Source organism: Chiroxiphia lanceolata, chromosome Z (genome assembly GCF_009829145.1).
Source record: "Chiroxiphia lanceolata isolate bChiLan1 chromosome Z, bChiLan1.pri, whole genome shotgun sequence".
Taxonomy (NCBI): Eukaryota; Metazoa; Chordata; class Aves; order Passeriformes; family Pipridae; genus Chiroxiphia; species Chiroxiphia lanceolata.
This window is the reverse complement of record NC_045671.1, coordinates 50,196,532-50,484,889: the sequence shown is the minus strand read 5'-3', so window position 1 is coordinate 50,484,889 and position 288,358 is coordinate 50,196,532. Positions and strand designations below refer to the sequence as shown.

The 288,358-nt window shown below is 38.2% G+C and overlaps 2 protein-coding genes and 1 long non-coding RNA gene across 28 annotated transcripts in view; 1 reads left to right on the top strand and 2 right to left on the bottom strand.

The window, feature by feature from the left end:
• Positions 1-63,888: 63,888 nt before the first annotated feature.
• LOC116780737 lies at positions 63,889-73,176 on the bottom strand. The gene is made up of 3 exons (XR_004354602.1): positions 73,118-73,176; positions 67,376-67,512; positions 63,889-63,953 (listed from the first exon to the last, which is right to left on the bottom strand). It is a non-coding gene; the product is annotated as an uncharacterized LOC116780737 (long non-coding RNA).
• A 37,296-nt stretch (positions 73,177-110,472) lies between these two features.
• On the top strand, positions 110,473-250,100 carry MEF2C (myocyte enhancer factor 2C). Of its 23 annotated transcripts, none has more exons than XM_032676806.1 (13): positions 110,473-110,652; positions 120,752-120,850; positions 168,857-169,051; positions 181,872-182,075; positions 213,166-213,225; positions 213,371-213,508; positions 219,840-220,026; positions 221,213-221,260; positions 235,085-235,257; positions 236,476-236,499; positions 237,429-237,558; positions 238,396-238,531; positions 245,343-245,664. In XM_032676806.1, exons 3-13 carry the CDS (start codon positions 168,998-169,000, stop codon positions 245,662-245,664), a joined length of 1,476 nt encoding a protein of 491 aa, XP_032532697.1. In that variant the 5' UTR covers positions 110,473-110,652; positions 120,752-120,850; positions 168,857-168,997. The 23 variants fall into 23 exon arrangements, with proteins under 23 accessions (XP_032532697.1, XP_032532707.1, XP_032532713.1 ...); XM_032676811.1 differs by having other exon boundaries at positions 110,475-110,652; positions 168,854-169,051; positions 219,840-220,017; positions 245,343-250,100; XM_032676820.1 differs by having other exon boundaries at positions 110,475-110,652; positions 168,854-169,051; positions 245,439-250,100.
• Positions 250,101-284,415: 34,315 nt separating this feature from the next.
• Positions 284,416-288,358, bottom strand: part of LOC116780911 (proline-rich proteoglycan 2-like) — a 5,263-nt gene continuing 1,320 nt past the window's right edge. The window contains exons 2-3 of one of the 4 annotated variants that reach the window (XR_004354705.1): positions 285,991-288,358; positions 284,416-284,890 (exon numbers count right to left, since the gene is read on the bottom strand). The exon at positions 285,991-288,358 is cut by the window's right edge and continues 109 nt beyond it. Coding sequence is in view for 2 of the 4 variants with exons in the window: in XM_032676302.1 (XP_032532193.1) it covers positions 284,804-284,890 (87 nt within the window). In the remaining 2 variants the exon portion in view is untranslated. Of the gene's footprint in view, positions 284,891-285,799 lie in introns of those variants that run through there. The other 3 variants (XM_032676302.1, XM_032676303.1, XM_032676304.1) reach the window with 3 other exon arrangements.

Genomic DNA, 288,358 nt, shown 5'->3' with positions numbered 1-288,358 from the left:
CAAAGCTGAACACCAACTCCAAGCTCTTGAAATCCATCTTTGCTGCTGACACCACGTTATCAGTTTCTCCATACAGTTCTTTGTGTGGCTTTTTTTCATGCAAGGTATATAATTTTTCTAATGCTCCTAACTTTTCAGGGTGACATGGAACTGTTGGGAATAAAAAGCAGGTTCATAAAAGACAATAGAGTGATGAAAACACTAGCTTTGATTTCTCTGTCAGTAAGGTAAGGACTGGGAGCTCAAATAAGTTGTAGGAGAAAGATGTACTTTTGATGCAGTTTAATCAAAACCTACAAAATATCTACATTGTCAAGTGTTATATTTTTAGTGAATTCATTTTTGAGTAAAAAAAAGATTCCAAATCATTTTTTCATAGCCTGTAGAAACAATGCTCAGCCTGCTCCATGTTTGAATACAAAACTGTTTAAGAAATTAGGGATTGAATTCTGTGCTTAAAACAAAGGAATCAGGCATTATAGATCACATAAGTGTTAAATTGCAGATCTCTTGGTTACGGTTCAGAAGCAGCACATCAGTTTCAGAACTGTGAAGTTTAAAATATGTCATCTGAACATTTGGGGGGCTTAGTAAATCTACTAAAACAAACAAAAGATATTGTCCATGGTGTTATTCCAACTGCATGCATTTTACAGGAAATTTGAAAACATAACTCCGTTGGATGACTCCTTTCTTGACCTTGTACATCTTGAGATGAATGTTATTAGCTATAGGGTGAAGAAGAGTGGGTCTGGAGACCTATAACCCCACAGAACAATATGAACTCAAGCTGAGCACTGACAGACATGTACTTTGAATTTATACTTGCCTATCTGACTGATACTAGCCCACAGATATCTTTATGGTCTATAATTCTAAAGTCAGGAGTGGACTATTAAGATTATATTATTTTTACTGTGACACATTAGAGAGATCACTATGCAGTAAGTCCCGAATAAATCCCAAATAATTATTTGAAATCCTTCCCTATTTCACATGTATTCATCAGCTATTTACAGTAAACTTCTGGCTGTAGCATTTTGATTTCCATGCAGAATGATTTTTAGAGCCAAGAAATATCTTATTTCTGTTCCCACAGAACTTGTCACTGTGGAATCTGTGGAAATAGATAAATTATTTAACTCTTGTAAATGTTCTGAAACCCGAACATGGTCTGAAACCCCAGGTGTCCCCACACTAGATGTCAATGTAATTCATTCTAATAAGATTGCATCCCAAACTAGTCACAGAACCATTTGAGATTATCTTTGCTAAAGTGGAGATCTAGCATCCCAACCTCTTCAGAAGGGGATCACTTCAAGAGGGACTTTAATTCTCACACACATGAGATTAAGGCCAGACAACATAGTGAAAGAATGTCATTTGCTATCATAGATTGAAGCCTTCTTGACACAAGATGTCTTCTTCCATGCAATGATAAGGCCTGGGAACTTCTTGCTTGAGTTGGATTTGACAGCATGCAGACCTGAGATCCAGGTTATGTTTTCAGCACTTACAAGGCTCTGCTCTCTTCATACTGCGAAGTATGAATCCCAGCATTTTCCAACTATTGGCTTCAACCTTTTATAGGGAAAGTATGGATAGTGGGCTATCATTGAAAGATTTCTGTGCCATACTAAGTGGATTCCAGATTTAAAATACTCAAAAGATAAAACCAGCAACAAAATACATGTGTGTAATTCACTCAGGAAAGGATCTCATCCTTCCTCCTCTGTTTCGATGTTATAAGAAGCGAAATATTTTAGCGTTGTATTATCAACCACATCAGCAGGTTGTACAGATATGTTAACTGTCTCCTAGGTGTCTCTCCATGGTGTAGTAGGTGGTAAAATGGAGGTCAGCTTCAAAGCTTGCCTGAGGTGCTGGGTAAATCTTCAGATGGCAAATTTAAAGAGAGAGCCATGTTGCCATGGCTACACTGCTGTTAATTCAAGCAGATAGGCTTGGCAATGTTGTCGTGACTGGTGGTGGTGTCTTTTTCTTTTTGTGGATGTACTTTTTTATGCCTATCCATGCCAAAGGGCATCAGAGCATCTCCAGGTGGAAGAGGACTCGGGCTGGAGCGGGGTAGCTGCTGGTGAGGAAGTAAACAGCAGCAGCCTATGCAAAAACCCAAATGCACACTCAGTGCCTGCACCCTTATACCAGCATGGCAATGCTATAAACTGTACTGGTCATTGACTTCTGAAGGACTGAGCTTCAATAAAACCAGCTTTTCATCCTTTTTTTTTTGAGGGTCTGTTCTGTTAAAAAGCTTCAGCTATGTGCGCTCAGAGATAGAAACAAGTTCATTTCCTTGCATTCACTGCTAACAGTTTTCTCTCTCCTTATTCCTGTAGAGGCAAAAATGCCATTCCTACCTAGCACAGAGCAAACTGGGAGTCCAACTGCCTTTAGGAAACAGGAAGATAAAAGAATTATCTAAAGTGGTAACTGTTACATGTATCTGGTTACAATAACACTCTTAATATGTTTTTGTCAGACCAACACTTCAAAAGCCATTAATGGAACTCCAAAAATGAGCAAGAAATGCAACCCACACAAAAATAGAGGTAGCATATAAAAATAAGTTCTCTTCTTTCAAATATTCAGGAATTTTGCCTGAACAATAGGTATCAGCAAAGAAGCCAGGAGAAAAGAAAAATTGCACTCTGAGTTCAAATTAAAGTGGCAAGTGACCAAACGAAAGCAAATGCTTATTTTGTATTGCTTAACACTAAACAGTCTACTGAGGCTGCTGGACCAAAATGGATGTGAGATCAAGGGGGTCTCAGTGCTGTCAGCTGGAGGACCACGACTGCGAGAATGATCAACTCCCAGTCAACCCTGCAACTGTGCAGAATCTGCTGCTCCAGCTGGTTCAAAACAAATCTATGGGACCTGATGGGATTTGTCCCAGAATCCTCAAAGAGCTGGCTGATGTCAGCACAAAACCTCTTTCAGTGACTTTTGTGTAGTCTGGGAAATCCGGACAGGTCTCAGCTGAATGAAAGCTGGTGAACATTGTCTTGATTTTCAAGGACAAGAAGGAGGACCCCAGAAACTACAGGCCTGTCAGTCTCACCTCAGTGCCTGGTGAAGTTATAGAGAAGATTATTCTGGGAAGTATTGAAAAATACCTGAAAGACAACTGTGATGGATGAAAAGACCGAATGGGAGAGATATGTTGCCTGGAGAAGCATTAATGGGATCTAAATGGACTTTTTACTTATTGGACAAACCACACAGCAGACTGACAGTTTTACCCCAGTTTATTGTTGTGTACTTATGAATTCTTATGCACCCCAGTTTATTGCTAAACTTTATGAATTCTGTTGTACCTCCATATTGTCCCCATTTCTCCCTCAGATTTTCCCTTCGAAAGTTTGTCTCTTTGTTCTCCCCTGTTTTCCAGCTCCTCTGCCACTGATTGGTTGTAAGTTAACGCAGTGCAGGGAGAGCTACCATTGACCACTTCCCTCAGAGACCCGGGAGTTCCACCCATCTTTCCCTTGTCCCCCTATCACATTTCTCCCTGAGCTGTCAATCTCTTGCGCCTCCCCGGTTTGGAATCTGCCCCTCAAACCTCGTTTATTTAAACCCTTGTACCCCCTGAATAAGGGGGCATTGCTGCACATCCTTCAACTGTGCCAAGAACCCTTTTTGCAGTGCCCGATCCCATTCCACCTACCCCCGTGGACCGTGGCAGACAACCCTGTCATTGTTCAGAGTCAGCACAGTTTCAGGAGAGGAAGGTCCTGCTCATCTAAACTGATTTCCTTCTATGACAAGGTAACCCACCCAGCTGATCAAGGGAAGCCAGTTGATGTAATCTTTTTGGATTTCAGTAAAGCTTTTGATACTGTCTCTCACAGGATCCTTCTGGACAAAATATCCAGCCCATAGCTGAATAAACACATCATGTGGTGGGTGAGCAATTGGCTCATGGGTCGAGCACAGATGCTAACAGTGAATAGGGTAATATCAGGCTGGTGACATGTCACTAGTGGGGTTCTACAGAGATCCATCTTGGGCCCTGTGCTCTTCAACATCATAAATGACTTGGACACAGGAATGGAAGGGATACTACACAGGTTTGCAGATGACACAAAACTGGGAGGAGCTGTTGACTCCCTCAAAGGCAAGGAGGCCCTGCAGAGAGACCTCGACAAATCAGAGAAATGGGCAGTCATCAACTAGATGAAGTTTAACAACTGCTGGATTCTGCACCTCAGATGGGACAACCCTGGGTGTATGTATAGATTGGGGAACAGAGGGCTGGAAAGCAATGCCACAGAAAGGGACTTAGGGGTCCTGGTCAATAGCCAGTTGAATATGAGTCAGCAGTGCCCTGGCAGTCAGGACAGACAACCGTGTCCTGGGGGGCATCAGGCAAAGCTTCGGCAGCCTGTCGAGGGAAGGGATTGTCTCATTCTGCTCTGCACTGGGATGGCCTCACCTTGAATATTGTGGCAGTTTTCGGCAATATAAGAAAGGTATTAAGCTATTAGAGAATGTCCAAAGGAGGGCAATGAAGATGGTGAAGGGTCTAGAAGGGAAGCTGTATGAGGAGTGGCTGAGATCACTTGGTCTGTTCAGCCTGAGGAAGAAGAGAATGAGGGGAGATATTGCAGTCTACAACTTCCTCATGAAGGCAAGAGGAGGGGCAGGCAATGATCTCTTCTCTGTGGTGACCAGTGACAGGAGCTGAGAGAATGGCCTGAGGTTGTGTCAAGGGAGGTGTGTTAAGGTTTTCGCTCAGGGGGTGGTCAGTCATTTGAACAGACTCCCCAGACAGCACCAAGCTTGACGGAGTTCAAGAAGTCTTTGGACAATCTCTCAGGCACATGGTGTGCCTGTTGGGAACGGTCCTGTGCAGGGTTAAGAGTTGGACTCAAAGATCATTGTGGGTCCCTTCCAGCTCAGCATATTCTGTAATTCTGTGATTTTGTGATCAGTATTATAGACCACACAATTTTCAGTTTGTTATACACAAAAGAAGTGATATAACAGGTGATGACGGGAAAGAAGGTTTGGTCCTCCAAGAATAAATGTTCATGGTCAACAAGTGGATTGTCATTCAGTTCAGAAAATTTTGGCTGAAAGTATTTTGCTGTAAAAACACAAATCCCTATGAAACAGATTGAGTGTGGAATGTGGCAAAGTCATTCATTATAAGGGAGTTGGTTGCAAAGCATTTCTCCTCTGAGCCCTTTTTGCTGCTCACATCTTTCCTCAGTGGGTTCAGAGGGTCTCACAATGTACCTTTTTTCTCCCAAGATTCAAGACGAAGGTTAAGGGCTGCCAACTATTCAGAGTTCATTATCTTACAGGGATCTTACAATCTGTAATTTGTTTGCTTAGTTAGAGCCTAGAAAGCATAGCATAGTGTGAAGATCACACCTAGGATTTTCATTTCAGCTTTTGTTTACTGTCAGGTGCCCTGTTCTATCTTCATTGAGGGTAACTGAGTCTTTCTCTTCAGTATCATTGGCTTTTGGATTAGGCTGTAGTATATCCTACTTAAGAAGTCACAAGCTTACATCATCTCTAAGGCTGCTTAGGCACTGCTGAATGGATCAGTAATGGCCAAGGGCAGAATAATTAAAGCAATATCTCAGTGGACTTAAGGAATTAGAACAAAATGGAGATTTATGGGAAAAAATCATTGTAAGAATGAGAATAACTTTCCTGCAATTGATCTGATATGCAGATGAGTGCACCTTTACTCAAATTCACCTCTGTCTTCTGTTACTTAACCAAGGACTTGACCCTAAACCCATTAAAAAGAGTGCAACAGAAGGGTAGGTATACCCATAATAATTTACAACGTTCTAATTCCACAGTCTGATTTTGTCATTTTACCATCTTCATCAAATACTTATTTGGTGAACAACACATGCCCATAACTGTGCATCTTTGATGCACTGTTCAATATCAGCTATTCTTGTCCCACGTGTATTACAACATCATGCTTAAGGAGTATACTATTTCATCTGGGATTCCACCACCATTTCAATTTTACAAATAAGGTGAGAACCTAAAAACAGTGAAAAAGTTCTGTGAATTTATAAGCACAGCATCCACACTGGTACAGAATTGTAAGTCTTGATTACCTGAAGCTCAAAGCCTTTGCAATTCAGCAAGCAGTGCTATAGAAGATTTTGGAGATGTGCTGCACAGTAACTCAGAATGAAACTTAATTAATTATGAAGAAAAGGGATGCCTCAGAAATATTCACATATCTAGACCAAGTGATCAACCTGACATGAGAAGTATGGTGCCTTCTCAGTAACCAGCAGTCAGGTGTACCAAAGAAAGCTGAAAGCACAAATGAAATGTGCACAGTTTAAATGTACACACATGAAATATAAACGTGTACATATGTTTGTATTGCACACCCTATGTGGGTAGTTTAAATACTAGTATCTTAACTCCAAACCATTGATGGGAATTGAAGGGAATTGAAGGATAATTCACAGAATCATAGAATCACAGAATGGTTAAGATTGAAAGGGATCACAGTGGGTCATCTTGTTCAACCTCTCTGCTCAAAGTGTCATCCTAGAGCAATTGCACAGGATTCTGTCCAGATGGTTCATGAATATCTTCAACAAGGGAGACTCCACAATCTCTCTGGGAAATATGTTTCAGTGTGCGATCACCCACACGGTAAAGTTTTTTCATATTAAAGCGGAACCTCCCGTGAATGTGTTCCTGCCAATTACCTCTTGTCTTCTTACTTGACACCACTGGGAAGAGACTATTTCCACCAAGAAAAGCCTGGCTCCATCCTCCTGACACCCTCCCTTCAGAAACGACAGACATTAATGAGTCCCCTCTCAGTTTTCTCTTCTTGAGGTTGAGCAGATTCAGTTTATTCAGCCCTTCTTCATAAGAGAGATGCTCCCTTAATCATCTTTGTCCCAGTCTGCTGGACCCACTCCAGAAGCCTCATGTCTCTCTTGTTCTGTGGAGCCCAGAACTGGGCACAGTACTCCAGATTCCCCTCACCAGGGCTGACTAGAGGGACAGAATCACCTCCCTTGACCTGCTGGCAATGCTGTTCCAGATGCACCCTAGGATTCCATTGGTGCCTTGGCCACAAGGATACATAGCTGGCTCATGGACAGCTTGTTGTCCATCAAGGCCCCCAAGCTCCTTCTCTGCAGAGCTGCTTCCCAGCAGGTCAGCCCTCAGCCTGTAGTGGTGCATAGGGTTATCTTTCCTCAGGTGCAGTACCCTGCATTTGTCTTTGTTAAATTTCATATGATTCTTTTCTGACCATGTCTCCAGACTGTTGAAGTCCTTTTGAAAGTTTGCACAGCTCTCTGCGGTATTGGCCACTCCTTCCAGCTTTGTGCCATCAGTGAACTTGATGAGAACATCTGCCCCTTCACCCAAATTATTAATGAGTAAGTTAAACAATACTGGGCCCAGTATTGAATCTTGAACTACATTACTAGTGACAGGCCTCCAACTAGACCCTGTGTTACTGACTGTGACCCTCTGGGATCTGCCATGTGGATAGAGAAGGCCTCCAGAATGAGGCACTCCACAGATTGAGGTGAGGATGACTGCCAGCAGTCCCCTGGGTCCTCCTTCCTTCACTTTTTGTATGCTGGGGTGACATTTGTTTTCTTCGGGTCCTCAGGCACCTCTCCTGCTTGCCAAGACCTTTCAAAGATGATTGAGAGTGACCTTACTATGCTGTCCCTCAGATCTGTCAACCCTCATTGATGCATCCCAGCAGGGCCCACGGACTTGGGGATGTCAAGTTTGCTTACATGTTCTTTAACCCAATCCTCCTTGACCAAAGCAAAGTCTTCCTTACAACATTCTTTTGTCATGGTCTGCTAGGTAAGAAATCCCTGAGGGCTATTCTTGTCAATGAAGACTGATGCAAAGAAGGTATTCAATAACTCTGCCTTCTCTGCACCTTATTTTGCCTTCTCTGCATCATTTTACCAGGGCCCCCCTCCATTTAGTAGCAGGGTCATATTAGCCTTAGTATTCCCTAATTCCCCCACATAAAGACTGTGATGTGGGTAGTCACTGAATGACATATAATGATGCGGTGTTATTCCAAACTCAGAAGCCGGTGTGGTTTACTGGAGATGTAAGTCAATACAACTTCCAAAGTACAGCAGAAAAATGCAATCACCCACAAACACATGGTTTTCTTCCAGGGCTACAGTATTCCGACTGCCAGGTCAACCACCTAAACCTGTCTAGATTGGTCTGGAGGAAGCACAATACTTTGTCATACATTGCATCTGAACTAGACTTTTGCACTCTTTAATCTGTTTAGTCTCTCTAATCTAGTCTCCTTAAGCTGGAAGTTTCTGAAGAAAAGAGTTTTCATTTCAAAAGCTGGAATGAAAAATATATTTTATGTTGCCAGTCATGTCAGCCATTACTGATTGATTTGTGCAGTAAAGAAAACTTAAAGTTGTTAACTGCTGTTTTCTGCTTGTGTATATTTTTATGGTGTGAGGTAGCGGCAAGAAGAAATGAGGATGGTTCTGCTGAAGGCCGAGAAGAGTGAGGACTGTTAAGCAGTAGCATGTGTGAGCAGAAATGAATAACTGAGAAAAGAAGATCTAGCAAGATGTAATTAGCTTTGAACTACAACTTCCTCTCCATTTTCAGTATGTGCCTTTTACTGGGAAAAAGCCAAGTAAAAACGGGTGGTAGCATTTGCACAGCAGTGTAGAATGAAGCTGAGCAACATTTCTAGGTTTCATTCCAAGATATTTGGACAAACATGAAAAGCATTTTGAAAGTACTCATGGGCATAGATTTTTTTTTCCCATGTTAAAGTTTTGCACATTCTTAAGAAATTTTATTCTGTTCTAAAAGACAGGCTACCTATTTCTTAAAAAAAAAAAAAATCTGGAAAACTCTAACGTAATAATTTTTCTGTTTTAATTTTTAAAATTCCCATGGCTTCAAATGAGTGATGCGGGTGATCATTCTGATTGTATTCTCAAACAGTCTGAAGAACAGAGTATTCGGTTGTTATTCTAGGATAGTAGCTTTTCCTTCCTTGGCTTCTCCATGTTGAAATCTCCATATTTATTCTATCTTCTATTTACACTTCTATTATCTCCCATTGTTCCTCCTTATTAGGGAGTTTTATTTCTGCCCATTGTGCAAAATGATCCAATAAAAGAAAATTTTGAATAATAAAATTTTTTCCCATAGGAAATTATTTTCAACCTCTCAGGCCCAGGTGATTCATTTTATTTGGATGCATTAATCACAGTATCCTGTTCAGTCACTGGTGAAAATGAAATCTTACACAGAATCCAGCTGATACCACAACATTTTTCCAGGTGTGTTCTCTCTATGTCCTCACCAACATTCCTTTTTACCAGATGCCAGTGGAACTCCCTTTAAAGAGAAGCTTTCAGGAATGGAAAAGAGTTGTCTTCTATTCACTCAATAATGACATTTGCAGCTGGGAAAAGAGAAGACAAAAGCCCTTCTCAAATCTTTTAGAAACTCCTAGTTAACAGGTCTACCCAAACATAAGGGAAGCACATATTGATGTTATGAGTTGAAATAAATGTTCCAGATTCTCTTCACCCATGAAGATTTACAAATCTGGTTAAACCAGTTGCATGAGTCATTACGCTCTTAAGAGCAAGTGGTAGCAAAGAAAAACTTCTGTTCAATTTCCTTTTGACAGCAAATCTATTGCTGTGATGCACCACAATGTTCACACAGGCTCTGATGATTCGTTTTACCATTACAAACTGTTTAAAACACTCACACTCATAAAATATTAAACAACTTTACTTTCTCCTGCAGGAAAAGAGACATAACTTTCCTAATTCATTTATTTACAGAGGTCTGACTCAACTGCCACATTCATTGCATTACTTAATCGATTCCCACACATAAAAAAAATTATTTCCCACCAAATGTGTCTACATTAATTTCACAGTTTAGTATAAAGTACTTTAAATCTATTGTATATAAAAGGACACATGGCACATGTATTCTGATACTAAATGTTTTTCCAAAGTATTTTAAATTCTTTCCAGGAAATTATCTATATGTAAGGATTTTGAACTTTTTCAAAGAAGTCAGGCTCTTTAGCAAAGAATTTTATATAATCCTGTTAAATCAAGTTTTTAAAAATTATACAATCTAACTACAAGTACAGTTTACCTCTTAGAATTCTAACTCAACAAACTATAGTCTGGCAGTAAGTGAGCTCTCTTATTGCAAGGGTTAACTGTAAGAGTTAACACTTACCATGGCACATGATGTTATGAGCCAACTCTACAAATTCGATGCAGTTAGGAAAGTCTCCATAAAATCTGAAGTGGAAAAGCATATTCCCTCTCTACATACAGGAATCCACACACCTAATTCACATTTCCCTTCTACTTTATATTTTATGCTTGCGCATTGGCTCCAAGGACACTTACTGTGAAGGCTCACTGGCATCTGGATGTATCGCTCCAGAAGGCAACAGAACTAAAGTCTTATTCCCATTGACTTCTGTGAACTAGCCAAAATCAGAATTGGGCTGAGTTTCAGACTAGAAAGCTCCTCAGGTGGTCGTCAGGTTCTGTTCTTCCTCTTTGGCTTGCAGCAGTGTGAAGGTTTATGGAGGATTTGAGCACTGTTTTTAATGAAAATCCTGTACCTGGAATTTACAGCTCTCTGTACAGCATGTATGGTGATTTCAGCTTTATATTTCCATTTACCATACTGTGAAAGTAAAGCTCTTTTCCACCTCCTTCTCAACTATGATTTCTTTACATGCTATGAGATCTTCTCCTATTATACAAGAGAAAGAGTCTTTCTTAGTCTAGTTGGTATTATTTAGAATGCTAAATTAATCACTTTAATGCCATGCTGCTAGAAATTCCAGGAAATTCTCTCTCTCTTTTTTTTTTAATCTTTCCTCCTTTCAGAATAAAAAGGATATCAAGGTATGCATCAAAGATCTCAATATTTGTCACATTGGACTAAATCAAAGTCCCAGCAGGGAACTTGAAGGAAAACAAAAAATTAAGTCTAAAATTTATGGGGATTTCTGTATGTATAATTAGAAATAGGTGTTAAAGGTTTTAGCTGGTTTATTATCTACGCATTCACCTAAATTGGCAATTACCAGTAACAAAGAAGTGTGACCAATTCATGTATGTCTGTGAGACAGTAAATCCCAACAGCACCTTTAGAGGCATCCACCAGCTCCATATCACTGCTAAGTGTCCACTATCAGCTGCCTGTTTGTATTTTATACCAAGGGACAGACTCCAAGGAAAATGGGCCTCACTGTTCTTGAGAATTGAACTACATTTGTTGTCCTTCTGTAGAAAATATTTCGCTTATTTAGAGTTCAGCCCAAATAACAGATAATATTAAAGAGTGTGACAAACATATGGGCTCTTTTTCACTGAAAAATTTCCAGCAGTTCTAGAATGTTAAAAAAATTAAATTTGGAGGCTTCTTTTCTCTTTTAGCATTCCTGAATGACCAGCACAGAGGACTTATGCAAGTTATTAGGACTTTACACAAAATAAGTATTATTTTTAAAAGAAATTGAAATTGAATGTAATCCTTTTAGTTTTGCCACTTTTCAAGAACAAATATACATTAACTCTGCAATTAGCTGCCATTTCTTCTCTGTAATATCAAAAGGACTCACAGATCTTCGGTTGCCATTGAAATGTCTCTGTAAACTGTGCACCCTTTCTCACAAAAAATAATTACGAAAGTACCAACAGCCATTTGACCACAAACAATAAATAATTTATGAACAGGATGTTTGAAATTATGAAAATATTATAAATACTTTTTGTTGCCTATATATCTGAGTAAGTATGATTCAGAAGAAAGTGTTCTATGGATTAATAGATTCAACATTTAACAGGTTAGCATTTTTACAGTGTTCTTTTCTTTGCTGGTTCCTACTATCTTTAGTATCATAGCCCAGAAAACAACTCCTGACAATACAATCTCTAAGTGAATATCCTGGCATCCCTATTCATTAGCCTCTTTGATGCTTAAAATACTCTGCCTTCCTTTCAGAGCTTTTTATAAAGGGAGAGAGAAGAGTCAGAATCAAACTAACTACAAGTCTTTTGTCCCACCTATCTCCTACATTTATGTAGAGATGGATAGATAGATTAGATAGATAGATAGATAGATAGATAGATAGATAGATAGATAGATAGATAGATAGATAGATAGATATTCTTGATTTGTATACTGTTTTGTGGTAAAACTAGTTCTGGTTCTGCTGCGAATGTAACACTAGCCTGCGGCAGTCTGGCTGCTCTTACCTACACTGCTGAAGAACTGTAAGGATATTGATTAATATATTTTAAAACCAGGAGAGGCCATTATGGTCAACTGATCTGACCTTTGGCATGATGCAGGTTGTGGAGTGATCCTCAGTAATTCCTGCAACAAGCCCACTGATACAGAAGTAATAGGCTGTGGTTGCAATAATGACACTTTTCGGCCACCGCACTCTCACCCATGGTCATGCAGAACAAAAGTTCATGCAAATTATGTCTGCACAGAAGAATATTGGAGCTAAGTGCTTAAGTAAGTTTAGCAAATTTGTCTGTGCAGTGTGGCCTATTGCAAAGGCCAGAGAGCAATTTTTTATGCCTTTTCAGCACTGTGGATAATTATTATTTGATCTTCTGGCCTTCAGTCATATTGACACAGTGAAGTTTCAAATTCTAGTTGTCAAATATAGGAAATATGCAAGAAAAAAAAGTACATTAACAGTGCAATTTGCTAAGATATCTGACAGAGCCCACAAGCATTCCCTTTTTTCCTTTCCGGATTTTTAATTTGCCTGAGCAAAATAACTTTCCAGTTCCAAGCAAATGCTTAGAAATATATACAAAGACTACATACATTCATCGTCCTGTGCAATGCATTTGCTGCCAAACCCCAAATCACAGGGAACATAAGTAGTTTCATCTTCTTATAGCAACAAAGAGTGAAACTGCAAGAACCACTAAGGCTTTATAAACTAAGCCTGTGCTTTGCTCCATGTGACCACAGGTCTGCTGGTTGTCTTTGGACAGTTCTGTAAGAAATTCATGCCTCCTTTTGGTTTGCTTCATGTTTCCAGCCCAGCTGGATCTGCAATTCGGTGTGAAAATCCATACAGATGAAAAATGGGCTGGTGTTGAGGAAATCATTCACACAGAACCCAGGACACTCCAGCTTGTCAGATCAGCCCACGAAGCTGGGTGACAGGAGTGTAGTATCTCTGCTCTACATCAATTTTCCTGTTTTGCTCCTCATCCAGTAATAGGAAGGTGCCATGATAAAAAAAATATTCCAGCAAACAAATAAAAATGATCCATGGAAATATAAAATTCTCTTGCAATATGAGTTCCATTTTTTTCAGAACCTGTTGTTGACTTGTGTAGGAATGACAGAGCTTACTGTACACAGAGGTTTGGTCTCTAACTTAGCAAAGGTAATCACTCTGTATCATGAAAAACACTAAGGAACAGAAGCGATCCCAATGAGTATAAATAGTTTTCAGCACACATTGGGCAACTGTTTGGAGAACAAAAATAGTCTGTGTGTGAGGCTGTGGGGGTTGGTGAGGGTAGTACAAGTACCAATTCAAAGCCAGAGACTGGCTGACCTACATAGGCTTCCTGACCTTTTTCCATCCTGAACCCCCCTCCATTCCTCTCTGGACTGGAAATCATCTGTCTTTAATTAGAGGTGGTTGCTGCTTTCTCTGGCTTCCTCCTTCTACACGTTAGTTGTGTTTGGTGTCAAGCAGCAGCACTGGGGGAGTGCTTGTGCTCACCCCCTCTTCAACATTTGATTCAGCCAATCAGTGGAAAAAATGACAATACTGTCTGGCATAGAATACAGGTGTTAAAATACCTTTATTAAAATAGAGGAAATAACACCTATTAGGAAGTGACCCTGAATTCACGCTTTTTAATATAGGTGGGAGAAGGCATTTTCCTTTCAACATACTGTAAATTCACGGTGTTTAAAAATAGGAGTGGACACAATCTATTTTTTTTGCATACAATTTTGTTGTAGACTCATGAAGCACTGACCTAAGAGTTAGCAGATTCCTTTTTTTTTTTTTTTAGTGTGTTTTTTTTTTTTCATAAATTTAGCCAAATCGTAAAAACAAACTTAAAAAGAACTCTGTTGGTCACTTTCCAGTGACAGTGTGTGAGGTTTTTCCTGTAGACCTATAAAGAAGAAGAAGAAGAAGAAAAATCGTCAAACAAATCTGAGCTCAATGACTTTCTGCCGAGTGTCTTCTGAGGAAGGACATTTTTTTCTCTCAAGTAGGAGTGAAGGTACTCAGGAGGAGAGAGTAAAACCTCACTTGTTCTCTTCTGAAACGTGTCCTTGCTGTTGGCTCTGGCATGCAGAGCTGTGGGTGCAATCTTGCAAATCAAGCACCCACAACCATACAAAACTGCTTCAAAAACATAGTCAGTGCCCACTCCTTCATCTCCAAACGAAAAGCACACTGGGTGATTCAAGTTGTGTGTTTCTGCTTTGGAGTTAAACAAGAGACCATTATTTCAAAATTATCCCAAAATATGTTCCCAAAATATGCAGAGATGAAAGAGTATTTCACATACAAGAGGAAACATTAAAATGTACATCCATTTAACTTCACATTGTTAAGCACTCGGGCTCTGATTCAGGAAAGCATTTTAGCACGTACCTAACTACTAATGCCTAAATTGGAAGACTTGGAACATCCAAGAGAAGGAGGTAAAACTTGCAAACATCAGTTACTGTCTGTATATGTGTGTGCGTATACTACTTACCTAGAAAGTAAAAAGTAGAAATCAATGGTACATAAAAGACCAGGAGGTGAAGAAAACACCAAGTTAGGTATAATTTTTGCAACATATTTTTATCCAGAAAAGAAAGAGATACTAAACGGAAAGAAAGTTCTGCTCTGCATTCAACCTTTATGGAAAGAGGAATAGTTGTCCAGAAAAAGGCAACAGAGCTTAGGAGGAGACTGGAGCACAAGTCTTACGAAAAGCAACTGAGCGAACTCGGTGTGTTTAGCCTGGAGAAAAGGAGGTTCAAGTGAGACTTGGCTGTACTCTACAACTGTCTGAAAAGATGATGTGGCAAGATGAAGTTCAGCCTCTTCTCCCAGACAACTGAATATAGGACAAGAGGAAACAGCTTGAAGTTGAACCACAGGAGGTTTTCTTCACTGAAATAGTGGTTAAGCATTGTAACAGGCTGCCCAGGGAAGTGGTAGAGTCACCATCCCTGGAAATGTTCAAAAAACAAGTAGACATGGGACTTCATGATACAGTTTAGTGGGCGTTGTGGTATTCAGTCAAAGGTTGGACTTGATGATCATGGGGATCTTTTCCAACCTTGATGATTCTGTGATTCTCTTTATGATATGATTCAGGGCTATGACACCCATCACTAGAAAACATTGGCGAATTCAGTAGTGTTCATGGATCAGAAAAATTGATGGCTTTGGTGGTAAATTTCTTACTGGAATAGGGGTCACAAAGAGCTTTGTGATTGCTTTCCCTGTTGATCACAGAGTGGCTGTGATCACTCCCCTCACTCCCCTTCTGAGAGACACATAAATCTATGAGGTAAGGAAAATAATTAGGTGACTAGGAGATAGGGATAGGGAATAGTTCAGAGTTGCCTTGCAAACTGAGATATGGGAAAAATGTGTTGAGAGACCTGTTGCATGACTGGGTGAGACAGGTGAAAGAGCAATGAAAGGGGAGTAATATGGGAGAAACAAGAAGGTAAGGGCTACCATGGGCTGCTGAGGATCTATATCCAAGGTACCTTTGCATGGATTAGCACAATTAAGGACTGTTTGGCCCTGAGAATCAGGAAGACATAAAGAGGACTCAAGAAAACAGTGTTCCAACAAAAGGACTCTGAACTTTTTAGGATGTGCACATTAAAGGGTTTATACTTGACTGTATTTTCAACCTCCTGTTTCTCTCAATGGAAAACATTAATGATCTTTTTTTTTTTTTTTTTCCCCCTTCCTATTATGTAATTGCTACATTCAGGACTCTTTTTGACACAAGATACTTCAAAGAAGATTTTTTTTAATTTGGTTTCTGTTTTGAAAGAAACCCAATCAGCTCTGAAACGTTAGAGAGGAGCTAGGAGCAACGGCAGACATACAGGGAGGGCTAAAAATGCAGTGGTAGTGACTGGATGTGTTAATAGCTCCTGGTGTCTCTAATGTCTATGAGTCTGAGAGTTTATTTTTTGTGAGCTGGGGATAGATTTCTTTTGAGGGAGGCTGATGTTTAAAAATACCCTTTCCTCTACCAACATCTGAGTGAACCTTTCTTGACAATCCCTTCTATTCTGGCAGGAATAATGCGCTTTGTTTGATTTTTAGTTTATTTATGGGAATGTAAATACAGAAAAGATGATTCATTGTCAAAATTCCAATATCTAGTGGTGTGCCCATATTTGTAATTCAGTATTGCTCAGTTTTGTTTCTTTTACTGGTTTCCTTCAACTGGCATCTCCCTAAAAATTGCAGTAGATTCACTTCTTCAAAATGCAGTACATGGTAGGATTTCCAGCCTTTCCACAACTAACCTAGGTGTACAATTACAAAAGTAAGTCTTCAATATAAAATACTGTCTAATGACCACAATACTTCATTTAGTCAAAAGGACCAAAAATTTATTTATGTTTTTAAACATCAGTGTATAATATTATTACCTTCATGTCCTAAGCACAGAAAAATTAAAAAGGGTAAAAATTAAGTTAGAGTACAATATGCAGTCTGCAAAGGAAAAAATAACTTTTGGGAATATTAATTTCTCTAGGTTTCAATGAGATAAAATAGTCTCTGAAAAACTGACTATCAAGTTTTAACTGTGAGCACCAGAAAAATACCACAAATAAAATATTTGCATAGCTTATAAAACAGTCAAATTGAATATTAAAAGCATCTGTTTTCAATTAATGTATTATAATTAAAAGTACTTGAAATGAATCAGAATTTCAGATTCCCCAAACATAAGACATGTCATAAACAAGTCAATTAATTGGTTCAATATACAAAGTAATGGATGGACTGCTGCATTGCCAGGAAATCATCTTCTCCCTGGGCTCTGAGCCTCTCGTAAACCACATCAGTAAGGTAGAAATGGTTTAGCTTACCCTCCAAGATTGCATTAAGTTAGATTACTACTATAGCATGATATGAGGATTATTCTGTCTTTCTCTGTGTGTATTTGTGTGAGAGTTTGTATGGGTTCTGAAGCTTTACATATTTGAGTCCAGAAGAGAAGCCAATATAGGAAACAAAGATCTACCACACAGAGAGTATTTAGCATCACCATGGGATATAATCTGTCATGTGGGACAATAGAAAAACAAAAAAAACAAAAAAAAACCCAAAACCAAAACAAACAAAAAACCCCAGCAAACAACCCCCCCAATAAACACACCAAAAAACCCAAAACAAAAACCCAAAACAAAAACCCAAAACAAAACAAAACCAAAACAAAACAAAACCCAAAAAAACCCAACCAACCAAACAAACAAAAAAACCCACAAAAAATAACATTACAATACCATAAAAGAAACAGATGTATGCCTTGGTTTGTGCCCTGAACTTCTGTGGTTCTACAAAGAAGCTCTAAAAATCCGTGAAAACCATAATTTCATTTTTTTTCCGGTAGCTCTGAGACTAAAATCTGAAGGTTGCAAAAGAAGCAGAACTGGTAAATGATAATGGGAATGCAAAGAGTTTTGTCACTGTAGTACTTGCTACCTGTGGGTCTTTTCTGGGTACCCAATGTCTGACATACACTCCTGCCAGGAAACTTTTATGGAAGGAAGATGGCAAACTTCTTCCTCACCAATGAAAAGTATCTACACTAATATTCAATGTGGTTTTGTTTGTATGTGGTCCAAAGAGAATCATGGATTTTGTGAAAAATCTTTCACAATATAAGGAGACATCAGTTATGGAAGTCTTTTTAAGGATTTTAGAATACTCTTTGGAGGGACAAACATATACATAGTTTCAAGCATGCATCATTTTCTCGTGTGCAAGTTCAATGGGTAAGTGCTCAGACTGTGAGTCACCTAGATGTTTTTGAGCCCACATTCTTCCACCTTTAGCTTTTGCCCTTAATCATCTTTAAGACCTCTTTGCGCTGATACTTGCAAGTTTATGTGAAGGACACAAAGAAATATGATGCACATGAGCAACACACATCCCATTTATGTTAACTTAAACCTATGTCGTCAGGTCAGCCAGAACACTAGCCTCACCTGAGTCCTGGGGACCTTTCCATTCCAGCAGAAATATTCATCTTCTAGTTTATAACCACAATAAATAATATCTCTCACAAAACTGTTGCAAAATCTCAGTTCATTTTGGGGGGATCTGGCCTCAGTTTGTTCATCACAGCAATCTGAGCATCTGCACAGTGAGAACACAGCATTGCTGCTCATAAACAAACTGTGAAATGTAATGGGAAAAGGGGTTAGCATTTGCAAGTGCCATAATCCTAGACCTAATCCTGGTAGCAGCCATTTTAACGAAGCACTGGAAAAGGAACCATTTTGCAGAAAACTGTTTTCTGTTGTGACAGAGAGAGAGAGAGAGGGAAATTTTGTTCTTGCTTTGAATAGGAGTTAAAGAACAAAAGTATATTAAAAGGATTCAGGCAGCTCATAAAGCAAATATAGCAACTCTTTTCCTCTCAGTAAATTTTGAAAAGAGTTATCAGATACTAGTGTGCAAAGAGAGAACCTGATTCTAAAATCTGTTTAAATTGTTAAACTTATGATAAATGCAAAGGGATTCTGATTTGCACTGAACTAATTCCAGCAGTATAACAGTTTTTATACTACACTTCTAAACGGTTGTTACCAGCCGTGAGATTATAATGAGTCTGTAGTGATTATAGAGCCTGATCCAACTCCTCATTGAACTTAGTGGCAATCTTCTTGTTGACTTCAAAGGCAGTTGGACCAAGCCCTAAGTTAGGACTTCAAAATGTCAAGTCCTCTGAAAATTCCATTGTATAAGCCAATGATAAATGCAAATGCAGATAATGCACCAAAGAAATATTAAAGTTGAAGACTTAAACCCCCCAAAAGCAAGAGAACTGTAACTTAATCCTATCATAGCAAATTATCCCAGACCTCCTGGTGGCACTTGAAGGTTATATTACAGTCACTTACTTTTTCTTTATTGAAATTTAAAATGTATTTCTCCCCCCCCCCCCAATTTTCCCTGATATTAAACAACATATTAATTGGCTGCTAAGCAGAGTTTTTTATATAGCTGACCTTTGGAGCATATCAACATGTAATGATAGCAACGCTCTCCAGCTCAAGCAAGATCTGCCTGAAATTCTAATGACAATTTTTGAGCTCTCTCTCCCTGAGCTTCTTTGATGGCACTGGCTTGACTGACAAAGGAAACAAAGCCTTTTTCATGACACAGTATCTGTGCAGGTGCAATGGAGAAAAAGATCATTCTTTAAACTCAAGTCTTATTTGATGAGCAAGTATTTACTCCAGCAATTACTTTGAGGAATAGATGTCTACTGCAAATGTGCTGAGACAGTTACGGGCTGGTTCAGTCAACAGCTGTCCTGCAGCAAAACTGGTACTTTGTGATAAGTACATGGGACTACACTTTGTGAAGAAAGAGTACAGCCACTCACTTGATACCTGCCCTTCCAGGCATGCAAGCACATCCTACCACCTACAGCCACCTACACATTCCGCATAAGCTTCCTGCACCTTAATTCTCCATCCATAAAATGTGAGAACAGCATGGTACTTCTGAGAAGAAGGCTTGTGAGATTAATGGCTTCGAATCTTATAAGCAACTTGATACTGTGCTTAACAGAGCCACATTACTAAGATAGATTTGAGGCTTCTCCCTGAAGGTTCTGAAGAAGAGAGCACAGCATACCAGTTTGTCTTAATGTACTAGAGGAAGAGAAAGGGTCTTGTCCTAATGTTCGTTCTTAGTTAAAAATCTGTTCTTGTGGTATATACCAGCACATTATGTGCCATTGATAAATAGTTTCTCTTGGCAGTAAACCAAAATGTTCGAATTTTTCAGGTCTCTCCATATGATATAAGTATTTCAACAGACTAGAAAGACATGCTGTTCAGAGGGCACGCATGACAGGACATATTAGCAATTCATCTACAAATTATTTGATTTCATCTGAACCCTGTTCTGATTAACTAGGGAGAAAAACATTTTATTAGATAGAACATTGCTCAAGACTGAGCAAAGAATTGTATTAGATAAAATTCTCTCATGCTTTTTCTTTTTTTAAATATTAGCAACTACATTGATATATGTTCTCCCAACTCTTTTTGTACCTAACAGTGTGCTAAAGAGTGTTACAAGTAAATCAAAGGCTAACCTTCTAACAATAACAACTTACATCTGTCTTCTTATCTACTGCTTTCTGAAATCTAGATCAATTGACATCATCTTTTTCTAAACATGAAAGGAATTCTGTCCTCCTTTTCTGTTTGATATTCTTCAGCTATTATTATTATTTGTTTGTATTACAGTAGACATCAAGCCCCAGACATAATCAAGACCCACCATAATATGCACCAAACGTAGCACAACATCAAATACTCCTTTTTTCTAGACATTTATATAATAGTAACCAGCAGAAGTGCTATAAAATAATCCTTATTTTAAAAGTGGGATAGTAAAGTGTAGGTCTTTAATGATATTTAGGTATCTAATTCTCTTTGCACAAGGACGCTGTACTAATGCTGGAGTCCACAGGCTTTCCTTTGTGTGCCACAGGCTGTGAATATGTGGCACAAAGACAACCCAGAGCAGTTGCTGGGTATCACTTGGAAGTACTTCAGATATAATGATTAATATGTATACTACAGCCTGGTAATTTCTGCTTTAATGCTATCCTTTGCTCCATATTGAACAATGACTTACTCAGTGAAAAGCTTTTTTCGCCTGTTCTATCTGAAGAGCAGCTGGATTTCAGCAGTTTTCAAATACCTTCAAGAAGGCAGGCTGCAATGTGTGAGTATCTCAAAAAAAGTCTCTAGCTAGACTCGACATGAACCTAGATCATCAGGCCTGGTGGCAGGCACATCTTAAATATTTTCCTGATATACCTCCTCTGTTCGACCAACTCAAGATAATTCTTTACAAAAGATTAAATTCTGTCTATCATGGATGACAAAGATTTGTCACTCAAGCATTCAGAAACCCGCATGTCTCCTTCTTCTTGCTGGTATGTTATTTTATTGCTGCTTTTTCTTAGGAATCCCAGTTGCTGTTGGGCATTTGTGCCTTTCAGCTGTTACAGAGCTGGGGTGGAAGAGCCAAGGTTTAGGGGCATGGGGTGCAAGAATGGGGGTGTAAGGTTATGGAGTAACAATGTCAGCCATGTGACAGCTACAAAGCACACAAAGTACCTTTCTGCTCAGAAAAGCCACAGTGACATGGGAACAGATGTCGCTGGTACATATCGTGCTGAACTGGGTGGTCAACTGCTATTGCTAAAGGGCAAGTGCTGTGTTGGAGTTGCTAGTTAATGCTTGTGTATACACATTTTTTACTTCCTATAGGACCGTCTTTGATTGATTGCTGCTCATTTCACAGAACCTGAATGTGATTTGGATGGACAGAAACAAGTTTCACAAATCATATATGAAGCTCACATGATAAATTATCCCCCAGTTCTGTCTGACAGAAGCTTCAAATCTAATGAGACCTTTCTGAGATTTCATTGGCAGCTACTTAAACTCAGAAGGCAAGGTAAAAGAAGTGGTGAAAGCAGGCTAATGTGGAAACTTGATAGAGACATTTTAGACATGTAGTGGTGTATCGCTCTCTGTCCCTAACATTTCCCACAGTGGAGATGAAAGGAGCTTGTTGTGAATGTCTGTCAAACAGAAGAAGCTGATATGGTGTACATCATAACTCTACTTTGCAAAGCAGGGCCATGCAGAAGGTATGTGACAAAACAGATGTAAGTTTTTGAAGAGGATTGAGCAGATGGAAGCAAAATGTATCCAGAGTCCATTCCTACCAGCTAGACCTCGGAAATGTGAATCAGGGAACAAGTGTGCCTCTACACCAACTCAGGACCCTGTTGTGTCACGGTGCAAGAGTTGAACAGCAGCATAGAGCATCCTAGTTACCATATAGCTCCTTGAACCCATCTGAAAACATTTCGTGCTGGCTGCTGGGTCACCTACGTGTGCAGGCTTTGCTGGATGCTACTGCAGGTTTTAGAACGACCTGTGAGCAGAGCATTCAACCTGCAGGCTTACTAAAATGAATGACTGGGTATCTTCTGTTTTGCTTTGAGTCACAAAACACACTATTTAATTCACCAACAAAATATGTTTTGGTCAAATTTTTATGTTGTCAATATAATATGCAGAGTATGAGCAAGCTGATCCTTTGCTGTGGAACCACTTGATAGTGTTGTTAATGCATTTGGAATTTTCCCTTTACCATCAACAGGAATGTTCACCTAAAAACTTGGTTCATAAGACAAAAAAATAGAACAAACAGCTACATTCAAAATTAAGATTAACTACCAATGTCCTGTAGATTAGTCTATGGTCTTGGAGGTTGGTCTTCAGTTTCTACAATCTTCCTCGAGGCCACAAGACAGACACCATTGTTTATATAATTTTACCTCTTTTAGTGAAATGACAATAAAGTCCTCCTCATCTCTAGCCTTGGTTGTTTCAATTGTGAACTCTTTGGACTCAAGCCTCTTATTACCTGCAGTAAGACTTTCATGTCCATTGATGTCTCTTTGAACTATATTCTAGCTCTTACTAGATATCCTTGTTCAACATGAATTTTAGCTCATACATAAACTCCTGTCATTCTTTCAGTGCTTCCCAAAAACATGGAACACCACTTTTAACGATTTTTAGAATTATGAATTTCGTACTATTATTCAATTTTCTGAAAGTCATAAAGAAACAAAACCTAGTTTGATGTATCAGCACAAATTGTCCTCAATCTGTGTTTCCTTTAACCATGTGGTTTTGAGCAGAGTTAAGTAAACGTGATCATTTAACTTTCAGAGTATTACTTTTTTTCATCACTTTAGCGCATCTCTCTGAAGGAAACAATAAGAGATGGGCTACATCAAGTTAAATTGTGGAAACTTAATGCTAAAAAGCCTGTTTATGATAAAAATCAAGTTGAAAAAAACCTGCTTCTTTTTCTAAGAGAGGTTGCCTGCCTGCAGATACTTTCAGATATTTGAATTGCAGTTTTTTCAATCCCTGTCCCACTTTCAAAGAACTTTAAAAAATTGTCAAAGCAAGCAAATATGTGTTTGCCATGGAATTTGATGTTGTGTCTCCAGTATGCTGTAAAGGAAAATTATCTGTTATCTGTTCGAACCTTTCTCTTGCCATGTCAGTTTAATGAGAAAAACTGCATCATGAAGACGAAAAAAACAGGGGGTTAAAAGCAACAGAAGTGATTGATTAACCCTGTGTTGTTATCTAGCAAGTGTCAATAACAGAATGCTACTGAGCTCCTGCATTGTTTCCATCTAAGTTTCCAGTCTCACACCTGTCAAATCTCAAGATAACTATCCATCACAGAGTCAAAGTGGCAAACAACTGTGTGGTCCCTTGATAAGGAATAGTGACACAATTTGTCTTCTTCTCCTCCCACAGATTGCAACTAATGGGCTAACAGCAGGTTACAATAGCACAAGATGGATTTGAATGACTATCAGTGTTAGAAAGTGAGCACAGCTGCAGCATAGCCTAAAGAAACACTTCAGTTCAGATGAAAATCTGAAGCAACGTACAAAATTTAAACCTAATCTATCTGCTTTAAAAGGATTTAATGGCAGTCTTAAAAGTTAATTATTGCACATATTGGAAGTTTATTTGTTAAATGCTTTACCCTGTTAACAGCAAACTATTGCAGGAGCCAAGGTACAACTTCTGCACAGAAAATAATATTACAGTGGAAGAAAACACAGTAGGATAGAAAGTACTAAAGACTACAAAATGCCTGCCTTAGAACACATGAAATTTTCCAAATGGATTCCATGGCACAATATTTAGAAAAGTTGAGTTTGTAACATGAAAATATGAAATCAAATGTACAAATAATGAAGCAAGGGACTTGGAACACATTCAGCTCTGGTTCAACAAAATTTTATCATAGCTCAGTTTATGGAAGGTTAGAACATATATTTTCACAAAAATGGCTTATTGAAATTTGTTCTGGCCCTACTTTTGGTCAAACACCCTTTGCTAAAATCTGTGTTCATAATGGGGGGTGGTGTTTCAATCAGAGAGGCCAAGGAACAACATTAAAATGGGTTGAGACATAAAGTAGATATCAGTGATCCAAAAAGAAAAACAGCTGTTTTGATACAGAATTACAGATACAGTACATTCGGTGTCATGGTTATTCCAAAGAGAAATACTAGTACAATAACATAAATACAGTCTGAGAAATACTGTCCCAAGTCAGTCAAATGACTTTAACTTGTTGCCATAGTGAGACTATGATAAAAATCCTAAAGCCCAGTTTATCTTCACATATAATCTTTTTTCTTCAGACTCAGTCCAGGAGCTGAAGAAGGAGCTGGAACAATTGTCCTGGTTCTCAGGTCCCAAGCTGAAACAAGGTGTCTTATCTCCATTAGCACCAGCACATCCATGACTTCACCCAAGAAAGCATATGCCCCTCAGCACATCTGTAAGGGAGCAGGAAGGGGGTTAATTTTGAGGAAGGGAGCATGATCCCTGCTAGTATGGGAACTTCATGCTGCTGCTGGGTCTGCTTCTGATCCTGTTCTTCGTTTCCAGAGTCCTGTTCACCTCTCTTTTTGGCCTGACTTCAATTTAACATCTTCCATTTCAGGCAAGGACTGTGTTGAATAGAAGCCAGCGACATCTGGATTGCATGATACTGACATTCATGTAGGAAGGTAGGAGGCGTTAAAAAAAAATCCCCAAGATGGCTTAACACCTGAAAATTATTGTCCTTCATTTGTTAGTCACTCCCTTGCTCTGATATCTTTTGTTCTCAAAATACCAAAAACTGCAAAGGAAAAGGGTTTCCTCAGAGAAAACAATGTAGTACAGTTCCCAGAAGCATCCTTTTTCATGAATATTGCCAGGGTGCAGAGCTATGAGACAAGCAGATGATTTCAGCAGCAGGTTCAGCTTGTAACCTGTTGTGAGAAAAAATACATAGGCCTGCCTGTTTAAACAGTAAGTAGTGCAGTAAGCCAGCACTTTTGCGGTGCCTTACTAAGAGAAAGAACTGGATGACCTTGAAGAGCAAAGATAAAGAAATGCAATGAAATTTAATAGCACAAAGTGCAACAGCATGAACTTGTGGGCTAATGGCAGGAATTTCTGCTATCAGCTGGAGTTCATCAGTTGGAAATAATGCAGCGGGAGAAAGAATTTTTTATACTAATTATACATTGTATGGTTATGAGTTAGCAATACTGTGGCCATAAAAAATGCTAGGTGAGTTATTTCCGTGAAAATTCAGAATTATTCTCTCCATTGTGCTAAGCACCCTTGAAAATATGTTTTGAATATCACGCACAGCTATGACCAGCCAGGTGAAAGGTTCATCAGGGACGGGCACATGGACAGGGGCAGCCTGTTAAGGCAGACAGGGAAACCAGAAGCCTGGCTCATGAGTGAGAATGAAAAGGGTCTGTCTTCTTTTAGTTTGCAAAACCTGTGAAGGGATATGACTATAGTCTATAAATACATTAGTAGTAATGAACAACTGCTAGAGAAGAACGTTGTTGGCACAAGAACAAATGTATATAAGCTGCAACGAGTAAGTATGTGCTTGTAATCAGAGGAGTATTCTCAACCATTACAAGATTCTGAAAAGTCTTTCAGTAGCAGTAGACAAGCCTGAAAACTCAACTGCTTTCCAGGCAGACATTTTTACTCATCTCCTAAAATGACTGCATGTCCTAAACGCATAACCGTACAGGAAGTACTTTTCCGAGAATAAATCCAGTAACACAGTGAATGGGGGATTGAACCCTCAGCCCTCTGTCACAAATCTTAGGTTCACACCTTTGCCAAGGCATATACTTGACAAAAATCAGGTTTCATCCAGCTATGTTTCAATGGGCAGGCAAGGTTGAAGCTGCCCTCCAGGAAGCTTACAAGTTTCAAGAAGCTTATGGGAAAATTGCAAAAAGCTTACAAGATCTGCTAGGGGAAGTAAAACAACATTTTGGTTTCCTTCTTCAAGCAAATCCCTTCCAATTTACCAGCCATATTCCCTCTCTTCTATGTGTATTGAAATTCCCAACTAGTAGTCTAGAACTACAGCTAAGGTCTAAAATCAGTTCAATTTTAACTGAGTCAAAAAAACTACTGGGAGATGATAATTTGTTTTCTTTTCCCGAGTCCTGCTTACTACACTACTGCCTTAAATCATTTAAAGGTGTTTTATTTAAAATTTCCATGGTTCTTCCATTCAAAAGCGACAGTCTGATTCAAACCCTTGACTTCTTTTCTACACTTACTCAAGGTAGGACAAAAATGTGACCCTGACAAAATGTGGGAGGAAAAAGTTTAGTTTAGTTTAATTAATTTAATCAAAGTCTACAACACTGAATAAAATAAACAATCACTTCCCATGTGACCTTTGAACACTATGTAGAATAAAATTCTACCTTGTCTGGGTGAAGTGATAATATGAGCAGATTTTGTAAAAGCAACTGACCCTTGTTGGGACAAATGAAATAAACAGCAGCTATGCTCTAGCTCTCAAAATCATTATTAAAGCATTGTGTAAGATGTGAAGATATCTTTCTGATAAATGGTAGAACCATGTGATTAAAAAATGCATCACATAATTTTGAGGCTTATCATGACAATTTGACCATGTGACTTTATTGAAGTTATGTCTACCATTTCTGATCACAGAGCAATTTCAGAGAGACAGTAACTTTTGATCATATGCAGGAGTCATAAGCAGCTTCTTCCCCTTTTTGAATATATATTTTTTCTTCCCCAAAGCTGGCAATAATTATTAACCCACACTGAAAAAATACTTGTTTCAAAATCCTACTTGCTTGAACTTCATGTAGCTAAAAAAAGATATTTTACATCATTGGGGAAGGGAAACATGGTGGCTCTATAGATTTCAGTCTTAACTTAGAACTTTTGAGAGATCCAGAGCACAAGACCTTAAAATTATATTTTCTGTTCTATTTGAACTATTTTATTGAAGTTTCTTAAGACAGCAAAGGCATCAAGATGCTGTTTCCAAGGCAGAAATCCCTCTCAGAGAGGAGTATTCCTGCTTTCTTCTGTGTCCCAGTATCTCAGCTGAGACAGGAGGAAGGACATAAAACATACAAGGTCCGTGCAGAATACATAGTATGGATATTTAAAGATAACTTGAACAAATCAATTATATCTTTTCTACATGTGACTAATGTGGCTATCTATCAAACCTTCTTTCTGACAAACCTTCTTATTGCACCCACTATCACTTTCCTTCTCTTCCTTTGAGATGTTTATGGCCATAGCAATAACAAGGTGAAAAGCACAGTACAGTAACTACAGACACAGTTACATTTTGCACTTCATTTTATCAACTGTTTCATAGACAGGATTAGAAAATTTATATTACAGTCTTAAGATCCCCTATTATGTTCCATTTTTCTGTACGGAAACTTAAAAAACAACAAAAAAGGGATTTTTAAGTGTTTTCACCAGGAAGCTATTACAGTGTTAACATTGTCTGTATTGTAGAAACAGAAACTCCAGGAAAGTATCTTCTCTTTCTGTCTCTTTCTCCCTTTAAATTTTATTTATAGCCTTGCAAAATACTTGCATTCACATAATCTGTACTTGCCAACTTGACAGAAGATTAATGACATCGTGGTGCTCTTGAGAACAGAAATGTGTCTACCACCCTGGTGAATAATCTCTCCTTTTACATGTTAGAAATGAGTTGGGAACTGGGCTGGAGAGAAAGGACAGTGTGCCATGAAGAATTGGCATGCGAGCAGCTGTCCCCCCACTGCTAATTATGACATGCCAGTCCTGTGACGTTAATCAGCGCTTCCACTCTTATGCCTCACTGATTTTTTCGGACAGAGCCTGACTCCCCATCAGCAGCTCAGAGGATGCTAAAGAAATACCTCTATATCATGCAAGGAGGGCTGCACCAGCACAAAAAGGCACTAAAGGGACAAAGACTACGAAAATTTGTTTGATGCATGCAGCACAACCATGGTGCAAAATCTGAGAGTGAGTTCCAGTGTAAATTTTTTGCTCTGTCATCTTGTCTAATCGCTTCACACATCTTCACCACAATAATACACCTGAAAAGTGCATTTTAAATTGACTTCTCTTTCGTAGCCTTTCTAAGAGCATAGTTTGGTGGGGGTTCTAGGTTTTTCTTGTCTAGGATGGAAGGGGAATATTCTTGTCCCTTCTTCATGTTCTTTTCTCTTTGTTAATACTCCCTACTTTTTGCTCGTGGATGGTTTAACTAAAAAACTAAAAACCCCACAACTTTTTTCTTCATCCTTTTCTTTGTTGTGAACCTGGTTCCAGTTTTTACTTGTCTCTCTCTCTCACTTCCTTTGACCTTTTCCTCTCTTATTCTTTTTTCTTTGTCCACATTGGCAATAGTCTTAGCTTGTGCTCTTTTATGAACCTTCTGCATCTTCTCATTTAAACTTTCTAGACCTGATTTGCAGCTGCTGTGTTCTTCCTACAGCCGTTTACACATGTGCAACACAGGTGTAAAATACTACCATTTTCATTTATGCTGCTTGTAAATGTCAGCAAAGGAGAAAGCAGAACCTGTCCTTCCCAGAGTGAATCAGCAGACTTTCAGGAGTGTCAGATACATATGAGCAAAGTCTGTGTGAGTCACCAATTACGCCTAATCCAAGCCTGATTTCTCAAAAACCCTCTTATGCTATTGCTTAACCCTCCGGCCCTTCATTGTTCCCAACGGCTCCTTTAATCCAGATTTTTCTTTAAACGAGAGGATGTTTCACTTTGATTTGGGGGACTTTTTTTTTCTCTCTTTTTTCTTTTTTTTTTTTTTTTTTTATGGCTTCCAGACCCTTGGACAACTGAGCTAAAAATACACACATGGAGTCAGGTATCCACGTGCCCTGTTTACCCTCTCAAGCAGAAAACAGCCCAAGAGCAACTGGAGATAGAAAGAGAAACCTTAGTATATTTTCATTTAATGAGCAAAGCTACACAATGTTTTGCTTATTTTAAAGCTTTCCTGAATTCATTGAAACAACTGATGATCTCACAGGATCATGGTTTTTAGTGACATTCTGACCACTTTGGTGTCAGATATACCTTACAAAATAATAAAAAGTCTCCCCTCTTTTTTAAGGCTAAGTTCAAAATCACCTAAAAAAAAACAAATAAAAGGGAGAAGAAAGAGTTAAACTGTTAAGTGACAGCAGTCCAGCATCAGATTGTTTTGAGCACTAGCACCAGCCTTGTTCTTCAGTTGCCTGCTCCTGCTTTAGGTGTGTCACAAGGCACAGCGGAAAAGCAAGCTCTTTCAGAGGGTTCAAGTACATGGCATCCTTCCCTCTGCTCTGGGTCTGGGGACAAAACAGCTCTAAATGTCTCAGTAAATAAACCCAACAGCTCACAAGAGAAGCCTACCTACCATGTTATTAGCCCTTTTTGCCACTGTTTCATCATCAAGCTGCAGCATCCCTTTAGATATTAAGCTGTTGCACGTTTCACCACAGGCTGCTATGCTAAGCTGCTCATTCCTATGTGTGTCCCTGTGATAAATTTTATCAGTGCTCAGCTGGAGAGTTTTCTGCCAGGCAGCTGCACAGTGGCTTTTTATCTGCTGTGACAACCCCCAGCAAAAACATAACTTTCTTTTTTTTTTTTTAACCTTATTGATGTTGTGGCATTTCTGTCTAGATGTGGAGTCTGCAGCTTGTGCTTCCAGAGGAAGCTCACGTGGAAACAGAGAGCCTAACCACAAAGTAAAATATGTCAAGGATAAAAACAACAACAAAATCATAATTAAAAACTATTAGCAGCTGTCTGCTTCTAAACAGCAAAGATGTGATATCTGCTTTCTCACTTGGCTCTCCACTTGCACTTGTATACAGAGCTGTCTGAAGTGGCAACAGGATCATTTTCTCTACATTTTAAATCACTCATTTTAACTAAAAACTGCTATCAGAAACACCTTCATTTATTAGAACTGCTTACCACATTCTGTAGCAACTCAAAACTGAAAGACATTTTTGCCTGTAACCAGTGATGTCTTAATATCAATCTTCTTATCCTTTTTTTTTTAATCTTTATTTGGATTTGATTTTTAATACTCCTTTAGATGGTTTCCCATCAGTGGTACTTGCCAGAATACGTATTTAGTGTTTCTTCAGTGTTCTGTAATCACTCTGTTTTAGAATTTATAAAAAATACCTTTCTGCAAAGCTCATCTGTCAATAGCAGTATTTTAAGGAGGGTGAACAATGACATATAGTAGGTTTCTAGTGCCCATAGCAGAAAATTTTAAGCATCACCTGCAGAATTAATTTCACTTTTTTTAAACTACTTTTTGTTTTTTCTAAATGGAAATAATTCAGTTACAAGTGATTTTTTTCAAGTTTCCTTTCTTCAAATTTATCATCCAAGAACGTATGTGACAAGTCAAATTTTGCCAGTTATTCATCTGTCCTGTGGACTTTAAGGTAATGTCTATATAATAAACTAATTACAAAGGAAACAGCTGTTTAAATAATACCAATTTATTTCTAAGTTAGCGTCATCCAGATGAAGAAGTTTTTAATGTTATTTTGATATTCTATCAAATATATAAGGTCTTATGTCACTGAATGGAGAAAAGATTACTATCCATGTTCTGAAATTCTGTAATTTTATAGATTTGGTTTTTGTTATGATTTTTTCAATTGAATTTTTAAATTTGATTCCTCCAACTGCCAACTTTGTACACCTAAGAGCTGCTATGGTTCTGAGGCAGTATGCCAAAATATATATTCTTCACATGTGTGTATACATGAATATATTTAACTCAATAAATAATCCTCTAAAACACCTCAGTATTTAGCCTATCCTGGATATGTATTTACCCAGTCTACCTCCCATGTTTACATAAGTGATTATAAAATTCTCTTGGGAAAACAAGGTAGGTCTTATAACCTTCCGTTGAAGTTTTTATAGGTTAACTTTTTGAAGAAAAAGATTATTTGGGCTTCTTATGATATTAATTTCCTTTTTTCTTTTTTTCATATATAGAATTTTCCTCCTTGTCCTTCAAGGGAAACCAGATAAATAAATGAAAAAAATATTCCCAGTGTCTGAATGGTTTTGGACCAACATTCAGGAAGAGATTTAAACTTTCAAAGAGTGACCCTACTGACTACAAAGGGAATTACCACCTGCTCAGAGGAAGGCTCGTACTTAAATTCCTTGCTGAAGTAGAAAAGGCAGTGATATCTATTGCTAGTGGGCAGCAAATAACCTATAAGCATTATGCTAATAACAATGGGAAAAATTAAAAATTAGGAATCTTGCCAGAAAATACAAAAAGAATGTCTCTACTTAAAATTTCAGTCCACTTGTTTAGGGATAGATGCTTTAGACATGGAGTCTTAGCTGATTCAGTTGATTTTTGATTCACAGTCATCTTCACTTTCCTATCTAGTGAAAGTAAGGCCATACCGCACGGTGAAGAACAAAACCTAAACAAAACAAAATGTCTCTAAACTAGAACCAGATTGAACAAATAAAACATGGAGACTTGCTGTTCAAAATATGTTTCAGCAGGAATTGTAGGGAAATGGAACTTATATAGTAATGAACTCATGGTACAAAAGCAGGCTTACCACAATTCAATCTCCAAACAATAGCATTTTTTGTGGGCTTGATCCTCAGAACTGCTGGGCACTACAAACAATTTCCATTGACTTCTAGGGGAGAAGAAAACAGTCAGTACTTCACAGGACTGAGCCACATGTTCAGAATGAGCACACAAGAGGCAGCCAGGAGACCCAGCCAGAAATGCTGGCTGTGTCTTGTTACCCACAGCAAGATCTTGGATGTCAGACCTTGAGTGCTGAGCCAATTGTGAGCTTGGAGAATTTACAGTCTTTATGGAAATCAGCCTGGAAATCTTTCCTGAGTTCACCTTCAATTGCTACTATCTTATATTATGCAAGTGCTTTAAGATACTTTGAATAATTATGGACAAATAAGGGATATGAAACCTTTGCTTTCTCCATTCATCAATAAATGCTCAACATGCCTCAGATGGAAAACAACAGGGGGCTATCTTCATCTTTCAACAGCCTGGTTTGTTAGTACACTTTGGCAATGGATTTTTTAATAAGCTTGAGCCTTATCAACCTTTGCAAGTTGTACTAGAAAAGGATTTCATGTCCCTAAACACTGACTTTAGGGGAAAAAACAAAATTTTGAAAGATATTATTTGTAGAGGCATTTCATGAATTCGGGAGCCTACAGTAATCAATAGGTCTCTGCAGCTACCCAGATCATATCAGTATTATCTTAGTATTGTAAATGAGCTCTTTTGAGTACCAATGGCAGTCTTCCCCCCCCCAAAAAAAAAAAGTGAAAAGGTGGATTAGAATAATCTACCCTGACACAATGATCCTAATGGGTCCCTTCCAACTTGAGTTGTTATATGATTCTGTGCCCTATATCAATGTGATGATGATGCTAATCCATAATCTTGGTGTTGTTAAAGAAAGGTAGCAAGATTTTTGTCTTTTAGTCAACAATAAAATATGTAAAACATAAAAACACATAGAGTTCCACGCAGAATCTACTACCTGAAAGCAGAAAAGTCCGATAGAAATATTGCTAAGATTATTATATTCAATTCAGAAAACAGTAGGATAATGTGAATGGTAAGAAAACTTGTGCTGTAGTAATAAACAACAAGCATATATGAGTCCTACTTGCAGAATTGTTTTGAGACTTAACCCATTGATGTTGGCAAAGAATTTGTGTGATCCTTGAGTATCAGAGATAAAGGAATGTAAAATATTGTAGTTAAATGTCAGATATGGCTGAAAGGCAGAACAAAAAAAAACACAGAAAACTTGCCTTATATTTACCCCTCAAGGAGCATTCATCTACTTGTGGGATATTTATATTATTCTTATTAATATACATGTGGAAGCTTTTTCCTAGAGTGGTTATTTGCAAACCCTCTACAGCTTATGATTTCTAATGCTCAGAAAAGCATCAGAGAGCAAAATTGCAATACATTGATTCATGGCTTTTGATAAAATTTTTCTAGCTATGCAGCACAAGGTCTTCAAGTACATACAGTATCTCAGGTGCATCCTCTTAAAAAATAACAGTGTATTATAAACAAACGCAGCTGTGTTTGGAGCCCCTTTTGAGCTGCATATGAAGTCTATAAAGCAACCATCTCTCACTTCTTGAAGATTACAATGCTAATTAAAAACTGCCTGTTTGATTCCTGGTTGCATTAATAAATGAGGAAGGCTTTATTCCACTGAAATGGTTTTCTGAGATGGTATATATGCCTTTTGCACAATAGGATCCATATAGAAGACTCTGAAGTTATTGTCTGTCTTTCCAATACTTCTTTGTTGTTACTTCCAAGGCTTTCTTTCCAGTTCAGGACCTTGTAACTTCTAAAACTTTTCAGCAGCATTTTAAAGATAAACAGATTGATTCCAGATTGTCTGCCAGTCATGCTGTATCCTGTGTTAAAACGGATGATATATGGATGAGAAGAGATGCAGGTAGGACCTAAATCACATATGGTCAACATATCTTGTATTCAAAGGAAATAATTAAAAATTCAGTAAAACACTCTGCCTTTTGAATCTATTGGTTTCAACTGCACACACTTCCTCATTGAAAATATAACAATTATTTTTACCTGTATTTCTCTCATTGCAAACAAAGGATAATAGAATTCCTTCTAAGTGGCTGAATTTGGGAACTGATGATCAGTGGCATGATAGTGGCAAGTATTTATTAGATGTCTCATTACTCGCTCCTAACCAGACAGATCCGATCTTCACAAAGTTACCTGCAGTCATCAGCAGTGTCTGGATGGGATGTGAGATGTCACAGTTTTGCTAAAATATACAATCCTGTGATCTCATGGCTGAAAACAGCAATCATATATCTTCTTCTCCATTAGGACCTGCCACTATCCATTCAGTTTGCAATGTACCCAGCTCCATCATGTAAACCTTTCCAATACCTTTCATAAACTCTTGTAAGTTTTTATATGATTGCTGGTATACTAGTCATAAGGTCCTAGCAATTTTTTAACAGTATTTTATTTAAAGCAGCAGTATTTGAAAGAATGAGTTTTGAATACCTCCTCTGATTTTGATCGCTCTGACTAAAACACCAAGTGGTAGTGGTAACATGTTTGTTCTTCTTTCACCAATACACGGAAATGAGGAAGTGTAGGGATTAGAAACCCTAACTTTCGCACAAAAAGCAAATATGGAGTGACTATCTACCTCAATTAAACTACTAAGACATCTTCTACCTCATGATTTGGACCACAATCATACTTTCTGAACTAAAAGTCATCCACTGTGGCCAACTGATCTCATCTTTGAGAGTCTAAACTGTGACCACTCATGTGTAAACCACCCTCAGGCTGATGGTGAAGGTAACAAATATTATGACTATAATGTCTGCAATAATTGATATTTGCAGGAGATAAATAAAGACTTCTATTCTAAGCTAAAGTTCACAAAGTTCACTCTAGAAAATGGGTATAACATTTCACTGCTTCATAACGTGGAAAAAGTTCATTCATATTTTGCACATATGTTTGCACATTTGTTTTGTTAAAACAAATGATGATATCATTCACCTATAGCAAGATGAAACTCAGCTGTATGACAAATAGCTGCTTTTGTCTTAAATCATCCCTAGCCTCTCTGAACACATTCCTCTTGTTTGAAGGCCATTCTCTCCTCAGATACATAGCTGCAGCATTTCAATTCATGAATTTAACCTCCCCAGTGCAGTAGAGGAGGATGAATTTCATTCTTCTTGCCTTAACACCCATGACAGGAGTTTATGGTGTTTCAAACAGAAGATATACACTATCACATTCACAGAACTTACCAAGACAACGGGTGGGCACTCAGACCTCACTGAGTCTTTCCAGGCCTTACAGATCACATCTCAGTCCAGGAAAATTTAAACAATCCCAGCATAACTAGATAGATACATATACCCAAACACGCTAGTCATGGAACATATTAGGAGGGACAGTTCTTCAACTACCAGAGAGCAGATCGGCTTCTCCAAAGTGGTGAAGGAAGGGGTATTTTCAGTGTATCTTGGGATGGCTGGTTGCAACTCATAGAAGAGCTTTATCTATTCACTTTAAGATTGAAGAGATGAGGAATAGAGCTCTGGAAAACGGAGGTAATACTTACGCATAGACACATAGATGAAGGAGAGCTAATAGTTAATAAGTGAAACTTTACAATGATAATATGTTTCTTGCACTTATGTTAAGCATGCTAAGAATCTTAGTGATAATTTCCTTCTTTTAATTTTTGCAGAGAGCTAGTATACCTTACTGTACAGAAATTCTTGACTATAAGAGTTTTATCAGCAAGGGTTTTGAGTGTCACAGCTCAAAACAGCCACTGTCTCTCTAAGAAGGATGGAGGCACTTAGGAAAACCACAAGGACAATGTTTTTCAACCTAACTCTTGCCTTTTCATTAAACTTATGCCTGTCTATGGTAAAGGTAGTCAGACAGACAATCTATTCTTGGCTCATAGAGATTCAGGATTCATTTAGGATTTCAGACCCCTGCTATGTTCACTACATTTGATTGCTACTGGCTAACGAGATGTATTTTGCCAGTCAATTTGATTTCAACCTGAAGAACACTGGTTTGGCTTGCTTTGTTTCTTTGTTGGTTTGGTTTGGTTTGGTTTGGTTTTCCTCCTTGTGTTTTAAATGGAGATAAAGTTAATATGGTCACATTTGTTTAACTGCTTCTGTTTGCCAAGACAAGATATCTCAGCGCACCAAATCCTCAGTACTTTCATATCAGAATCCATGCCACTGACACTATGAGAGTAACACTAAAAAATTATTTTTTTTAACCAACCATGGTTTTTATAGGTCTTACAACAATATATTTTTATAAATATATTTGAATAAAAATAAATAGTTGTTGAAGACTCTTGGTATTTGGACTATCAGAGACTTCCCATAGTATTAGTAAAAGCAGGCCAAAGTTTAGGCTTCACTCTGAATATTATTTCCAGGATTCCCACTACTTCTGTGCACTGTGTATCATTGAAATATTTTCTTCCACTTTCCAAGGATGAAAAAACTGAACACAGAGTTCCCAAAAAACAGCTTTTTGAACTCTGAACTGTATGACCCAAGAAAAAGATCTGAAACACTGAGCCAAGGCAACATTTATTTTTCCTTCTTTTGTAATTGTCAATCATTCTGTTCACCAGAAATTTCCAAATATAGAATTATTTTGTCTGGTACCGACCACCTTTTGGCCAGCAAGACAAATTCCTCTCCTCATTAGCAACACTAATGAGGAATGCAATCTTGGCACATGATTTCAAGTCCCTACTTCATTCTTAGTCTCTTTTATATTACTGTCCGTACACACTCTAGTATTCAACTAAGTCATTGTCAGAGCAACTAGAACGCTTTTAGATCGGGTGAAAGATGTCCCATATTGGTGACAGTCTGAAAACATACTTTGTGGTGCAGTACGTCTGCCTGATGTTTGTTCTCTGCAAGTACATGTATGAAGCAGAGCCAAATTTTTCTACAATTACTAGTCATCTGTAGGGCTCCAGTTTTCAGATACCCAACTTCAGGAAAGTAAAGGTAAGCAATTCCTTGCCTAAGAAAGAAAGTATCTTGATCTCAGCTCTCAGAAAAATAAGGCCCTGTAATGTCATTTTAGTTTCTTGCAACTACAGAGCCCTTGGTTGTATCTGGTGTGGAATTTTGGGGACTTTTCTACAGAGAGAAAAAGTGGCAAAGAGAGAAACATCTCTCTCCTTTTAAGAAACAAAAGTTTGAGCATGGATGCTTTCCCTTTCCCACTGCTCTGTTTCCCTGTTTCTCTAACATTCTTTCACAAGCTGCATGTCCCCCATCCAACATGGGATGCCAAAATACCTTTCCTTTCCACACAGGCTATGAAGAGAGGTATGGTTCTTCAACAGAACCTTTAACATAATTCATCTTCACCTTACTCGACACTTACCCTCTGCTGAGGCTTCGAGTGTCTCTTATTCCCCACAAACATACACAGAAGCACCAGTGAAAGGAGGGTATGTAGGATCAGATTTGGGATTTTTTTCTTTTTTTTTTTTCTTTTTCAGGTATCTAAATTAAAAAAAATACTTTGACAATTAGACATATGTTTAAAATCAAAAGAAACTGTAATGATTGGGCTGATCCATTTTAGTTTGTTATTTAACAACCCCTGTAGCTGTCCTTTAACAATGACAACTGTAGTATAATGGAGAAAGAAGAATGACAAATGTTTTGTGGAAGCATAAAAATATGAAAGCAAATATTGTATTAAGCAAACTGCTCACTTCACAAAGATACAAAATATTGTAACAGTTTGAGAGGAGCGAACCCTCAGGTTTCTTTCTACTATGTGATCCCTTCTGTCAGTAAGTCTAGTCTCAGAGACGTGGTATTTCCTCCATCTCTTTTTCCTGCCAGGGTTAAGCTCTAATAAAATGATTCTAGTGTACCTCAATAGCTGGAGGACCATGAATGTAAAAATTATCAACTCCCAGTCTACCCTGAACTTGTGTGGGATCTGCTGCTCCAGCTGGATCCCAGCAAGTCTATGGGACCTGATAGGATTCATCCAGGAATCCTCAAAGAGCTGGCTGATGTCATCACAAAACCTCTCTTGAAGATTTTTGAGCAGTCTTTGGAATCCAAAGAGGTCTCAAGGCAGCTGGTGAACATTTTCCTGATTTTCAAGAAGGACAAGAAGGAGGGCCTCAGAAACTACAGTCCTATCAGTCTCACTTCAACGCCTGGTGAAATTATAGAGAAGATTATTCTGGGAAGTATTGAAAAACACCTGAAAGACAACCCCGTCATTGGTCGCGGCCAGCACAGCTTCAGGAGAGGAAAGTCCTGCTCATCTAACCTGATTTCCTTCTATGACAAGGTAACCCACCTGATTCATCAAGAGAAGCCAGTAGATGTAATCTTTTTGGATTTCAGTAAAGCTTTTGATACTGTCTCTCACAGGATCCTTCTGGACAAAATGTCCAGCACACAGCTGGATAAACACATCATGTGGTGGGTGAGCCATTGGCTCAGGGGTTGAGCACAGAGGGTAATGGTGAATGGGGTAACATCAGATTAGTGACATGTCACCAGTGGGTTCCACAGGGTCCCATCTTGGGCCCTATGCTCTTCAACATCTTCATAAATAACTTGGACACAGGAATGGAAGGGATACTACACAAGTTTGCAGATGACACAAAATTGGGAGGAGCTGTTGACTCCCTCAAAGGCAAGGAGGCCCTGCAGAGACCCCAGAAAAATAGAGGGCTGGGTAATCACCTACCATATAAAGCTCAACAAGGGGAAGTGCCAGATGTTGCACTTGGGGTGGGGCAACTGTGGGTGTATGTACAGACCGGGGATGAGATGCTGGAAAGCAGTGCCATGGAAAGGAACTTGGGGGTCCTGCCCGACAAGACACTAAGCTCTTAGAGAGAGTCCAAGGCAGGGCAAGGAAGATGGTGAAGGGCCCTGAGGGGAAGCCATATGGAGAGTGGCTGAGGTCACTTTCAGCATTTCATCCTGGAGTAGAGGAAACTGAGGGGAGATCTCATTGCAGTTACAACTTCCTCATGAGAGGAAGAGGAGGGGCAGGCACTGATCTCTTCCTGTGGTGACCAGTGTCAGGATCCAAGAGAATGGCCTGAAATTGTGTCAGGGGAGTTTAAGGTTGGATATTAGAAAAAAGTTCTTAACCCAGAGGGTGGTCGGGTGCTGGAACAGGCTTCCCAGAGAAGTGTTCACAGCACTGAGCCTGACAAAGTTCAAGAGATGTTTCGACAATACTCACAGGCACATGTTGTGACTCTTGAGGATGGTCCCAGGAGGGACTTGATGATCCTTGTGGGTCCCTTCCAACTTGGCATATTCTGTGATTCTGTAAAGAGAGAAGATTCAGTGGTTGGTCTTGCCATGTTCTAAAAGGTTCTCTGAGGTCAAAAAAAGAAAAAAGAGCAGGTTTCCTTTTTGTCAAATCAGTCAAATTCTGACTCAGCATCCGCTTACTATCCAAGTTGCTGCTTCTGTGCTCTAAGGTTAGGAAGGATTTTTAGCTCAGAAGTTTATAAAAACAAAGCATTTTTAATGAAGTGACATAAAAACTGATGTGATAAGAAGGAAGGAAATTTAGAGAGGGACTTGTGTATCCCAGGTGTGCCAGGCTGTCAACCACAGTGGATAACAAATATCATTTACACTCTTTACTACAAGAGGTAATGTGCTTTTCCTGAAATCACAGACTGTTTAACAAACAAAAGACTGAATGTTCTTTGAAAGTTACATGTTACTGGTTATTCTTTGTCACTGGAAATAATCCTGGATGGTAGATGGCTTGACACTTTTTGGCTGCTGCTGCCACAGATGACAGCTAATGGATCATGCTGGTGGGAAGGCTATTTCTCATAAATGTCAGATTTCTTGACAATAATTCTTTCAGCTAGAAAAAAAACCCCTCTTCTCTGACCAGCACTTTAAATACTACTGGAAAGTAAAATCCAGAGCAAAGACTTTGGACCAACTTTGATTTATTAACTATCATGGAAGTTGTCAAGTACTATAGATTTTAGTATAGGAGAATATCAGAAAATATTCTGATACTAAATACATTGTTAAAAAATAACAAAGAATATCTTGACTGAGAAAATTACAAGTGTGTGCCTTGAAAGCTATCCACTGAGTTCAAAACTTTATCTTCTTTCTAGAAATGTGGTTACTGGACTTTGATAACAGAAGTCACAATGGGTCTTTCAACAGATAAGGTACTTTTGCATTAACAATTTATTGAGTCAGGATCTTTCTATCACAAACAAGTGTCTATTTGCTGTACCTGTTGGAATCCAAAAGAATAATGCAGGTGATGCCTTTCAAACTGAAATGTACTTATTAACACCCTCTCACAAAGCCAGTGAGTGTTGTTAGTGAGAAATGACAGCATGTGGCTCAACTGCACATACTCCACTGCTGTCAAATTGCTCAGTATAAATTACATCAGGTAAAATGGGCACCCAGCTAAGTGAATTCTTTGCTGATTGGAGTTTCACTGTCTGTTATTCTGGGAGTTTTTTTGCAACATGATCCAAACCTTATTAAAAGCAGCAGAAATGCACCCCTTGATTTCCATTCAACTTCAGGAGCCAACGAAAATGTAGGGCACCAAGCACATATACAGGTTCTGATCCAAATAATAGTATAGCAAATTATACTAATTAATCTTTTCAATCACCTATCTAATATGGCAAGAGACAGGTGATTGATTACTATTTGCTTTTAAGATAAATGTCCAGTGCAAATGGTCAGTATTTTTTTAATTAATCCTTTTCTGAGAAAAGAAAATAAAATTAGTTATACATTTTAACAACCGCAATTAGTCAAAATTCTGGGGACTTACGGAGTATTCCAGCTTGGAATAGGATAACTGTGATTCTTGGCAAACAGTTCACACTCTGGATTCCTCCTAGATTAATAGAAGTGAAACAAGAGACATGAACTTTGTTCAAAAGCATAAGCTCCACCTTAGTGCAGAAATTAGCCCAAAAGCTTCCACTGCACTTGGAATAGTACAATACCACCATGACCAGGTCACATAATATCTTTTCAGTTGTTTTTATTGTTTCTGTAGTCTCTATGCTAAGGATCAACCAAAGCAGACAATTTCCCCCGCTGGGGTCAGAGAAATAACATTTAACATCACAAATCTGTCAAATAAATCTGCCAAATTTGAAACTAAAAAATGTATATTAACTCTGGCAAATGTCTTTATGGTGGTTTCTTGGGTTTGTGGGGCCATTCTGGATCTTAGAAGAGTCTTCATTCATTGTCTTTCTCTCTCTCTGAAATCATATGCTTTGTTTTCATAGAAAAAAAAAGGAAAAGAAACCCCACCCCTGAAAACCCCGACATTTTTGCGTAATGTAATTCTTGTTTTGTATCAAGCCCCTGTTCCTCATCACTCAGAATAAGATCTTTCAGAACTACAAAATAAATTACATTCTAGCCTTAAAGAAGTTTTGATAAGACCGAAGACTGCATTGGCTACCACATTGTTAAAAAAAACCCACAACAAAACAAACAAACAAATAAACAAAACCAAAAAGGAGAGTAAAAAAAGCTTTAAAGGACAACAAAAGAACAATTTGTAAGCACTGTTTTGAAATGTGTACATAGTGCTGTCAGCCTGTGAGGGTTTCTTTTTTTCATTTTGAAAATTTACATTTTCCAACTGTAGTTCTAGAACATTTCACTGCATGCTGCTATCAATCATCCTTAGCCTAGAAATGTACTGTACATTAGTAATGCTTAATTGGCATATTTAAAGTAAATAGCTACTTAGTTTTGCTGTAAAATCTTTGGGAACAATTTTATGATACCACATGGCATTGTTTATTTCAAAAGCAAATAGTCAAGTCTTGAATGTTAACTCCGATAGGAGACAATTAGGAGTATTGAAATACTTGACTTACCAGGCTGCAGCTAAATACAGTTCATCAGAATACTGCCTGACAATGAAATAAATGTCTCTTATTTTATGCCTGAAAATTAAGAAGAAAAGGTTAGATGTAAAAGAAAAGTGATGATTGAACTTTGTCAAGAACAGTGAAAAAGAGGAAACAAATGTATAAAAATGAGACATTAAAAAAAAATAGTGAGAAGCTGTAAGAACAGCAAGCTGGAGAGCAGGAGGAGGATAACAATGGCATGAGGCCAGATCCTGCTCCCTGTTACACCCATCACCATCGTAGGCTGAGACTGCATAGGTGTAACTGAGAGCAGAGCGTGCTTCCTGATCTGCTGCCAGTTTATACCAACTCCCAAGGATCTATTTCCACATCAGGTATAAACACCATCCTCTACACATGCAAAATTTTTGCATTTTCTTCTATGTAACTGTAAAGAGGGAAGCTTATTGTAAACAAGCAATATGGAACAAATATTTAGGAGCATATAGCCAGTCCACTATCTTTTCCTAGACAAATCTTGGCCTGACTCTCCCGTATGATGTCCTGTAACCATGCCACAGACTTTCTCTCTGCCTAACAAATTTCCCTGCCACTCTCCTCTGTGCTTCCAGATAAAGGAGGATCCGTGAGGCACACGTCGAGCTGTGCACTGGCAGTCAGACCGCTGCATGACTGGCAAAACACGGATGGCACTCTCCCTACTAAACTGGTATGTGATGTTTCGTTTGCATTTGCCAGCTGGCTAATAGTAGCCAAATGTTTGTTGCAAAGAGCGAGTGAGAGAGAAAAATAGCCATATCCTTTGGCACACAGAATAATAATAATCCTCCTCCGGAACAGGCTGGCACTGCTCGAACCAGAGCCATCTTTCCGACTCTGAGACACTATTAGATTCTCCACCCTTCTCTTCTAAATTCTGCAGCAGATTGTTTGGGCTGGAGAGAGATGGAGACAAGAGGTCCCATCTGGTACCAGTTCCTTATTTCTTTGTAACTCTATAATAGCTCCAGGTCTTTTCACAGTTCATTCAGGAGATGAGGGGACGAGTTGGATGAGGGGAGGCAGTGGACCCAGATATTCTACAGGTTAGTCATGTTTTTATTTTTCCTTTGTGTTTCTGCTCTTCTCTTTCCCTCCAGATTGACAGGAATTAACAGGCATCTGCTCTCTTGCATTCACAGCTCTATAGTGCAGACCTGTCAGTAGTTACCATACTTGCTGAGATGATTTTATGGGCAAGACATTATACATGGCTAGGCAGAGCTAGTGTGAAAAACAGCTTTCTACATTGCTTTTTTCCACACACGTCTCACCTGTGAGTATGGGGCTTTTTTGTTTTCTTCATAAGAGCTAGAACAAAACTTTTAATTCTTCTATATTTTTAAGTGTGTCTTTTCCAACAACTTATCTTCACAGAGGATTAACTGCATGTCTCCAAAACCTTAATTTCAGACACAGGTTCTGTCAAATGACAATCAGTTTCTACAGGTTTGTTGGATGAGAGTAATTTTTGTTCTATAGATTTCTGTTTCAATACCATGTAGGCAGAGATGATAGAGTAGACATGCAAGATGCCCATGTAAATACTCAGCAACTTCTTCATCCCTCTCTGTTCAAGCACTGACATTCATCAGTCTTGGGTGAATCCAGAGTCTTAGTAACACTGAATCCTGTCACTACAATTTGACAAGAAATGTCAACAGAGAAAAAAACCCTTCCTGAGGAATGCTCTGATTCAGACAGCAAGATATGGGCTTACAGGTTCTGCTGGAAAGGCAAGAGGCAAGCACCACTATCTAGATTTCTGTCTCACCTTTCACAGATGAACCCACAGACACTGCTAGATGCAGATCAATTTCTAAGCTCATTGCTCTTCTTTTTTCATTATTTCCACCATTTAAATTAGCTGAGAGAGTCTTGCTGTTCAAAGGAAGATGCCAGACACAGAGAGGGAATTAGCAAAACTGAATGGAGATTACTTATTGGCTAGAGATCTTGAATTTGGAAAGTGGTCCCCTCTCCAGATCAGAGAGGAGGAAGGGAGAATGGCTGGACTGCTCCTCAATCTCCTTCTTGATTTTTGTTTCTGTATAAAGTTTCTTTTTGGGGAAAGGTGGGGGGAGGCAGGGAGGCATGGGGGGGAACTTTCAAAACCTATTTAATGCAACAGTATTTAATTACAGTAAGGAAAAGCTTCAGTCTGATTTCTTTGGCAGCTAATATTGTGCACTAATTATTCATAGAGGTCCTGAGATATCACTTTGATACATTTAAATTAAAAGATGAAAGGCTGACAACATATTTTATGAACAGGAAATCTAAAACTTTATCCTCCTCTCACAACTGTATCCTTGAAAAGTAGAGGTTCAATTATTTATCAGCTCTATAACAAATATTTTGGAAAAGCAATCCACTGCTGCAGGAAGGAAGAAAATAGAAGCAAAATAAACACAAAATAAATTACAATTCAAGGAACTAATTTGAAAGATGCTGAGTGCATTCTGAGTAAAACTGAATGTCCTAAGGATTTATTGGATTGGGCAGGATTTGAAGTTGTTTACCACACTGAAAGATCAGAGTCCAAAAACACACTAAACCAATTTTTTTTTAACCTGAGATGGTAAGAGTTTTGCATTGAACACATGATAGTTTCCATTTAACCAAGTGTTCAGCTCCATGTACAACAGCCTGAAATGGACTGTTCAGTGGTGACTCAAAATTCTGATTTTTAGGCCTGTACTTTACCATATTCTTAGTTATAAAAGACAAAGAGAAAAAAAGGAGTCCTTTATTGTGGTCTTAATTTACAGCATGCAAATGATTACACTTTATCAAAGCCTTGGAGGGAGGTGAGAGAAGTAGTAAATCAATTGATTAGATTTAGGACATGTGTATATCTTGATTCACAGCTAGATTTTCCCTCTTTAATGACTAGCATTGACTTGCATATGGGTTTAGTGCTGATATTTAATTCTGAACTTAAATGTCAATTAAACGATCACCAGCAATCAACTGGTGATATTTTGGTTATTAAATTGAAATATGTTGTGCGTAATAAGAAAGTAGGGACATAAATACCATATGTATGGTAAGAGAAAGTGTAGGTAAGAGAAAGGAATGAATCTATATTTGTCCCCCAAGCCAGTTGCTCTCTGATTTGTAGGCACTTCTCAAATATACCTAATATTCCATCAAACATATCCAATCTAATATAGCTGAGAATATTTTGCAAGTGAGAAGGCCGGCTACTGATTATTGAGTCTGCTGTAATACTGTAACTCAATGAGACAAAACATTACTGGGAAGTAATAAAAGCTGTAGGGCACCTGGCTTGTGTAGGGAATGGAGGAGAAGCATGCCTTCTGCTGCTATCTGATTTAAACTGACCACTTAAAAGCAATGTTTTGAATGTGGTTTTTTTGGAGGAAGTGTCAAAGAGCTCTGGGGAGGGTAGGGAAAGTGGAAAACAATTATAAATATATCTAATGTTCAAAGAGAGTTACGTGTTTTAACTGTATGATAAATATAAATAATTTCAAATAATTTAATTATATCTGAAGAACAATTTTCTATAAATATCTACAGGACCAGATAAAACTACACTAAGATATCTCACTCCAAATAAAACGTTATAACAGGTTTGTTGGAGAAAATACTTGTTTTGATCAACCCAAACTCAATATCCCTCCTTATGTCCCCTAAAATTGGTGAAGAGTGGAAATTATTCTTTCTTTTACAAAATGCATTTTTTTTCTGGAAAGCAGTATGTTAGTGACATAAAATACTGATATCAAAACAAATAGTTAAATTTTAGTGTTTTGATATAAGTGTTGAAAATTTTAAAAACCTATCAAAAAAAGCATTTGTTCTGCCCTAGAAATTTGTTACCATGGAGCTGATCTTTTTAATAATATTTAATATCTACAGTCCTCTTTTTTTATTTATTTTCACTTCTTACTCTGGACAGTACAAGTTCAATGCCTTGAAATTTCCGCTGATGTGAAATGTGCCAGAGTAGGCTAAATTTCAGAAAAGGACACTCACAGGAGGGCATAAGGCAGAAGTACAGCTGTCTAAATTGCTCCTAATTGCTCAGCAGATAGAGCAGAGCTATATTTCAGTGCACACAAACATATTTTACCTCTAGCACATCTGATCTCTTCTTGCCTCTAGCCTCTGTCAGGGAGATTTGCTAACTATATCCCCTGCGAAAAGTCATATGAGTTTGACTTGACTCCAGCTCTGACAACTGGGATTCCCTGCAGTCACAACTCCTGTCACTCAAGTCCATTGCTCTGTCTGCCCTAAAGAAAAGATTCACATCTTGCAGGAGAAGCATGAAAATTGCTGACTGATTAAGTCTGAACCTTAAATGGTACCCAGAGAGCCAGTTAGCAATGTAAAGTGAGTGGTAATGCATATATCAAAGGCAGGTGCCTTAACCTTGTTATTTCAGATGGACAACTGAAGGTGCAAAGGGAACAGAGGTTTCCAACAATGGAGAGCCAGCACCTTCAAACCTTAATTACTTTTTCTAGTAATCTTATTTAAGTGCTTGTTTAGAAGAGCTAAAAATACAATTGTGCTGGTGAAACACCATGGAGACGTGGGACTAGGCTAGTACTTAAGGTGGTCACTCATTGTGTAGTGATGCACTGACACTTGAAAGTTAATGAAAATTTAAAGTTGGTGTTGCACTTTGGGTGGAATCTATTTCACCATGGTCTATGAAGTAGTTTTCAGAAAGGTAATCTCAGCCTTTCTATGAATGTCTATCTCTTTCTCTGAAATACTCTCATTTTGCTCCAGTGCGGTGATCACCAGGAGTTCCCTAAGTAATAGTTAGTTTATAGGCTTAATATTTTCCTAATTTTTTTTGTATGACATGTCTTTTAATCCTTTGCAAGTCATAAGGTAACTGGATGCATCTTTTCTAGACCCAACAAGCTTATAGTGCGCTGTTGGATTTGTTTAAACTATATAGTAGGAGTGTGTTCATAATTTTGCTGCAGCTATAACCAGGCACTTCTATTAACTGCCTGTTTCAAATCCTGATTTGTATAACTCATAGGTTTTCAGATCTTTCCAGATTTCAGTTGTGTAACATCAGTCCTTATGTGACTCCACATAGGGTCTGGTACAGCTGTTAATATCATTAGGGTTTCAAATATATTTCCAAATTAAAGCAAGAAAAAGACTTAAAGAGAAAAAAACTCTTGGCCTAATTAAGAAGAGTGAACTAGATTTAACGATGAACAATTTATTGGCAGTTAATAGAGCTCATACATGGTAGCCAGGAGCTAGATAATTTATCATTAAAAAGAATCTCCATTACATATAAAATCCCTTCTCTCTTGATACAGTTAGCAACTACACTTCACAATTACCATTTTTATAACCCTGATTCACTGGCAAATGAAGCTGTATTTCAGAGAGTAGCAGCAAAACTTGTAGGTGCTGTGAATATTTAAATATGCAGGATTCAAATTCTTCATCAAGCAGTTTATGTACTTCAATCAATGCGCCTTTGCAATCGTGACCTTGATTCTCAAAGTTTTATATTTCAGCCACCAGTAACTTCATTATCCATCTGGAAAACTCCTTAAAATGCTTCTGGTTAATGCAGTCAATAAAGTACATGATAAGAAAGTGTTCTGTGAACACCCAAGTATGCCCCAGATGTTTCAGCATCCTGCACTTGCACAAGAGGCAAACTGCTGTTCCCATGATCAAAGTGATCACGTCCAGCAAATCAGTGGGAATGATGCTTGTGTCATTCAGGATAGGTTATGACAAGAATTAATTTGGCTTCTTGTTTTGCCTTTGGGGTTCAGAAGTGGAGGAATTTGTGCTCCACAAGTGTGTTAAGATGTGTGTGCAGATGTGTCAATGTCTGCACCTGCGATGCTGCCTGTTGGCAGCCATGCAAAGCCAGACCAGAGGATTTCCTTTTGCCAAGCAGAAGTTCAGAATGTAGAAGTTTTTCCAGCATTGTTTCTTCAGGGACTGTCTCTCTCCAGGTAAGGGAGAAGGCAATTTCACTCTGCAATAAGCTAACCTATGTACAGCAGTGTTGAAACTAGCAACTTTGTCCTATTTGGACTTTTGGAGGCAATGCTGAGGTCAGCAGCATAACCCATCAGCTTGATGAGTAGAGGCATTCTCCTCCACTTACAGGCAACATAAGAGGATGGTCTACCTTGAAGAAAGCTGCACCTGCTGACAAACACTTCACCTCCTTGTGGGCAGTGCTCCAGCACTCCTTGAAGAAGATTTGAGGCATCATAGAGTTCACTCAGATGGAAGGCACTGGTGATCAGGACATGAAAGACGTTTTCTGGCTGCTTCTCTGATTCTTTTTCCCCTCCTGTTTTCTTCCAAGCAGATCTTCGAGATCTGTAAGTCTGAATGTGCAATGCCACTGCTCAGCCCTATTACCTGGTCAGTGGTGAGAGGGATATGAAACCTAGCAACATGAAATGTAGGATCAGACCTAGGATCACTGAGCGGCTTGAGCCATTTTTAAAGACAGGGGTCCAAAACTGCAAGAAAGTGTTTATAAGACAATTTAAAAACTCTCCTTACAATTGACTTCTTGCTTGCCTAGAGAAGACCACAGTCCAGCAAATTCAGCAAAGGTAACCTGGTGCCATTGTGGACAATGAGAACCTTTGCAGAAGACCACATCAAGAAGACCAAAAGAAGGTGGGAAGAAAGTCCCATGCATTGAGTAACAGCCAGATAAAGGCAGTCTTTTCATACCATCTAATGGAAAGAGTGAAACACACTTGCCAAAGCCTGGTTTTTGATCTCAGATATGAATAGAAGGTCATGAATGCAATGGGTTCCTTCCTTGTGGAGATCTCCACATTTAGGGCATCTACACTGACACCTTTTTTCACAGAATGTAAGATGAAGACAAGAAGAGCAGAAGCTCCTTGTACCACCTGAGTGCATAGGGCAGCTCACCAACTAGCACATACTTCGTAATTTGTATGAACACAGGTTAGCATCTCCACAAAGAAACTGTTCAACTGACACAGTGTCCTTGATGGGGCATATCTTTGACTACAATCCTGTGACAACTCTCTGAGTAAGGTAGGAGATGTATCATCACTCCTGTCACATCTGCAGTACAGAAATATAGAATTCTGGGAGAAGAGTTTACATATTCAGGCTCCTAAGCATCTGAAATATCACCTTCTATCAGGTGTTTGGTATTTATAAAGAGGTTGGCAACATTAAATTGTATGTTAAACATATTTTCCATCATATTATTTAGTTAAGGTGAAAAATTGTTCTTCAAATAAAAAAATAAATTTTCCTTCTGTTAAGTCTTATCTTGAAAAAATTAGTATCTGTCAACAGGCTGAAAGATTGTTTTCAAACGGTAACAATTCTAACCTCCTCTGTTATATAATACTGGCAGAATACATATTTTAGAGGTCTAACATAATCAGAGATAATTAATCTCATCAAGGTAATAATGAACAGCTGCATCAATCTGCAGAGAGATGACTGGTATAACAAATGAGGTGAACATGGGTCAGCCACAAAAACACTCACTGGCACCAGCAGCCCATGAAAATTCAGATCTTGAAAGACTATTCGAATCTAGATTTCCAAACAGAATGCATTTTCCTCTTTCCTCTAAATTTAAAGATCAGACTCTTTTAATATATAATTTTACAATAATTTATGAAAATGGAGAGCAATGTAGAATGCAATCAATCATTCATACTTCTGAATGGGAACCCGAAAATAGCAATGCTGTTCTGCAACTCTGTCAAGAACTGCTGCTGACATCATGTTCGCCCTGCCATCTTGGTGAACTTTTTGCTTCATCAGCACCTAAAACAAAGTTTTACTTCACAAAAGCTTTACATTTAATTGTGGGTTTCAGCCATTTGCAGGAAAGGAGGAAGAAAACATGCTTTGTAAACATATCACAAGTCTGTGTTCATTTTTTCCTTTGAGCCAGCTCAACATTTCCTTCCATGGCAATGGAACGAAGGAAAAAATGTTATAATATTTATAATAAAGTAACTGAAAAAAATGTAAAAAAAAAAAAATCAGGATTCTCTGTCAAAAATGAGAGATTAGAGTTTCAAAAAAGTCATATCAGCATCTTCCCAGCCTAGAGATATTGTCCAGTAATGGAAAAATCCAGCATGTTTTGTTCTGACATTTTTAAATTGGAATATGTTTCACTGTGAACTCAAAACAGAGTTCACAATGCAAAACACAAAATCAGTGCACGTTAAACTATTTAACAGTAAAACAAACTATTCATGAGGGTAGCCCAAAAAATTTTCACTAAAAAACAAGGGAAAACCTTCATTTTAATTTTACTCCTTTCCTGAGTTTTCCCTTGCTCTGTACAAGTCAGAAGTTAATTATTTACTCAGTTTCATAGTTAATGGAGCAGCACAGATGCTTTATTCCTTAAAAGTTTCACAGCACAAGGAGAAGGATGTCATAGTGAAACCCTATGTGAGCACAACCTACAGGAAGTATAGTGAAAGTTCTGTCCCTGTCAGCTGTGAGACAGGAATATCACCTGGCCAGTATCAAGTAAATAAGACAATCCAAGGCATTTCCCGATCCGTAATGCCAAGGAGGGATGTAATTTGCAGTCAGCCTGAACTAGGGTGGTTTTTAAGTGCTATTAATGAGAATTTAGTTAAGCAAGAGATACCATCTATCCAGTATGACTTCATGGACCAAGTCCCAAAACAAAGCGATATTTTTAAACAGCAGTGCTCTCTCCTTTAACGTATCCTATGGCTCTGAAGCTAATAAAGAATTTCCAGTGGCAGGCAGATGTTCTGAATCCTGCATGTGAGGAAAGAAATCAGACCCTGAGCAGTTCAGGAAAAAGCAGTCTGCCTGAAAAATAGTGCGCTCACATATTGAGAAAAGCTTTAATCCTTTCACAGTTTGCTTGGACTCACGCCATTTCATTTCACTTAAGAAAATCTACCATTGGATAGATGGTACTCAGAAAAATAGAAGTTTGTTTTGTTTTGTTTTCCTGCATATTACTATTGATCCTTTTCATTCACAATTTCCAAAACCTTTTAGTTGAGTAAATTGCTTTCAACAGTCTAAATTTTCCTGATGTTTCCCCTACTCTACAGAGAATTGGCAGATCAATTCTTCATAAGATCAGTGTCTTGCCAGAACAGATTTCCAACTCTATATATTAGGTTAGTGAATACCAAAAGAAAAACATTCACAAAAGTGCTTGTTGATGCCCTCTGTTCTGGAGGTTGATGGAATGAAGATGAGTTACAAACTTGCAGTCAAAGTCTGTCAAAGAAAGCAAATGTGTCTGCTTTTGATGACTGGTTTGATGATGCAATTACAAAGCAAATCTCATTATTTTCAGATAATTCTTATAGAAATTAAGGCTTGTATTCTTGGGAAAGGTGAAAATAACGGTATTCTTATAAAAAAAAATTATTAGCTAGAACTTTAAATACCAAGCCTAGGTACATAAATTAAGCTAGCAGAAAATTTTCCGTTAAATATATTAACTTCCTTATAAAATTGTTCTGTTTTCAGAGCTTCAGTATTCTTAAGTTACCCAAACATATGTGAAGTCTAGAAGAGAGCAAAGAAGTAAGAAACTGTATTTATAGCATATATATAGGATCACTGGCAAATCACAGAAAGAAAAAGAAAATATATTTTTCCAGATTTTTATAGGAAATTGTCTATCTCCCACTTATTTCTGAAGGAGCAAAATAACCCTCTGACCAACTGTAACTGCTATAATATCTTCCCAGTAAGGACTCCCCATAAAATAGGGAAGACATGTAGTGATTTGGAGGCAAGAGTATATATTCAGTCTATTTTAAAACAAGTAGCCCACAATAGAAAACTGATTCTGGGGTCACTGTGAGTTGTCAGTCATGGTTTCTTCTCCAGCACTATCATTAGATGTGAGACAAACTTGTGACTTGCTGACCTTGAAGAAAATACAATTTGCAACACTCCACAATCAAAGAGAAAACCAGACTATAAAATGGCAAAAGCTGAAATGGATTAACAGTGCATGGGGTTTGACTATTTGCCCCCAAAAGAGAGCTATACTGGAAGTAGGGAGATACTGAAGCCGTCATATCTGACCAAGCATCTGGTCTGCTTCCTCCATTCTCTTTGTGAGAGTCTGGAAATCTAACATGCTGAGACAGTAAAACTCCTCATTCTATCAGCTTCTGTATAGGAAAGCTGAAACCTTTCAGCATGAAGGAGAGTAATGAGCAGATCAAAGAGAGATCTGTTAGGAACAGAATGGAAATACAAGACATATATCACACACATGAAGTCTCACTGTGTAAACTTTCACTGTCATGGGCGGGCCTGCTACCTAGCATGGGTTCCAGGGATAGCTTTTGATGCTAATCATTTCTATTGCTGAATTCACCCAACTTTGGTGAGTAGATCTGCAAGGAGCTGTGTATTCCCTGTTAACTGTAAGTTAATGCTTTCAGCTAGTGCCTTATGGTCAGTGCCTTGCACTATAAACAGCCACGATGAAACAGCTATCTGTGCCTCTGCGGTGTCATAATAAAGGGAAAAGTGAGCAACTATGGTTTTCACACAGGAATTGGGGCATTTACCAAGGATGATGCATCCTCCCACTCAGTTTTGTTCTCTAACTTTTTAGCAGCAACTTGTGGTCAGTAGAATGAAAGACTGCATGTAAAAGAATCATTATGTCATAGTCTGCAGCCAAAAAGAAATAAGTCAGCAAAATGAGCCCAGGCCTGCACTCCAGTCTGTGCAGAAAATGAATGTGAATAATGTGAATATTGTGAAGAACATCTGTCAAAACTTAGCCCGCTTTTGAAAGAGGAGCTGAAAATAAGTGGCACCTGGAAATTTCAACAGATTATTTCTTGTGCAGGCCACCAGCAATCATTTTCCTTATGGAAGCCATCCTATTCTGTCACAGTATTTAAATGTCAGAAGCAGGCATTGAGTCACTGACAATAATGATGTTAGTGTTTTCTCTATGGACAGAATGAGGAGACTGTGATTCCTGATTCAGCAGTCATCCGCAGGGTCCATAGGCAACACTGGTTAACAATCATGATGAGAAACCTGTTCTTGTCACCAGCAGAAATATCTCAGGTGCTGGGGATGCGCAGCTCCAGACTGTCATTCTCTAAGTATATAAAAACACAGGGAAAAAAACATAAGTAATTATATTTTCTTTATTTATTGCCTGCTTGTCTACCTTTTACTCTAACTGAAGAAAACTGATGCCCAAGGAATGTCCTTTCATGAGTGACTAGCAGTTAGATTTGTATGTTCCTTCTTGGGAGCATCACTTAGCTGCATTCCAACTTCATTCAGCTCTCCCTTCCAGTATGCTACAGTAGCTGCAAAAAACAGCTTTTCATGCTTTCCAAGGGCTGACCTTGGATTACAGACACTTTTGCTTTTTTTCTATAGATCTTGGGGTTCTTTTCACTCATGTTTATTCAAATGGCAATTAACAATGATACAATATCTTGTTTTGGATGCTGTGGATGCTCAAGATGTTCAGGTCACGACTGATTGAGATTATGCAAGTATAGCTCAGTAAACCACCCAATGGAGACCAAACACAGCCCTGAATCTCCAGCACAGCCTGGTAACCTTGCAGCTGCATCCTGCTTCTCAGTGTTAATATTATTAATAACATTTTGCATAAGAAAAAAATGGGAAAAAAAATGCAGCTAATTCCCAAACTAGCCAATCTCTCAGTTTGCTGTCTGATCCTCTAATGACTGGTTCTTTTACTCTTTCTGGAGTTATCAACAAAAACATGTGAAATAATCCTAACTCATACCCTACCATCCACATCTGCTTCCACTAGAATGAAACCTCTCTAAGAATCAATGAGGCACACACAGAGGATCTAATTAAATCCCTATGTCATTTCCTTTGAAACTGTCACACTGCAGCTCTTATCATGTATTCATTCACCCCCAGTGGTGGTGTGGTAATTTTAGCAGGGTTGTACTTAAGCAATAAGGCAGGGCAGCATGACAGTCCTGCTGAGATCACACCATACACTGAATTGTTAGACTGAGCACTGAAGACCAAGGACACCAGACAGTCAAGTTCCTGTGAGTGTATAAGAAATACTAGCATGTCTGAAGGATATTGTAAATTAGTCTTGTGTGTTATGGCAAGAAGCCAAAATCATGGAGAATAATGAAATCGAATAACATGGGGTTAATATATTTTATACCAACATAAGAACTTCAGATAAGAAAGGCCACTCCAGCTTCTTACCTCCTCTCCACCAGTCATGAGAAATTCATGTCTGCAGACAGATTGCAGAACAGAATGTGTGGCCAAGGCTTCCCCAAGTACTCCTACAGCTGCTGGTGATTAAAAAATAATGTCCTTGTAATTAGTGGCCTAGATCTTAAAACCCTTACAATGCATGGATACAATAAAAAAAACAATTATTTGAGACATTTAATTTTACTGTTCATCTAGAAAATGCACAGAGAACCACATACCACTTCCACATTTGATCTTTTGAGGAACATCTCTGTGCTGACTGTGCTTCATGAGCTTACCACTACTGTATACTCATATTACTGTAAGCACAATGTGTTTTTAATGAATTTAATGAATTTAATGAATTTAATGAATTTAATGTTACAGAGCCAGAAGTATCCACTTTTTTTTTGTCCTTCCTTTTCAGGAGGATTGTTTATAATCTCCTTGTACAATATATACACTGAGAATGTGTCTTTTATTGTCTTCCTCCTGTGAGCAGATGTGGACATAACCATTCTCTGTTACATCAGAACAAATCTGTGGCTACTCTTTTATCTCTTTTCATGAATCCAGGTGCCTCTTGAGGACAACCTGCTTCTCTTCATTGCCTTGCTTTAGATTACTTGTTTTACAGTTTTTACCAAGAACCTTTGCAGGGATCTATATACAACCATGAACAGTTTTCTTATAACATCACAAGGTCATGAATTGAAATTCGTTAAATACCATTCATAAACTGCTCTCACCTGCTTTGAATGTTCTTAGGGCACAATATAAAGTAACGAGTAAATTATCTAACCCTGTGCAAACCTGTAAAGCAAATACCATATACTAAGGACTCCAGAACTTATGTCTGAGTATTTTACTGTGAGAGCCAGAAACCAGGAAATCAGTTTCAGAGTTGCAACCTACACCGTAGAATACTTAGGATTAAAAAGCCTGAAAATTTCTATTTTTGAATGCTTGATCAAGTCACTTTATAATTTTTGCCTCAGTTTCCTGCTTTGTAATACGAAGTTATTATTTTTTCCAAATTTGAAAAAATGTTATGTGGATTTTTTAATTTTATGTATGGTGCTTTGAAAGCCTAATTTAAGACTATATAGATATCGTACAGATATGGTTAAATAAAAATTAAATAAATGAGAAGACATTATTAGACAGTTTTGGAGATTCTGACAGAATAAAGAAAAAGGAGAAAAAAATTTCTCAGTATTGCAATTGAAAAAATATTTTATTTGTATATGCAGGGGCTTTCTAGAAATATTAGACTAGAACTGTTTGAAGTTCTGAGTATCATTCTGCTTCCAGCAAAGTTGGTGACTGATTCCGATGTGAACATATTGCTGAGGATTTTTTGAGTAGTCACCTTTAAAAAATAGAAACTAATTGAAATACAAGGAGAAAATACTAACTATACAATTGTGCAACCATCCCACATTAGGATCGGTTATTACAGATTGTGGCATAGTGTGGAATCCCACTGCAAAGAGACATTTGCCAAAAGACTTACTGCTCATTGGTCATATCTGAGGCGTTTACAACCATATCGATGAATAACTATACAGTCCAATTGACTGTGACTGCTTTGCAACAGTCTGACTGTATCTGGCTAAATTTGGCTAAGAGAGTCTCAGTAATGTCTTAAAAAGAAATAAGCCTGCTACAATGTAAGCTGGTTAATGATTAAAAATAATTGGCCATGCAATTACTCTCTGTTTGCATTAAATACATGCAAAATACATGCAGATCCCAAGATAACACCTGAATTATGTAGATAGAGACAAAACAACATGAAACTTGTTAAGGGGTCTGTTCTTTTAATAAGAACACTGCGAAGTATTGAAATATTTTTGGTGTGTTATTTGACTTCTAGCACTAAAAACACCATTTCTTGGCTGAATTCCAAATATATATAAGCTAGAAAACAGCTAACATTGTGTGTGACTAGACTTGATTTCAACACAGGATAAAAGTATTCAAGTACTTATTTTTAGGTTTGCCATATTAATAAAGTAATAACTTTTTTCAGCATGGACAGCAAATACCTGTGCCATCAAAAAGGACTCCTGTACCAGTATCTAGGCTTCTTAGGGAATATAAAATTACACTTTTAATAAAAAAAATTTGGTAATTATTAATTAATCTATTTAACACAGGTTTGAAAGGCCAAATATTGACCGAGCTATGAACTTCCCAGGACAGAGTTTAATCTTCAGAAGAATTATAAGGATTCCCAGTATTCATCCTGTTAAAAATAAATTAAAGAAATATGTACAAAAAGAAAATAAGATCTCCCAAAAATTACTGTGATAATTTTGTTCTGTTTAAGAAGTTGTCCACTACTGTCAGACACAGTAATTTTTACAAAGTAAGGTCAAACCAACACCTGTTTCAGAGGTGCTACGAGGTGCAAAGAGGAGGAAACGTTGGGTGAGTTAAAAATTCCAAGTTTAAATCCAAGTGCTGGAGAAGTTTATTTTCCTTCTTTACACTCTTACAGTGGTATCATAAGGGACTATGAACAGTGTGACAGCATCTGCTCAGGATGTGGAAGCTATAAAGGGCTCCAGACTCTAAAATATCCAACTCCTCAGACAACTGGACAACATCATGTGTGGTTAACCCTCACTGAGGGGCTGTGATGCATGAACAGGACTGTGGGGGAAGCAGGGATAAAGTTAGGAAAGGTTGGAAAATTTCCCCAACTCTGTAGGGTTCAATGTGGATGAGCCACAGGGCATGCTAAGTTCCTAGAGGTGTTGCTAAAAGCCAAAAGTGCTCAGCACCTCCCAGGGAAGCTTAACACCACAGATTCCATCTTTCCAAGTCAGTTACGGGTTGTTTCACTGTGCCTTGATTTAAGTATAAATATATATGAGCTCTGACTCCTAATCATGTAAATGAGTCAATGTCCTGGGGAATACAGGCTTCCTTCTTTCCACTTACATGTCTTTTTTTTCTTTTCTCTCTCTCCTTTTTTTTTTTTTTTTTTTTTCTGCTGCACATCTATTGTCTGACTTTAAATGCATATGACCGCAATAGGGGCAAAGCATGGCTACTCAAACAATAGATATATCTTCTCTCCCAGGCTAACAAATATTTTCCTCATCTATTTTATAACACACCTCTCTGTTTTATCCAATCACTTTGAAATAATTCCTTTCAAACAAAATCAATTTCTGATCTCTGATGTTGCCTACTAGCTGACTTCAGGTCTAAGAGGCCTTGGGATGCTAACATCCTACAGACCCTTTTCTGTTTGCACTTCAGATAGTAGCAGCTCTTTAAAAATACCTACATACCTTGCTCCTAAAAAAATAGTACATGTATGTGGCTGTGATCTGTACAGCATTTATTTTACTTTCAAGTTTCTGCAGTCACAAAGAGTTCTTCTAACATTAATTTCATTACTGGGGGGAAAAATACTCAAACAAATAAACAAACAACATATACATGTTTTTTCAGCAGGAAAAACATATGATCTTCCATTTACAAGAATTATCTCGGAAGTGAAGATCCCAGTATACCAGTTTCATCTATCCATGCCAGGTACCATTCAGATATAAAGTCTGAGTACTACAGCTCCACGTCCTCATGAGCTAAGAATTGTGGACACATCCTATTTTTTCCTTTGCTTCAGAAACTCTCTTGAAGAACAATGATGCTGGTTCTCAGTTGTTTGGAGGAAACATTGCACACATGGCATCCGAGTCTCCCGGGGATCTGATGCACATTTGTTTTAATGTTGCTAGCATGCTCCCCATAATTTTAGATGCTCCACATTGAAAGGAAAAACTTGGTCTGCATCTTTCAGGGAACACATAAATCTTGCGTCTCCACAGAATATCATCAGTTGAGAAGATTAATTTGCAGAGAGGAGGTAACAGCAGAAGGGTTAGGATGGTGGAGAAGCAAACACACCCTGATGAAGACAGACTCCAGCAGGTCTCCTTTACTCGTGATGTTCCTGGGAGACACAAACCCGCAGCCTACACATTTGCAAAGGCTGAAGGACAAAGCATCCATTCTCCCTTTTTTCATCCTCTAGCAATATTGAAACTTTAACTCTGAAATTGTTGAAACGTTTATCCACTGGGGGGGCAAGAAATAAAAAAAAATAGTACAAAAAAAGGGAAAACCATCACAGTCTCCAGCTCGCTGCCAGACAGCTTTGGCTGGAGACCTGGAGCTTCACTGAGAGCCAGCACAGAGCAGAGCAGCCTCTGCTGCATACGGCAACAGCTAGGCTGTAGCATCCACCTCTCACTGTAGTAACACTTCATTAAAAAACATAGAAAATGCTCAAAATATTTCCAAGCCTCAGAGCCTGTATCTGGTAAACTGATTAGAAAATTAAATGATCTGTTTTCTTTAGGTTTGCTGGATTAAATATCTATCATAAAGTGTGCAAGAAACACTTGAGTGACATTCACATCCCAAATTCGACACATGAAGTATAATTAAGTGTGATAGTCATGAGCGGAGATAACACTGCATGTTACAGGCTGCATTTGAAGAGATACAAAACAAAAAGAAAAATGTGGCTTGTGTCTTCAGTTTTTAAAGATTTGCACAACATCAGATTACACATCAGACAGTGATGGGAACTGGGTGAGGGCACAAAATACCAAACGCAGCTTCACTCCATGGAGTAAAAGATGACTCCTAATGAGTTGCTACTTGATTCACCACCAGCTGAGACTAGAGAATTAAATATCAATACGCTGATATTTCATCCTGACTCAAATCCTAACCTGATGTTGTTGGAAAAGTCCTCAATGCTATTCATTGAACTTTCTGTGGACAAGGCCCCAGTTTTTCCTAAAACAGCTGTTTCTTAGAGGCATTTAAAACATTACCTTTCAACTGCCTAAATGAACTCATTCATTTAATATTAAAAAAAACCTTGAAAAATAGTTTAGAAGAATTTTTGGAAATATTTTTAATTGCTATTTTAGATAAATGAGGTACAAAACCAAAGTGCATCCTCAACTCATTTTCAAGAGCTAAAGAAAACAACTGTGATTGGAACAGATCTCCTAAAATGACTAAATCAAAAGTGACTTTAATATGTCATTCAACTTGCCAAACAGACTGTAGCTGATCTTTCCAATTTAAATTAGAAAGTCTTTTCTTGGTTATTGCTGAGATCTGCACATAAAAGATGTGCCATTTTCTGAGGGAATAAAGATGCACATACCTAGAGGTCAAAACAATTGCAGACTTGAAAACTAAAATCTCCTTTTCCTAATGACAGAGTTACAAAATTATCTCCTGATGTTTGTCAATGTCAATCTTTAGGATTAAGAGTAATGCAATCCCTGTGCAAACTGAGTCGGGTGGCTTGCATTAAGCAGTGTAAGATAAGTTACTGCTGAGTGCAGTCTTCTTGCTTACACACCAGATCTGGAAAGTCACTGCAATTTCTGTATCTCCAAAGACAGTTGTTTAATTGTCTCCATTTTGATCAGTGATATAAAGTTGACTTAAAGTTACACTAGTTATGTGAGTTTTATAGATTAAAACAGAAGGCCTAAAAGCTTTTTTTTTTTTTTTTTTGCCACCAAGTTTCATACAAGATTTGAGGAGGAAAACAGCAACAAGAAATTTTGCAGCAGATTCTCTGGCCCCCATTTTGGCTTAGCCATGCAGCTTGTCTGTCCATCTACTCTCAAATTGAATACAGGCAACAGAATCTGATCATGTCCCAGTAGAGAGGGTGGGGATGAAGGGAAATCAGTGCAGATCTCCTCACACAGTTGTGATGATTTTTAGGGCAAAGGCGCCTCCTGAACATGGAACTGAATCTCCCCACCGGGCAGCCTGTTTCCCCTGAGAGTCCGATGAGTATCTTGGGGTGCATACCTGATGATTTCCACTCAAGGGGTTTTAATTAGGAAATGACCTGAAAATGCTGGATAATTTGGGGGTATGTATATTTTTGAACCTCACTTTTCAACATAGATATAGCCTATAAAGTATTTGCTACAATAGCAGCTCTTTGCACAGTACCAAAAATATCTTACATTTAAGTACCATAAGCAGACTCGGACTGAGGCACAGTGGTACTGATTCCAGTCTCTCACAAAGAAGTCAAATGCTATCGAGATGTCACAAGGTTAAATGAGAGCAGGATGGATCCAATACCCTACATTTTATTTGTGATAGAACTGTGTTGCATACAAATTGGCACAAGTATGAGGAAATACGAACATCTCAGCATCCTTCAGTGCCAAGTACAGACATGATGCAACATAGTCATTTTCTCAATTCAGTGTAACATACAATATGCCACTCTCCATCATGCTACAAGCAACTGAAATGTGCTCCAGGCCAGCGGAAAGTATCCCTAAAAATAGCTATGCTGTTTCTGGGTAAAAGGAGAAATATTCGACATTTCCTTGAAAATGTTCCCACCTGGATTTACTGGAACAGCAACATGGTCATTTGGTGACAGGGAGCTCACTGGTAAGGAGCTTTCTCCTTGATATTATCCTGCTTTCCAAAAAGCACTGCAAACATGGCTTGTAGCAGTTCTTTAAAATACTGTACATGAAAGCTGCACTTTAAACTGTATAAGTGCTCTATTGTAAAGCACTGTATTAGTAGCTTTCTGTTGCTCAAGCAACCGCAGATTGTAATGTATTATAATAGTGTGCTATTCTCATAGAGATCATTTTACAAATACAACACAAAAGATTGTCACATGAGAATCTTCTAAATCATGTCAAGGAAAATAAACACCCACTGCAGAGGGACTTGCTTATTTTGCTGAGACATTTTATAGCATATTAGCATAAAAATACTACTTCTGTCTTTCAGGTTCACCCGCAGCAATGTTTAAGAGCATTAGATGTGTTACAAATACAAATTATTTTGGCAGCATGATTATTTGTTAATGCATATTTGCAAACTTTCTATGCCCCTATTCAGCCCTGACATACAACCTGTGTAAATTACAGCATTTTACGTAATTGAAAGGAGAGGGAGAGATGGTCCCATTGGTTCTCCCACTTCGCACACATGACACAGGAACACAGGCTCCAATCACTAATTGCACAGCGTATCCTGCCAGGTTTTGGCTCCTCAGAAGCTGATGGATGTCCTGAAAAGGAGCTGCCTCATTTTCCTGATGTATCTGTGTAGAACCAAAGCAACGATCATATCAACCCTCCCTGGGAACCCTGTTATCTAATACAAGATAGACTTGTCCCACACATTCTTCCTTCCTTCCTTTTCTTTTGCAAATATCCTTGTCCTCGTTCCCTTCAGGGCTGTTCTCCTCATTACGTGGTCAACCACCTGCAACACAGAGTAAGAGATATGCCCAGAGCTTCACCAGAAACCAGCAGCAGGAGAGAAACTACAACCCAGACTGTCCGAATTTTAAACCGTCGCCTTTATCTACTGAGCCAGTCTTGCCCTCATCCTCCATGGTGCCACTAATGCCTGAGTCCTTTCCTTCGATACAGAGACATCCTGTCACAAAAGTTCCTGTTGGCTTTTTGATAGGTCCTGGAATGGAGCAAGGTCTCCTTGCAAAGACCCTTTTAATGAACGGGACCCACAGGTACAGTCTGGGTGGATGAGAGGAACTACAAAGAGCTGCAAAGCTCCTCAGTTTTCAGAGTCTCTTTCAGGTTCAGCTAGCTTCACTACAGAATGTAAAAACCTTGCACAAGATTAACGTTAAAAATTTCCATTTGTATGGTATTTTTAGATTGTATTTCATTTTCCAGTCTGCAGTTGGCTTGAACCAGAGCCACAATGCTTGTGACACTCCAAACACAAAAAAGTATTACAAAATGTGACAATTCCTAAAATGTGTTTCTTGTTGTATAACAAATTCCCAGTGTTGCAGATTAAACTAGAGGGAACAGGAGCCATAACATAGGGATTATATAGAATTTCATTTTGTACTGTGGCAAAAGTTAATGCCTGCCTTGTTCTAGTTGGTAAAGAGAAAAGATATTCTGCAACAGCATAACACATAGCTTAGATGATTGGAAAATTCAGGCATATGTAAATCAAAGATTTTCCTGCACAGTTTATTGAAAGCTAATTACAGAAAAGTGTGAAATACTCCTGCCCCTCATCTGTTCTGCAGAATTTAGGGCAGAACTACTGGTACAAGTCCTTGTAGTTCTATCAACCTCTTTCTACTCAGTGTTGCTCTAGATAGCTCATCCTAAGGAACCTACCTGCACACTTTAAACACACAAAATTGAATATATTAGTTATTAGCACCTTTTTTTTGTTCTAGTTCCTTAAAACCACACATAGTCCAAGTTCCTATGTGCCTTATAGTCAAAGTTCTGTCAACAAGAAATTTTATCAAGAGCTGGAAATCACACTTTTTTTATTATAAACCTAGTCATTTCTCTTTAGGAGACAGAAGCATAAGTAGGTAGGAAAGCTAAAAGTGAAGATACATTTAGTTTGGGCTTTTGGGATTTTTTTTTACTAGAATACACTTTTAATCACATCCTGAAGTCGGGCAATAGCTGAAAAGCTAAAAGAGGGGTTGAACCCAAACCTTGCCATGAAGACGATGGAGCTTTTCCTTGCCTCTTTACAGATGAATGGATTCATTTGCCCATCTGACTTACAGCAGCTGCCCTTTGGTTGCCTGTTTAAGACAGTCTTCAATGTCTAAATTGTCTTTGAAGTATAAATTGATTTAATCAAACAACTGATGCTAAAGTTTGTATTAAGTAAACATGGGCACACTGTTGTCTGACTTAAAGAACTTTGAGACTGGGGCTGTTCTTTTTTTGTCTAGCTTGTATGTGCTTTCAAAACAGACATAATATAGCCCGTTGATCATGAAAAGTACCTGGATCCTCTGTCTTACACCAGCAATATGAAATTAAGAACAACAGACTGGTTTTCAACTGCAGGAAGCAAACCTAGAAAAGGCTTGCTATATCTTATATACTTATATACTTATATTACTTATACACTATAAGTATCCAATGTTTTGGATAGTTATAGTGGCAGTTGAATGGACAGGAACTGAACTAGCAGAAGCTCACCTGAGTGAATTCACATTGAAAATAAATTGTTACGAACATTTTATTTTTATTAATTTTTTTTCTTCTCAAGTCTAGGAAAGTTCAGGCTGATGTGAAATGAGGTGGAAGTCCAATTCCCATTTCCCTGTGTGTGTACAATCAACAACAAAGGTTTGATTTACTTTTTTTTAATAAATATTTCATTAGGTGGTATACGCGTGCATTTTCTTTAGGAGACTGACTTTGCCCTCCCTCTTTAAAGGCAATCCCTGTGGAGGAAATTCCTTGGGTAGAAATATCTGGCTTCTTAGTTAATGCCAGAGGACAGCATGAGCAACTTTGGGGTTGGTCTGACCTGTGGTTAGGCTGTTGATGGACTGTCTGGGATAAAGCTGGCCACCCATCTAGTTTTGGATCCAAGTGCTAGTTTTGTGGGTGCCTTACTGCCTTTGCATTCTTGAAGGTTTGTTTGATTTCCACTGCCCTCCTATCGTGCTGATCTCTGAAGTTAAAAGGGAACTCCACCTCTCACATGCAGCATGCAGTGATAGGAAAGCAAATTAAGTAATGGAAAGGAAGGGAAAGGGGTTTAACCTTTGAAGTTCCAGTACAAACTGGCCTACCAGAAAAAAAAAAGTTATACAGAGAAACCTCACTTAGGACAGAGAAAACACAAGACCTCCAAGGTAGGCACTCGCTGCAATACTTGGCCTTCTAAGAAGCTGCATTTAAGTGTTTGTTTTTGAAAAAGTCACTTATGTATTTCTTCCACATGGAGTGTGGTGGTGTGTATTCCTGCAGGCAGGATGGGTCTTTACAACCTCTGGAGAATAAAGAAGCTTTAGTTGTTTTATTCTGTGGGACCATCTAAAAGCTGTATTCTTTAAGTAGAGACAATCACTTATTTAATATATAATTTTAATAATAAAAACTACATGCAGTTAATTACATTATCATGATATTGATAGAGGGTAAGAACTAGCTGCTCTTTGATGGAAATATTTAGGCATATATTTACTGTTTCGTAAACTGTAACTTTTCCTCTAGCAAGTCCATCCACTACACTGTTTTCTAACAATACCAAAAAAGCACAAAGACCAGACATGAAAGTTGTATATTCTATAATAAAGAAATTTACTCCAGCTGTTAGAAGTTAGTAAGCTACGTCACAATGGTCTGAACATATTTAAAAGGTGGATGTGCAGGTTAGGTATCTGCCAGCAGCGGTAAGAGCCAGTCTGTGGTTGCTGTATTATGTCATCTAAGTTTCCTTAACTCTAATTTCATTCACTCTCCCAAATGCTGAGAAATATTCATCTTTTTTCAATAATTTCTGGATGCTGGGGTTTCTGGATGTCTGACATCCCATTTGGAGCAGAGCTGTAGCAATAGCTGTAGTGCAGAGGCACACAATTTATGCTGTACCAGTGGAGGGAATGCATCCTCCCAGGAGTAGATTTATTGCATAGAGACATGATAGAATTAAATTGGTTCTACAAAGTTGTAGGATGACACAGACAAAACTATTCCTTTGGCCATGTGTGAGTACTTTGTTTAGAAGTGACAGAGTTTAATAGGAAAGTTTCCAAAATGTTCTTCCAAAATAAGTGTAACAATGTACAAAATTTTTAACAGAATTTGTTATGCACGTGTTCCTTGGTCAAGATACAGGCTACCTTGGTTATTGCATAAGAAGAGGATATTTATTCAAGAAAGACAAGTTCTACTGTGTATTAGTAGGTTTTCCATTGAAGAGCAGTTGAACAGTTCCTACATCTAAATAATTTCCTGTATATTACAAGATTTTTGTGCTTGTTATACATTTTAAAGCGTTGAAAACAGAACATATTACTTTGCTTAAAGGAAAGCATGAACATCGAACTTACTGACATCATCTTGTGATTTATACAGCATCCCCAGCTTTTAGCTGATTTGCAAAGTTCAACCAAGAGCGACAAAAGAATTACTCTTTCTCAGACAACCAGTGTACTAAGCAAACTGACAGCCTGGTGATACAGGTGCTGAGTTTACCAAAGCAAAACAAGACAAAGCATATTCAAATCTGTGTTAAATACTCTTCCTCATGTCTTGCCCTAAAGGCCTTCAAACATCAGTATCAATGAGCTCCGGTGTAGGAACTTGGTACCGTTTATGGCTGATAATGTTCCTATAGAAGTCTGTACCACAGAATACACTGCTGACGTTGCCCTTACGATGTCAATAAATAACATAATCAAAACAGTCTTTACTACAGGTTTGATGATTAGCTTGTAAGAGCCCTAATTTCTCTATTCATACATTTGCTAAAGGAGTTTGGAGGACTCTTTAAGAAATACAATACCATTAATTAGTTATTACTGCTTACATGAAACTGCTGAAAAAAAAGCCAAAATTCAGAACCTTGCTTTTAATCAGATGTGTTAGGCAGTCATCAAGATCTAACTGAAATCAATAGATTTCAAGAGCTGCAAAAGGTAAGAAGTTGTTAGGCTGGATAATGAATCTCAGTGGATGGACTGTCTCCCAAACAGAATCACTTCACATCTCATACACATCAGTACTTTTTTCTCTGTAAGATCTCAAGTCTGACAGTCTCTCTGAGGTCTTAGAGTTTGCTTTTGCTCTTTAAAGCAAACAACATTGTGTACTAACACCATCACTAGTATCAATGGTGACTGCTAGTTCAAATATTTGTGGAACCCATCCTGTTTACCACATTTATTTGTGTCCTGGACAAATTGCTGGAGAACTCTCCCATGAAGTTTGCAGATTTCACCAAATGAGAGTAACCACTGTGCCCAGGGGCACATCCAGGAAATGGAGATGGCTCCTCCATGATAGTACATGGAAAGAGGACAAGACATAATAGGAAATGTTCAGACTGGGTATGGGTAGAGACTTGCTACATGAGGACACATGAGGACATCGGGCACTGGAGTGGGTAGCCCAGAGATGCTAACTGGTATCCAGCCTCAGAGGTTTTAAAGATGGGGTTGAAAAAATCCCTAAACATGACCCTTTGGTCCTCAAGCTGGCACTGCTTTGAGAAGGAAGTGGGACAGGAGACCCATTTGTTCAATTTGTTTTGATGTTGCATCTCCTATATCTCTATCAAATATAATTTGGTTTTATTCTACTGCAAAGCATGCTAAGATCTTTGGGATGTGGAGAATAACAGGGCTGACTGACTTTGACAGTTGTTGAGCCTGTTGTTACCCTCAGTCTTGGTTACGTGCTTGGTGCCTCTGGTGTACACACAGCACATTGCTGGATACTGAGCAAGTCCTGACAAAACACATTTTCAGCAGTTTTCCAGTTTTTTTGAACATTGAACACAGAACTATTGCTATGTCCATGAGAAAATATCACAGAAATAGAGTCCATTTTACACAGGGGCCCCACCATTGGAGACTGTCTTATTTCAAAAACATATTCAAATCAGCCTGAAACTCTTACTCTGCTGAGAAAATAAGAGTAGTAAGCTGCCACAGTATCTAGAAATTGCTCAGAGAGGCATCTGTCTGTGATTACAGATCTCCCTCATGTCATGGGTCACATCACCAGGAAAGTGGGAAGGTTCAGAATGACAGACTGAGAGTAATCTGTCACTGTCAACTCCATGGGATCAAAGGAAAAACAAACCATATCTGTTTTGGCAAACGGTGAAGGAAAGAGGAAAAGCACAGGCTATTAGGTTAATGTAGACAGACAGGACTGACCTCTGCTATCTAGATTAGTTTATTTTGCTGCAGTATTTTGCATATTGAAATCACATTTGTCAGGGATCTTCCAAGCGCTTTGCAGAAGATCTAATTTAGAGCTGTGGCACCTCTATGAGATAAGATTGCAGTTGTCCCACAGTGGGATCACTCTTGGAGACATGCTAAGTGTCTCAGGTGAGTACCTGAAAAGTAACTGAGGTGTTTTGGCTTCACTAACCAGCAGATGTAAGGGTGACAATGGCATGGATATCACAGGGGCATGGTGACAGTACTGATGAGACCCCATCTCAGGGCCATGAGTGCACAGGTCAGAGCAGAGAAGAAAGTTCAATATTGGTGAAGAAGTTTGGAGGATGACAATCTCTATCCAAGGGTGGAAAGGAGCTTTGGTTAAGGTGAGAAACTCCTGACACCAGTTTTCAAGCAGCTGACAGACTTTCACAGTGCTGTTTTTGTTACTCTTTAAATATTGAATGAAAAACTGGAATGAGTATTGCTTCAGCAATACCATGCATGCGATCACCATTGCCCAGCATTAGTCAAGAGCAGCAAATTCAGTTTCCAGAATACAATCAGTTCTTGTCCTCCACTTCTGGGAGTTCATAATTCAGTCTTACTGTCATTTCTTTCATCTTCTATGTTCTTTCATGAAAAGTAAACCTGCACAGAAAGAAACCAGAGTCATTAACTGTTGGAAACTTTAATGTGCTACAAAACCTGAATTAGAAGTGATAATGAAATTTCCACTACTGAAAGCAGACTTTGCTAACGGATGTATGTAGTGAGAAAGAGGGTCATATAACCAATAAAAATAAGAACCATGTTCATTTTTAATATGCCTCATTCATCTTTGCTTGAATTGGCAGAAGACCAAATTAGAGTTTAAGTTAAGATGCTCCTTTTAATTTGCAGTAATTAAAATAAATATATGTTTAACCATTTCCACTGGACTCTATTAAATCCAGTATATTTGACAAAATATCTTTTAGAATGATATCTGCTAAACTGAATAACATTTGTAATGCCCTTTGAAGAACATAAAATTAATTAGTCCTAAAAATCCAGGTTCTAATCTGCAAAATCAGCCCACCACTAAATTACTTGCACTTCCATGGATAGACACTGCTGTTACTGAGATTTTATTTTGTTTTCCCCTACGAGCTAAGTTACAATGAGCAGGAACAACTTAAATTGGGAAGGCTGATGAGATTAATGTCCTTGACAATCTGTACCATCCCCACTCCACAATCAGTTGGGCTGGGAATCAAGCAGCTCCAAGATTTACAAAGCAGCCCCAGTTCACAGGCCAGCAGCACAGGTTCTTGCAGTATGAACTCTTGCAGGTTTCTTTTAAATCTTACAGGTCCTGTTATTGAAAACTAGTTTGCGGATCCTACTTAGTGGACTCAACACTGCTTCCATTCAATCAACAAAAGATCAATAGACAAATTCAGAGGAAACAGTAGTGAGCTCAGAAGGACTCACTATACAAATATGTAGGTATTTTCACAGAAGTCTTCAACATAACACTAAGAAGTTGTGTCCTAACTTAGCTGCTAGCAAAACACAGTAAATTCTCTGTTTTGGTCCAAAATTTCTTTCCCTGTGACAAAAAACTCTAACTGAAAATATTTGTTTCATTTTGCCGAAGAAAATACAATGAGAGATATTGTACCCATTTCCATTTTCATTAAAAATTCATTAAGCGTTCTCTAAATCAGTAGGAAGATGAAAAGGTATTTTTGATTTTGACATGGATTCCAAAATGTCTAGTGAAATCAAATGTTCATATATGTTATGGAAACTCAAAAATAAATGGCAATAATTGTAATATTAATAAAAGATTTTTGGAAAAAAAAAAAACTAAGAGGGGAAAAAACCAACAACAACAGGGAAAAAACCAATCAACCACCCAACCAACCAACTAAACAAACGAACAAACCTGAAAAAACTAAAAAGAGACAACTTCACTTGAAGGAGTACATCTTTCCAAAAAACAGCATTAGCAGCAAGGAATAACAAAGTTAAAATGGAAATTAGGAAAGAGAGATAGAGAAAAGGCAGACCAAGTGGCAGAGGTGCATTGCACAGCGTCTTGTCCTAAGGAAATGAGTTTGCCAGGATGTGCAGAAAAGAGGGCACCTAATAGTAAAGTGGGTGAATTATCTTGAAAAGGAAAAGGAACTAACAACTGAGACAAAAGCTAGCAGCTAAACATAAATAGTGCTATGAAATAAAAGAAAATGAGACATACACACACAACTCTAAGAGAAGTGAGAAAGCCAAACCACAGAGCTCTGCCAAGGGATCAAACCCTGGAAGATTCATCTCGCCAAGAACAGTAAGGAGTCTTTTTATTTTTGCTTTCTTATTCTTGCCAGAAGACATAAACTATATCTATTTATGGGGGGGGGGGGGGGGGAGGGAGAAGTTGCATTGCAATATTCCAATTTCTCTTGGGGGAAAAAGGATGCTATAACAAAAAATGCCTGAACAGTTTTTTCACAGTATATCCAAGGATGCTTGAAGTGTTTGGCAAAGCTAAAAGTATACAAAGTCTCTCTATCAAGCTGATCTACAGAAAAGGTGGAATCATCATGGGCCAGATTCAAATATGCTTGTGAAGTCTGAACACCTGTGACAGACTCAGACCCATTGCAATCAATGAAACTATTCCCAATAATGAATTTGAATCAGGAAGTTGTAGTCAGATTCCAAGAAGGACCATGAGGTTGATGATATAGCTCTTCCTTTTTAATAACAGTCTTAAGTTAACTTTGCAAATATCGACATTTTACAGACCCTTACGAAAAAGGTAAAGCAATAGGAATGGATACACTTTTGGGGACAGATTTGGTTGCTAGTTGCTCATCAGGATCTAAACAAGCACCTGTTTGCTGACATGCTAGTTCTAAAAAAATGTTGGAGATGTGAACGGTTAAAATTAAAAAAAAAAAATAAAAAAAAAAAATAAACAAACCCAAACCAACAAAATCCCCCAAAACCAAAAAACAACAAAACAAAAACTGAAAAAAAAGAAAAGCTGTCCACCAACATCTGTGCAGTGCTCCAGTACAAACACTCACTGTACTTTATCTGAGCTCTGAGTGCACACAGGGGTTGGTGAGTTCAGCTGACAGTTGTGCAGAATTGAGGCCGAGTGACACAAAGAGTATGGCTCCTCTCTCAGCTCCAGTCCTGTGAGATTTTATCTGACAACGTTTTCCCTTGCCTATACCTTCCTTCATACCCTTAAAGCACAAGAGTAAGGAAGAGGCATTGCACCAACTAAATCTCATACAGTCTAAGCAAAATGCCGGCATGGGAGCTGCTCATCACGACCTGGTTTCAAAACAGTCTCTTACCTTACTGCCCTATTCATTCACTTTTTAAGTATTGACTGATTTGTGCCTGGCCACAAGACCTTTGAAAGTGGAATAAGACTTTTGCTTATGCCTTATTTTAATTACCCATATTTGTGAAGTCACCTAATTTACATTTTTCAAAAATTAACTCCGTTGATATTACTGAACCCTTCATTTGAGGCAGCTGTAAATTTTCCAGGAGCAAGTGCATTTCTTCCTCATTGCACTTTTTCCTCATTGTAGCCCTCCCTTTTGTAACCTACCCTCTTCTCCTATGACTAAAACCATGACTATGTGGTTGTGAACTTCAGCTTCACACCATGCTATAAAACATTGCCACAGTGCACGGGGTATTTTCTAAATAGAACTGTGCTCTAACCCAGCTACCTATTAAACTGCCTCGTTACTGTATTACTGATCTGATCTTGAAAAAAGTGATGCCGAAGTATGTGGAAATACAGGTTAATGATGCACTGCCTTTATGTAGAGTCTCCAGAAGCAGTAAAACCAAATCCAACTATTCTTAAATTCCTTTTGCAAGCAAATTGCCACTAAGAAATAGCAGCATTTTAATGAAATACTTTCCTAATATACTTTAAAAATATGAAAGGCCTAAGAAGATTGACAGAACACTGACAGCTGAGGGGAGGAGGGCATTCCTGACTAAAAGTTGGCACTTAACCTTTGCATACTGTTCCTTGTATAGTGTAAGGGCTAGTCATAGGATAAGGACAGGATCAACTGGAAGTAAGTTCTGACCAGGTACAGTACAAGGTACCACATCTCATGCTATTGTACATATGTTTCTGCAGCTATTGTACATATGTACTTCCTGTGAATGTACGCACGAAGCACAGATTTCCAAACCTGGAAAAGCAAAAGTCTAACACACCACTGGATTTCCCCAAGTATCAGACACAAATATCCAGATGAAAACACTTGCTACTTTTAGTATTTTTATCATTCTTTTTCCAAAGCTTGAAGTCAAACATGACATTATAAATGTATGGGCACTTAGACAAAGGGTGGCTCTGAAATTAATCTGCATCTCATATATATATACATACGCACACACACACACACACATACACATATATATATAATGTCAGTCCAAATGTACAGGATGAAGGAGGGATATATACTCAGATCTAGAAGATGGAAGTAGAGAACAGTCTGTTACTTTCTCAGACCAGTGAAACCTGCTCCCAAGGGAAATTTAAATTTGTGCAAAGTGAAGATCTGCCAACATGTGTTGGCATATCAGGAATCAAGGTCTGGGAACTGCCTGCACTGCTGTAGCTTGGGGAAGGAGGAGGGAACAGAGGCTTAGGAGGTATGCAGTTGTTGTGCACACAGGACAGATATCTGAGAGCTGCAAGCTTGATCTTTTTCCATGACCTAAGCAATGGTTAAAGATTTCCATTCCTCCTAGATTTAAGTCTCACCCTAAGGCTAGCCTTCATTGTTTCAATGGCTTTGAATACACACCAGAACTCCTGAAATCTCTGTAATTTTAAGAGAGATGTATATGAGGTTATACATGCAAGGTGGGAATGGGCGAGTGCCTTAATTTATCAGACCAGTCCTGATTTCCGTTGGAATAGTGTGTCTCCCCTTTTAACTCAGTTAATAAATGCATTAACCAGTAACTAATATATTAAGTAGCATTAAACTATGATAATAGCACCTTTTTTTCTTCGCAACGGCAATTTGTAGACTTGGAGAGGGAACAGTGCAGTATTATGTTACACAGCACATGTTTCTGTGGAATTCTTAAGGGAAAACAGAGCCACATCACCTGCCAGGAGGTCTGCTGGGGGCCAGCAGACACATGCAGTACCCAAGTCCCTCTAACTGGATTAAGCAAGGACTGCAAGACTTTTGAGTAATGTACCTTTGCAGCCCATACAACATGCACATTTTCTCATGTACAAAAACAATGGTAATCAGTGAAGAGGTACATGGCGACACTTACTGTTCTGTTGCAGTAGATTTACTGTGGCAACTTGTGATATACTCAGGGTTTACAATAGTCTGAAGTTTTGCAATACCCTTCTTTAATATCCTCTTCAGTGAGAGTGTCTCGTTCCAGCACAGCTTTTCAGAAGCAGGATAGAATCACTATGACAGTTACGTTCCATGTGTATGGTCTGAGATGAAGGCAAGCTTTGCATTAAAACTTCCTTGAACTGCATTAGTCTCAGAAAGGATAGAGTTTCAAGAATGGGAAACTCTCCTAAAGGACAAGCAAAGAACAGGAGACGTTCTGAAAGGAGAACAGAGGCAGCACTGCAGGAGCACATCGGCTTGTTTAAAGAATGCAAGCTGACCCTTTTATTTTTCCTCTAAATTAAGCTATAGTCAATTTTCAGATAAAATTAAGTTTAAGGTGCTTGCTTTGCAGAGACCTACTGTCACTTAATAGCACCAGTCACTCTGTCAAAGAACTAAAGGCAAAAGGGTAGCTCATGTGGTACAAACAAGACAGGATGGTATACTCCAACCCTGATCAGAGTGTATATTTGTAAAATTCTTGCCCAAGACAGTTAAAGTCAGGCATCCAGGGACAGTAGTTTTTGAATCACAAGAAGGTTTGTAGGTTGTGTTTGTCTTGTCAAGATGATATCTGCTAATGACAGTTACCTCTGATATTCCTCTCTGGGGTTCACTGTATTGATACCAGCATAATGTAAAAATAGTTTGAGAGACAAATCTGCCTCCTTTTCTTTCAGTATGTGTGAAAAGGAAAATCATAAAAGGGTTTTTCTTTCCTGACTTACTTGACTGTTTCTGTGCACCCATCACATAAACTACACTCAGGCTCACATATCTCTGGCTGTGCCAGAACCAGGAAGAAATTTCTGAACAACAAGAACACAGCATGTTTCTTTCGTACTTACTCCAAGAGCCCTCCAAACTGGTTTGACACGGCCTGACAGAGGAACCCCATCACACATCATGACAAAACGATGAGGAAACACGTCTATCCTCTTCACAGCAGTCCTCAGAAATGCCCAAAGACTCATTTCTCCCAGCATGATGAAATGCAGATGAAACATCAGTGAAAATGGACTGTGCATCAGCGTTAAACTATTCACACCTCATTGGAGAGCTAAATGAGGACAGTAAGCTAATCATTGTGACATGGTATAACTCAGTTCATGGTGGAACCCAAAAAAAAAAAAAGAAATACAGGATCTGAAGCTTCATCCACAGCCCATGGCAGGCGTAATTTTTGTCTTCTTGACATATGGGATTTTTTGTGTGTGTGTGATATTAAGTACTGTCATAGCTCAACACCTTTATTTAGAAGGGATTTGGTAGATTTTATCTCCTAGACATTTAGACCAACCTTGTTCTGTGCAGAGGTATGTACTGCTCAGCCATACTGCCTCACCCCATAACCCTACAATCTCCTACTTCTTCCAACAGGGCATGGTGACCTTATACAACCACATGTGTTGGTGTATCTTTCTGTGTGCCAAGCCCACAAAGATCAGCAAGAAGTAGCAAATGCCGAGCACTTTCCACTGCTTCTGGAGGTGAGATCTGGCTCACAACTGACTTCAGAGTAGACAACCCACCCAAAATTCTGCCTGCAGAGGAGAACATAACCAATCCACAATGGTGCAATGACTCATGAAACAATGTCATGCCTTTGGGCCACAATGGCTAGCAGTGGCCAGCTTCAGAAGAATTCCCCCAAACCCAAATATGAAGAGCCAGTGCCTAGTTAGAGCTGCTTCAGCCCCAGGAGAAACATGCTGCCCTCACTCAATCCTGTCCTGCTTGTACTTTTGCATGGGGTCATCTGCTCCAAAAGCTTTTTGTGATGGACCATGAACTACTATCGACTTGTTTTCACGTCATGATAGAGCTGCACTCAGTTTTCTATTCTATAGTCTGTGTGTATCAATACAACCAAGGCTGTGTTTTCTTTTCAAGGCTTTTAAAATTTTGGGATGAGTTGCCAAAGTGGCAAATTTCTTTGGCGCTAATGCTTCTAGCCAAGAAAATGATTGGATATTTTCCTTTTTTTCCATCTTGTATGGTCACCATTCCCTTGGACTCAAATGACTCAAACATTTTCACTGTCTGCTGAACAATGATGATTTTGTGGTAAAAGTGCTGACATAGTCCTGCCCCTGGTAAGTTTTGCTGCCCAGAAATTACTAATTACCTGTGTACAATTCTGGAAAATTGTACAAGGTACTTAGTTGTATGTGCTGTAGATGTGTTTCAAAATAACATTACTTAACCCTCTCTCTGAGCTCACATGAGGTATTACAACACCTTTATTTGTGTCAAGGTCTAAAAATGGAATTAACAGCAAAAAACCATGACTTTGGGCTATTCCACATCTTGCTATTATTACTTTTTTCTCATTTTCATAAATTTGCTTGACAGTATTTACTTCACTGTATTACTTTAAAGTTATGAATCCTCACTCACTCCTTAGTAAAACAACTTGAATGGTTTGAGATGTCCAGATGAGAGGGACAGCAAAAGGAGATCCTGAAATGTCATATTTAAAAATTGGAAAGTATTAATGTTGCATCATTTAGAGGTCATTTTAATCTTGAACTGCTGGCATAACTGTTGTTAAACATTGTGAATTTTGCTTAATTATGGCAGTATCTCACCAGATATAGCTTAAATCTTCAAGTGCAGTACAGAAATGGTAGATATTAATAGCCCTTTCTTTTTAGGAGACTTTAAGGAGACTAAGCTACAGCAAGGTTTAAAATTCAGGTTGTCACTGCTTCAACCAGTATCAAATATTTAAGGCTATCAAAAATAGCATTGAAATAAAATTGTATGTGGTATCTATAACTACCCTTTAAGGTCTTTTACTAGCTTCTAACTTTTACATACACCCATTTTAAAATCCTTTTAGCAATTTTAAAGATTTTCTCATCTTTCAGAATAACTGTCCACCCCTTGAGAAGGACAGGGCAACATACCTTTTCTAAGTATGTTCCCTTTTTCTTCCTTTTTGCCTTCCAAAAGCATCTTTATGCTTATCCTTCCTAGCTCTTCTGTACTCCTTGCACACCCCAAATACATTCTTATTTCTTTATGCCAGAATTAGGTAAGCTTCAGAAAAGATGCTACCTGCTTTGGCAGACTGTAGAGTGTTTTGGCAGGTGACACTTAGGCTTGCAAAGTTAACCTGAAAACAATTTTTGGGCAAAGGGGAGTGGGTTTGTGCTCTGTGATGCCTCAGAGACAGCCCTCAGAGCTCCCCAGCTATCCCACCAAGCCATGGCCCAGAGCCAGAGAGGGCACATGGATTTCACAAACAGGGACACAAAGGGCTCAGTTGTTCTCCCTCCGAAGCCAATTGCCCTTTCAGAAACAATTGCACTGGGATTTCAGCAAGCTGCCCCACACAGCTGGGGACGCACACCCTCCATGCATCCCAAGTCAGCAGTGCCCCATTCCAGCAGGGCTTCTCATGGCTCAGTTTCCACATCTTCAACCTCATTATCAAACAGCATTCATCAAGACCATACCTTGTTCTCCCTTCAGGCAAAACAGTGTAAAAAGTGTACCATAGAAAAATTTGGAGAGAGTGAGATAAGTGACAACCATCCTTTCCCTGTTTCTGCAGAGCTGGCATCAGAAGTGCTGACACTACCACTGATGTTGTGTCCTGGATCAGGGATGTGCAAGGAGGCTGAGATGTATTGCTTGAGCATCCCCTAGACAACTTTGAAGCCTTTTCTGGTCATCCTTCTGGACTAAGTGTACATGGAAGGATGGAAGAACGCATCTTAAAGTCACAAAAGATGGAGAGTCAACATTTTAATTTTATAAAACATTGACTCTCCATCTTTCATTTTTATAAAACATGTAAATATTTTTTTCTTCCAGCACAACTGCACTCAGGTGTAACAGCGCCCAGTACCAGAAATGTTATTCAGTGTGAGCTGTTTCCTAAAGGAAAAGTGCACATGGGAGTTCAGATTATTTCATCTACCACAGATGCTGCTTGTACTGTAAAAGGACAGCTGCAGCTGACAACAAGGTGGTGTGGAGTGTGGCACCTCTGTTGGCCCCTCTCCAGGAGCACCTAGGTGGTCTGTGACACATGATAGGTTTCTTAATTGTTGATAGCATATAATTAGGACAATGTAAGCCTTGTTTAAAGATTAAAGTCAGTTTAATCAAAATGCTTGGGTGGACTTTGGTGATGTTGGAACAGGAGTCTACAGAGTGAGGTGGAATCAGTCATGTAAAATGGAGTCCTTCCTCAGTAGATCACAGGGCTTGGAGGGCAGCTGGATTTGTTCTTAATATGCTGCCTTCATCATCATAACCTTTGGGCTTATCTTGGGGAGGCAATAAACGACATTCAGATTCAGCCCTCAACACACATTCAATGTGCTCTAGACAGATATGCTCAAACCATAAATGATTGACAAAGATGTCATCAATATTTCAATATCATCAATTACCTTGACCTTCTCACAGTCTACTTTGCAAATAGTAGCTTAAATACCTGCATAACTCAGAGTGAATTATTTCAGCCCCAGTTTTACAAAACCTTTCAAGGTGTTAACATTTGCAACACAAAAATATTTGTTTACAGCACAACAAAAGAGAAAAGAGGTGTAAAAGATTACACAAGGAATAAAGATCTCCTTATTTATTCATCATATACTTTCTAGGTCTTTTCGCTCTTTAAATTTCTTCTAATATTATCAGAATTGTCTTCTAGTCTTTCTGATCCCAGAGGAAATGTCTTCAGTGAAGCTCTCGGTGGGTAACTGTAACAAAGAATCAGCTTGCAGAGTTGTTACTATGGTGCTCTTAAATGTAGAGCTTCTAAAAAATTAACTGATAAGAAAATTCCAATGCACTATATTTAGAAGCACTTCATTTTCTAGCTTTTGACATAAAATTATTTAGCAACTGAAAATCTACATAGAAATTGTTTATTCTTTATTACAGCATGATATCTTTTAAAACCTGTTTTTATTAGCTTTTAAATAGGCACCAAATCTAGAAAAAACTACTGCTCATTATATTCTCAAAAAATAAAATTTGAAGCAAGAATTATACTGTTAATTTCTCTGGGTTTTGGTTTGGTTTTGGTGGTTTTGTTTGTTGGGTTTTTTTGTCATTCTGAGAACCAAATCCCTTAGACTCTACTAGAGAATATTTATGTACAAAGAGCTCTACGTGAATGTTTACCTTTACTTTATACTCTAAAAAGGCATTTTAACAGCAGTACTACTTTCTAACTCTCTTGGAGAAAGCTCAGGTCTATTTTTAGATTTCAGTGTCCTAAAATGTGTACTGTATCACACAGGGTAATGCAAGCAAAAACGGAAAATTCTGCTTCCTATTATTTTTGAGCACAAGCCAACTCTGACCCATTTCTGTAGGACAGTTCAGCTAAAAGTTCTCTACAGTCACCACTGAAATGATTATGAGGAATACGAGTTTGTTACAGGCACAACTGTTATTTCATATATACAGTTTAATACCACCTGAAGAAGACTGAGTGGAAAATAACAGAAAATAACACCGAAACACATATACACCTTTGCAGAAATCCCTGTACTGTTATTGCAAATCAGTTTATACTAAAAAAGTTGTTTGAACGATTCCTATTAAAAAAAAAAAAGGGTAAAAAAAAGGAAAAAGTCACCCCTTTCCACACTGTTTATAACAAATTGTCTGTCAGCATACAGTTAATTTCCTGCAAACCCTGCTCAGTGGTGCTCTCCCCACTTCATGGCCGGAAGGGTTGAGCAATTTGTTGCCGTAATGGCTTTCTTGTTCCACTTTTAAATGACGTAAAATGCTTGACAATGACACTTTTTTAGTGCTGACCACTTGCACTTGTCTGCAGCTGTAACTCTACTCACAGATCGGGCAATAAGATTCCACTCTAGTGATGTTTCATAAATACACAGCTTCACAGGTAGGGCAAGGAAATTGATAGGAATGTAGCTACTGTTGATAATTATGTTGATAAAGGTAATCTGAAAGCAAAAAGCTACTATCCAAATGACGCTTTGTGTCTTTGCACCTTTGCAATACATCTGGCAATAATTTTACCTTTAATGGTTTCACAGAAAGAGGAGATTTCATCATAAATAAAAAAACGTTTTGCACTTTTACAAAGGCTTTGTATTCTCAAAGTCATATGGAAACAAAAATTAACTGCATGGCTTTGTAGCATCCAAGTGAGGCAAGCACTACCAAGAGAAGAATGTCCCGTAAATAACTCCTGAAAGGTATCTAATCTGTGGTTAGAATGATATTACTTCATTCCTCTATAGAGACCTAGAAAACAAGTAATGAAAAGTCCTATATAGATGATTATCAATTGATTATATTACCACCATGAGTATTATAATTTTATTATGAGCTATGAATTATTTCATGCTGTTTTCCCTTCACTAACTTTTCAATAAGAGAACTGTACTGTCATTTTTAACTAAGTGATTATATTCTGCATGAGCAAAATTAACCTATTCTCCCCACTGTCTGCCCAGAAAAAGATGCAGTTGTTTGGGTGCGCACCAGGCAGATCGTGGGAGCCCTGTTCCAGCCCCCTGCATGCTCCTAGCCTGGATAAAACAGGATTGTATTACAGAGCATTTTGCGTGGTTCAGAAGCACTGACATCACTTCAGTGGTGTGGCTACCCTGCTCTATGGCCTCTGCTATTAAGATCATACTGCATTTTCCAAGATCACTCTTCATTCCTACTCACCAGCCCAAAATATTGGGCTCTTTGAAAGGACAGCTTTAACTAGCTGTGGTTTTCCATGTCTTGTTTCTTCTGCTTTACATAAAGGGAAGACATCAAGGATGGTTACTTGAATGTGGAGAATGAATCATGAAGTTTTAAGGTGAAAACTCATTTATATATGTATATACATATATGTATATGCATACATATGTTGGCATGTACGCATTGATTTTCTATTGCTTTATCTTATTTAAAAGATTATTTATTTATTTAAATATTTCTTTCTTTAACTTTTCCTCAAGTTTTTAACATTTCTCGCACCAAAACCAATACAATCTATGCAGAATTGCTTGTAGTAAATATCAAGAGCATAAGCTTATAAAAGGCTCAAGGCCTAGAAGCTACAATACAGGATGGAGAGTCAAGAGTGCTTAAATCCAAGGTTGATTTCTTAACTGAATCCCTGAGTAAAGAGTGATTATGTCATTTCACCTGTTTCCCTATTATTTCACAGGGCTGTTTTGAAAATTGAATTTTGCAATCTCAAAAGACAGGGAGGGGTATGAGTTTGCCAAGCAATTTTCTGGCTGTTGTTGCAACTATCAAGAAGCCTGAAAAACCAAATCCTTAACAAAGAGTTTTCCTTCATTATTTTTACTCATTGTTTAATTATTGCAGGGAGTGCTGAGGTGTGGCTTACCAAAGTTTTCAGTTTCTGATTTTTCAAGGGGAGAAAGACAAAAAATTACACAGGTTTGTATAAAAACACAAAACAAAACTTTTAAGGTAAGTTTTGTCTTCATTAAATGTAACTTTTGTTCCTGTACACATGACACCATTCATTCTGCTAGCCATGGAAAATGGCACTGAGAACAAATGCTCAATCCATAATATTCATTTTTATGAAGATTTTTTTATTTATTGACAAAATAACACTTCCTCCTGCCCTACAACAGGTCTGAAACCTCCTACTGGAAAGTGGAAGATACTTTTCTCCTACTGGTTTCGGAAAAGATTTTTTTTAAAAGCCATTTTTGGACCTGAGCTTACCCATGGACCACAGAATATCCCATCAGATCTTCCTCTGACATAGAAGTACAGTGACCCAAGACTCTAGGTCTACCTTCCCTGGGCAGCCTGGTGCTTTCACGTTGAGCCTGAAGACTGCAATTGATCTCGATGGTTTTTGATCAAGCTCAGTTGTATAAACACAGATGTGTACACTCTGCCTCACAGGACCGACTTCTTCGTCAGCAGCATGCACAGTTCCCATCACACCCAGGGAAAGAATAGACTCCTGGGTGTGTAAGTTCATTGTCTGCTTCCTCCTCTTTGAAATATTACATTTTTAGAAGCTTGGTTTTAAACACGCACTATAAATCTGACAGCAAGTGTTACTGAAGTCCCAACTCTAAATAAATAGTTTAAAATAAAAATTGTATAACTACTCATCTGTGCCAACAAAACAGTTTGAAAGGGAGCACAGTAAACACAAAGTAAATTAGATGGGATCTACTTTCGTGGGGTGGATGGCTACTTAAACCAGTTATTATAGAGAAGATTTTGTTGTGTGGTGCGACAGCACGTACCCATGTGGCTAACCAAGAGCTGGTTGAAAAAACAATCCCCACCCATACCTAGGAGCAGTGCCATGACCAGACCACAATTCCTGCGAGGCATAAATTTAATTTGCTGAAAATGAAGTACAGGCTCTGTCGCAGCTCATTAGACAGCAACAGACATATTGCAACAGAAGAAAGTGGAATTTGGTGGAAGGTCCAAATTCTACATATGCTGTGAATAAACCAGACTATTGTTTTTTGATAAAGGGGTATTGTTTTGAGTGTGCTGGGTAACTAAGTAAAGCCAGCAGAATTTTTTGGCCAAATATAGTCTCTTTCTCACTGCTAAAAATCCTAGCTTTTAAATTAGGAGCTGAAGTAATTGAAAAAAAGTTTACATTCCTGCAGCCAGCTGCAGCAAAGCCAAGCAAATGTTTGGTTTAATATTCATCTCTTTCATGAAACCTTCTTAAACATCTAAGACAGAAAATAGCATTTCTATTATATAGCAATTTAATGCTTAAAGCACTGGGTTTCTTCCCTTTTTTTTCCCTTCTCTTATTTTTTTTTTAACTTGTTCAAAATACCTGATAGAGTCACTGCTGTGGTATTAGGCTATGTGAAGCATATCATAACTTAAAGAAATCATGCTTTCAGTTTCTGGCACCAGCTCCAGTTGTAGGTCACAGTAACTAATAGAATGTTTTTTGTTGTTTTGGGGTTTGGGGTTTTTTTTGTCATATCCCAAGCCACTGTAAAAGAGGAAAAGAAGGTGTTGTTTTTCACAGTAGTTAGCTGCAGTGGTGATAAGGGTCTAGAAAAGTAGCAGAGCTTAGGAGATATGACTGTTAAAAACAGTGCAAATTGCTACATTACTTTAGGGTAATGCTCTGAGAATGACATGCTGTAAAAATATTAAAAAGGATAGAGCAACTATGGAAGTCTGAATTGTCTTCCACATCCTTCGATATCTTTGGTGCTCAATGCTTTTAGCCACTCCAGCAGGCCAGCATGGTTTTTTTGGATCTTGAATCTGGATCTGAATGAGCCAGACCCATTCATGTCCCAACAGTAATACCAGGACTGAAATGGAGGGGTGCAGCCCATGTCTTGTGTCTTCAGGGACATTGGGAGTGTTTGGCCCCAGGAGGTTTAGCCCCCCAGAGGTGCCACAGCTGGTGTCCCCTGACTGTCCCTTCTTCCCATCGACCGGTTAAGGGTATCATCCAGGAAAACAATCTTCCTAGTAAGTTAGTTTTGGATACATTTCTATCCAAACAAACAAAAATCAATTTCTCTATTCACTATTTCATCTACCTTCTCTACTTCTTATTTCACATCTCTATCCTCTTAATACTTATTTTTTCTGCCAGTGTTTCCTCCAAAAACAAGCTGTGATGGGAGATTGAGGATCAACCCAATGAGAATCATCAGTGCAAGCACAAAGACGAAACCAAGACCATGTTGGGGTCCAACAGTTGGGGTACCGAGCCCAGCTCCCCTAAACTGCCAGAAGTATGGTTGCCACATGGAAGGAGAGATTAGCTGAAAGTAGCCAACTTTTCTCCTTTTCAGACTTTTTGGATGCTGTACTAAGACAATATTCACACTACCATGTTGGTACTTCCTAATATAATGGGGTACGGACTGTGCCCTAATTAGTGTCTTACTTTGCCTCTTTGTTAACCATACTAGAATGATTTGATTTTCAGGTGATAGGTACCTCTGAGCATGGAGCAATGGAGTAGTAAGGGAACAGAGAAAGTGGATGTACATGACCTGGCCTGCTGTTGTGATCCAGTTTAGTAGGGCACACTGGGATTGCTTCAGAGGAGTCACATGGCAGCAGGCAGACTTTGTTTTCTAAAAATTAACAGGCAGGCACAATCAGAGCTGAATTGTCTTTTTGTCATCTTTTTTTGGTGTGGCCATACCTCTAAAGGGTGGTCTGATTGAGCTAAGCCCCTCAGATCCCCTCTCATCTCCTCTTGCCTGTTGCAAGACGGGATAATTTGTCTTCTCATGCCTATAGATTAATTTGCCTGTGATTGAGGTGTCCAAGCATGATGGTCCCTTACAGTGCACATTATCATGTCAATAACACAAAAAGTCTTGTGATTTTTAAAGTGACGTATTTGCGAGGAAGTGATTTAACTAGATGTGCACTGTGAGCAGGGAAACCTACCTCAACAGGCAAATCTATTACCAGAAAAATGTAAAGTTGGGATATTGTTTTATTTACATTAATTTCCAAAAATGTACATTTGATTTAGCTTCATTTCTTTTCCTCCCATTTACTTCTGTTTTCAAGACACAGGAAGTACAAAAACATGTCTGAAAATACCATTTATAAAAACACCTTTTACCCCAGGCCTGGCATGTGTGTTGTGAAGCCTCTCTTACCTCACATACTTGATTACCAGATTTAGAGTTTTGAACATCTCAGCTTCTGAAGATGACCCTCAACATATTATAGTTTCGGTGGTTTAATGAAATTACTTTCAGATATACGGACAAATATCTGCTTAAAACACTTCAAAAATATAGTTTTTAATAGATATCACATAAGAGTTACCACACACACTGAATAGTTGAATTTTATTCTGCTGTAGGTAATACTCTTTTTTTCCTGGATACTGTAGAAGGCAGGATCATTTCAACATTCAATATTTCCCTCTCTTCGATGCCCGAATGATACAACAGTTGCTAATCATGATTTTGACTGAAAACCACACTGAGGATAAAAAAGTTTTCTTCCAGTCATGTGCAACACTAATCAAAGAAAACAAAATATTCAATGTATTGAATTATATTAACTCAGTTAATATATATAATAATATAATAATGTTTATCCTACTTAGCATTGGCAGTACTTGCAATCTTATCACCAGTCACTGGATATTTACTGGTTTCCATAAAATCCTCACTCTTTTCCTCAGACAATTAAATCCAGTATTTGTAAGTCTCAGTCCCTTACAGCTATTGAAAAAAATCATGAGTCCTAACAAGTGAAAAACCAGAAGACAAATGAAAAAAATTATGAATGGATTGAACAAAACACTGACATTTCTGGTTTTTACTAGCAAATGACGAGGTTTCTCTCTCTTTCTCTTTTTAGTTTGGTCATTGGGTTTTTTTTTATTCTGAAACCAACTTCATAGTTGAGGATCTAGTTTACTATTTCTGAAAAACTGGGGATTGCAATGCTGCTGATTTAATAATATTTCACTGGGTTCCAGCCTCCTTCTATTATTTTTTTTTCATTTTTCCCCTTTCATCCTTTTTTCCCTCTCTGCCTGCCCCATTTCCAGGACCAGCACTGGAGCTTCCCTGCTATTCCTGGAATGTCTGACCAAAGACCCAACAAAAGGCACCAATGTCTTAAAAGCTCAAGTCTCCTCAGATTACAAGTAACACTGAGGTAAGACAAATGCTGCTTGTGCCACTCACGGCCCCATGCCAAACTTTCATCGACAGAAGCTGATCTCTGACAGGCAATGGAAAACTTGGAGAATGCGGGGGGGGGGGGAAGGAAAAGGAATAAAAGCACAAAACCAACCAACCAAAAAAAACCACACCTCAAAATCCCCAATCCAGCGTTAAAAAGAGCAAACAAATTGATAGTGACATGGATCACTCACACTGACTTAATAGATTGCCCTAGTTCTTCAGCATGGATGACTTTATAGCCACTACTATCCCAGCACAACTATAGCTGATCATGTTGCTCTGCACTTTAAGAAAACTAGGACTTCAGAAGGAAGTGTGGTGGAAATTTCCAGAACACAGATGGTCTGTTTGGATAAAGACAGGCTTTTTATACTTAATTGCTAGGCCTGGGAGTCTTGGCTGCCCTGCCCACTGTCTCTGTCTGGTACACTCAGATGGGTTCATGTTGGTGGGATCCCCTGTGTATAGGGCTGTTCCCTTCCCCTAACATCACTTGCTTCTTTCTTTTTGCTGTACAGCTGTTGAAAGGAAAAAATGTATTTCCATCAGCTTTGTTGCTAAGACTTCTGATTTTCTTAGTTCTGGATGAGGAACCATTTTGCTGTTTTTTGAGGTAGTCAGAACAAAAGAGAATCAGCAAAATCAACACATCTCCCACCAGCTTAGAAATTAGTTCTATTAAATATTTAAGTGCTTTTCAAGTGTTGTCTGAAGAAATAATTTCTGTGGCATAAACAGGGCTTGTCTTAAAGGTTTTGCAGAGAGAAAGGACTTTCACCCATCAGCAATTAAATAAAACAGTAAGCAGTCTTCTGAAGGCCGTGGGATATTTGCATGTAAAAAATGTTTCTAAACCGTATTAAAATTAATCATGTATTTTCAAACATGTTTGAGGTTTTTCATGAAGGCAGTTGCAAAGTTCCAACCTGTAACAGCTCTGGGTTATCCAAAAATAGACCATCAGGTTCTATTTTTAGCAACAGTGGTATAAATACAAAGAAACCTCAGTAACTTCAGAGTAGCTGCCTTCTATTTACATTTGAATTAAAGATGTCAAATCAGTCTCTATTTTATTGCTGCACGCTACTAAATGCAAATCTCTGATTCTGCAAACAAAATCTCTACTAATTCACATGACTGGAAATGTCCACACTGATTCCGTGCAGCACGCACAGGAGTGAGAGTTAATATTCTCTACCAACAGTCCGGGCTCACTGGGGAGGTCCCAGATGATTGGAAGTTGGCAAATGTCACGCCAATCCACAAAAAGGGCTGGAAGGAGGACCCAGGAAACTACAGACCTGTCAGCCTGACCTCAGTGCCTGGCAAGGTTATGGAGCAGATCATCCTCAGTGCAATCCCACAGCACCTACAGGATGGGCAAGGGGTCACACCCAGCCAGTACAGGTTTAGAAGGGGTAGGTCCTGTCTGACCAACCTGATCTCCTTTTATGATCAGGTGACTCACCTGGTGGATAAAGGGAAGGCTGTGGATGTGGTCTACCTGGACTTCAGCAAGGCCTTTGAGACAGTCTCCCACAGCATTCTCCTGAAAAAGTTGGCAGCTCACGGCTTGAACAGGGGCACTCTGTGCTGAGTTAGGAAGTGGCTGAAGGGCCGGGCCCAGAGAGTGGTGGTGAACGGGGCTGCATCCAGTTGGTGGCCAGTCACTAGTGATGTCCCCCAGGGATCAGTGTTGGGCCCAGTTATGTTTAATATCTTTATTGATGATCTGGGTGAGGGGATTGAGTCCATCATTAGCAAATTTGCAGATGACACTAAGCTGGGGGGGAGTGTCGGTCAGCTGGAAGGTAGGAGGGCTCTGCAGAGGGACCTGGACAGGTTGGAGAGTTGGGCTGATTCCAACGGGATGAGGTTCAACAAGGCCGAGTGCCGGGTCCTGCACTTTGGCCACAACAACCCCCTGCAGCGCTACAGGCTGGGCACAGAGTGGCTGGAGAGCAGCCAGGCAGAGAGGGACCTGGGAGTTTGGATTGACAGGAAGTTGAACATGAGCCAGCACTGTGCCCAGGTGGCCAAGAAGGCCAATGGTATCCTGGCCTGGATCAGGAACAGCGTGGCCAGCAGGTCCAAGGAAGTGATTCTTCCCCTGTACTCAGCCCTGGGGAGGCCACACCTGGAGTCCTGCGTCCAGTTCTGGGCCCCTCAGTTCAGGAAGGATATTGAGGTCCTGGAGCAGGTCCAGAGGAGGGCATCTAGGCTGGTGAAGGGACTGGAGCACAAGTCCTATGAAGAGAGGCTGAGGGAGCTGGGGCTGTTCAGCCTGGAGAAGAGGAGACTCAGGGGAGACCTCATCACTCTACAACTCCCTGAAAGGAAGTTGTAGCCAGGTGGGGTTGGTCTCTTTTCCCAGGCAACCATCAGCAAGACAAGAGGGCATGGTCTCAAGTTGTGCCAGGGGAGGTTTAGGTTAGATATCAGAAAGAATTTCTTTACAGAGAGGGTGGTCAGACATTGGAATGGGCTGCCCAGGGAAGTAGTGGATTCTCCATCCCTGGAGATTTTTAAAAAGAGACTGGATGTGGCACTTAGTGCCATGGTCTAGTAACTGCAGCAGTAGTGAATAAAGGGTTGGACTTGATGATCTCTGAGGTCCCTTCCAACCCAGCTGATTCTATGATTCTATGATTCAGGCAAAAAGAGGCTGTGTTTTTTACTACCAGTCTGTTTTCATATCATTTTGTGGACTGGGATAGCTGAAACAGCAATCACTCTGAATCCTTTTTAAGCCACCATTTTTTTGTTACCTCACTTACCTCAGAATATTTTCTTCTGCAAATTAGAAACTGACTTATTCCTTATGTAGTTTTCAAGTATTTAAAAGATTTGTTCACAATACCAAGCTGCAGTAAAATCCAGCATAATGTAAATCACTCTCTGATACTACTTTTCCTTTCTCTTTCTGGACAGAGTTATAAATGCAATTAAAAAAATAGTATTTTGAATGGCATCAGTGGAGAAACTGGTGTCAGGGATGGAGCTTAAAAGTCATATCATCTGATTAATAGCTAAACAACGTATTTCCTAAGTTGGAGTTTGGCTACACTGGTCTGAATGTTTGAACATTTTTTATTTTAATACGGAAAACATTTTAAACTGCTGAAAATGGGGATAAGGTAACATTATCCTCTTGGCACATTTAATAATATGTACTAATGCAGCCCATATTTCCAATGCAATCCCTCTTCCCTGTCTAGCGTTAATGCTTCAAATTGATGCATTTTTCTGAGCAGCAAACCCAAGCAGTAATGTGGTCATGGGAAACTGGAACAAATGACCACTTGCTCTGGAAAGCGGCACACTGTGAGTTTGAAGTCCTTTGTGTTTACACAGTGGCTTGACTCTCAGCAACAGGTCATAGCCGCAGAAACAAGAGCTGCCTGAAATATCATGTAGGGCCTGTAAACCCAGGAATGTGCTGCATGCTGCCAGCAGTCACTACAGGATCTCAAGCAGAGAGATTTCTGTCTTTCCTAGACCTGGGAGGACTGAAAACATTTCTGACCAGACCTGCTGGTCTATGATGGTTTTGGCAGAAGTCAGCTCATTAAGCTGACAAGGAAGCTTGAAGTCTTTCAACTGCTAAATACTGTAGTAACTCCAAGACAAAGATGTTGCTTACAACAATTATCCCACTATCACTGTTTCCAATGTAAAAGTTATTTAAAAATTAATCCATTTTGTTTTGATATATGTTTTTTTGGAAAGCAAAAAAACCCACCTAAACCTTGACTAAGTTGGTGCGTAAATAACACAAGATACCAGTCTGTGTTTTCTCTCCAAATGAAAAGATAAAAGTTCACAAGATTTTATTCAATGAGGTATAATATGTGTAATTATGCAGAGTGTTGTCTTACACCATGGGAATCAGTATTTTGAGAGAGGTGTTACATTGAGTCTTCCAATCAAAATTCTCCTTTCCTAGACTTTCTGTGTACTTTTCTTTCCTTTTCAGAGTGCAAAAAGATGACAGGCAATTCAATACCATTATAAAAAGTGATTCCTTTTAAATATATGGACCCCCAAGACAGTATCTCTGCAGAGCTAGTTTACCTATAGATTCAGCTAACCATCTCAAGCATTCCTATGTGTGTTCCCCAAAATTCCTGCCAAAAACCTTGTTGATGGCCTCAAAACCAGGTCTTGGCTGATTTGGAAAACATACGTCCTAGTTCTTTGGTCCCTCCTAGGTCTGTTAGTGGACCCATTTTATTTTAGATAGACGTTTCTACCTTCTCCACTCATACATAAATCTTACTTGTTATGGTTAGCTATCAATTGGCATTTCCAAAAACACCCATCTCCACCCACCCACAAAGTAGTCCAGGATAGCAGGGTACCTATTACACAAGCCAAACCAGTCAATCTGTTCAAGGGTGTGAAATTCTGAGCTGGCACTGACTAGTAGCAAAGAATTATTCAGAAGCACCACAGCATACACAGTTTAAAATACATTTAAATTCTCAGTTCTTAGACTGCCTGTAAACTTTCTGAGTTGCAGAGGCTACACTTGGATGTAATTAAATACGAGGCTGCTGTCTATAATTATAAGACTCTTTTAAAGGTTTTCATTTAAAGGCATAAATGTGGTAGCCTTGAAACAACCAGCAATAGTGTGTGTGGTTTGATTTCTAATTTCTATACTTACACAAGCAAAGATCAGAAGAAAGAAGGAATCTTGCCACTCCTTCTGTGCCAAATGAAGAATGTCCAATCTCATTTCTACAATAAAATCAAAAAGGCACATTAAATTGCTTTTCATACTTGGGATTTCAAGAGCAAACTAAATGCTAAGGGCCAACCCTGAACATGCTTATCTTCCTCACTAGTGTAATGGAAGGAAGCAGTCTTCTGATCCACTGAAACTTTTCGTGATGTGTGTGTGAAGAACTGAGCCATTAGAGTTTAATTACAAAATGTGTCTGATCCTTTCAGAAAAAAAAAAAGGCCATAACAAAGTACTTTCAAATGGTTGATGCCATCCTAATTTTCTATCAGAAAGCTTATTATCATAAATGTAAATAAATAGTATTGCCATGCAACAAATGTAGGTTTTGCTGTTGCAACGGGATCCCTTAGATCCCTATAGACTGCTACCTACTACAGTTCAAGATATACTTTTTAGATTTAACAGACAGCTAAATTGTACTCTCATTAACAAAGTGCATTAGGCTACACACTAATAACACTTTCTTTTGGACCAGCAAATCTTCCATTAAAATTGAAGGATGTTTGTGCTGCAGAGTCATAAATTATGCACTTTGTACAGGATTCTTTCAAATCACAGCCTAGAGAAAAGCATGGATATACTTCCATTGGCTTTAATGACTTTTACATCAGGATCTAAGGCACTGTGTGTATTACATCTTCTTAACGGGGATTCACAGGGGAAGAAAAAACCAGGTTTATTATAAATGAAGATGTTCTGAAAGGGTTTTTTACCTATATTGGAAATTAGTGAGTGGAAACTAGGTTCATCATAATGTGTAATTCTTTATCTTACCCCAATCAACAGTGCTAACCTGATTCTCCACACCTTTGTCAAAGTCGCCTGAAGATTTGAAATCTTAAGTGAGCGTACAAGGTGTTGAATTGCCAACAAAGAAATCTGTATCATGAAATTTTTTAACAAACAAAAAAATCATTATCAAACCTTTCAGACAATTGAAATAAAGAATCATTTCCATTTCAATTATTAGTACTTCTGTTCATTATAAGGCAAATCTTAGAAGACAGGTAAGCTAAATTTCCCTACCAAACCTGGGTAGACTGGGATCCACTACTCCATGTCAAGCTCTGTGTACAGGTAACAATAATGGAACATAACAGTGGCATTCTGGACAATGCACATCATCAGTGCACACTCTCATCCCCAGTGCAAAATGAATACAATAGTTTAAAAGTGAAAAAAAAGGCTTGGAGCTTAGAAAACTTGTTTTCCAGCTTGCCACACTTGGGGGAAAAGAGAAAAGGAGTAAAAAATATTTAATAATACCCTTTCTGAGGTCTCAGGCAGGTGATTAAATTCTAAGTTTCCATCATAATCCTTCCATTACTTATTACCAAATCATCTATTGACACATAAAAGCACTCTGTGTTCTTGCTGTTACTTCAGACATCTGTAGAGCATCTTGCTGCTAAAGAACAATTTACATAGACCAGGAAAGTGCAATATAATTTTGCACAAAAGGCAAAATACATTCTTTGTGTTATTGATCCCCACCAGTTTTGTTGCCCGCACAGAGGGCCAGTATCAGATGTAGCAATGAGAGATTGCTACAGCAAAGGTCAAGAGACTCAGTACTGCATTTTCCTTGATCTTCCATTTGTTGGAATTCAGGATAAATTACTTGTCTCTGGTCCTAAAATGGTCCAAATTCTGCCTTAGATGTATTTTCCTGAAACCATGCAGTGGAGTCAAGACGGTGTCATTGAAATTATCCTCTACACCATAACTATTAGCACCATTCCTGGGACTGAGGTGTTTTCTTTCCTAACAAAACATCAGCAGTGTGTAAATGGATTGATTATCTGAAAAACACACCAAGGCAGTGGGGTGATGGTTGTGATTTTGAGGGTCACAGCAGTCTTTTCACCACCATCTGTGCCCAGTCATAGGAGAGTTGCAGCTCCTGCGCTATCACTGCTCAGGGATCAGGTGTACTAAAGAGGGTCAGCTGGGCAGCAGAGTAGCCATCTCTTCTCCCTTCAAATCAGCCAGAAAAGTTGAAGTATGTGCACTCTTCTTTCCCAAAGTCATATGTTGTCACCCGTCTGATGGACAGGGGTATCCTGATATTGGGCCTGGGGTTGTCACACTTACACCAGCATTACAAGGTATTACTTCAGTAGCACCCTGTGCTCTGCAGCTGTGTCCCAAACATCCTGGTAGGCACCCCTTGTGCCCCAAACATGTACTTTCCCTCAGTTACGTTTTTACCACCTTCCAGAAGAAATGTTGCCAATTTAAACACATCTTCAGCTCTAGTGTTCTCTCTGATCACAGCCAAGGGGTATCAGCTTCTTCAGAGTATCATCAAGATATTTAGAAGACCTGGCACCAACAAAGCCTATCCATTATACTAGGCTGTAATAGGTCTGGAATGGCTTTATAAATCAGTGTACAAAAATCATTATACTTGAGGAAGAAACCTTCCAAAGACATTCTTGTGAATAAGTTCCTATTTTAAGTACAGTTAGATTTCTGAGGCAGTAGAGATCCAACTAATTATGCAACTATCTAAACGAAGAGAGATAAAATGAATATACCACACACACACACATACATAAAAAACCCTCGTGTTTTCTATGCAAAACTTTTTTTTTGTCTTTTTGCTTGATCACATTTGCAGTTCTTGAGGTGGAGGGCAGATTTTAAAGACTGAGATGCTGCTTCCCACAGTACATAATTTTTAGATATGGATCACAACAGTGTTATTTCAAGATTTAAATGAAACAAGCAAGATAAAGAAAATCTTGAAACTTTGCCTAAAACCAGGTGCATTCAAGCTTCTAAAGAATTTGGGAAAATGAACCTCTTGCACATGTAAAAACATAAAGGAAATATTTAGCAGGTTTTTTGCTATTTTCACTACCAGCACATAAACACAAATTCCTACTGTTGTTCTTCAGAGGGCATTCTCTTATGGACTACCAATCTGCTCCTTCATCCTGAAAGTCTGCTGCATTTCTCTGATCACTTTGGGAAAAATGAAGAGTTCAGGGATCTAAAAATCCAAACAGCTGTAAATCAATATCTCGCATACCTGCATGTGTGAAGAAAACCCTAAAATGTCGCTCAAATTATGGCATGCATCTTCAATATTTATGATTAGGCCTTAAAGTATGAGCAGCACTGATTGAAAATGAACTTAAACAACAAGCTTAGACTCAAAACTTTTCCTGCTAAGAATCCCACCCACTGGGCTCGAAATGTCAGCAGTGGCTTAGCATCCTTTCCACTGTTCCTATGGCTTCAGCCAGGGAAAATGAACGGTAGAGGTGGAATATCTAAACAAGCCTTGTGCAGGCATCTCTAGGGACTTTCCTCCTTTGCTCTGCAGTGCAGGTTCAGTATGGGTTCATCCAACATATGTTAAGAGATTTATCATAAAGCTTGGGAAACCTAGCTTATTCAGTGTACAGAAAGCAGAAAAAAAATTGGCTCTTTCCCTTATCATTTGTGGTTAGAAATTCTTGAATGTTTTGTCTTTCACTTCAGGTATGGCAATAAAATAAATATTTCTTTTTTTTCTTTGCATGCTGTTTTTCCATAATAGAGATGTTATGTCTTCTAGCATCTTGGCCTTGAGTATTGAGAAAATTAAAGCCCATGATAATAATGCAACTGAAAAGAAAAAATGCAGACTGACTGTGGTAGAGCAGAGATCTGGAGGGGAGCTATGATTACAGGATCAGGGCCTTATTTATCCCATTGTACACTTGTATCTACAGTTGCTGTGTGTCAGTCTCGAGCCCTCATCTTCCTGGTGATATCTAGGCACAGTTTTTTTGGGTGAGAAAAAAAATGGTTGCGAGCCAAAGCTCATTCATTTTGCTGGAAAGCCAACGGTGACCCATGTGGACTTCATGTCATGTTCCTTGAAGGTAGGGCTTTTTTTCTTTTTAGGAAAAGTAGACAAAAAAAATTGTCTAAAACTTCAGCTCCTTAAAACGTTTAATTGACAATTGAAGGGAAACATTACGTTTAAAGGTTATGTTAATTACATTTACTTAGACTTCTGTTCCATAAGCAAAATTTTGTTAACTTTTCAAATTGTGCAGTGTTACTTTGACTTATTTTTTTAGATGCCTGAAAGGATAATAAAGGATCTGAAAGGCAGTAATTATGGACTTACAGTTTGAACCTTCAGTGCACTTATTTTTAGTACATAAGGTACTAAAAGAAGGAGGAAAAAAAGTAAACCTAGGTCAGGAATGAAAAAGTTTTGGGAACTTGTTTTGGGAAAGGCAGTAAGATCTTTTAATTTAGTTTATTGCTCATCTTCTACTTTTTTCAAGGTGCATTATTGATTTTTTACATGCATAATCATGCAATATCATTTACAGTCTGAACAACAAAGACTGGCATTACTGCTAGAGTTAGTGGGATTTCATAGTCTCTTCAGAACTCGTGAATGCTCAAACTGTAACAATGAAAGCACATGTATTAAAGACAGCAAGCTAATATAAAATGAAATAATTACTTTACAATTCATTTTCAGAGCCATCTGGCTTTCTTCTTGCAGCTTGTCCCACCAGGCTGAAGATTATCTGGATATTCTTTTGCTAGCCACTTGAGAAATATTTGGGATTCAGGAGACAATTCAGGAGACAGACAACATGCAGTGTTCTTGGAAACTATGTGTCAGCCTCAATGGCTCCAAATGGAAAAAAAGTCTGCAGAGAAATCTGACCAACACCAAGCAACTGTTCTGAAGAATGTGGCTTTAAGTTTTCAAAGTGGAGTCAGCCTGCTAATGCCTGCAGCTGTAGTGGGGGAGCTCACAAAAGCAGAGAGCAGACAGGGTACAGGGAGAAGCATTCCCCTTTCATCAATTCTGCATAAAAGATTTCCCTTCGTAATATGTCCAGATTGAAAAGTTCTTCACTCTAATTGACCTTAAATAATAACCACTGATAGAGAGATTTATTAGCTGATAATTACAGCCCTTCATTTACGAGATTTAGGTGTTCGACCATAGAGCCTGAGAATGAAATATGAGCCAAACTGCTGTTCTCTGATTCCAGAGTATTGGGGTATAACTATTTCTCCAGATAGTGGGAGGAAAGTGTATCGTCACCTTGCATTTCAAAGGGGGACATAAAAATGACCACATCTTTCTGCAACGTAGCTTTTAGTGCTGCACTTCCTTTTACCCTAATGACGCAAAATGCAAAACTAATACTGGTTTCTATTAAGAGAAAAGCCCTGCTTCTTACACTTGTTATAACTTTTATTTTAAGCATGGTAATTATAGGAGGCACAGGTGGTGCTGCCCATAGCTAAGTCTGCCCATGATTTCCCATAATAAGACTCTTTTTTATAAAGATGTTTACATTATAGCATAAACTCTTGAAATACAGGGAAATACGAGAATTAAGATGAGGACTACATCTTTAAATTATCTCCTTCCCTCCTTCATTGCATGTATTATGTCATGCTCTTCAAATACCTTATCATAAACTTCTATGTCGATCAGATTCTAGCCTCATTCAGTATAGAGAGTAGACCATTTTGTGGGCTTGAATTGGGCTTTTTTATTGAAGAAAGCTTTTGTCCAAGGCAGTTATTTTTGAAATTGGCTGGAGAACAGCAAATGTGTCACTGGGTTACAAGAAGAGAAAAGACAGTTTTGTAATTAAACACTATCAAATACTACACTATCAAATGCTGCCCTTCAGTATTGCAATCCATCCCTGTACAAGCCTGTAAATAAAAAAAAATGTAGATAACTTCAGTTCACAGATTTTCCCAAATCACCTCACAGGCGTAGACTCATCTACAATATTCCATGATGTCCAGAGCATCACATGGAGTACCTGGGGAAACATGGAGCTGGTCACACTGAGACAATCTGAAATCCACATCTTCCTCTCTCTCAGGGTTTTGTCAGAAACCCAGGTTTTTCAAAAGAGTTTTTGGTAGATACAGAGTGGAAATCTGAGTATGTTTAGACTAATAAAAAGTCTCCATTAATTTATATGAGAAAATCCCCATGGGTTTGTTTTAAGATTACGTTGTTGAAATTGGCTTCTTCCCACTATTTCCACACCCAGACATGGCAACAAATCGCTGAGTCCCATGGCTTTGACATCTTACATAAAGAATTCAAGGTCAATAGGATGGAAGATATGACTGTGTTAAATCAGGCCCATTTTCTTTGACAAAGTTGTGTGTAAAGAACTGAGTTTTTCAATCTTTGCATCTAACTGATAGTGAGAAAAAAATACGGAAAAGGTGACTGATGTTCTAAGTAGACCACATGCATCGATTTTCATATATAAATATGAAATATTCTCAGAAAAGAATACAATATAGATTATTTCTCCAAATTAAATTCAACAGAATGTGGACATAAATTGCAGTGGCAAGTGACACTAGAGGAATAGTGATAATTCACTACTGTAATGCTTTACAGAAGTATATCATGCTTTAGACTGCTGTCTAGACAAATTTTTTCTTACAAAGATACTTCAGTAAACTCCTTGGAAGTGCATCATCTAACCAAGTTACGTGAATTTGAGTTACAAATACGAGCTGTTCTTATCTAGAACTTAAGGTCAGTAGCAGATGTTGTACATTCCCACAGATGCATGCCCAAAGACAAGGACTTTATTTTTTTTAATGGCAGAAATCTGCTAGCTATTCTTGCCTTATCTGCAACAGCTGAGCAATCTTTCAGTGCCATGAGGAGATTGAAAACTTGGCTCATATCTAGCATGGACAAGCTTGCCTTAATCACATTGCTCTTTTACATGTACACAAGGACATCAACATTGACAGTGCTACAGTAAAGCAGTCATTTGCTGAAAACAACTGTCAACATTGTCAAGTTTTTTGGAACCTTTTATAATGTGATTTCTGTGACAAAGCTTGTATAATTCTGTTTATCAGCTGCAGTAACAAATTTCCATAAAGGGGATACATGGAGAAACACCCTGGAGATGGATTTTCCATTACTAACTCCTACCTGATACTCTAAAGCAAATGCATTGAAGACATTAGAAGATGAATGAACTCCAATAGCCAGGTCTTCCAGTCCCATTTAAACCAATGTTGAGATTTTTCGCAAAAAGTTGCAAAAACTAAAGTAAGAAGATTTTGGTTTTGGTTTAAAAGTCAGGCTTTTTCTAAGTACTTCATGCAATTTTATTTCCATACTAATCTTCCCAGTGAACTTGCAAAAGTATGCTTGAAAAGATAATAATTGAACTATTTATGGTGCTAATTGATACCTGGGTTTTTAAAAATCCCCACATGTAAGACTCAGAATAGGCACAAATGGGTAAATACTACAGTGTGCATAGTAAAATGTTGCAAAGGGTGGGAAAGAAATGTTATTTGGGTTTAGATTAATTTAGTTTTGGGACTGGTGTCTAACCTGGGCCTGTACCAGTTATTGGCAGTTCTTGGCTTTTCCAGCACCTCTCAAGATCAGTCTCTCAGCACCTGCCACTGTTTCAGTTACTGGATTATTGACACAAATCTGCAATTGGGTCTTGTTATCCCTGGCACCACAATGCTTTCAGCTTACTATATTCTGCTTCCACACTTTTCTGTAAGTAAGTATTATTTAAATAAATCATAAAATTAATAGTATTAAACAGACAGAGTTTTATTAATTACAACATGAAAGCATATAAAGTTCTCTCCAACCAAATTTCATCCCACAGGTTTAGTGTTATATCTGATTATGCAAAATCCTAATTTCTAATTCTGCAGTTTGCCTTGCAGAAGTAGTTTTTTTCTCCCCTTCAACGTACCATTCTTCCTAATGATCCATAAAATAGCATGTAAAGAAGATCAGAGTATGTTTGCCCAAGATCCTCCCTCACATCTCAGATAGGTTATGAGGACAGCTCTGAGTTTGTTCCTTTAGTTCTCTTCAGATTCAGCATTAATGCCGTGGAAGGCACTGGGCCCTGAACTGTCCCTGTTGAATGCCAATGAGGGCTCTAAACGATGCCATTAACAACAAACTTTCTCTATATCATCTTAATCACAATTTCTAAACGTGTCTTCTATATATGTAATAGCTGCCAATGATCTGAGCTGTTCCATTTCATTTTTCTAACAGATATTTGCAATGTCTGGGAGATAACTCAGTACAAACTGTGCAATTACCGTTATTTATCTTGAATTAAAGTGGAGGGGGGGAGGAGAGGAGGGATTCTGGCACAGTATGCATTAGACCCAGAGAATTTCATAACTCCCAAGAGAATCTAGTGCACACTGTCAAAGTAATAGTGACTCACAGTTAATTTGGTTGGTGGCCAGAGGCTACAAATAATTTGCTTGCCCACAGCCCAGGTTATTCAGCTGTATAAAAAGTATGAAAGCCTTATTATGGCTTCTGCAAAGATTCAAAATCATGGTTATGGTTCTGCCATACAAGGGAATCATTAAGTGATACAGAATTGTATATGTGTTGCTCTGAGCTTATGATGTAATGTGTTTCTAACTGTTCCTAAAGTTTAGAAAAACTAAAATAGTTAATCTTCATGATGACAAAGGAAGCAGAAAAATAAAGTGACACACTTGAATGAACTGTGAGGAACTAAAATGCACAACATGTGATAATGCCATGACTCTGTGTACTGTGGATTTCTGGGCTGAAAAGATATGGCTTGATGGGTAATTTGTCATGCTGTGCAACAGAACACAACAGTAAAGAGACTTCAGACAGAAGAAAATTACACAAATAGTAGGGTGGAAAGGTATAATTGAAGAGGTAAAAATCTGAAAGAAAGACATTTAAAATTACTCTACTGACCTACTAAATGCACTTGGGCGTGGAATCCCGGCCGCACAAGAAGAGGCATTAAACGGTTGCAGGCTGTGACAGTACTACAGGATAATGTCAATCTTATGGAGTTATTATAAGATTAAAAAAAAAAAAAAGGCAAAACAAAAAACCAAAACAGTTTTAGATTAAGTAAAACAGACCTTTGTTTTACGCTTTCATGCACAGCCTAAACAATTAGTGAACTTACAACTAAGGAAAAGTTACCTGCAGCCAAGCTTGCAGGTGGTAACCAGACCCATAGAAAAAATAGCTCACAGTCTTCTCATGAACTGCTCAAGGATTCATTCTCCACCATCAGGATGTGTGTCTGTAGACAGCTCTAGTGACCTAAGTGAGTATTTGCTGCTACTTCTGATGATTTGTCCACTTCCCTCTGAAGAGAGAAATTATACCCAGAGATACCAGTGCTCAGGCCAGAGAAGCCAGTACAGGCAAGAGCCACCAGAATTGTGTCTTTTTCCATTCAACATGTCCATTGTTATTCAACTCTTGGTTCTTTAGCAAAAGCTGTTGAAAATCAGACAATCATAGTAGGCCACCCTCTGGGTGAAAATCCTTTCCCTGTTATCCAAATTAAACCACCTCTGACTCATCTTCATGCAATTTGCTCAAGTCCCATCACTGATCTCAAGAGTGATCAGTGATCCTCCACTTACCCTCTTGAGGATGTTGCAGGCTGCAGCAAGGTCTCTCCTCAGTCTCCTCTTCTTCAGGCTGAACAAACCAAGTGACCTCAGTCACTCCTCATAAAGTTTCCCCCTCCAGACTCTTCAGCATCCTTGTAACCCTCTTTTGGACACTGCCTAATAATGTACTGTGCCCAAAACTGGACACAGGACTGGAGTTGAGGCTGCATCAGTGCAGAGCAGAGTGGGACCATCACCTCCCTTGACCAGCTGGCAATGCTGTGCCTAATGAACCCCATTAAGAAGTGTTTGTGTCTCTCTCTAGGACATAGAATCATTTGCTATAGAGACAAAATGAGATGCTTTCCCATAGGGTATCTACAAGTAACCTTCTTTCATCCTTCTTTTCTTTTTCCCATACTCTCCCACCACATCAGCGAAAGTACACTAAAGGAAGCAGAAGGAGACCTTGCTTTTCCTTTTTACTTATTACATACTACTTACTCATCTTGGAAAGATGTTGTGATCTGAGCCCTTCAGAACCATTAAGGTGAAGAAGACTACCAAATATTGAGATAACATCTATCACTGACTGCTCCATATCTCCATGAATTTGAAATGTTTGTATTACTAGCCAACTTCTTAGATTCACTGAATCAGTTCTGTATTACACAAATACCACCAGCATGCTAATAGCTTTGTTTTCACTTCAGGAGACTTTTGAATTCTACTTCATAACTTCATGCTCCTTCATTCAAGACAAATCACAGAGTGATTTTTCTTCCCTCAGGGCTACCTGAAACACCAAAAAATCATCCTGAAATGAGCTTCCCAAGGTTCCCTCCTTGTGGGTACAGCACACTGGACAACAAGGAAAACTTTGCTAAATTAACAGTTTCACAGGTTCCTGAAGCACCCACTCCATGTGAAGCCTCAACTACAAAAAGCAACAGTAGATGCCAAATGAGGCACTATCCCATTGCAGAGATACACTAAAACATTTTGCTACTGTGCAAGCATTTGGACCGTAAAAATAAATTATCTAAGTTGTGAACCTGCAGGTAGCCTGCTCTCAAGTTAAATAAACAATTGAGCAATCCAGAGACTCCAATAGAAATGGTTGTTCCACAACCTACACTATTCAAAAGGCTACTTGCAGTACATTTAAGTATTAATGAAGAGAATACTTCAGTAAAATTAGCTTCTATGTTTGTTTTTGAGACACCATTTGAGACACCATTTGGTAATAGTCAGGGTCTTGTGTGATTCTGTGGCAATTAAATTTGCCAGAGAATCCACCCACTGCTGCAGACGTACATTGCAGGATGCAGACTGTCATTTTTAAAATTAAATAGGACCTTTTTTCCCCTTAGTAGCAAAGAAAATCTTCTAGATGTTAACTGGAAAAAAAATTAATGTAGAGATACATGCCCAAGTTTGCAGGCATCATAACACAATGGCTCTAATAGGCATGAATTGCCCTTTGGTTTGAATTGTTAATTAAACCAGAATACTTCACAGCCATTATTTAAATGGTCAGTGAAGCTAAGTATTTCACAGCTGCTTGTTATCCTAATCTGTACTTCCCAGACCATCTTCATATTCTTGCCAAATTTTATAAATTTTGCCATATCTGCTCCTCAAACCTTCTGTTTATTGTGTTGACAGTTCTTGGTAAAAATATTGCAGTCTGAAGCTTGCTTAAAAATGAAAAATTAAGTCTGGCATAAAATTAATAGAATGGAATATAAGATTAAATTATATACAAGGCTGAATTCATGGTATCATTTTTTGGGAAAGACTTTATTTTTTTTTAACTTACTTGCAGCAGTGCCTGAAATCTCAATCTTTTGCAACAGAAAGCTGTAACAGAATTTAGGTCAAGTGAGCCGCAGCATAAGATAGGGTCGTAAAAAAAAAAAACATCATAGCATGCCAGCCAAAAGTAACAGTTCCGATCCAAGTCCTCATGTAAAATAGTTACGTTATGTTCATATATCTTATCCATTTCAAAGCCTGTGCACTTTATTGACATTTCCCAGGCTCTGGTGTATGAATATAAAAGTAACATAAGATCCAGGACCTCAGCTGGTGTAAATTAGTGTCTGTTCAGTGGGAGTGATGCCCATTGCATTGGCTTCGGGTTGGTGCATAGAAAATGACTGGAAAAATATATATCTGGAATTGTGTAAAATGCTTCCTATTAGCAATGTTATGTTCAAGCATTCCCGAAGAGATAAGAAGCCTTATCTTTGTCCTCACAAAACCAAAAAAACTAAAAAACACCTTTGCTCTGAGGATAACCTATCCTTGGAAGTGTTCAAGGTCAGGCTGGGCAGGGCTTGGAGCAACACGGTCTAGTGGAAGTTGTCCCTGCCCATGGTAGGGTGTTGGAATGAGATGATCTTTAAGATCCCATTCAAACCAAACCATTCTACAGTTCTCTGATTGACTGATTCCTCGAGTTTACTTCTCAGTAAGATATAAAACCCACAGTTCATCAATGAGGGGCATTTCCCTATGTTCTGTTATTAGGACAGAAATTATTACTCATCAAACTTGAAAAAGAAGTTATGAATGAGAGAGAGATTTGATTCTTGACAGGGTACAATCCTTCCCTTAGCAAGGTGAAGTTCCCACCCCATTCCCCTAGCACAACTATGTAAAAAGGTATGCTTCTGGCCTGATTTATGTAGCCACAGCTATAGGAAGAAGTCATAAAATGAAACCTTGGACAACTCTCACAAGGAAATCTTCATCTTAAAATTGTTTTTAGCATTTAAGGCTGAATACTTCATTCACTGTGAAGTAGGCTTTCATTCTGGATTTAATACTGGAAAACAAATTCCTATAATTGACGTAAGTGGTAAGAACACATCAGAAGTCATAGAACAGCTCTGGCTTTGCTCTTCTTTCAAGTGGGGTCAGAAGCAAGATAACTTTTACCTAAATAAATCCATAATGTTACTTAAAAGAAAACAACAACAACAAAACCAAACAAAAACCCCCAAACAAAACAAAACAAACGAACAAACAAAAAAACACAAAGCAAAACAGAACCAAAACCAAACAATCAACAACAAAAAAACCTATTTGCAATTATGAACTGCTTTTATACAGAGTTGGTAAAAACTCATTCAAGGCAACATAGAGAAAATATGGGATTTGAGCTCATTTCACACTGTTTTGACTATACTTATGGGCTGAACAGTGGTGTCTTACCCTTACCAGAATGGTGGCATTTTCAAGACTATTAATTTTCATTTGAAAAGGGAAAAGAGCTATTGCTAACTAGAGTCACAAGTTGATCTCATGGATTTAGACTGCAAGTAAGTCTTAAGTTGTCAGAATCATCCAGTAAAATAATTGCATCAAACCTGCAAATTCTGCCCCAAAAACCATCATTTGTAAAGTGTATTCTGTAAGCCTGAGGTTTTAGTCTCAGCTTTATTTTCCCAGCAGCATTCCAACTCCCTTTCTCAAGCAGCTACATCCATAGCCATTGCCTGGAATGATTACAGGAGGAAACTAAGCTGAAGTTATTTCTGTCCTCAAAAGGATGTCCTATGACACTTCATAACCTGTGATTTCTGTTATAGAGAATGGAGCCCTGAAGCTTTCATAATGATGCTTATACGTCTCCAGGTTTGTATTTGCAGAACAGGTGGGTCAAATCCATCACTCTGTCATCCCTAACTCATTTGTGAGAAAAGCAAGTGTGCCCAAGCCATACCCAGCAGATCTAATTTTTACTAGGGAGTTTTCCTCTCCTCTTCCTGTCATCATTACTCTGTACTAGGAGTCATATCAAGTGATTGGCCTGTCTGAGATACAGAAATTGTGACTTTTGTGCTGAGGGGTAAGGTGATCAGGAGCAGAAGGTCCATTTCAGGCATATCAAATGTCTACTCATGTCTCTGTAGGTCAGAAGGCTCCCAGCCAAGCAGCATTTTACACAGGTCATGAAAAACGGGTTTTTCTGACAATGGAATTACACCACTCTCCACATATGGGAAGATCAGCTGCAGGTATAGAAGTTTCCCATGTGAAGAGTCACTTTTTTATGCCCTGTTCTGGGAGGTGGCACCCTCCTTCTACCATTGATGACATCAGAAACACAGCCCTTTGCAGTTTTTCTTCTTTTTTGTTATTCATTTGTTGTTTTATCTATGGTAGGACAAAACCAGTTTCCCCCAAAATTAACACTGTCACCTGGACTCATGTACTGGGAGATGATGAATTGGCTGGTGCAGGCTGTCCTCTACACATGCCCCAGTTCTTCACTCTGCTGACATCTTCATCTTGTTGAAGAAAACTCCCCTGCAGCCCAATGGAGCTGTGCAGTAATATCATCAGCACACATCATATTTTCTCCTAGTTTGTTGATAAGGGTTACAGCCAAGCTTGAAACAAGATGAACTGAGAACACCTCATCAAATATGTGTCCTTCCTCTCTCAAAAAAAAACCTCAGCAAAACACCCTGGAGTCTGCATGTATGGCCTATACTGCATTTCTATGAGCACACATGCAAGATGAGGATGTTTTCCACTTCCATTTGTAGTCTCAACCTGAACTCATCCAAAGCACATCATTCTATAGGACCACCATGAGGAAAGGTGAGTTAGGCAGATGCATTTAGTGAATCCTATGTCTGCAAGCATTAATATGGGAAAGAGAAAGGAAGAAGCTGTCAAGGCTCTGATTGCCCTGACAGGCTGTTATACCCTGATAAGCCTCTCCTTCACCCATGCTCCCAGACCCAGGAACTCCCTTTAAGTTCAGTACAGGTCTTAATTAGTTGTTTCAAGAGCAGTAGTCTCTGGATAGACACCAGACTCCACAGTGGGTAGCTGTGTCCTGTTCAAACTGCCCCCTGCTTTATCACCAGTCCCACCTTTGCCCGGCTGCCTGGATGGGCTAATGAGCCATGCTGTAACCTTGTCTCAAGCCCTGTCCCTGGTCCACCTCCTGCTGGTCCTGACTGTGTTCTCAGGGTGATCTCCGGACCTGTCTGATTACTTCACCTTGTGCAGACTGTCTGGACTAATTACAGTCTTCATCTGGACCATATGAAATGTCCTTAAAATCTAGTTAGAGCAGCTCATCAAAAAGCTGGAAGAGTTAATGGCCAAGCAATATTCACCCAAAATGAAGTCATCAACTTACGAAGTTGATCACAGTAAGCACTGTAAATTTCCGATTTATACATCTTATCTGATGTATTTCCACTGTTGTAAATTTATACACTATTATAATCACTCCAGTTTCATGGCAGCTGATGTGCTATACATGTTTGAGAGTGGTATCAATTAACTACGTTATCTATAATGCCATGTCTGCAATTACTACTACTTCACAACTTATCATTAATGCATTTGACAGGGTTTTTCCAAAGTAACATTTATTTAACACTTATTTAGAGGTTAATCAAAATTCCTAAGACTGCCATTTATTATAATCTGATTTTGGATAATTGTTCAAATCAGTGGCTCTTAGAGGCAGCAGTTTTGTTTCATTTTCAATGAATATGGTACATCAATGCCAAAAACAACAGAGGATTAGAATTGCATTTTTTGTACTACAAGTGGCTACAGTAAAACTCAATTCTTCAGAATATTTGAATCTACTAGAAATTTTTCTGCCTACTACTTTGGAACACCGGATAATGCTTGCTGCCAAACTAAGAGTGGGAGGGTGGGACAAAGAGAGGAAGTCAAGGTGAGTTTAGCTCCCTGTATCATTTCAAGGAACAGGAAAAAGGAGTAAAGGGAGAAAGAACAACCTGTGTATTCATTCTTTTATACTAGAAATTGTGACCAAGCAGACAGGGAGCAGCCAGCAGCCAGCACATGTGCCCATACACAATGCAAAACTTACACAGTTTAGTGTGCATCCTAGTAATGCTCGGATTGTGTGATAATATTAAGTCCAGTGCTTAAAATACCACAAATATCAGAATTAGTTGCCATGCAGCTCTAAGCAAGTTGGCTCTATGTATACAGGCATGACAACAGCTTTTAATCACTTCCCCTCCTTGGTGCCAGATTTCCGACTGAAGTCTCATACAAGCATACACAACCTGGTATTCTCCTGGCAAACTTCTCCTTGGCACACATACTATTTGAGCAGGCAGCAGGTATGTTCCCAAGACTATCCCTGAATTTCTTCCATTATTCTAAAATCTGTAGGTGTTACTGATTACCAGTGAAACAACTTCACATGTTTTTTTAACATACATTATCTAGAATATCACTCTCCTGTTCATTTCAATTTACTGCTGATTCATTATAGAAAATCCAGCATAAGGTACATACCCCAAAATGGGGTAAAATTAATTAAATATTAAATTGTAATGGTTGAAATTTGACAACACACAAACAATGAAAAATCTTAATGAGAAATGTTAGGCAACCGTGTCTATGTCTGTGGTACGAAAACTACCTAAAATAACAGACTTCAAATTAACTATTCATATAGTATGAAAACCCTAAACAAGAAGGACACCCATTTACTGGTTTATTAGTAAGCATCTAGTAGTCACAAGGTCAAATGCAAAATAAATCATTTATTTATTGAACAGAACATATTTTTAAAACTGAAGCTTGCATGAATTTGGGAGACAACAGCAAAATATGAAAAATGGTTTGTAGGAAGACTAGTTGAATAATTCTTACATGAAACTGGGAATGCTTAATGAAACCCCTTATTCCACTGATCCTTTCCAATGTTTATTATAAATACTCCTTTTCAAATAATTAATTTGACAATACACCATATTGCTGATTTGCACTAAAATGTTTTACCTCTAAAAGCTTGTGACATTTTGAGGTTTTCAGTTTGCTTTTACTGTCTATGAATCACTATCATATTTATGTCTCAATTCTTGGGCAACTATACTGGTAATGACTACGTGAAACAGTTATACAAAACAGCATATCAATCTGTAACATCATACTTCAGCACAGAAGGTCACTATTAATTCATTACTTTAAAGTAATTTATAATCAGTGTAACTGTTCTGCAGTAAACATTCGTGGGGAAGCTCTCTTCTCTTTCCTCTGTTGACAGAATCCTACAGTACATTAAATTAATGGCATATATGTACGTGAGTTCCCCCAGACTGCAGCTGCTCACACTGCTTTCAATCCAGTGATATAGATGCAGTCACATCTATCTCAGAACTGTTGTGGGGTTTTTTTATTTTAACTATGAGAGAGTCTAATAAGGAAGGTTTGATGTGAGTTAGGTATTTGTAGTTCCTGGAACAAGCCTTCTTATGGCGTCAGCCTGTCACCTAACACCTGCATGTGAACCAAGTGTGGCTGAGGCAGCACTGTAACCTGCACAGAGGCTTCTCTGCATGAGACGCCAAGTTTGGGCCCTATAATGCGATCTCATCTCTTATTGTCTCTGTATGCTTTGCATATTAAATCACACAAGCACACTGGCTACCCAGTGTTCCTGCACGTGTCAGAAAGTACTTCCTCTGCCTACAGTAGTAACTTCTCCCCATAGTTTCTTTTAAATCTTTTAAAGAAAATATACAAGTAGGGGCATTCAAGGTCCTTGTGTAGGTACACGTACAGGTCTCTCAGGTACAGCATTTCAGCGGAACCAGTAACTCACTGCAAGGTCAGATTCTTCTCTCTCACTCACCCATCCACACTTCCCCTTCAGTGCTTTTAATTTTCCTTTCTGAAAAGTTGCTTTCATTTTAGGACATAAAAAGCGGAAAAAGTGGAGAAGCATGTTTCAAAGTTTTCTTTTTTCCCCCACCTCATAGACATGTTTTTTTTCAAGAAAGGTTGGGCCAGATGATCCTTGATATCCCTTCCAACTTGGAATTCTATGATTCTGTGATTTTCCTTTCCCCTGACTTTAGCTGCATTTATGTCAAATATGACTGTTTCTGCTACACAGCATGCATCTGCCTCTGCCCACAAACAGCCTCTGCCACAAACAGAATTATTAAACACCACCTCTTCCCTCTGTCTCTTTCACTACCTCCTCTCTCACTCTGTATTTACTCCATTCTTCTTCTAAGGTTAAGGACCTCCATAATTCCAAAATTTTATTGTGTAACTTTTTTCCTAAAATTCATCCACTTTGAATTTTTGCTCCCCACCACTGCTAACAGCCATTTAAATGGACAGACACCTCACCTTATCTACCTTAACCCTGCCCAACATCCTTTTCACAAAATGGTTCAGAGTGCTGCAGCTAAACTCACCCTTCCCTACAACACCTCTACTGTCTGTATGCCTTTCAATTTACTTTTTCTTGAGGAAAAAAAATCTCAGGTCCTCTTCTCTCTTAGGAAAACTTACATAACATTGCCCTCCCTCTCATTTGCCAAATTTATATGTACATCCTTTCCGGTTTTGGACTCTGCACAGTCATACAGGGGGGCCACATGCAACTTCACGCATGTATATTTAGTGCTGTATTGCATCTATTTGATTAAATTTATGAAAGGGGAGTTTCACACTCCATCACTTCACTGTTGTGACTGTGTACTTCCCTCCCAGCAAATCTCTGCTCCTACCACTGGAAGCAGATTCTGTGTTTTCAGCATTTTCGGCATTTCATGTTTTCCACCCATTTTCAAGCCCATATTTTAGTCACTTTTGTTGTGTATGAGTTCTTCAAATGTAGTTGCTTTTTAGTCAGTCAGATTTCTTTATCCGTCCTTTTCAACTGATATGTTTCAAGAATGGAAGGGTCAGCATTTAAGGCCTGTTTTTGCTCTGATGACTCCAAAATAATAGGAGGTGCTCCTTGGAGAATACTGTGTCTACATTTTAGTTTGCGGATGATCCTTAAAAGCCTTCACACAACTTAGCTCATGCTTCTTTTCACAGCAATGCTACCTACTCCTTTGCCATATTCTTAATTTTTTCCTTTTTTTTTTACCACTTATTTGTATTTGATGCATAAATTCAAAAAAGCATTCAGTGAGCTTTCATTTTTCCAAAATACATCTAAGTTGATGATGCTAGAAACTGATCTGTGGAAAACTAAAATAGTAATAATAAGCTAGGCATATGATGATCTAGAGTTGTATAATATGTCCATTATCATACGATCTGTGCAATTTTGTCATAGCTTTTTAGCACCTGAAAAACTGAATATAGGCCAAATGTTGTATCTCTATTTTACGTGATGGAGAAAGGAGACAGATTTTATCTGCAATATGCTCAGGCTGACTTTCTAGCATTTTGGAAGTGATTCTTTAACAAATGCTAGGAAAAAAAGACATCTTGGATTAAAAAGCTAAAAATCATAAAGCTGAGAACATATTACTTAGATTTATGTGCCCAAGTGATACCACTTCCAATTTTCCTCATCCCTTTCCTTCCCCAAGGTCTGTGGCTAGGAAGAATTGGATTTTTGCCAGTTACACAGAGGCAACAGGGCATGCTCCTACCCATTTCGGCATACCAGGGTCAAAGCCAGCCTTCACTGTATTTTGCAGTGCACCTGAGCAATCCTGCCATTCAAGTATGTAACTGAAATTTTATTTGTTCAGGATGATGAACAAGGTCAGAGCTTCCTTGTCTACATCAGGCTGAGAGGGCTGAGCTGCAACCAGGCTCTCTTTCTACTACCCCATTTAGTACCCCAGCAACCTTGTAGCAAGGTCAGGCACACGATGAAAGGAAAAGAAAAAATTGTCATGTGTACTGCTTCCTTCTCTGAAGGCTGAAAGTTTCACCTCTCCGATATGCTTAGTTGGCTCAGAGTAAAAGTTCTTGAGAGCAAACATGTGGCAATCTGCAGAGCAAAATGGGCCAGTTCACAGGCAGATTACACACTGAGGATTTCACAGGAGGTCCGGCAGCTTCAACCGGTCCACACCACAAACATACTTCCTAAATGAAACCTTTACACATTTGTAAACACATATACATAAATAAAAGTATAAACCTGGTACAGAGAATCTGGCATGTGAAAAGGTAACAACTTTTATCATACAGCAAAGTTGTACAGAGTTTCTATACAAAGACTGTTCCAGCCAAATCAGTGGAGAGATCACTTCTGCCATCTGCACTCAGCAGGGACTGCGCTGTGGAGACCATGTGGCAAATAAAAACAGTAACAGAGGTAAATTAAAATAATATGAAGACATATCAACTTAGCCAATCAAGACTCTAAACCAGTTGGATTTCAGTGAGAACTACTGGATCTTTCCAGACAGAAATATGTTTTTCTGATAGCAGTTGTAATTAGCAAGGTATTTTAGTGTTACAGTCTGGCTCAGGTGAAGAAAATGTTTTCTATAAACAAAGTTAAGAGAGGATTTTTAGAAAACATATACAGGATATTAAATAATGGATAGCAAAAACTCATTTTCATACATTTTAAATCAAGATACATTGAAAGCGTGCATCAGTTGTATCAATTAATGGGTGGAATTCCAAGAGAGTTTTGAATTTGAGCCAAGGTAACATTGAAATAACTACATTTGTTCTGCAAAGGACCTTGTTCAGAATGACAGTTTTTAAAACAAAGGTAGATCTTTTTCTGAGTTTCTTTCTCTGCATGGGAATATGGAGACATAAAATCTCCTGTTTCTCTTAGCTCTATGCTTTGATATTTTACCTAAGTCTTGGGGCACACATCTTAATAGGAAAATTATTATTTTGCTTTCCACTTATTTCTGTGCGAAAGCACCTCCTTTATTTTCAGTCTTTTGGTTCAGTTTCAAGAACATTGTTAAGCTCTTAACTTCTGTGACCCACTAAACAGTGACATAGGTGGGTGTGGCTGTTGCCAAGAAAAAATATTCTATTTTCTTATTAATTTTTCCTATTTCTTTTTTCAGAAATACAGAAAACCAGACTAGTTTAATGCAATTAGAACAGCAACTAAGTCTAATGGTAATGTGAACTACGATCATTGTTTTTCAAACAGTAATGGACAATGAAAAGCTTCAGAATTTTCATTCATTAGGACTTTCAGAACATGAATTTTAATATCAGAATAAGAGCCGATAGGGGCTTAAAATGAAACACTTGGTTTTATCAAATATGATGAAAGTGCAAGATCTCTATTTTGACAGATATGAACCCCAAGAACCAAGCTTCCACAAAGGAAATAATAAAAACACTTACTTATTCGGTACTCAGCTCTTAAATCCTGAATAAGAGAAGTACATATTGAGAGAGAGGTACTTAAAACGTTTCCATGGATACAGGATGATGCCAATAAGGTCCATGTTTCTATCTGAAAAGGTGCCCCTGCAGAGACATACAGCTTGATGAGTGGTTGTTTATACAAGTAAGTAAATAGGAACCTTATTTATCTTACAAAGAGCTCCTGACCCACAGTTTTTCTCATCATTTTTTCAGAAGGAACATTTTGATCCTTTTAAACAGCATATTCTAGCAAAGTACACACTTTGGAAATTTTTTTCCTTAAAGTCGTTTGAGTTTATGGTATAGTTTTCAAGTAGAAAATGGAGTATCTAGGTATGCTGCTACCAATCCCAGTAAACCTATGTTGGTGACTCTTTTTTTAACTCTGTGAGATGACACACTGATGCAAATTACATCTTTCTATTTCAATTACCAGAAGCTACTTCCAGGAAGGGGGGGAAAAAAAAAAAAGGCAAGGGGCACATATAAATTATAAATACCCTCACCTTAATCCAGTAAGGACAAGAACACCAAGTTTTGATTGCTTCTCTCAGAAGAGTCTCCATTTACTTTAGCTCCCATTTTAAAAGTAGATGGTTCCTAGATTACCACTGCATAAGTGCTATGAACATGTAATTTTGACATCCAGCCTCTCAACACTGCATGCTTTCTAATTTTAGGAATACCTTCTATTTGAGATGTTTCAGTCTTCTAATATTTCTTTGGATAAAAAAGCACAATGAGTGAGTGAAAAGAAAGGCAATAAAATTCAATGCTTAACACAATTTAATAACATGAACTGAAATTTGTGTGTGTGCTGTGTTCCCATTTAAAAAAAGTTTCCTTCCAGCCACAATTAATAGAACAAAACCTCATCTTCTTCAGAGATTATTCCTGGAATACTGTAATTTTAACATCTATGTAAAGGAGGAAAGTTTTTTGCCATGTACAAGGCCATCTGGCCTTCGTTCTTCTTGAAGTGATTTCTGGATAAGATAACCAAGTTGATATTTTCCATTTGAACTCGCAGTGTACTTTTGAAGAGGGATGGCAATGCTGTGTTCATTTGCCAGCACTGACAAAGGTCTGCTTGTCAGTGATACCTTTTACAGCTAAATTTACTCGGGAGTGACAGAAGCAGGTGCACCTTGGCCTGCCAGACACTTGTGCACCCGCATCATGCAGCCTACAGGTCAACTTCCAAAGGACAAAAAGCCTTGGTCTGCAGAGCAGAGGGTGAGTGAGGCAAACACAACCCAAACTGGGGGGCTTCTCTTCAAAGCCAGCTGGTCTGGCTTTATTCTACAGGAATTTTTTTACCTGCCAGTTTCATCAACGAAGCCCTCAGCAGGTGCTGACGGGTACAACTTCCTGGAGAAGCAGAAGAAGGGCACTGGTGAGTTTTAATCAAGAAAACAATTAAAAAATAATTATTATGTCGTTGGAGTGTTCTGCTTGTCACAGCCCTGAGTGATTCAGCTCTGGGCTTGTGGTTACACTCACAAAGAGTTCTTCTTGAGAAAGCAGATAAATTTTGTAGCCTGCTTTGTCTTTTATTTGATACGGTGTTTGATTTTAGCTTCTGTTGCCAAGAAAAGTTTCTTGAAACTGACTGGATATTTATAGTCAGTTTCTTTCAAACATTTTCTATGATTCTGAATGGAAAGAACATAGAGAATTACATGTAGAAACAGCAGAAGCCAGACAGTGCTGGCTAGGGGTGTACTCTGTGCCCCCCATATGCCTCCTTTAAAATAAATTAGTTATCCTGGTAACTTCCAAATAAATCAAAAGGATATGTTGTCTGTAGACTGCTCATGGTCTTTGGAGCTTCAGCAGACAATTCTGGGCCTTAGAAACTCCTTTTGAACATCAACTAAATTAACAATGTTTAGAGCTTTTTACAAGACTCGATAATCAAAAGATTATCACACAAAACTGTTGCCTTACACTAAAGTGAAAATGTAAATTATGAAACAGAGGCTACATAAGAGCACTGCTTGACACAGTCCTCTTTAAAGATATTATGAATTTACATATTTCCTTATTTTAAAAGCCCAAATTATGCCTTAAAATATACAAATTATGTGTGTATTCTTTAATTTGCATAAGAACTTAGAAACTAGACAATGGGAAAAAAAGAGATTTTTTTTTTCTAGAACAAAAAGATTTCAATTAATGTGGAAATGCGAGAAAGTGTGACCACATGTTAAAGTAAATATTTGGAGGATAGAAGAGCATTTTTATTATGAGTTCTATTTCAGGAACTCATTCTTTTAACTTTGTTTCACAGTATTCATTACGAATTGTTGTGTTAAATTGAAAACATTTATTTAAAAGAGTAAACAGACAGAAAACTCGACCATACGAATCTTTTTCAGTAAACAGATTCCATATTCACAATTCACTGCACACCATAGAAGACACTAATGGGGGAGAAAAAGGAATCATGTGTCAATATACAGTTAGATTGTTTCTGAAGTTGCTATTGTCTACACGTGAAAATAAATTCTTTATCAGCAATAGATAGATTGAATAGTAATACCTAAATAATAATGTCCTTTTAAAGTTCCCTGATCTTTGATTTTGTTTCTGCTAGGCTGCTTGATGTGGGGAACTCCTACCTCGGTAGAGGTAGATCAGACATAATCCGAAAATAATCAATTTTCTTCATTTGGAGAGACAGAAAACTGCAGAAGATATTATTTTTGTTTCTGAAATGTGCAACATGAAAATAATCACAATTTTGTTTGCTGCAAAGATATCCTACCATAGGTGAGAATAAAAGGCCAGCAGAATAAAACATTACTAGTCAAAACGCAAAGTAAACCTCTAAATATGAAATATACTTTTTCAGATGGAGTATGAAATGTAGAACCCCCAAAACTAGAACTGCCTTTAAACTGAGCAATGCCTGTAAAACTCTGCTGTTACACACATAACGTTTGTAACGTATGGAAATGAAATCCCCTAAACAGCCATTAAAACCAAGCACTGTTAAATCCAAAGTCAGTAAACAGGAATGGCAGTTCCTGGAGTTAACTAGACATTGCACATGCCACCCTAATCATGAAAAACATTGTTTTAGAGCCTTTAGTTCTGTACAGTGTAGGTTCATCAGCATTTTACTGTATTGATTGTAAAGGCTCGGAATCAGTAATTAATGTAACAACCTTCTGGATAATTGCTTAAAATTCCAGTTAAGTTAGTCTGTATTTCACTGCATTTAGGGAAAAGAGTATTTTGTAAAATGAAAGTTCAGTATAAGACGTTTTGCTTTTCTAGTAAAAGATTGTTTAATGTTTCAAAATCTGGAGATTACTTACTCACTAGATAATTTATACCATTAAATTTAAGTGCGTGACCTTTATAGGTCTTTCTGGTTTTTATTTTTGTCATCAACAGACTTCACCATATTAAGTGAAATTCTACAATATTTCTATTAATGAAATAGTGACAGATTAAAAAATAGGAAAACATTATTTAATTCACTGAAACTTTATAATTATTTCAGCTAGAAATAGAATTAGCCCTAAAATGGCTGGTACACTCCTTTATTTTTGTACCAACTATTCCCCATTAACCATAATCTCTGTTTTCTGTTTTGTAAACTATGGCAATTTATTCTACAACTATCTTTTTATCTTTTTTTATTTTGAAGAGCTACAGTGTAGCTCAGCTTTCAACCACATGTTTGTCTTTTCCAATTAATCCAAGCTTTAGTGTCAGGAAGACATCTATATTAGTTATGCCATAGTGCATGTAAATAAAAAATGAGATTTAAGCACAGAGTTTTGGCAAAAATCACAATTTAGCGGCTCTGGGTTGTGTTCTTCAAAAGTTAATTCACAGCTTTTCGTATGGTGTTATATGGTATTTTGAAAGCATCTCATGCCTTCTCCTTTCACTTATGCTGGTGAAAACTAGACGTTTTCCACCAAAGGCAATGAAGTTGCATATAAAAGTTAGATAAGAAGACGAGATGCATGATAAAAATCTAGGGCGGAAAGTAAGATGAATTGCCTTAATCATTGCTTCATACAAGAGCACTTAAAACATACAAATTTTCCATTTTATATTTCTATTATAAAGTGTATAAGCAAATATATATATTATATATCTACATATATTAAGTGTGTGTATGTCCATATACACACACACACACACACATACACAAACATATATTAAAGAATACATATATACACTTTAAATTTGTAATTATTTTCCCCTTGGTACAGTAAGCAATATTCTTATTATACAAAATATATAGCTTTCTTCATGGGCTTTCATTAAGTAATGTTTTTGTTCAGTCATTCATTGGTTATTAGTTTGAGATAGCCTCCCTGGAAATCAAAGGATGAGGCCACGTTAGGAAGCAATGGAGAATTCTTCACCTTGCCAGTGTGCAGCCACGTATGGAACCATTGCCTTTCTTGGGGGTTTCAATGCCCCTGAGCTGTTCTGGTGGCTACAAAGAATGGCTCTGAAGCCACGCCCCACGCCTGCACCCCACTGTGGCCCATTCCCAAGTGAAGACACCCCCAGCATTCACACACCACTCCCCATGACTGCTCACAGCTCCTCCTTCCTATCCCATTTTAAAAATGCTGTTGCACTGTACATTCACCACAAACAAGGAAGGTCTCAAAATATACCCCTTGTCACAGTGTATAGGTATACAAACTGTTAATAGAATTATCTTCTCCAATTAAAGTACGGACAGTTTATTGCATTGTCAGATATGGAGTTTGTTCCTTTGAAAGAAAACTAGCATTATAAAGCAAGTTCTGAAAGTACCATTTAAGAAATTTTCAATAAAGACAAAAGCAACAGTGCATTCTATGCACAGCTCTAAATGCACTGGATTCTAAATCAAGTTCAAAAAATACAGCTTAAAAAGAATAAACAACTAGACTTAAGCTCAGGTATATGAGCTTGCTGGAAACATGTAAAATAACTGCATAGATAATAATAATAAAAATAAATAAAATAATACCCAGAGTGAATGAAAAAAGCAATTATACACAGCACTGCAAATATATATATATAGCCTTATAAATAAATATATATAGCATTACTAGTTCTACTTGTATACTTGAAAGTTGTGCTTATAGCATATAAAGCACACGAAGTTCAATCTAATATTAATGTAGCTAATGCACTGTACCCTGAAACATACAATCATCTGTCAGAGCAAAAAACTGAAAGCTGAATAGAATGATATACAGCTGCTAAGGACAAATCCTCCAAAACAAACCTTTCTGTATCTGTGTTGATGGGTTTTGTCTTCTGTTTTGTTTGGGGTTTGTTAAACAAAAAAGCTCTCCCCCAGTAATTTTCATCTCTCTCTCTACTTTCTTTTTATTGCTATAAGAATGACAATACAGAAGTATACAAAACGGATGCTTCCTATAGTTTTTGCTACAGATATTTGGAGCACTTGTTTGTTTTCTTTGCTTTCTAAAGTGGAAGCAGGATACTCTCTATATAATATAACTACACTGCAAATAGCCCTTTTCCTAGTATCCATCCATCTCCTGAAACTGAAATTATTGTAGAAAGAATGCTTGGTAATGATAAGTTATTATTGTATTTAATAATTTTAAAGGAAGAGTATACTAATGTTGAGAAAAATAGAAGGGACTGTGAAATAATATACTTGTATATCAAGAAATAGTTCCTACCCTTGGAAAGATATGGCTGTCCATTTCATTATGAGTCCTTGCACTAAATCAGTTCATTAGCCATTTAATACTCCACCACAATCTCACCACAGTGAGATTTTGGGTTATATTCTTCCTCAGAAATACAAGGGAACTAGCTCCCAATTAGGACAAAGAAGCACTTGGTTCCTTTGATCCTGGGAGAAAACATTCTCTAAATAGCTTTAAAACTGCTGGGTTTAATTTGCAAAAAGGATGTGGGAACTCCTCATTGAATCTCACTTTAATCCAAAAATTCTTAACCTGTCTACCCCCACTAGCAACAGCCGTCTTAAATTATTTCTTCCCACGTGCCTTTTGCCTCATCTTCCCCAACATGAATATCTACACCCCAAAAAGACACTTCTGCCTCACTTAAGAGCAAGAAAATTTCATAACCCCCTTCCAAATATGTACCCATACCCCATATCCTGCTCCTATAGCTAAGCTACAATCAAGAGAACAATCAAGTCACATTCAGAAATAATGAGGTTTTACAGCACAGACCTTCCAAATACTACAGATCTAAAAGGTAAAGACAAATGCTAGTTCCACCATATTTATTTGTCAGTCAGAGTTTAAAACCAAAGAAGGTAACAATATATTAGGTAAGTTAAATACATACTCAAATGGACTTAATTGAGTTGTTTAACAAAAAAAATCCTGATGTTGCCTTTGCATGGTTTTTAGTTGCCTGACAAAAATAATAATCCCCCAGTTGCAGGAACTTCAATTTAGCAATCAGGTTTCTTCTCCTTTAACCATGACAGGGTAGCTATCTGTAAAGTCATTGCTGAAACAGGATCTTGACAGTCTTATTGGTGCAGGCTTGCAGAACATAACAGACCCAAAATGGGAACTTAAACCTGTTTGCATCATACAGAAGCTGTAGAAAGATGCTCAAATTGGATCATATGACAGTAACAGCAATTTCAGACAAAATACACACAAAACAAAGTACATATCCTTAATGATCTGAGGCTTTAACCTCAGTAATGTCAACTTTTTAAAGAGTTTTCATGGGAAGAGTTATAACCAATGACATCACAGCTGGAGGCTCATGGAAGTTTTAAATAGATAAATATAGGTGGCACAATTACATCTAAAAGCTGACTCAACTATTATGCAATTACATTTTATGGTCGCAGAGGTTACAAGGTCTTCTTCACTTATCAAGAAGAGCTGCCAACCTTCAAAAGGTCTCCCTAAAATATCTAATAAAATTTTTATATTAATTATTGTTTTTATAAGAGAAATATTAGTATTACAGCAGCACTTAGAAGACATATGGGTCAACACTTGTGTTTGAAGCTGTTCAAATGCAAAACAAGAAAGATGAATTTAGTACTGAAGAGTTTGCAAACTCCTAAAACCAGGGCATTTTCCTAAAATGTCCAGAGAATAACCTATTAATTCTTGATATCTGCATGCAAGCATATCTGTACAAAATAGTTTGCCAGCAATACCTTCATCCTCTCATTCTACGTACTAATCTATTGCTATTGTCTTCTATATTCAAATATCATAAAACATATGCAAATATCATAAAATATACTCTGTTAGACCTAGTCAGATCATTGACCATTAAAATTTATACATCATTTGTTCCAACTTGGGCTCCAGAAAGTGGTATGAAATCTGAAATAGAGGCAAATTATCAGAGAAACAGCAAAAAACTGTGCAGTCATCCAAAATATAGGTCAAATTCTAGTCTGGAAAAGTAATGAGGACTTGTTTTTAGGGGAAAAAACAATTGGGAATATTGTAAGAGCTGACTTTTATGTTCTACATTGGAATATGTATCTATAGCCAGAATAGGAAACCATAGTGGCTTTTAGCAACAGGACACAAAGTTGACCAACCTTTTTTTCCCCCTTAGAATATGTTTGGTTTTGAATTTTGTTTGAATTGTGGCTAAGGGTCTATCCAAAACAAACCTCTACTTTGCTTGGCCCTCAGAATTACCATGAATTTCATTGTCTACACAGATGCAGATGCTGATCTAATTTGTAGCAGCTGCAGAATACTTAATTAAGCCTTTTCTGGCCATGTACGGCTGTCTGCTTCTGTATTGCATCATCATGCAGAGCAAGATAGAAAAAAGCTTGAGTGTCACACAATTAGCAAGGGAGTGCAATCATATTTTTTGTTTTGGGTTGTGGATTTTTTAGCAAAATATCTGAAAATATCACAATATCTTAGTTAGGCAATTCCATTTCTGGAAAATAGAAGGAATGCACAACCGAAAAAAATCCATTCCCTGCTCCCAACCAACTTTTCACAAAATGAAAGGGAATCACAAGGAGATCCTCTATATTCAATGGAGGGCAATCATATGGACAAATAAATGTGGTAGCAGGAATAAGAAGGGTGGACCTTACTTAAACACTCATTCTGAAACAATTTCTGGGAGCCTTTCCTCTTGGACACAAGTAAGAGGAACTGCCCTAGGAGGAACTTCTTTAGAAATACCCAGCTGATGGTGAAAAGGTTTGAAACATCTAAAGCTGCATAAATTACCAATTAAATACAAACTTGTCTTAGTTTGTATCAACTCTAAAGGCTGTGAGAGATAGCTCTTCTGTATTGGCAATCAAGTTGAATAATAAAGATATTGTATTTCTTGGGTGAAGGCTGTTTAAAAATCGAGGTAGACTTCAATCACAGTTGTATAAAATCATACAGTAAATTACACTTCCACAAAATGCCTTGCTTTAAAAAAAAAAAATTCTGATGCTTCTGAAGCATACAAAGATGCAGAATTATCAGACTGATGAACAGCAGTTCAAGAAACTGACAACATTTCCAAAATTATTCTTCAAATACATTCCTGTATTTAAACCCTATTAAGATGGGGAATTGATTCCAAATTTCCACTCTAAACTTACATTTGATCTATTTTTATATTTTTGCATAGGAAAAAAAAAAACATTTAGCTTGAAATTTTACCTCATTAACTTTATGTCAGAAGAGATAGGGAAAGGGGTATAGAATAGAAACTAATTACTGAGTTTGTCTGAGACTGAACATTTGCTTGCCAATTTCTGACTAGCACTGAAAAACTTCAAAACCCCCGATGCATTTCTTTCATGCAAGTCTAGACTCACATTTTTGGAGTCCCTAAATCTCAACAGGGGAGAGGTTAGTAGGTTAAATTCTTCCTTTAGTTACACTCAAGTAAGATCATTGACTACAAGTGTTACACCCCTAAAATACATACATGTATATATAAACTATATACATTTGGTGGAATGTTGTCATAGGAAGATAAGGACATTTGAATGACTTATAGAGAGCAGTGGCTAGTACAGGAACTGGAGTTACAGCATACTCAGATTAATTCTGAGGCAGAAATAGGATCTTGGTGGCCATTGACATAGGGCTGAGCTTCCATTTCAGTGTGTCATCTCAACCTGTCAGAGTATACTGGATTTCAACAGACTGCAGGGAACTTTGGACATGCCGCATGGGCTTCACAGCATCCATGTTCCCCACCAAGCACAAGATTCAACATTTCTATAGCTGTTAATTTCCTTCAGATGCAATTTCAGTCATATTTAAAAAAAATATTACATACCATAAGTATTACCTATTTCTAAAATGCATATATGGCAAACAAATAGAGTATCACTAGGCCCAAATCTGATTCTAGTATTAGTCTGTGTTGTCATTCACAAAGTAATAAATACTACTCTTACACTCTTTAGGACAATTTTAGTAATATGTAATCTTTAAAAGAAAACATTTGACTATGTTCTTTAAAAGAAGGAAGTTGACTATGAAGAAGTTACATCCTATCTCTAGTTTGAAAATAGTTTGAAAAGAAATAATAAAAAAAAAGGCATTACACTTAAAAGAATTCTCGCATAAAAATAATCCTTGGGCAGCTGTTTATGAGATATTTAAAGGACAATATCAATTTGCAAACTACAGTTTCAGAAACTGCCTTTGGTAACAATGAAGCACTCCAGATTACTAGAACTGGATCAATTTAGCAAAACAAACAAACCCCCTTTTCATTGTTGACTTAGTGCATTTGGCAGTCTTTTTCCCTCTATAATGAGTCTCTTCCCTGCAAAGGCCCTTGAAAATATCAGCAAGGGAGCATTAAAAATCTTAGGGTTTTTTTTTTTTCTTTCTTTTTTTTTTTTTTAAGGTAGTGGAGGGGAAATTGAAAAAACAACTTTCAAAAAGCTTGGAAAGTAACAGATAATGCCCCAGATTAGTTGACCTCCAAGCCTTCCATCAAGGCCTAAAATAAAATTATGATGCCTTTCCAGATGTTGCTACACCCCTCACCCCACAGCTGCGACGCTGGCCTGCTGGACACCCATCAGTCCGTGTCGGAGCACTTCCACGTGCTACTGCAGCCTCACCAGCCTGGCCCTATACGTGGTCGCACTCCAACCCTCTCTGCAGCCTCTGCGCCCCGGCTCCCACCGCGCTCCCACCCGCCCTGCTCCAGAGGAGCCTCTGTTCCCGGTCTGAGCTGGCACGACTGGCAGCCCGAGCCTCGCTGTCACTGCAGAGTGGTGCTCCTGCTTCCCAAACCAGTGACACCCATTCGCTCCAAAGGTCGGAGCGGTGAGCAAAGGCTGTGAACAGGCTCGGCTGTGAACAGGCTCCGGAGGGGGTCGATGGGGGCAGCTCTGCGCGCGGACGCCGGGCAGGTTTCTGCTTCCAGCCTCCCCTAGAGCCAGCCTTTGTCAGGACTTTGCTATTCCCGTCCAGTCCCAAACAGCCACGGCCCCTCTGGCTGCCCCTCTCCAGCCGCAGTGGGACAACCCCCGCGCTCCCTCCCTCCCCAGCACCACCCGCCTTGGCGTCAGCCCGGCCGGACTCCCACCGCCCCCCGCGCCGCCTCAACGCTTTCCTAACGGAGCGGGGAGGAGGAGGAGAAGGAAGAGGAGGGGGCGGTGGCTGCCGCGGCAGTTGGCACCCCAAGGGATCTCGGGGACACCCCGGCAGCTCCGGAGCGATCCCAGGGCCTCCCGGGCGCTCCCTGCCCCTCACGGCTGCCCGGGGCCGCCAGGCGCCCGGGCTGCGGTGCCTGAGGACATGGGGCCGGACACCGGAGTCATACCTGCTCCTGCAGTGCCTCCCGTGCCACCCCAGCACCTAGAAAGAATGAGTCACCTAGAAAGAATGAGTCAATAAATAAATTAGGAGAAGCCCCGGGGCAACAATGTGTCTGCAGGTGCGAGGAGTCGGGGCAGAGGCTCCTCCAGACCCAGTCGTTCCAGTGGGGACCCCCTTTCCACAGCCATAGGTGCAGAGAAAAACGAGCATCTTGGGGTAAAAAAGGTTCTCCCAATGATACCCAGTGTCGCCTTCCTTGAGGCAGACCCGAGGAGTTGCATGCCTGAGTGTTCGCACCATATACACCTGCCGTTAAAAGGAAGAAATTAATATACCAAGCTTTAACTTTACATTTTGGCCTGGACTTTTAAACAGGCATTTATTAAACATGATAGCTGTGTTTTCCAAAATGCATGTAAAATCATAAATACCAACTGGAGGGTGGAGTCTGCAATCAATAGTTTTGTAATTTTATTGATAGTGTAGCATCCCTAAGGTAGGATGGAGTTTCTAACAGCTTCTGAAAACATCAAGTTGGAGTTTATAACAGCTTCTGAAAATGCCAAGTTACTTACAAGTAACTTAGGCCTAAGTGCACATCAGTAAAGACTCGTATTTTTTATAGAAATTGCTTCATAAATCTCCTTAAGTATATTTAAGTATTATAGGTTTGCATTTTAATAATATACTACTTTTTGCTTTTAAACATCCAAGGTGCCAAACAAGAAGTGTAAACTCTGAAGTAACTACTATGGGAAAGATTAAGTAAAGCATTGGAGGCGGATGATTTTGACAATAAAGAGGGTGTATGTGGTGAGTGTTTAATATTTATTGCATTTATATTACAAAGTACTATTTATTATTTTGAGATTTATGTTAAAAGCAAAACCTGGAGAGCAAAACTCCACTGTGTTATGTACTTAGAGGTACTCCTGTGACAAAGGCTTTCTGTAATCATTGCTTGATGTGTATAACACCATTTTAGTAATCACATGCCAATTCATTTAAAGTTAATATGTCAGTTGTGCCTACCTTGCAGATATTTTTTTACAATTAAATGATTTTGCAAAGAATCATGTGCATGTTGTTTCTTTGCAGTGGTTTTCAAAGCATTTAAATTGTGCTCCTGGAATATATATCCTATTATCTTTGAAATTATCTGAGTTTATATCTTTCTGTTCATTATGAAAGCATATGGATTGAGGGAATATTCTGAATGAATGAAGAATAAATGCAGTACTGTTGAATAATCTTGTGGGGTAGATTAATCTATAGCCTCTATTTCTCTCAAGGTGGGTTGCTGTGGCAACCACCCCAGCTCACTTTAAAATAATTTTGTAAAGCTCACTTCAAGCGCTGCACCCAGCATGGGCCAAGTTTAAAAGCAGCCAGACATGGGAAGAAGAGTTATACTGTGTTGCTCTAACAAATAGGGAGGTGGTGGAAGAGAGCAAGGCATGGAATGGAGTGGGGTTGAGCAGAACTTTAAACAGAAAATAGAAACCAAGCCACCCCAGGGTTAAGATGCAAAGGAGGTGGATCATTTCGTAGTAACCTCAATGCTTTTTGGTTTAAACGCCATTAAAGGATGTAAGCTGGCAATTTCATGTCTCCTTAGGGAAGGATATGTTCTGCATCCTCAAAAGAACAAAAATGGACTTTGATAATCACCTTCAAAGGAAATGTTACCTTGAGATAATCACACTTTTAAGGGAAAGAGATGCTTGGATACCCTCTTTGATAAAGCTTTGGAGATCTTATTCTATAACTATTACACTTTGATTGATGTCTCATCATTTAAAACACTGCGTGCCTCAGGTGGTGGATTAAGAAAAAAATAATTTTGTCAGCAGTCCTACACATGAACTGTGGACAGCAGAAAAGGGCAGATTTAAGTCTCATGCCAGAAATCTGAAAATGGTGCATTTTTGGAGCATCAGTAGACGTGCATACACCAGAACAAAGGTTTTTCACCGCTTGAAATTATCCCAGATTTTTAAATGAAATGCAACAAATGAGAGGAAAAAAAAATCCTTAACACTTCAAATGATACTGCATAAATTCATGCCTTACCTAACCCTGAGATGAGTGAGAAAGCCTGATCCCTCCCATTTGTTTGTCCATCTAGCGTCTGAACCCCATTTTAAAAATCGAGGTGTCTTTTACATAGGCTTGATAAATTGTTGTCGTGACAAAAACTTGGCATGGCTTTAAGGTGCTCCAGTATGTGAAGGTCACAGCTATATAAAGATTAGGCCACAAGTGCCCACACGGAGGTGTAGTTGATGTTCTAAGCTGCTCTATACTTTGATTTTCTGAAATACTTGCTTACTCTAATAATTACTTTCAGAATATGACAGTGCTTGTCTTCTGTGCTGCCAATCGAAGGGCTGTGTTACCAACTAACCAGAAACCAGAAAACTTACACATCCTGCACAAAGTAAAACAGATGACAGTCATTTTCAATTAGAACAAAAAGTGTGAAGTCTTAAAAGAGTTTTCTATTTTTGCCACTAAGAATATACAAACGCTACTGGATAGTTGGATGCCACGCTGGGAGACCAAAATTGTCTGCAGAAGAGGCATAGCAAAGGTACAACCCATGTAACTGTTCTGTGTTTCTTTCCTGCTGTGCTTCCCTGCAGACCAGAGGCTGAGAAAGTATTTCTTCCCCAGTGTTTTTTGGGCTCTGCTGCTGCCACTGCAGAGCGTATGTGCCTCTCACGACCGTGTACAATGTGCTTGGCTCGTGTCTGGCTGCCTGTAGGTTCTGGGCACATCAGTATCACTATCTTTGTTGGTGTGGGTGCATCTGTAGCGTGTCGCTGCCTGTCCATGGAGAGTCGTGCACTCTCACCCAGATGAAGCAGGGCATGATGAGATCTGCAGTATTCTCTAGGGATCTGCGTTTAGAGCAATTGCAGGGTGCTTGTTAGAGCTGCCTGAGCTTTGTTTTGCTCTGACCATGCTTTGAGCATCCATGTTTTAATAAGTACAGTTGTACTGAAAAGGTATTTATTCACTGTCCAATATTTTAGAAGTAGGTCAGTGGCCCAATGAGATGTTTATAGGGGAAAAGACTGCAAGACCTGTATTAAAATAAACCAAATATATATTTATCACTGTGTTTGAATTCAGTCATTTGGTTTTATCATGTGTGCTGTTCCTATTTGCAGTACCTTAATCTATCATAAAAATAATGGTCTGTGCCTTTACAAACTCCCCTGCTGCTCTCAAAGGATTGTAAAAGTTGGCTATCTGCATGGAAATTAAAACAAGTATCTGCAAGGTCCAGTTTTACTCACAAATTACCCCATGTGCTTAATCTGGATTCAAGCTCCTATACAGTGCAGTCCTTTCAGTTCCGTTTTAGAAGTAAATGAACCTATTTTTTTTTAAAAAAAAAAAAAAAGAAAAAAAAAAAAAAAAAAAGCCCTTTGCTCTCACACAGCGTGCTGCCAGTGCTTCATTTCTGCGGATAAGTCTGACACGAGACCGTCTCCAGCAGCCGGCCGTGGCCAGGACCCGCGCAAGAAAGCGAGCGGGCCGGGATCCGGTCGGTGCTCCCCGTCGAGAAAGGGCCGCTGCGCCGGCACTGCCCCGGGACCGCTCCCCACGCGTCGGGACGCCGAGCGGCATGAGTTGGGGAAGTTGGGCTGCTCAGCGAGCGAAGGGCTCGGGAGGGGGAGCCCGGCCAAGGTGCGAGGGGCTGGGCGGCAGGTCTGTGAAGAAGGAGGGCAGGGCCGAGGGGCTGCAGACCCGCTGCTCTCCGGGGGCGGCGCAGGGGCCGGCGACCTCCAGGCCGCCAGGCGGCCGCGCGCCGGCTGTGCCCCCTCCCGGCGCCCGGCCCGCCCGTCGGGGGCGAAGCCGCTCCGGAGGTGCCGTCGCCGGCACACCGGGGTGGCGACTCGCAGGGACGGCTCGAAGCCCCTCTGCCCCACAGGCCCGGCGGGCGGGCGGGCGGGCTCGGCCACCGCCGCGGCCCCCGGGCGGCCCGGCCGCGGAAGTGCTGCTCCGGGCGGTGCGCGGTCTGGCCCCGCGGTTGCCCTGCCCCCTGCCCTGCCCTGCCCTGCCCGCACTCCGCTTTCTGCGCTACCGTCGCCAGGAGGGGGAAAACGCGCCCTGGGTCGCCGCCTTTTCTTCGCTCGGTATAATAAAGGATTGTCATTAGGTTTGCGTGTGGCATATGCCATTACCCCCACCGTAGAACTAAAATTAGCAAAATGTCAGGAATGGAAAGATTGATTCACCCAAGATGTAATTATCATTTAAAAAGTGCTTGATTGAGGTGCTGATGCTCGGTGATTTATTCTGCATTCCATATACATAATTAAAGTAGTGTAGTGGAGCAATTTATCAATCTAGTTTAGACTAGAGGGGCAAGGAGCTGCTGCCGCTGCTGCTGCTCTATGTTTGTTTTATTAAAACGCTTTAGGGATCTGATCCCGCCCCCTTTTTACAAGAGTGAAACTGATTATTTCTCCAGCTCGGGAGGAGAGTGTCATTCGTTTGGGATTGTGGGAGAGGGAGAGAAATAGAGACACAGAGAAGAAGAAAAGGGAGGAAGAGAGAGCGAAGCAGAAAAGGACACTTCATCAGGCGTGTAGTTTGAATCCCTTTCTCGCCTCCCCCTTCCCGTCCGCGATGTTACAAAGGCTGTGAGCTGTTCGCCTTTTCCCATTCGCCTGCTGTCACTTCCTTCCTGGACGATCTCAGGACGAGTCCGGTTACTTTTAATCCGACCAGCAGCTCAGCCACTTTCTCCTCCTCCACGCTGCACACACGCGCACACGCGCACACACACACACAGATACACCAGGCATCTTTCTGGCTGCTTATTGGATTGACTTTGAAGGTTGTGTGTGTGATTCAAGGCGGCTGCATGTTGAACCAGGTGGTGAATATTTAAGGCTGGAAGAAGTAAAGGGATTTTTTCTTTTTCCTATAAAAGGAAAATATCTGAAGGACTAGTCTGATCATCCAAACAGCTAAATGTTTATAATGTAAGTACGTGTGAAATTCAACATTGGAATAAAATATAGTGGGCATGGTACAAAAGTCCTAGGTACATTTCTTATTGCGTTTGAAAAATGTATCAGTCATTTTATGTGGACTGGGATTGAGGTTGCTTGCAGACGTTTTAAATGTATAATTGTGCAGTTGCTTAACAGTAACTTGTTAGACAAATAACATAGTTAAATCACTATCTAGTAAATTATTGCTGACTTGTCTGTATCAGTGTCATAAGTGTTTAAACTTTGATGAAGTTAGTTTTCATTATTTGTGTGCTTGATATTGAAGTGCTGGAATCTTATTTGATTTAAATAGTTCACTAAAAGCCTATTTGATTTAAATAGTTCACTAAAAGCTATGACCTTGTAGTGCATGCACTCTGATTTATCAAACTAAGGATCCAGTTTGAGTGAAATGCTCTTAAACTTCGTTTTATCACAGGCTCTTCTGTTCTTGAGTTTAGGTAGTGCGTGCTTGCAAGTGTTTAACTTTACGCATCTTTCATCTGAATACTTATATTTGTGATGGAAAGACCCCTTGCACTGATGTGGGAATTTAAGTCATGGACTGCAAACCTCTTTTGGAATAGTATGCTTTGGTCTTTACACAGTACTTTGAGTAATCTTTACATTTGTTGACACAAAGGAGTAGAGCTAATCAGCCTTACAGAACTGGCTGGTGTAGTTGCAGTACAGTTACATACAGGCTAAGATAAAGTTTAATGTAAATGATAGACTTATAAGACTATTGGTGCATTATGTAACTGTAATACTTCGTGTTTACCATAAAACTTAGTGTGACCTTCTGTCAGCCTGAAAAACAAAACAAACTAATAATTCCCTTTCTCAAAAAAAAAAAAAAAAGAAAGAGCAAAGCAGCACATTGCAAAACAAAACTTAATGAATCATTGTGGATACCTAGACATTGTGTTTTACAGAAAAGTTCGATTTTCTTTATTGTATATAATGGTTATTATTACCAAATACCTGCATTCTCATATTAAATAAATACTGTAATACACAATTTAAGACTAAAGATATGAGAATTAAACAGAAAAAGGCACTTCACCAGTATTTTACTGGTGATCAGAAAAGAATTGCTTTGACACAAAATTTTCCTAGCACATATGTGGTGATCAGCTTAATGGCAAATGTCCTAGCTTCATATCTGTACTTTAAAATAACTACAAGATGAATGATAAATTATATTAGATGCAACTGTGACTAGATTTCATTCATTCGCACTTTCCTGGCTATTGTAGTTGAAGAATAAAGATGTTTATATGGAGTATAATAACTAAACCCTAGAGGCTTGGCAGGGCATGGAAATATTACCACCTGTGAACAAGTACTAGCCTCTGTATTTGAGGCTGTGTACATACATACTGATTTCCAGTTTAAATGATCCGACAAATGGGTACTTTGGGGAATTGTTATTTTGTAAACTACTTTGTTACCTGATTTCAGGTACCTTACATGAATTCAAAGAACCTGGAAAACTTTCTTACTTTATCAGTTTTCTTAAAATACCCATTATATTATTCTTTCTATACTAATGAGTACATAATTCATACTGTGTCTAACACTGAAGTCTCTGCTCATGCTTGAGTTCCTTTGGAAGTGATAGAAAAATTCCCTGAAGAACTTAAGACAGTGGCCCTTAATTCAGGGTGTTTATGTTCCTTGTCATACATGTATGACACACAAGTTTTTTATTTTAAAAACTTGTTCATATATATTTTTACCAATATGCCCTACATAGCTAGTATGAAAAGATAGTTCTGGGACCTGAACATGGAAACCTTCTTTCATGCAAGCAGTTCCTACAAAACTAGTCCCGCTGTCAACACTTTTCTTGTGTGAAAATGAGCAAGTCACAGGGATAATCATTTACAGGATCAGGCCCCAAGGAGACCTAAACCTCTTGCCTGTCCCAAAGCTCTCACAGGACAGAGATGTAAAGAATGTCACTTTCAATGTCCTTTAAAAGAATGCAAGGATCAGATACTGTCTGTATCCTCTTAAGATTAATCGACCAAGAAAAAGGAAACTTAAGTTTAAGAGCTTTATAGAAATTGGTACTAAATGATGAATAGTCTTTGAGAGAAGTCTTTTAAAGTAGTATATTTCTGAGTTGCTAGTTTTGGAGCATCAGAAGAAAATTCCTACAAATACTTTCTTACTGTGATTTTTTTTTTAATATGGGATCAGCAAATTTTTCTTACTTTTTTTAAACAATTCGTCTACCTGCCACATGTATATTCAAAACCAGAGCAACCTACCACTCTTACATGGTTCTGTTTTTAAAACACCTAAAATATTATAGACAAAGAGGAATGAAGCTTTCTGAAGCTTTTCCCAAATGTTTGCCTAAGAAAGGTTTCGATAACTCACTATTCAGTAGATAAATGTAATTACATAGAAACTTAGGAACTGAGCAGGAGTTTTTAATAGAATACTTTTGCCAACTTATTTTCTTTTAATTTTACTTCTCTGTAACAGGTTAATTTATTGTTCACCGGAATAGTTTAGTTCATCTTCAGAGGCAGCTAAAGATATTTCTACATCTCATTGAGCAAGAAGTCATTAATTGCTATTAGTTACTTGAAAGAAAAAGCATTTGATACATAGGCTTCATTTTTACCTGTTTGACATCACTGCCCTACATTGCATGATAATTTATCAAAAAATCAAGTGCTGATACTTTTTTGAAAACACTAATGATGAAGATGAACCTACATAAGGTGCTATATATTTTCAAGGATTTTATAGTCCTTGCTCCAGCATTTTGAATAATAACCAGAACATTTACATTTGTGATGTATTTTAAGTTTTAAAATTTTGCTTTATGATATCAGCAGAGAGATTTTGCTATGTTCTCATTTAGGCTCTATAGTAACTTAGATATAAAATACAGAAAAATTATATATGTAAATCTGAACAGCTAGAAAACTTCAAGTTTAAGAGTAGGGTTAGAATTCTGGTATTTGAAAAGGTTGAAAATACAATTTTGCAACCTATTGCAGAAACAAAATGGGCTTAGAAGCTCAGAGTCAGCAAAACAAGTGATGGTGCAAGTAAAAAATTGAAAAATTGAATTTCTTAATTTTCTATTTTTAAAAGTAATTGTTTGGGTCCTCTGACCAACTTTAAGGTCATTTTGTCAGAACTGATGGTCAATGCTGCATGTGGACAGGTGATTAAAAGCGAGTGTCTTTAGTCCTCCACTTTACTGTCACTGTCTCATTGACTGCAGTGCAGGAGAGCTTGTCTATTCACTGGGATCTGTCATCTTTAGGAAATCAGACCAGCTTATAGAGGCGATTCACAAAACCAACAGTGACAACAAAGTCTTATGTGCCTTACAAAAGAAGGATTAGGCAGTTCACATGTCATTGTGATTGGGCAGAGATAAAAGCTGATTGCTGCAACATGGCAAGGCACACTTCAATTTTAATTGATTATTTTATGACTATAACTATAACTCTGTTGCTTAGTCATTGTTAAATGCAACTCGAAGCAAGGAAAACTCAGTTTTGACATTACTGATTTTGCATGACTATTTTGTGAAAGGTAGAGCCACTTGTGGCATTGTTACACAAATTTTATAAATGCTGTTTAATACACCGCTTTTGGGAAATATAATTAAAATGTAGTAGATTAGTACTCTGGGATTTTTTTAAAAAATATTTTTGTCTAGATGATATCCTGTAAACAGCAATTAAAAGTTCTTAAAAGTGCTTAGGACTTAAAAATGCCTAGGGACTAAAAAGTGCCTAGAACTATACTAAATTCACTACACTTACCCTATTAAGAGCTTACAAGAAGATTTATCAAAAGTTATGATATTGAAGAATAAATAAGTCATTTTATTCTGTTATTTTTAAAAATGTAACCTGTTGTAAAACTATTCTTTGTGTTGCATATGTGAACATAGTAGTCTGGTTTGAAAACAGTTAAGAAATTAAGTGTTGTCCCTATTTTATTATGTCATTTATCAGTGAGAATAGAGTTTTGCCTATTTGCCTAATTTAGTTATAATGTACAGCCTTTAACATTTGGAAGTATGAAACTTGCAAGCTGATAACTCCTATGATAATTTCTTACCAGTTTTCAAAGGAACTCCTTTTTTTACCCAACTGATGCCTCCTAGTGTTTCACATAATAAAACACTAATGAGTCAACCATAAATGTAAACATTGTTTTTGTCATTGTCTTCATCTTCTGTGATACATAAAATTAATATTTATGTATTTAATTTTGTATGTGTTATTGTAATCAGGAAACTCACATAAATTCAGGTGTTTCATCTTAGTGGATACTGAAGGTGCATTTTTATTTTCTTTCATTCTCGCTTTGCCTAGCTGTATATTGAAAAGTTTAAGTTATATAAAGTAAATTTTCTTTTTCTAGTTTTGTTTCCTATGTGCATTAAACCAGCTTCTCAACAATGTATTATTAGGCTTAAATGTGAATTTTAAAAATTTTTGTAGGGTAATGCTTTAAAAGTAAGCCTTCAAAATAGGCAATAAATGCAGTTATAGAACTGTTTGAAATATCCTGAAGTACCTCATGGCCAAATAAAATGAAGAAGACTGATCTGAGGCGCACTCACTCACTACAGTCCTCAAAGAATAGTTTCAAATACTTTCAAATAACCAATTCCTGGTTATTTTACTGCTTTATAACAAGAAAACTGTATTAAGACAGTCTTCAAATTCACAAAATGTGCACCTTACTCTTTTAATGGTCTATTTGCATGATCAGTACTTCTGAAAAGGCGATCATGTGCATAAAATATTGAAACGGAACTTGAAGTGGTAAAGACTGAAATACAGTGTCCTTTTCTTACAAGTGCATTCTGGACATATAACTCATTAATATCTCAAAAAACACTCAGCTGTATCATAAAACAGTGGAATTATATATATTTTTTTTTTTAATTGAAGTATGTAATTTTCAAAAAGTTATCTAGCATCAGTGTGACAAAATAAAACATATGGTCCTCAGCTGTATATTGAATCTGTCAGGTTCAGTCTTACAATATAAAGAAGCTGCCAAAACTGAGCACGCTCTTGCACAATTTAATGTCACACCGTTTTATGTGAAGTATGAGATCAATTTGATGATGACACTGATAATAAAGTCTATTATTCTAAGGCTTTCAAGAAAAACAGTGGAATTCCTAGGTACTTGTTCAACTCAGGAGGTTTTAAAGAGAAATAGAGTGCATTTGCAATTAAAATATCAAAGTCTAACAGCTAATACAGGTAATAAAAATTTGTATCTTCTTCTCAATGAATGTGTGGTAAATTTAAGGACCTGCTTACAGATAAAATTCTCACTGAATACAGAGAGTTAAATGTATGTATGCAGATCTTGGTCATAGGAATTGGTTTTAGAATACTTCAAAAATGCAGATTTTAGAACTGTGTTTTGCCACCAGCCCTGTTAATATCACATTTTTCTCCCAGTTGCTTTAAAGTGCAAAGAGACTTTTTCGGTATCTGTCATTTATTTAATCCACTAAACATCACATAGAAGCGTAGCCTTTACACTTCCTCACATATTGAAAGTATTTCAAAGTATGCAAATGGCACCTGTTATTCAGCCAGGAAAGCTAACGTACTAGTAATAGAATTTTCTCATGTAGTTACGTGGCTTCTTCCCTTGCAAAGAGAAAACAAGTGTGGAAAAAAAATGGAGGGAAGCGTAGAGAAAAAGAATCTTTAGGAATTTCAAGTTGTTACTCTGAAATACAGCCAATCAGAACTCCATCTGGCATTTTCACCCCTTCTTTCTTTTTTTTTTCCTTGAACAACTAAATACATTTAGATTGCAGAAATATGTCCTAGCAAATTCTACAGGTGCCTTATCTCACTTACTTGGAAGCAATTCTGCATAAATTATCTGAGAATTATTTTAATACTGTATGGAATATACACTAGCACAATATGGATTCAGTAATCATACCAGTGAGGTCTGTAGCCTAGGCCCCATTTGTAATCCCCTGAACAGGTGATTTAGCAATATCCTGCTCCAGCGCGGTGGATGCACTTATCTCTGCCTTCTGCCACCTTCCATGACATTGGAAGGCTACAAGAGTTCGAGTGAAGAGAGCTCCAGAGATTCTGACCAGTACAGCCGATCCACAAAAGTCAATCAGTATCTGCTGCCTTCATTTAAGTTAACCATAAGGCAGCTCACAGATTAGGACGGAATTGAACAGATGGCATAAAACTCCTCTGCCTTCTTTTCCCAGGTTATAAAGCCGATATGAAACTTAGAATTAAATCTAACAGGTCTTCTCTGATTCCTATTTCTTCATCTGTATAATTGACCAAGTGAAGTTTATAATGAAAATTATTAACCAAATACCAGCATAGGAATTCCCCCCTAATGTTTCCATCTTTTACCTCTCTTACTATAATCACAAGATGTACAGCTAAGTAAACTGAATTAGAAACATTATTTATGTTTGCTTTTATAGATACAGGATGCATGCCACTTCTGGAACCCATGGTCAGTTAAATTTCACTATTTACTTTTAAGTGGTCAATCAATAGCTGTTAGCAAAGTATGTACAAAGGACAAGGAGGAAGGATTGTGAAATTGTTTGTAAAAGACATCTACACAAGTAAACATAGTGCAGAACATTGTCCATGTGTAACATTACTTCTAGTAATATAAAAAATATGTAACATAGTAGCATGTGGTATTTATGTGATTTCTAACAAATTCTTCCCCTTACTGATATTTTGTTATGACATTATATTCGGAACAATAGTGCATTATTTTAGTCCATATAACTTAGTTATTGTTGGATCATTAAAGAAATTATGATGTTCCAGAACATATTCACCTGTATAAGAAGCTAGACTGCAGCACTTTTCATTTAAAAATTCAATATGGACTTCTCAGTGAAGATTGTTTTAAATCTTTTCATTGCAGCTGGGTGGAAAAGCTGTCCCTAAAGATGGGGGAGAGGGCATTGTAAAGAAGCAATAGGACTGTGAGGTTCTGTGACCATTCTCTAATGCTGGCCCATACATCCCCTTCAGCCTGGCATTTTAGCCTCAGACTTGTGCTGCCAAGAACTCCCCTCTGATTGCCATATCCCACGGGAATGCCTCAGCAACTACTAGAAAAAATTTAGTACAGTCTGAGGATATTCTGTGAAACCAGCAGGAGACAGTATGTTCTCTAGACTTATCCTCAGGCCTGCTTTATCTCTGTCCATCTGTGTCCTGAGTGTGTTTCTGAGTATGAGAAGTGGAAGAAACAGCAAAACAGGGAGGCTTTGAGGAAGATTAGGAAGAATGTTGCTATGATATATTTGGTAAGATAGTATACAAATGGAGGAGAGTGGACAATACATAGTAGTTGAACTTAAAACCTTAATCTTGCGGAGTTTTTTCATCAGAAATTCCTGTTGAAGTGTATAGAATTTGTCTTGTTGTGAATAATCTTTAATCGTTGCAGATGTAAGGCAGTGTTCTTAATAACAATGATTGTTGAAATATGTTCGATAGCAATAAGGAGCAGATATTTGAAGCAATATTTGAAGAGAACCTGTTTTGCCCACAGAATCCTGGAGAAATAGTTAGTTCTTCTTTTAGCTTGCTTATGTGTATAAGGTGAAGACAAGGAATTGATATAGCAGAAGTATAAGAAAAAAATCCATGTTATTACCCTGGTGCAATATATGAAATAAGTGTGAATCTGTATACTTACTAAAATTCTACATGGCACATTTTTTATTTCAGAATACTGAGCTGGAGGATTGCATCCATAGAGTGGCATACAAAATGTACAGGTTTTGTACACATAGACAAATTTTAGAGATGAGAAATATGACCATAAATGTTGGTAAGAGCCTCTGGACTGGGATGGTCACTTAAAACTAAAGCAAAATTTCATTCATGTTTTTGGGTACACACATTTAAAAATGTGGAAATAATTTAAAGTTACATTTAAAATGTGTATTAATTAGAAAGTACTTTTCCAGTTTATTCTTAAAAGGAAACTTGATTAAATGATTGACAAGCTACCTAGTTAAAGCAGAACTGCCCATAATAATACCTATATGCTTGGTAGGTATAAATCTGCATGTCTTCACTGGGATGACCACAGGATCTGGTGTTTCTGTTTTATTGTTGATGTTACACTAAAAAAGATGATGCATGGGATAGAAACAGAAGAATGCTCTTTTATATATCCTATAATATTGGCATACAAGTTGAAAATTGGACAAATATTTTTGTAGATTTTCAAAAACTTGTCACTGACAAAGGAAAATAAGAATCTATTTTCAGTAGAGGTTACAGTGCTTAAATCCTCATCCAGAACATTGCATTTAGTTCACTTATGATTCCAGTATATAGTGTCACAGGCTCAGTATTACATTCTGTGGTGATCTGCAGAATAGCCATCCAGAAAGCGTCCTTACTGGGTGCTATCTTTTCTGGAATTGCATGTTTTTAAAGATTTTATCAGAGGTATGATACAGTGGTCATAGGCATAATGCAAATCTTTATGACAACTACAAGGCAAGCAGTAGATGAAGTGCTATTTTTGTGTGGCATTTTTAATGCTATTAGGATTTTTTTCCACCTGCTTCTTATCGTGTAGTAAAATACGTAATTTAGAGCACAAGGATTTTTCAATGGATGCCGAATGTGTTTTTTTATTTAACTTTTGTTTTGTCACTAAATAACAATATGAAGTAATATCTGATGTAGGAAGTAGAGACATGACAAAAAAGAAAGATATTGTGGTCTGTTCTGAAGTGCAGAACTTGTCATGCATGTGGACAAGTGGTGATTTTCTATTACAAGTTGCTAAAAGTCACTACTGTAAAACAGTAGCACTCTATTCTACCACATTTTTATGTACACAATTACAGGCAAACCCGTCATGAGACCATCACCACTTGGACTACTCCAACAGGGCATGTAATGTAACTCCTACGGATTTCTGATACAAAGTAATTTTGAGAATAGTCAGGAAGAAAGTGTTTGTTTGCTCCTTTTGCTCTACTGTTTTCCAGATGTGATCGGAGGGAGGAAGCTGTTCCACTAATGGATCAAAAGATTGCTCTGTGAATTAAACATCATCCTCAAAATCCTAACAGCTTCCATGCTTGATAGACATAAGTTCGAAATACAATGTAGTTATATCAAAAAGGTCTCTTTAAAAATCACAAGGAGTCTAAAGATGTATCGTTTTGTGAGATTCTGCTGCTGATACTTGTGAAAGAAAGAATCATCAGCATTCTATTTTCGTACATTGGTCGAAATCCTATTCTTAAATGCAGAATAGTTAATAAATACCCACTGCTGTGTCTGTTCACCGAGCACATTTTAAATATATCATGATCTAAACTAGATATTTAAAATACAGGTTTTCTACTGAAAAAGTCAACATACAGCACAATCAGTTCCAAAATGTGTTTCAAATTTTGAGCAAGTTTCTTGAATGTAAAAATCTCCAGCACCACATGCAACGCATAAATAACAATTTCTAAGAGGACCAGGGAGCAGAATCCTTCAATATGAATTCCAAAACTTAAAAGTAATGGAGAGATTTAAAAAAAATATATTGTTCATCCTTGATTTTTCAATTCACTAATCATCATCCCCAAAAAGATACTTGAACCTTATTTGAGGCAACAGATGCAAGGTGAAAAAATCTGCAAATGAAGCACAGAAGCTGCACAACAGTCCAGTGCATACAAAGGGACTCAGAACCCCGAAATATAAATTTTAAATGGAACTGCAAGCTTTTTTTTTTTTTATGAGAATCTGTTATTTAACACCTCAGTTCTTCAAGGTTAACATAATTAGAAAGGACTTAGGGCAACATAAAAAATGAAAAATCAGGTTTTACTTTGCTATGTCCTGTTGTCTACTGGAATCCACATCCCCAGATTAAGTTTATAAATTCTTTATAAAAGCTGATTTAATTTGTATAGTAGAAATTCAAGAACTGAGAAACCTGATTGGAAATACTTCCTACCGTTAATTTAGAGCAGTTAATGGAAAATTCTGTCTTTCTCGAAAGGTCCTTTATCAATTGGCTATAGAATATTCTGGGAGAAAGTTACTCAGTTTCCAAATGTGATGCCATCACATTTTTGTATAGATAATGAAATATTCATCAAATGAAGGACTGTAATTGAGTCATGTTTCACTGGAATGCCGTAGTTCCTTAGCTATTAAGTTAGTCTCATTCTCTTTTATCTCTCTTACTAAAAAAATGCAGGTCTTTGTGTGTTTCTCGTCTGTAAGGTAACTTAAAACTAGTTTAAATAACTGCAATTCCATGCCATCTTTCCTATTGCATTGTCAGAAAATTTTGATTTTACTTTATAAAATAAAATGCATAAGAAGAATATTCTTTTTGTTTTAATTATACATTTGTAAGTGTTTTCATCTAAATATGTGAAACTGGATTGTAAATACCTCTGTGACAGCCTTTCACAATTTTTAGTGACCTCATTCTTTCGAGTTTATTTCTTGAACTAAGATATACTATGCCTAGCAAAGCTCTGAAATCTGCTAGAAGGTAGAAAGATGAAGAAGTGTTTAAATATGAGGACAATGAGCATGCTGTAAATGAGTAACTGATTGATTATTGCTTGATTGAGACAGCAAATACAGCTTCAGGGTGCAATAAATCAGTCTACTGAACAGTGTTTAATAAATCTAGATAAGAACAAATAGTTAAAAAATAGCCATTATGTACATGTTTCACTCATCTTCAGGAGAGCTTGGGGGGTCCTTTAGGAAAGACCTTATGGCCTAGCCTGTGTGCCTCTTCAGCCAGTTTCTTGTATAGCTAATGTACCTGCTGAATATATGGGTGTGAATCCTAACCTGATTTCCTGACCACATTATTATGCTTGAATAAATGAAGAAGAATAATAACTGGTTAAAAAGTTGTGCCGATATTCAGTCTTGACTAGTATTTATCCAAGAGCTTGAAGCAGCTTATAAGTTATAAAAATGTGCTGCTGCCTTTTCCTTTTCTTTCACTATAATTTGGAAATTCCGATTTCAGAAATACGAAGATAACTTTTATCCACATATATTAATATATTTATTTTTAATATAGCAGTTTAACAGTATTCCAGATGTAAGTGAATATATGACACTATGTCTTTTGCTCGTGCATTCTAGCATAACTCCACTGACTTGATGACCTACTAAAAACTGCTTTATATACAGAATTCATGCTGTTAATTAACATCCACCTCTTTTTCTCAGTTCCACTCTGACTCTTTCTCCAGACTCATTAGAAACAAAGGTACCATTTGAATAGAATATTTCAAAAGAAGATCTTTTCTTTCTTCTGGACCACCCTGGGAAGATCATGTAAAGATCTACCACTTCTTTGATCAAGAGTATTATCAGCAGACTTAAGCAGTTTTTTGAGTCCGTGTTGGGGGTTAAAATCTGTACATGTGCGGTTGCCATTCACACATCCTGAAATGAGATGGTACATGAAGGTTTGTAATGTGCTGTTCTAGAGCTTTTCTTTAGCAAGAAGAGTATACCTCATCTTCTCTCTTCTGGATGTTAATTGTATTATGTAATGATCTGTATGGGTTCTATAAAGTCAGAAGAATTCCATTTTGCTAATGTGATTCTGAAGTACTGTCAGAATATCGAATAGTCACTCTAACAGAATACATACAGGCTGAGACTGCTGGCTTCATGAGACTTCTAGTTGTTCCAGATTAACTGAGATGCTCAGGCTATTAGGTGCTATATTAATCTTCACTCAGCTGGCAATCACATCTTATTGCTGATGTCTAAGGCGAAACAGCATATGGAACATCAGAGCAAAATTCAGAAGTGCTTATATGTCCTTGTAACTGGAATAGTGTTTTCTTAAAAAAAAAAAAGTTCTTTCATGTTTATTAGGTCTATCTTCTAGTGATTAACCAAAAGGGAAGCAATGTAAGTTACTTTGCAGCTGAAATAAAAGATTTTACAGACTCAGCAGAATTTTTGTATTCTTTCCTGTGCATAAGCATGTAGTTCTGCTGCTATGATGAGTCAATAGCTGAGGAGTGCTTTTTAACACTTAGTGAAGATCAGGTTCTCCTTTTATATGCGAACACACAGCTACCACTATTTGTGGTGGCAATTCTGTTCTGTACTGACAACTGTAACTCACTGATTCTTTTTAGAGCCATCTTAGATTCTCAATCCACCTAATCAAGAGTGAAACTTGAGAGGACACAAGCAGCAATAGCAAAACTGAAATTAGCACCATTTGTGCTAATTTAACTTGTCAGTCACCCTAGTCCTGTAATGCTAGAGTACTAGCAGGTTATTTGCTTAATGTCAGTTTTAGGTATAACGGTATTTTTGTCTGAGAGCATAGCTGAGCACAGGAAGGGTATTCTAGCATCTAGGATGGCAGCCTGGACTTGGGCAGTGTGGATTTAACTTTCTCTTCCAGAACCTATTTTAGATGACAGTGAGGATTTCACTTTGCTGGTGCATCAATTCCCTGTCTGATGAATGAGATGGTATTTCCCTGAGGCAAATTCTGTGGGACCCAGACACTATGGTAATGGTGTCCATATGAGTACCATAGGGAGTAAACAAGATAATGTAGACTATAAATATGTAGTGGCTTTTGTAGAGTTACAGTCTAAAGCAAAGCTACAGACTCTTAGATAACTTCACTTTTGTTAGAGAGCCATTTTAATTAAAGTTGAGAAGTTTCTGCTTCTTTCTGTCCATTTTTCTTCTACTTCTTTAGTACTTGTGCCAAGGTATCCATGTGTGTTTCCTCCACTGTCATCTGGCTCATTCCCAGCAGATGCACACAATCTGTTTTGCTGTCACTGACAGGGCTCAGTTTATGGAAAGAATGTGGCAGAACGTGCTGCTGTAGTCACTTCTACAGGATTCTCTTTTCTAAAAAGTAAATGAGAATAAATTCATTCATTTGTTTGCAGGTTTTTTTACATATTGTTCAATGATAAGGTTTTATCCAGGCTACTTGGGTTAAACAGAGTATTTGTTTAATATCTTAGCTTTCTTTTTAATTTCTAGTTTATAAAATATAAATTTGCCAATAATGTGTATGTAGGAAATCATCACAGAACATTGACAGACCTCAGTTTCAAGTGGTAGCAGTAATCCTTGCCATTCTGGAATATGCGTAATAGTCCCAGCTATTTTATAAAATATTATAGGATTTACTTTAAATTTTATGATACAAATATTCCAAATTATAAATAATCCTGATCATCCAAAGATGTGGACTTTTAAGTATCCTGAATATATCTGAATAATACAAAAGAATTTTTTGTAAGGTCATTATGTGTTCCTTCTCATGCAAAGTACTGGTCAGTAAGAGGCTGAGTAGATACAAATAGAAAAATGAAATTTGACTATTTTGGACTTGGTTGGCAACAGAAGGAAAGCTTTAAACCTTGTGTGTTATCACGTGTTGTGACAGTGTGGTAGCTAGCAGAGATTAGGGCCTATAGTGCATGATGTTGTGCAAGTACACATTAATGGACAGATCTACCTGAGGCATTAACAGTATGAACAAATAGGATAAAGAAAGGAAGGTAGATGGAAAAGAAGTGCAGGTCCTTTTACTATTAAGAGTGTCTTGCACTTCAGTGTTCAGTAGGAAGACTCAGTGTGTTAAACTTTATGGAAGGTGTCTAACCAGCAGAATACTGTTTATGAGGTGATGGAGTGTTCCCATTGTCTTTGACAGAGGAAAATTAATCAATAGCTCAAATTTTGAGTTCTTCACTGCTTTCTACCTCTATGCCAATGAAGGCAGAGATGACAATAGCAATTTACACACGGGGCTACTAAGGTTACAGCCTAAGCTGTTAAAATCTCTTAACATTAAATACATATGGGCATGATACATGTTTATTAAGGAACAGAATTTGTTTTACAAGCTGATGTTGCCTATAATCCTGTTATTTTTCATCCATAATGATCTAACTTTTGTCTTTGAATTGTACTTTATTCAGATGGGTTGACAGATCTGGCTTTTTTTTATTATTATTATTATTCTACAGCTAAAAAAAGTCTTCAACAGTGAAAATCTCCATTGATTCCCCAAATCAAAATTAGTTTAGTGAGCTTAGTGACTTGGCCGTCTTTGAAATAGCTGCATATATATGTTAATATAAATTAAATATATTTAAAGAAATTTGATCTGTGTTTTTAGGACATATTTTTAAACACTATGTCATTTTGGGAAGTGCCTTTGTATACTTACAACTCTGAATTCATATCATTGTATCTTACATAATTGCAGATTTTATGTTATTGATAGGGAATTATGTTAAAAAGGCTATGTGGAAATGTACTACAGGGGTAGAACTGGCGTGTTAGCTAGGCTTGTGGTTTTTCCATAAAATCATTTCCTATGATCATGTACGTATATTTATACATATGTACAAATATATATGTGTGTGTGCTTTACATACAAATATATATGGTTTCCAAATTATGATTGCATGCCGCTGGGTATACCTTACACTGTAAATAAAACTGTCAAAATGTCTTTTCACAATTAGACCTCATAAAAATAATCAGTTCATAAACACGTGGTGTTCTTTATTCACATGTATACTGATACTATATAAAGTGAAAGCCTTTCTCCTGTTGTTCTAGACTTAAAATCCTTCTATATTATGGGTTAGAAATGTAATATTTTTAGTGGGTTTTTTATATGCATTTTTATATATATTTGTGTATGCTGGGATCAGAACAATGTATGTAAGAATACCAATACTTAACTTCTCTTGGTTTTATAGACAGGTTGGATTAGACAATGTCTGTAACCCCTTGTTTCCATTAGTATTTTTTTTTCTTTTACTACAACTTAGATCTCTCCAGGGTTTCTGAAAATAATGTCAACTTTTTAATTAGTCCTAAAATTACTTTAGGATGGGAATCATTAATATGTGTATCTCTAGGAGACAAATACTATCAGTAACACATGCTGTAAAAAGAAGACAAAGAGAAAATGGGGTCCTAAGATGATTTCTTTTACTTCTTCTCTGCCTTAATTGCTAGGCTCAGTTCAACTCCAGAAATATTGTTACCACTTAGCTATTACACTTTTAAGATCAAGATCACAGCACACCTTTTAGTTGTTTGGGCAGCCAGATATGAAAGGGATAATTTAATACATTGTTAAATATCAGAATTTCTGTCCTAATATTTGTCACAAGAATTGATACTTCTCCAAAGTGTCAAGAAAGATGGCAAAGACCAAATGAAATACTGGAATGTAATACTTTCTCATTATGTCACCTGTCAACCTTGATTTTTTTTATGCACTTTCTGTTAAGCATATTAATTATTCTTCCTTTGTAAAAAACAAAAACAAAACAAACCCGAAAACAAACCCAAACAAACCAAAAAAAGAAATTAAAACCCTATAAACTGAACTGCATCTCAGCATAGCACTATATTGCTTTTAGATCCAAATGCTAAACACAAGAATCTCAAAATTTTTTGATAAATTCTAAAGCTGAAGACTTACTATTTAAAACTCTATTCCATAAGTTAAGCAGTTGCAGAGTCTGTTTCAGACATCAGTACTGATCTTAGCTGTATATACATTACAATTAAGATATGAAGTCAAGAGGGTGTTTTGCTTTGGTTTTTTTTTCATTTTACAAAGCTGATAAATTCCATGTTATGAAAAAATAAAAGTAAGGAAAGCTGGTCAAATGATTAGCAGAAGAACAATAGACTGGGAACTGCTTTTTCATAGGCGTTGCAGGGTTTAGTTTACGTGGAGTAGAGCACATACCTTTGTATTCCCCTTATTTTCATCACTCTTGAATAAGGACTAGTATTCTCAGTCTCCCAGTAATGTTTGGGGAATGAATATTTTTACTTAAGTGATAATTTGCAGGTATCTGTGTATCTTCAGATAAACCAATATATAGAACATGTCAGTACATCCTGTATATGTTTGCATTTTATGCTAACACTTTGACAGTAATGTAAAGAACTGGAAAATATCCTTAAGGGTATTATTTTGATGTATGATTATGCACTGGAAAACTAAGATAAAGTCAATACTATAAGATTATGTTTTCTTGGTATTCACAAGGTGGAACAGTCAGGACCTTTTCCCTTGACAATACTTTCTGGTGCCTTGCCAATACTCTGTTTCCAGCGGGAGAACCACCCTCTGTTGGGAGGTTCTTCTTCTGGGATGAAGCACATTTTTTTCCCCTATCAGCCTACATGTGGACTTTTCACGAGCAGAGACAATCTATTTTTTTGACGTGAGCTGGCCCCAAAAATGTATAATTCGTAGAGCAGGGTTCTTCATCAGTAATGACAGCTTGCGTTTGTTGGGCTAGTACTGCCCCTAGTGAAAGCACTGTTTGTATCCGGAATTTTTTTCTTTTTAAAAATACACTTTTTAAAAATCTGTTTGCCCCTGGACAAACACATTAGTTAAGCACAAATTATACTTATCCACAGTCTAAGAGAGAAAGAGGCTGTCTATATAGGGGCAGAGTTGACCGCTGACTCTTAAACAGCAGATTTGGCTGTAATATACAGTCATGCTCCACCTGCATAAGACTCAGAAGTTGTGTGTATTTGTGCAGTGCAGGAGATACCTTGCAAGTGATTAATTTTGAATCTTATGATATTCAAGAAATAAAAATGTCAGTAATTAATTCTTTGGTCAATTCTATAATGTCTTTCTATTTCTGTTATGATTTGTCCGTGGCATAAATACAGACAGTGCTTTAATTTTAAATTTATTATTTTGAAGAAAAATACTGTATTTTTGAGTGTACTGTTTGTATTATTAAGAAAATTTAAGCATGTTAACTGTGTTAATATGGCTGAGGTCAAAGCAGCCCTTAGGTGGTAACACTTCTAAAATATCTTAAAGCGAGATCAATCTACGAAGCTATCTCATACCTTTTTTTTTTTAAATTGGCATTTCTGTTTTTCTAAAAAAATGTTTGTTATCTAAAAAATGTGAAAATAAAAACAGGCAGATAGCTTTGTCATTTCCAAAGTCTTATAATTCCACTTTAGTTTGTTTGAAAACTTATATATGAAAATATGAAATTGAAGCGGCTGAAAACATAGTATACATTATAGCTTTCTAGTTGTGTCAGTTCTTACAGTGTAGAAAATATGCATTTGGTGGGACAAAATGAAACCTTTGTGTTAGAAATTTAGCACTTAGCTAAACATAATCTTTAGTTAGCATTTTATGTTGCAATATAAATTGCAATCCATTGTGTAACTCTACTTTCTTTATGTTTCTGTAACAAGGTGGTAGTAGGACATAGAATTCCAATTCTGAAAAAAAAAATCAAAGAAAGCTTTTATTCAAACAGTCAGTTAAATAATTTGCATCCCAATTAAAGTCAGGCCTATACCAGACCCACTGGGCAACTAAACCACTGAAAGATATTGATGTTTTGTTAAACAAGAAGAGGCAGGGCAGTTCTGGAGCTGAGAAGATAAATAGTTTACTATGAGAAGGTAAAGCAGATGTTTTAGAAACCTTTCATCTTTTGGCAACATGCTCATTTCCACATCTTCAATATTTTCATAATTTTTATGGTGTATATCCATCTAGGGCATGCAAGGCAAAGAGCTTTTCTTCTCTTGTGTATAGAGCACACTTCCTATTAGCAGAAGTCATGTTCAAAAATATTGCGTATTTATATTTTAAAAACAACAAAACCAAACAAACACAAAAACAACAAAGCAGCAAGCTGATTTCCAGTTTGTATCATCAAAAAGATTTGTCAGCTTTCAGTCAGAAGCGCTACACACAGTAGCTTCTCATTAAATCAGGAAACAGTTATGTGTGTAGCTATTTCAGCATTATATTAAGCTAATGTTTTCCTTCCCTAAATACCCACTGTTACATAATAAGACTGAAAAATCTTTTCTCAAGACTGAAAAATAGTCACCTTGTTTAAACAAAATTATCTGAGAGATCTCTTCCTCTCCCACTGGTGACAGTGGGAGATCTTTTTCTGAATGATTAGAGTTTGCCTGGTTTTGATTTCTTTACCTACCTTGCTTAATAAAAAAATATGTAAGCAGATCTGTACAGTTTCTGTTCTGAATTGTTGGAGTATGAGAAGACACTCTGTGAAAGCCATTTCTCCTCCTAAATTGGACCAGTGGTATGGGCAGTTAGTTGCACAATCAAGAAAATTGTGCTAGATCTCCTTAAGGTGCTTCTCCCCTCTTGCTGGAGTTTTACTGACTTCAGAGAAACTATTCCACATCAGAATATTCATCAAACATGTTCTACCTATTTCCTGGCATCCTGAAGTGCAAAATTTTCACTATGAAGTGGAGAGCACATTACGGAAAACATTTGATACTAAAGCCTCAGACCAGAAAGTGTCTTCGTGTTTGCATGAAGCCGTGATAAAGATACATATTATGAAGGTGGAATTTTTTAGCCATCATGTACAAAGGTGCTCTGAATAACATTTTGTGGACACAGTAATCTGGGTGAATTTTCTTGTTGTATTAAGGTAAAGGATCAAGTCTTTAGTAGAAGACCAGAACTCTTTTCTCGTCTGCTTCTGTAGACCTACTGCATAACTCCAAAAATTCAATTTGAAAATTCCTCCTTTTACTGTAAAACTTCACTAGTGACTGTAAATCAGAAGTGAAAAGTGGGAAAAGAAAATTTTATTTTATTATATACATTATTTTATAATCACTGTACTATTTTCAGAAGCCTCTGAAAAAAATAACACTTGTCATTTGAGAGCTGCAGCTGTTAGTCTGTTGAGACATAGAGGGGATGGGGCATATAATGAATTATTCATGAAGGCTACTGCTGTAGTTGACAGAAGTTCATCAGCTAATTCCCCCACTCCATTCTGAACTTTCTTTCAAACTCAGTCAGGCTGCAGGGGTACAAGCTGTTACTTTTAATGATCATACTACTAGAAGTTTTGTAAACTGTACATATCACATAAGCTTTCTCTTTTAAGGAAGTTACTTACTGTTCATTGGGGGCCAATAAGTGCTTAATTTTGAATACTTTTAATTCGTGGATAATGCAAATAGTTTGATATGCTTTCAAGATGTAACTGTTACATAAATGTATTACAAAATATGTGTAATAATGCTTTTTTAGCTTAAATCGGTTGATCAACTAACCGCTCCCTGACATTTTAATTATATACATATTGGATTTTTTCGTTATCTAAGAACAAAAGGAGGGTTTGTGTGCTGTTACTTACAGTACATTTTTCAGTTTATAGGCCAATTCAACATGTGTAAATGCAAGAACGTCTTAGTTTGCACAATCATGGGGAAATCAGTCATATTCCAAATGCTGATTTGCTTGCCTGCATGAGGGAGTTGGACTAGGAGATCTCCAGCGGTCCCTTCCAACTTAAGTATTCTGCGATTATGGGATTAGCCAACTATTTTGTGGTGCAGACTATCAGATTAATGATGAAATATTTTATGTTTCTTCAAAGCAGTGCCGATGTTCAGGGTTAGTTTGGCAGACACTAGAATCATGTCATAAAGTGAGTGCTTGGGGTGGGTGTTGTAGGAATGTTAAATATCAAAGACTTTGTCCCAGTTGGAGCAATAAGGAGCTGTGTGCCTCTCGCTCAAGGGATTCCACAAGTGTAGCTCTACTTTTCACACGAGCAGGATTGCCAGCTACCTCTGCCTGGGCCACAGCAGAAGCACAAATCTTCCCAGTGTGTATTCATTGTCTTTAGGGTATTGTTCTCTCTTTTTACGCATCACTACAGTCTGATTTGGGGGATTTGAATGTGGTAGGAAATCGTAGTAAAAATTCTGATGTCCAGTTCATCCCCCCCTCCTCTGTGGAGATTTCTGCATTGAATGAGATTGAAAAATGTCTATTTAGTTGTGTGCTTGGTGAAGACAGTGCCCTTATTTATCCTGTGATGACCTCATAGCAGCAGCACATGCCCTCTTGATGGAGAGGATTATTGTAATTCCTCCTAGAAAGGCTTCCAGCAGCTCAGCTCTGTCACTTGCAGCCTGTTCAGAATGCAGTGACACACTCCCATCCGTCTTGAGCAAACATGATCATCTGCCTTGTACCTTAACTCATTTACTTTGTCTGCTGTGAAGTAGCTGTTTGATTTTAAAGTTTTCTCTCTTAGTTTTGAAATCCTTAATGGTTTAGATCCTGGCTATTTTCAAAAACTCCTCCACAAATATCATCTTGACAGATATCACCACCCCCATAGCACATTTTAGGAATCTCAGCATCACATCTTAGGTTGGCAAGTTATGTCCTTTGCCGTGATAGGCCTTCAGTGAAGGAACTCCCCCAGGAAATCTGTCTTGAACCATATATCCTTATCTGAAAACATTAAAATTAAATACACATTCTTGGCTACTTATTTTTTCTCCATTATTATTGTTCAGTGTAATTTCTATTAAGACCATTTTATTCTGATTGCTGTCAATAATTCATGTTGGATATGTTTTAAATTTTCTTGTTCCCTTATTTGTAAAGTAACTTAAGCGTGCTAGTGGTGTAGTTACCGATAGGGACTTCTTAATGGTGAAATTTCATGGTTCGTGACAAGGGCATGAGCTTTTCCATATTAACATACAGTTATATATGTCAATATAATTATTTACTGAATAAGACACAAGATATTATTACCTTTATTGTATTTTTTAAAATTGCATTTAAATCTTTATTCCTCTTCCTTACAAGGAATTATCCCTTTCTTCTTCCCATTCTGCTTTGTAAGTCACTAGTCTTCAGCTGTACAAAGCTTTAGATGGAAAGGAATCCTCGTCTGCTTGTCTTTCTGTCTGTCTTGCTACCTCTATTATCATCCCTGTAATTATGATGAGATGTTTATAGCTATGTTTATATGGTGCAAAATTGTCTTCATTGATGATAAAGTAATAAGGCTGTGTTTGAAGAGGCTTAGACTAGACGCCAAATGTTGATGGCTTCAGTGAGATCAGATGGATTCTGCCCTTGAGAGCATTCATAAATTATTTTGTGCAATAGACGAGACTGTTTTCTTCACTTCCATGTCTGAATTTTCGGTCTAATAGTTAATTCCATTTTTCACACCTGAATTAAGTTGTGGAATTGGTTGGGACATTTTTTATCAAATTGCTCTAAATACTGTTCTGTGCACTGATGGTACCCCCTTTCACCTGAATACAGTGCCATATTTAGATGCACCAAACTCTTATCCATCAAAGATTTATGAACAGCATGATGGATTTGCTTCTTTATCTCTCATGTACTCATTGATTTCAGATTCTCATTGACTTGCCTCACTTATTGGGATGCAGTAACACCATCTGTGATTTTATTCATATTAACCATTACTTATGTAATTAATTTTAGGTAGAAGAAGAGTTCTGCAGCCTTCAGTGAACTATCAAGTGTTTCAAATTAGGCATATAAACTCATGCTTGTGGTTTTGGGGCTACAAGCCATAGTACTGCAAAAACTTACGCATTTCTTCAAGTTTACTATTTTTGGATGTTATACCGATGTCAAAATTATTTTTATACAGTAAAATGCTGTTCCATTAAGACTTTACTTGACTGTGTGGTGTGATGGTGTCCTCTTATTTTAAATCTTTTGAATTTTAAACTATTTCATGGATGCAAGTTACTTAAATAATACAATTAAGATTATCAGTATTCAGAATGTTTTCTAGAAGGTATGTATTATTACAAAATGAAAGCTAGTCTTAAGGGGAAAAAAAGGTTGATGGTAGGTTGTTTTCTCTTGTTACATCAAATTTTACAAATTAGTTATTTAAAAAAAAAAAAAAAAAAGGAAGTGGAGGAGGTTGACATGCATACCTGAAGTTAACTTCATTATATTTAGATCTTTCTAAATTTAACTTCAGTGCAAAGTCCTTGTTCTGCAAGGTCAGCAAATTGATGACTTTTTTAACATGCTTTTTTGTCCTGTTATTTTTAGTAGTCTTTTGATGGATTGCAGTCAGTGACAATACCAAGGAACATTTTAGCCAAAATAATTCTTGAAACAATCCAAAAGTCTTACGTATTGTTAAGCCGAGAATTTACAAATCCTCATTACTGAATAGTCTTCAGGGTTACTTACTCTTAATCATTAAGCCTTGAATCACAATCCTAGTAGAATGTGATGTTTTTAATAGCACTGGTTCCTATGAGCAAATTTTATTGTAGCGTCATGGAATACCATGCATTCTTTTGCTATATGGTTTATTCTCCCTAGATACAAAACGGTAAAAGAGATGTGTTAATCTATTTTTATTCAAAGTACAGAAATAGCTCTGTTACAGTTCAGCAATTGAATAACCAGTACAAACATACTACTCGTTCTTAGTCATGCTGTACCTGATGCTCACAGTAAGAATATTGATCAATTACTGGGACAGATTTACAGCACATTTTACAGATCATTGCTAAATATTACATTCTTCTGTTTCAGTCTGTTTTCCCAAAACACTGCTGTAAATCAAAAGCATAAAAATGCTAAGTTAAATAATAGATAATGTGCTTCAGTGCCGGTTGCAACTCTATACTAGAAAAATACTCACAGGGAATTGACTCAAAATTAGCCTTAAAGAATGACAATATTATTTTCCCTCTTATTTGGATACTTGGGTCACTGTTCTTCAGGGATTTATGCCCTAAATATGTCTGAATTTATACAACTGAAAAAGAAGTGTGTCAGAATGCAACATTTATCTCAGACTTGAGGGAAACTCCGTTACCTGTTCCTCAGCATACAATTAGAAACTGGCTGTTAGGCAGTGCAGAAAGTAGAATAAGGCAGCTTTTCTTGCTTGTCTGGCACTTACCAGTTCAGGGCTGATAACCCAGACTGACCCTGACCTTGGCAGCATTGCTCAAGTAATCTTTTGGGGAGGATGAACTGGCCTTTAACAATTTCTCTACTATATTAGACACAAAAAAAGCTTTCCCTTTAACAAAGAAATGCATGTTTTCTTTTTCCTTCTTATCTTGAACAAATGTATTTAAACAAGCTGCTTTAAATTCTGTGTTTCTCCTTTGATCTTAGTCTTTTTCATAGTACCCTTGATGGAGTGCATAAGTGAAGGTTACTTCTGCAGTATTTTCCTATCATTTTTTTTGACATATTCAGATTGTGGTTTTTAGTGGCCTGAAGCTGGAATGTTGCATTAGAATTAACAAGCTGGCAGCAGGGACATATTTTTAGTGTACTGGTATAAGAAGAACTAAAATGATGAACTTTTCTCCTTTGTCAAAGGAAATGCATAACTGCATACAGAGAAGGTAGGGTAAAAGGAATGATGCCATGGGCATTAGTATGAGTTCAAATACTAAGATAGAAGACACCAGATAACTCAGATGACTGAACAAATCAGAGCTCTTCTGTTGCTTAAATTTCTGTGTGTTCTAATGGAAGATTCATCTCTTCTGAATGCTGCATATAATGCTCATTTAAAGTCCAGTTTTCCTTAAAATATATGTGAAAGTTGGAAAGTTATTGCACATTTTTGAAGTGTTTTCCTTTTCTCATTCATTTTATGTAGCTAATGCATTTATCTTTTTTGGATGGCAAAAGGGAAATAAGATACACGTGCATGGATGCAAAAAGACCAGAGACTTTAGGCTGTAATAAGATCAAAGTAACCTGCTTCATAATATCAGATCAAATCACTGATAAGCAGCAAGAGATTAAAAATTCAGTTGTAGAATGTTTTTTCTGAAGGGCTGTGCTACAGCAAATCTTTAACATTTTTTTTAAATTTACTGAAGACAGCAAGGAGAAAATGTTACACTACAGTATTATCAGATTTTCAGTTACAGAGAATACACAGTTACTCCTAAAATGCAAACTAGGAACGTTTTCTTTATTGTCTAGATGGTAGAAGAGAAGAATGATGTAGAACTAAATTACTTATCATTACTTATCATTATTTCATGAATGGGGAAGAATTAAAAGAAGTCACTCCACAGTGCAACAGGTGCACAGCACTGTTGAGATGAGCCACTGTTTCAATGCAATGCTTGTATTTACCCTTCACACTTCTTGGTTTCATAATGTGCATAAAATGTAATCCTACTACGGCAGATAGAACACCACAGCCACAATGCTGGGCCTGTTTTCTGCAGTAAAATGCAAAAAGTCAAGCAGTAGTCAAAACCAATGTGACAGTTTATGTTAGTATTCATTATATAGTTCACAAAGGATTCAAGTTTGTGATGCATATAAAAAATCAATCTCACAGTAGATATTGATTAAAGTATATGTAATTACTTGCTAATGGTCTTAATGTACTGAGTATGTTTCATCATATTTTCACAAGGTGATTTTCTTTCAGTGACACTAGGCTAAAATATACCCTCTTTACACATAATTTTAGGTCTTACTGTATTCCAAAATGATTTTAACCCTATCAAATGGAAAGCTCCATGAATTTCAGCTGAAATATGGCCAAAATTCATGGAGAAAACCCCATAAGTATATTAGCAAATAAATCACTACATTCTCATACAGGTTTGACAGCAACCTGGAATCTAAAATGTCCTTCCAAAATTAATGATGAATTATTTTAACCAAATGAATCCAGTGACCTGTATCCTGGAAAATGGAAGACTAATTTGGTTAATTATAGGCTATGATTTCAAGCTTAAGAACTATTGCCAGTAACAAATATTAAACAATCTACTCCAAGTCAGTGTTATTTGGCAAAAGTGGACAGAGACTCAGTCATGGAAAGACAATTTTAGGTTTATTCAGACAACACTCAAGAATGAAGTGTTATCATTCCTTTAGGTTTAGTCCATTGTTTTCAATGTAATTTACTGGTAACACACTCCTTTCTGTTAGCATAGAGCCTTCAAACACTCTCTAATTCATGTATTTCCTGCACAGGTTTGGAGTCTTTTAACTAAAGGCCCATTATTTTTTCTGTTATTTTTTGTAATGTAGGAGCTTGTAGGAAGATATTGCCCCTGTCCTAAAGAATTTGCAGTACATAAATCTGACCCAGCTTGACCCTGATTAGCTTGTGAAAATCAAGAGCATCACAGCACACTGGTTTGACTGCAATGATTCAGGGAAGTGTCCTTCTTATTAACCAGGGTGACCATACAGGTTAAGAGTATTTGACACCTCTTTAAAAAGACAGTCATCTAATCTCACCCTCTTATATGGCAGCAGAGCATGGCACTGACTTAGGGTTGGGCAAACAGGCAAATATTACTACTCTCCTTTCTGCATATCTGACTTGATGCGGAATATGCTTTGTCTGTGACAGGTGCAGAGCCTGCTTAATTTTGAAGGAACCCTTAGAGTCTGTTCAAGGTAGTACCAGACTCTGTTCTTGCTGCTCTTCTGCTTTTTGTCAGACAAGCCAGGTTGAGCAGAGTGATCTGTGGTCCTAAACCCCTATACTTCAAAGCCTTTTAACACCAGCCTGTCATGGGCATGACACTGTATGTCATGAGCAGCATATTTTTGACCAGTGAAGGGAAATGAGTGATGCACTGGCTTAACCAAAATAGCAAAAGAATGCCTGATGTCATATTTCCATGGTTTTTTATCAGACAAGGTATTGTACTGTAAGACTGACAACTACCAGTCTGCATGCACCTGAGTCCATACCACAATGTCTTGCATATGTCTTGTCAGTGGTTATTTCCATGGAGTCATGCATCAGTGGAGTTTTGAGAAACAACCTCATGTAAATTTGCTGCAGTCTCTATTTATCCCTGCAGAAGGTTTCGGCAGGAGCTACAGACGTTCTAACGCGTAGCTCTCGTCTGAAGAAACTGCTCTGGGAACTGGAACAAATTATGGGGAAATCTAACATCAAAGGATAATAGACAACAACAACAAAAAGTATAAAAATAAAAAATTTGGCCTAAAAAACAGCCCCAAAGACACACTAAACTTATAACCCAGCAAGAGATTTGCTTCCATCAATTAGAGCCAAGAAAAAAATGACAACTGAGCAGCAAGATCTTCTAAGATGGAAAATAAATCTGTTAGTTCTTATCTCAGGCTGCTGGTGTTGAAAAGTAAATCCGTGAGCTGGTATGGGAAAATGTTGGATGATTAAAATTACTGGAAAGTATCCCTTTAAGTTTTCAGTAATTTAGGAATTTTAACAGGGAAAGCTGTCGTTGTTGACATTCCTAATTTATACTTGAACATATTCAATGTGTTCTATTGTTTTTTCATAAAAAATCATATAATGAAGCCTTTGACTCCACAGTGTTCAACTCTAGGTAACAGTAGTCATCATGGCTAGGCTTCGCGAACGAAGATTTGGGAAGGCACCATCCACATTTGCTACAGGCACACTGGTGGCTTATGAGGCCAATACGTGACAGACATATCCGATTGCAAAAGGCACAGCAGAAAGACTCCTTAGATGGTGTATTTTGCAAGACACGGTTCTTTCTGCGTTGCCTTTTCTCCTCGAGAGTGATCCTGCATGAGTTCTCAAAGGAGACAGCTGCGTTATAGATGGGGTGTCTCCAGGCCTCCCGAGTGGAGGCCAGAGTAGACCAGTTATGGTGATCAATATGGCCAAGGCTGAGATGTTGTTTCAGGGAGTCCTTGTATATTTTCTTCGGGGCTCCTCTCTTGCGGCAGCCAGTGGCAAGTTCACCATAGAGCAGGATCTTAGGGAGGCGGTGGTCCTTCATCCTTGAGACGTGCCCTGCCCATCGCAGCTGCGTTCTCAGTAACAGTAGTAACACCTTTGTATTAAACATGGCTCATACAGAGTCTTTATTATCATTATTATTATTATTGTTATTATCATCATCATTATTGTTATTATAATTATAATCATTATTATTTCTATCTGAAAGTTTTGTGCTTCATTTTTGTGATGCTTTGTTCTTGTATAACATTCCTGTAATCTATGAGGATTTAGAGCCTTCTGCATCATGGTAACTGATTTCTCCTCTCCCGAATCAACCAATGGACTTATCAGAGAGTCATCAGCTTATCTATCTTTTATTTAAATGGAATAATGCCATAGAGATGTGTGGGTTAAAACCATTTAGAATCTGCAGCCTTGATACTGGAGTGGTCTTGGGCATTTAATAAAGTATTCTCAATTTTTTCCCAAACTCTCAGCATTTTAGAGTACATAGAAAAATTCCAACTGACTTCCATAGGCACAGAAACAATCAAGAAGTGGGATATTGTTTTAATAAACTCTGTTTCCAAAGCCTAGATTCATATTTTTAAAATAATTTTAACAAAACCTATAAAATTTTGAAGTAGGTTATGACATGCTATCAACATTTTCATTTAGTAGAAGCCATTACTGACTCAGATGGTTTTCATTTTTGCAGCACAACACAGACAGATATCAGGATGAACATATTTAAAGTATTTCATCATGCATAATTTGTTATATCTAAGTAAAAAAACCCATATGCTGGAGGTTTCTTACCTAGAGAAATTGTGATGAGTAAATAGCAGAACAATTTGATAAATTTGTTTGAAAAATATGTTGCTTAACAGCAGTGCGCTGATACTTACTGGTCATTTGAGCATGTTCTAATTGTAAAATTATCTGATTTACCTATGAAGAGGGGAAATTTAGTTTTAAAGAGTAGGAAATCACCCTGACACAATATTTCCATACAATTAAGAACTAGCTTTTAATTATTCTACTGTTACTGTTAGAATTAGTTTTTTAAAGCAGGTTTATTTTCAGGAAAAAATAACAAACTTGAATCTGTCTTGTGCAAAACATGTGCATTTATTCTAAAAAAAGTACGAGAAAAAATATACTGTTCTCATCTGACTCTTGGTTATTGTATTATTTGTTAAGTACTGCTCGTTTTGCACATCAAATATTATTATTCCCTTCTCAAACTGTCTCTAGAGCCAAAAGAGTATTTTATGTTATAGACATGACAATGTAGTAGATATGGAATGTATTTTGTCCAGTCTTTTTATCTATTCATTGCAAAATTGAAATTAATCTCTTTAGCTTGAGGCTGCATAGTTTACTGTCATTAGTTGGGGACAGCCAAAGACGTGAAGTTTCAATAGTAGAGAAGCTGTGGGATTTTCAGCTATTTCTGAGATCTTAATCAAAAATATTACTGATTGCTTGGGAATCAATGAACACACTCCTGAGGGAGAAGAAAAAAAAGCAGCAGCATAACCTTAACGTTATTCACAGTGTTTTGTTAAAAGGGACGGTGATTCGTAATGATTTTTTTTAATCATAATGCGACATAGTGAGGAATATTAAAAAGCATTATCTAGTTTTGCTCCATGTAAATGGGTCAGAAATATCAGCGTTGTTGATCTTTTTGAGGCAGTCTTACGCACATGAGTAGCTTTAAACACTTAGGTTTTCCTTTTGACTTCTTTTTGCTTATTAAGTTTTAGCGTATTCAAAAGTCTGTGCCTATTCAGGGCTTGTGAAACCATAGCTTTGAAGTTGCCAGATACTTCAGTAACAGTATAATGAATACTGTTTTAAGAGAATTAACTTGTGCTGGTGACACTAACTAGAGCCTGTAACATTAATGGAAAAGGCATTTCTGAATCATTGAAGGACTTTAAATGTGAGAAAAGATGCTTAAAAATCATCACATTTCACTTCTGGAGAATACCATCTCCATGATGTTGTTCTTTGTTAGCACTGACTAAAATTTGTCTCTGCTTTTATCCATCAGCATAAGATTATGTATGACTGAATAGGAGTTAAGGCATTTTTTAAAATACATTGATTAATGCCCAGTCAGACTACTGAGTTTCAAAACTTTGTTTTTCTTGGGTCTCTTTCAAACAGAAAAGAGGAAGCACTTCCTTTTACAACACCATGTCAGGACAAGGTACTCACGCTCACATAGACACACACATGCAAACAGAGTACTATTCAAGTCACTTAAGAGTTTACTGACTGCCACATAGGATCCCAAATGATATGAGGAAAAATGCATAATGGTTTGTAAAAAATAGCAGCTTATTTATGCAGTGTTTCAGTAATTAAAATATTGTTATGCAAAATACAGGGAGTAGAGACAGTTGTTCAGAATAGGCATCACAGTTAGTGTTCTGTCTTAATAAAGCAACAGGCTTCACTTTCCATGTATATGTGTAAACTATTTTAAATCAACCTCTTTATCTAGATTAAGGTTGCAGGGAGCATTCAGATTTCATTTTCTCCAGTGTGAATGTGAAATAAAAGGACTGACTGGGGTGCAGTTTCACTCAGGGCCATGCATTTGAATAGCCAGGATCACAGTGCTGGCCCTGGGGCTACAATGCACAGCTTTACAGTGCATTTTTGGTAGCAAAAAGGACATGCTGTTTTTCCAGAGGATTGTTTTGACAGCAAAGTACATCAGTGAAGGCCACCACACTCACAGTGAAGGTCTGTCTTTTAAAACAGCGCTACAAGAAAATAGTGGTTGTGTTTTGACAAGGGTCTTAACTATTTACAGGAAAACAGCCAGAGCTGTAAGTAGTGCTATCTTACCTGGATCTCCCTAAGCTCTAACTCCAAACCTGGAGCAAATACTATAACTAGGGGCTTTTTTCCATTGTAGCTTTTTAAAATACAGTATCCATTGTCCATGTAAACATTCAGACACCCAGGCTGATACTTCTTTTTAAAATGCAGAATTTTGATTTGTGACAGCTGCATTGGATCGTTAATCATATATTATCTTTATGGAAGCCTTTTTCTAACATATGTTAATTGGCTGTTTTCTGTGACAAATTATGAGCTCTTTGATGAGGTTCAATTGCAATCATGTTGGAGTTGAGTATGTAGAGTTTCCAGCCCCCGCCGGCTCCTTAAACCACTACAAACATCTGCACATCACTGCAGTGCTGAGTAATGGCAGGATTTGGGTTGATCTGATCTCTGTACAGAGTTTTTTCCACAGGATATTTTCAGCTCTTTGCACTAAATCTGTTACAGCATTTGCTGTTTTTAGCAAAAGAGCTAAAATTAACATCTTTTATGGGATCATTAGAATACAATGAGAAATAATTAGTGGTGTGGTATACCGAAATCTTTTTTAATATTCAGGCATTTCAATGTCTAATTAGAAATTCTCGTTAAACTGTTGTTGCATGTTAACATTCAAATTTACTGGTGTCATATAGCATTTCCAGAAGTAAAAATGCTGCCTCTTTTTTGAAATCAATATTTTTCTTTAATTCTTAAATGTAACATTTACAAGTCTTTAAAAAAAAAATTGATTTTACTTCTAAAGCAATTGGCATCACTTTAGTTTTTTAAATTTTTACTGAAAAAAGTATCTTTCCCAGCTCAACAGGAAATGTGTCTAATGATGTTATACATAAACTTGCACATTAGTAAAGAAAATTGTGTACTGAAAGTTAGTGTCTTTCTATCTTTTTTGTATTGAAGGAAAATCATGCTTACATTTGATCACTATGTAAATTAGGGAAATGGAGGAAAAAAATCACCACAATGGAAGCAATGTTCCTGGTTTTTTACTTGGTACTTAGTCTTTAGATAATACTTTTGCATGTAATCTTATTTTATATAATGATTCATTAGAAATACTGAGACAGAAATTGTGTGCTGTATTTTACTATTTTTTACTCAAAGCTGTATTTAGAGCGAATGTGCAGAAATATAAAATCTTTTTTAATACTGAGAGAGCAGTCTGGTCATAAAACTGTGTCAAACAGTATCAATTACATTGCAATTAATTTAGCAGAACACCACACAGCTCAGCTTTGACCTAAACCAAATGGCAGCAGATAAATCTGTCCCATTTGTTCTTCAGAGAAAAGATGAGGGTTAAGTTTCCAGACAGGTGTTAGAGTTTAGAATAAGAAGAGCCAGATGTGTATGGAAGCTACTTCAGTCTCATGAGGATGGTTTTAATTCAGCTATTTCCCTGGAGTACCACACAATCAATGAGTTCCAAATCCTGGGGCTACCTGACTTTGTGTGAAATCATGGGAACATTTCTTCACAGAACACCACTGAACATGTGTGGAAAAATTAAAGCACAAATTAAAAGCAATAAAGGTTAACCTCAGAAGTTACACGAACATCACATTTCTTTGAATTTCTGAAATGAAGAGATGATAACCAAGTGGAAATGCTTACAGAAGAGATGTATTACTATAAAGAGGACTGTAAGCAGTGCAAAACTGGGACTGTGGATATTTAATATATTTCTCTAGTCACCACTCGTTGGAGGCAGTATTTTACAAGTAAGCATTTATAGGCCATATGCAACACAGTGAAGAGCATTAAAGTGAGGTGAATGGAGTCAGAGAAGGGTTTCAAAATTATGATTTGGAGTGTGTTGTCCCCATTTCAGAATGTCACTGAAAGTAAATTGATGCATTGTATCTTGAATTAGTCTACACAATGGCATTCAGATCCACTTGCTAAGATGAGCTTAATTGACTTTAAGAAAATAAAGCAAGGTAAAGAGAGATATACATGTGATAGAGAGGGCTTGGCACTTTATTGGATTTTGAGGCCTGTGAGCCTTGTGTCTTAATTGGGGCCAGTTGGGATCATTTAATAATTGCTGTCAGAAGATCAAATTTAATTCTCTTTATAAAAAGATCACAGTGGGATAGAGTTAAACAAATTGTCATCTGAGGTTTCAAATGAACTAAGCTTTAATTAGGTTGATTAGGATGCTGTAAGAGAGAGAGAGAAGCAGGAAACATGAATCTGCTGTGTAGCATGGTGGACCTTATATGACAGTACTGTCAAATATCTTTATTTCAAGAAGATGTAAATTAGCATAAAGGATGATAGAGCTAGAACAGCATGCATATATAAATGCATTAGTATACCAGATAATTATAACTTTCTGAAATTAGTGATTTTTAATACAGATATTAATATATTTATTATCATAATCCTGCCCTTAACATTGATTTTGTACGTTTTTATGTCTGCTACATTATCTGCTTTATTTGTTTACATACTCACTGATTATGCCAGATGAAAAGTATAGGATATTGACTGAAAGCCCTTGGAATTGCTCTATTTTGTAATAAATATTCACTGTTCTTAGTTCTCAGCACATTTGCACGAGCAAATCCACAGGTTTCTTATCCCCATGTTTCCAACAGAGAAACTGAGTAGAAAATGAAGGTGACATTAAATATTTTTGGCAGAAGAGGGAGCAGATCTCAGCCATGTTTGCATCCCAACCTTGAATCCAATTCTTTACACTATGCTGCCTGCTACTTTTGCCACGACTGCCTGTTTCTAAGAATATATTTCATCAGAAACCACCTTACATATCAATAGAGCTCAAAAAGTGCCATTTCTGAGAAAATGTAATGTACATTCAAGGCCACAAAAAGATTTAGCTAATGTATCTTTTTATTGATTATGTTTTTATTTTTTCAGCATGCTTTTAAGTTAATAATAAAATGAGCAATGCTGGCAATGATCTGTTCAGAAAAACAAAAGCTCATTCAAGATAGAATGGAGACTATCAAGATAATTCCACTCTATTTTCCCTCTGCAAATTAAGAACATTTTATATGTCTGTTTTCTTCTGATATTTGTCAAGGATGTTGACTTTTTACATTGGCTACTGACAAATGCATTGTGTCTTATATGTGTAAGAAATAAATAAACAGATGCATGTGCTAATGGAGTGGTTACAGCTGAGGTTCAGTAAGCAGGGTGTGATGCTCATTTGTGGCTTTTGTAGTTACAGACAGTGGTAGGTGTACCTGTGTGATAAACACCACCCCTTTCAGTAGAAATTTTGCTTTTACAGTTCTTGAGGTTAAAGCTGTTAGACTTCAATTCTGTGAAAAATTAGAAGATCAAATCCTCATGTGGAAAGTATGAATTAGTTACCTAGCACAGTTTTCAAAAACTGAATGTGAACTATGATGTGGTTGAACAGTACACTAAATTAGATGAGGCTATTTATGTCTTTGTAACTAATGCAGATACGAAGCTGCAGTGCTTTTAGCTCTTCGTCATATCACAGCATAGCTCCTCAGTGTGTTGTATATTTTAAGTTTTTCCATTTTCTCTCTTTTCCTCTCTTCATGAGAGTATTGTTAACAGAAATATATCTATTGCTTGCCTGTCTGTCCCCCACCAAGGACAACAAAAAAATCTGTAGAATATCCCACTAATCCAGAACAACAGAAAACTTCTTTCTGAACAGACAGCATAAAGCCAGTTGTTTTAGGCAATGTTTTTTCTCCTGTATTTTTTTACTTTTTTTTACACAGCAAATTCTTTTCTTATAAGCAGCCTTATCTGTTTATGCATTTTTTCTGGTTCCAAACCAGTGAGAGTTCAGTTCAGATCTTACAGCATAGAGAGATCCTCCTTATCAAGATACAGCCAGGAGGTAGAAAGTAAATAGCTTCAGCAAATGATTTATGGTGTGCTACCACTAAGAGATATGACCACATACTTTATTTCTTGCTAGTCAGAACCTTCCATTTTTCCAACAGATGCTTCCTCCTGAACATGCAGAATTCCAGACATGAGGCACAAGACAATATATGTGCAAGGTTTATTTCCTATCATGTGGCTTGTAAAAGGTATCAAGACTTTGTAATCATGCTACTTTGCTATACTGCCACTGTACTTTTCTTTTTTTTCCTTTTTTTAGAGCAGATCTGTTCTGAATTAATGTGTTTCTATTTAAATTGTGTGTATTTTATATGTTTAAAAGCAGTGACCTGTCCTAATTTATGAGCTTTGCCGTTAGAAAGGACACATTGCACAGAGGTGGTTCCTCACCCCTCTGCAGTGAAATGCAGGTACTATCTTTTTTTTTTTTTTTTAGCCTTATTATGTACCTGACACACATTTCATCTCCTTTTGTCCTTGGGAGAAAAAATTATCTGAGAGGGATTGGAAGCATTAATGATGTAGATTTTCAGCTGTCATGGTCATTGAGAAGATTGATACATTTCCCTTGCCTTTTTTTTTTTTCCCCTTCTTCTTCTTTCTCCTCATTTTAAGCCTGCATCTGTCTCTGGGCAAGCAGTTGAGTTCAGGGAGTGTCAATGGTTTTTATATCATATTTATCATATTAGAATTTGCACAAAATGAATGAACTGCTAGCAGCTCAGCAGCTCTCCACAATGTTGTGCAGTCTACATTTGAGAGCAACTATATTTAATTCTTGACATTTCTGGGAAGAAATTAAAGCAAAAAGAGTGTGTTTCTAGAACTGAGTATACAAAGAAAAAAAAAAAGAGAAGCAGAACATCTTTGTGTCTAAGAATTCCCCTTTAAGAAAAAAATTACCGGATGAAAGATGTACAGATGTGAGGTTGCATTAGAAAACTAATAAAGGTATTTATTAATAAAGGTATTTACACGTGAAAGTTATGTGTTTAGGTCTATGCTGTAAGAAAACCAACATTCTGTTTCTGTGGTAGTATAGTTGTAGCTGAGATGGTCTAACACCACAGATAAGAGATGATTTCTGGGCAGAGGTAATATTTTTAATTTCCAGCTTCCATAGCTGAAATAAAAGATTTGGGTACATTGAGCTAAAGAATTGTACACCCTGAAGTGATTTATTTTTTCCAAATTGGTTAGTCTATATGAGGTACTAACTCTACTTATAAAGCTTGTCTGACTTCTTTTTCAGTACTAGTGGTGGATCTGTTCTCATGTTTGTATTAGTAAAAAGGAGTAGCTACGTAGAAATCAGTAACATTCTCTACATTTTAAGTGATGTCTGCCTGAGATTCATTCCATCTTTGGTGAGTCAGTGATGGGCTTAGGTGACTGGTTGCATCATACAGTATCTAATAGTGGAATATAAATAAATAAATACCTGAGTCATTATAATCAAATTTTTCAAGCCTGAATAGGTTTTATCCTATTATTTGAGGAATTTCCATGGCTCAGGGACACCTGCATGAATCCTCTCATTTTTAATTACTTCATTTTTCTGATAGGAAGCTGAACGACATTAAAGGAGGGGGTTAAGAGACTTTGTCCCGTTTTGGCTTGAGTAGCTAGCCAAATTCAGGGTTATTGCCATTAGGGCAGGGAAAGTGATAAGTGAGTCAAATATTTCCTTAATACTTTTTGTTTACAAAGATTTATTATATCTCTAAATGTAGCAAGACTTGAGAATTGATTCATTATACATTATCAAGTATTAATGTTTGAGTTCCCTATCCCATCAGCCATTATGCCAAAGCCTGTGTTAGTTTTATTTCCAGGCTCTACTCTTTGTATTTTCTATAACTGAGCTCTCTCTCAATATCTCAACATTTTCAGCTTCTCCTTGTCCTCACAAATCACAAACTCGTAACAAATAATTCTTTCCTATATTTTTTTCAATGTTCAGGGCTATAGGAGCACAGAAGTTACACTTACCAGCAATAATCCTATTCCTTCTGTCTCTTTCATCTTCCATTCATTACTCAAATTAATCTTAAAATGGCAACACCATGAGCCATACTTCCCATCCAGTAAAAATGTTTTACCACCTTAACATATGTATACAGTTTTCCTGTCAGGATATTTCCCATCACTAACCCAAAACAGTTTCACTTTCAATCAAGCTTTACCTTGACAATTTTTGTCACTCACTTTGGTTGTGTTGGAAAGGATTCCTTTTATTAACCCCTTCACAATATTTCTATGGAATCTGTTCTCTGGTGGAGGTATATATTTTCTTTTAATGAGGAATTTATTCACATCTGAGTTTTTGTTAATTTCTGCACCTATGTTCTCAGTTTTAAGGTATTTTCATCCTCAGTTATTTCCCTATTCTACCTCTTTGGATGATCCCTCCTAATTTTCACCTTAGTCTTTGAACCAAATACAGTGCTCACTCATTTATTTGCTCAGTTATTTAAAGACACTTTGAGTTCTTTGTCCTGTTTATTCATGCCACAAAAATCGTGTTTCTAAAAACTTTCTCTTTTCTCTAAAAGCTTCCTGAAATGATTCATTTGCAAATGTATAAGACATCCATTTTCAAAATATGTTTATGAGGTTTCTACAATCCAAGTCTTTTTTCCTCCACACAGGGGTGAAGTGGTGGTGCAGCACAAACCTGCAATAGGAGAACTCAGCTGCATTGCTAAACATAGATAGGCATGTTACAGTGCCCTTTGAGTGATAAAAGGGAGGATCCTGGGTCAGAGTGTGTAAAATTTCTCTGGAGCTTGTTGGATGAAGATGAAGAACACCAGGTCTATGTAGATATCAACAAGTCCACCTGTTCACCCAAAATTTAATTCTCTTCTCCATCCACTCCATCTATTGCTTCCAGACTCATCACTGACCATAGTTCAGACACTGTCTCCAGCTCCTTTGTCTAAGTGCATGTACCGAGCTTCCTTGCTTTCTGCCATCAGCAAATTATAAGCAGAAAGTAATCAAAAGTCTAATTGAAAAGGATCCTTTTGAGAATCAATCCGTACTTTTTTCAATAGAGGATAATCTAAAATTGTCTGTCACTGATACCGCCATTACCAAGTGCTTGTGCCCAGGTTCAGACTATGATTTGATATTTGCAGTACATAGCTTCTTCCAATAATACCTGGAATTATCTCCAGATTCTTAGTAGCCATTTTGGGGATTTAAGTTCCTCACCACAGACTTCCTCACATACATGCACTAGTAACAAATCTGTACATCTAGATCTAACCAGTCAGAGACTGCTTTCAGGTGATGCAATGACTCAATTCTAGAGATCTTAGACTTTTTCTGTAATAAGCCAACACTCTCCAAAGTCCTTTGTATTTGTATGTAACACTGCTCCTAAACTGTAGCGGTAGCATCTTCTCTGGTATGCAAGATGTCTTTAAATACAGGTAGACCCAGATCAGAGTAGCTCTAAGACACCTTTTCAACTCACAAGGTGCTAAATCTTACTCTGTTGACTACTGAATTGCTTACTCATCTCCTCCAGCTCAGTAAATGACAGACTGAATTTGTAAAATGTTTCCTGATATTCATTACACATCTATTAACTATAATGCAATCCAATCAAATTACTATCTCAAACCTGTCAAGTCTCCTAGCTGAATTTGCAGTGGTCCAATTTCCCTACTCCATTTTCAGACAGGTTCCCATTCCTAGGTACTGTCTCCATTTCAGATCACTTAGGGGATTCAGTTTTAAGTTCTTTATTTTTTTCCCTTTTATTATCAGCTTGTCTAATTGAATAAACTGCTGTACTTGAGACAGTCTCTGAAGAACTTCATGGATCTTATTCCATACATATTGGTCAGACTCCCATTATGTCTGTCTAGCTGCTAAGGGTACAGCATGAACCAAATCATAAACCTGCAACCTTTTTCTTCAAACTATTTACTTTCCAATTTTTTCTTCTGGGTGATGGATGGGTAGGCATGGAAATACCACTTGCTGATCATTGTAGTTTAAAACCAACCGACTCTTCACAGATACATATTTTATATTAACATTTCACTTAAAGGTTTTCCTTAAAATATGCATTAGTGTATGCATTCTTTGCTTTACAAATCAAATATTCTTCTTCATCATGGCCATGTTCAAAAATGTTTTAACTTAACCAAGTTGTCCTTTCTTCATCAAGTGTAGCAGGCACATATCTTACTGGGGTGGAGGCAATCAGTTTTCATCTAGATTGCTGTTGGTTTCTTCTTCTTTTGGTGCACTGCTGCAAGGAGTGACTCACTATCTGTGACAAATTCCACAATCACTTGGAAGGCCTTTGGCCTCCTGTCATGATTTTTTATCGTGGTTTTTTATCAGCATGACCAGGTTTGGTATAACATGCATGTAATATTCAGAAAATCCTCCTGTCACTGTGCTGGGTGGATGCCTCTCAACTGGAAGGTAAGATAAAGTTACTCCTTTCTTTTTCATATAGGCATGGATCTGCTAAAATTGAGAGGTGGCTACAGACTGGTATTCAGTGTCTCAATAATTCAGTCCATTAAAAAACAGGGTGTTGTGTGACATAGTGAAGCAGGATTACTGTTAGGAAGTGCCATCTTTTCCACTATTTTGGCAGTGATGCTTAGTTTGCCCAAAAAACTTTTCAGGGGAACTTTGCAAAATAAAAGCAAGTGAAACTTTTCCACCCACGTTGCACAAGTTCTTGCTCTGTGAGATAACTTGGTACTATTTTTGAGTTACAAGTTACAATGACCACAGTTATCCGAAGCATTCTTACAGCTAGTCTTCAGAAGTCCAAACTGAAAAAAAAAAATCATAATGCTAGAATTCTCATGACACTTCCAGGGCATGCAAATAATGGTATTGAGTGAAAGTCAGTAACTTGGCTCCAAGAGGAACTTTCTGCAATTCATGGCTACATAGTCATTGTATTGGGAATATGGTAAAATATAAACATGAAAAGCAAATAAGGTATAACTCCAGAAGTTCAGACTTAAAAATAAATACATTCTTCTATCCTTTACACCTGAACACATTAACTAATAAATGGAGTATCAGTTGAAATAATCTTACAAATCCAGCAGATACTGTCAAAATCAGTAGTAAAATTAGTGAAGTATGAATTCAGATCAAATGAGTCAAGTTTTCTCTAAAACCTTTAACTAACAACTTATAAGGAATGATTTCACAATTAGCAAGTTTATGAACATTTTACTCCTGCCTTGGTGCAGAACTTCATTGCCCTTGAATTATTCTCCATTATAAATTAAACTCATGCCATAAGTCAGGAATGAGGTTAGATAACTGAAAAGATGAATAAGTTTTGGTAGTTAAAGTTTACAAATATTTTCTTCATGTACAGACTTTTTTTGGTTTGACTTACTGTCTCTCTAGTAGTCTGTAGTACTTCATCTGTTGCAGTGTATCCATTATGGCTTAAATATTTGGTTTATATTTCCTGTAGCAAAATGCATGATCTCGAGTTAAATTTAGTAGATTAAAATGAACTCTCTTCCAATCTTTTCATATGGCAGCCTGCCCATAAGATCAAAACACATAAGTGTAGGTTATGTTTAATTTCTAAATCAGAGTGTTGTAGACAGATGTTTGAAAGCTTAAGATGACTCAGATTCATTTGTTGCATGGCTTTCTGCCTGGATAACCATCGTGCCACTGCTGCTTTACTGATATATTGCCATGATGATGACATATATAATTTTATCATAACCTTTCTGTTAATGGTCCAAACTGTGTTTTTTATAATGACTATGCAGCCAAACCACCATGTGAATATGAAGAAGCACTTCTATCTTTAATGTCAGCTGATCTCAGTCAGATAACATGATAGATGATCATTATTTTCACCCTTCATGCTTTTCCTTCAACTATATCAAGCTCAAGGTGACAGACCCCAGATGAGTGATGTCTTGAATTGCTACAGTATGTCTGTCTTTTCTTCACTATGTATTTGTCTTCATCTGTGTATGGAACATAGTCAACCAGAGTTTTTACAGAAAATGTTTGAGTGACCATTTTATTCAAATATGGGTTCCCGACTGTCAATTTTCATGTTTACATTGCAGTTTTTGCAGCTAATTTTTCATCAGAAAAGTAACTGATGTGTTCTTACTTAATTCATTCACATTTTTTATTTAGACAATGATTGAAAACTTGTTCGAGAAAACAGGCTTGCATAAAAAGATTTCAGAGACCTTAAAAGTTACTTTTATAACTCCAAGAAAAGAATGGTAAGAGAAAGGGGACAGCATTTTTTTATTTGTTTCCTTATATCAGGATAATAAAAAAAATGGTTTTTTCTCAGTTTTAACCTAATTAATCCATTCAGAATGCAAGCCGCTTAATGGAACAGGGACATCTTTATGGCAAGTTTGTTTCTTTCGTAAAGCAACCATGAAAATGTTAAACTCTTAGCACATTTTAACTTTGTTTTTCTCTGGCTGCCTTCTTGTTTATAAATTAAATATTTTTCCTGTCTTGTTTTGATACTTCTTATTGCCCCTGGTGTAACTTCTCAAAGGACTCTCTGTCTGGGGTTTGCAGCAGAGCAGATTCAGACAGTTCTGCTTGGAGAAGGAAGTGGAGAGTTTTGGTTCCCATTTTGCACTTCTGGAACAGTTTAGGGAAGGAAGCACCTTTACACCTTTTATTGTTCGTGGTTGCTGACATCATATCCTTCCCTGACCGCTCTGTGCGTGTTTCCTGCCATTCTGTCAAGATTCTTCTGTGTTGCAGAGCAGGAATAGTGGGTGTGCATGTGTGTGCGTATGTGTTGTGCCTATATGTCTGTGTGTGAGTGTTCAAAAGAGAGATGGGAGCAGTCAACTGATCTGCTGCATTTGTCCAATAGCTCTTTGCCCTTCTTAAGACTCAGATCAATCTTCTGTCAGCTACCACTGCCTCTGCCAAATCACACAGTGAACAGAAGCCCGCCAAAAATGAAGTTCCTCTTTTTGTAAGCAGTCTGTTTTATTTATTTTTTTTAATGTTTGTCTTTGCGAAAAGAAAAAATGCAGATGACTATAACACAATAGCATCTAACACTGTGTTTCTATAAAAGCAATTTGTTTGCATGTGACCTTATCATTAAGTTGGAAGGTTTCTTTTATGTGGAGGTACTTCAACAAAGTTCTTTTTAAATTCTCCTGGATAATGGAAGCCTGCAGTGCTATTTCAGTTTTGTAGTACATTCAACTTTTCTAGTCAATGTGCTTTATGAATGTTAGGGAAATAATTTATGAGTTAAGAGGAACTTTAAATACTTGATAGTGCAATTTTTAACCCTGCAAGAACTTTCAAAAAGTGTTGAGAACACTGGTGAAGACCTAAAGCAACCGTGGCAATTTTTTAGTCTCCAGAGGTCTTGACATTCTGTTTGACTTAGAAATTACCAACCTGTGAACATTATAGCCCTTGAATGAGATGTCTTGATTTACTTATCTGTGTCTCATTGATTAGGAATTAATCCAACTGTTTGTTTAATATATGTACTAATGAAATAAATAGAACTACACGCAAAAGCATAGTAAGAATAACACTTGAAGCATTATGTATTGATAGGTATATTTATGTGTATATGTGTGTGTGTGTGTGTGTGTATCTAAAAGAATAAGACAGATATAGAGAATACCACAACATTCCCAGTTTGTCTCTAGTAGTGGTAAGAATAGCAGAAATTATTTTTTTAAAAGGAAATAAATTTGCTAAAACAATTGAAAGCTTATATTTGACATTAGAGAAGAAAAAAGCAAATGGAAGAAAGATTTTTTTCAAGAAAACCCGTGGTGTGTTGAAACAAATTTATGTTTCTTTGCAAATTGTGTGGTTTATACATACGACCTAACACAATTTGTCTTCTCCTTCAAGTTCTCTCAAGTTGCATGATAATTAACAATGAAGTCATCCTTGCTCCCTTTCAGCTTTATTTTCCTACACGTCTTTTTCCACCTAAAATAAAACTAATGTAGTAAAGCAATGAAAAACAAAATTCTGCTCATCAAGTGTTGTGTGAATTACTTTAAGATAATTTTGTGTAGATCATGGAAATTTTAAGTGTCCTGACTTTCAACTGCCTATAAATTTTTTGTTGTTTAAAGACTGGTCTTAAATGTGGAACTGATAAGTGTGTGAGAGAGATTCAACATATTGCTCCTCCACTATGATTTTTCTCCTTCCTGATAAGATTTTTCTCAGCATTAAGAGATTTTTTTTTTCTGAACTCACTAAGCGTGAGCATCTTGATCTGCAGAACAGCTCATCCTCACTAACCAGTCACCACTGCTCTAATCTGTCCACCCTGACCTTCCAACTTGCAGTCAATAGGAGCTTAGGCAGACATAGTGCTGTAAACTGATAGGGCCACTGATTTCAGTTGAATGAAGGGAGAGGAAGTTGTTCCATATGCATTTGCTGTGGATTAGCGTATGGGCTTACTGTCACAGAGAAAGCCTGTTAGACTCCTTTGAGTCCTGCATGTGCATGAGAAACACTATTCTAACTTGGTCTTTTTGTTGGAGGTAAGACTATAGAAAAAACAGGAAATAAGCCTAGTCCAAGGAAATTTAAAACTGTTTCTAAAAATAGACTGACTTTGTTTGTCAACACTGAATATCAGATAAGACTGTCTCCTAGTGTTTGGGAAAAAAAGGTTTTAAAAATACATTTGATCAATTTATTTCATATTTTTGGAATTTTTTAACTTTTTTTGTTGCAAATATGATCAAATACCTTTGTGTCTTTTTAAGTAGTCAGAAGTTACTGTTTTCAGCTACAAAAAGTAGCAGCAAAAAAAAATATTTTTGGCCCACACTTTATTATATTATCAATATGAATTGGCCCATGTTCCATGTTTTGCATTATGTTAATGATATATAAATATGGCTAGAAAATAATATAAAAAAGCATTTATGTGCAGAAAAGTAATAACTACTATACTTGAAAATTTGTTTTGCCCAACAGATTAATTACATCATAGTGGCTAGTTAAAAAACTCAGACTATTTATTTGTTAACTTTTTTTTCTTAGTCATAAAACATGAGCAGCTTAATGTATGTGAAGAAAATCAAGTGACAGCTGAAGATCAGGGGTGAGGTCTAGCTTTTCTACCTCAGTAGCTTTGAATCAGAGATAAAAAATGGAATAAATGGCCACGACATCGGCTTAGTGCTATGTAACATATTGTAAGAATTTATCAGGTTGGCTGACAGACTACAATCTTAGAATAAATATGGAAACACTAGCTCCTGTTTTAAAATTACCCAATTTTTATTTCCAAGGCAATATTTTTAACACACTGTGAAGCTATCATGAAAATGTTAAAAACCATTTAAATTAGTGTTGTTCAGATTTTTTTTTCCTCTTCTGTATTTCAAAGAACTCTCTACTGTTCTGTTCAAAATATGTAAATCTAAAAATATTGTAAACTAAGATTATAGGGGGGAAAAATTATGTCTTTTGCCGCATACTAGACTAACTCATTTCTGTATTTTCTTCTATTTTCATCCAGTCTTTTATTGCTAAAAGCACTTTGGATATGATAGAAATTAATTATGTGATTTATGACATTTTGTGAAATATAGAATGTGTCCTGCATTGTGTATTTTTTGTATATTGCATGTAATTGTCCTTAGCTCAGTGAGAGAGCCAGTATTGTAAAGATCAGTACATTACTAAAACAGTAAAAATATTTTTCAGAACATTCATAAATTATCATCTGTCTCTATTATTCCATTTTTATAAGGAAAGATATGTTTGCTGATTATAACTCCTCCATCAAAACATTTTAGAATTTACACTGAGATGAAGTGAGGGGAAAATGCACTAATGTTTTCTTCAAGGGTCTTGAGTAATACTTTCATTAATCCATATTCTTAAAGAATAAGGTTACAAATTTTGGATTTAAAGTAGCTGACATCTCTTATATATCAAGTAACACTTTAATAAAGGTCCATCATATTTGCATAATGAGGGACATTATCACCTCTGCTGTCAAAACACAAGATTGTTTTCCCTTCAGAAATGAATTAACTGGCCTACTTTGCATACATAGGTACAGAAAGGTTCATTAACTCTCTGATTTAGGTAATTTTTCATATTAGATCTGTGAGTGATATTTGAAATTAGAGGCACCTAATTCTGTTAAAATTTTCACAATGTGTATTTCAACCCTTTTATTCACTTGATATATTGGTGGTGTTTTTTTTTTAAAAAAGAAGCCTTTGAATTAAATTATTATTTCTCCATACATTACTTATTTTATAGATGCAGTAAATTTTTATTATAATTTACGTGTGCATTAAATTATATTGTGGATGCTTGGGCAGCTCCATAGTAACTTTAGTTACATAGTAACTTTCTGGTTATCAATTTCATAATAACATTTGAATTCCTTTCTGTGTTTAGCAGGAACGGATGCAGAGGACTGTGAACTGAGTAGTGCAAGTGCTGAAGAAAGAGGTTTGTTTTGAGGAAACAGGAAAGAGGAAGAAAAGAGAAGGGAAAAATACGTAATTTTAAGGAAGAAGGAGAGAAAAAAAAACGGGGACTATGGGGAGAAAAAAGATTCAGATTACAAGGATTATGGATGAACGTAACAGACAGGTGAGTTGCAAACATACCACATTTGAGCATCATATATTTATAAGGTGACATTATCAAAAGTGATAAAAAGCTGATAATTTTGTGCGCCTATGCATATACCTACATATATGTATATATATACACAATGTATGTAAGGCCATCAAAGAAAAAGTACTTTTATAAATATTTGTTGATAGGTCATTTTATAAATGACCAGAAATCTCACACACAGCGTTTTCAAGTTAGTAACATGCATAGTTAGTAATTTATTACTTCAGGCCTTGGTTCTACAAAGTCTGATATTTATGCTCTACTTTGGACCCCCTCCGCACTTGCTTTGACTTTCAGTCTGGAATATACATTGTTAAGCACATCTGTGAGTTGTTACAGAATGCAGACTTTTTGTACTGTATTTTGTGAACTGTTATGAGTTATTATAATATGACTTGCGTTTAAATACAGAGCTCCCAACTATTTATGTTTCTACACCTTTGCAGTGTTTTTATTTTTACCTCCTTCATATAAAAATGACACTGTGTCATAAAAAAATCTCATCTTTTCCTGTCTGAATTTTAAAAATAATTTAGGTAGCCTCACATATTCTAAAACCCATATAGAATAATATTAACATATTGTAGTTATTAAGCCAAGTGACCATCTCTGATGCTAGGTCCAGCAGGACCGGCTAACTAATTATTAGCTCTGCGTTAGATAAAATGGCTGAGTCACTGTCATGTATTATCAACACTATCTCTGCTAGTTAGATCATGGCCATAAATTAGAGAATCTGCTTTCCTGTTTTCACAAAAATAAAATTCAGCAATTGACATCTTTAAATAAAATCAGTGAAAATGCTGCTGTTTACATTTGAAGTAAATGGATAGATGTTTTGTTGAAACTGGAGATTCACAATTGTGAGAAACTCTCCATATAATTATTTGACACTGTGATTAATGTTCTTCATACACCTGGCTGCAATTTAGGAATAATCTTCAGTAGCTGATTTTAAGAGCTTGATACCCAGTTACTGTTAATATGGTAGTTCTATTCGTATATATATATAAATATATAAAATTCTTTATATATTCAGGTTGTTTTTTAAGAAGCTTAGAGGATTTTGTAAAGCCGTAAAAAACTCAGCCTAGGCATAACAACAAATTGTAGTCTTTAAACATGCTTCCCAAGAATTTTTAAATTTTGTAGTGTTAGTAGTCACTTGTGTTCTTCATAGGGGAAAATCATATGTAAAAGCAAAATGATACATTTTGTGTTTTCCCTAAAGGTTGCCAGTTCCTGTGGGACAAGCCAAAAAGCAGTAATTCTAGCAATATAAAACTATCATCGTGTTTATTTTAATTGGCTGATAGCTTGAAGTTTAAATTGGATTTGAAATATTGAATTGAATTTATCATTAAATGTTAAGTCACTAGTTGTTTGAAACTTGCCCATGCTACCCTGGTTTCTTTTTGAAGGGAACCTGAATTGTTTTGTAAATGATACTACAAAATTTTGCCATTAGTAACATTAGTTCATACAATAGCTTCAATGTCAACTTGCTTACTCAAATAAAGCATTTACAGAGACCTTAGCCCCAGTTTTGCCAAAGAGATATCTTACTAAAGATAATTTACTTTTAAAAAGTCTAGTCTTTCAAGTCATGCACAGTAGAGTTTCAAGAATTCCAGCACCAGCTTTCAGAACTAATGATTATGAATAAAACTGTAACGCTAGAGAAATAACAACTGTAGTGATAGTGCAGAAAGTGTTTATCTTGCTAGCATTTCACAGACATAGAATTATAGAACGATTTGGGTTGGAAGGGACCTTAAAGATCTTCTAGTTACAATCCCTCTGTCATGGACAGGGACAACTTCCACTGGATCAGGTTGCTCAAAGCCCCATCCAGCCTGGCCTTGAACACCTCAGGGATGGGACATCCACAGCTTCTCTGGGCAAGCTGTTCCAGTGCCTCGCCATGCTCACAATAAACATTTTCTTCCTAATATTTGATCTAAACCTACTCTCTTTTAATTTGACTACATTCCCACTTGTCCTGTCACTCCATACTCTTGTAAACAGTCCCTCTCCATCTTTCTTGTAGGCTCCCTTCAGGTACTGAAAGGCTGCACTTACGTCACCCCAAGCCTTCTGTTTTCCAGGTTGAATCAAATTCAATTTCATTAGCAAATTTAATTTGCTAATATCTATGATGTTGATCAGCCACTGTGAGGCTAGAGGTATAGATTTGCATTATGCTCCACATAGTAAGACTGGCTTGATTCCGTTTCTTATTTCTACTAATATATTGTATGACAATTTTAAAAGTGTTTTACTGGTTTTATCCTCTTTGCATTTAGTGCCCTGATTTAGAGCTCAGTGAAGCCAATGAAAAGATTTCCATTGATTCATTTGGACTGTGGGATCAGGCTTTTTAATAGTGACCATATATATATATGATTAAATACAACTGGATTTTCAATAATAGCTGATTGATCTTTTAACTATTTGTATGACATGTACTCTTTCACAAGCCTCACTGGTTCTTAAAATATAATGGATCCCATGAGATATTGCTGCTTCAGCATAGCAGGATCAGTTTATTTGTTTTCTGACTTGTACACTTCCAGTAATTTTAGAAGATTACCTTGTTTATATTGCTATATTGTCTTTTTATTTGATTGTATTAATATATACTGAAAAAGATTAAAAGGTTGCACTGGAAAGAAAAAAAAAGATTAAAATTTTCAATTAATACAACTAAGATACCAGCTCAAGCACAGTTCCTCAAAGCCTATTTGTAGCGCCATTTACAGGTGGAAAATTTTTCTTTCTACTTCGTGAAAACGTGTTTGCAAGAACAGCAGCAAATCAGTTGACTTGAAACTACCTTATTGTTACTTATGTTCAAATGCAGTCTGGTTTCACGACACAAGGTTTGTTAGATGGAAATATGATATACCTGGGTGGTGCATCCTCAGCTGTTCTGAAGCACGTAAATTCTCTACAGGACAGCACACGCAGGGAAAAATACATGGAACACGTATCAAATGAAGAGATATAGCAACAGTTTAATTATTTTCTCTTCTCCCAGTGCAAAGGTGAATCTATTTGGAAAGCAGAATTTCTGAAAAAAGGTTTAAGTTGTTACAAGACCTGGGGAAGGTGGTTTCTGTCCTTGCTTTCCCACTCACTTGCCCAGTGTCCTGACTAGTTATCTACGTCGACCATTGAATGGTATACTTATTCTGTCAGTATATCAGCTGTTTTCCTCCACACTACTGTCTGCTATAGTAGGAGACTCCCCTGCTGTTCAAAGCGCTTGTATGACTGGATTGGGAAGGACAAAAATAGTGCTGACCTCCCTTCAAGAGGATTTTTTCTGAGCAAGTCTAATTGGTTGGATTTGTGTACTTTAGTGACCATACTGGTAATAAATGTAAGTTGAAACTGTCCGGAGTAAGATATCTGGCTGCAAATCTCACAGAAATGTGCAATATGGAGATACAATCTGCAATTTTCCAAAAACTATTTGAAACTTTGACATTTTGGGATAAGTTAAAGGGAAACTACTGCAACCTAGTCATTAGAGGCCCAGTCCTTTTACCCTGGCCTGCATAAAAGCTCTGTCATTTACTTCAGTGATTGCAGAATTCAGGCTTTTAATTAGGAGAAGCCATTAATTAAATGTTGTTTCATGTGGGCTGCAAGTTGGCTGTATTTTTCTAGCCCTCGTAATTACTATGTGGTGACAAAGGTGGCAAGAATGTTTGAGTCTTCTGTGAGTGATCACAAATTTTCTTTGGTTGTGAAAGTTTAAAAAAGCCAATCTGAAACATTCCCTTTCACTCTACTTTTTGCCACAGATAAAAGGAGTATGAATAATTGCCAGAGCTAGAGGAAATGTGTATTTATTTGTGTAGTTTAGTTACCACCATGATATTAAATGGGAATGAAAACTCTCAAGAGAATGCTGTTATAAGCAGCCAATGTGACTAGCAGCTTTCTTTTTATTCTTGTGACACTGGATAATAAAGTCTTCATAAACGTGGAATAAATCCCTAGTACTATTGTTCAGGTTCATGTGATTATATTAGCCTTGTCAACAGCCCATTCAAGCAGGCTATGACTGCTCACATGGTATTAGGTGCACCACCAATAGGATCAATAGCCAAAAACATTAGCATTGATATCTCATGCTAGAAGTTCCTGACTGCTACAAGTTCTTTCTGCAGAAATTCCAATCAAGCAGATTGGAGAATGCTTCTATGAAGACTTCTAGGTTGGTTAAAAAAAAAATAAGTAAAACAAGGAAAAATGTGTGAACTTTATTTCCCTTTGTTTTCTTATTTGAAAGAAATAATATAACTACCTTTATTATGGTCAATACATGAAGGAAAAATTGCATTCATCTGCCTCAGAAAAGTCCTTGAATTTTTTCTGGTTTTAATCAGTTTGTAACATTTTTTTGTTTTAATGAGAGCCTTTTGTGGTCTGCTTTAGACTGAGATTATCTGAAACTCTCTTTGCAGCCATCCAGGCAGGGCTGTCCAGGCCTAAAATAAATAGTTGTAATGACATAAATGATATTGTATTACTGTTAAACAAGGTCACTAACAAAATATCTCATTAAATCCATGGTCTGTGGGCTAAATCCAGAGGTACATTGACCCAGGAATGAGGGTATATTGACTTGATAATATTCTGGTATCAATTCTGGTAAACCCTCTTGCTTTAATCCCCCTTTTTTTGCAGTTAGTATTAAGAAATATGAGATCTCACCATTTTTTGTCCCTCTGATCATCTTACTCATTAGTTCCACGGTTTTTTCCTTTTTGCGAAGGTTCACAGTTAAAACTGAATTGACCTGAGTAATGATTCTGCACACCATTCAAAACACTTCTTTCAATTTTGTAATGAGCAACTGGGACCTTGTTATTAAATACCATAGGAACTGTGCACTTTAATATGAAGGTGCCTAAACAGTGATCCACCCTTTTTAAAGTATCGTGTGTGTGTGTGTGTGTGTGTGTGTGTGTGTGTGTGTGTGTGTGTGTGTAATTCAGTGGGGTATAACAGTAACAAACACTTACTGTGTAACTTTTTCATGTACAGACTTTTTACCAGTCTTTGATTTCAGCAAATCTGTAAAGCTATAAACCAAGACTTACTGAAGTTATCAGCTCAATAGAGAACAAATCAAAGCAGATAGGTAAAGTGAGGTTATGGGGCAGTGGAATAATATCCTAGAGGGAAATGACCAATTGCAGGAAGACCTAGATTTGTTCTACTGACTTAGATACCTAATGCTGCTAGTTTCAAAATTAATTTCAGCCCCATGTATCTATTTATATCTGTGTTTCGGTTCTATGTAAAAGGAAAGGGTAAGAGACTATCGTCTAAATCAGAAGCTCCCCTGTAGAAATAGTGCAGAACCCTGAGTATTACTGCTAACATGAGTGCAAGTTGGATAGAAAAGTTTTTTCCACCAATTTCCGTATATTTTCAGTATTCCCTCATGGGGTGTCTTAATTTTATCCAGTATATGAGATTTTATTTTCTTTCCCCCAGGCAAATGTTATCATATGAAAGCATAACTGCTTGACTATGCAACTAAGCATAATTTTGTTCAATGAACCTTTGTCTTAAACATCACATGCTTTTTATCTTTCACGTATTTTAATTCCTTCCCTTGCTTATATTAAATTACACTGAGATATATGCTTGGAATGTAACATTAAGGTTAGGCCTTGGCCCTGGTTTTTCAGAGGTAAAGTTATGTTTCTGTAAGCAAAGAATTACACCCCAAGTTTTCGTGACTCCTAATTTCTTGTGATCTGTACAATTCTGGTAGCACTTTTCATGTTAAGCCAGAGTACCTGAGAAGTAAAGTTTTAAAAATGCTACTGAACTGAATTGTGAATTTCTAGAATGCATTATATTTAAGGTTTAAATGTGCTTGTATTACAAATGTATGTTCTGAGCATAATTTGGAGTGAATTAGCATAAGGTAAATATTTAGGTCAAATTACTTTTAATTTGAAATGTGAGCAAGAAGGCTAAGTAAAGAGAGTGCAGTGGTGAATGAAAGATCTGCCAACATAGTAGAGCTGAAAAATAGTGTCGACACAGGCACAGCCTTGCTGTCTTGCAAGGAATGGTTTGGAAAGCCCTGGGGAAGAAAGAGCTGGAGGCGGGAAGCAGAACTGAAGCCATTGTGGAGAGGAAGAAGTTACACTCTTCCTGTTATGACAGGAAATGCAGACAAATGTGCTTCCTGACCATTTGCTCAGCAGGGAATGAAATATTCTTTGACCTTTACCTTATGAACATTTTAGCAGCACAGATCTAGTAAACATGTTTTTTACAATAAACATCTATTTGTACCTGCCAGAACTGGTGATAGCATACAAAAAAAAAAAAAAGTCAACTTTTTTGTGTATTGTGTTAGCTACTGTGTTTCTAAGATGATGTTTTTTGACTAAAATATGTACATATCTGTAGATCTGTCTATAATGAACTTAATCTTATCTCTCTGATTCAACAAAAGGAAATGAAGCATCAGAAGTTTGACCCTGTTTTGTTTTAGATCTTAATTTGTAAGTTAAAATGGGAAGCATATTGATACTGGCTAACCTACTAATTTCTGACTTGCTGTATCATCTGTTAATTAAGAAATCTTTCAATTATGCCTGCTCTCTTTTCTTACAAGGGAAAAACTCATAAGAGAGATCCACCATCATGTACTGGATTTGGGCAGACTGAATAGTATTACTATTTTAAGTATTTCATCCGCTATTTATGCACAAAGATTCTAAAAATGTGGTGTAACAAACAAAACCTTCTTTTTTATATTAGTTAATCATGAACATTTTATTTGTTATGGTTGCAATTTTAGGGCATCCTCTTAGAACTCCTCTTTGTCTGGACTATTCAGCAAGTCATAGCTCGATATGCTTGAGGCTTTCCGGGACAATTGTTCTTTTACCAGCATAAATCACTGCTATCTCATCCTGTAAGTTATGCTGGAGGGTTATAAGGACATGGAAGCAATCTGATCAAAGTCCTTCACTGCTCTTTAAAGGGTCTTCCATTTAATATGGCATGGCCAGCTTTTGCATAAAGGAAGGTTTGTCCAGAATGAGTCCTGCACTGGAACTGTTTCCCAGTCCCATTGAGGATTATTGTAAAGATTGTTGCAGTCAGACTTCTTCATGTGACAAACAGAGCTAAGCAAAAATCAAATAAGAGGAAAGGGAAGAAAGAACATGACAAGAGCAATTGCCTCTCCAGTAGTTACTTGGGGCTTCAACAGGATAGGTTTAGGTGCCTTTTAGTGACATTTTAGTGAAAAGCCCCTTGGATTACACATGGCTTTGTTTACAAACGTAACTTATGTTTGAATATAGGTAAATTGAATCATAGAATCATAGAATCAGCTGGGTTGGAAGGGACCTCCGAGATCATCAAGTCCAACCCTTGATCCAACACTGTCGTGGTTACTAGACCATGTTGCTAAGTGCCACATCCAGTCTCATCTTAAAAACCTACAGGGATGGAGAATCCACTACTTCCCTGGGCTGCCCACTCCAGTATCTGATTATCCTCTTTGTGAAGAAATTCTTTCTAATATCTAACCTAAAACTCCCCTGGCACAGCTTAAGACCATGCCCTCTTGTCTTTCTGATAGTTGCCTGGGAAAAGAGACCAACCCCCACCTGGCTACAACCTCCTTTCAGGGAGTTCTAGAGAGTGATGAGGTCTCCCCTGAGCCTCCTCTTCTCTAGGCTGAACAACCCCAGCTCCCTCAGCCTCTCCTCATAGGACTTGTGCTTGAGTCCCTTCACCAGCCTCGTTGCTCTTCTCTGGACCTGCTCCAGGACCTCAATATCCTTCCTGAACTGAGGGGCCCAGAACTGGACACAGGACTCGAGCTCGAGGTGCTCCTGTAGTACCTGGTATTTGTCACATACATTGTATCTACCATGCCTGCTCTAGTCCCTACATCAGAAATTTAGACATTCCAGATGAAATAAGGACAAACAGAATAAAATTTCTTTTTGATGGGATAGTGCCACTGTCAGATATTTCTGTGCATCAGTGGTCCCTGTTTTTCACATATTTAATGGCAGGAAATGTATATGAAAAGGACTATGTGCAAATTCCCTGTTTCTCTCGTTTTTCTATGTCAGCAGCTATATATCTTCATAATCAGAATAGGAAGAAGTAAGAAGAGCACTGATATTTTGACACTGTTTGGACTGAATTACTTGAAAGATCACAGGACTGCTACTTTGGAAACATAAAATGTTAGCACACATGCTGTGACTATTAGTGACAAATATGGAGTGATGTTATGGTTCATTCTCTCATATTATGTGAGATTTCAGAAAAATTACTGGAAGAACCTGAATTAAACCTAAACCTAAACTAAACTATATTAATTCAAAACTAACTCCTATTAAAAAAAAAAAAAAAAAGCAAAGACCACATGGTGACTGTTTCTTCACTGATCCCTTAAGATCTATCAGAAGTATTGTTGTTACAAATTTAGTTAAATAAAGATTATTATCAGTGGCCAGTATAACCCATAAAGATAAATTTAAATTTCAACAGATGAACGATTTGTACTTGCAACCAAGCAACATTACTTTCTAATTTATATAGTTTAAGTAACTTGAACTTACTAGCGATTAAACAAGAAAGTCTCCTCTGCTCCCTTTAAATGGAACGTAGCACAGTGTGTGATACACACACTTGATTTCAGGCTGTTTACAGCTCCACTTGCAGATATTGCAATGACTATGCCATGTGAGAGGCATTTCCATGAAATTGAAGAGCCAGAGTTGAAGGGGAAAAGCATTCTTTTAAAAATCCTCCTTTGTCAGTGCCTTTCCCTTAGCACGTGGGTTTCACCTTTAGTTAGAATTGCATCCAAAATGTATAAAAAGCTCGATTTATAACAAGGAAGTTAAAAGTTGGCTATTTCATTGTCGGTATTTTGTAACCAAGCAGCATCTTGATTAGCTCACAGCATACCAAGTCATCAGAATTAATGCTTCTTCATATACAAAAATGCTGCAGGCTTTAGAAACTTCTTGGTACTGCCATTCCTGTTAGGAGGGCACTTAAATTTAAAATAAATAGTAAATAAATAAATAAATAAATAAATAAATAAATATTAAATAACTATCATAACCATACAGCTAAGACAAGTGCAGTAGACTAGTGGGTTTTCAGCTAATATGAAGGGATGACTTTAGGGTATTTTTGTAGGTTTCAGAAATAATTGTGGTACCTTCTGCACACTATTCCTTTTGCAATACATATGAAACTATGCATAAAAAAGCACCTCACACCAGTATTTAGAAATTGTGTCATTGTTTAAAACCCAGTGCTTTATATACATGGGCTTAAAAAGGTTTTAAAGATCATTGATAAATGATTGATAACAGATAAAAGCCTTTTATCTGTTCCACTTTGTCCCTCCACTCCACTTCCATTTTTTCCAGTTCTCACACTATTATAAAATATCTCAAAAAGAGAAGGACTTCCTAAATTGCCTATTCTTCTCCTATAGAGAAGTGAATTTGTGAACCAGGTAGCAATATGATTCTTGCTACTGAAAAAACTTAAATACTAAAGAAATATTGAAACATAGGTGGTTTTTGGATGCCTTTTTTAAAATATGTTGATGAATTGTCTCATATGTGTATTTTGTTTCAGTGTCACTAGTGTTCTTTATGTCAAATGACAAAGTAACATTGTCAGCTGTTATATGATGCTATCAAGACAGAACTTTGAACACAATATATAATAACAAGACTATATAAACACCTAATTTTTTGGTACTGTAGCTACAGCTTGTATTCATGCCGATATGTGTGTCTTGTTCATTCTTAGCACTAAGTCGGTTCAAGTGTAATCAGAGCTTCTTAAGTGTAGGCTGCACACTGCCTTCCAACTATACAAAACAGAACAGATGTTTTAAATAATTTATGCTAAATTTTACCACTCAGGATAACTTGTGCAATACTAGAATATTGTTAACAATATTTATTAGATACTTTTAGTGTGGGTGAGTATGGTTAACATAGCAAATAATGAACAAATTCATAGCCAAAAAATTTAAGTAATAAACATGCTTTTTACTTATATTGCTCACAAAAATATTTTAGCATATGGTGTATTCATCTTTGTTATGTAGCCACATAGAAGAATGTATCAAAAAAGATAATTTCTTTTTTTTAAAATGGCTTGAAGAGTATTCTTAATCTCTTCTGAAGTTACTGACCTGACCTTTCACTATACATTCAAAAATACAAGTTCACCTCTACCATAAACTGGTGTAAAAGCATAATAAATTTATATGTATACATAGATATATATGTATTATATATATGTAAAGATAAACCACTATGAATGGCACATTTAAAAATTAGTATTCCACATCACCACAGAAACAGTAATAGATACAATTGTTTTAAATTCATTTATCAGCAGTTAGAGAAAGCATTAGCTGATAGATTTAGAAAATATTAGAAAAAATCAAGGAGTTAAAACCAAATCAAATTCAGAGCAATTAAGATTATATAATAGGGAAAGAGAAAAGAAAGATCTAGCTGATTTATTTTTCTCTTTTTTTTTTCCACTTTCCAAAAAAAGGAACTCTAACCAGCATCATTCTGGTGATAAGTGTTATGAAATAAGTATCTGCTGTGCAGCACAGCTGTGTGGTTTTTCTAAATGTTTAGGAGTATCTAACAGTAAACACAAACAGTGGCTTTAAGGATATTTCTGTACTAGGGTGTACTTTGATGGTGAAAAGCTATAACATGCTAAATGCAGAGGTTTCTGCGCAACAGAAACCGTATTGTACAGAGACACTCCACCTAACACGCTGTGGTCAAAAAGTTGATTGAAAGGCATGTTAGATGCAGAAAATATGTTGAATTAGTACATTTTATTTTCTGCAAGTTTACTGATTTCTAAAACAAGTTCATATTTATATGATTCAACAATTGCATTGCAATTTTCTCTAATCAGAAAAAAGTTTAAAGGAGTATTTTAAAGACAGGATCTTTTAAATTTTTTTTTTAACTTTTTTGTAGAATTTGAGTGAAGTTTTATTACCTATCTCATTATTCGTTCCAAATATCAAAAGCCATGATAGAAAAATTTAGAAAGAACTAACTATTAATTATGCATACTTGAGACCAGTGCTGTGGAAAATGTGTTTTTACAATGCTTGAATAATTGTATTTAATGCCAATCCACCTTTTTTTACAGTACATTGACAGAGGCTAAAATGAAATTTACAGCAAGAGGAATAACATTCAGTATACATTTGGGAGAATAAGTGTTCATAGTATTGGCACAGAACCTCGTCTTTCTAAGATGGTCTAGCAAATAGGGATTAGCAATACTTAAAAATCACGTTTTCCATGGCCTGACATGCTGGGATTTTAAGGTAGTCTGGGATTGCAGTTAGCATTAACTTGTGTTAGGAGTGTGACAAGATAAAACAGCAGCCATATGACTCGTGTGCAGATGAATCTTCTTACCTCAGCATTAAAGTGCAACGATGCCACTGCTTATGGGTGTACAGGTAATGGTAGCAACAAGTGCAGAATTAGGCAGACCTATAAACTTGGTTGTGTGCCTGTCCTTGACCTATTAAGTACCTTGACTGTGTGCTAAATATGAGTAATTATAGGCTTAGCAAAACTATATTTTTTTCTTAAAAATCCTTGTCACTGAAAATTATTAGAGAATAAAATATGTGTAAAGAATCACATATATTTAATGGAAATTGCACATATGAAGAAACAGAAGGAGATAAATTCAACCATATAATTAAATTAAACAGCTTTTTGTAGTTTCTTATTTCGAGTCACATGTGTTACTGGAACTTGTAAGCTAATGGAGGAAAAAAGAGGAAAAAAAATTGTTTAATGTGCAGATCTTTCATTGTCAAAGCAGTCCCCATGGAAAATTAGGGGTTTGTACTGAATAATTATATTTTTCATACTACCTGGATTTTGCATGATGTCTGGGCATTCACTGGCATTCTGAGAATTTATAAGACCATCCCTATTTTTTTTCCTGTGTAATATGACCCCTTGTACTAAAAAATGCCAGTTCATATTTCTAAGGATATAGCTTGAAATGAAATAAAATCTGCTGTGTGGTTAGAAAAGACCTTTTTTCAAAAGTCTGACTGGCCGACCAGCTTTTGTTTGTTCTTTGTTCATGTTTTAAAACTCTCATTTCTCACATGAATGTTTGAATTTTTAACACTTTATATTTCTTCAAAACTATTGTGAACATGTTTATATGAACAATGTATCTCTTTTACACTACTTAAATGCTGTATAAAATGATTTCTTTGCTTCAAATCTAGCAGGAGTTGAGGGGTTTGAAATCGAAGTCAATCTCTATCAAAAATAAGAATTGACTGCACATGTTCAAACTATTTACAGGTGCTAATCTGAGATGCAGTTTTTAAATATTGATGGTAAGGATGTATGCAGTCTAAAGGGTATCTGAATTTAGAAGTTAGAGAGAGATACAGTATCAACACTTCATAGCACCACTAAATGAAAATGTCTCATTCTCCTTACCTGTACCTCAAGTTTTGTGCAGTGATAATTACGTATATTTCCTCCCTTATGTGACACACATACACACACATATGTATTCTATTTGTAACTGTAATTATATTTATGCCTTTGTCTTCTGAACATATTCTATTCAAAGACTATTGCAGTCGCAGAAAAAAGGGAGAAGGACTACAGAGTGTAACTTGTGGGTTTTTGATGGACTTTTTTTGCTTTTTTTCCAGGTGACCTTTACAAAGAGGAAATTTGGGTTAATGAAGAAGGCTTATGAGCTGAGTGTTCTGTGTGACTGTGAGATTGCTCTGATCATCTTCAACAGCACCAACAAACTGTTCCAGTATGCCAGCACTGATATGGACAAAGTGTTGCTGAAATATACCGAGTACAACGAGCCACATGAGAGTCGAACGAATTCAGATATTGTTGAGGTAAGACTTCATGTATTGCTCTGAGATAGAGGTGCTCCAAGTGAGTAGATCATACCCTCAGGTGACATAGCAGCAGGAGAGCAGAATAGGACAATGTATTGGTTTGGAGGTTGGAGGTGGTGAAGCCAAGACTAAAAGAAAGCTATGTCTTGTGAGTAATTTTATCCTGCTGAGTCTCACAGAAACTCCTGCAATGGGATCTCTGGCTCCCTATTGTCCAGCTTTCTGTGCTGCTTTGTTCCTGTGTCCCATTAGTCCTCTCCATGCCTTGACCATTACCTACCAGCTGAATCTCCCCTTTGTCTCCTAGTCTCCCCCAGTCACATGCTCTCCAGAAAACATTGCATACCTTGTCTCCACATTCCAAAAGTTATAATATTGCCTGTCCAGGAGGAACTAAAAATACATTATAAAAGATGTGAAAGAAGATTAGGAGCCACTGCTTTAAGGCATTTAACTGCCCTTTTAAGCTTTTTGATTATTTACAAAGGAAGGATATTTAATAAAATGCAAGAAAAATTTACTTACAATCTACACAATAAAAATGTTTCAGCTACAACATACAGAATGCTATTAATATAATGTAATAGTAATGATATCAAAGCACTAGTGTCAGAATGCTAGAAACACTTTTTAAATATTGGTTTTGTAAATATATAGGGCAATTTTTAATTACAATTACAGAAAATTATTAAATAAAAAATAAAATTTTAAAATTTAAGCTTCTAATATTTGCAGAAAAGTCAGTTTGCTTTAAAATCACATTGGGATTCAAGCTATGCAAAATACATGAAGCCTTCAATGATTTTGTTGCTATAGCAAAGCTCTCACAGTGATATCTAAGAAATGGATTATATGACCTATACAACTTCGATTTTCAAAGCACCTGAGTGATTAGCCATCCAATATTATAATATTATAATTTTAAAAAGTATTGGAAAGTTAAAAGTCAGTGAAAATTTATTCCTGAATACCTTGGCACTTAGATTTTAAAGGTTTTAGTTTCAGATTTGGAAAGAATTTATATGTTGTCTCAAATGAGATTTTGATGCTTTTGGATTCTTCACCTGGGTTAGTCATGCATTTGAGACTAGCAATGTAAGGAAGTTAGTTATTTACATATAATGTTTTTTATGGATAAAAAATGAACATTGCTACACGTTACAAAGAGTCAGAGGCACACCACCATAGATGGGCAAAAACTGCACCGAGGAATATATATCACTTTTCTGTCTATCCATATGTCACCATCTAGGAAGATACTCTTTTACTTCCTTCATGATTTCCCCCCAGATTTTCTCCCATATTAGAAGAGGGTGAGGTTCTGACAGCAGAACAAAAATTTATGTGATGTAAGACTAGAAGGAAAGTGCATAATGTCTTCCTCCTCTCCATCATCTCTTTTCCTCTCTTACTTTGAATCTTCTGTATAGACATGAAGCCTTTCCTGTCACTTAGATTTTTTAAGCCCATGTCCAACAGAATTCAAATTCTGTGTCCAAAATAATGTCCCGTCCTCTTCTAGTGGCAAAAAGCCAGAGTATTCTTAGCAGAAAAGTTTCCTGTGATATCTTTACTTCTTCCTGCAGGCTTTCTTGTGGAAATAGGTGAGTAATCCAGTTAGGGATTTATTGCTTGCTTTACAATGAATGAATACTTTTGATCTTGAGGACTATGGTTTTTAAAGATACCTGAGTTAAAATTTAAAATTCCAATAAATGTCTATTTTGTTATAACTTTTAGATTTTTCAGAAAGAGCACTCACTACACCAGCAAAATTCCTTTCTGCATTAAGAGTGGGCCAGTTTGGATAGGCAATTTTGAATGCAGATGTGTAATTTTCTGGCTATACCCAAGGTTTGGTGGGCATCCCTTTTTACAGGGACGAAAGTAAAAGTATGTAATTTAAATTGAACAACCTAACAATAGGCAGAAGAGGCCAAATTAGGTGAATGTTTATAGTTTTTCCATATGTTCTGTCTGTTTTGAATTTGTTTTTCTGTTATATTTTTCAATGTTTTGCCTGAAACATAGAATACTTAAGCTGCATCCATACTGATATGGTTTTAAGATCCAAGGAGTACTTCTACAGGGTGTAGGTTTTGAACAAGACTATCATGCCTTTACTGGGTATTTAACATCGTAGTTACAAGTATAGAAGAGGAATAGACCCCCTGAAAATATACAATCTGATAAATGGTTTGACTCTTCATGTAGTTTAGGTATATTTTTAGGTACAGGATAGAAATCTGCCACACATTTAAATATTTTAATTTATCAGTTAAACTGACTACATTACACATATTTTCCTTGTAAGGAGTCCATCTTCTTTTCACTTTCAGACGGTTAGATTACATATTTACAAGTTCTTAATCTTGTTCTTCCTGAGCAATCAACAGCAGCTGAGAATCAGACAGTATTACTAAATCTGATCATTTACAATTGTTCAATAACTATATTTCAGCAGAAAGGGGCATAACTGTACTCACAGATTTCTGCACAGAGAAAGAAAACTTTCTTATCTAGATTTATTAAAATTTGAAATATATCTGTCAACTGTATAAAAGTCTTCAATTTAAAATCCAGTTTCTGTTCTCAATCAGCATAATATTAACTATTTAGTTACTTTTCAGTTCTGGTAGAACCATGTTATCAGTCATCAGAAGGTGTTATAGTTTCTTGGAAGAATCTGTATTCAAAGAAAATTAAAAGTTCTCTAATATGTAGCTAATTACTTTTGAGTTAAACTACTGCTATTCAAATAGAAAAATTGCATAACTTTTCATTTAGATCTGGCTAAAGCTGTTAATTTTATTAAGCAAATGTTTTCAGTTTAATTACTGGGATTAATTACATTTAGCATTTCTGAAGGAGTGAGTTTTCAGGCCATATCTTGTTATTTAAAATATCGGAAGACAGCAAATGTCATACATCTAACCAACGTTACATGTTTTTCATTACGTTATTTTTCAGGGGAAAATTGGTCCTACCCAACTTATAGATATATGATCTCAATAAATCTGTCTTGATGAAAAATGGAGTGGCTAATATCAAGAGAATTGTAAAGCCCAGTTCCCGTTATTCTTTGAGCTCTTTTCTTCGAATGTTTTAAATAAATAGCTCATACTTTTTTTACACGTGGAACAATTTTATTTGTGTGTAATAAATATAAGTGAGATGATGTTTTCCAATTTCTTCATTCAACATGGTGTTGATTGACAGGCAGTTTGGTATATCTGAGTTTTTCACATCACAAAAATTATCTACCAGCTGAATGTGTTTCAGTTCACAGCCACAACATACAACATACACAGGTAACTAAAAGTCATTGTGTACTCATGAAGAGGAATATATTTTCATTCAACACTCAAGTTTATCCATTTCAAGCAAGAGTGACAATTATTTTGAGTCTTACCAAAATCTGTATGAAGATATGTGTTAGTTTGGGGCGGGGGTATATTCTGAGACTTCTGTATTCTGAGACTTCTGTTTAGAGATAACTAGATTCTTCACACTGAAGCCTTATGTCCTCAACCACCAAACCACTCACACCACAATTTTCCTTCAATTAATTAGTTTCCTTCAATTTATTAGTTACTGGGTACAGTAATTTCTTTTAAAGAATAGCAGAAACTGTGCAGAGTTCCTTCAACACTGGGGAAAAATATTAATTTATTATTTATGCTACCTTCCAAGTGTGTATGTAAATACCAACAATAATATATTCAGCACAGTTGCATAGAACTAGGCAATAACTTTCTTATGGCAATAAGGAGATGGGGAAGAGAAAATGTCAGAGTATTACAGCAGCTGAGTATGTGCATTATGCATTCTTTGTATTTATTAAAAATGAGGCCAGATCCTCTCCTTGTTTCTGTAAAACGTAAGTGATTGTAACACAGCTTGTGTCAGTGATATTTCACTGCCACACTCCTCTGATTAACAAGAATCAAGTACTGTAAGTCCACTGCTTAGGAGCTCATAAAGGACATCGCCCTCAGATTGAAGGGGGCAGATTTCATAGCAAGAATAGTGGGAAATGTTTGCATCTTGACTTCCAATGGAATTAGAGCCCTAACGATGTTACAGAAATATGCTGTAATTCTTCAGCTAAGCCATCAAGCCTTTGCTGGTTTAAGATGAAACTTCCTGCCTGTTTTCTCTCTCACTGTCCCTTTTTCCTTGTCATTTCTTTCATGTCAAAGCATCAGCTACAGTTTCAGCTTTAGCAGACCTCTAGTGAGTTTGCACTAAGTCCTGATTTTGATTCAGTTTCTCAGATACTGAGTTTAATGCCCTGGTCCTTGCTCTGCGTGCTCATAAATCGTTCCTCCACAAATCACTCACCACTTTATCTTTCAGCTCTTTTTAAGCCCCCAATCCATTAATTTCTTTGACCCTGCTGCTATTATTGTCCCTCTTTCTCCAACTGGTTTCTATTCCTCTGCTGATTCAGTGGTCACTGCCTTTAGTTCAAGTTCTCCTACTAGGTCAGCCCTTTCAAATTGATCCCATTAAACCTATCTTCATTTTCAGACAAACATCCATCCACCTTCTCAGTTCCCCTCTGCTATACCACTAGTCACTAGTAGAGAAAAAAGAGGAACACAGACTTCTTTCATCTTTCTCTTTGCTAACTTAGGTTCTATGTCATGAGTGTTGATCACCTGCCAAATCTCTTAATTTTGCAAAATTCGCTGTGTAAAACTCCTACTTTGTGCACATGCACACACATCTGTCTGATCTTTGCAGCTGTCTTTTACCTTACAAAAAGCTCTCCCATGAGCTCAGTGTCTTTTCCTTTTCTGAAATATCTCTCTTGTTATCTGCTTTTGGCTGTATCTTTTTCTGGCGTCTGGTTTCAACTACTTCTTTATTTCTCATTTTTCTTTTTTTTTCTTCCACCCTCCCCCCCAGTTCTTAGAAGGATTTCAGGGTCCTCAGCATAGACTTTTACAAATAGGAAGATGTCAGCTTCTGCAATACAGTGTGATATCTTTCTACTTCAATAATACCTTATCCTCATTTGGTTTTTCATCTGTACATTGTCTTACTCTGCATGGTTTTTTTCACATGAATATATATCAAGCGTATTATCCCCTATCACCCACCTCTCTGCCCACTCTTACAATTTTGCTGTATTCTAGTGTACACTGACAGGTCCTAGCTCAAACTAGTTACAGTCCTACTTCAGATATGGCACAGTAGAACAGGTTGCAAAATAAGGTGATAATACAGTAACATGATTCTCCATATGACATATATCAATACTGTTTCTGTCAAATAATGTTTATATCTCTCTTGCCAAGGACAGACTTTTGAGTTTTTGAGAGTCTTTTGATCTTCAACTCATCCTCAGTTTCATCCTTCTTAATCTTCTCCCAATTGCATGCCAGGACATACTTGAGAGTGTCATCAGGTTGTACCCTCCTTTGTCTCGTCTCTTGCTCTTTCAGTCTGACTGTTAGGGATTGATTTTCCATTACACCCGATGCTCCTCTATCCTCTTTTCCCTCTCCTTTCTCATGGAAATTAGGTAAGTATGGAAAACTTGAATTGAGTGAACTCTTGCTTTTTATTGCATAGTGATAGTGAAGATTTCATCAAGAATTAATCTGAACTACTCTAGGAGATTAGTTATCTTAGGGCCGTTGTGATGCAGCTGCAGGTTTGCCATGGCAAAAAAGAAAAAAAAAAAAAAAAAAAAAAAAAAAAAAAAAAAAAAAAGAGGATGGTTCTAATTTGCAATAATATGTCACATTGTTAAATAATTTACACATTATAGACTCTTTTTTATCGATAATGAACATCTAGCATTGTTCTTTTAACCTGATTTGCATAGGGTCATACATCTTCATTGCTCTAGTAACTGCTGGTGAATTGACCTTTTACCTTTTACAGAGTATTTTCCCTTTTCCAGTGGACTCCTGTATTTGGAAGAACAGTATGTACATAGCAAAAGAATTGTGTGCCATTTGCAGCAGCATTTTCCCCTAAGAGGAAGAAGGGAGGTTCTGAACATGTGAAATTCTCCCTGCAGATTGCTCATCCTTTGTGTTTTACAGCACACAGGGAAATCTTCACAGACCTATATGTTAAAATGGCAGGGAACAAAGTAATACCAAGCCCTATAGGAGAGTGGAATTTAGAATTTTTTTTGTGTGTGTGTTTTGCTTGTTGAAAAAAACATTTTTGCTCTGAAAAAAAAAATGCGTCAAATGAAAGCGTACAACCAGTGATAGATAACAATAAATTCTTCCACAGGCTTGTAGAAAAACTAGCTTGAATGGAAAATCCAGTCACTTTTAGTATGACTAGCCACAACATGTGAGTAAGCATGAAATACTGCTAAATTTCCTTGAGGGACTTGAGAGTTAAAACTTAGTACGGCTTTAGCGCATTAAAAGGTTGGAGTTGATGAGAATGGCGCTTGGGTGTCCATGGGCAGTACTTGTGCCTGAGAGGAATACCATGGTCCTGTTTTGCTCATGGACTTACTGCACTTTATCCCATCAATCCTTACAGATGTGCTGTGCGTCCTAGAGCACATGTAGAATTAGTCATCTGGTGTGGAAATTCTGAATGAGATGAAGAGAAAAGAAAATTTCTTCTGTCAATTATTTCTAAAGGTCACAGAGCTAATGACTAGCTAGGAGGTTAATTAGATTCTGAAAGCCTCTTCATATCAATTAAGACTCTTATATGTATATTTGTAGTAAATAAGCTCATATAACTCTCTGAATGTTCTCTTTTTAGGAAAATTAAGGCAACTGTTGTAGCTTGTTTAATTTCATAAGTGTATTTTCTTCTCTTCTCATCATAACTTAATACTACGTATAAACAAGCTGTGAAATACACATCAAGTCAGGTCTTGAGCTGTTGAAATCAGGGGAATTCTTTCAACTACCGTGGGCTGAAGATCTGGGACAGTATAGAAAGTAAGCCTGTATGTAAGAAAGGTTATTTAGGGTGATCTAAAGACAGTACAGTGTATTGGATACTGCCCTGGACTAGAACTCATGAGACTTGGATTTTATTAATAGCTTTGCCAAGTACTGTTGTGTGACCTTGGATAAGTCACATTTCCTCCTAATGCTTCAGTTTCCCTGTCTGTAAAATGGGGAGAGCACTATTGATTTCCTTTGTAAATTGGTTGAAGATCAGTTGTTCAGAAAACAGGTACTGTTACCAGTACTACAGGAGATGTTTGGAAAGGGTCAGCTGCCCAAAGAATTTCCTTTGGATGATTATTTAGGCTTTTTAAACACCTTCACCTTTTTTAATTTGTAGTAAATGTGAGCCAAACCACTGTTACCAACATCACGTATGACAAAATCATGGGACTGACTTCAAGATCTTCAGCAGTTTTTAAATATTCCTTTGGTCTTTCTTTGTTTGCCATCCTAGTATTGAGCCTTTGGAAAATATGTTCGTAACCTAATATCCTTATGTGAGTTTTTTCTATGTTTTTCCTAACCATGATCACTACAGAAAAAAATCTCAGAGGGGAAAGTATCTCATTTTCAAAAGTACTAAAAATCTGTCCATTTTATCAATCTTAACTTCATTTTTTAAAGCATTTACTTCAGAAATATGTCTCTTTTAAACAGAAACTGATATTCTCACTTAATCTTATTATTCCATCAATTTGGGCTTCATGTAAATAGTAGCTATTACAAGACCATAAGAGAAACTTCAAAGCTGGAAAACTGTGGAAGGCAATTCTATTCTGTCCAAAGTAGTCCCTCAGTGGGACTACTGTTCCAGTCAGTGGTAGTGACCAAATTAGTCCCTCTACTGCACCCAATAGGTAGCAATTTATTCCCTTCCTTCCACTTATCCTCATGAGATTTTTGACTCTTTATCTTCCCAGGCTATTGTTAAAGCTCTCCTTGATAACTCTGCAGCTTCCTGTTACTGTGCATTTAATGAGTGGCAGACTTTTGTTACTTTTCAGGCTAGATGAAGAAAGTCGGAGGGTCAGATGTGGACACTGTTCTTTTATTTTTCTCTAATATATTTCAAATTAATTCAGTATGTGACAAATGCAACTAAGGGAAAGTTGTCATACAGCTTTGTTTTTTCTCAAAAACACAAACAAAAAAAGTGATTTCCATTATGATTTATTTCAACAAAGATTTGGTTAACATAAAACGTAGATTGTAATCCTAATGTATCCCAAATGAAAGTGAAGCTGCTCACCTGAGAGCTTGTTTTTCTGTGTTATGGAAGAAGAGAGTAGGAACAGAAAAAACTAAAATGGGTTAGTTACTCTGAAGCCCATGGTACAGCAAAAGCAATTTTTTTTGATGGATTGTTGTAAAAATGCTGTGGTGACAAAGGTGAAAAATACGTGCAGAATATAAATGTGTTTCAAACTCTGTTCATACTTCCTTTCTTTGTCAGATTGGGATCTTAAAGCTGTATTTGTTAAAACAAAATCTATTTCACAGATCACTGTTTCTTTCTCCAAAACATGATATATCTGGCTAAAAAGCTGGAAAAATCTTACCTGTCTGTGTAACATTCTTATAACTTAATAGTTCCAAAGTTTTATCCCAATCTAGACATTGGAAAACGTTCTTTGTTTTTGTAGTCACTGTTTCACATAGTAACAGCTTGTTGTATTTTGGTGTGTTTGCCAGAGGGTAGGTTTATTTTTAAATCCCTGAACTCTGAATTTTCTTTATTTTTCCAAGATTGGAAACAGCTGAAATGCCTGGAGTTACAGGTTGAAGGGCTTGCTTCACAATATGAGATGGGAAGCCTCATCCCCACCCCCATGTGTTTTTCTTCTTTTAAATTTTTCCTAACAATGTCCCTTAGCTGATATTTGTCTAAAAATAGAAAACATTCTAGCTAAAAATAGCTTGGCGTTCAGTTTTGCCAAGGAAAATGGAGAGGAATAGGCGTGGAATAGAAGGCTGAGTAATCCAGCTCTATTCATTCACAGATCCCTTTGAGAATGCAAGCAATGATAAAGTGCCCTCAAAAAACCACAGGCCTGACTTACTCTCTTCAGACTCCTAGGTGCCAATAAATATTTTAGCCCAAGGATATATTTTTTTTTCACTCATAGATCGTAAACACTTTCTGAAAGACAAGGCTTTGTTTCACAGAAGCTAACTTACTGTCAAAAATAGCTGACTTTCCTAAGGTCTTTTTTTTTTTTTTGACTTTCCACATGTTTTTTAATTTATTTTCAGATAAGCAATGACTGCAGTGTTCTGTCAAGAATTACCATGAAATGTCACAAATCTAGCATGAATGAATAAAAAAATAGATGCTTTTCGTTGATTTCATGTGCCCTCAAAACTTCACATATCAGTAATAAATAAAAATTTATTACTCTGATTCTGAACAGTAAAAGTGAATGAATAGACATTGTGTATTTCACTGAAAAATCAAAATTTAGCTGCAAAGCACTTCTGCCTATATATAAGTGAAATTTTTCATTTATAATTGTTCTGAAACTCAAATTTCACCAAGAGGGAAAGGGAGATTGGAATGGAAGGGGACAGAATCTAATTTACTACAAAGCAGGAAATTTTCATTTGAGAAGCTGTCATATTTGAGAAAGTCAGTCTTGTTTTGTGCTGCAGTTTTTCGTATCACATCATTACGGTATTGCAGTGTGAGCTATCAGTAATACTACATGACAGAAAAGACACCAGGAAGGGCTGGTGTCATGTTATTTAAAACAAGAACCTGTGTTGTTGTTCTGTATGATGTTTTTTACATTTTGGATTTTGAGTTTTTGTCTTTTGTTTTTTTGTTTAAATCTTACTAGTGGTCAAACACAGCAAAAGGGTGTGGAAATGTCAGCACAGTTCACAGGATTATTTGAGCCTGAGTATTGTTTTGTTCTGTTCCTGTAATGCTACTTGTGATAAGACTCTGGAGACAAAGGACGATAATTGATGGAAAGTGACTTAAATCACTCCAAAAAGAATCAAGGTCCTTGTATTTGGGTACATCGACTCTTCTGGTCTCCTTCCTCCTTGTAAAGCATTTTGTCTTCTTGCATGTTGGCCCCCCGCTGCTCATTGTAACAGGGGCAGACCACAAGTGATTCCTTTATGCAGCACACAGGGTGTAATTGTGTCTGTGTGGTGTATTAGTAACTACCAAGGCTGAATTCGAGTATTGTATCTTCACTGCAAGCACGGAAAAATAGGACACACTATCGTGCATTGCCATTTTCAACCTAGATAGTGAGCTACTTATAGCTGTGTTCCAGACACAAAGGCTTTCCTGAGCAAACCCATTTTTCATTTTCATCATTGAAATATCTCTGCTTTCTAAGGTAAATACAAAATGTGGTTATTTACCTTGATTCCTACACAGTAGTAATAATCACAAGTGTAGAAATACCACATCTTCTCTTACCTTACAACTATCTTTAATGCAAAGTCCTGACCCCTTTTTTCCCAAGACTTTTTGTTTTATTGGGCTCCCATAAGCTGTTGACTGTACTTTGTCAAACCAATATTAAAGATTATGCAACACTGAGTTTCTAGCAAACTCAATAAGTGATGCACAGTTTTTCATGTGCTTACACATCAGCAAGGATTTTATTTAGTGTATAAGTATTTCCAGATGTGGGCCCTTAGCCACCACTCATAGTTGCATTAGGTTAAAAGAGCCCTACGGTATCAGAAGCCAAAAAATTCTGCTATGCAAAGTCCATCATTCAGGTTTTATTAGATCGCTGATTAAAGCCTATAGTGGCCAATGGAAGCCTTCTGACTTACTTCACATGTCTGGTTACAGTTCCTGGCACAGACAACAAACAGTTTCTACAGATTCTGTCACCTTTTGCACTAAGCAGCACTAAAATAGGTCTCAATTCTAAAAGGATTTGTCGGAGTCCCGTTTCAGACAGTAAAACTATTCATAAGAAGAAAATTGAATGCTTCTGCAAATCTCTGCAGAATCGTGGCTCTTTCTTTGAAACAGTCCCAGTGTCAGGAAGGGTGGCAGAGTTAGGACCTAAATAGTTCATACTATGAGTAGCATTTATGTGTCTATACTGAGAAGTAAAACGCCCTGCTACAGAGCTGAGAACAAGTGAACCCCTTCCCTGAGTAACAAAGGCACTCTGCAAGGGTAACTTCATCACCAGAGAGGATCGGCATACAAAAGTCAGTGTAATCCTGGCTTTTTGCCTACTTCAGTCACCTGCTAGGGACCTGGCATGTAAAATGTTCTTCTCAGGCCAGAACACCTTACCCTTTTCTTTCACATGAAGCAAAATACCTACATACCTCTCCTTCCCTGAACTGCACAGTTAACACTGTATGTTCTTGAGATGCCTTTCCATAGTTTTCATAGCTGTGGCAAAAGTTCTGTTAAACTTCAAAATATGCTGACTTTTCTACCTTGTTACAGTAAGGAGGTATAAATTAATTATTTACTTGTGTACTATAAAATTTACATCCATCCTTTATGTATTATGTTCTTCATATTGATTAGACTCCATTTGCCCTCAATTCAGGGAGGCATCTACGTGTGTGTTTATATAAAAGACAATTGAATTGAATGTAAGTTACCAAATTTGTACAGCTATAAAACCTCAGACACATATGATTTATTTTCTACATTTTTAATAATTACAGGTCTAGTGGTCAGCTGTGAATTAATGTCCATAGTCCAGAACTGTTAAGCCTGTTAAATCTTAAATAGCCATTGTTTTTTGCATTAGAATACAGCCTTATAACAGAGCTTCAATCAACATTTTCTTTATGCAGAAATTTATTAATCCAAAACTTTATGGGTTTATGTTTTCCTTACTTTATTTTGCCATGAGTGTTTCTTTATATGGTTACCAGTTAATGGAGGAGTAAAATTATTAAAAGTTGCATAATCTGCCTTCTAAACATTTCATTGATTTTTCAGTATGATAGACAGTAGTGTTAAAGGCCAAAATACGTGATACGTTGGATATGCTTGCATTTCAAAAATCTCAAACTCATTTATTTATATCATCCTGTATAATCTATGGACAACTGTATTTGCATTATATAATACAGAGTTCTAAAAATGATCATTCACTTTACTTTGGGTTGTTCAAGTAAGGGTTTATTTCTTTGATCAAATGTTCCAGCACACAGGCTGTTCAAAGAAAGCAAATTATAGAAGAGTTGATAAGAATACTTTAAACAACACAAAGCTGATATAGATTGATTCAAAAGAGATCAAAATCTTGACAAAGAAGCAGTTCCTAATGGACTGTGTGGTGTATATTTAAATTACTACAATATAATCATGGCTATAACATGAAAAACATAAAACATATAAATTTTCTTTTCATTTTTACACTGCAAGGTTTGGTTATTACATACTTCTAGCATATTCAAACATATATCAGTAAGCTGGAAGCTTTACACTTTCTCTCTTGTGCCTTAGCAGCTAAGCTGTACTTTTTTACCCTATGTGAGAAGAAGCTTGCCTCCTTAGATGTAAATTTTCACACTACTCACATAAATGGTTTAACTCATGAATAAAAATTCATAATTATGCTCATTACTTTTCATCCTATGTCTGAAAATGTTTCACAGATGTGACTAAACAAAAACTTTAAAAAGTGACTAAACACAAAATGTTTAAAAAATTATCCAAAAGCCTCATCTGGATGCACATGAACTTTGTGAAGGATATGTTATTTAACCTTGAAGATTACTATGGACCAATTTTATAAATCCAATCTGATCCAAAATTGAGTCTTTTCCAGTCCCACTTCAAGATCCAAAGGATTTCAACACACTTTCCTCAAGCAAAAATGCCAACAAGCCATAGAACTCTGTCCTGTGTCTAGTTCTGTTTCTCTGACCCAATGAACATTGCATTTGCTAATGAACGAAAACAAAATATTAAAGCAGAGTTAACCTCTTTCAAGAGCATGGGAAGCTGGGTAAATCCTATCCCTTCTATGGATATGGAAAAAAATAACTTTGAGTTACATCAAAGAAGAAACAGAACCTGTGTTTCCAGTTAGCATGTTTCTAACCACTATCTGTTATACAGAAAATCTGCAACAGCAACCTTTTATTAAAAGGGAAGAGTGAATCTTCCCAGGGTCTTTGAAAGGTTACCTGTAGGAGGGGGCAGTATGCTTGAGTCAATGCCTGAACACCCAGTAGGGCTTTATGGACGAAGGCGTCTCTGCAGCCCTGGGTGAACAGTGTAACTTCTGATGAGGGATAGGATTTCCGAAAACCCACTTGCTTGGTCTGGGTCACTCACAACTTCATCACATGCTGCAGGTTTGGATCCTGTTCTGTAGCACGAAACTCTTCCTGTGCCTCAGATCCTAACACAGTGTGAATTCCACTCTGAAGATCAGGTGCCTAAATAGTAAGTATTGCCAAATTGAGCTTTCTATGTCCCTAAGCCCTTTACTAGATTTATTCCATAGCCCTTCTTTGTCACAAGACCCTTCCTTACAGCAAGGGAATTGCAGCAGGGTGTGGACTGCTCTTTATGGTTTCAGTGTAAGCTCAAAGCAATGTGGCTAAGCAGGAACACTCCTCATTGACCATTTGCCTACCCTGTCACTTAAAAAAGTGGGTTTTTTCCCAAGAATGCTTGCTATCATTTCACTGTCCTGGAGACATCTTCATTTCTGGCTTTCAGGTTGGGAGAAGGTGGAGGGGTGGTAGTTCTTCCTAACTGGCTTCATTAACAGAACCCTTGAACAGCTAGGACCCCTAGCTGTAGATACCTATATATGTGTAAATATAATTTGACAATTGTGAATTGACCTGTATCAATAGTAAACAGATTTAGTAGGACTAAACTCACCTGATAGTAATGCCCATGAGAGATTCACAACTGTAGCCTGAATAGAAGGGAGGTGATTCTGAGCTTGGAGTTGAGGTGAAACACTGGGTCCCAAGGGTTGTAGAAACTTCTTTTGTCTCTCCCACAGATTAAATTTTTCATTGCTTTCTATTAAGGAGTCTGAGAAATCCCCTACTCCTGTACAGTCTTTTTCATGGGAGAAACGTTCTTAATTCCACCTCCTTTTTCATGAAGGGTGATTGATTGAGTAACAGAGCTGACTAAACCTAAACATTGTACAATTAAGTCTGCTTACTACTGATTTCACAATCAATTCAGTAGCAAGAATAAAAGAAGTACTCGTTCAATTCGTGCTACCGCTATGTTATTCTGTTGTCTTGTGATATAGCTTACCTCGGGGAGAAACAGGAATCTTGCCAACTTTGCAATCAATGTCAGTAAGCTTTGCTGCAGCGTATTTGAAATTTTCACGTTGTGGAGAAACCCTAGGCAAACCTCAAGACTGTGAACCTCTCTATAAACCCTAGGACCAAAATTTTGCACTTCTGAGCTGGAAAAATTCTTGTACTCTGATTACTTATATGCCCATTGACCTCTTCATGAAAAGGATCTTCTAGCATTACTGACTTTCATTGAAATTATAGTTATTTAGGACACTGCTGGTCCCTTTCACTACAGTAAGTGCTGTGTGAAAGGCTGGGCCCACTGAAATCAGTCAGGATCTCTTTGCCAGATCTTTGATTTTAATATATCAATAGTAAGAGGCAAAGTGATGTGTATTTTGAGGTAATCTCATCTTCAATCTTATCACAGTCTTGCTTTCTTTGGCACAGTTAGCTTCTGACTGATTTTAAAATAGAATTTTTGTATTTAGACACAGAATAAATGTTAGAAACCCTGAAATTTTCCTTTATCATCCCAGGTAGTACTCTTTACCTCTCTTCTAGGTTGTTTTCTTGCACTGTAAAAGCTCTACAGAGCTTACGAAAGAGCTCTCACCTCTGTTGCAGCAGGCTGCTGACTGCACACAGCTTAGAAGATAGCCAAGATAATGGAATAAGTAAAAGAGCTTGGTTTTCTTGCAAAAATAATTTCAATAGGAAATGCTGTTGTTCCATATCTCTTCATGATGGTTTCAAGTTTGGTCTGTAGCTGGTCCAAGCCTCCAGCATGGCAAGAACGGGAGTAGTACTTTTCTACCTGTGGATTTCAGCTCCTTGTTAGGTAAGGATCCTGTATTCCTTGTACACAGCCTGAGCATGTTAGAAAAAAAGTCGAAATGTTTCTGACTTCCGATTGTTTTTCTCAAGATAGCCAGAAGTCAATCAGGATTACCTTTTTTTCAGGAACACAGTCCTCAAAACACTGTGTCAGTGTTGCAAAACACCATGAAGAGACTTATCACATAGGAGGTCAGTTCTTTAAAACAAATGCAGTCCTTCAGGCTGCTCTGGATTTGAGATTTTCAGTCAGAAAAGTCCCCCTTCTTATATGTGACATGACTCTGTGAGACTCTGAGAAAACAGCTGTGGTAGCTGGAGGTGTGAGTGCCCCCACGCTATTTATTGCCTTTCCTGTGTTGGAGGTCACCACCTTCACAGCAGAGTCAGAGGAAGAGAATGCATGCCCACCTCTTGGCTGCTCCACCTCTGCAACTCTAGCATGGGTTGAGCAGTGGCAGGTGGCAGGGCAGAGCAGGCAGCCCTGCACAGTGATTTTTGCTGCAGCAGCAAGAGATGCCAAAGCTGGTCAGAGCCCACAGCTAAGCTTTCACCAAGTGAAACAGAACCTGCTATGCCCACGTTCACAGTGTCCTTCATGCCTATCTCTACCAAGTCTTAGAAAAGTTAATTACGTTGAAATCTTATTTATTTGTTCAGATCTCCAGCAGAATTAGGGGACTCAAGTGGAGATATCTTTTGTAGCCCACAGAATTTTCTGCGTGTAAAGACCATATGATTAAAGATTATAAGATCTCAGACAGTAAGACTTTGGCAGGCCAATATACCAATTCATCTTACACACCTGTAATTGTAACCAAAAAAGAAATCCAGTTTTACAATGAAAAACCATAACGTTTAGAATGTTTTAGCTGCTACCAGAAGCAGCTGAAATTTTCAACCAAGACATTTAATTTCTGAATTGAGAATCTTCCCTTCCCTTCCCTTCCCTTCCCTTCCCTTCCCTTCCCTTCCCTTCCCTTCCCTTCCCTTCCCTTCCTTCCTTCCCTTCCCTTCCCTTCCCTTCCCTTCCCTTCCCTTCCCTTCCCTTCCCTTCCCTTCCCTCCTTCCCTTCCCCTTCCCTTCCTTCCCTCCCAAACCTTCCCTTCCCAAACCTTCCCTTCCCAAACCTTCCCTTCCCTTCCCAAACCTTCCCTTCCCTTCCCAAACCTTCCTTCCCTTCCCAAACCTTCCCTTCCCAAACCTTCCCTTCCCAAACCTTCCCTTCCCAAACCTTCCCTTCCCAAACCTTCCCTTCCCTTCCCAAACCTTCCCTTCCCAAACCTTCCCTTCCCTTCCCTTCCCAAACCTTCCCTTCCCTTCCCTTCCCTTCCCTTCCCTTCCCTTCCCTTCCCTTCCCTTCCCTTCCCTTCCCTTCCCTTCCCTTCCCAAACCTTCCCTTCCCTTCCCTTCCCTTCCCTTCCCTTCCCTTCCCTTCCCTTCCCTTCCCTTCCCTTCCCTTCCCTTCCCTTCCCAAACCTTCCCTTCCCTTCCCAAACCTTCCCTTCCCTTCCCTTCCCTTCCCTTCCCTTCCCTTCCCTTCCCTTCCCTTCCCTTCCCAAACCTTCCCTTCCCAAACCTTCCCAAACCTTCCCAAACCTTCCCTTCCCTTCCCTTCCCTTCCCTCCCTTCCCTTCCCTTCCCAAACCTTCCCTTCCCTTCCCTTCCCTTCCCTTCCCTTCCCTTCCCTTCCCTTCCCAAACCTTCCCTTCCCAAACCTTCCCTTCCCAAACCTTCCCTTCCCAAACCTTCCCTTCCCAAACCTTCCCTTCCCTTCCCTTCCCAAACCTTCCCTTCCCAAACCTTCCCTTCCCAAACCTTCCCTTCCCAAACCTTCCCTTCCCTTCCCAAACCTTCCCTTCCCAAACCTTCCCAAACCTTCCCAAACCTTCCCAAACCTTCCCAAACCTTCCCTTCCCTTCCCAAACCTTCCCAAACCTTCCCTTCCCAAACCTTCCCTTCCCTTCCCAAACCTTCCCAAACCTTCCCAACCTTCCCAAACTTTCCCAAACCTTCCCTTCCCAAACCTTCCCAAACCTTCCCAAACCTTCCCAAACCTTCCCTTCCCAAACCTTCCCTTCCCAAACCTTCCCTTCCCAAACCTTCCCTTCCCAAACCTTCCCAAACCTTCCCAAACCTTCCCTTCCCAAACCTTCCCTTCCCAAACCTTCCCTTCCCAAACCTTCCCTTCCCAAACCTTCCCTTCCTTCCCTTCCCTTCCCTTCCCTTCCCAAACCTTCCCTTCCCTTCCCTTCCCTTCCCTTCCCAAACCTTCCCAAACCTTCCCTTCCCTTCCCTTCCCTTCCCTTCCCTTCCCTTCCCTTCCCTTCCCTTCCCTTCCCAAACCTTCCCTTCCCTTCCCTTCCCTTCCCTTCCCTTCCCTTCCCTTCCCTTCCCTTCCCTTCCCTTCCCTTCCTTCCCTTCCCTTCCCAACCTTCCCTTCCCTTCCCTTCCCTTCCCAACCCTTCCCAAACCTTCCCTTCCCTTCCCTTCCCTTCCCAAACCTTCCCTTCCCAAACCTTCCCTTCCCTTCCCTTCCCTTCCCTTCCCTTCCCTTCCCTTCCCTTCCCAAACCTTCCCTTCCCTTCCCAAACCTTCCCAAACCTTCCCAAACCTTCCCAAACCTTCCCAAACCTTCCCTTCCCTTCCCTTCCCAAACCTTCCCAAACCTTCCCTTCCCTTCCCTTCCCTTCCCTTCCCTTCCCTTCCCTTCCCAAACCTTCCCTTCCCAAACCTTCCCTTCCCTTCCCTTCCCAAACCTTCCCTTCCCAAACCTTCCCTTCCCAAACCTTCCCTTCCCAAACCTTCCCAAACCTTCCCAAACCTTCCCTTCCCAAACCTTCCCTTCCCTTCCCAAACCTTCCCTTCCCTTCCCTTCCCTTCCCTTCCCTTCCCTTCCCTTCCCTTCCCTTCCCTTCCCTTCCCTTCCCTTCCCTTCCCTTCCCTTCCCAAACCTTCCCTTCCCTTCCCTTCCCTTCCCTTCCCTTCCCTTCCCTTCCCTTCCCTTCCCTTCCCTTCCCTTCCCAAACCTTCCCTTCCCTTCCCAAACCTTCCCTTCCCAAACCTTCCCTTCCCAAACCTTCCCTTCCCTTCCCAAACCTTCCCTTCCCTTCCCAAACCTTCCCTTCCCAAACCTTCCCTTCCCAAACCTTCCCTTCCCTTCCCAAACCTTCCCTTCCCTTCCCAAACCTTCCCTTCCCTTCCCTTCCCTTCCCTTCCCAAACCTTCCCTTCCCAAACCTTCCCTTCCCAAACCTTCCCTTCCCAAACCTTCCCAAACCTTCCCAAACCTTCCCAAACCTTCCCTTCCCAAACCTTCCCTTCCCTTCCCTTCCCTTCCCAAACCTTCCCAAACCTTCCCAAACCTTCCCAAACCTTCCCAAACCTTCCCTTCCCAAACCTTCCCTTCCCAAACCTTCCCTTCCCAAACCTTCCCAAACCTTCCCTTCCCTTCCCTTCCCTTCCCTTCCCAAACCTTCCCTTCCCTTCCCTTCCCTTCCCTTCCCTTCCCTTCCCTTCCCAAACCTTCCCTTCCCAAACCTTCCCTTCCCAAACCTTCCCTTCCCAAACCTTCCCTTCCCTTCCCAAACCTTCCCTTCCCAAACCTTCCCTTCCCAAACCTTCCCTTCCCAAACCTTCCCTTCCCTTCCCAAACCTTCCCTTCCCAAACCTTCCCTTCCCTTCCCAAACCTTCCCTTCCCAAACCTTCCCTTCCCAAACCTTCCCAAACCTTCCCAAACCTTCCCTTCCCAAACCTTCCCTTCCCAAACCTTCCCTTCCAGAACCTTCCCAAACCTTCCCTTCCCTTCCCAAACCTTCCCTTCCCAAACCTTCCCTTCCCTTCCCAAACCTTCCCAAACCTTCCCTTCCCAAACCTTCCCTTCCCTTCCCAAACCTTCCCAAACCTTCCCTTCCCTTCCCTTCCCAAACCTTCCCTTCCCTTCCCAAAACTTTCCTTCCCAAAACTTCCCAAACCTTCCCAAACCTTCCCAAACCTTCCCTTCCCAAACCTTCCCTTCCCAAACCTTCCCAAACCTTCCCTTCTCAAACCTTCCCTTCCCAAACCTTCCCTTCCCTTCCAGAACCTTCCCTTCCCTTCCAGAACCTTCCCAAACCTTCCCAAACCTTCCCTTCCCAAACCTTCCCAAACCTTCCAGAACCTTCCCAAACCTTCCAGAACCTTCCCTTCCCTTCCCAAACCTTCCCTTCCCAAACCTTCCCTTCCCAAACCTTCCCAAACCTTTCTCAAACCTTCCCTTCCCAAACCTTCCCTTCCCAAATCTTCCCTTCCCAAACCTTCCCAAACCTTCCCTTCCCAAACCTTCCCAAATCTTCCCTTTCCAAACCCAAACCTTCCCTTCCCAAACGTTTCCTTCCCAAACCTTCCCTTCCCAAACCTTCCCAAACCTTCCTTTCCCAAACCTTCCCAAATCTTCCCTTCCCAAATCTTCCCTTCCCAAATCTTCCCTTCCCAAACCTTCCCAAACCTTCCCTTCCCAAACCTTCCCTTCCAGAACCTTCCCTTCCCTTCCCAAACCTTCCCAAACCTTCCCAAGCCTTCCCAAACCTTCCCTTCCCAAACCTTCCCAAATCTTCCCTTCCCAAACCCAAACCTTCCCTTCCCAAACCTTCCTGAACCTTCCCTTCCCAAAACTTCCCAAACCTTCCAGAACCTTCCCAAACCTTCCCAAACCTTTCAGAACCTTCCCAAACCTTTCAGAACCTTCCCTTCCACAACCTTCTCTTCCAGAACCTTCCTGAACCTTCCCTTCCCGAACCTTCCCTTCCTAAACCTTCCCTTCCCAAATCTTCCCTTCCCGTCTCTTTTCCTTTTTTTCTCCTTCTCAGCAGTGATTTTTCTAGTATCTCTGTAAACTGTGTCTTGAGTCTGCCTCTGACACTTCTGTTTTCTCTATAAGAACTAGAAGCTACTCTTTTTCTAAGGTTTTCTTCTTTCCCAAGCACAACACCAAAACTGACCATTATGTTGTTAATTTAACTTATCTTCTGTTCAACAACGCTGCAGAGGTCAGCATGTAAAGCAAGTTTTGCAGGTGTATATGAGGGTCTGTCTGTCTATATCAAATTTAGACTCCTGGCTGAGTACATTGCCACTTGCTTGGGTTTTTACTTCTTATAGCACGCCAATCATACTGGTGGTTACTGTCATTCGGCTTTTTATAGAGGAAGAACTATAGTAAAGTGAATTAACAAAGCCCATGCGGGAAGTTCGTAAGAGAAGTGGAGCTAAACTGCATCTGCTGGAGGTGCAGTAGCAGCTTAACCCTCGAATAATCTTATGTAAAGGGGCTTTTGCCTCCATGATAGCACAGTTTGCAATAATGGAGATTTAGAATTCCCTTGCCTGGAAAGCTTCCTATATTATCAAAAACATTTTCAAAATCTGAGAACTTTTTGCTAAGTTGGTCATTTTTGATTCTTTCCTTTTGTGAGAGGTGCTTACTTCTCTCAAGAAAAGAGCAGAGTGCTAGGAGCAGTATAACATTTTAAATTATTATTCAGGAAAATACTTGTTTGAGGGATCAGGTTTTGGGGATAATCATGCAGTTCTGGAGTTTCATCCAACTACTCCATGCAACTTCTTACTGTACTTTCTCACTCCTTTTTTTTCTAGTGTTCAGCTAATTTATCTGGAAATTTCAGCTTGCAAAGTTTCTGTCTGCGTTTTACCACCCCCGTAGGATTTTCCACAGGAAAACAAAACCCAGTTCTTTGTTTCTAGCAGGTGACACTTTGGTAGGCGTATCCTAGTATAGAGATTTTAGCAGCTCTTTAAGGATAGACACAATTTGCACAAATGTTACAGGTATATGGCAGAACTTATACATACAGGGGAAAAAAGCCATCTTAAATCAAATATGAAACTCTGCATTGTTTGAGTTATCTGTTTTCATAGTTTAATCATGGGCCAGTTTGGATTCTCAAATACTGCTTACTTACTCTAAACTTCATTAAGAGACTTTCTTCTCTTTATGCTTGGTGACAACTTGACTGTATTAGCAGAACAGTCAGCTGATGGGTACTGGTTTGTGCTATTTAAGGCCTCCATACTGCAATGAAAGAGGAGGCTAGAGTTTCAGAGATTTAACGTCTATTGGAATTTACTATTTTTGAAAAATATATTGATTTGGCCATTTTTACCAATGGATAAACAATTATGACACTTTAAAAATAAAAGTAAATGTTCTTCTTCCTTTAAAAGGAACTGCTACTCAGCAACATTTACTCATTGTCATACTGGTACCTTTTTTTTTTTTTTGGTGATACCCTGTCATTTGATCCACTATAAAATAAGTGTTCAAATTGTGGAGGAAAAACAAAGCTGTTCAGAACATTGATACATTCAAGATTTTTATGGGAGACCTCCAAAGAAAACCCAGGTGCTGAAGGAAGTGGTAATCTTGTCTTAGTGGGTGGTATTTTCACTGCTGAGTCAGTACTGCAGAGTTTAGTGCTACTGGAGGTGCCCTGTTTCAGATGAAACAGAAAAGCAAAATGTTGTGGTTATCAGAGATTCCCTGGCCCCATGGTTGAAAGTGAAGGTGTTTGCCTCATGGTCTAGGAAAAATTCCATCCCAAGTAACTTATATCATGTGTTACAATTTTATTTGTCTGAGGTACCTATAATTTCTGCTTCTGAAAACTTCACTGGCTATTGTAGCTACAGATGTTGGTGATATATTCTCCCCAGGATGGTTGCATTTTAATGGTCTGTAAAGCAGATCCTAAACGTATAATTTCACAATTTCTGTGGAATCTTTTAGAGCATAAATAATGCTCAAAATATATGCAAAGAATAATTTGTATCAGCTGTCATTCTTTCTGGTAGTAAGTTTTTGTGGCAGAAGATTCTGTAAATATATGTGTTACTCTGTATGTCAAATTCCTCAAGTTCCGTATTTCACATTTTTTACGTATTTTGAATATGGCATTTAGTATTAAAGGTTCCCATTTATATCATGGAAAGGCACCAGCTGCTTTGAAATAGTTATTTTTTTCTGCAGACATTTATATTAAGCCCTGCATATTTCAAATACTGTATATATCGAGAGATAGTAACACTGATGTAACAAACTTGGTAACACCACTGTACATCTAGAATAACTTGACTGGTATCTATACAGCTGTTCCAAATCCAGCTACAGATTTACACTACTGTAAATGAGATCTGACTTCAGCCTTGTATTTGTGTATATGTCTGACTAAATTAGACACAAATGAAAATGTTGAGGGTGGAGCTCCATCTGGAAGTGCTGGAGCCAGAGGAGGATTATGACAAACGAACATAAAAAGAAAGAGAGAAATAACCTGTTGATGATTACAGTGTTTATTTTTAAGGGCCTCATATTCCCTAAAGAAGTTGAAATGAACTACTGTAAAGTTTATTTTTCCATTCATACACTTTTGTGTCTGACAGCAAAACCTAGTACAAATCAAATATACAATGGCTCATCAATAACTTCTTCTCTTTTAAAGATGCTCAATAAAGCTTAGAGAAAACCTGGCCACTTAAATACTTCATACACTTCAATGGTTTTGAAAAATCAGTCAGAGATGTTATGGACTGATATTATGCTGTGGCCAAGGCGCAAAGGCGAGTCAGGGATGTAATTACTCTGTCATTAGGTCATCTTTGCAACATTTGGCAATCCAGGTCTGGTTGCAGACTGGTTGTGCGCCTGACAGTGAACTAGTGGAAGGAGCCAGAATATAGAAGCTTCATCTTCATGGAGTTGTTCCACAAATACTGAGCCTTGAGAAATAGTGGGGTGCTATTTTCTGTAAATCTGCCTTCCAAGATAGGTGATGGAAAATCAGATATTTGCCACTAGGCTGTGGTGCTAACCTTCATTCTGCAGAAGATGCAGATTCATGGGAGGGCAACATGCAGAAAGAATGGTGGGAAAAGCAGAGCAGTAACCTGAAGGTTTTTGTCTTTACCTACATCTTCTGTGCTTCTGTAACTCAAAGGCAATGCCTGTGATGGGCCTTTGAACTCTCAGTAAGGGGTTAGAACCACTGAGATACTCAAAAGGCACTAAAACATGAATATCCTGAGAACATCTCTGATCTGAGTAAATAATCTGCTAATTTTGTGCATAAAGTACTGACAGTCAGTCTCTGGAACCTTGTCAGATCTTTTTAACACAAGAGAGCAGAATTTGACTGTCTTTTCAAATACACGTTTGAAAAATGGCTGCACAGAAGTTTCGTTTTAATACAGTCTTTGGGTGTAAAGGATGCATTCAACAGCAAATTTTTAATAACAATTGAGAGAAATTGTGTTTGTCCAAGGCTGATTTTTTTTTTCTTTTTAAATCTCACATATCTGTAGAGTGGATTTTATCAGAAGCTGTAATCACAACTAGGTCAGCACTGCGTTTATGTCACTAATCTTAACACCTCTAATTAATCTCATTCACGTGAATTCATTATTTAGGAAATGTCAATCTTGTCTGGAAAAGCACATCCCTTTTTTTTTAACTCTGCTAATCCAAAACACCAGCAACATTAAGCTGGTATTAAGCTGCGCCATAACAAATGGAGTCTGATCATGAGTGTGTGAAAATTTCTGAAAAATCCGTCTAGATCTGAACAAAAAGATGCCGGGAAGTGATCTAGTAGAGGGTGTGTATGCATATATATAGATATATGTATAGATACATATACACATATTTAAGTATATATATCTGGAAAGCACAATTGCTGCGATCCTGTAGGCTGTGACCGCATGAGAGCCGGGAAGTGTGACAGCAGCATGGGTGAAGAGAAACGCACACCAAAAAAAAAGCCCCAAAGGGAGAGGAGCAGAGCGTCCCAATCAGCACTGCAGCCCTGGGGACAGCCATCTATGGCCATGGGGCAGCAGGTGTCAGCGGGAACAGGTGCAGATGGCAGGGATGTGTGGCATTGCTGGGGACCCTCTCCCCACCGGCTGCAGCCACGCCGTGGCAGCCAACACGGCCAGCCACTTGATGCTCCGCTCCCCTTGTGGATTCCCAGGCAGCCGGGTGCTGCTGCCCGTCTACTTTGTCAAGGCCAAGGAAACACAATCCCCTCCATTGAGGGTTGGCATAAGAATCCTATGTCAGCTGCCCCGGGGGATTTTTGGGGTTTTCAGACATTTTGCACCATGACAACGGATGGGAATAAGCCTGAAGGATGAGGAGATGTCCTTAATTAGAACCTCAAAAGTTATTCTGACCTAAATTCTCCTCTTAAAAGCAGTTTAAAAAGTGCAGTGATTTCGTGTCCCATGAAATAATTGTGAACATAGGAAGTTGTAAGTTTAGTTGTATACACTAACAGAAATTTAGTATTAGAAAGTTTTAATGCTGGAGTCCTCATGTGATTTGCTTTTGTTTCATTCAGAGAAAACCCTGAAGGATACATGGTTTAGTTTAGCTACTGTGGGATCTCTGAATCTGACATATACTTCTTCTCTTTATACGTAAAAGGCCAAAATTGCCCCCTGTAATTTAAGTCAATACAAAACAGAAAAGCACTGGCAAGTTGGTAAGACTGAACATTAAAGAAATGGATTGTGCTTGATCGCTTTTAGAAAGTAAACAAACCTCTTCCATCTTCCCATCTCCAGCCTCACCATCTCTCCAAAGTGGTGACCTGGGCACAGCAGCCAGACAGCAGGATGTGCTCTCTCACACAGATGCAGGAGATGCACTGTGGAGAGGCAGAAGGAGATGTGGTGATTCTGACCAGTCTGCTACAGGCTGCAAGGTCAGCACAAAGAGACAGCACCTCCTGAGGACTTCAGGGCTGCACCACGTGCACTGCCTTCCAAAACTCCCCCATCCCCAAGTTATGTAGTACAGCTAAGGGAATAAAGAAGCAAAAATCCCACTATCCCAGTGCCCTTTTGCAAAAGCATGGATTTTGTTTGGTTATATACTGACACTACAAAATAATATAGAGGTCTCCTGGCACACGTCGAGAGCGTGAGTGGAAGAGGATAGGTAGGAACCTGGTGCGCTGATGATCTTGCAGCACACATATACAAACCTTGCCAACGCACCGGTTGATCCTTCGTAAGCAGAGAGAAGCAGGTGTTACTGGCAAAGGGTGTCGGCGCTGTTTGGTTTCACAAGAGGTGTGATTAGAGAAGGTACTTGAAGGAGGAGAGAATAATCACTTGGCATGCAAAAATGAGAGGAAAATCCAAGCAGAGGGTTTGGTGTATTGTTGTGAAGAGCCCACTTATGTGTATTCATCTGAAGAAGGCAGGTGTACAGGACCAGACAATGGAATTTTTTTTTTCTTTGAAACTTCAGTGAAAATAAAGTAGTAACAAAAAGATTAGCATGTGGTTATAGAAGGTTAGCTTTATATAAGCCCTCTAGCTTGTTTCAAAAGGATTACAAACCACAAAAGCATTTTATGATTTATACAAAAGAGGTAAGAAATGTTCCATTTTTCTGTGTTACTAGTATGCAATTTTTTGTGTGTGGAGCTTGTTAGATAGCATAAATGTAATAATGTTTTGTCTGATTCTCCTAAACACACAATTAAAGTATATTGGAACCAACATATTAGTTTATGTTCATTATTAAATGTAAAAATTTAAGAATTCTGCATTAATGGAACATAAAATTTGAGATTTTAGTTACACATAAGTCAGAGTATTCAGATAGGTGGTTCCCATAGCAACCTATCTCTTCCTCTGTGTTTTTCATGTCAGTAGAACCTTTCATTACTTGATTGCACCATACATTGTATTGTGCAATTTCATCATAAAATTTCATCATTATATAACTGAGAGGAGAGTGGAGGTTGTCTTCATGCAACATTTTCTAACTTTAATGTTTCTGATGCACAGAGAGCAAACAGATGCTTAAATAAATCAGACCCATGATCTAAATGTTTTCTGCTCTTTTGGGGGGCCTCCATAAATTTGACTGGGTTCTTTGGAATCACAGAATGACTATAACTAATAAAGCAGTTGAATACAATAGCACATCATTCTTTTGTGATTGGCTATTGTCTGCCTTGCCACATCAATATATGGCTCCAGTGAGAAAAGAAAGAGACAAATCCATTTTTCATTTGTGGCTAAAAGACTTGTTCCATCCAGATATAGGAAAGAAAGCGATAGTGAAAATGGAGGGCACTTGAGTTTTTTGTCTTCTGACAGTGGAATATAATTTACCAGATTGCAATTCTGTGGATTGTCATGGATTCTAGTGGGTCTGTCAGTAAAAGACATTGTGGTGGCTTCTAAGCAACATAACAGATTTGGGAATTTGTAGAAGTAGACCTGTAATTCTGAATTTTTCCATACTGTAAAGTTTGATTACAGTTGAAGACCCAGTGAGATCACACTTTTCATTACACAAATGAAGATAGTGATTAACCTTACAATAGTTAGGTCTTTGTTGCAGAGAATATCAAAATGGAACAGAGTGGGTGGGTCTGAACCTTTTGGGAACCTCATCAACCAACCAGGTCTTTTTAATTTGGCAGCTATACTATGAGCATTTCCAAGCCCTGGAGTGCTGAGAGGAGCAGTTCCACAGCAGATGAACCTATTAAGAAGAAAGATAAGCAAACTAAATGTTAAGATGAAAAGAAAAGAAAATAATTTCTAACCTTCTCCACTCATTCTGCTAAAGAAATGTTAAAAAAAAAAAAAAAAAAAAAGAGGACATACAACTGCAGAAACAGAGACTAGATTAGGAAAATGAAAGACTTTTCCTCCTCAAAAGACTTAAAATTGCCTTGATTTCCATTGCCTTGATAAAATCAGACCTGTCTATTAGTGCCATATTTTCTTTTGTGCTTCTGTAGTGATCATACATTTTGCATGAAATGAATGTAAATAGTTGTTTATACTTCATTTTACTGCAAGCCAGTGCGTCACTAAGTCAGCACTTCTCTTCTGAGATTTACAGAATAGGTTTTAGGCTAAATTGCTGGCACATGAGATTTCAGCCAAAGGTTGTTTTCCTTTAGCCATTTTCTTTTTCAAATGCCTTGGCTGATTTTAGGTTATTGGAGTCCAACATAATTACTTGTTTAATTGTTTGGAAGAAGTAGAGCTTCTGTAGTTGAAAAATGGCTTCTTTTCTTTAAAAATAGCTTAAGTCTGGCTTGGGGTTCTCTAGAATGCAATGCACTATACAATTGTGTAATTTTATCCTCTTAAAAATTCCCTGAATAGTCATTAAATCTTTGGAAACTAGCTAATCTTCAGAAGGATGTGATAGATCTGGCTATTTTCCAGGATTTGCAAGAGGCTATGACAGCTTAACATCAAAAGAAAAATGGTTTCTAAATCACTGAAGGACTGGGTCAAAGACTCCAGAACCAGCCTCTCCTTTCAAGAGGTGACACAGAATAGAGGAGAAGATGAAAAATTGACACAAAGTCTAGAGAGCTTGTGAATAAGGATGGCTCAGTTTGATATTGGTCAGTGCAACTTTTAGTTGCAATGCACCAGCTTCTGTTATGTTGAAGCACAACAGTGAAGGAAACAAAAATGAAAGGAAAAAAGAGAGAGATTTAATGTGGTAGTTAGTGATATGGAGGAGAGTAAAATAACAAACAAGGCAATAACATAGGGAAAATTGTAGCCTGCATGTTGAGAAGCCAGAGAAAATGCTAAGATAGTCAGGATCATTATTTCTGTCCTAAATACCACTCAGTACCTTAGTGCAGAGGGTATGTATGTCAATTCCAGCCTGCTCTCCTCTCCAAAGGAGGACTGTGATGTGAGCGTGTCTTCCTGTCCCTGTGTAGTCTATCAATCTGTTCTTCTGTCTTTTCCCTTACTACTTGATTGTTTTATTAAATGCCAAGCAAATCTAGTGCAAAGCGAGTGATCTCAAAGACTATGCAATTCCAACAAGTTTCATGAAAATGATATATTCTTTTGCAAAAAAAAGCGAACAAGAAATTAATTCCAGAAAGGCACCCAGCTGAAGGCAGCATTGCAGCATGAGTCTTTACAGACAGAAGCAGCAAAGAATCAGTAGAAGGATGGGTAGGGGACAAGAGAAGTCTCTGGAGACACTGACACAGGAGATCTCTGTGTATTGGACTTTACCCCAAAATGCAATTCACAGGGAACCAGGCATTAGTTCCAGCACTCACAAAGCAAGGAGCTGTGCCTCTGACTCCAGCACACATGTGGAAATTTCTGTTGTCTAACCTTACCCCAGCTCAACAAAACATGTTTTTGTTGGGGATTTGTTTGTTTGTGGTTGTGTGGTGTTTTGTTGTTGGTTGTTTGTGGGCTGGGTTTTTGGGGTCTGATTTTTTGTTGTTTTGTTTAGATTTCGGTTTGGTTTGGTTTTGAAGTGTGGTACACAGGGAACAAGTGCACTGCATTTGAGAGCTTGATTTGCCATACCAGGCAAGGTACCAGCCAAACACACTAGACTGAGGGGGTTTGCAGGGGAAAAGGTTGCCTCTACTCTTTAGGGCTAAAGTTATTTTTGGCTTAAATACCAAAATGATTTTACTAAATTTAGTCTTTGGCTTTTCTCGTGAAAATGGGGATTGCCTCTTCTCTACCTGATGTGGCAGCAACCTGTATGAAAATAATATAAAAATAAATATGTATGAAAATAAAACATTTCTATGCTGGGAGGGAATCTGGTCTCTTTGGAGATTGTTGCAAGACATATGTTGGCTTACATTACATTTCCTCTTCTGTACATCTGAAATATGAAATAAATCCCAGAACCTCTACAAACCACTGTTTCACATGACTGCTAAGTAGACATTTGAGAGCTTTAGGCCATTGTGAGTATGCTGAGGACAAGATGCATCTGCTTTCACCCAAACTGCAGCAGACAAGGAGTTGGGAATGATGTCTCTTCGTACTGCTTTTTGTCTGGGTTGTCTAGTAGGATGATGATTGTGCAGCTTCCTTCCCTCACATATGCCCATTCAAGTGCAGCTTTGTTGACCTCTGGGGAAAAAAAAGGAAAAAGAGGTCATTGCCATTGTAAATCGAGGAGCTGAACTGTCATCTCAAAGCCTCAAAAGGAGGCTCAATGGAGTTGAGGATGCCATCCAGTCCAGCTCACATCCACATCAGTCCTCAGAGACTCCATGGGAATCAGCAGGACTCCATCAGTGAATCAGATGAGCTCAGGGAAAGAGTGCTGATCTTGGTTTCATGTCCGGACAGCTTGATCTAATCTTGAAACAGAATATTTTATGTATTCAGAGGACAACTGTTTTGTACTTCTATGAAGAGAAGAATGTTAGTTGACATTAGTTATTCAGATGTAAAGGAGACATTTTACTTTTAATATATCATATTGTGTCTGTTAAATCTATCAAACAGCTGATTGCAAACCCCTCTTTCTAATTGGCTTGTTTTAAGCTAGCAGCAGTAGAAATTTTACATGATTATGTCTGTTCTGCTAGCAGAGCATTTAAAAGACAAAAGAGACATAAGAGAGAGCAGAAAAGAGGTGTAGAGAATCATTCAGGTTGTTTTAGCATCTTAAGGTTTTATTCCAATGGATTTATGATTTTGTTGGTGTGGCAAAAGTAGCTCATGAGATTAAACTTCAAGTTTCTATAGATATGAAGTTTGAAAAGAAAGTTCTGCATTGAGCCAGCCTTGCACAAATAACTAACTCTGTTTCGGAGTTCTGCAGTATGGTATTGGAAGGCTTAGATCTCTTAGTGATCACCATCACTTCGCTTGGTTGATGAAAATGGGAGATTCAGGGGGTTTTAGTACATAACTATTAAATTAAATATATAGTATGGAAACAAGGTATGATGTTATAATAATTGAGGACATTAACAATGTAAACTGGACATTGCCATAAAGAAAATATTTAGGAAATGTACAATTCCCAAAGAACAAAAAGCTCAAATGAGAAGCAATGTTTCTGAGAAAGCAAAAAGAAACCAGACAGAGTATCCCACACTAATAGACAGCACAAGCATAGCCACTTATTAACACATATTATGTGTTATGTGATCTTTTTGTTGAAACTGAGCTTGCTTAGCCAGGTTTCAACTCAGAATGGACTGCAAGCTGACTAATAAAGTTTGTAGACAGCCAAATGGACTTGGAAAAGTTTTTGAGTAAGACATTCTTGAAGCTAAAGTTGAGAAATCTTGAGAATACTGGCTTTATGTACTACTGCTTGTATATGGGAAGTCCACACTTTCTTCTCATATTCTTTTACCTTAATATAGCCTGTGATTGTTCATCGGTGCTCTGTCAAGGTAGATCAGTTAAAACCTATTTGAAGCCAGGCAACCATTCTGAACTCTAAACTACTGATTTCATTCTGGGTTTAAGCTTTTTCATCTCTATTATTTGTCTTGGTGATGATAATCATGGTTGTGAGGGTTGATTTGAGCTGCTAAACATGAAATTCTTCTGGTTTGACTTTTCACTGAACATCTGTTTTAACAGTGCTTTTTCCTGTACATTAAGCTTCAGCTCTGTGCATTTGTAGCACTGTAAATTAGTCAATGAAAAGTAAATACTGTGTCTAGATGCTCTTAATTGGTATTTCACAGCCATATTATCAACTCCGTTTCTCTCTCCTGTTCTGTCAAAAGTGTACACTGAGGAATGGCATTGTTAATGTCATCTCTTTAATTCAATTTAATTCAATACTTCTTCTTCTGTAATGAAATTCCTAAATTTGTTTCCTGTTGGTTTTTTGTTGTTTCTTTCTCCATTTCTTCCTCCTGTATCTTTCTTTAAAGACACCAGTGTATTCCACTGTAAGCAGTAGGCATCCTTTGCTTTTAATGTTCATTAGCTTCAAATTAATAAATATGTTAAGTTTGTTTTCTGTTAAAATAAATTGCATTCTGTGTGTGTAACTTAATCCCTTCCAGCTTCAGAAGAAAGAGGTCTGCATGATCCTCACTTGCCACTCATAATTGGAGACCTACAGCACCAGTGTGGTGGATTACTAGTCACTTTCTTTCCTTAAAGCATAATCTAAAACCTTCCTCTGATGAGCAGTTTGGATTTTTTTAACACTGCTGACTCTTTCTTGCAGCCTGTGTCAAGGATTGAACTTTCCAAATTATGTATTTCAGACGTTGAGAAAGAAAGGACTTAATGGCTGTGACAGTCCAGACCCCGATGCAGACGATTCAGTAGGTCACAGTCCTGAGTCTGAGGACAAGTACAGAAAAATTAATGAAGATATTGATCTAATGATCAGCAGGCAAAGATTATGTGTAAGTACTCTGAGCTTCCTTTCATTTTTTTTACTTTCTGATATTTCTCTGAACCTGGCAGGCATTGAACAAGAAAGAAAACAAAGGTTGTGAAAGCCCTGATCCTGACTCCTCTTACGCTCTCACCCCACGCACTGAAGAAAAATACAAAAAAATTAATGAAGAATTTGATAATATGATCAAGAGCCATAAAATACCTGTAAGTACCAAAGGTTAGATGGCTGTCTGCTGATAACTGCTGCAGTAACAAACCATAACCCTTTCAGTTCTGGCTTCTTAAGGAAAACATTTGGCTTTAATAGCCAAATATATAACTAAACACTGTGGTCAGAAAATTTCACACAACATATTTTTCTTCCAAGTCTCTACCTCTGACACACAGACAAAGCCTACTATGGATGAAACCTACAGAAGGAAGTGAAATATACATATATACATTATATTCACTTGATTTACAGAACTGTTTTACCACACCACTTGCCCAAATTATGCCTAAAAAATAACAATGGAAATCTTTCTTTGTGCACAGGCTAACAAACCCACAGAACACTTTCTGAGGTGATATAGAAAAAGTTATGTAGAACTGAAATTCCTTTATATATAGTAATCAGTGCGTTTTGTGCATGTCACTTCAGTTCTCAAGTGTCTCTGCTAAACTCAGTTGCAGCACTGAAGGGTTACAGCTACTTGCTCGCTGCAGAGAAACAGACTGCATGAGAGCCTAATGGCAGGATTCAGACATGTTTGTGTGTTGGGGTGATTTTACAGCTTTATCAGAGAATTTGCTTTGACCTCATCAGCATTTCTTTAATGCTTTAACATGAGCTAAATTTTGTTTTAACCAAGTCAAAATTTCTAACAATATGCCTTTCCAGATATCTAAGAGAAATAACTCTGCATGTGCTATTTCGTTTGCACAAGGTATACAAAGGATGAATACTTTGTTTGATACTACATTTATAAAGCCAAGAAAAAAAAATATGGATGTTTGGAGGTTATATTTGGTCTATGTTCCAAATGTGTGTGGAAGACAAAGTCAAAAACCAAAGATTTGCCCGGGTCCAAAAAATCATTTGAATTTGCATAGGTAGCTGCTTGTTTCTGAAAGAGAAGAGATGATTTGTATGTGTTCGTTCATTGTTCCCACGTAAAGGCTGCATGGTTTGCTACCAAAAAGGTTATCTGTATACCCAGAATGAGCAAAATGTCTTCTGTAGTGCTAGTCAATTGCACACACAAAATCTGACACCTAGGATGAGGATACCTCTTAAGGATGCTCAGATTCTGTCTCATACAGTGTACGTGTTCTTTCCATTAATTCTCACCAGACAGATTTTCGCTCAAGGTATTAAAATTTGAAGTTCTCACATCATGCCCAATATATTTTGGAAAAAAAAGTAAAAATATAAAGTAATACTTTCCCAGAGACTAGAATGGCACCAAATTAATATTTAGAATGGCTGGTTAAGGATGTCCAATGTGTATATAAAATATCAGGGAGAAAGACATATATATTCCATCTTTTTTTACCTCTATTTTTATTTGCTTCTTTTGCAAAGCTGGTTTTCTCAGAACAAAAAGCTCTAAAGCTGTCGCCATGAATTTGGTTTCTCAGGATGGAACTCAGTTGGAACAAACAATGACTACAGCATTTAGGAAGACTGTTATAAGCTGTAATGCTTAACCCTTTTTCACATCAAAATCTCACCAATTGCCATTCTTCCATTCCTTTCCTCTTTCAAGGATGACTTTTGCCTTTTTCAAATCAAACTGACAGAATGTTCACCAAACTACTTTTCTGCCTTAGAAAAGTGTTTGAGATGATCCTTCAGGACCTCTGTTTATCCCATGCTACCCCTGTTTTTATTCTAGAAAAGCAGCATGTATTATAATTATCTGAAATCTTAAGACATGAAAAGAACCAAAACTTGGAAAAGACCCTGTGGTAGTGAGATCTATCACTTTCTTTACCTCCATAAGCATTTGGGAAAATTGTCTTTTCTATAAAACCAGGAAACTTATAGGAATTAGGAACAACACAGTTAATCTGAATGGAGTACCTCAGTTTTGTCCTCCCAAAATTAATGGAATTTCCCTATGGTTGCTTTAATTAAATTAAACCTTTTGATGTCAAATATAGTCCTACTTCAGCAATTACCATGGTGATTTAGGGGATAATGTAGCTTCCTACTTTCAGGGATGCTACGAGGTATGGTGTATTAATTGTTTTGTGAAATTACTTCAGAGATGTTTCAGAGATACAGAACTGCACAGTTAGCATTTTTTTTCATGTAAGACAGAATATCCCTCCTCTGAATACTTCCCATGTAGAAATCAAGATCTGTGTCTTCCATCAATCTGCTTACCTCAAAAGGAAGAATCAGTAGATACTCTCCCCTAATGCAATAGGGACTCCTTCTTGTGGCATAAGCCAAGATGTAATGGGCAAGATGGTGCTCACAACTAGTACGTAATGGAAATTTGTAAGTCACTGGTTTTATATATAAATATCATATATTACATGGTATACAATAATACTCTTAACTGTGCAGATCAGTATAACCTAGTCAGGGAAGTTATATTCATTCACTTTTGATCCTCAAAGGTAGCCAAGAAAGTTGAGGGAAAAAAAGCAAAATTAAACAAAAAGTCAGCAAGCCAAGTCTCTAAATCACTACTTACAAAATATATAAAACAATACATTGCCTGTGCCTGGTCTTGTAACATAGTAAAGCTGCTGCCAAATGAAAATAACATTGGCTTTTGCTCCTAAGAGCTAAGGCCAATAATGTTTCCTCAGATAATTTTCCGGGGATAAGTATTTGTATTGTTCTAAACCATCTGATAATAATTAGACATTTATTTGTAGTTTTCATAAGAGCGATGAAAGCAGAGGAGACAGAAATAATCCACTAGAAGGGAGCTATAAGTATCTCTGTCTCTAAGTAAATGAAGGCCTGGTTGAACATGGGAGGGATAAAACTAATATTTAACACAGTTTAGTCCATTAATTTCCAAGGGGTTTGAGTGTCCAGCATTTTCCTTTGCACCACAGATTTGGAATGCACATCTTAACACAATGTGGTATCATCTCCAGTGAGCCATCTGCCCTCTTTGGCAGTTGTGTCCAAGGGAGAAAAGACAGAGGGAGGGGAAAAAAAAAAAAAAAAAAAAAAAGACAAAATGTGGCAAACTGCACACACGTTACAGTAAGACTTTGTCTATGTCAGAAAATTAGCAAATGGCAAAGAACATAGTGAGGCAATGGGAGGTACTTATCTCTATGCTGAATGTTTTAGCACCGGCCAAATAACATTCTCTCAGACAATTTCTTAGCTCTGTTTGGTTGTTGGCCCAGGCCAGGAACAATTCCCAATTGTCAGTTTATATGTAGTCATGACTTTTTTGAGGTTGAGAAAGCTTAATGGTATGGACATGGAGTGCTCTGTGACCTCAGATGGCCTCAGTTCCTCTCTAGTTCCTACTAATATAGATATTACACAAGTGCATCAGAAGCTTTAATGTCCATCAGGCCCAGTTGGAATCGATATGCCTCGTGACTTACTACAAGGAATGACTAGGGAATTTGCAGGAGGTTGCAGTTCTTGGTGAAGGATTTATAAAACTGTAATAAATTTGGACAAACAGAACAAGCTGTAGCTAGAGACTTACTGTTTTGTACTGGTGTTTATCCAGTCAAACTTCTCTCTCTAACTTTTGACTATGGAGGAGAAGAAATAAAAACTACTATATTCCAGATATAGTGTGTATTGTGCTGCAAATCAATGAGCAAAATTACTTTTCCCTGGTAAAATTGCCTATGAAGTGCTCTGTAAATAGATGTAAGTAGACCCAGACAGTAGGTAAAAATGAAATCATTACTACAGAAATTAAGAAACTAATTCAACTTGTTTAAAAAAATATTTTTTAAATGACAAAATAAAAGCTAAGCAACTGTTCACATAACTAGAGAGATTTGCAGCCCCAAGAGCACCCAAGGCTGGAGCTCTTTTGTCCTGCACCAATGTAGAAAAAGAAGAATCTAGCTCTTCATGGATTTGGTCTGTACATGGAAGGAAGAGCATAATGTGAAAGCAGATAAGCTTGTTGAGGTCTAGCAAGACCTTCAGTTTTGCATTTGTACCAGTGTTTTAGCTTAGATAACTCAACAGAAGTTTGGATAAGGAAAAGATATTAGAGACAATAATAGTCTCTCCCCAGGCTCAGAGGACAGATTTCACAGATCTTGTGTCATAGGTGAAGAAGATGTTCTGCAAAGTGCTCTCCAGTGGGTGACAATCTGATGTGGACTGACACTCAAGCAGGCGGGATCATGGGCTCAAAGCCACCAGGCAGAGAGAACTCCATCACAACCCTGAATGCTGCAAGAATCAGAAATTCCATGTTGGCTTATTTATATCTCGCGTCAGGCTGGAGGGGGAGCTAAGACTTGAGGAGCTATTCACATCCTCGTGTGAATTCACTGGCTAAAACCTTTTGAAAAGGCAGTAAGCAGTAGCAGTAGCTAACGTTGAATGCCAGGAGCAGTCTCATGCTTCTGACTTACATAGGATTTAGGAACCTCTTGTGTCCTTCTGTGGCCAGTGAAAAGAATGTCTTGCTTCAAAACATACCTTCATCTGATAAAGTGCTTCAGATTATGCTATATGAACCTATTTCCAAGGAGTCTTGACCTCAGTCATGAGGATGTAAATTACGTGTAGGTTCTTGCATCTGTAGATTAGATGTAGAACATGGGGATTCCCGAAACACCTTACTTTCCTGTCCCATCTCTAGTTCAACCAATCAGGTCTGTGGAAAATACAGCCCTTGGAGTGCATTTCAGCTTCTCAGCAGAGGGAAGCAAGTTCCTGCGTGAAGCCCCCAGGCTGGGGAACAGCAGATCCATCTACTCAACCACTGTTGCTATGGCCAGCTCTCACAAAAACCAGGCCATAGGCTACACAGAGGGTATCAGAGCTAAATTAACACCTTTAAATAATTCCCAAGGCATTTGTGTAATGTATCCTTCACATCATACCCTGAACTAAAATCTTGCTCTGTGTTTCAGTGGTTAATCCTCTATATTTAGAGTAAAATTTTTTCTGCTTATAGAAATGGGAGAGGTTAAAAAAAAAAACAAACCACCGCCAACCTTAATAGATAACTGTAATTTGATGGCTAGTGCTGTAATACACAGGGCACAGCCAATAGTTCCAGCCAGAGAAGAGACATGTGGGTGGTACAAGGTCAGGGTGCCTCTGTTGCCTGGCAAGCAAATGGTGTGCCCAGCTCTCCACATACTCCCTCTAGGTCCTTGAAGACTTACAAGTCCTATCAGCTACCAATAACAAAATTAAAACCTCTGATTTTCTCCCTCAGAATACGTTACAAGCCTCCTTCAAAGAATTTTTGGATGTGTTTAAGCTCTTCAAGCTTATAAGATTTATAAATGGCAAATTGATAAAATTTAAAAATGGTAAAAACTAAGTAGTTTGCATTCAGGTATTGAATATTTAAAATGCTGTCAGGTAATTCTGAAAAAGATTTTCTGTTCAAAAATACAAGAAATTAATTATTTTAAAAACAAGTAAATTAAATACAGATTTCTAATATGATTATAATTTTTATAGAAATTCAAGCAAGCACTACCTGAGAAAACCCCAGCCAACAAACTGACAACCAACCAAGGAAACCTGAATTGGGCTTTCTCAGAGCCTAATGAGAATTAGATTCTACATCTCCTCACACCCTCTGTCAGAGTGATACATTATTTGGTTCATTTTTGAAAGGGATTCTTTCAAAGGGAAGTGCATAAGGAGACACTCCTGCCTTTAAGTATGAAAACAGTGTATTGAAAAGGTGTCACTAAACACTACCATCCCACCCAAAAAAAACCCCAAAATAAAATAAAATAATAATAATAAAAAAAAAAAGAACACAAACACTGGTGTGTATCTAAAGTTCTTGTATTTGTTGGCTGTCCTTGAGTAGAACTTTGTTTCTTTTAAGCCCTTCCAAGATAAGATAGAAACTTTAAAAAAAAAGTAATTTGCTGTGTTGGTGTATTTAACATGATTCAGGATCATTCTGGTTGTTAAAGCAACATAAGCTGAAATTAAAGCCTTCCCTTTTGGATTCCACCCCTTCTAATTTTTCTCCATGCAATGAAGTCATCATCATCATATACCTTTGATCTTGCAGTCATCTATGACACTAGATTAAGGTATCATAAGTGAACAATTATGATGTCACAGAATGAAAGAAAAAGAAAATTAAGCTGCATAAACAAGAAAAAGAGAAAAAACTAAAAAAAAAAATCATATTTAAATCATATTTAAAAGCTCTTTTGAAACTCTTCTCTTGAGTCTTGTGGAAGGAGGCAAGCATAAATATTTTAACCACCATCTACAGAATATTTTAACCACCAACTACAGAATATTTGAACTAAATATAGAGTAACTGTACTTGAAGGCTGTTGTGCTTCTGTACTATTCTCGTCTCTGTTTTCCTTTTTTTTGCTTGTACAGGCTGTTCCACCACCAAACTTTGAGATGCCAGTTTCTATCCCAGTGTCCAACCACAACAGTTTGGTGTACAGTAACCCAGTCAGCTCACTGGGAAACCCCAACCTTTTGCCGCTGGCTCATCCTTCTTTGCAAAGAAATAGCATGTCTCCTGGTGTGACACATCGGCCTCCGAGTGCAGGTAACACAGGTAGGATCTGTTCCATCCCATCCCTTCAAGTCCTCTATTATCACCTCCTTGCATGCCTTCGATCACTTTAAACTGTACTCTGAGAAACAAGAAACTCTGTTTTTACCAGTCATAACAGTTTGTCCAAAATTACTGTGTTGAAAAAAATCAAAAGAAGAGCCAAAGGGGTTTCTATTCCCAATTTAGAAAATTTAAAATAAATTTTAAAAAAAATTAAAAAAAAATTAAAAAAGGTTCTAGAAAAAGCTGAATATTTACTGAAATTAAAGAAAGTCAATAAAGGATAAAAGGGCAAACAACTTGCTGTTTCATAAAAAGGCAGTTTATCTACTTTATTTGTACAAGAACTCACTATACCATAAAGCTTAAGAGGGCAGGGAAGAAAATGTAGCCAATGCAAACAAGTTGAAGCAAGTAAATTAGGACATTCTTTATTTAAATAATCAGTCTCCAGGCTAAAAGCAGAATTTATTTTTATTTATTCATTCACAAGTTACTTGATGGGTTAATGTTAGTTGAGCTCTGTACTTGAGTGCCTTGTGTAGCACGGGATTATGCTTTGTTCTGGTGATGATGAGGACTCACCTCTGAATAGGATAAATGGGGATTAGGTTGTTTCAATCTGTCTGGCTGCAGCAATATCAAGATCCTTAAGAATACCACATTCAAAGAACTGTTTGAGGTCTCCAAGTGCAAAGAGAACTTTTAAAAATACTTAGTGTGAATGTCTGTAAAAGGCCAAGGAAATTAAAAACTATGTAAATATATATGTCTTCTGAGTTACCTTCTTGTCTAGCAACTTTTAGCCTCTTCCTCCCAATCCTATGTGAAAGCCTTTACTTTCCTGACTAACATTCAACTGAAGATAGATTTCAAGTGAAGGACTGCTATACATAACTTTCACACATAATTTTTCATATGCTGTGGAAGTATGAAAATTTAAAAAAAAATAAATAATGAAATGTTATGTACTACATATTTTTGTTTATCCTTGAAAGGCAAGTGTCTCAGACAGGTAACATTAAACATTATGATTTTATGACTATGTATCTGATTCAATGCCAGTTGAAGTCAGAGGAAAGAAGTGGTGGATACTGGAGCAGACTGAAGGTAGAGAAAATGTTTTGAATGCTTGTGTGTTATAATTTATTGTGCTCATTTATTGTATTTCATTTCAACCCCCTAGGTAGCCTGATGGGTGGGGACCTCACAACCGGTGCAGGCACCAGTGCAGGTAAAGAGAAAAAAATGTATTTCTTTAAGTGAATAAAGGACTTACTTCAAAGACTGAGTCCTAAAATAGCTCCATATTGGAGCAGATGTATTAGAAATTGATTGGCATCAATTTAATTCTCCCAACTGGTTGGGGGGGAGTTGATACTTGTGGTTCTCTTACCAGTAGAAAGAGGCTTGTTTTCCAGCAGTGTCAAATATCTTGCACCTCAACAAATTCCAAAGACACAAATGTCTGGTTTCCTTCACATCAGCCTTTGCATACAAACTTTTGGGTACATTGCATACCCCTGTTCAAGTAAAACTCCCAGTGGAGTCAGTGTCAGAAACCATGACCCTTTTTGAGTCACAGGGAGTTTTTCCCTTTGACTTTAGTGGAATTGGGGTTTCATTTTATTAATTTAAGCTTGAGTAAAGACTTCAATATTGAGTCTCTCATTAGACTTCAGTGTACTGAGTGCAAATGTGATTTCAAGCCCCTGCTCTAAGACCACTGCTAGTCAGCAAAATCTGTTAGCATTTACTTAAATAATCAGTAATTAACTTTAGTTTTATGTATTTGGTTAAGTGCTTTGATACACAACAGGGAAAGGATTTTCAAAATACCCAGGCAGAGAAAAAGATTAGCCCATTTAGTTCTACTCCCATAGAACTAATGAGAACTGTACTTGCTAAGTTCTGTGTTATCAAATCGATGTTGTCCGAGTAGTCCCCTTTGCTCAGTAAACTCAGTGGTTTGTTAGCAACGTCAGCAATGTTGCATTATGACAAATACGGATTACAAAAGACAATGGCAAGATTACTTTTGCAGTTTTAGAAGTAGAAACATATGTTCAAAGAAAACAACCTGAGTGGTAAAACATTCAATTTTACTGCGTTAACTGCTCTCAAAGAGAACTGTATGGAAAAACAGTTGGAAGATTCATTTTGTGCACTATAAACCAAGGCTGATATATGTGGCAATTCCAACATTGTCTCTTAAAATTATTTATAAAGAAATTTTGGATCAAGTGATTTTTTTTTCTCTCCTTTGGCTCTCCTCAAGCCCCACCCCCCCTTTTATATTCACACATGGATGAATCACAGGTGTTTGTATGATGCATCCATAGTAAAACTGCACAACACTGTATCAGAAAGGCACTTTAAACACATACTAAAGCTTTGAGGGGTCATTTTGTATTAACTTCGGAGTAGGGAAGGCAGACCACAGGAACTTTGCTATTAGAGAGAAAGCAGGATAGAAAACTATATATTTGTTCATTATCTCCTGTTAGCCTGCGAAACACAGCCAAAGGCAGATTCAATCTGGTTGTGGTCGCATTTCATCTTTCTTTTTAAACTCGAGTAGAAACTTAGGAACAGCGGCAGAGGAACTGGGATAACAATTGATCGCCCTATTAAGGGGCTCCCTCTTCTGGCTCATTTAGAAATATCATTGCCTGGTTACTGATCTCCCGTTCCTTTAAATAGACGCTGGAAAGCAATTAGTAAAGGCAATGGTTTTTTTTAAAAGAGGAGCATACAAAAATTAAGTGTCACCTACATGTGCATTTGTCTTAATAATCTTTGTGCTTAATAAAATCTGTACATCAGTATACTGCTATAAAATTTATATTCTTTCTAAATATATTCTTTTTTCCTTGGAAATATATTAAAAACATATATAAGCATAGGGAGCCAGATAGCTTGATTATTTACTCACAAATTAAAAATTTGCAGTTCTGGCACACTGTGTTATGCATTAAGCTCTCAAGCAATGTAACTTTGGAGTAGGCAATTGATTTCAGAGGCATATATACGAGGGACATTGCTAGGAATGCATCATAAATATTTAATTGCATGAATAGTCTTTGTTCTTTATCTGGCAGTAAGTGCCTTAAACACCATTAAAGAAGTATTTTCTAAATCTCTTCAATGCAGAACAGTAGGAAGAATTTGATACAGGGCTGAAGAAAAATGGAAAGGTCTTAGTTGCATTGTTCCGCAACGGCACTGTTTTGGACAGTCCTCTTTCTTTAGGGTGCGGAAGAATAAACATCAAAAGTTCTCTTTGTTCATCATTTTTCACAAGAACAGAGACCTCTGTATTTTCTTCTAATTGGCATCTTAGAAGTTGCTAACATGATCATGTGCCTTAATCTGTTTGGGTTCATATTTCTGGACAAATTAGAACATTATGAATTTGCATTTTTCCGCAATGCTTAAAAATAGCATATATTCAAAATAATATACTTCAAGAAGAGTCTAAACAGTTTCATTTCTGCTGTTATAAAATGAAACTACTTTTTATTACTAATACCTGGCCTCGGTTTCTTCACTCCTTCAATAAATTACAATATAACAAATTGCATTATGATTACAATGTCAGAAGTGGGAAGAGATTATTTAAGCCATCAGTAGTATTTTTAAGTTGAACCAAGGTTATCTCAGGTTTGTTAAAGTAAATTTGTTCTTAACACTGATTAAATAGTTTCTGTCATGTGATAGTAGCAACTTCCAATAAAATCAGAGTGAACTTCACATTTAGTAGCATTGCTAAATTATAAACACAACAATGTCTTTGGCACTATTCTCTCAGTGGCTTTTGATTGAAAGAGAGAACAAGAACTTTTTGGATGCAAACTGGCATACTCTAAACCCATTCTATCTTACCCCATAACTAGTATGAAGACTGATTTATTTACTTGTTGGCATCATAGACTATGTGAAGTTCTTTTAATTTCTAGAGAGTGTATTCTTTAACAAAACCACTTAACAGTACCTTTACCATAAATAAATAATGTTGATGAAGTTTTAGTACTGTAAATTATCTGAACTCAATTTTTATTCAGTGACTCATTATTTATGTTGAAAGTTTGATAAAAGATTAAAACTTATAAAATATTTCAAAAGTTTTAAAATAGAACAGTATTGGGGGATGTCTTTCTTTGCATCTGTACTTCTAACTTTTGATTTTCAGATTAAATTCTGTTTTTAAATTGAATTCTGGTTTTCATATTTATATCTTTTCAGATTAAGACATTTTATAATTAAGTTTTCTTTTTAAATAGGCAGGATTACTATATGCTTAAAACTACTGACTGACTGACTAACTGACTATAAATAATAAAATCAAAAGAAAAATTCCATCTCAAGTTTTAAATACAGGATGGGTATAAAATAAAAGATATACTTGCTATAACTGTTTATTTATGTAATTTTTTGTTTCCCTATTTGATTTCTCTCCTGCCTCCATCTTGACATTAATATTAAACTAAAGAAGCAAGTTAGTCAAAAGTACTTAGGACTCTATAAATGCTGCCAGAGGAACTAAGTGCTTGCTGTCTTTTGATCTCGCATCCTCAAACTACCTTTAATCCTGTTCTTAAAAAACATTAGAAAGATCATCAATGCATTTTGAAAAATTCATCCGATGTCTCTTTAAGAACTGCATCCTGTATTTACCTATAAATCAGTGGCTAGTAATTTCCTTCTAGAAATTAACCACAAGCTAACAATTGCCTTCTTATCTTCTGAGGGCTGAGGTCCTGAAATGCCAGCCAGTATCATAATTTTGTAGTGCTTTCCTTCTCTTTGTTCTTTTCTTGGTCATGTATTGACTGTGGGTGAAGGTATTATACATTCTACTAGTATTTCAAGACACATGGGAATATATGTAGTAATAGCAGTTTTTAACTTATAAGCCTTCAGGGCAGAGGCAGTCTGGATGGTGTCTTCTCAAAAAAGAGTGGTTTACTAAAAAGAAGCAATCTGCCTAAATAAGCCAAACAGCAGTACCAAAAAACTAAGCAAGACTTTCAAAGGCATCTAGCTGAATTAATGTCTTTTGAACTATAAATATAAATGAGAAAATTAATATTAAAAAATTTTAAAAAAAATTAAAAGGCTATGTACATATTCTCCACTGTGCCCTGAAATCATGCTTGGCATAGTCAAAAGAAGGTTGGGCTATAATGTGTTAAATAAACAAGTGAGCTTGGAATAGTGATTCTCAAACCACAGTTTATGGGCAGCCTGTTCGGATTGTATTTGCCAGGGAGAGCATGATAGGTTGTTGCCTGTCCATTATTACTTGATGAGTGCAATAGCCCACAGACTTCTGATCCAAAGATTGGGCAAAATGTGGTACAGAAGCATAGTAAACAATAGTTCTTGTCCAAGGAAGCTTATAGTCCCAAAGAACACTCATTCATAACAGAGTTTGTGATGCAATAGTGCCAAATCAAAATAACAAGAATTCATAAATTGGCAGTTTGACTTAAAACCATGGAGGGGAATACTAAATGAAAAACATAGCAGCTCTCTTCTTCTCTTTTCCACTTGTATTATGCCATTAAGTGTTCCTTTTCCAAGCTTTCCTCCATATAGGGAGTATATATATATACTTTTTCTTCAGTGTTTTAAGAGAAGTACCTACAGGTAGGAGATTTTGATAAAGCAGGAAGAGCACTAAAACTTGTTTGACAGGTCTAATACATAGTAGAAAGACAATAGTCCATTCAACAGTAACTGAATTTCATACCTATGTAGGGAGACAACACAGGCCTTTCCAAATTTAACTTCTATTTCTGCCCTGAGCAACTGTTTTATATGGCTTGAGGCTCTTTCATACATGTAAAAATCACAAAATATCTGAAAGGATAGCTGCTGCTATCCATGTAAAAATTAAAAAAAAATCTTGCAGTGGGTGTCATATGCAAAGATAAACATGTATCTTCATCTTACTCATGCGACCTCTTACCAAAGAAGAGATCCACGCAAGCTCATTCTCAGAAGACATCAGTGAAAATCTGTGAAAAATTGGCCTTAATTAGGTTTCCACCTGTTGTGAAAGTGTTGACTTAGTAATTTATTTAGTTATTCCCTGTCTCTTCATTGCTTTAATCAACAATGTCTCAATATTTGTATTTATAAAAAGACAACTTGAAAAAATTGAAAGGGAGAAAGCCCTAAGTTCACATGTAATGAACAATTAAGTGAGTCATACAAACTGGTTCTTTCTAAGTGGGATTTTAAAGACAGGCATGATTGACTTCTTTTATGATAAAAGTTTCAAATGTTCCTCAAGACTAATTTAGATTCTTTAGATAAAATCCTTTTCCTAGTGAAGTCTGGGGGAATTTTATGCTTTCCTTAAGTGAGACAGGAATTTCACTGTTTTTTCTGTCTGTGCATTCTTGCTCACTAAGACATCACACAGTCTTCTGTTGCAATCCATACTCTTGTTCAAAGTCAGAAAGCACTGCTTAAATTTCAAACCAAATTAAGTAGTGTTATGTATGTGCAAAATACTTTACTTTTACCTGCATATCTGTTCTAAAAAAAAAAATTAACAAGTATTTCTAAAATTTCTTTCAGGAAGCAAGAAAATACATTTTCAAATAAGGTCTTCTGTTTATAATTGGAATTATTGAAATATTTTTCATTGAAAAAGCAGTTTCCTCAAAATGGTAATTGATTTCAAATAGCTGAAAAAGCAAATTATTTGTCATCAGCGAATAATTTGTTAAAAGCAGATGATTGACAAAAGGGTTATGGCTTTAAACTGAAGGAGGGCAGATTTAGATTAGATAACTGTGAGGGTGGCAATGCACTGGAACAGGTTGCCCAGAAAAGCTGTGGGTGCTCTACCACTGGAAGTGTTCAAGGCCGGGTTGGATGGGGCTTTGAGCAACTTCTAGTGAAAGGTGTCCCTGCCCATGGCAGGGCATTTGGAACTAGATGATCTTTAAGGTCCCTTCCAGCCCAAACCATTCTGTGATTCTGTGATATGATTCGTCAAAGTCTCTGACAGGCAGTCAGAAGAGAGAAGTTCTCTACTCAGGCTTGTATTTTTCTCCTATAGAGCTTCAGCAAATATCTTTTTCAGCAATATAGTTTCTTCTCTGACATGTCACATTCTGGTTTGTTTTTAATTATTGAAACTCTGGATCAATCCATATGCAAAAAAAGAAAAAATGCTGTTTATTTTTTGCGTAAACTGAACTAGAATGAAGCATCTTTTCAGCTAGCATACTTATAAGAGGGTAGCTAAGTCCTGCAAACATATTTTGGAGAGGAGTTTATCTCGAACCAGTGAGGGCCAGATAGGAATTGTGCACATTTTAAGAGATCAGGTCTATGCCAGTAACTGCAAGATCGTTGGAAAAGCTGTGATGCAGGCTGAGTTTCAGCTGACTATGGAAAACCACCCTCAATATCTGGTGTTGGCCTCTCCTATTAGACTAAACCTTAGTGTGGAAGAGCAGTGTATTCCTAGTGCAGAGCATGGACTAACATCTGCAGATGTGAACATTGAACAAGGAGACCATTACACGAGGTCTGGGACACTGCATTATGCCAGCTCCTCATGGTAGCAGATACAACACCAGTAACAGGGGCAAGATAGCTGTTTCACCATGGTAAGACATTTCTGAATTACTCTGATCCCTGACATTTTGTATGGACCTTACAAAACTGTAACACAAGTTACAGTGCTTATTGTGCAGTGCCCATGTCTAAACTACAGACACATAATATTTATAAAGCACAAAACTGAAGACCACTGTGTAATTGCCTTAAGTGATTTTTCTCAGTAATTACAACTTAGTTACTGTGCTGATTAGGTGAAGCTTCAAGCCAAACAAGATAATGTGAAATATACGGATGCTGAGATGAGCACAGCTATTGATAAATAATGGTGTTAGAACAAAATAGTGCTGTGGAAGTTGAGATAAATGAATCAATACAGTCAGAAGTAAAGGAAAGATAATGTTTCTACATGAAAGCTGTATGATCTGAGATTCCTGAAATTAGGTGTCATTAAAGAATTATGAAAGTAAATAGTGCTATGATGTCCGACGCTATGATTGGACATCACAATGGCAATAGTAACTGTGCTGCAAGATTAAAAAAATGCAAACAGGACCTGGACTTGAATCGTCTATTGCCCTGTTTCCTTGTTGAGGGGAAAAAAAAAAAAAAAGAGAGGAATGATAATCACTGAAGAAGGAGAAAGAGCATTCCCCCTCTCTCGTTGTATAATTTGCCACAGACCCTCACTGCCTATGACATACACCCCTATTCCAAAGGCTGCAAGGAGGGAGTCCATGGATGTGCTGAAATATCTTCCTACCTCTTGGGAAAGCTAATTGCAATGAGAAATGTTTCGAAGTGTTTCTCACAGTTCCTTGTGTGGGTAGCTACAGGCTAATTCGAGACAGTCAGGTGCCACCTTTGCATTTATTTTATTAAGGTGCGAACTTCTAAAGTGGGAGAATAGTTAGTGCAAGAACTAATTTAGAAACATTTAAATATGTCTTTTTTTATAGCAATAAAACCTAACTGCAGTGTTGGTGATCAGGCTGGCTTCCCCTGCACTTGACTCAGCAGTAAAGTATTTGCATGCAGGTATAGCGGTCTATGATGCACAAGTCAGGTTTATGTTCTCATGTTCTTTTATCCTCCTTCTAAATAAACTCATTTATTTCTTCATTCAGCAGAAAAATCATCTCCAATTTCTAGGCTCCTAGATTTGTGACATGTTCTTAGATTTTCAGAAAAGTATTTTGTATATGTTTTGCATTGTCAAGTGCCCAAAGAGCCACTTCTTTACTTTCAGCCTCTGCCTGAGAAGCATCATCACTGTCCAGAATGAAATCTGAGCCCAGTTGCTGCAGCACTGGGGAAAAGTGCCCTTTTGCAACAATAGTTATGTGCACCAGCAAATACTCCACATACAGTAGATTATCAGGATGTTCCAATTTTTATATGCACTCACCCACAGATCAGAAATAATTTTGGCTAGATCATCCACGTATATAGTTCATTAAGGTAGCTGGCAGTACTCAATATGAAGATTTTGTAAGGAGAGTTAATTCTTACATGTGGAACATGCCACCAGGACATGCTGGGGTCAGGAAGCAGCTGGAGACCTGGAACAGCAGAGGTTCCTGGGGGTGCAGAGCTGGGCTTCACAGCCTAGACCCATCCCACAGTCCCAGCCAGGGAGTAGGACCAGGGAGGGGCAGCCCAGGGCAGACCCAGACCCAGGCATCAGGCACCTCCATGGAGATGGGGATGGAGCAGAATGTCAGCCTATGGATGGGCATCTGGTGAGGCAAACCATTAGACTGGTTAGAGGACTATTCATGGCACTAAACACAACATTTAGCAGTAAGGCACATGTTGTCTCAATATGTTGCATAAGTACTTGAACCAGCAAAGGGACAAAGCAAAACTGAATAGTTTGAGCCACAGAACAGAGAAGTCACTTTCTTCATAATATACTACAAATATAAGGAAATCATACACAGAGTTTTCCTTGAAAATTTGAAGAGACCCTTTACCTCCCCTGCAGTGGAAGCACTGGAGATTTGCTTGATTTCCAAAATGGGAATTCACCCAGAATAATTAAATGGGATGCACAGTCTGACTTTTAGCTTTGTGCAGTCCCAGTACAGGTTACATGTACACCTAAATTGCCTACAGTATTGGGAGTATTTTAGTGGTTCCCAAATACTATCTTTTTTCCCACATAGGACAACAATAATGCCATTGGTGCCCTTTACATCTCTTTAAAGGGCAAGAAGTTCCCATTGACAGTTATGCAACCTGCTTGGCAAGAATGGGTGACTAGGGAGGGACAGCTTAGTCTTACATTGCTGTAGAAATCTCTACCTTCTTATTTACACTATTTCTAAATGATTAGTTCTAAAACTAGCAAAAAGGTTTTGAGATAGTTTTGTCCCGGTTCTCCTCCCATTCTTCCAAATGCCTGTGTGTTCTCCAAAATGCCATCGTGTTTCAGCTCAAAATGCAGTTGATATTTCTCAGGATGTCTAAGAATTCTTCGACACAAAGTCAGTAGGTTTTGTATGACTCCCTGTAATTCAGTAAAGAATTAGTTCAGTGTTGTGGGAATGGGCAGTTACTTTAACATAAAGATTTCTTTTTTTCTAGGCGAGGATAAGTGCAGATTGGTTTTCTTTTCCCACTTGCAGTTAGTAAAGATTGTGTACTGTGAATGAGTAGCATTTAACATGTGAGTAAGAACATTCAATTACCTTTTTTTTAAAATTATTTTTCGGTGAACACCAATACAGCTTCCTAGTGCCAATGCTTTGTTGCTGGCATGTGTTGATTTTGGGTGGTAAACTACAGCCTATTCCAACAGTGTGCACGCATTTAAAAAAAAAAAAGATACATGGTGTAAGAGAGAAAAGAGAGAAATTTGCCTTTTTTTTGATTACTGGTAGGAACAATTAGCAATCCTTCAGAAAGTGGGAACGAGTGAAGAGTGCCAAACTGTGTGTAAATTTAGCAAAATTTCTCCTACTGCATTGATTTTTTTGTATACACATATATTTTGAGGTGGAGTTGATTTGTGGCATAGTTTGCTCTGATGTATGTATATATTAATTCTACATTTAACATTCTGTATAAGAGGCTTGATGATCAGTCAAAATGTCATGTATATGGAATATGCATTTAACATAACCCAGTAAGAAGCAGAAATCCTCTATGAAATTGAAAGTACATATTCACCTTAGAAGAAATACAAAAATTTTCACAAGTAAGAAAATACACTTGTTGGAAACTTGAAAGGAGCATTGAAACCCCTTCAAGAATTTGAATGTTATTTTCCTATTAAAAATAATGTAGGTAGACATCCCAGATTCCTAAAGATCTCGTAAGTTCTCAATACATATGGTCAGTGAGAAACACTAGAGTAAAGAAAAGAGAAGAAAGGACGTATAAATTGTATGTCTTATTCTTTGTGCTTGTAGGACTACCATAGAGGATTTTTCATTCCGTATATTTTTATATCTTTGAAATCACTAATTTAAAAAAAAAAAAAAAAAAAGAAAGAGTAGGAACATGACAGCTTCAAAAGTCCAAGAAATCAAAATATAAAAATTTTCTAATTTTTCAAGACGTAAGGGCTTTGAATTATGACAATACTGTTCAAGAATGTTGAGAGATATGGAAAAAAAGTATTCTTTCCTCATTTGTGTTACCTTAACACGTGGAAAGTTTCCTGCTTAAATGCTCAGTACAAAATTATTACCTCAACTCTGAGAATATCAAGAATTGCAGCCACTTGGCAATGCCTATAAGCCAATGACCATAACTCTTTATAAGGTACAGGTGTTCCTAATGAGGGATGAAAGGAGAGAAGTAAACTTTGCTCTCTGTCCTGTCCTGTTCAACTCGTGCTCTTCTGGTATCCTTAAGTTCTTAAAATATGGAAGGGACTGCTTAGGATAGTATTTCATGAATTTGTAATACAGTTAAATTTGTAGCTTTCCATGAGTAAATGGATGTTTTCTTTTTAATAATTCTTCTTGATTGAATAACTCTTGGTGTGCAAAAGTACATTTTCTGGATGTTTTTAAAAAGTGATATTGCAGGGATTAATCATGCAGTTTGTACTTGGATGGAATTCCTTCTAAAGTCAATGGCATCCTTGCCTAAATGCACAATGTGGGAGCATGCCCAAGAAGAGCGTTCAGTGCTCATAAGGCACTTGTCCTTGTATTCTGCTGTTAGTCCAAATGCAAAGTCTGGCACTGCATCTCTTGACATGTGCTGTTCCCCTAACTCTGTCTAGAAACAAACTCTTTTCTGTGTAAAATATTTTTACTCTCTCAAGTCAGTATAACAAATAATATAAGGAAATATAATTTTCTCTGAAAAGTTATTGATTTGAAGATGCTGTAAATTTGCAAATTCTGACATATGCCCTTTAAAACTTGTGCATCCACTGTTTTTATTTTCGTTATGCACTACAGAATATATTCATACTGTTTAAAAATGTTCTATTCCAGCAGAAATATGGCTTTTAACCAAATAAAAATGTAAAGCCAACTTGCTCTAAAATCCATCTGGTTTTCATTTTCTTATAATCTATAATCAGGAAATCCATTCATCCACGACATATAATTTTTACGCTTTCAAGTGGATAGTGAAATGCAATGTTCTGCATAGAGTCACATCTAAATTGATAATTGTCCAGGCAAAGTGTAATTTTAAAGTATAGGATGAATGAAGGTTTAATTTGTACATTAGAAGTCTTATACTTTTTTTTATTGCCTCTGAATGTAAATGAGGCTATTCTGTTCAGTCTATTTTTCTGAAGGTGGGACAACTGCCTCAGAGCAGGCCACAGCCCTCTTGAGTTAAAAGGATACAGTTTAAGGAGCTGGTTTAAATGCAGGCTCTTCTTAACTGTAAACCACATGCATGCATTCAACGTTGATTTCCAAATTATGGGTTTCTGTATCACTGGTTTAAGATCCACAGTCTTACATTCCTGAATCCTCATTATACCAGAAGAGTAACAATTTGGTGACTGGAAAGAGGAATGGTTATTACATGACTCCAAAATGCTAGATGGCATAATATGCCATGAACAGCAGAAATCTCCTGGTAAAGAGAAGATGGCAATAGTTCTTTAAAAGAATTTGATGCTTTTAGATATAAATGTAAGAAATCTGATCACTGTTCAAACTATTTGACATCAGTAGGTAAATAAAATAAAGGTCAGATGAAAGTTTCTGAAGAGTTAAGGTTTGTGCAGAAGCATTCTGTCTCTTAGTGTTTAATAGTGAATTAAATTAAGTAAATCTTATGTAGAAAACGGGAGTTCTTCTTATAAGAGGTTTTATTCTCCAAAAATCACAATTAGAAACAAACATATAGAGTACAGTGCATTCTAGTTTGCTATATATCTGCTTCAAAGACTTTCATTGTCACTCTATGAACAAATCCTCATCATACAACAGATTTAACAGGGAGTTTTACGCGGTGAATATGTCCTGTATGAAATCAACACTAGAGAAAATCTACTTTTGCTTCAGTTCCTCCTGTTGATCACTGCTCAACACATTACTTTTTTAGTATTCAGTTTGTAAAAGATGAATTTTTAAAAGGCTCTGTGGTTTCTAGGAGAAAATATTGTCATACATTCAAAACGCCCCTTCTAATCTCACTGTCTCTAGTAACACATGGCATTAATTAGAGTATAATAGGTAACCAATCCATATTGAGACCATTGTTTGTTTTTAAAAAAAAAACCTACTGACACAAAATGGAAAATTCTCCACAGCGTTCTGCTGGTATAGCTTGATAAGTGTAAAATACACTTATTTTCATTAACATTTTATCTTACTAACTGTAAGATATTAGGGAAATAAACAACAGGATTAACTATGAAAAATATTTTAATACAAAATCTCTGAAGTGATCTGCGTGCTTTTAAGTTTTCGGTTTTTTGTAAAGGCCTGTGAGATCATGATAATAAAGAAGCATGCGAATAAACAAGCCAGGCCAGAGCACTTACTAAAGGTACATCACAAATACAGAAGTCAAGCACTGTTTGATAATATTCCTGTGTCCTAAGCCTAGTGTTCACAGTTCAGGGTCTTCCACAGCCTGAAGTGGTGTTTTCATATTTAAAAGCCTTTCACAGATTTTATTTCTGTGGATTTGCTGTTCTGATAAATACAATTAACTGATGTGCTTGAGGATTAAAAACACTATTTAATCTTAATCATGCTTGGACCACTTCATTATCCTTAATCAGAAAAGCGAATCACTCTCATGTACTGTCATTTTTATGCCCACCTCATAGACATTATCAAATTTAGTTCCATAATCCATTTATGTCCTTTAGGGCTGTAAACTCCATTACATTGGCGGGGGGGGGGGGGAAGTGAGATGCTTCTTCTTCAGTGACTTTGGGACTACAGAGGAAATTTGAAGGTCCAGGGTTTCTGACCCGCAGGGCTCTGCCACTCTCACTAGCTCATCTTCTCACTCGAATTCTAGGTTGTGTGTCACAGCTCGCGAACTATGAAAAAAAGCTGAGCACAGAACAGCAAGTCTTTCCTAGCATGTTTTTGCTAGGTATTTGTCTGTGAAAGTCTTCTATTTCTGTACTGGTTTTTGTTCTATTCCCGCTCTATGATTGGGCTGTTTCTGTACCTCTCTTGAGACTATGCAGATAGAATTTCAAGGTTAGGCTAAAAATCATCTTTTCCTCCAGACTTAGAAAGGTCTCATTTTAGTGGAACAGTAGGTAAGTAATCTTATGGAAATACAGTTGTCAGTCCTATGTGGTGACAGAAGGAAACCCTTTTCTGAAAAACGCAAATGAAGCATTCGCTTGTCAGAACTGTTCCTGGGGCCTGCAGCAGAGAAATGAAGATGAAAGATATAGTGGCATTTTCCAAATAAAGCTCTGATCTTGCTCCCATTGACTTTAGTGTTGACAGAATCAGATCCAAAAAGTGTTGTAAAAGAGAGCCAAAAGCATTTACAAATCTTCTTAGTCCTCCCACTGCCTTTTCTGGAAATTATAGCCTTGCTGTACTCATGCTTTGTTTAAAAGCAAAACAAAATCATGACCTACAAAGGGCTGAGTCAGGAAAGGCATGATGCTCTGTAGTTGTCGAGAAAACATGGAATAACTTTGACTTTTTTTAAGCCCTTAAATTATCTGACTTTCCTGATTCTCTTGTAAGGCAGATGTCAGATGCTGGCTGCTACAAGGGCACAGTATATTGTGTTATATACCACAGTGCTGTAAACAGAGTCATATAATAACATTGATTTCAGCACATCTCTAAGTTGTCAGCAGCCATGAGAGAAAGCATTTGAAGACCAATTGTTCCAAATATAACATGTGTTGTATTTTTCTATAAGGATACATGACATAGGTATTTACCATGAGTTTTTTGATTTCACATTTTTAGTGTTGAGGTTTAAGAACTACAGTGGAGTGGGGTTTCTCTCTCCTTTTTTTTTTTCTTTATTTTTTTTTTCTCTTTTATTACCTAAACAGGAAATGGATATGGCAACCCCCGCAACTCACCAGGTCTGCTGGTCTCACCTGGCAACTTGAACAAGAATATGCAAGCAAAATCTCCGCCTCCTATGAATTTGGGAATGAACAACCGTAAACCAGATCTCCGTGTGCTTATTCCACCTGGCAGCAAGAATACCATGCCATCAGTGGTAAAGCATTTTCAAAGCTTTTCTTTTTTTTCTTCAGATAAGAGTTACTTGGGAATTTCAAGACTGGATCAAGCAATTAGATTCTTGCTTGTTTGGTCTTTCTGTCTAACCCTTAAGGTTTGACATCAAGCTGAGAATGTAGGCTGAGCCTCTTTGATTGCTTTTTTGAAGTCATATTTACTTCCTCCCTTTTTTCTGTTAGTTGCAAAATAGGAACTGTGTCCTACACAGTCTAAACTTCTGCAGTCTCTTTCCTACTAGCTGAAAGAGCCTTTCCTGGATTTGTTATAAAGGCTGAATTTAACCCTGAGTATTCCTAACCTATGTTTTTCCTAAATATTTAGGCACACAGACTCTCAGCAAATGGCATATTAGTTGTAAATAAATTAATTTGAATTCTATCACTTTGAGCTCCAAATTTTGTAATGATAAGAGGTAGTACATAGACAGAGCAAGAGAAAGAGAAGCATGAAATTTTGGTATCTCCTGCCAGGATGAGTGAAATTTATACAAGATATTGTGCTAGAAGGTTGAATTGGGATGGTTTCATGTGCATGTCTTGTAGTTCCCTTCCAAAAGTCAGTTAGTGTTTGCAAGTAAATCTTTTGTGAGTGATTTAACATTTAAAGTGAGCTTAATCTAAAAAGTATCTTGACGGTAAATTTAAGTGACAGTATAAATGCAGTTTTCCATTACATAACAGGCATTATTAAAAGAACTTCCAAATTGGTTACTTTATCTTGATGGAAAATAAATTAACCATCAAACTAGAACCCCCCATAAATGTGATGTTGCCTTCTAAGTGAATAAGTACCAAATAGTCCTACAGGACAATACTCAAAGTCAACCAAGGTGGTAATAAGCTGTCTGCATCAAATTATTTATTTCAAGGCCCTTAAAACAGATATTTTCCTGGAGGATTTTGTGCGTAGTCAGGTACAGCATGACAGTCTGCAACCAGTGGGACTGTGGAAGAAACAATGAATTCTTAGAGAAAGTCTTCTGCTGAAAAATGGATAAATTGCCCCTACAACTGAGACAAACATTCCATTAGAAGGACAAATCAGAGATCTATGAGGTGTTATTTTTCCAAACTATGCTCGGAAAGTGTTTAATTTACTACCCCTATCAGATGAAACTAAACCCTAAGCTAGAAACCTGCATCCTGGTAAATATTTATATTCACTAATTTTTAACACTCCTTTCCTATGCAATCAGTCTGAGGATGTTGATCTGCTTCTGGTAAGTGGTAATGATGTTCATCTTAACAACAAGGAAAAGAAAAAGTTATTTTTCATTATGTAGTGAAATGTTTGTTGAAATAAAATGGAAAACACTACCATAATAAGTATGATGTGAACAGAAAGATCATTGTAATTTTTTTAATACAACAATATAGAAGACCAGATGTAGTTGTTGCACATATTCAAGTTATGCCTGCTAGAATTAATCTTTCTTGTTACTGGTGCTTTGAAAGCATGTAAACTTGTATTGTTAAAGGTGATGCAGCCTTATGGTGGCTCTCTGGTCTTTTTATCCTGCCACTCACAGAATTAGAGTTCTCTAGTGTAATTTTTACAGTGCAACATCTAATGCCCTTGAGTTAAAGATAAGTGTAACTGCTGTGCTACCTAGGAGTCTTGAAGGTTTTTTTAATGACAAAAACTACTCTGAAATAGTCAGAGCACCATCTACTGGTAAGACTTCAGTGTTCAGCAGTCTGGAGGTGCCCCTCACTTTCAAAATCCAGTGGAGCTGGGTTTGGAGGCTTTTGTTTCACCTTTTCTTTTTTTGTTTTGCTTTGTGGGTTTTGTTGATGTTGTTTGTGGTTGTTTTTTTTCTGTTTGAGTGAAAAGAAAAATACTGGGAATTGAGCTTATATATTTCATAAGTTTTTCACGATCTGTTCTTCTACCCACAATAAAAGCAATCTTACAAGTTCAGTTACCTAGGAGATACTGATGTAATGTGTTACTATGGTGACAACTGGTCTCTTGAAGGCTTGTAAATGGTAGGGTTGGCAGAGTTCATCAAAGCCACATGTTAAAGGATTAATTTCTAGAAATTTGTATCAGCCTATATTTCTCATGCACAGAACATACACAGAAAGCAAATACACTCAACTGACTTAAAACTAGTCAATAATATGTTTATTTTACTTACTTTAAAAGAATCAAAGGATAAATAACTCCCAGTCTGCTCAGTCATTGGCTACTCCAGTGGTTTCCGTAGCAACTCCTACTCTACCAGGGCAAGGGATGGGAGGATACCCATCAGCAATCTCAACAACATATGGTACTGGTAAGTATGCATGCAGGATGCAAAGGATGGGGGAGGGAGCAAGGTGCTGACAAGTGTCTATCTTAGTACTAATGAATTAGCTAATGTTCCTTGGGAGAAACTGAAAAATTCATAGCTGATATGCTTTTGCACTACATTTGCTTACTCTGTACCTGTCACTAACTTCAGACACATCTATTTTGAAGTCAACTGTCTTGTTTGAATGGAAGACTGATTTGGTAGCTTTCTTTCCTTGGCTTTAATAAAATTAAAAAAAAAAAAGTACCTTAAAAGGCAGTTCTTAGTCTTCTTTAGAAGTAATTTCATGTGGTTGAGTGCACCATCCTAACACCATGAGGGTAGTGGGAAGGAGCAGCTTCAGTGTCTCCACACCAGAGTTCAGTAACTTTGTGGGCTATCACAGGGTTACCTGGGAGGGCATAGAAATGAAGCCTCCAGAGATCCATTCCAATTCCTGTTGTGTATTGCTACTGTTCAGAAACAGACTTCCTACTGGGTTCTGCAAGGAAGACTGTAACCAAAATATTATGTTCTTCAATTCTTTCTGACAGTGCATCTGTAGTTATGGTGGATATACAGTCTAAGAATGCTTTGGATCTTTCAAACCCAGTAAAGCCCTGCTAAATTACAGAATAATTATTATACTGCATTATTTGCTCCCAAGTTAATGAGTTGAGGGAAGAGGAAGGTTTGCTTTTTCTGCTGCAACTTAATGTGATTGGTGTAATTAAAATTAAAAGGCTTATAAAATGACGTGAAAATTACTGTGCTAGTTGTTGTTTAATTGCTTCCTCTTTAATTCTCTCTTAATTATTGTCTTTCTGTTTTCAAATCCAGAATATTCTCTGAGTAGTGCAGATATATCATCTCTCTCTGGGTTTAACACAGCCAGTGCTCTTCATCTTGGTTCTGTGACTGGCTGGCAACAGCAACACCTACACAACATGCCACCATCTGCCCTCAGTCAATTGGGGTAAGCAGTGTTTTCTTCTTTTACTGTCCTAGAATGACTTCAGTCTCCCCAGTAATTCCAAATATAAAATATGTCAAGATAACATATCTGCACATATTTACTCTGTGTAAAAATTCCATTTTGCAAAACTGGAACTATGTATTCAATGTAAAGTTTGCTAAGTAGCTACTCTGTGTCCATGACATTTTCTCAATAGTGTACTCTCTATGTTTTAGTTTTTGTTTCTTTAAATAGCATTTTTTTTCAATACTAAAACCAAGCTGAACAGCTATTGTACTATTGCTATATTTTGCTGTTTATGCTTTTTATTTCCAGTTACTGTAGCACAAACATTTACAGTAAACTTGAAATTTTTCTAAATATTTTTAATCAAGTAAGAATTACACAATTATTTGACCTGAGATTAAGCCTTAACCTAATCTAATAATCACATACTCCCTTCTGCTCAACTCTGACATTCAAGTTTCATTTCTTTGGAAATTATTTCTATGAGAAAATAGCATAATTAGGCCTCAGAACTGTGAGCCCACAAAAGTCATTGTGATGTGCTGGTGTTGAGGAGGACAGGTATTCCTGTCCTCAAGTGGCTAATTTTGAGGCATTTATTCAAGTTTTGGAGAAGCACGCTGCTCAATCATTTCACGATCTTTAGAAGTGTGAAAATTCACAGAGAGAGATCACCTAATGCATTCTTGAACATGCAACGTCTTGGATCATTGAAATGAACAGGTGTATGATTTTCAAAAATTCTGATATCTTCAATTTCTATTGAGTAAGAATGTAGGCAGGCACCAGTGTGGCACACATAGGCCTGTGTGAGTAGACATGTTTGAATTTTAAAAATTTCAATTACAAAAATAGAAGCTGAAAACAGCAGAAGTTTATTTATGAGGGGTAATTTAATTTAGATGCATTTGAATTTTTTTTTCAGAAAGAGGTGTTTGCACATATGCTATTTTTTTTTCAAGATGGTTGCCATAATGTGAAACTGTTTAATACTATAAATGTGGCTTAAACTTCAAAATTCTCCTTCTAGTTTATCCAAATGTTTTTTGTAACTTATTTTGATATCTTTACCATGTACAGACAATCTGGGCTTTTAAGGACAGCTGTACAAGTGTCTCAAAGGAAAAAAAAATTAAAACTCATTTCTACATAAATAAGTATATATAGATACTAATGATATAAAAATATACAATTGAAGTAGTTGCTGAGATAGGAAGAAATAGTCTTAATATCTTTCTCTTACACTTCTGTTTTCTTTTTGAGTTTGCACCGTTTCTGAGGCAGCATTCAGACTAAAAGTTCAACTAAAGACATAAATAAAGTCTTGGATTGAAAGCTCACATTCGATATCCATGTATAAATTTACAATAAGCTGATTGTTTTCAGTGGCATACCTAAGAATATAATAAGGCTATTTGGTTAACCAAAAAAATGTATAAATTAAATCCTAAACTAACTACATGCCTTTTCAGATATGTCACACATCATGATTTGTTTCTAATCCATATCACAGAATGTCAAAGTGTAATGTCTGTGGCTGTGGAATATATTCTGAGTTGCTATTTTTATTATTATTCTTTCAGTGGTTTGTAAATGAATTCAGCTATGAAAGCTGCTTCACTGGCAGTTCTGGAGAAGTCTTCTATCTCTGCAGAAAACCATAAACCTTTAGTTTAGTCACTGAGTTCTGCATGCAAAGATACCTGTGCTAACTTTTGGATTATTTGAAAAACTTGAAATTATATAGAACATATTCAGTCCATGTCAAGCTGAGCTAGAATTTGCAGGAAGATTTAAAAATCAAACAAAATTATAGTCATCCTCATATATTTGAGAAATTACATCTAGAAAGATTTTGACAACTTTGCTGTCTCAGGTCCTATACTGAACAGATTTGGCAACTGTGAGATGTTTGTTGTTAACAGTAGGCTGTAAAGATCTGTGGGAAAACAGGTGAGTTAGTGGAAGAGACATTCTAGTTCTCATTCAGGTTTTGTTTTTCACCGAAGTCTAAAGGTGAAAACCAACTCTACTTCTGCAGTGCTTGACAGAAGAATTTGGTTAGTAATAGAATAGGACAGGGTTAGATGTATTAGCATGCTCCAGATAAGTCCCCAACAATTTCAGCAGCATTGTCAGAACCATCTTTAAGGTAATTGGAAAAGATCTCTGCAACCTGGCTCTTAATTCAGGTTGACTCTGCAATTAACAGCCATACTAGTGCTGGTTTACTTGAGGGCAAATACCTGAGAACAGGGTTCATTTTCCCTGTCTGTGCAGCTTTTGCTGTTTTGCAGAGCCTGGTGAACAGCTTAACAATGTAGAGCCTGGATATAACTGGAACATTAAAACAAGATAGACTTTTCAACTTTTTAGGTTAAAAAGCAAAATGGTATTTTCATGGTCTTTTAAATGAGTCTGCATCTGGAAAAAGATGCACACAAATTCTTTTGAAAATCATTCCCTCCCAGACTTTGGGATTTGATCTGAATATTGCTTCAATGTCTCTTACAGAGAGGGTTACTGCTTGTTTCACATGTACCAAAGAGTCTAACAGAAATTAATTGCTGATAACCAGAAGAGAAATTCATTCCAAACTTTGTAATAAAGGATTCAAATTTTTTAGTCACAAATCCCTTACATGGAAATTCCAAATTTCCAAACATGGAAATTTTCCAAAGTCATATGTACTGTTGACTTATTCTGTGACCCTTAGATAGCAAGATTATTACTTAGCAATGATTACTTTTGTATAATAACTGCAGCTAAATATAGGCAAATATCCTCCACTGAAACATTTTTACTGAAAAATTTATCTACAGTGACATCATGTTTAATGAATTTGTATCAGTTCTGCCAATCTGCTTGTTTTGAATAAAAAGCTCATATATTTCAGGTTGAGCCTTTTATTCTTATGCCTGTATTGGAAATAAGATGTTCCAGTGATTCAGTTTCATGTTACTATGTGTTTAGAAAGGTCTTCTTAAAAAGTGTAAATCCTAATGTGTGAGAGCTAATCAAAATACCTTGACACAGAAATTCTTTTTCTGCTGTTACTTTGACCAAAAAAATGTATATTAAAAAAACCCAAACAACAACAACAACAAAAAAACCTACCTAAAGAAAAAACAAAGGGGAGGAAGGTTGCATTGTTAGCAAGTCAAAAATATCCTCTGTTCTCTTACCTACAAATTAGCACTTAACTAAAGTTGCATAACTAAATTTTGCAGTGAATTTTCAATGGTTCATTACTTGTATTTATGGGGAAAAATTCCATGAAATGAGAAAGTAAACTAATTTAGAGGTGCAAGTGTGTAGGTATGTCAGGCTCCATCTTCCTTCGATAGACTACTTTCTCCTCCTGGAAAAGCCTACCTGGTGCATGTTCATGTCCTCCCTCACTCGTCACCTACTCAGACCTGCACTTCTACCTGTGCATGCTGAGCTTCAGTACCAGTTGGAGATTCAAACAGATGGAGACACACACAGAACTGATCTCACTGGCATCACTGAGGACCAAACTCCCTTCCAAGCTCATGACACCTTGCCGTGCTCCCCACCTCTCACACAGCAGAGCTGTGTAGTTCTTCCATGTGGAACCCAGATAGGAACCAGCATTTCTCCATATGCCCATCATAATCTAAATAAACATCACATTTTCACTACACTGGTCTCAACAGGAACTGCTGTGCCAAATTCAAATATTAATTTTCTTCATTGTCCCCATGAAATGAAGTATTTTCATACAATATATGGAAAAAGGTGATGATGTCAACATGAGTGGACTACCGGGCACCTATTGAGTGCACATAATTATACACAAACATTTGAAGTAATTTCCTTTATTTTCTCGGTGGGTTTCCTGTACTCAAATCTTATTTGTTTTCCAGAGAATTTAGTGTAGGTTTGAAATGATAAAAACAGATCGTACTTGAACAAAAGTCATATAATTATATGAAGCAACAGTGTAAAATATGCATTGATACATACACTCACACACGTATACAGGAAATTAAATCATTTTGTAACAGGCACAATTCTCTTTTTTTATAATAGACCTTCTATTCTAAATAGAGATCAATCCTCTCTTTAGAATATGGGTCTAAAGGCTGCACCTAAGTATGTATTATTTCACCATTCACATATATGTGTAACAGTAGGTTTCCCTTGTAAGAGACCATTTTAGCTTAGATGAGATTCTCAGAAAAATATTTCAGAAAATGTTAATGAAATAATGTAAATTACAGTCCAATAAATAGATATTAAAACTCAGAAATAGTTTCAGCAGGAAAAGACTATATTTAAAAAGAAAAAAAATATTGTGAATAAAAATAATTGCTGCAATTTATTTATATTGTTTTAAACCTCAAAAATTCAGTCCTGACCTGCCAAAATGACTTCTTAAACTTTTTAAAATTTATTTAAAAAAAAAATGTTCAAAATGCAAATCAACCTGAAGGCATTTATAAAACTGCCTCCAATTTGTATGCCAGGTATTTATGTAACCTGCTAGTGAATCACAAGGAATCTGTAGAAAAGTCTATAGAAATGCGTTCTCATACTCACTTCTGAAGCACTCTTAAAAAGGCAATATTGCAGTACAGCAATACTAGCTATCTTTCATTGAAAATTCAGCTTATCCCTCTAGATTTATTCTGTTGGGGGCTGTCACACGACAGAATGCAAGTATGTTCCATGTGAACATATTTGACTGAATATGGTTATTTTTATCTAGCATGGGTTTTTTAGTTATCCCCAGCATGCGAAGTGACATGTCATTTGCTCACATCAAACACTTCTAAATCAAATCCGCAGGCTCCACCGTCCTTTATAATGGGACGTTCAGGTTTAGCTATAAGTTTAGCATCTAAAATCATATGTAATCTTATCATACATGCTAAACTGACAGCTTGTTTACTCAGGTAAAGTCCTAGGATCTCCTAAGCAACTGAAAAATTAAGTCACTGGAAATGAAAAGCAAAAGAAAAAAGGGGCATAAATGTATATTTGATTCTTGTTGGATTCTTTTTAACAAGTTTTCAGGAAGAGTGGAATATTCCACTAAGTTGGAATGGCAAAGTCTTATATTTACAGTGTTCTCTATGTGTTAATTTAATATCTACAAAAGCAAAAGCAAAAGCAAAGAAAATGTACTCTTTACAAAAAAAAAAAAAAAAAAAAAAAAAAAAGCTGCATTTGCTACTGTGAGTGCTATTATTCCTGAACTCCATAATTTATGAAAGGGCTTGTTGCAGATTTGGCACTATCATCTGTATAGGAATGAAGGGTAGATAAAAGCCATTGGAGGTAGAGCATCCTGTTCTCTTTAGTTTCTAACAGGATCCATTCATTATTAAACACTGCAGTAATTCCTGATAAAAGCAGCTGATATCATTCAATATTGAAGCCATGTAGTTTCATTTTAAATCTGTCAGAAGAAAAAAAATCCATTTTGTCTTTCATCACAGTAGTAAATGTTGTTTAAGCTAATCTCAGTTCTCAGTTGATGCGTTACCAGGAAAAGTGGAGTATTTCAATAAACGAAAAGACCACATCTAAACTTAACTGTGTCTTCTACATGCTTAAAAATCGCTTCCAAATCCCAGGGTTGCATCTTCTTGCATTAAAAATGCCTGCATATGGCTTTGGGTTTAAAATCCTGTGAAGCCAAGTGGTCTGTTGCCCCTACTGCCTTCCTCCCCATGTATAAGTAAACACTCATGAGTAGAAACCTTGAAACTGTGTTTCTGGGGTTAGACACTAACTTCAGCCTAGCAGATGGTCTCTGAAGTGGAACTTGGAACATGGAACTTGCATGTCGAGAACTCTATTTTAATAACAAAAGGTCAGGTTTTGCCAGGAGGTGGTGCTTTTGTACAAAATATTTTGCCGATACAAGTGAGCTCATTTTTCCCAGCAATAATGCATGTTTTCAGTATTCACTCTCCTCCCTGCTTGTTTCATCTTTCCACTACCATTACCTGTCCACAAAAATGCACAGGGAAAAAAAAAAAAGACCTTAGAATAATTATACAGCTTGCCTTGAAAAAGTTAAAAAGTTTCAGTGTAGTATTCTGTCTGCTAGCAGCATTCTCTGAGCTTGTCTCTCCTACATACAAACAGTATAGGCCTCTGACACTACTTTTCAGCTTCTCTTTGGTAGTTTATGCAAAAGTGTTCTGGATTGAATTACAGATTCATAGATTTAAACCTTAGAATCATATCTCAATCCTCACATGTCTATGCTATTTTATTCCTGTCAATGCTAGGACCAGTAATTTTAACTCTATTCTGAAAGGTAAAGGTGTAAAAAGTACCCAGGCCAGATTTCTTTTTGTTTCTGTTTTGCATCTGAAGTCACATGTCAAAATGAAGAGCAATAAAAGCAGTTGGGTGCGTTCAAGTTAATTGGATTCATCCCAGCATAAAGCCCACGCCTCCCCTGTCTCAGCCAGTGCATACACACGCACAGCATTAGTTACACGGAAACCTGCAGGTGGTTCCAACAGTGCAAAGGCTCACTTCGCCAAAGCTGTGGTGACACTTGATTTTAAAATAAAAGGAGACAGAGAGATTGAAAGCAAGACGTCCTTCCAAACTGAGGTCATGTCCCACTCAAATCAACCACATTGTGGTGCTTCCGTCTCCTGGAATTTGTGAATTCTGCCTGTACAACAGTCCCCGTGCTCTCTGTGCGCGCTTGTCCTGCGCGAGCCTTTACACTGGTGTTTTGTGTGAGTGTTTGTGCATATCTGGGGGCTCCATGCCTCCTCCGTCTGTAACTGGGTTTCCTTTCCTCCTACAGAGCTTGCACTAGCACTCATTTATCTCAGAGTACAAATCTCTCCCTGCCTTCTACTCAAAGCCTCAACATCAAGTCAGAACCTGTTTCTCCTCCTAGAGACCGTACCACCACACCATCGAGATACCCACAGCACACGCGCCATGAGGCGGGGAGATCTCCTGTTGACAGTTTGAGCAGCTGTAGCAGTTCCTATGATGGAAGTGACCGAGAAGATCACCGGAACGAATTCCACTCCCCCATTGGACTCACCAGACCTTCGCCGGACGAAAGGGAAAGCCCCTCTGTTAAGCGCATGCGGCTCTCTGAAGGATGGGCAACATGATAACATTATTACCTATTAGTTGGTTTTTTTTTTCTTGCAGTGTGTGTGTGCTATACTTTAATGGGGGGAGGGGGGAGGGGTCGATATGCATTATATGTGCTGTGTGTGAAAAAAAAAAGTCAGGTACTCTGTTTTGTAAAAGTACTTTTAAATTGCCTCAGTGATGCAGTATAAGGATAAACAGAAATGCTGAGATAAGCTTAGCACTTGAGTTGTACAACAGAACACTTGTACAAACTAGATTTTAAGGCTAACTTCTTTTCACTGTTGTGCTCCCTTGCAAAATGTATGTTACAATAGATAGTGTCATGTTGCAGGTTCAACGTTATTTACATGTAAATAGACAAAAGGAAAACATTTGCCAGAACTGGCAGATCTTTACTGAGAGAGAAAGCAGCTGTTATGCAACATATAGAAAATGTACAGATGTTTTGACAGACCCAGCGATTGGGTGGCCATGAATTGATGCTAGAAAGAGACTGGGTCACCTAACATACCGAAAATGCTCACAAACATGCAAGCATATTTTTAGAGTATGGGACTCATTTAAAAAGGATCAAAACGTTTAAAGAGGACCATACTTGTAAAAATGTTGAGTTCGAGGGCTGACATATTTAATTTTAAAAATTCTGGGTCTGTATCACTTATTAAATAAAAAAAAAGGTATACAAATATGTACATTACATTTTGCTTATTTTCATATTAAGAAGTAAGACAGAGTTTGCAAAGCATTTGTGGCTTTTGTAGTTTCCTTAAGCCAAAATGTGTTCTTTTTTCCTTGAAAGCTTTGCTAATCTTTTAACAGTCCTGAAGAAACAAACAAAAACGGACTTTTTGTATAGAAAGCACTACCCTAAGCCTTGAGGAACTCCATGCTTTGCTAACCAAGATAACTGTTTTCTCTTTGCAGAAGTTTTGTTTTTGAAATGTGTATTTCTAATTATATAAAATATTAAGAATCTTTTAAAAAAATCTGTGAAATTAACATGCTTGTGTATAGCTTTCTAATATATATAATAATTATGGTAATAGCAAAAGTTTTTGTTATCTTAATAGTGGGGAATTATATTTGTGCAGTTGCACATTTAACTATTTTCTTTCGGTTTTCTTTTACTGCGTATACATTTTACAGATCAAAGTCAGCTGTTGAAAGACTGATCTGTAAACAGACTTTACCCACAGTGTAACAAACTAAATCATTTTAATACAGCATTTTACAATCATTTGGGTGAACTGCGATCCATTGTATATACTGATTAGTTCTTTCATGCTGTTTTGTGCATTGTACAAGTTAAGGGCCCTTCTATTACTTAATGTCCTGCGTATCTTGTAGTTTTCCATGGGTTAAATGACAAAGTGGCGTAACTTGGCCCTTTCTCATTAATGAAGCTGGTATTCTGCCTGTCAGAATTGGGTGTGCAGCTCGAACGGCTGTCAGCTACGTGAGTGCAAGTGAATATGTGCTGAAGCAGCAGAGAGAGGCAAAGGGAGGGATCAGCACAAACGTGCCTTGTATAAAGATTACTCCCCTCTCTCACAGACGTAAAACTTCTAGAGGCATCATCAATTAAAGGATCATTCAAAGTTGATTGGTCTTACACAGCCAATGTTGGCCATCAGGTCCCTGGTTCTCACGGACCTCTGCAGTCACGTCATCTAACAGTGGGCACGTTGTTGAGCAACGCTCCCTGTATGTTTACACCGGAGCAGGACTTGCTTTAGCATATGGCATCCACATTTTGTCCAGCCTCATATTGTTCCTTTGACTGTAGATTGACCAGAGGGAATGTGTCATTTTCTTCAAGTCCCTCTTTGTCCCTCTTGTTTATTAGAAAAAAAATTGGTGTATTCAAGTGTTTCAGTTTAATCTTTCTGTTGGAGGGGAAAAGTGTTTAAGCAAAATGTTAGTGCCATAGTAAAACTGTAATATATCTCCTTTTTTCAAGAGTCCTTCCAGGTCTCGCCTACATACACTGACACCATGATGAATGATATAGCTGGGGCAGTGAAATGTCAACACAAAATATTTTGTTAAGGGAAATCCACACTCTTTTTTCCAGCTATGTGTGCAGTTGCTGTGCACTGCTCAATGATGGAGTGTACCTCTCTGTAGTAGAGAATGATGATCAGACTACGGTGTGCATTAGGACATAGGCTCTTCACTTATCATGACTTTACAGAAGCCTGGCTTACAGGCACTCTCAACCGTGCAGGGGCTAGTGTATAATCTGGAAACTCCTTAAGCAGAATACTGTGCTACTAATGCGTCTATTTTATCTCGTGGAGCAAACTGCAGGGTAAACAAAGATACGCATGTTTAAAAAAAAAACGAAAAAAAAAAAAAAAAACAAAAAGAAAAAAGCACAAAAAGAAAAAAAAAGTTAAATGGGGCCCATGATTAAGTTTAAAACACAAAAAGACCTGTTTTTGAAACCACTTTCTTCACCTTCAGATGAATCTATACTCATAATCTCTTCTGAGAATTTTAAACTTTGGTGTGTCAAAAATATGCAAATATATCACAAATGTACCTTGTCATTTCAAGAAAAAAATACAACTTTATCGGTATTGTAGTAGAAACTTGTCAGTGGGGAAGGGGATTTGGTCTATTGATATATGAAGAATAGCCATATTAATAGTTTACCTTGCGATTTGCCTCAGCAACGCATGAAAAAAAAAAGATATCATATTTAATGAAGATGCAGTGTAATATATTACTGCAAGTAATTAAGCAGAAAGTAGCGTGAAAAGTATTGCCTGGGCAATTTATATTAACTCTGACAGTGATTTTTGTATAAACACAAGTAGAACAGAATCACGTGAAAACAAATGCCAGTCAGCCCTCTTGTTCCTGCTGCAGAGGGCAACTAACTTATACTGGCAAAATTGTGGGGGATAATGCATATTTGCAAACTGATCTAATGATAAGAAGCACAACTTTGATTGTGAAGTCACTTTCTGTAAACTATAACTGTCTACCTTTCTTGTTCCTTTATCTGTACCTTACCATTTATTGTATTTGCAAAGCTAATTTGGGTTTATTGTGTGATTCCTTTGTATTTAAGGAGTTTGGGGCAGAGCCCTGAAAGAGTATTAACATTTACTTTACCTTAACCCATGCTATATAATGTTTTAGGCAACATTCTTAATTGTAAGTTCAAACACCCGAAGTGGCATTCTGGACATCTGCAAGTATTGTTATAGCTAAGCTAACCCCTATTAAAAGGTGTTGTCAGTTAGTGTTTAATTGCTGGTGACAATTATATGATATACCCTATCTGCACAACATGTATATTGTATGCATTGAGCCATTCGCAGTAAAGCTTTTGTCATTTCAGTGTCTTTCAAAAGTTGCGTTTTATAACAAAAATGGCTTATATTTTTCCCAGAAGAGGAATTTAGCAATTTTTAATGAATAATATAAAAACTATCTGTTGTCCTCAGATCTTTTTCAGGTAAGGTGAGCATACGAATAGAAGAACTCATGGGCTGTTTTCAAGGATGTCAACCCTTTTGTATTGTATGTGTTATCCTATATACCCTCTTTTATCTATAGTCTAACAGCTGTTTTGTTTTCCTTCTTACTTCGTGTGGAAGGTAAATGCTTTGTAATTTTTTAAAAGCCACTTGAAACCTCAATAAAGGCTGTTGCCTAAACATGGCATACTTCATCTGTTCCTGTTTGTGCCATCTGCTGTGATGTCGTCGGTTATATGGCATTAATTTCTGGCCACTACAGGTCTCTTGAAGGACTGATGGAACATTGGTGTCTGTTAGAATGCTTCAGACTGTAGATGTAATAAAAGGCTTTTGTTAATATATTTTAACCAAAGATGTGGAGCAATCCAAGCTTTGAGCCACAGACTTTCTGCATCAAAAGTATCTGTTTGATTATTTTCATAATCAGGTGTTGCATTTCTGCCTTCCCTTGTCATACCTCAGACTGATCCGTACCTCAGTTTGATTCAAAAAAAGGTCAGTTAAGTAAGTCATTAAAAAAAAAAATTAAAAATAAAAAATGCAGTACCAGAGTCCTTTGTGGATTAACTGTTGTCAGACCTGGGTTACTGCAGGCATTACACTTGGATTGCTTCAGATGGTTTGTTGTATCCTTTTTTTTTCTTTTTTTCTTCTCTTTCATGGGGATTTGCTTCCATAAAACAATGGTGATAACAAAATAGCTTGTAAATGGGAGCATACAAGCATTTGCAACAAATATTAAAGTAGAGGCTCACAGCGGCATAAGCTGGACTTTGTCGCCACTAGATGACAAGATGTTATTACTAAGTTAAACCACATCTGTGTATCTCAAGGGACTTAATTCAGCTGTCTGTAGTGAACAAAAATGGGAAAATTTCAAAAGATTCTCCTGCTGGAAATAAGGTATAATTTGTATTTTGCAGACAAATCAGTAAAGTTACTGGCTTTCTTAGTGATACGGTGTCTGTGGTGCATTTTTTTATTAATTTAGATAGTGTTCAGTTTTCACTGTTTTGCACTGTAACACGTGAAAGAATCAGCACTTTAACTGCCAGCAGCTGCCTCAAGGTCCCACTACCCATTACTTGTGCTTGCTTTGAAAGCTAAGCACCTTTTTCTGGCACACATCACCCCACCAATTTAGAGAAACTCCGTTTTTGCTCTGGAGTCAGTGTCATTTGGAATGAGACCATCTGAATCTGTCTCTGTCTGATTAGCAGAGGACTTAGTGACTGAACACCAAAAGCCAGGCATTATCTCACCTGACAGGTAATGAAGACTCCTGTACATACGTGTCCTATGGATCTGCCCTTGGAGAGGAACGTGCAAAAACCCTTAAAAAAAAATCACATTTTGTGTTAAAATAACACATCATTGGTTCTATGCTCTGTCTACATTCTCCAATATAACTGTATAGGGACTGTGTCAGAATTAATCTAATACCCTTTATGGACTTTTTTCTAGGGTTTTTTGAGTTTTTTAATATTTTTTTACTGACTAATATTTATAGTTTTGGAGTCTAAGAATAAAAGAGTCTCTATTTTAACAAAATGTGTTTTCATGCCAGAGGCAGGCAAGCTATTAATAACTTAATGTGGCTGGTGAATGTGGTAATTTCAAAAATAACATTACAAGGTCTAGTTTCTAAAGATGTTTATGAAAGAAAACAGCTGTGCTGTTATTTACTTGTTCCTTTTCATGACAATTTCTTTTAAGACAAATGTTTCTAGTATTGCAGTGTTGGACACAGCATAGTAATTGAATGCTAAAACGAAGATTAAATGTCATTGGTTTTCCTACATAATACATTTTTTTCAAGTAAATCACTTTTTTGTCATCATCGGCAAGAATAAGCAAAATGTTTCTGAAAATGCAGTTGAAGCGTAATAGTCTTAGAAAATTCATATCCTGGAGTCCTTCCTCCTGCAATCAATCATCTGTGTGATTACTACTGATAATTCTATAGCTGCATTGGAAAAGGAATTACTTAGCAAATAGAGTCTATTATATACTTTGTTCTGTTATTTATTACTCCAGAAAAAAATAACCAAAAATATACTGCTTACTTTGCTTTAAACTCTGTGAACTGTATTTATAAACAGTTCTTAAAATTGTGTTACAGTGGAAGGGAGGAGGTCACCAGTTCTTTAAATAAGCTGTTTCACTTTAGGCTCACACGTCTTCCTAAAAACTAATTGTGAAATGTACACTCAGAGATAAATAAGCCACATACCTTCTCCATCCAGAGTGTTTGCTTTCCCCAGAAAGTTGGGGCTTTTGTTTTCTTTAGCAAAAATCAACATAGCATCTCTGTAGAACTGGGAAACTATGCTGAGACAGTTCCTGCATGTGTCCCATAAAGGAGAGCACAGACTTAGCAATGTGGCTCATTCCTACCTAACCCTTCCTCAAACACAAAACCTACATTTCCAGAGGAAAAATACTTGGGATGAGAGAATCCAAAGGAGAAATTATTTCAGAACAATCAGATCATTAAGTTTATAAGCAGCAAAAAAATATTATTCCTGTCTCTGTTGACCTGTTCCTCATTAATTCGGTGGGAATTTACCAATGTATCAAGGTTTTACCCACTCCCCTCTAAACCGATATATGGAAGTCCAGTTTTCTGGAGTCCCTGATTTTGGGAAGCTCAGACTGCTTAGCCATAGGGCTACATTTATTTTGTACTTATCTACTGCACTTGGTGCTTTACATTGTCAGAGCACCTGCAAGAGGTAAATCTATAGTGCTTTCTCTGCAGTCCATGTAAACGTATCCAAGATAACTCTGTTTTTAGCAGGTATTTTGGTTAGCAGTAATATTTGTACTGTTGAAGGTATTTCTTCCTCCTCTTCCAGCAGATTTTGTAGCATGCTTTAGTTCTGTTCTGCATCACCTTGATTGCTAGAGATCCTGAAGGCTGACATGAGGGTACTCATGTGAATGCTGAATTTGAAATTAATACATTGCTTCTGAAGGCTGCAAAGTGTGCTATTGTAATTGTCCTTTCTACCCTGTTCTGCCTTTGTGCTTCTGTCTGTTGTTCATTCAGAATTTTCAGTTTTAAGTGTCTGTTTATCTGGACAATGATCTATAAGTTCTTTTAGACTACAAAATATATTGCCTCCTTCTGGAGGGCAGTGTTTGATCACTGTTAGCTATGCAGGTTTCAGTTCTCTGTCTGAAGACAAGAAGTGATGGAATAGAAGATTTAACTGTGCAGGAAAAACTTAAAGATGATAAAACTTAAAGATAGTATGTTTGCATGATAAACATAATTGGTATGAACCATAATTTTGTTATGACAGCATATTATATAGCTAATTATTTTCTGTGTTTAGGAGGGTTGCTCAGGATAGGTTGTGTACCCTTATAGTGAAAACACAGCATCCTGTGACATGTACAAAAGTGTATCCCAAAAAGTATCAGTAAAACTCCTAAGGCGGAGACAAGGAAAAATCATCTGGAATCCGGCTACAGAGAGTTGACAAGCCAAGGTACAGCAATGGCCAGTAGAAATGCAACTGATTCATTTACCAGGTTGCATTTTGAACCACTGAGAAAATCATGACAAAGGAAGGAATTTAACTTTTCTTTAAAAAGCATATAAATTTCCGCCTTTCTATGCCTAAATATCTGAATATATGTCAAAAGAATGGTGCTTGAAATACAACTTTTTTGTTACTTCTGACACTTCTTTATCAGGAAAGCCATCACTTTCTTTAATTATAATTTCCTGTATCACATATTGGCTAATCTGGGGAAGCTTGAAAAGAGGTTCCTGGAATAAGTGTGTTCAGTTCATAGTTTGTATCCAAGGAAATGCAGCCTGATTTACAGTGGTGCTTTCAGACTATGGGCACTGAACTTTAACCCAGCAAAGTTTAAGACACAAAGTTGAAGGAGATTGTAGGTCGGCTGTTGCCTCAAAGCAACACTCTGCACCTTCGCAGATAAGCTTGTGAAAATATAATGCGTGTGGCATTTAGTCATCCAAAGTAAATTTATCTCTCCTTGACAGAGGCCCAAGTCACTTTTTTTGCAACTTTTTACACTATGTTAGCTTTTTTTTGTAAGGAACTGAGAGCTAGGAAATACCATTATGACATTCTTGGCAGTTGCATTTTTACAGTGGATTGCAGTGCATTTTTACCTTGATCTAATACATATTACTCCACCTCAAAAAGAATACAGAACAATATGAGCTGGGGACAAAATTGCTTAATAGGAAAAATTACATAAAATATGAGGTTTCAGCTTGGAAAATAAATGAACAAGAGTATATCCTTATGTGTCTGGCATGGAGACAGCATATCTGCAGGAAAATAGTATCTGCTCTCTCTCAAAAACAGTGGAAGCATGGTATGTACAAAGAAACCATCAGACAGCAGGTTCACAAGGATATATGATGACCATGTTATGTATAATTAAGTAGTGCCACTTATGGCCATAAAGCATTATGAAAGCAAACAGTGTGGGTGAGTTCATAAGGGGCTAGATAAGTTAAGAGGGCATAGCTCCATTTGTCTTGTTAAGCATGATGATACACTTACAGTAAAGGAAGATTTTCCACAGCTTATTTTTGAAAAATTAGAGGTATTGTAAGGTACAATTCACAAATGCCTTTTTTTTAATACTCTCCCCCCTTCAAGTCCCCTGTAAACCACTGTCATAGAGAAGATAATCAGATAAATGGAATTTTGATCTGATCCCATATGGCACTTCTTGGGTCTAGACATCACATAATATAACCATCCTAATTTTCCCTGTAAACCCTTTTTTTTCAGACTATGCGTATAGATTTTACAGTGTTGGAAATGAATACAATACAAATGAAGCATTCAGCATGCATAACCAATCAAGAGCTAAAACTCATTTAGCATAGCTTTGCTTTCAGAGGAATTCTGGGGAAAAAAGAGAGTTTATGACCTTTGGAAGAAGGGTCAGGCAACTCAACAAGAGTACAAGGATGTCATTAGGTCTTGTAGAGAGAAAACTAGAAAGGTAAAAGCTCAACTAGAACTCAATTTAGCCACTGCTGTGAAAGATATTAAAAAATGTTTTTATAAATGCGTCAACAACAAAAGGAGGGCCAAGGAAAATCTCCGTCCTTTATCAGACACATGGGGAAACATCACCAAAGATGAGGAAAAGACTGCGGTACTTAATGTGTTTTTTGCCTCAGTCTCTAACAGTAAGACTAGTAACCCTCAGGGAAGCAACCCTTTGAGCTGGTAGACAGGAACAGGGAGAAGAATAGACCCTCTGTAATCCAGGAGAAAGTAATGACCTGCTGAGCCATTTAAATACTCATAAATCTATGGGACTGGATGGGATTCATCCAAGGTACTGAGGGAGCTGACAGAAGAGCTTGCCAAGCCACTCTATCATTTATCATCAGTCCTGGCTAACCAGGGAGGTGCCAGGCGATTGGAGGCTGGACAATGTGATGTACATCTCCAAGAAGCACCAGAAAGTGGATCCAGGGAACTACAGTCCTGTCAGCCTGACCTCGGTGTCTGGGATGGTCATGGAACAGATCATCTGGAGTGTGATCACATGGCACCTACAGGACAACCAGGTGATCAGGCCCAGCCAGCAGGGGTTTTGGAAAGGCAGGTTCTGCCTGACCAATCTGATTTCCTTTTATGACTGGGTGACCTACCTAGTGGATGAGAGAAAGGTTGTGGATATTGTCTGCCTGGACTTCAGCAAGGCCTTTGACACCATCTCCTATGGCATTCTCCTGGAAAAGCTGGCAGCCCATGGCTTGGGCAGGTGCTTCTTTGCTGGCTTAAGAACTGGATGGATGGATGGACCCAGAGAGTGTTGGTGAATGGTTCTGCATCCAGCTGCCAGTTGGTCACTAGTGGTGTCCCCCAGGGATCAGTGTTGGGCCCAGTCCTGTCTATTATCTTTGTTGATGAACTTGGCGAGGGAATGGAGTGCACCCTCAGTAAATACAACACTAAATTGGATGGGAGTGTTTATCTGCAGAAGGGCAGGAAAGTTCTGCAGATGGATCTGGACAGACTGTATCGATGGGCTGAAGCCAACAATGGGTATGAGGTTCAACAGAGTCAAGTGCCAAGTCCTGCACTTTGGTCACAATAATCCCAGACAGCACTATGTATGGGCTGGGGACAGCGTGACTGGGAATCAGCTCAACAGAAAAGGACCTGGTTGTCCTGGTCAACAGCCAGCAGAATGTGAACCAGTGTGCATCCAGGTGGCCAAGAAGGCCAATGTCAGGAAAGACATTGAGGTGCTAGGGCGGGTCCAGAGGAGGGCAATGAAGCTGGTGAAGGGTCTAGAAAGTACATCATATGAGGAGCAGCTGAGGGAGCTGGGGTTTTCTGCCTGAATAAAAAGAAGTCTCAAAGGCAGACCTTATCACTTTCTACAGTTACCCGAAAGGAGGTTGTAGCAAGGTGGGGGTTGATCTCTTCTTCCAGGCAGCTAGTGATAGGACAAGAGGACATAGCCTCAGGCTCTGTCAGGGGAGAGTCAGGCTGGACATCAGGAAGAATGCCTTCATGAAAAGATTGTTAAACTTCAGACCAGGCTGCCCAGGGAGGTGGTGGAGTCACCATCTCTAAAGGTTTTCGAGAAACGACTGTACATGACACTTAGTACTGTGGTTTAGTAGACAAGGTGATCAGCCAAAGGTTGGATTGGATGATCTTGGAGGTCTTTTCAAACCTAAATGATTCTGTGATTCACTGCTTTTCCAATATTGTGAAGCACACCCAATTGACTTAAGGGTAAACATGCACCTGTTTATTCCACAACAGCCAGGAAAAATGAGTAACTGCATAAATTACAGGCACATGGGTACAGTTAAGGATGTGTGATTGATGGAATTAATGTGCACATACAGGAATGAGAAAATATCAGTATGTAAGTATAGGGATGGAAAGTGAAAACAGAAGGGTGACATGAATGCAAAGGTGGGTCTGTAATTTCACATACCTGCTGTTCAACCATGGACCAGAACTTTACTCAAAATACATATTTGTAGTTGGCTGCAAAGTGCCAGCTAATGCAACAAGACTGCTAGCACCATGAAAAAAAATTGCTTGCATATGTAAATATGCCAGAATTAGGCATCATGTGTTTAATGAATAAAACACATATACACAGGCAATAGATAATGAAATCTTTGTTCGCTGTCAGAGTACCCAACTACACAGAAAATTTCACAGAACAACATTATTGGGACATATATTCCATGTCAGATCTTAAGATTGCTTCTGCAAGCAGCCCATCAGACCAGCGTGCAAATGGATATGCTGGATTATCCACCTTGTGCAGACTTTTTTTACTATATCTAGACTTACTGGCTTAACAAAGGATATGCTGTAATTTTATCAGAGGGCTAAGTGCAGAAACTCTAGAGCAAAGTATCACAGATACATTATCACAGATCAAGCTTAAAGACTGTCAAATGATGTTTTTTACTACCTCTAATATTTCTGCCTGTATACTGGGATATTTTAAGAGTTTCCTGTAATGTTTTTGTATCTCTGTAAATCTGTGAACTAGTCAAGTTTATTAATAGTCTAACCATGAAATCATTTACTAAGGGTAATTTAGCAACTCATGAGAAATGCTCATGACAGATCCAGCATAAATACAACAATCATTTTTTAAAATCTGTCTTGTATTACCTTAACATGTAGCGACAGAGGCTGAGCCCTTGTCAAACAGAGCCTCCTGCAATGACTTCTTTGGTATTTATACCCCTGGAATATTAGCTGAACAATTCAGTCTATCGAGTTATTTAATTCTTGTAGAAAAACAGTCTTTGTCCGAAGGTAAAAGACAGTAGAAGATAGATGGACAAATGAAAAACATACAAGAAAAGCAAACAGTCTGCAAACATCATTTTAGCACCATCTTTTTGAAATCTGTTTGAAATCTGTTTGACTGTTCTAAATTTGAATAGTTAAAAAACTGAAGTTACATTTAAATAGTAGTAAACTTAATCCTGAATGAGTTTTTCACATGGCTGTGTGGGTGTCACTCACAAGTGTAAATAGCAATTGATTGGTAGTTTGCAGAACTGTAGATCAACCTGCAGATTCAGTAATGACATCAGGGCAATGACATCTAATCCCTTTTTAAAGGTTAAAGAACCTTGAACAGAGGAAGAACAGTGCCGCTTAAGCCCAGGTTTTCAGAATAAAAATGACTGATCAGCAAACATATTGTAGCAGAGGAAGTGTGTGCTCTGCCTCCGGAAAACATAGGAAAAAGTGTTTGTGGCTGATTCAGTCTACATCTTCAGGATGAAATGTGGATATACATCAGGTATATTATGGTTTGGTACAATTAGCAGGTCTTTTCTTCTTCCAACATGCAACAGATACCTATCAATGACCTCCTGAGATTTTCCTTGAAATTTCTTTCCACCACTGGCCTTTCTGAGCCTCTTATCTGTTGAATACTAGATACATACTGCAATTAAAGTCCTGAGTCAATGTGTTAAATATCTAATGTTCCCTCTCTTTAGTTCTTATTATTCTAAGAATTTTTCAAGACACTGAAAGGTACAGACCCCATTGTTATGCCAGTATGGCTCAGGCAAGGCAAAATTCTTTCTGCCCCAGAAATCTGTGATACAAACAGCAGCTTTTGAAACAACTGAACTGTTGTTTTAGGGAAAAGTAGTCACAGGAAAGCCACAGAAAAATAGGTGCTCCAGCAACTTGCATAGTCAATGAAGGCAATGCCACAGCAAACATTCAGCTGTTTCTCTCTTCTCTTCCTGATGGATAACAGGAAAAGGAAAAAAATTTTTTCGTTCCCCTATCACCCTTCTGCTGTACCACCTTAGATGTGCCCTGACTGGAACCATAAAATCAGTTAGACTGAAAAAGCCCTCTAAGATCATCAGATCCAACCCTTAACCCAACACTGCCAAGTTCACCATGGAACCATGTCCGCAAGTGACACATCCACACATCTTTTAAATACATCCAAGGATGGTGACTCCGCCACTGCCCTGAGCAGCCTGTTCCAGTGCTTGACAAACCTTTTGGTGAGAAAAATTTTCCTAATATCCAATCTAAACCTCCCCTGGCACAAGTTGAGACAATTTCCTCTCAACTGGAGGCCATTTCCTCTTGTCCTATTGCTTGTTATCTGGGAGAAGAGACCAATCCCACTTGGCTACAACCACCGTTCAGGTAGTTGTGGAGTGATAAGGTCCCCTCTGAGTCTTCTTTTCTCTAGGCTGAGCCCTCCCAACTCCCTCAGCTGCTCCTCATATGATTTACTCTCCAGACCATTCCCCAGCTCTGTTGCCCTTCTCTGGACTTGCTCCAGCACCTCAATGTCTTTCTAGTTGTGAGGGGCCCAAAACTGAACACAAAAGTCGAGGTGTGACCTCACCAGTGTTGAGTACAGGGGAACAATCACTACCCTGGTCCTACTGGCCACTGATACAAGCCAGGATGCCCTTGGCCTTTGTGACCACCTAAGAACACTCTGGTTCATGTTAACTGTCAACAAGGACCCCCAGGTCCTTTTCCACCATGCAGCTTTACAGCCACTTTTCCCCCAGCATGTAGGACTGAATGGGGTTGTTGTGACCCAAGAGCAGGACCTGGCTCTGAGCCTTGACTATGAAATACATTTTTTTATGCTGGACCTAAGGGATTTCTTACCTCCTTCTAACATATTTTAAGATGGAGGACATGAAAGAGACATGGATTTATTTTTAAGGAGATGTCCTCATGCAAAATGATATCCCAAATTTCTATTCACTTGTCATGATTTCTTCCTTTTTTTTTTTTTAATATGACGTGCATACAAGGTACCAGTTTGTTTCTTTCTAATTTTTTTTTCTGGTAGTATTTGTATATAACTTAGCAGAACGTAGGGAAGAATGCTATCATATTAGAATGAAAATTAATTATATGTTTCTAGAGAGATAAATAACTTCAGTCAGACAATCAGCTGAGAATTGGTGGGCAAACTTGTTGCTGTTTGGATGTGTTGCTGTTTACTCCCAGGTTGAGTAATATCTGAATGAGGGTCTTGAAGGAAGAAACAAGGAAACTATAATTAACTGCTTATGATTCTAGAACTTTTCAAGTTTTTTATATAATGAAGTCATTTTCTTGAAAAAGATTATTTCTTTCACTAGGTTCTCCCTTCCACTGCTACATCATGTACCCCACAGCTGATACACCTTGTGTAATGGGAGATTGTTATCTACTTGTAGATAACATCTACTTGTAGTTTACTGTGTGCTTTGTTTGGAGGACTGTGAGAATCTAATATTTTTTTTACTATGGCTCTTACTGTTTTAGGCAGACAAAGTCCTCTAGAAAAACAGGGAGACAGAGCCCTCACAGGGATACAGTGTACAGTGTTTCTGGAATGATGTATAATTGAAGACTGAGCGGCGCTGGAATACTGATGATGTACCCACAAGAAATCTCCTACCGAGAAAAGACTAAAAAGAAAGAGGGAAGGACTGTTCCCTAGGAGGCTGAGAGTAATTGTCTTAAGATTGTACAGTGCAAGATGCCATCAATTGTTTCTGGAATAGAGCACAAGAGATAGCACTAGTGAAACTCTTCACAATAAGACAAATTCAGACGGTGCCACCTGAAAGCAAGGTTTTCTTAAAAAGTTAATTCCTAAACACAGGAAAACTTTAAATAGCAGAATATCAGGTCTGCAGGAGGAGATACGAAATGAGAGTAGGGGAGTTAACGTCCTTCTCTCTCTGTACCTTGTAATTTCATTATTGTTCTTGTGCTCTCATCACACACCCCCTTGAGGATATCAAGACTCAGTTTCTAGGTTATTGTAGCTACACACACACACACACACACACACACACACAAAAGTATCAATTAGGCTGCACCAATTAGTTTGCTCTGTGTTAAGTTGTAAAATCACTTTCTTCTTCCTTACTAACTGAAAAATTACTTTTCCCTAGTCAGAAGCTGGAAGAAAGAACAGAATAATGTATTTATCCTACGAAGAACCAGTTTGCATCATAATTATTTGGCTCGTTTGCCAAGAATGGAAAGATAAGGCTGTATAAAAGATAATTAAAGCTTCCTTAAAATTGGGGTAATTTTTCAGTAGGCACTATGACCCTCCAGATCATTTTTAGCCAATATAGTCTCTTATCATGGAAGTTTTTGTAGATGTCAGAGTGTGAGCTGCCCACTTATTTCCTCTGACACAGATAAACAGACTAACTGTTTCTGAGAAACTTCTCTAGCTGTGCTGGCAGCTGGGGTAAGGCTGCATAGCTGAGCTTGAATACTTTTTGTACTAATGTTAACATCAGTCTCCTTCAAATAATCTATGAATAGCTGCTGAAGACACAGGCATTAGCCAGACCTTTTCTCTTCCCACTTTCTGAACGACAACAGATTTCTCCAGCCTACTGGATTATAAGATAATTTTTCAGTAAGGAGAAGTACCTGTCTCTCCTACACAGTTTTTCTATCCTGTTTTTTTGGAGTCACAGGGTATTAGGCTTCAGGAAGACCCTTCCTTTCCATCTCCCAGGCATTTGGGTTTCCTCTGATCTTGCACTTCAGCAGTCAGTGACCTCAGACTGTTCCCCTGCTCCTTATTAAAAACAAACAAATGAAAAACAAACACAACACCCTGTCTGTTCTCATACTTCACCCCTAAATTCCTCTGATTTTTGGAGTACAGTTGCAACAGGTGGACTCATTCCTGTGCTTTGCTCACTATACCAGGTTTAGCAACCTTTTAGCTGGTAAATGCAAATCATCAGATGGGAAGGGACACACAGCCTTTGCACAGCAGTACCTTGGCTCAGCCTCACTCCTGGGAGACTTCATTTCCCTGAGGTTAATGCTCTTTTATAGCAGAGTACAGGCTAAGCAGGACTGGGTTTAATTTACAATGTAAAACTCTTCTCTGTTGCTACAATACGTGGGAAAATCTCATCCTGTCCTCACACTGCCCAAAACAGAAAAAAGCAACTTGTTTTGTTCTGTTGGGTGCTCAGGTGATGGAGACACAGGTAGAGTTCTTATACCCTGTCCTTCTTTAATTCTGAAGTAACTTTTTATGAATACTATGAGATTAAAATTTCAATTTTAATAACAGAATTATTGAATAGTTTTATAAGCAGTCTGCTTGAACTGCCCAGTCAGATCTGCAGTGCATGTTTCAAGATGAAACTCATCAAAGGTGTTGAAAGGGATTCAGTTTCCTTCAACAAGCTTTGGAACAGGACCTGTCTGTTCAAAGGCACTTCCATGAGGTTCCGCAGAGGCCTTGGAAGCTGCCTGACCATTGCTGTGGGCAGATAAGATGTGGACTGCCTGGCAGCATCCAGGCATCTCCCTTATGCATATGCCAGTTTTGCTGCACAAACCCCATTATTCCAAGCTGTGCCCTGAAAGCAGGAGCTGTCCTTTAGTTTGCTAATCCCTGCTCCTGGTGCATGGGTTTCACAAAGATAAAAATGGCAAAGTAGTTTGAGAAAGATTTTTAAAGCTTCTTCCCCCTGGTGGGAGCTTAAACCTGCATCCCTCCATAGTGCTCCCATTCCAACTCCTGGATGAGCAGCAGGAGCTCCTTTTCTCCTACAGGAGCTCGTACTTATAGAAGTGGGGGAGATGAGGACAGGTGTTGTGACACAAACCCAAACCCACTGTTTGTGTGATCCACAGTCCCTAAGTTTAGAGCCGCTGGAAAAAGTCACACACTCTTCTCTCTCTGTGTGGTTGTGTTAACAACTCTGTGTTTCGATGGATACATGACAACAGCTCAGGAAGAGCAGCTGTGGTAGTTGCTAGTGCTGCTGCTGGTCTCAGCTCACAAGCTTTCAGCAAAAATATAGCTCATTTTATCTTCCTGTGTGAACGTCTACATCTTGGAAACAGAGACATCTGACTATGTCATGCAAATGGTTCTTTCTGACCTGAAGTCTCTGAATGTAGAGATGGACACTCTGCTCTTTTCCAGAGAAGCCTATGGTGTGTTTGAAGAGACTTTGAGGGTCGCTCAAATTTATATCTGAGTTTGCAATTAAACACTATATGGTCAATAACTTAAGACAAATTAAGTGTATAGTTATGCTTAAGACTATAGCTGTGTTACAGTTAAGTTTAACATTTAGGATACACAATAATGGAACTTAAATGTACATATGAGACTGGATGTGGCACTTAGTGCCATGGTCTACTAACCACGGCAGTAGTGCATCAAGGGTTGGACTTTATGATCTCAGAGGTCCTTTCCAACCCAGCTGATTCTATAATCTTTTAGCATTTTCATTTGCACCTTGAGGGCCACTGTTGAGCCTAGACCTGAGCTGTGGGACTCAGATAGAGTAAGAAAGGAGCTGGTGTTTCCAGGTCATTTATTTGCCGTGGGGCTTACCAAGTGTAGTAGACAGTACTTCTACAAGGTCCTTGTTGACCCTGGAGGGGTCATCAGGCCACCCAAGATACTATGAGAGCTCAGTCCCAAACTATGGACTGCCTGTACACTGGAAACACCACAATTTTTGTAACTGAACGTATGTGTGTTTTGATTTTCCTTTCTGTATAGAGGAGCATGTGGCTTGGCAGCTGGAATTTTTGCATTTTCAGGAACACAGTTTTACATCTTGATTTTACATGAAGAAAAGCCCAATTCTTGCTGTGCTGACAATTTTTGTCCCCACCTTTGGCTCCCATTGCCTGCAGCAGACCACACCTCTCCCAAACAACAGAGACAGAAGAAACTGAGCCTCACAGTCTGACACTCCTGTCCCAGAAATGTATGTTGTGGAGCTGACATCTAAATAACCAGGCATGCCATTCATCTTGACATCTGTTTCAGAGCAGAGTTTAATCTTTCAATTACACTGTCTTTGTTTGCTTCTGTGCAGACACCACACCTTCTCCCGGAGACCCGGTTTCCTGGGACACTTGAGACAACACTTTTGGGGTGTCCTGTTCCCCTCACTACCTGTATAAGTACTTTTCAGGTGCCTCCAGCTGCTGAGGAGCAATGTACATACATCAGCACCACGTCACCCCTGCCTTACCACCAACATAAGGAAAAAGTTCTCTTTCTGGACACCCTGTACATCTGTTAAAAAAAAAAAGCTCCTTTCGAAAATAGTCCCTAAATGCTCTCACAGAGGACTCTGTCTCCCTCCAGTGACTATTGAGTATCTACAGGGAATAGCCTCCTAAATTGTTTAAACTTAGGTGGTTTAAGTGATTCCCTCAGGCTAGATAACCAGATCAAACCTGAGATCATCTCAGCTGACTTTTTATGTCTTCTAGGATGTAGATTTTCACATCACCCTGCACTACACTTACTGATGGACCAAAATACATCTTTGAGACAAGGCTTAGCACTTCCATTCATTTATACTGATGACATCCTCTGTCCATCAAAGATTTGAGCCTGCTTTTGACAAATGCAAATACTCCTGACAAATCTTTTCATTTGCGTTTTTCCTTCCTTCAAGGAAGACCCCTTCAGTATATTTCACCCCATAAAGCTATCTATGTCATGCAAGCAACGCTTTTTTTTTTAATATACACTTATGTACCTGACTTAAGCTTTCATTTTCCCCAGCATTCAAATAGTTTTTAGGGTGCTTTCCAATTTTGTTTTTAAAAGTGGATCTCAGAATGTGTGAACATGAGGGAGTATCCTGGTTTAGACACACTGTTTCTGAGTTGTACAAAAATGCAAAACAATCTTTCTATACACACTAGTTCCTTATCACCATTTGAGAACAGATTAGTCTTTTTTTCAGCAGTCTCAAGACAAGAATTACTGTTTAATTGCCTGTAGATGCTCAAAAAGGCTATTGGTTTTCCAGAGAAGAAGCACCACTCTGCAGGTGGCTGCAACCACTGCCACATGATGCACAACTTTGCATTTGACTTGCATGTACTAAAAAATGACTGACCTAAGTCAAAATTGGAATACACTCTAAGACTCCCATACAACTAACCTTATGTCTTTCTTGTCCAAAGGTTATACATCTGCAGCTGCCAGTCATAGGGATTTTTTTTGTTTAGTTTCAAATAGTTAATAAAATATGGGAAAGAACAGAACCATCAATTGATCAATAAGAATTCTGTCATGAAAACACTCATTTGAGAGTTTTTTACACCAATTTTTGAAGTCTACTGGTTGGCCAGTTCCTAAGTGCATTGCTAAACTGTACAGACCTGCAATTACTTTTATCAGTCAACCCAGTTATCTTATAATATTTCACAAAACTGTTACTTGGCACTAGTTGTGCTGCATCCTGCAGTTTTTTCTTAATTAATCATACCTCAGTCTCTTCACTATGCTTTGTCTGATGATAAATTCATTATTTAGTTTGTCCTGTGTAACATGTTATAAAAAATTAGGACTACTCATAAAGACAGAAACTTTATCATGAGTGATTTGGGACTGTTCTTGGTACTTTTGTAGAGGAGAAAAAGTGTTGTAACTGGCAATAATGTACACCTTTTGAGAAATAAAAATTAATTATGATCCACAACAACTCAAAATCTTGCTGCAAAATTGTCCTGAGTAACTTCAATTAGACACAGCATCCACCAATTTTGCCTCCATTTTGACTCTCTCCTTCTAGCTGTGGTCTGGATTTATTGTTCAGCAAAACAACTAAGAGACTTTATAGCTGTGACTATAGTTATTCCTAAGAGGTGAAACTGCATCATTCATCAATAAATCACTCAAAAGACGGAGAATTGGAACATAATGTTAAGTGAGCTTCTGGTGACAAGGCAAGCAGATGGCTCTTTGCGTTGCCTAACACTCGAGAGGTGATAGTCATGATGCTGCCTCTGTTTTCCATCAGCTGTAGGATGCTAAAAAATGTACAGGTGCATCACCCAACTTACCTTCTGCAAGTACATTTTCCTTAAGGAAACAATGGCATCAGAGAACTTCAAGGCACAACACGTAGTTTTTAATCTGACATGTTCTTCAAGCAGGTAAATTACTACAGAGAGCCTTCAGTGACCTTACCAAAAAGTGTCAATTTTTACACTTAGTGCATATGCTTCCCATGCTGCTTTGTAGCAGAGAAACAAGGCTATACAGAGTGTTATCATTTGAAGTGGGGCTTATCTTCTCTGTCTCTCTTTGTTCTTATTATCCAAAGCCAAGATCTTACTGTTCATCTTAATTTTTACAGTAAATTAAAATTACTACTTTAAATATAAAAGAATGAGAAAAAAATCCTTACTCAGTGCTATTTCTATTACTCTAATCCACAAAATTCAGTGAATTTCATCATGTTACAGACATATCACTGAAGAAAATTGCCATTTTTCTCATATATGCAACTAATAGGGAGCAGTATTTTTCCATTCAATTTACTGGGGGAGAAAACCCAAACTTACTGGCAGTGGGAATTATGGATATTACAGACTTTCTGTTGCTAAAGATGATCTTATTGTCTTAGCACTAAGAGTTCATCAGGTTGGGAGTAGCTGGAAAGAAATGTTAAATACATGCCTTCTGAGTGAGAACAAACCAGAAGGTATAGCAGCCTCAGAAATGGGATTTAGGAAGAAGGCAGGACATGGTCTTTAAGGCAGAGACAGATCAAGGAGTGTGTAATAGGGGTCACAGAATTCTTAAGGAGAAACCTATCAGTGACTGAAGGTAGATCCATCAGAGCAGACAAGATGAATGTCAGCTTAATTAGTTGGAATGGCTGTAGGTGAGGAGGGAGGCTGTGAGCAATTCACCAAAGAAACGCAATATTTCATGTAAGAGGGCAGAAGGGTGATCAGAGGACAGGTGTTTGTGATCTATTTGAGACAAACAATCTGAGTCACCTCTGCCTTCCAGACAAGAAATCCTGTGCTGAATGATAAATGAACATGAGATATTAACCTAACAGTAGCAAACATTTGGACAATTCAGGAGGGAGGGTTGTTGTTGCTGTTAAATGGCTACAATACAGTGGGAAGTAGTGAAAACTTACCTTTGTCGCTAGCACAATAAGCTGAAGGAAGGAAAGTTTTTTAGGAAAATACCAATAATTGCTCGTTTCTGACCTACCTAATATTTGTCAATCTGAACTGTATCAAGCATCAGTAAAAAGTAAACTTAATTTTAAAATTAAGTTTAAGTAAAAAAGACAATTTTAGCTGTGTTTAAAATTCTTCTTTCTTCTTCTGAAGATAATTCCATTAACAAAAAAATCTTTACCTGAAAACCCATCCAGCAGTACCATCTGAAAAGAATGGAAAACATAAAAGGACACTGGGAGGAAAAAAAGGGTTGTCATATGCCACATCCCTCTTTTGGCAGCACAGTGGAGGGGATTGCAAACAAACCAAGATCTGACATGAGGAATAGTTGCTTGTGATGAACAGATCGGTAATTGTGAGTTATTAGGGAAAACTGTGTGGTACATACTTGGCTGAATCATTGATTTCTGTTGCTGAAGGGAATCAATGTCCACAGCTCACTCAGTCTGTGTCACCAGCAGACCTTCTTGTACTTGCCATCATTGCTGGAACCCCGAAAAATGTCAGGGACAGTCCAGACCAGGTCTGCCATTCAGTCCCTCCAAGTCTCACACTGCATATCATGTAATGATACTGAATTTCATCAGTGAAGGGAGACCACTGTCCTGTTGCCAAGAATAAAACCATTCAAAGTAGAAATTAAGGACTCTTCAGGGATTCTTGAACAGCTCAGTTTTTTATGCTAGTCTCATTTTAAAATAGTGAGGTCAGCCTATAAGGGCAATGTGTGCAGCAGTAAAAGCATATGATGGGGTAAAAAATGCCTGTCTGTCCAAAGGGTAACTTTTCTTCATTTTTCCTTTTACTAAATAAGTAACAAAATGAACTGTTTAAGCACTGTCTTCCAGTAGTGTTGCCTATACTCCAAAGTTTATTACTCCTTTAGGGAAAATTGCTACTAATATCATAACTATTTGACTATCCGGTCTTTCCCACTTGTGAGCAAAAACTGCAAGTAGAATTTTATATTTTATTTCCTGTTGTTTACTTAATCACATTTTCTTCCTCCAGTTTTAAAAGCTGATTTGTTTTTAGTGGTAAATGAGAGAGACAAGTGGTCACTTTTAGGAAATTGAAAGATTATATTTGTTGTTAAAAATGTTTTTTTAAAAGGAAAAAGTGGTATTTTCCTAAAGGATAGGTGCTTGTTTCTTTTAATCTCTACTGGAAATTTGATAGATATTATTTTATCCAGTGCAGCCAAAAAAGTAACATTTAAAGGAATATTCAGCTTACACTCTAGAAAATGAATAATTGCTGGTTTCTGGACTACTTAGTATTTGTCAATCTGAACTGTATTAAGCATCAGTAAAAAAGTAAACTTAATTTTAAAGTTAAGTTTAAGTAAAAAAACAATTTTAATTGTGTTTAAAATTCTTCTTTCTTTTTCTGGAGATAATTCCATTAACAAAAGCATTCATTTTTTCCCAGCTGAAATACGGTGTTATGACCCTGTTTGACAGACTCCTTTTTTCCCATTGGGGATCAGCTTCAGAGACAAACTGCTGCTCTCATCCACTTCACAAAATCACAAAATATCTTATCTGAATTTTTACATGTGTGCTTAATAAGTATTTAAATCTTGTAAATGTTTGTGAAGTGAATGTATTGACTTTGAAATCGTTATAGTTACAGTCTGCCTGTACTTCTCAATGCTAGTCCAGTGTTGTGGATTCTACTTCTCGGACTGAAGCTCCTCTCTTGCTTTTGGGAAACTTAGTGGAAGTCTTGTCATTGCTTATGCCCCAAGTCAAGAGGCTTCACTGCAGTAAGAGAAGCAATGATCTTCTAAGATCACCTCTGAGTCAGAAAGTAAAGCTCTCAGCGTGACAATAGGCCATAAGAATCATAGCATTACGTCTGTATGGGGAAGCAAACCTGAATACATTTTGGGTCTATATTTTCCTTTTAAAAATACATAACCTCAGTATTGCTCAACATTTTAAAAAGCAATGTAGTCCAAAACATGTGTAGTGAAGTGAAGGGAAAGAAAAGGAAATATAAATTTAACTTTGATATTTCATATTTGTTCCCCTGTAATAAACTCATTTATTTGATTAGTGATTAAATCCATTACAAAAATAACAGTGGTGTTGTTATGCGCTGCAGTGACTCTGGCTGAGAAAGTGAATGTCTATACTGGAGTCTAGAGTTTGTTTTATAAGGAAATTATAAATATACAGAAAACCTGAGGATCCTCAAAACTACATCTAAGAATGGAGGAGGGAGTAGGCAGCTCCGAGCCTTAATAAAACCTTCTGGTATCTAGCACCTAATACTTATGCCTACTGCTCTGAACAGAACAGGAAAAAAAATGCATGTTACTTCTATTCATTTTGTCTTGCTCTTTTGAAATGGTCCAACAGAGAAAAGATTTTTAATTTTTTTTTATTAATTGTATGTTTTCTGTTTGTCAGAATTGTATGATGGGTATTTAGGCAGAGTTGAGGACAAGTAACTGAGCATCTAAGCATTATATTTAACAACTGTCCAACATGAAGTCACAGAGGGAGAGTTTTGTATGCATCTCTGTGAACTAAAAGCTAGCCCAGAAAATAATCTTGATTGCAACCATATTTAGGCCAATGAAAGATCATTTGATTTTCAAGTATTTAGAACTTTATTTTCATTACACTTGCCTTCTGAATGTCAGTTGCTGAATACCAGATAAAACATTTTTCATGTTTCTAGGTTTGTCTGAAAATTCATACAAAACAAAACAAAGTCCCATGATATTTTAGAAAGAAAAATTACTTTTTCCCGTGTTTTGCCATGAGTAATCACAAGCAAAGCAGAAGAAGGACTTTGTGGGAAGCAGGGTCTAGCAGCAGAAACAAGACTCTTATTCTTCATCACAGTCATAATGAAAACAGCTTTGAATGGGTCATCTGGCACCTGAAATACCAGTTTTCTGCAAATGTCCCAAACTTGCTGGTTTTACTCTCAGTAGCAGCAAAACTCTGCCACTGAGAGGAGTCTGTTAGGCTCAGTAAAGCTAATGTCAACTAATAAACATGCATTTCTCTTCAAGGGTTAGTCTTTCTCAGGCTTTCCAATGAAAGTGAGAGTTGGTGACCAATGACAAGAGGGATGGCTGGTGGAAACTTACTCCTTAAGTGTTGCTCCCTGAAGTAAACTTTCACCTACGGAGACCAAAATCTATAAACTCTCTCCTCTTTCTCTGGACAGCAGTAGAACCTCCTTGGGGATGTGTGGGGTAGGATAGGGAAGACCAGAGAGCACCTGCCCCAGCTGACAGAACCACTGCTTGCCCCTAACAGATGATAAAATAAAATTATAAAAATAAAATTTGAATACATAAATAAATAGATAAATAAAAGCAAAGAACAAAAACCCCCCAAATCAAACAAACAAACAAAACAATAAAGATCACACAACCCCCAGCAAACATATGTATTTAAAAAACAAACAAACAAAACCACACACACACACACAAAAAAAAGACAAATGTTATTTTCCACACTGCAGATGATTTTTCATGTCCATGTCATGGACATGTTTTTTAGCCGCCCTCCTACCTCCACATTCGTGTTCATTGTGACCCACCTCCTCGGCCTCGTTCCCCTACATTTGCTTCAAATTTTCTCTCCTCTTCCCTTTCCTCCTCCCCTCACCCTTTCCAGATTTTTCCAGTTTTCCCTATTTTTCTCTTTGGCCCCTGGTTGCTCCACAGGGACCCACCGCATTTGCCTTAAAAAGCAGGAAGTATCCTTTATTTTTTAGACTTATTCATATTTTATTTATTTTTTTTCTCTTTTCCACCTCGCCTCCGCATGCCTTGTTGTTGCTGTCACTATTTTTCCTGCCTATTCTGATGTTTACCCATTTCTTGGTTCCCGAGGCAGCGGGGACGGCGGTGCAGTATGCCCGATGGAGCGGGAGGATGCGGGGATGCACCGCGTGTGAGGAGTGAGGCGCTTCCGTGCGGCGCCGCCTGGGGGCGGCAGCGCCTCATCACATCCCCCCCGTCCCTCCTCGACCCCCTCCTTCCCTCCCTGATCCCCCCGTCCCTCCTGAATCCTCCCGTTCCTCCTCGATTCCCTCGTTTCTCCTCGGTTTCCTGCGTCCCTGTTTGATCCCCTCGCGTCCCTCCCGCCGCTCTCGGCCGCTCCGGGCTCGGCACCATCCCATGTACCGACCGGCGGTGAGCGGTGGCTCCCACTGAACTGGGGGAAGGGGGCACGGAAGGGTCTCACCAGGTCTGACCCTCCCTCCCTGTCTGTCCGTCCTACCATCTGTCCGTCGGTTCAGAGGAGAGGGCACCGCAGGTCGATTTCTTTGTGCTTTCTCTTAATAATAATGCTAATGAGGATTATTAATAATCTTATTTATAGTGGTAAGAATAAAAGTGTAATGTAATATACTATTTGAGGGTTGAGGATTTTTTTAAATTATATTTGTCTCTCCGGAGGGAGAGAGGGGCGGGCATCGGTCCGTTCAGAGCAGCTTGAAAAAAACAGGTAGAAACCCTTATGTCGGATGAAAAACTGGTATTAACGTGTCCGGAAGGGGAGGGGGCGCGGAGAAGTGTTTTTTGTAGTTATTGTTTTCCCGAACTCTGGAGGTTTTACTCCAGTGAAGTTCGCTAGCGGGGGCGGGGCGGTCAGGGAGTCCCGCCGGCGGCGAGGAAGCGTGGGGGGCTCTCCATCATCCTCTCCGCATGTTTTCTCTGGATGGCGCTGCCTCCTGTCAAACAACATCAAAGAGAGTTTTCCCTGATCTGGAGGTGTGTCCCTGAGTCCTGTTCTCCTTCCCGTTCCAGTTTTGGGCAACTTGCCTGTGAGGAACGGATTGTTTTTTCTGGAAGTAGGAGGAAAGAAGCAACGTGCTGCTGGTTGGTGCCTGGAGGGAAACTGTCCGTGTAGAACGAGGGGGCTTCCTCACCTGGCAGGGACTGCGGCTGGGAACGCGTCCTCAACGCCTCTTTGCGTTTGGTGACCCAAGTTCTCCCTTCTGACCAACATCTGTCCCAAACAACACAGCCGCAGAGCTCAGAACACCGCAGGTTACGGGGGTGTTTGCAGCACCACAGAGACACCTCCTTCCCTGCCCGAGTGGGGATTACAAGCTTGCTCCTACACAGTGTTGATTCCCACCTCCTGGTGGGCCCCCGGCCGCAGATCCACGATCACTGGAGGCTGAACAACTCCTTAGCCCCTCGGTCTTTAGCGAGTCTAGTTTTTCATTTGGGAAAAGAAAAGAGAGAAAGGAGAAAGAAGAAAAAAGAAACGGAAATGAGAGAAGGGGAGGGGAGGGGAGGGGAGGGGAGGGGAGGGGAGGGGAGGGGAGGGGAGGGGAGGGGAGGGGAGGGGAGGGGAGGGGAGGGGAGGGGAGGGGAGGGGAGGGGAGGGGAGGGGAGGGGAGGGGAGAAAATAGTGATCTTCTTTGAAAATTTATCCAGTTATTCCTACACTTGCCTGGAAAATGTACACATACATACACATTAAAAAATAACTGAGGCAATTCATGTAACTTTTCGTTTTCCTCCAATGGAAATAACGATCCCAGCTGAAATGGGTGGGCGGACTCAGGGAAGAACCGCCTTATGCTCCTCCCATCCCTACATACCGTATTGGGATGAGCCTTCTCATGGGAAGGCTTCTCCCTTCTCAATAGGGAAACGCCTACCTCGTTTTTGAAGTCGGACAGGCTCCCCTTCCTCACCCACACAGAAACCACGTGGATATCACCGTGTCGCTCCCGCCGTGGGCGTCCCGCGTGGGTCCGAATTCTCCGATCTTAGAATCATAGAATCTCAGAATCATGGAATCATAGGATCACGAGATGGTTTGGGAGGGAGATGATACCCAGCCAGAGTATGTTCAGAAGTTCTCAGAAGTTCTCGTTTTATTACCTAGACACACTTTTATAATAACACACCACTCGGACTTAAAAAAAAAAAAAAAAAAAAGAGAGAGAGAGAGAAATCCAAAGAACACAGCAAACTTTCTATTCTCGTTTTTGAGACCATCCTCAGTTCTTCACCTGGAAAAATATTCCCTCCCCTAATGGAAGTTTTGACTGAATAGCAACAGCAGGACTAAAGTCTACCTTAAGTTGTTCAAATAACTAAAACAAAAAAATACATTTAATACTTATTATGTAGTTGAAGCAATTTTGCCTGGTGAAGAGGAGGATGAAGTGTGTCCTGTTCAAAGCCGAATTCTCTTCAGGGAGTGCCATGGAGCTACCGAGTATACCGATCCCATCTCTCACTGTCTGGACAGGTAGTTTTCAGAGTGGCCTACTGTTTTGCTCAGCAATGCAGGTGTATTATTTGCAGTGAGAGTTCTGGGGAGAGAAAATCATTAGAGGAAAAACGGAAATACAATTAAACCTTTCACTTGGCCAGAATAACTAAGTGTTTCATCCCCTATTGTAAGGCTTCAGGCTCTTGGCAAGATATTTTCATCTGATAATTATGTTCTGTACAGCTGCATGGCTGGAACACTAATAAATTTGGGAGTAAAAAATTTTAAATAGATCAGATTCCTCCACCCCTCTTAAATTACTTTGAAAAATCTAGATATAGCTTGTCTTTACCTGCCGTATATTTATATGTAAGTTTAACAAGAGATGAATTTGAAAGCTGCATTTTAAAACAAGCAGCCACACACTCTTGTAACTTGAACAACTGAGCCAAATTCTCCTTCGCTAAAAATCAATTGCATCAATTTCAATGACTTTAGAACCAATTTGATGATGATTTCATGTCTAATAATTCACTTTTTATCCCACCTGAATTCTTAGAGATCCACAGCAGCTGATGCCTAACATCACTGGAGCTGGCCTGTCCGGAAAGAGCTTAGCTGTTTTCTGAAGTAGAAAGCAATTTTTAAGAAAACCTACTAAAAAAAAATATGCTGACGTTGTCAATATATCTAGGAACTACTGAAGAAGAATGAACTTAAGTGTGAGTGTGTCTGGAAAGATGTAGCACCAGAAAATGGATGATCCATACGAGAAAGTGAATACAGTAGCAGTAATTATAAAGAGGAGAAGGGAAAAAATTGCAAATTCAGGAGCTTCCTTTTTCATTTTTATCTGCTTCAGGTAATGGCACGTTACAGCAAGGATATGCAGACAGTTGTTCTAACACGAACTCTTCTTACTGTGAAATGAAGTCAGCTCTAATACATTTTATTTTCTGTTTTGAAAATAAGTAAATTAAAAGGAGAATATTTCCACAGTTATTGGAATGACCATTAATCCAAGGATTTTATTTTAATAATTTAAATAATAGCAATTCGCAACGTAGTCTGGCTTACCTAGTTTTATTTATAATATTAATCATTTTATATTAAACCAAAATGGTTAGAAACTAAAGAAAATTTGAGAACACAATATAGAATGTTTAAAATGCTTTTTTGTTGTTTTTTATGCCAAAGAATCAAATATTTATTTTCATTTTAGTACAATCTGGTTTTAAGCATACTATAATTCTTGTTAATTTAATTCGGTATTATTAACACGACCTCTCATTACATTTTTGGGGGGTTTGGTATATAGTAAATATAAGGTATGAACATCCTGAAACAAGTTGACAAATATTAGTATTGGCTCATTTTCACCCTATTTAAACACGAAACTTGCATAACCCCATAGAAACCACAGCCTGGTTGATGCACTCTTCTCCAAATAGCTATATGGCAAATAATATTTTGCCCTCATTTACGCTAGAGAGGGAAGAAGGTTTAGAATGATGGCATCTCTGGCATGCAAATCGTGCGCAAGTCGTGACGGATGTCGCAGTCACAACCGTGGGATTGTAACTGCCAGGTACCGATGCCAAAAACTTTCGACAAACCTTTGAGAGAAAATTGTCAAGAAGAGTCCCACCAAAGGATGAGTGGGGCAATTGGTATATCTGTAGCAGTGGAAGTTTCGAGGGGGTCTGTGACGAGATCCCTGATCCCAGCCGTTCGGACACAGATGTGGTGCCCTGGTAAAGGGACAGGTGCCGCTCACCGACTCCCGGGTACCGCCGGCGCTCCAGCAGCGATGCACAGACACCTTCTGCCCGAGCCCACCCCCCTGGGGTGCTGCCCGCCGGCAGAACCCACCCTCCCCGAGAAGCCGCTTCCCCCCGTGCCCTCTTGTCTCCTCCGGCCCCGCCGTCGGCCTCCGTTTCCAGAAGCGCCTTAAATTAACCATCAGCAGCAGTAGGAATAGTGATGATAACAACAAGAGGCGGCGGGGGGTGCAATGCCTGGTGCGCGGAGGGACTTGCCCACCCCAACTGCCAACGCACTCGAGACCCGACAGCCCCGCTCTTGGCGTGGGACGCGAGCAGCCCCAAACTCGAGCACCGCTGGGCCCCACAGGCTGAGCCCCGACCCCTCACCCTCCTGACCGGGACCCTGAAGAAGGGAGGACCCTCCCAAAAGACGTGTCCTCGTCCCCCACGGCTGTCTGCCTTGGGGCGGGAGCGGCGGATATAAGTGAGTGGGAAATACCGGGGCGAAAAGCGGGGAGCGAGCCACGTCGCAGTCCGATGTGGGGCAGCATTCGTGGCCGCTCCCCTCCCTCTAACACCAACTTCCCCCCCCGTCCCTCCACCACTTCTTCCCTTCTTCCCGCCCGTTCGAGCGGGGCTGGAGAAGCCTCTACCGGGCTGCCTACGAGTGACGGTGCAGAGCGAGCGGCTGCGGAGCGCGGAGAGGAGGGAACGGGGTGAGTACGGAACGAGGGTGTCTCCAGGAAGGGGCGGGCGGGGAGCTTGGTACAGTCCGGCCGTGCCGTCTCACCCCGAGGCTGGAGAAGCTTGTCCGGTGTTGGGGGCGAGGCAGGGATTTCCCCTTGTGCCCCGACCCCTCTCCGATCTTCATCTTTCGGCCTCTTGTAATAACGAGGGAGGTTATATGTTAGGGTCCGGGCCGAGTGGAAAAACAGGGGCTAGGCGGGAAGGCGTCCCTTTAGGGAGGAGGGAATCCTTCGCCGCTCTCTTTTGTCCTTGACACCCTCCTGCTCCCTACTTTCTTACCGTCAGTGACAAATCTAATTCACGTGAGGGGAAGCTGTTGGATTTCAAACCTGATCAGCTGATGTGGGTTTGCCCGTGGGCTCGTTAAACGCATACACACACGCGCGGGTGTTCGTGTGGCACCCGCACGGCGCTTCCTGCACTCTGAGCATCGCACTGCGCAGGCACGGAGGGTTAGGGAGCGGGGACGGCCTGACGAATGCCCCTCGGGATGAAATCAAAATCAGTGGGGTGGGGACGAGATGATGAGTCGCATTCCAGTGATTGTTTGGGGTGTGACCGTCTGTACTGGAAAGGATATGGGCCTGTGCGAGAGGACAAGGTACAGGTCTGCCTTCTCCCGCCTAGCGTCCTTTTGGGGATGTGAAAGAGGGGGAAACTGAGGTTCTGTAAATATAAGGGCAGATGGCATGACGGCCCTCCATCCCGCTGTCCAACCGCGCTCCCCGGACAGACCTCCCCAGGTCCCGCAGCGTGGCGGCTGAACAGCGGGCTGGCATCCGCCGCGCATCCTTAGTTCCGTTTCTTGATTCCCTTCTTGCTCCTGAAAAGGTGGAGAAGAAAACAGGAGCGGGAGGGGGCTGGCAGAGCAAGGAGCTCTGCGTGCTTGCCCTGCTCGACGCGTCAGGGAGGCTGCCTCGCAAGCCCTCCTCCCGATATCCAAGGCGGGGGGTTGCACTGGGAAAGCTCTGAAACTTTTTGTCAACAAGCATCAAAACGGCGACGTTTTAATGAGGGTGCAGCGGTCCCGGCTCGGGGGGTGGGTGCTCCGACAGCGTGGGAACCGGCACCAGTAGCGCCGTCCGTCTGTCCGTCCGTCCGTCTGCAGGGCGCGGTGCGGCGGGGAGATGCGATACCGCCAGACGGGGAGTGAGACGGGGACGGCAACATAGTGTCCAGGGCAAGAATGAGTGTCAAAATAGTCCTCGGCTGTTCCGGGTGTTACTAGGACAGAAAGACAACATCCTTACTAGAAGGACAGGCGGACAAAGGTCACCGCCGCGTCTCCTCCCCTGCAACCTCCGCAGCCCGTCGGGGTTCTGTCGTTGCTTTTAATCGATATTTTTCCACCGCCCCGAGCAAGACTGGCGTTTAAATAATCTGCTCGGTCCTTGGGCTGAAATACCTTTACTCACAAGGGCACCTCGAAATTGTTATCCTGGTGAGCGGAGAACTAATTTATGCTCCGGCTTTACTACCTGAGAGGTGCAACCGGCTTTCTGTGTGTTTGTCTCCGTACCCATCGCTGGTACGCATCGGTACCAGCAGTACGACAGCTAAAACACGAGAGAAGCGGGCACATCACGCGTGCTTTTGTAACCGCATATAGCAGCCACACCGCTTTAAAATTTAAATATTTGATGACCGTGCGCCCACAGCCTTTTCTCACTGAAAAATAAAAATCACGTTCTTATATTTTTTGTCGGAGAAGAAGAAATAATCTCCTGAAGGCGCAGAAGAAACGTCCTCTGAGAGACAGCCGAGTTATTCTTCTACCCACCTGCAGTCTGTTGAGATACGAGACAACGAAAAATTCCTAGAAGGAGATCAGGAAAATTTATTATCGAATCACACCTGACTGCCTACCGCGATTAGAACTCTTCAGCGCCACTCCCGCACGTAAAAACTGCATTTCCGTAACATCAAACCTTTCGGTTTCATTACTTTTATTAAAAGACGAAGGGAGAATCGCGGGAAGGTAGAAGCCTCCTGTGACCAGCTAACAAACGCTTCCAAGAAAAAGGTCTTTCCAGACAGCACTGGTAAAAATTCAATAAGTAACGGGGGACCATTCTGCAGGGATAATACCGAAATATTACCGTTCTCTGGGATATCGCAGCCTCCCCTCCCCGACCCCTGCGCTTCGTAAGCCCGGCTTCTCTTCAAACAGGCACCCACAGACCGAGACCGTATTTTGATCCCAGCAATTAACATGCGAAGCAAGTGGGGGGATGAGGGGGAGCGACAATTTCACACACACCCCGCCCCAGTGGAGACGAGGGCGAGGAATTCAGACGGGGTGGAGGGCAGAGGGTGCTGCATGTCACCCGAGGGATGCTCTACCAACAGAGCATCCTTATTCTCACTAGGTCGATCTCTCTCTCTGTCTCTCTCTCTCCATTTTTTTTTTTTCTTTTTTGGTGGAGCACAGCCCATATGCGACGGCGAGGGGGTAGCATTTGGAGAACATTGGGAGGAGCCGGGAGACAGCGGGGAACGCGGTCGGTGCGGGTCCTGCCCTCGGGCACCGGCAGGTGCCGCTGTTCCCCCGCCGCCGGCACCGGCGCCGCGCACGGCGAGGACGTATTCGGTGCCCTCCGGGGCGTCTGGACCGGACACTGAGCGGCACCGGGTGGGGAAAGGCCCCACGGAGGAACTGGGTGTCGCTCCCACCTCCTTCCCGCTTTTTTTCCCTTCTCAGAAGCGGGGTACGTCCTGCCGAGGGGTTGCAAACGGGACAGGAGGGATAGTGACAGGACATAAACTCCGCACCTGGAGAGTGAATTTAAAATCAAAACAAATCAATGAAACAAATAAAGAAAAAAATCACACCAAAAAGAATTAAAAAAAAAAATAAAAAGCAAGTTCACTCCTTTTCCCGAGGCCATATTTATGGAAAAGAGCGTGCATTTCAAGCCTTGTCTTTACGATGAGTTATTTTTTGCGTAGGTATAAGCTGGCTACGAAAATAAAAGAGGAGAAGAAACGTCGCGAAAATGGAGCTCATCTCCCTTCAGCTGGTGCTGAAAGTCAAACCTGTCCGTGCCTGGAGACTCGGCTGCTCTGTCTGTTCACCCTGGGCTTTCTGAAAGCTGAAGTTGGCTTTCTGCATGCTCGCCAAAACTTCCCTAACAAAGAGTTTGCTAAGCCTCTGGAAACCTCAACATTTAGAGATTATTTGAAGTACAGATGAAAGTACTGAAGTTTTCGCTCCTCTTCTCCTGCCTCTCCTCTCGGTTTCTGCCTCTGTACCTCTAATAAGGAGAGATGTGCTTAACTAGAAAAGAAGGGGCATTGGTTTATTATTATTATTATTTCCAAAGGAGATGCACCGTGAGGGTGCGTTCACACTGGAAGCTTTTAGGTAAGGAATTAGATTTTGTGTGGGTGGGTGGGTGGGTACAGAGAAATCTCTAAATTTATTTTTTCCTTTCCTGAAAAAAAATTAAATATTTTTCTCCCGCCAAATTTCCGTTACCTCACCTAGTATTATCTCTTCATCGTTCTACACGTTTTCATTTCAATATCTAAGTCCTGCGGAAAAAAAAAATTAAAAAAAAAAAAAAGGAAAAAGGGAGTAATTAAAAGAAAATACTTTAAAAAGACCTTCCACAATATCCACAGTATCTGCACCTCCACTTTTCTAAAAAATAATTTTCATGTGTACAGCCATAAGCAGTTCGGTTTACATATATGATAAGACGACAAGGATGAAGAGACAAGGGAGAAAATTTAAGTGTGAAATGATGAATACTGGGTTTAGAGGACGATAGTTATTAAAAGTATTGATGGGGGAAAAAACCTCCAAAAAAAAAAAAAGGTGGGGAAAAATAATGAGAAGATGTGGAAATGGATTTATTTCATGTATTTATTTATGTTCAACCCGGCGCCTCTCTCATCTCCGTGGCTGCAGCGGCCACCCGAAATCTGAGCATTATTAGTGCTGTTATATATTCATTTGTTTGTCTATCCTTGGACGAAAATCCAAGAAATCGCCGACTTCGATGGTATTTCCATCGCCCAGGATGATCGGTGTAGACCCGTATTTTTAGCAGTAGAAGGCCGATATTAGGTAACGTGTGGGCCCGGGGGCGGGGGAGAACTGGGGTGTCATTTATTGTTCCTATTCCCCCCGTCATGTTCAAGTGGCAAGTGCTTGCGGTGGGGGGGGACGCGCAGCTCTCCCCACGCTGCTTGTGGCACAGGCAGCGGCGCAGGCGGGGAGGGAGGGGCGCGCTTCCAACCCCTCCACCCCCGGGGCTTGTTCAAAAGCCGCCGCTGTGATTCGCGGGGCCGCCGCGCAGTAACGCGGGGCGAGGAGGGGAGCCTGGGGGAGGGATGCTGCGAGGCCGACCCCCGGCAGCCCGGCCTGGGGGGTGCTCCGGGGGTGCAGGCGGCGGCCACCCCTGTCCCGTCGTAGCTGCGGCGAGGCGCGGGGTAAGGCACCGAGGAGGGGGCGGGGAGGGAGGGAATGATGCGGGATGCGCTGCGGGAACGGAAAGATGGACTGACCCGGTCTCACCTCCTCCCACCTCCCGGCACACGCTAATGCGGGTCCGCAAGGGAGCGACAACTGCACGAGCGCTAATTAAAAGGGACGGGGGGGGGGGGTGGTCAGGTTGCGTCCGTGGGCCAGGAGTCCCCGGCACCCACTGTTGATAAAAATGTGTAAAAATAGTACTTTCCTAGTGACTTGCTGCTAGATGTAGTAAGGTAAGAGCTAACCTAAGGGATGACCGTGACGATTTCCGTTTTGGGATGGTATTATTTCTTTAAATATTTTACGTGTAGCCATCTGACCACTTTTTACTGGATGGCATATCAGCGTAGGGCTCGTAAAACTGGAACGAGAGGCAGCGCTGGGAATACCGTGAGAAATTACAAAGAATTAAAGTATACTTGTGGTGAAACAGGCACTGAGAAACACAGACACTCCACTCTTTATTTAAAAAAAATACACGCTTGTCAGTCTTTGGAGAAGGCTAACTTTTGCCTGATACATCCATGCAGGTGAGTCATTCATAGTGTAATAATTATCTATCCATGTACTTGAGCTCCCCCCCCCCCTCGTTTCTTAGGAAAATAAGGTTTCGCATTCAAAAACATAACATTTCTGGACTATTAAAACAGAGTAATCTTCTGGATTTAATCATATTGAAACTACTCTTATTGCTACTCTTCTTTCTTATTGTTACCCATTAAGCTAAATCGAAATATGTTAAAAATGTTTTTCATATAAGTCAAGGCCTGTGGATTTTCGGGTAAAGCAAGCATAAGGCTCCGAGCATATTTTCAAACAACATCTAAAAATCTACTTTTTCTATAAAGAATTATGTAGTGGATTTAAGGCTGCACACGTTAAAATGAGGTGTAATACATTTAATAATGCAGCACCTAAGAGAGAAAATACAAAATGTCTTCCTTGGAGAAAGCTCTCCGTACCTGGCTCTGCACATTTTAAGAGAAGATTTTGAAATAAACGATTCCTGAAACCAAGGCAGATATGTGTGTTTATGGGTCATAACACACAGCAATGAGATATTATAAATCCATTTAAAGAGTCCTCTTACGCGCATTATCTGTGTCTCTTTATACCCTTTAAGGGGGCAGGAGCGGGGGTGTTGGTGGATTTTAAAAATTGTTTCCTAATATGAACTTAATTAGGCAAACTCCCAGTTTCAAGCCAGCGATGTGATAGCTGAGCAGGGCAATAAGATCCTCCTCCCTTCTTAAGGCCCAATAAGCATCTTGTGCACCTTGATTTTTCGTATTAGCACTGTACACAGTCTGTAACCTCATACAAACAGAAGCATGGAGGAAACTGTATATAGAGACACACTGCCGAATCTCACCAAAAACCGGGGGAATGGGGAGGGGGAGGGGAAAGGAAAGATATTTAAACAGATAGATAAAAGAGGGCAAAGGAAAAGCGATAGGCTGCAACTTTCAGTAAATTAAAAACAATGCAAATATACCTCTACATATGCATCAGCATTAAAAGTAATACGCGCTGGAGCCAACAGGAGCTGGAGGAGGAGGAGAAGAGAATGGCGCAGCGGTGGAGCCCTGCATTCACATCGGGGCCGCCTGCTCCCGGATCGCGCCGCAGCCCGGCTCCGAGTGCTCATTTCGAGGATGTTTATTTTGTTGCGGATGATGATGATGTTTAGAAGAAGAGAGAGGACCGTTTTTTTGTTCCGTTAATTAGGATCTTCCGCAAACAGGGAGGATCACTCCCAGAATCGGCAATCTCTTCTCGGAGTAGGGGGATTTGCATATTCTATTTTTTTTCCTGTTTTTATGCCCTAATTTCCTTGATGTATGTAAATGCAGACGGACGTGCCGTATACCTTCAGTTGACGTCAGTGGACGTGACCTCTTCTCTAAACCTTGAACGTGAAGTGGGGATGGGGGACGCGGGGCGGAGGCGCAGCCGCTGAGATGCTCCGCGCTATTCCGCGGTCGAGTAGGCTCCCGGCCGCACTCTACCATATGAAATAGGCTCTGGCAGCAGCAGCAGCAACAGCAGCGCTGCCCGCCCCAACGCTCGCCCCCAAAAGAAAGCCCACCTTCCCGCAGGACCGGCGAGTCCGTCATGCCCTTTCTCTCTCTTTTTTTTTTTTTTTTTTTTTTTTAAATTAGACGCTATTTGCCCCTTCTTTGCATCAGGAGACGAGCGGGAAATAGAAATTTCTAACCAATTTAAAATGATAATAAGAAAATTTCTCTACTCCCTCCCCAAAACATTGCATGACAGAGGAGCGTTGAGCCAGCGGAGGCGCAGCATCCATCCGGGCGCTGTTCCACAGCGAACCGCGGGTACGGGACTCGGAGACAGGGTGGTAGGGAGAAGAAGCGGGCGGCTGGAGGAGTGGGGTGGCCGCAGTCCTCATCTCAAGTCTCAGCCCCCACCTGTCTGTTCTGCAAGTCCAAGCCGGTCTCTCGGCTTTGCCATGATCTCCCCCTCCCTCCACTGGGAGAAAGCGCAATGTGAGCGGGGAATCGATGAGCCGATTGTAGCGGGTGGTAGATGAGAGCGGTGTGTGCTCCTCCTTCCTTTCCACCGCTTCTTCTGGAGACTCTGCAGTGCATCGTGATGTTTGGGAGAACTTTCAGAACTTCAGCCGGCTAGGCGGCTGGATGAGAGGGGTGTTCTCTGTTAGGACCCGAATTTCTCTCCTTTGCTGCTGACGTTATTAACTCATTTGTCAGCCTGCTGTGAGCTGTTCCAGAGCCTCTCTGTGGACCTTGGCACAGCCGTTCCTAGGGCTGCACACTCGCACACTCACTCACCACTCCTCCATTCAAGCATTTCAACTAATCTTCAATGCCCTCGCCAGGAAGCGGAAATGCGGGTATTTTTCTGACCGGGGTAGCAGTGTCGGCTCATAATTTTTTTTTTTTTTTTTTATTTTAGCCAGCTGTTCGTGCTAAATTCCTTCGGTTCTCTCGGGTCTGGCGTTCCGGTCCTCACAGAGCTCTCTTTGTCCGCCGGATCGCCGGGGGCTGTGCCAGCAGGGGATGCCCGGCTGCCCGGGGCTGTGGTGGGGATCTCCCCGCAGAAACACTCCTCGGAAATCCGTGCCCGGAGACAGCGGAGCTGCTTCGCGCTCCCTAGAGCCTCGCGCTCCGAGCGGGACACACATCTGACATCATACACACACACACACATTTTATATATATATATATATATGTATATATATATGTAATTGTCTGTGTGAGCGTCTGTAGCGTGTATATATACATATATTTATTAATTTTTGAGTATCGCCCCTCCCCCCGCCCTCCCCTGCCCCTCTCAGCCCCCTCCCCACACACATACACTCCTTGACAACTGCCCACTCGCGGTGTCGCGTAAAGCCGACTCACTGTGAGGGGCCAACACGACACCACCCCACACGCCCCCCAGGCGTCACACCCCACACGCCCCCCAGTCGGTGGCTAGTGCAGGAACGAGCCATCCTGCCGCCCCCTCGCCCTGCACCTTTCTCCTTCTATCCCTCCTCCATCCCTGCCTCCATCCCTTCCTCTCTGCACACCTCCCATTAAGGTGCACACCCAAACTTCTCCCCACCCGCCCCCTGCGCCCTAAAACCTAGTCGGGGCTTTTACGGGCGTTTTCACGCAGTTTCCAAACACAGAGCGATGGATGAGTGGGGATAGAAGGAACGGGCAGCGCTTTAGGACACCCTCCTTCCAGCGACGAGAGGTCATGCTACAAGTTCGCATGAAAGCAGGGATGGGAGAAGGGTATTTTTTGTTACGATTTTTTTTCTAATTTTTTTTTTTTTTTTCCTGCTGTTGACCGGCTACTTGGTTTGGACAAAAGTTGCACAAATGGCAGTGCCTTCCAAAAACAAGACTTGGATGAAACTCTTCTTCTGGAATTTAGCTGAAGGAAAACACCTTAGAACATCCGACCTTTTGCTTCACTTTTTTTCTTTTTCCTAAGTTTCCAAAGAAATGCGAGCTTCCCTTCTTCTCTAGGAAGAGGTAGCCATTGCTCTTCTTTACACTAAACATTTCTAATTTGTTCCGTCTGTCAAAATGGGACTATGAGAGGTTTTGGTGCAAATTCATTATCTCTGGCAACATACAACCTATAATAGGAACTGAAAAAGACCGTGGCAATGGATGAACAATAGGGCTTCAGTTCATCAGCAACAAAAGCGTTGGGGAAATTGCTTGAATTTCAGAGCACGTCCTCCTCAGCAGAGAGGGCTGGACTAGACCTTGGCCAACTCCCCCAAAAAACTTGCAGAGCCTCACATACAACAGTTCACTTTCTACTCCGGGGCATAGGAAGCATTGCAGAAAAAAAAAGAAAAAATATAAGGCAAACCCAAGCCAACTTTCTATGTTTCTCTCCCATTTTTCTGGATGGAACATTTCTAACTCTTTTGGAGTCCTTGGAACAAGAATAATACTGTGGAGCTAAGCAGCACTTTTAAATAGGGATGGCAAGGGGAAAGACGTGAATTTCTGGAAAATTGGGAGAACTTTCTCTGCTCTGAGGGGTCTTGGCCGTGGGGATCTTTGTCATCGTTGGCTCAGCTTTCCCCCTAGATCTGGGGTCACATCTTTCCCTGATAAAGGCGAAGAAATGTAAGTACTGCAAGTGTTTATGTATGTGTGTTGGTGTCCTGAATTCCTGGCAAAATTTGGGGTGCTGAGCCCCGGGCAGGTGGAGGTTTCCCAGATCCCTGTGAGCCCGTGGAGGCCGCCTCTCCCCGGGTAGCCGGACAGGGTCTCCCTGACAGAGCTCTTGCTCCTGGTGAGGGACATTTGATTAACAAGGTAGGGGTTTATGACTGGACACAGCATCTTATGCTGGTGAGTTGGTTTTGTGTGTCTGAAGATAAACCTGTTGGTCGTGGAGCTGTATTTGGTTGCGGGAAATGTTAATTATCTGGTAGACTACCAGCAGTTGCCAAGCTGTGGCTTTTGAGGGAGCTTTTTTTTGCAATGCCTGGGTGCCCTCAAAAGGTGTCCAGGTATGCAGGCACAGGAACAGTCACAGGGCTCAAGTATAACAGGCCTTTACATAGTTGAACTTAAAAAAAACAACCAAAAAGCAACAACAACAACAAAACTAAAAAAAAGAACTGGAGAAAAAAAAAAACATAAAGGGGGGAGGGAAATGGGCAGGAAAAAAAGGAGGGGGAAGGAGAGAAGTTGGAGGCATATCTTGCAGCTGGTCGAGGTGCAAGGGATTGCTCACAGCAGTTTGTTCATCCAGTGCCTCCCACATAGTGGATCACTCAGAACAAGCAGCCATCACTTCCCGGGTTCTCCAAATCCATCCTGGCCAAAATGCTCAGCTCAGGAGCGTACCTGGCAGAAGGGTGAAGCCCGGCCGCTCACCATGGCCCAGGAGTGTCCCCTCACATCTCTCTATCCACCAAAAAAGTGGTCAAAATCCTTCAACAACCCCAGTCCACACTGGTCCATGGAACGGGTGAAACTCCTTCACTGTAACATCTAAGAACACTGTTGCTCCCTGGGAAACAATAATAAGAATTTATTTAATTTTTTCTTTCAGCTAAGGCTGTTCTATTGGATATAATGCAATGAAAGCGAGCGGCTTACATTGTATTTATTTAACCCTGCGGCCCTTGATAAGCTTTCAGGGCTGTAAATAGAGACCATGCCTTCCCGGTAATTCAGGTTTCAGCACACCATAGGTCTGGAAGGGCTGGGAAATCCAGTGGGGAAAGGCTGGCTTAGTATATTTCGCATGTTTTGAACCGAAGGCTAGGTGGAGCCTCCATCCTTTATTAAGTAACTGGCAGCTTATAGCTCGCAAATCATAGATCTGCCTCTATAATTTTGGTCACTTCTAATCAGCAGCCCCAAATAATATTTTTAGCCTTTTATTTTTAACCATAATTCTCCAGAAATAACAATAAAATTTTAAAAATGTAAATTATTCATATGATTTCCTGTAAATATTGATTACCATATTTAACCCTGCAGATACAGGACATCACTCATATCTGTTTTCTGTCATATCAGATCATCTTCAGGAAATGTGGCTAGTTATTTCCCCATTTAACCTAGAGTCAAGCGTTTTTGTGATTTATCTAATAATCTTGGAAGTTAATACTCAGTGCCTTCTAAACACATAGGTTTACCCATTCACGTGCATTTCTGGAACAAGAATCAAACACTGAAAGTGTTTAAATTGTTATCCTTTGCTTTTTTGGGGGGGGGCTATTTTTCAGGTTTAGACAACACAGACAGACCACAGTAGTGAAATCACGACAAGAAACGGTAATTTTTTTGTTTGATTGTTTGTTTAATAGGAGTCAGACAATGACATGTATCACCTACAGATATGAATATATCTTCTTTAACAGCACACAGTGTTTCCAGGTGTAATCACTGACTGTGTGTGGGTTTGATAATGTATTTTTTTCTGAGACTGAATTTTTGAAAATCTCACTTTTTTTAGTTTGTAATTTGTGGTAGATATCCCTTTGCACACTATACGTTTAACATAACAGAAGTATAATCTGCAGTTGTTGTCAAATGAAATAGTGATCACAAAAGAAAAGATGGGGTACCTTTATTGAAAGGCAAGACAGTCAAGTGACTTACCTGGCTGGGAGGAAAGGGATGCTGCTCTACAAGGAGAGGTGGCCCGGGCTGTACTGGCATGCCATGGTGGTTTAACTCTACATGAATTCTGCCATAATTTAGTGTGAAAATGGAATTTATGTAACACTACGCCCTCTTAGGTACCTCACAGCAGCTTAAGGGGGATTCCTGTGTGTCTTCCACACAGAAGTTGGGGATGCTGGAGATAGGATGGGGATCTGATTGCAATGATTAGAGAATCATAAGCATTCCTCTTTAAAGTCAATAGAGGCTGTTTATTCTTAAAAAGTCCATGCAGGATATTTCTTCTTTATGTCATAGCTGTCTGCAGACCTATAAAAAGACTAGAAAGCAAGCATGGCAATCACATACTAATCTGCAGGCCACTAGTGGAAATTTAGTAGGTAACTAGGAGGAAAAAGTCAGTGTTTGTATTCCATGTCTTCCAATAGGCTGATGTTTCTACAGTGACTTTGGAATAAATAAGTTTTATTCAATTATGTAAACTGGAAGAGAGCAGGCTGTGTCAACTGTTGTTTTTGACAATTCAGGTGATGTTTTGGGCAGAATTTTCAAAACTGTGCATTGCTTAAACTTTCCACATTGAAGTCTTGGAAATGTACCTTAAACTGCTGCATACATTTTTGTAATATTCAGAATAAGCAAATACTTAATGGACACCCGATGATTTTAAGGCCTTACTAAGTGCCTGAGAGCTAGAAAATGTAATCCGTAATATGGCTAATGATCAGCTACATCATAACCATCATGTTGGCTCTTTTGACCTGCTCCAATGAGTAATCAACAAAACGTGTGTATTGCAGTTACTTCAGAGTAAGTCAGAATGTAAGTGAGGTGGTTGTGAGAACAGGGCTTGGTGTTTTGAAGGTACACCTTACATCTTTGGAAATACCCATTTGCAATAATATACCTTGCATTTAAGTGTAAATCCGGTGACATGTGACATCTGGTGACAGGCTTGCATTAACATGTACATATCCATCTGTGTTAATATGGTTATATGCAGATATGTACATATACACCTATATATGTACATAGACACCTATATAAGCATACACACACACACACACATACACAAGGAGCACTTGAAGTTCCATGCCTCTGACTGAAAGAATTTAATCCATAAGCTCATAAGCCTGTCCTATGCAACACATGCTTGATCACCAGCACTACTGCCCCTAGCTATTGCCATAAAAACCACATCTTTCTGCCTATCTACCAATTCAGAAAAGCTCGTTAGAATTTTACATAATATCAAAGTGATCGTGTGCCTCTGGATGTATCAGATGTCTGATTCAGTTGCTCCCGTTGTGCCTGAACAGCCTGAGAGGTAATGAAGAAGTTCAGTAACTCATAATGCAGCATTATAAGTATTCTAACCATTTTGTGTGAGTCTCTCAATTTTCCACAAAGAAGACTGGCACAATGAGCTCTTATGTCTCTCAAGTAAAAAGCACTGGTTGCAAAAAAGCAGTCTATATGAGGATAAATAATACTTGTTTTAAAAAAGAAATGCTTGATTTCAAAGGCTTAGAATCTGGAAGGAGAAATAAATTAGCAATATTTCTGCAGTATTTGAGACTTAGCAGACTGGCAGATTAGCAATGTCTTCGTGACACTTCTTGATGACAGTATTAATTTTGAGCAGTGTCTGACAAAAGAGATTACTTCCCTGTTTTCATGCTTTTGTAATTATGATAAAAAATGGGCTGGTTACTTGATATTTTATGATGTAACTACATGCATGTGCATATATATTTTAGCTCAAACATATACACACACATGTACCTAGACTGACACATGTACATATGGCTCCCCTGTGTACACACAAGCACACATTTCCTTTATCATACAAGCAAGCTCTGCAGCCAACACAGAGCAACAACAACTTTAGTTTGACTCCATGCATTCAAAAAATTCCACCTAAAAATTAGCAACCTATGCAAACACAGGTTAATTTACAAAAAAATGTATTTAAATGCAATGTGACATATTAACTAATTGTGCAGGAACATAGTGCATGATATGCTGTGTTATATTTTGCACTTAGAAGAGGAGTAGCAGGATGAATTTTAAATTGTTATTCCTTTAGGAGTTCAGAGCACTCTATAGTCTGTGTGTGCTGAATTTTTTGGTGTGTGTGTTATACTGACCACAGCACACTGCAGCTGTTGAAGTGTATTTTTTAATTTCTACAGAAAATATGGTAGATCTCAGTGAGAAAGTTCATTACGTCACACATACTCAGGAGGCCTTTAAAGTTTGCACTTCAGAGTAACAAAAATTCCAAGTAAATTATATTGTTAAATAATTCAAAGTGTAATGTTCTTTTGGGGGAGTGGGGAAG

What these genes read in the sequence shown, in the direction of transcription:
- MEF2C (XM_032676804.1), top strand. Translation starts at nt 168,998, where the DNA reads ATGGGGAGAAAAAAGATTCAGATTACAAGGATTATGGATGAACGTAAC. An exon ending in TGGATGAACGTAACAGACAG is followed by an intron (nt 169,052 to 181,871) that starts GTGAGTTGCAAA and finishes CTTTTTTTCCAG; the next exon opens with GTGACCTTTACAAAGAGGAA. An exon ending in AGAATACCATGCCATCAGTG is followed by an intron (nt 235,258 to 236,475) that starts GTAAAGCATTTT and finishes CTATGCAATCAG; the next exon opens with TCTGAGGATGTTGATCTGCT.